Below are 283,147 nucleotides of genomic sequence, written 5' to 3'. Positions count from 1 at the left end.
GAAGAAACTATATACCTTCAAGTCATAATCTTATAAAATACCCTTTACAACAGTGGGTCCAGACTCAGCAGGGTTGTGCTTGTATTAACTAGTTTCAAGGCATCCACCACAGACAAAAGGCAAGTGTGTATGTCAAATTTTGCCAGATGAGTCTCACCTACATAATTTAAACCCCCTTCCCTCTCCCCTTGCTGTTCTAAAAAAACTTGCTATAAGAAGCAACATAAACTTTCAGTTCACTTTTCCCCCCTGAATGAAGAGCCACCATAGGTGTTAGTGTGCTAAACTGAGTCGCTTATAGCAAAATCAAGCAATGTTGTGTTGCATGTGTTGACTTTGCCACGCACTGAAATTTTAGTAAGAGCAGGATGACTGCAGTGATGGCGCTGAACTGAAGAGTACTGGGTTTGGCACTCTGCTTTCATGCAAACTTGGAGAGTGAGCTTGGGCAAGGAACTTATTAAATCTCCATCTGTAAAATGAGGGTAATAATTGACTTAGATTTGTCCATTCAGGCCTTGAACAAGCAAATCCTCAAAGCCTGTGACATCCTGTGTGTGGGCAGCCATGAAGACAATAGGTAGCTGGAAGGTCAGAGTTTGACCAAGAACTGTTTTAAGAAGCATCTTTCTTCTGAAGTAAGGCACCCAGGACAACAGGACTACAACGTCAATAACAAACACTGCATTCTGTGGTCTTTTCCTGAGCCAAAAGCAAATGTTCCTGCAAAATATGCAATTAACAGGACGCTAAAATTGTTCTGTGGCTATGAAAGTGCTCAGAAACATTCATTTTTAGCTCTCAAATTATTTGGGTAGACTTTTCAAGGGACTGCATAAACACAGTCATTGTCAACTTGGGACTGGTGTGCTACTTATTCCTATGGCTGTAAATCTCCTGAAACAGTCTGATTCCCTCTAATTAACGCTGGCAGAGCACTCAAGCTATTGTCAACAGATACAGCTTCACAGCTGTAGAGAGCTCCCAGATCCAGCCAAAGCCCGGAAAACCTAAAAGGGGGCAGAGGAGGGGTGGTGGGTGCCCAGGCTGTGCAGGGGTGCCACAGCACGTGGAATGGGTGCTGGTGGCCACTCAGTGCCATACAAACAGCTGTGGGAGCAAACATTACAGGACGAGACACTTCATTTCAGCTGCTGAGGAAGGAGTTAACTGAGCACCTAAATTGGGGGTTAAAGGCTAGATGCATAACAGGTTTAGGGCACGATCTGTGAAGAGTCAGCACCTTTCCTAACTGAGTAGGATCCATGAAGCTTTACATATTCCCTCCTGACCCTAAAACTGGGTACCTCAGGACATCAGAGAGACAAGGGGAGATGTTTTACAGATCCCCAGGTAAATCATAAATGCTGGAAAAATCACTTGGATTGTTTCTGAGGATTTCATCTGTACGCACCCAGTTCTGTGGCTTGCAGCCACCCAAGCTGTGGAGCTCAGCAGGTTGCACTAGGTGTTCATGCCTTCTGTGGAGCAGCTCATCTCCAGCACTTCAGCTATCACAGACACCTGCAGAAGCCTTTTCCAGTGCCTTTTCTAGGGACCCCTATCCAACAAATGTTTCATATAAAACATAGGACCAGTGTTAGGAAAGGTAAGCAAGCCCTGGGACTGTCTCCTCCCAGTGAAGACCTGGGTCACCAGCCCACACACTCTTTTCCTACGTCATTGTTTCTTGAATTACTTTTATCATGACCTGGCTTTGCAGATCTCTAACCTCTCAGGTGAGCACTCTAACCATCACATTTTATAATAATGAGGAAAGACAGCAGCAAGTGTTTCCATGGGTTCCACATGGATTTAAGAAACTCTGGCACCTCAACTGAAAAAAATGGCTTTTTACCCTATACGAATGAAACTATTTCTCAAAACTCTGTGATGAGGAGGTTTATGTTTGCTGCAGTTATCTCCCTGGCCAGTGTGCTAGCTACTGCAGCTCTTCTTCTGAGGGTCCTGGACTTAGATGTTTAGATCAAAGCTTAGCTTTGTTCATGGATGCAGTCATACACCCAGAATTGCCTGATGCCAGGCTGAAAGAACCAGCAGGTTCTTAGGGAATGATCCAATGAAAAGTCCTGCTGAGCCACACATAAACTCGTTTTAAAACCCAACTATTGTTCCAGCATGTAATTAATCTTTTGCCACCTCTTTTTGTGTCTATCTGGGGACTCCTGAGAATAATGCTTCTAGAAAGCAAAAAGCAGCAGCTTCAAATTTTCTCCAGGTCCCTGGGAACTTCTGTAATTTATTTCTTACTCTAGGGTGGGAAGTCCTTCTCTGCTCATATGTGCATATGATAAACACATGGATGGCTAAGGAAAAAGGCTTAGCTTTCCTTCCTCTTAAATAATTTTTTCAGTGATCTTTTCACAGAACATAAAGGTTTTTTTATCTCCCCTTTAAGAGCCAAATCCAATGGGACATGCAAGATGCAGCTTTGCTAAAAACTTGGTGGAAAGAGCTTCTCTGTGGAGAAGAAATATTTGCACATAAGTGTTTGCCTTCCATCTCTCCCCCACCCCTTCCAATCTATACCAACTATTCAGTCCCACAAAATATCAGGTCTTTTACTTGGTTGTTCTTGCTTCCTGCTTGATCCTGTCGGCCTGTCGGCCACCTCCTCACAACTGCCTTGCTAAGGGCCACCTGGCCTGGCTGTGGACAACTGGCAACTGATAACCAACCGAAGGAGTTAGAGCAGCTTGATAAGAACCTTTCATGACTGCTATGCTCTACAACAGGCCCAACTACAAATGGTAGGATTGTGTTTCCACACTGGGACCATCGATTCCGGGTATGCCGGGTACACTTCAAACTGCACTGCACTATGCTGCCAGAGGGACTGAGAAAAATGCATTGGTTGCATGCTGTTTGGTGGCCTTTGACTCCAGTTCATACTGGAGTTCTAGCACATCTGGTACAGCAGCTCTCAGCAGCGGTGTGACTTAGTTCAGGCCTCAAAAGTCCACTGCTAGCCTCCACTGTCTGTTAAGATTTTTGCACTGACCATGTGGGACTATTAAAGGGTGAATGAGTCTTACTGATCACTCCTTGGGTCTTCAGTTGCTGGATCAACTTATGGATGGGAACCAGAGAGTCTTGATCGATGTGATATAGTTGCTGGTGCAGTCATGGTAGCAGTTGGCACCTACTATATTTAACCCACAGCAACCCCACCACAGACAAACCCTCTGAGAGTCCAGGCAAGCTAGATGTCTATTTAATCTTCCCTGTACTCAAGGCAGCTATATCAAAAGCCCACTGGTACCCTTTTGGGTCTTTGGAGTATCCTCTCCTAAGGTAGTCTATGCTAAAGATAACATATAGCCTCTGGACCAGCCACTATACGATGTTAGTGCCACTCATTGCCAGTTCGGTTTACCTCAGCCTCCAACACAGACAGTTCTTGGGATCTTCCTATCACTCCAGAAATACAGATGGATTCTGGCCCTTTGTAATCTGATGGTATTAGAGTACATGGTGCACCGATGTCCACTACAGCCTTATACTCACGTGGGACTGATGTGCCAGGCTATCGAATCCACACAGTCCAGTAAACCCAGTTGTCTCTTTCCTCTGCCTGACCAAAGCAGCACCCCTCTATTCCTGGCTGAAGTCTTCATTACTTGATTTTTGCAGGTGTAAAACAGAAGTCCCTTCATCAGGGTCAAAAGTATGATCAGCATTTCTACTCTGCCCAACAGACACTGCAGCAGTAATTTTCCTGGGTGGATGCTTTTTGGCTGTTTATTTTCCTTGCAGTTCCTGTACCCAAGCTTCTAGTCTCCAGGTAGGTCCACCATCTCACTTCCTCATGTCCTCCCCCTGGTCATGCAGTAAGAACCACAGGGTTGCACATGGTGTGTGCCACCGGTACCGTTTCCCTCGAACAGAAAAAGGCTGACTCTTAATAGCTGAGGCCTTGGCTGGAGTGCAAGATGAAGACCTACCTTTCTCGGCTTGCTCAGACATATTTTGGGTCACTCAGTCCACAGCCAAGACCCAAGCCCACATGGAAGAAGTGAGATTATCTTTTTATTCTCTGAGTCATCTGGCCAGTTCACCTATAGTTGGCACTTCCATGTCTGTCCAGCTCATTGTCACCAGGCTGTGGGTGTATGATGTGGTGCATTTAGTACAAATTTTTGCCACATGGACCACATGCACCAGATTTTGTCCAGGTCTTTGGATGTCTGGTCATCGCCCAGGTTGTTATATGACGTCCAATATGCCTAATTCCCTCAGTTACTGGATACCTCCCTCAATCTTGGTCCATCTGCTTCAGGAATTTTCAAATTCTTCCTTGAAGGGATGCCTGTCCTTCACATTTGACAACAATCACCACCAAAGACTGAGGACTCCTGCTTTTTTTCCAGTCCCCTTGTCAATGGCCTTACCCTTAGCAAGGAATCCTAGCCTCCAGGCTTCCTTACCCTCTAATTCCTGACTACTGGCCCCAATATTCCAGCATCAGAGTAACCAGCTGAGAATTAGCTCACCTGCTTGACAGCTAAAATCTTTGCATATCTCACAGCTCACTTAGGGATAGGGATGGGATGGCTTCTGTCTCATTAATTCAGTCTCTTCCTGTTCTTGTGACTGCTCTGCTGCAAAACAGGCTGCCTCTTCTGATTTTTTCTCCTGCTCCCTTCTAGGAGAAGCTTCTTCATCCCTTACTAAACCAGCTGACTCTTACTTCTGGTGTTTCTTTTTAGTCACAAGAGTGATTGATATAGTGTCTGGTTTAGCCATAGTGTCTGTTGGGGTTTTTTCCCCTCTCTTCTCCCCGTGGATGCTGCATAATATCTAGCAGTGTTTGGCAGATGCTGGCTGGGACCCAGCACAGTGCAGCAAGTTGTGCCTCTTTGGAATAGCCACAGCATTTTTTTTCCCCAAACATTTTGTCACTTCATCAGGATCCCGTAGTTGTTCAGGAGTGAAGTTCCAGATCATTGGAGGTGAGAAGTTCTCTAGATACCTGCCCATATTCTCCCACATGTCATGCCACCCATGACGATACCCTCGTGGAGCCTGCATTGTGTTCTTAAATTGCTTGTTCATTTTAGACAAGAATAAAGGAATAGTCCAAAGAAATACCAATAGAAGTATTTTAACTACCCAAGGATGTTCAAGATACCAAGAAGTTATCGTAACAAGGGAGAAAACACCACAGAAAAAAGCAGTGAAGGTGTCATTCTGTATTTCCTCCAAAAATTCTCTCAGAGGAAGAAGTAGAGTTGTTAATTGTCTCCATGAGATGGTAGCTAAGTACAGTAATGGCCCAAATACCAGGTTAGGCTCAAGGTCAGCGTTTCAGTAACAAACCTCCTAGGCAAAACATCACTAACCACTACAGAGCGCGACAAACTGCAAAAGCCAACACCAATCTTTAACATGTACAGCAAAAAAAGAGCATGGTGCAGATCAGATAAACTAAGAACAGATGAATCAATATCATGACCTGCAACTGTTAACAGATCTAAATCCCTTCTAATATGCTCTGGTCAATCTTATTATCTCAAACCCTCTGAGCCCCAAGATGCGCACCAAAAATGACTGTCATGGTTTAATCCCAGCTGGCAACGAAGTACCACACAGCTGCTCGCTCACTCCCTGCCCCAGCAGGGTGAAGGGAAGAGAATTGGAAGGGTAAAAGTGAGAAAACTTGTGGGTTGACATAAGAACAGTTTAATGCTTGAAATGTAATAATAATAATAATAATAATCATTATTGTGACTATTTTATTACTGTTGTTGTTATTCTTTGTAATGAAAAGGAAAATAACAAAGAGAGATAAATAAAGTCCAAGACTAAAAGGCAAGTGATGCAAATGAAAACAATTGCTCACCACCAGCTGATCGATGCCCAGCCACTCCCCAAGCAACTGCCCACTGGCCAACCTTCCCCCTCGTTTATTGCTGAGCATGGCATCATATGGTACGGTTGGGGTCAGCTGTTCCAACTGTATCCCCTTCCAGCTTCTCATGCCCCCCCCCCAGCCTGCTCACTGCTGGGATGGGGTGAGAGACAGAAAAGGCCTTGGGTCTGTGTAAGCACTGCTCAGAGATAAAGAAAATATCTCTGAATTCTCACAGTTTTCAGTACAAACCTAAAACAGCCTCATACTAGGTACTATGAAGAAAATCAAGCCAACCAAAACCAGCGTGGAGTGGAGTGGAGTGGAGTGGAGTGGAGTGGAGTGGAGTGGAGTGGAGTGGAGTGGAGCGGGCAGGGCAGGGAAAGGAAGGGAAGGGAAAAATCCTTGTTGCTTGCAGCAGTGGCTCTTGCTGATAGCATGCAGTAGAGAGAAGACATGTTCCTTGCTTAGGGCTATCATGAGGTTGAAACATCTGATAGTGGCAGCACTGCTTCTTTTATAGGTAGTGATCAAATGTTGAAGGTGTGGCAGTTCTACCTTTATGTCAATGAGTGTGAGGGTGGTTTTTTTCACCTTTGCAAATCTTAACATTACTTTTTAGCTGCAGCTTCTGACTCAGCATGGTAGCTAAGCATTAGTGTCTGGCATGGAGGCACCCATTTGTTCTGTTTATTTTGAAAGCTTCCTCATTATTGTTGTTCTTGTGGGTTCAAGTACTGTAGGCCTGTCAGGAGATAAAGAAGCCTTTCCTGGCTGCTGAAGCCAGTCTCCAACATCTGCCCTGTCCAGAGGGAAGGAAAGCTATGTTAAAGGAGAAAAAAAAGCCACCACAATTGTTAGCTATGTGCTAGTATGTTTAGGCAATGAGTTCAGAGTGGTCAAGCCAAAGAAAAGTTTGCTCAGTTCTGATTAAGAGAACCAAAAAGCTTCTGGCACATAGGTTTTCATCTTACAGTAAATCAAAAGAGTCTCTCATGAACAAAGCCTTTTTCAAACTTTACAAACTATAAAACACTCCAGTGGGTGTTTACTTGTAAATGACAAAAGGAACAACATGCAGATTTTGCAGTACATTGGAAAACACTGGTCAGAAGTTAGTTTATATTTAAAAGCAGTTATTGTAAACTCGATTGTATAACATGCTGATCTTTAACAGCAAACATCTGCTTATTCCTCTCAGACATTTATTTTCCCACTTTTCTTCTAACAAAATGTTTTGAATACTGGTTAATGAAAGCATCTCCATGCCATGTTCAATCTGCATGCACATAAAGTCAATGTGTGAGCATTTTCCAGGGACATTGCGTGAAACTTGATGTGGTTTTATCTACCTCAGAGCTGAGAGATATGTCTGCCACATAGCATAGGTAAACAGAGCTTCATTTTCATGTCTGTGCTTCAAAAGGCTATTCTATAAACCATTCCAAGTTGTCTGTATCCTTTGGAATATTGTCTGTGATGGAAAAATGATGAGAAACATTTGCTTCCAGACCTAACTCTCTAAAGCTGAAAACTGACAGCACACATGGATTGCAGGCAAAAGTGACCAGCCAAGATGTGCACAGGAAGGACATTGTCACTGGGTTGCATATCGGAAGACCAAAGGTTTAAATTTGCATATTAGCAAATGCTCTTGTCACCTTCTATGGTGCTGATGGTAGGTTCAAAACTCTAATTAATCTGACAAGCCCCACTGACACCTGGAAAATAAAGCAAAGCCCAAGTAGGGCTTTTCTTTCCCATAATTAGGTCAAGAACCTGGAGCTATCTATCTGACAGGTGTAATTGTGGTGTCTTTAAATTAAAAACAAGCAAACAAACAAACAAAAACCAAATAAACTGTAGGGAAATCACCCTTTGCAAATACTACTCAACCCCTCCACCGACCATTCCTGAATTCAGCAGGATGTGTTCAGGCTACATTAGGATTAAGATACTGTGCTGTTCGGAAGAGAAACATGCAGCAGCTCTTTAGCAGCTGTGGGAGCTGCGAACTTAGGAAAGCAACATGTTTAGTCCTTGAAGGGGGAGGAGGAGGATGTGCCCTGTGTTACTCAACAGCACACCTTCCCCCCACCCCCTCCCCACCCCCTTCTTCCTGGGCTCAACTTCACTCCCGATTTTCTCTACCTCCTCCCCACCAGTGGCACTGGGGGATGGGGAAGGGGGACTGTGGTCAGTCCATCACACATTGTTTCTGACACTTCTTCCTCACACTCTTCCCCTGCTCCAGCCTGGGGTCCCTCCCACGGGCAAAGGTTCTCCATTAAATTCTCCAACATGAGTCTTTCCCACGGGCTGCAGTTCTTCACAAACTGCTCCAGTGTGGGTCCCTTCCACAGAATGAAGTCCTTCAGGAACAGATTGCTCCAGCGTGGGTCTCCCATGGGGTCACCAGTCCTGCCAGCAGACCTGTTTCAGCATGGGCTCCTCTCTGCATGAGTCCACAAGTCCTGTCAGCAAACCTCCTACAGGGCAGGTTTCTCACAGGTCACAGCCTCCTTCAGGCATCCAACTGCTTTGGCATGGGGTCCTCTACGGTCTGCAAGTGGATATCTACTCCACCGTTAAGCTGCATGGGCTGCAGGGGCACAGCCTACCTCACCACGGGCTTCACCATGGGCTGCAGGGGAATTTCTGCTCCAGCACCTGGAGCACCTCACCCCCCTCCTGCACTGACCTGGGTGTCTGCGGGGCTGATGCTCTCACATGTTCTCACTCTTTGACTGGTTGCCCTTGCACAGGTTTGTTCCCACTTCTTAAATACATTTTCCCACTGTCACTGATGAGCTCAGCTTTGGCCAGTGGCGGGTCCATCTGGCAGCCGGCTGGCATGGGCTGTATTGGACATGGGGGAAGCTTCTGGCAGCTTCTCACAGAAGCCGCCCCGGTAGCCCCCCCCACTACCAAAACCTTGCCACGCAAACCCGATACATGGAGACACTGTACAAGTGGTGGACAAGGTGCAAAAAGAAAGCAAAGGGACTGATGGAAGGACAGGCCTGGGAGCTGCCGGTGTACATGCTAGCTGAGGAGGCGGAGTACTCTTGGACAGGCCCTGGAGCAGGGAGGGGGGCTTCCGCTTGTTTCCAGAAACTGCCTAAATGACATTTCTCTGCAGTACCTTTCACTTAAAAACAGCTAGGTGAGAGGGATGGTGGAAATAAAGCATCCTGCTTGATGGTGTTTTCCTGGAGCACTGCACCACGGAGGGGAGAAAGAGGAGCTACAGGATGATGGGACTAGAAGATCAAATGAGGGAGAGGACTTTCCTCTTCTCCTACCAGCCCTATAGCTGGGAGAGTTTCTCCTCTCATCTTTGAGACAAGCACGGCACATGGGCTGCATCTTGCGGGTGCCCTGTTATGTTTTCACCTGCTCACAGAACAAAAGCTCTGACCTTTCAAAAGTGTGGGTTCCTCAGGATGCAGTAAGGCACATTTTGCAAACCTACCTAGCCGTTTATTTTCCACTGTCTGCCTGCATACTTCATAGCAACTTTAAAAACCTGACCCCGCAGGAACAAAATCTTTTTTTTAGGGCTTAATATCTTGCCAGTCTGCTAGATGGAATCATCTGATACTAACTCATGTGCCCAGAGCTGTGACAATAATGAAGTCAAGAAGTTAAATGACAAGTTAAGGAGATACTTTTTTCAAAGGATTTGTGGCACTGAAATCTATCTGTCATCCAGAGCTGGAACTCAGGAAAAGTCCCGAAGGGCAGAAAACATCCTGTGCTTCTGCAGAACACCTTCTGGTCTTTCAGGCATAATTTTTAAATCAGAGATCCTCGAGAGCAAAAAACATGGCAGGTTTCCAGTAGGATAAATGCACCTGATGCTTGTTATTTATAGATAGCCACACAATATCAGCTCAGTTATTGAGGGCTGATGAAGCACTCACAACCCCCTCTGAAGTTCATGGCAGATGAAGGTAGTCAATGTTTTTTAAAATCTGGACATATTTGCCCCCTAAACCTCAGAAGCAGCTACGTAGAACCCAGTTAACACCGTGTGAAGCCATGGTAAGCTAAAATCAAAAAGCAGCATTCATGGGTGTTATGACAAGACTGCTGCATAGTTTGGGAAGAGAGTTTTTTTGCCGCTTAATAGATATAGCCACGTTCTAGAGACAACTGGGCATTTCCTGTAGAAATCAGTTAAGGTAAATATCTAAACACATATGTGGACCTGGCATAGCAATACATGAAGAATGTCCTTTTCTGGGTAAAAATTCTGAGGGTCTGCAGTGGATTATAAAGCAGTCTCAGGCTTTCAAGCTGATGCTGTGCACTGCACTGGCCTTTACTCAACCCCACCTCTAGGAAACCTTATGGCAAAGATGTTGCCACCTCTTGCTAACCAGAAAGAACAAGTGTCCTGACTGGCAAGATGTGACAAAGTCTGAAGATATTATAAGCCATAAAAGCAAACCTGAGGAACCTGTGTTAGATACCTCCACTGGAGAAATCTCTATATGCCAACACATTTATTCTTACAACAGCCCTTCTGAAGTTGAAAAAAAGCTTATTATTTCCATTTATGTAGACAAACAAAGCAAAGGGATTTCCTGAAATACTGACTCTTGAGACAGCATGTGAAGAGCCTGGTACCCCGTGTCACCCTCTGTAGTCAGTGAACAGCAGAGCACCTGAACTAATCTTGCCTTGGTGGTTGGAAGTACCTGTGTCCCTTCATCATCTGTGCTAGGGGTGGACAAGGACCCACTTGAATTAGCACTATAAATTTAACGGGCTCAGCTTCCCCTCTGTTGAATTTCACTCAGGCCAGATACTGTGTTAAATCACTCAATGTGGTCACCAGCATTAGGCAGCACCTTTCCTGCTGAGCCATTCTTGCTTTCTAGAGAGAACCGCACCCAGAGCAATACGAACACAGAGTGACAGAGTTCACTAAAGCTGCACTTCTTTAGGAGGGAAAACAGGACATACCCAGGGTTGTTTCTCAAGGAATTCAATTTTTCTTAGCTCTAATGTTGCATCACAGGGAAATCTACCACAGCACGGGCCAGAAGAGGTACAAACCTCATGTGTACAGGTTTTTCAGATCTATTTTCTGTGAGTAATGTCAGCTGTGGTACTTATTTCTAGCGATTTTTGATGACAATAAACCTTGAGATTTTCCTATTCCCAGTAGAAAACTCCAACTCATCTCAATTGCAAGTATTTTTTTTTTAAGTCTAAGTGATAACAAAATGCACATAAACCAGAGCCCTGACTGGATATTCTTAATCTAACAACAATTCCCACTGATGTCAGTGAAAGTCTCTGTCAGCAAGACTGGACACTGCTAAGTAGATGATGTGGTTGGCCTGAAATGTAACTGATCCTAACATTCACATTAGCATACATGTGCCCCTATCTTCTGTGGTCTTGACAGACAGGTATCTGAGCCCATCCAAGGGTACCATTTTAGCTTTAGAATTAAAATACCTATTTCAGCTGTAGTGCCCCAGCTGCGACTGAGATGGTGTTAAGTGATGTACAAACACACGGTCAAAGAATTGATGTCTGAAGTCTATGGCAGCGTGCTGTGAACCTGGAAAAAATGTAAAACAGCTTTCGCCTAGCTCATGCACCCCACAGAACCACACTATGGAGAAAATTTTACACCCAGGTCTCACCTTGACATAGCTGACATGCAAATGGGGTACCTAAACTGAAGTTAAGATGTGGTCTACCCTCATCAATTTAAATGGAGCAAGAAGATCCCTTCTCAGATGTACACGCTAACCCAACCAACAAAGGCCTTTGTCTCCCCAAACTGATCCACTTCATGTCCTCCTCCATGAGGACCCAGCTCAGCAGTCTTATTTTTCTGCTGTATTCTGATGCCTTCTTGCGTCTGTGCCATACTCCTGACTGCTCTCCCTCATTCCACAATGTGCAGGGTTCACCTACAATGTTAATGTAGTAAGACTACTGTTGTTAGCACAAGTTATTTGTTGCTACTTGTTATGGAAAAAGTCCGAAAGCTAAACATATCTTGAAAGTTTGAAGAACAGCTTGTGTGTGAATAGACAGCACTGTAAATATGTAAACAAAGAACAGGGTAAAATATGTGATCACAAAAGTTAATTCTAAACAAGTTTTTTGTTCTTTCTTGACTTTCTAGGTGACCACCAGATTGAGAAGTACATGTTCTAACATTTAGAAAAAACACTGCGGATGGAGAACGTTTCCCATTTGTTTGTTCTGTTAAAATTATACTGTGGTTTCTGAATCATAAATCATGGAGTGGAGCTGGAGCTATATTAGCTGTACTACACAACTTCCCTCCTGCACATAAATTCCCTTTAATCCATTTGTGCCCTATGGTGGAGTTAATACATCCACCTGTGTATTCTTCAGTCGGTAAACACAGAGCAGGTGAAATCAGGAAGAAATTTAAATGAGATCAAAAGATATATTCAAAAGAAGGGCTTAAGCCATCTGGAATCTCTCAGAACAGCCAGCCACACAAATGAGACCCGCTGGCATCCTAAGTGGAATTTCTTGCTTCCCTTTCTGCTGGAGCTGGAGGAAGTTCAAATGAACGCTGGGCTAACAGTTGACACTTTCTTTGTGAGGAGGCTCATTGTTCAGAGAGGTGAGGTCAGGCACAGACTTCAAGGATGCCCAGATTCATACCCCGAAACGTCGCTGCTTTTGTTTAGGGAGCTCTTCTACACAGAAAAAAAAAAAGGGGATTACTCCTTGTTTTTCCATTGTTCCTTAATATACTTTGACTTGTCCTACATCTTTCTTTAACTGAAGCAGAACAAATCTAGGAAGGCCACAGGAAAACGTTTTTGGCTTTTTGTTTGGAAAGTCTCTTTATTTAAAAGAAGCAAAATAAACAAAATAAGCCCCAAGCCTTTGATTTCAGAGAAACTGGTCTGGCTACATGGTAAGTAAAGAAACTATGGACTGCCCTGCTATGATTGGAATAATGTGTGCAACTCCATGACAGAATGAACTAGATTAGAAATCTAAAGTAAACAAATATGCATCTTTAGTCCTAAAGTCAAAACTGCAATTACAGGGAGCCACGCATTTCAAACATCCAACAACATTTACATATCGGGAAGGAACACTGTGCTCTTCTCCTCCTCTCAGGCTTTCAAAACAGGGTTGGCAAAGGGATGCCTAACACAACATATTTAACACATTAAAAAATAGCTTCAGGTCTATCCTTTAGATAAACTGAATATCTCAAACTTTGTCTCAAACACTGCTTTCGGAACGATGCGGTCCTGCGAAACAGGGACACTTCATTACAGAAGCTACTGGGAATGTATTTCATGGGGGCATTTTTTGTTTCAGAGAAGGAGTGGGACAATTTGCAGAAACCTCGGCTAGAAAGAGAGTTGGCTGTTGCTGATGGACTGCCAAAGGATGACAAGGGGGTTTTCAAGCACGTTTGTCTTTTTATGTAGTTGCTGAGACACCCCAAACCTAAGATAGATCTTCTTAGGTACTTCTGTGCCGAATTTCAACTATATCTGAATGGACCTGCATTTGCCCTAATTTTTACCACTGGAAGAGAGGCAACCCCCACAGGCATCTCTTAGAAGTAACCCAAGTTGGTATATCCCTAGACCATGGCCAGGAGAGGCATAAATACATCTGTATCTGTTCAGCCAGTGCCTACAAGACCTACCACAGTGCTCAGTGATGGCAGTACCTGGCTAACGCTGAATTCAACACTGTGCTCCAAAAGCCAACACAGAACATAGAGGCATCATAATGGTGTGGGCATGCAGAACAGGGTCCCAAAATACAGCCTGCTCCTGAGGAAAGTGTAGGTGTAGTCTTTAGTCTGTATTTATTTTGGCCTCAGTATATAAGGACTGATATTTGCATGGGATATTAGAAACTATTTCATTATAACAGTGTCTCTGAAGTGGAGACCACATTTTGGAAGAGTTCATAGAGCCAAGCAAAGTGAAAAAATCCTTTAATGTCTCCAGGAGAGACTTAAGTACATACATTTCTATCATAACTGAAGCCCACAATAACCTGTGTGTGCTGAGCAGTGTTTCATAGCCTAGGAAGTAATAATTTCAGTTTTAGAAACCTAGGAAGACTGTATCAACCACGCACATTGCTAGAAAACAGATACCTTCCTCTTCAGAATGTATGTTACAAGTCCAGCTAGACTTTCGTTACAACACACAAACATATCCTTCAGCAGCAGGCTAAATTTTGAAAAACCTTGCTGCTTTAAAATGTCTCCTATTCTGCAGGACTCTTTTTTGGTTTTAAATAGAAAAGCTGTGTGTACTAGTGGCATTCAGCTGGCAGTTCAGAAACAGAAGAAAACAAAGGACTTGCTAGAAAAGCAAGTCCTTCAGCAAGTTCTCTAGTTCCCATGTTATACTAAAAACATGGGCATGTACAAGTAATTGTAAAAAGAATGGACTACATGCTCTGATATTCCATAAAAGATAAAACAGTAAAAATTCAGAATTAAGGGTGGTGGTGGTGGTGAATAAATGATGTTTGGGTTAATAAACAAGGATCCTGTGAAGCAGTGGAGTGCTTGCGGCAGGAGCAATCAGCCATAGCTGGGTGGAAACTATAACAGGTAAAATGTGTTTGAGCAAGGCCAAGGCTGGATGCTGTAGGTGGAACCCAAACACTGGTTATCAATGGGGCATCAATTCTTTCGTGCTCTCTTGTTCACTGAGACATAACAGTCTTTTCTTTTCCAGGACTCAGGCAGGGCTACCTACAGCTGCTTGTCCAGGACTGTGTCCAAACGGCTTGTGATTATCTCTAAAGATGGGGACTCCACAGCTTGCCTGGGCAACCCGTGCCAGTGCTTGGTCACCCTCACAGTAAAAAAAAGTGTTTCCTGATGTTTAGATGGAGCCACCCATATTTTAGTTTGTGCCCATTACCTCTTATCCTGTCACTGGGCACCATTGAAAAGAGCCTGGCTCTGTCCTCTATGCACCTGCCCTTCAGTTATTTATATACATTGCTGTGACCCTCCATGAGCCTTCTCTTTTCTAGGTTAACACGTTGGGTTGACCCCAGCCAGCAGCCAAGCACCCACACAGCCACTTGCTCACTCCTGTCTCCCAAGGGATGGGGAGAAAATAGAAGGAAGACCAGAAGACTCATAGATCAAGATAAAGACAGTTTAATAGGTGAAACACCAGCTGCACACCCAAGCAAAGCAAAATATGGACTGCATTCATTATGTCTCATTAGCCTTCTCCTGGTAAGCAGGATCTCAGCGTGCATGATGGTTACTTGGGAAGACAAACACCATAACCATGAACATCCCTGCTTCCTCCTCTCCTTGACCTCTTACTGCTGAGTATCACGTTGTTATGGTAGGAAATTTATCCCTGTGGCAGTTTGAGGATCTCTCTCTGCTGTCCCAGCTGTGTCCTCTCCCAGTCTTGCCCACCCCCAGCCTACTGGCTCTGGGGGCAGAGTGAGAAAAAATAGAAAGCCTTGCCACTGTGCAAGCACTGATCAGCAGTAGCCAAAACGCTGCTGTGTTATCAACACTGATTTAGTCACAAAATCAAAACACAGCACCATAGAGCTGCTACGAAGAAAACTGGCTTCATTCCAGCCAGACCCAGTACAGCTAAACAGTCTCAACTCCCTCAGCCTTTCCTCATAGCAGAGATGCTCCAGTCCCTTAATCCTCTCACTGGCCCCTTGCTGGACTCTCTCCAGCATGTCCATGTCTCTCTTATACCAAGGAGCCCAGGACTGGGCCCAGCACACCAGGCGTGTCTCACCAGTGCTGAGCAGAGGGGAAGGATCACCTCCCTCAGCCTGCTGGCACCGCTCTGCCTGATGCAGCTCAGGAGGCTGCTGGCCTTCTTGGCCACATGGGCACATTGCTGCCTCGTGGTCAACTTGGTGCCCACCAGGACCCCCAGCTCTTTCTCTGCAAATCTGCTGTCCAGCTGGTCAGCCTCTAGCACGTACAGCCTGGGGTCTGTAAAACAGCCACTCAGGGTGGCCTAAGGAGAGACATGGTACTGCAGTTATTTTTTTAGTGGGAGTGGGAAGGTGTTTCAAACAAAAGAAAAAAAAATAACTGCCCCAGATACCTTGCTGGATACCTTCTGCATGTGAGGAGGTGATGACTGCGTGTAAAAATGGAAACTTGTTCACAGTTTCTGTTAAGGTTGTAGAGAGCAGACTTACAGCTCCTGGCTAGACACTGTATCCACAGAGGATTCAACCTACCAGTAGGACTAAGGTTCTCTCTCTTTCAATAACTTCAGAGAATTTCTGCCAACTAGACATCCTGAAAGTGAATCTCTGCGTCTAGCATGTTTTGTTTTGTACAAGATAATCTAGAGACCTACAAAATGTATCAGACATTGCTGGCTATTGACAAACTTCACATCTGATTTTCATGAGGTGTGGATGGTTAGAAAATGTTTTATATTGCATCTAATTAATACTACATCCATGGCACAAGAACTTGTTTTTTGGTGAGGTGAGAGGTTTGAATGATGATTGACTTCTACAAAACCTATCTGCAATATTCAGGAAGGAGAAAATAAAGGTTTCAAGGATCTCATGCTGCAAATACATGGTTTCCTTCATTTCTGAGAATCATAGGCAACATCTGAGTTCAAGTATTGCATCCAGCATGGGAAGGACTTATATTTAGCCCTTCTGTTGACACACATGCCATTCACAGAAGTAAGAGGTAGTGGTAGTTCAGGAGCCAGAGATCATTATTTCATTACCTTTGTTCTGTGTAACTAGAACGGAGTCCAAACCAGTAAACTATATACATCCTTGGGGCTTGAAAAGGACCAGCTTTCTACCAAGCTCCAAAACAATTGACTGAAGTCAGCTGGGAGATGACTCCAAAAAGAAAAATGTTAATTAGGAGATATTTAAGAATATTTCACTAGATGCTAAGAAAGCCACAATACCACAATTGGAGAAAGAAGGCTGTGCTGGTTACAAAATAACCTGACTTAGGAGGAGAGCAAAATAAGCTAAAAACATTTTTTTTAAAAAAGTGAATGAAATTATAGCAATGAATAGGCATTAGGAACTATGAACTGTAAAAAGTAATAAGAGAAACAAAGACACACAGGTAGCATTTTATGGCTGGCATATCTAAGAACACAAAAGGACTTTTCTTAATGCACCAAACCAGAAAAGAATCCTAAACCCTGGTGCTGGTTTATTACTGAAGACAAGTGGTTGCATTGTTGCTGTAGAGGACAGTGATTTATTCTGTACTTGAGAAGAGAGCCTGTGGAGAGCAACTGTTTCCCAACCCCTTCACAAACACGTTTGACCTTGAAGACTTAAAGCCTCCCATAGCTAGACTTTAAACCTTCCGTATCTTTTCTTGTCTCTGTTTTCCCTTTCTACACTTTACCAGTCACGCTCAGTTCTTTTCCACTTTCTACCTCAGACTCATGACATAGTCTGCTGACAGGAAAGCAAAACACCACACTAACTCCTTGCTTTACTCATGCAGCCTTTGTATAACTCTCCTGCCTTCAGAAGACTTGGCTGAGTTTAGCCAGCACCCTTTCAAAAGAAAGCTAAGCCCGTGGCAAGTGTCTGCTGACACCATTTCTTGCCCAGCTTCAGGTGATGCCAGGAGAGCCACTAGAGCTCCCCAGATCCATTTGTTCTTTCCCTGACAGTGCGGGATGTATATCCCCCTTTGGAGAACCTAATGCAATTAATACTGATCCAGATAAGTTTGCAGAAAACAGACACTGCTGCATTTTTATAGACCTCAAGGCGAGGCCACTATGTTGCTCTGTATTACTAAGGACTGGTTAAGGTGTCATACCAGTGCCAAGGGAACATGGCAGTGCATAAGTGAATTAGAACCTGGATAAATTAGGTGTAAATGAGGGTGGAAGGATCACTCCCAAATGGCTCTCCAGTACTGCCAGGTCGTGTACTCAGCCCCACTCTAGTTAATGTTTTTTCAGCAATGACTAAAAGAGAGGAAAAGGGAGACAGAGAGTCTCAGAAACCACACAGACACCAAGAGGCTTATCCGAGTCCTGCGGGCAGTAGCTAGATCTTATCTCCTCTGCCAGCTGGTGTTGTGGTAGTGTTCCTTCCTGCAAAAAACTGTAGGAATTTGAGTTTCCAAATCTCCTAAACCCCAAGTTCCTCATTTCTGTGGCACAGCACAATTCACAGGGCAGATGAGGGGAAAAAAAAGCCTGTTTGGCTGGCGGGACAGGACCTCCCCAGGACACATGTACAGGGCTGGACCGCACACAGAGCCCAGCCACAGGGCTTCTTGTGCTCTCTTGGCACACAGCACAGGTTTGAACCCAGTTTCTTGCACCTTGTAAGATTGTGCCCTACAGCTGGGGCACAGGTTAATCTGAAGTGGGTTTCACTCAGCCTCTCCTGTTGAAATAATTTCTATTTGCTTAAATTAATTACGTAATTTTTTGGACAGGATTAAGAGTGTGGAGATTCAGAGATGAGCTGTGCAAAAAACTAAAAGCTATCTGCAGTTAGATTAAGGCAGGGAAAGCTGAAACTGTGTGTGCATACCGACACAGGTACATCTGCTATTGGAAGATTCTTCTCCTCTGAGACTATGTTAGAGATTTCCATTTAAATAAATTCAGAAAATAAACCCAACCATCCTATTAGCATGACTGCCACAATCTCAAGGGATTGTCCATCCCTGGAAGTCAGGCTTTGCAGAAGTACAGGGCTGCTTGTATTTCTCACTGTGGTCTGCTGTGTTCCAAAGCAGGAGGCCTTATGACTGTGTTAGACAGGGAATCAGACAAGATTGTCATAGCGGTTTCTTCTAATCTTATCACATATGGTGGAGGATAACAAGGAATTCACTTAGTCTTACCTCTTACTGAAGTAAGTCCCCCCATATTTTTTAACATTTTGCAGATTTGTAGATTTGCAGGTTCCTACATGGTTTACACCCAGAAATATTCCCAGTTATTCTTAGCTTCCCCAGGCAATTTCCCTTCCCTTCTCTCTGGCTTTCCAGCTTGTTCTTCCAAGGAAAATGTCCTTCATCCCTTTTTTTTGTTAAAGCTTTGAAATTTGGAAGGAGCAGATAAAAGAAAAAATATACTTGAGTTTGGAGTAAACTCACCAGAAAACTGAGCAGAGCTTTGCCAGGAATATTGGAAAATTTAAATAGATGATCTAGCTGGAGGCTCATGGTGCCAGCAAAGGTAAATAACATGGCTGGCTGTCTCCTTTTCAGTTCCCTATGTTGGATTTGTAAATCATCAAATTATAAAGAAAGCATTTTTGAAATTTTGGAGGGAAGAAGGAAAGAAGAACTATCAAGACAAGGTAATTATTTAATTTAAATTTTCACTTAATTTAATTTAAATTTAAACTTTCACAACAGCAAAGGGGTTCAAAGCATTTAACCTGGATTAAGCACACAAACCAATTATTGCTTTAAACTCACAAAACCACAGCCTACAGACAAAGTCCAAATCAGCTGTGCTATGAACAGAATGGCAGAATCTCAGAGAATGGTAAGCACCATCCCACAAATACATAGACCATATACACTCTGCTGACAAATAGCAGGGACCTAGTAAAGACCCTTCTTTGAAAAGGCTTCATGGTCTAGTCACTAGGGGTTTTTTTGGGGAGGAGAAAGATATCTAATGGCACCCTACACTTCTGGCACCTTCACAACCGTTGTTTGCTGCAGTGGAAGTTCTCTCTCCATTGTCAAGAATGAAAAATTTGGCTGTTTTTTAAAACCTTAGGGATGGGGTGTAACAGAAGTCGGTCAATAAGCCACATGACTAAGCCTGACTTCTCCCTTTGCAGTTACAGGTGGACTTACTAATGTAGAAATGTCATGACTAGGCGACAGCCACAGTGCTCATTAACATTTAACAAAGAGTAAAGAATTCTCCATTTATACCACTGGCATAATTTCCACAGTCTCAAGGACATTGAAAGCATGAAGCAAAATTATCTCATTAATTTCATATGATGATCCTTACTCAAGTACTGTCCTTTTCTACTGTGCCTGAAACTCCCCTTGAAATCAGCAGGGAGTATCTGCCTCATAAGAGATGGTCAAAATCTCAAGCCAAAATCTGTATCATCAGGTCGATAATTCACCAGAGGTAGTTTTGCCCTTAATTCCTCAAATATCCCAGTCTTCCTCTGAGTACAACAGTTTTATGACAAGGAAGAATCTTCGTTCAGATGAAGAACTTTCAACTGAATTTTCATTAAAAAGTTGAAATGTTACCAAAAAAAGCACTATGGGGGTAAGAAGCTGTCTAAGCTGAGGGGAATGAGTTAAAGCTAGAAAAGAAATAAACCTGGAGCATTCCATTTTTAGAAAATTACACACAATGTACATGTCAAAGGGCAGGGATTAGAAGAACAGATTTGTGCCAAGACATGCTGAGGAAAAGTAAGTTTATTCACATAAGATACAGGACCATCCAAATACTGTGAAATGGCAGATCATAACTAACATGCCAGAAGCATGACTGAATGCAGAACTCTCAGAGATAGGGTACATCTTACCATAAACCAAATTATGTGTTTTTCAAAAGTAAATAAACATATATAAAATTTATAGTTTCAGCTTTAGTACCCAAGGAGCAAAATGTATAATTAATCAGGCATTGGATGGAACAAAATCCCACAGTTATTATAAAATCGTAAAAGTCTTTAAAAGACAGTGCCACTTATGGACACTAGAGGTTACCAGCTGGTACCCAAGAGGAATCTTTTTTTGTTTTGAATTGGTTATTTTTGAGGAAAATAAACAATTTTTATGGCTGTATGTGAGTCTGGAGATGACGGTGGCTGGGTTCAGCCTCATGTTGGCTTTGGCTCACTGTGCTATACTGAGCAAGCCAATTAACTTCACTATGCCTGTGTCTCTCAAATGATAAAACATCAGAAAATTCTAGCAGTGCAGCCTTCAGACTGTACTGCAAATTATTTGGTTGTCATTTACTATCAATTTCAGGCTTACCATAATGAAATGCCAATTTTGTTGATCTTTCTTGATGCCATAGTACACTATAGCTAGAGCAATAACAGTACAAATAGTGATCATGGTATACAGAGCTATACACTCTCTAGCTATGCAATTCATTCTTTAACAAAACAAACAAAAAAATGACTGTTCAATTTTACTATTATTTTTTACCTTCAGTGTAGTTGATAACCCACAGAGGTGATAACCCCACTTGGTGATGAGTGCTGATGATTAAAAAGACCCTGAAGACAACCCTCCAGGACTATCTGTTTCTAGAAGAGGCATGGACTGAAACTGAACAGCCCCAAAAATATTCTGGTAAAAACTAGTTATAGCAGCTGGTTAATGAGATGACTGACTAAGCAATAGCATTAACAGGGTGAATGACCTTCCTCCATCTGCCAGGAGGTATTTCCTTCAGTGTTTTTATCCGATCTATTGTTCTGTTATACACTCATTATGCAATATTTAATTACGTATTTAATTATAGTTTTCTATCCACAGCTACCTTTAATGATAATGCCAAGGAATGACACAAGGTGGTGAAGGAGCTGAGGCAGACATGGAAAAGAAGAGCTAGAAACAGAGAACTGGGAGAAAAGCTTGTGGGTAGAAGACGTGAAAGGGAGAGCTCCAGAGAAAGTGGAGTTTGCTGCAAACACAGCAAACAACAGACACCACCGAGAATGAGAGCTCCGCCCCTGCCAGGAGGCAACAGGAGAAACAGGAAGAGAAAGGAGTGGAAAAGAGCTAATTTTTTAATGATTCAGGGTCAGAGGGAAAAGATTTAATGGTAGAACATAAATTCATTAGAACAGCCCTATTGGGTTAACTCAGGGGTTCCCCTCACCCAGCCTATGACACTGGCCAGAGACACCAAGGAAAGTTTAAAAACAGGATAAACACAGCGATATTTTCCTGGTGTATTCTCCAAGTGACCAGCAGCCCTGGAGACAAAAGTGATGTCTTCCAGCTAAGTAAGCTAGAAAAAGCGAGCCTACCTACAGTCTCTGTTATAGAGATGTTAATAGCTTTATACTCCTAGAAAGAATACAGCTTTCAGAAGATACCTTTTTTGTAAGAGATATCATTCAGTCTTACATGAATCTCAGCTTTTGAGACAAATGTGCATGATGGGAGTTGCAATGGGAATCCAGGGAATCCCCTCCCAAAAAAAGGATTTGCTCAGGGAGTCTGAGTTAACCTTGGGAAAACCCATTTGCGATTGCTGTGCTTGGAGGTTAAGACCAGCTTGAAAGTTCTGGAGAGGAAACTAGAGTGTGCTGCAGTGCACTGAACCAGCAAACTACCGATTCATAGAAACATGCAGAGGCAAAGTAAAACTTAAAACAATGTGAGGATTAGTTTGCAAGGAACAAAGGGACAGATTGGACAGTGTAAGGGAATAAGCACACTCCTAAGCAATATCCTACCTTTGTATATTGCCATTTTTCCAAGAAACAAACACAGTTTTCATTATATATATATATATATATATATGTACATCTAAAAAGTGCAAAAATTATTCTCTGCATGGTGTATTACCCGTAGAAATGGTTCAGGAGACAATTGCTTCCAGTAACTATACAGTCTTCCGGAATATCAGTGAGGCCTGATGTGGGGGAAAATGTCACTTTATCCTTAGAAGCAGGACGCGGGAGGAGGGCACTTATTCACCTCATGCTGCTTGGCAGCACAAAGTGCCTCAGTTACTTTTGGGAGTGGGCAGGCAATCCCACGAACCCAGCAGCAGGGCAGCCACTAGAGCTAGATATCCACAGATGGGAGCAGTAAGAAAGTATCTGGAATATGAAATGAAGTAAGCTCAGTCTTCTCCAACAAAGAAAACCTACAGGGGTGCTCAAATCTACTGGCAGGCAGGTGTGAATACCCGTCAGGTACATCATACAGAGTAGAAAGCACCTTTGTACCCAATCCAAGCTGTGGTCAGGTATGCATGGTTTTCTCTTAATTTTTCTCTGTCTGTGCTACTTGTATTTGGTACTTCTGTTTCTTATTCTCCACTTCCATTATCCTGGCTGGCACCAGTGTGACTTTGGAGTATGGTAAACACCAAGACTACTCTATCTATAGACACGAGGGTGGCAAGGCACTTCCACAGTGCCCAGAGCAACCACTTGTTTACAGAACCACACAGGAAAGAAAAACACCCATCCACTTCCCCACATGGATATTTGTGCCTTAGTAACTCTGAGGGAGAAAGCGGTAGAGGTGTCTTTCAGGGACAAATATAATAGAGATAAGCATCCTAGAGAAGTGATAGCAAAGAGGGGACCTGAATTCAGAAGGTGCTATGAGAATGTGCAACACTGAAATTCAATAGGAAAATCTCTGGGCAGAACAGTATTTTCCCACCCTTATAACTGGATCAAATTTCTTTAAAGCTGATCATCAAAGGATGCTCCTTGAGCTTACAAGCCTGTTGTAGCTGTACACCCGGTGTGGCTCCCATGTGCAGCAACAGCATGTGAACAATGCAGAACACATCAGGAATTCTTTTCCTGAGCACTGAGAAAAATCAGCTGCTAAATCCACTGCTCTGTATCAGCTTCTTCACTGTATGAAACACGAGCCCCTTTGATGTTAATGGAGCCTTCTGTGTCTTAGAATATTAATCTAACAGAAAACATTAATATTTTGCTCATTGGTTAGTGTTGATCCTTCTCTCCTCAGAGATGTAGAAATCCTTCCTGATACCCAAAAGAGTCATGTGCAAATCCCACTGATAAGAAAAGTTCCAAAGAAATGTAGTTAATAAACCCCCACCTGCTTGGTGCTTTGTCTTACAGTTTTTCTGCTCACAGTTTTGACACGGTTTTATGTGAACTTCAAAAAGCATGATGTCTTTTTAGGAAATAGGAAACCATTTAAAAATCCTTCCCCAAAACCCCTTCACTTTTAATCTTGTGTGGCCAGGTCACTGTAGCTACACAGTAGAAGTTACTTAAAGAAAATCCAAGAACTTTCAAACTTACGTGAACTGGTGCTCAGAAAGAGAAAGAGTGGAAAGGAGAGCTGCACTAGTTTCTTTTTCAGCCATGGCTTGACACCTGAAGATGTATGTGATGTGAGAAAATACAAAGGCTCTCTTGGAGGCAGCTCAAAGCAGCATAAAATAAGCCTTGCTTGCTCACTGTGTGATCTGCCAGATTTTTTTTGGACCACAGGGTGGGAACTTCTGGTCTAGGTCCTTACAGGGGCTCCTTACAGTTACAGTTCATTTCCCAGGACATATTATCTGAAACAAGTGGAGATCTAAGTCTGCTTTCTGGGGTGGGTCTCATCATTTGTTGTTTTGGGGCACTTAGGAGCAAGGCACCCATTCTAGAGAGGGGGGAGAGAGAGAAACTTTGCAGTTTCCAAGCCTCCATGCAGCACGGAGGTACAACTGTCCTAAAAGTGGTAATGGGGGATATTTGTCCTCAGAGCATCCTCAGATCTTTGTCAAAGAACTCCAAGCAAAAGAAAGAAGACACATTTAGGTAATAAAGACACTCTAGTTTAGCCAGGTCTGAGCTGAGGTGCCTGACAGGGCTCAACAGGCAAGCAAAACAGAGGAATATGTGGGAAAACTGAATAATTTGGTTTTGGTTTCACTTTTTTCTATTATTCTTCAGATTTCTTTCCTTTCCATTTCTTCAAATGCCATGTTACAGGACACCCCTTCCTATCATGTTTCCTTGCTTTCCCTACTCAAAATCCAGCTATGCCTTGCAATGGCCTCTCTCCTCTCCCAGGGGTGTTCCTGGCAGCTTGTTAATTAAGTGGAAATCCCTGTGTTGATAAATTTCCTTCCAGTGCCATTGTGAAATGCTGAATAACATCAGAAACTTCTGCTAAACTAAGCAAATACTTGGATCCAAGTCAGAAAGCTTTCTGTTGAACCCAAGGTGTCTGTGAGCAGCAAAACAAAAAGGGGGAGAGTGTTTTCTGCTGAAGTCACAGCAAAAAGTTGACTGACTTATGACTTATTGCAGAAAGGAAGGGTAAAATCTAGTGTAAAATGAGAGCTTATATACCTATTCTCTCTCAAACTAAAAGCCAATCCATCCCTTCAGGGCTTCTCTGTCCTTTAATGATCTCCTTATTTGCTTAATTTGTGTATTGTAGTCTCATTTTGCACAGCTCTGAGCATCCTAACTTAGGAGATTGGTTCAGTTCTGTCTGCGTTAGAAACCAAAACGAACACCAGAAAGCAGTAGTATTTTCTAAGAAGGATGAAAATCAGCCTTAGGTTTCAGGTCAATCTGAATAGCTATTCTACAGGTAACTCAAGGTGTTGCACTAGGCCCACAGCCTCCAGTTACCAAAAGCCAAGAGCCCTTCTGTTCTGTAGGTCACTTAGAATCATAGAAAGGTCCGAGTTGGAAGGGAGCCTACAGATCATCTAGTTCAAATCGCCCTGCCATGGGCAGGGACACCTTCCACTAGACCAGGTCACTCAGAGCCCCATCCAGCCTGGCCTTGAACACTTCCAGGAATGGGGCATCCACAGCTTCTCTGGGCAGCCTGTTCCAGTGCCTCCCCACCCTCACAGTACAGAATTTCTTCCTTAGACCTAACCTAAATCTACTCTCTTTCAGTTTAAAGCCATTCCCCCTTGTCCTATCCCTACATGCCCTTGCAAAAACTCCTTCTCTGGCTCTCCTGTAGGCCCCCTCTAGGTACTGCAAGGCTGCTGTAAGGTCACCCTGGAGCCTTCTCTTCTGCAGGCTTGTAGAGGGATGAAGCTGGGTTAATTAACATTGATAATGTACAGCTGTGGGCTGGCTTCAGGGGCGGTGGGTTGGCCAATGTAGGTAAGGTGCAGCTGTGGCTGGTTCTCTTAAGAGGTTGGGCAGCCAATGAAGAGAGAGGAGGAAGAAGCAGGGAGAAGAGTGAGAGTACCCTGGATGAGGAGAGACTAGGAGAAGGCAGTAGAGGGACTGGCATGAAGAGTATGTTGGTATGTGATGGTAAAAGACCTTGTAGCAGCTGGCTAGTTTGGAGAGTGCTGCAACACAGGCTGAACAGCCCCAACCCCCTCAGCCTGTCTTCAGAGGAGAGGTGCTCCAGCCCTCTGGTCATCTTCATAGTCCTCTTCTGGACTTGTTCCAACAGGTCCATGTTCTTCTTAAGTTGGGAGCCCCAGAGCTGAACGCAGTATGCCAGGTGGGGTCTCATAAGAGCGCAGTAAGGGGGCAGAATCACCTCCCTCAGCCTACTGGCCATGCTTCTTCTGATGCAGCCCAGGATACAATTGGCTTTCTGGGCTACAAACACATATTGCTGCATCATGTTGAGCTTTTTGTCAACCAACACTGCCAAGTCTTTCTCCTCAGGGCTGCTCTCAGTCCATTCTCCACCCAGCCTGTTGCGCTTGGGATTGCCCTGACCTGCTTGCAGGACCTTGAACTTGGCCTTGTTGGACTTCATGAGGTTTGCACAGGCCTATGTCTCAAGCCTGTCAAGGTCCCTCTGGATGGCATCCCTTCCCTCCAGTGTGTTGACTGCACCACACAGCTTGGTGGTGTGTCATGGGCAAACTTGCTGAGGATGCACTTGATCCCACTGTCCCCTTTATCATTGAAAAAGATATTAAACAGCACCGATCCCAATACCAGCCCCTGAGGAGCACCACTCGTCACTGGTCTTCACTCGGACATTGAGCTGTTAACTGCAATCCTTTGAGTGTGACCATCCAGGAAATTTCTTATCCCCTGAGTGGTCTATTCATCAGATCCATGTCTCTCCAGTTTAGAGACAAGGATGTCATGCAGGACAGTGTCAGATGCTTTGCACAAGTCCAGGTAAATTATGTCAGTTGCTCTTCCCTTATCTACCGATGCTGTAACCCCATCGTAGAAGGCCACCAAAGCTGTCAGGCACGATTTGCACTTAGTGAAGCCATGTTGGCTGTCACCAGTCACCTCCTTATTTCCCATGAGCCCCAGCGTAGTTTCCAGGAGGATATGCTCCATGATCTGGGCAAAAAAGACACCGAGTACCTCAGCCTTCTCCATGTCTTGGGTAACCAGGTCTCCCGTTTCCTTCCGGAGAGGGCCCACAGACAAACCTGCTCTTTAGAGAAAGGCACTTGTATATTGTGTGCCAAATGGAGGGAAGGAATAACTCCTCCTCCCTTCTCTAACAGTCATGTTTGGGGAGAAAAAGAACCCCACGCTTCTTCCAAAAGTAAAATGCCAGAGGACTGGGGATCTTCCAGGTCAATTGAAAAGGTTCTTTTTTTATGATATAGGACATATGATTTGAGTTAGATTATATAATGTAAACATTGCAAAAATAGAAACTGAAAATCACAATGTTTCATCCAAAATGTGAGTGTGAGGTGTTGTCAACACCTCTAGATTTTTTTTTTTGCTTTATTTCACTTTCATTAAATCTAGCAAAATCCACCCATAATGTTCCATCCCCCTTCCCTACAAAATGTTAGTCCACCTCTCCTGTTAGCTCTGTACTCCAGCCTTTGGGACCATATCAGCCTCGTTTCATTCAGTGCTATACTTTTATACATGTATAATAAGCTAGTGGTTAATGTACCAGGAGTCAGTGCTCAAAATCATACTGCCAGCTCCCCCGCCCTTTTTTTTTTTACAAGTATTAGAGCTCTGTGCAGCCCTACAGAGATCCTTGCCCTGTGTAGCTCTTCACCTTTCCTACACAGAGCTCTGTGACCGCCAGATGAAGGGATTTTGCTCATCAGCTTGGTTATGGTTTTCAATTTAGCTCTCAACAGCAGCAAGCAATAGTCCAATTTCTTCTAAACTTTCTGCTGTTTAGCACTCTGGCCACAGACTAAAACCTGGTGTGGTAAATCTGGGTGGCCTAATGGCAGTTTCCACTGGGTCTGGATGCCAGTTTTGGGTCACCCACTCTCCACAGGCTGTTATTGATGGTGGCAGCTCCTGGCTGGCTGGCTGCCGTTGGGATGCTCCTTCCCCACAAATCCTCTTCCTTTTCCCGTTGTCGTGTTCAGCCTCCCCAAGCCACTGCTGTACTGTTTCGGTCATGGGTCTAAGCCACCACAGGAGGTTGTGAGGGTAAAGCCAGGGAGGCAGATTTCCTGTACTTCAGCCTTAAAGTCATACTCTCTGGTGAGAACATACAGAAAATGCAGGAAAAGGAGGTTCCTGCCTGCTAGGGCAGCATTTCCAGCCTCAAAAGCAGCTCCCTGTCTCCTCCAAAGAAAACAGCAATAGCGTAGATGGAGACATCCCACAGACCAGTTATCATAGCTGAAGAGCTGGGCAGAACCTACAGCTCAAGCTGGAAACTTGGCCTGATTTAGAGGCATGCTATACCCAGAGAGTATGGGCAAGGGGCACCTTGCTCTCACATCTCATCTCCCTTCAGTAGGCCCAAGGATCTGCCAAACACTAAGGGAAGAAGTAGTCCATCATTTCTCAGCTGAGACCACCATTTGAAGGCAGCTAGGGATGTAAGCTGACATCTTCTTCCTATTCTGAGGTGGCCTTAACATAAAACAAGAGCCTGTGGTGCAAGCAAACTGAAACTCTGCATCGTGGCAACATTGCATATGATTTCAAAAGCCAAAGAAAGAGCCTGGCAATAGGTCCCAGACAACATACTCATATTACAACACTTATTTTAAGAGTAATAACGTCAGGGTTAGAGCATACGAGGCATACTCCACCCCAGTCCATCTCTGCATGTGAGTAGTGAGCAAAACAACATGAAGAAAGTATTTAATCTGTAATGATCTGCATATGTGAATGGCAGAGCTTGAAAATCATGCGGGCACATGTTCCGCCTGAACGAAAAGCAAGCGGGACTTACTCTCTGTTCTGTGATCCTGGATGGAGTTTAAAAGCTAGTGAATAATCAAGATGCAGCTTATCAATCCCACTTCCAATTAGTAAGTCCACTGCATGAGAAAATAAAAGAAGGAATTCCTTTTTATTTCTACACATATTTGATGGCTCTTTTCATCATCATCAAAGTACCTCCATCAAAGCTTTCCATACTTTCCAACAGGACCTCAGAGCAGAACACACCTCTGAAAGAAAAATGACTGTAATTCACTCACTATTCACGTCATCAGTTTTGACTGCAACAAAGTCCCAGTGGCTCCATCTTCTCTGACCAGTGGTAAAATAGTGGTGAAATACAGTGACAGTGAGAAATTTCAACTTGCAACTACTTCTGCAGCAGTGTTAGCTGCATAGTAATTCCCTCATATGACTTGTATTTTACTGGAGTGATTCCACCGAGTGCCAAAATATAGTCTCAGATACGTACTTCACCTGTTTTCTAAGAAAGGGAGGCAGAGCACAAGTCACCGTACAAGAAGGGGAGAGAAAAGCCATGCCCAGCCCAAGCCTCCCAAACTGGAGCTTTGCTCCCACCTTAATTCAAGCTTCTGCAGTTTCTGGCTTATCTTACTCTGAGAAAAGTTGCCTTCATGAGGCAGGTCATTTCTGTGCTGCTGTAAATTTGAATAACCACTAGTCTCTCTGTTTTGAAGGACAGCACCATTTTGCATGTCAAAATGCTAAGAAACCAGACTTTGAGCCTCCAAAAGCATACAAATTCAAAACAGTGATAACAACTTTGGGAGATCCTTTTCCCTTCTTGCGTCCAAACTTTTGGCAAAAACCTTCTCAAAACTAAGAGAGTTAGAAACACAGTGCTCTCGTTTTAGTTTTTTAAAGAAAACAGAGGGAGGGAGTTGGGATTTTTTTTTCAGTATAGCCTGAGATTGGCAGCTAAGTCTCAAAAAAACCCCCAAAAAACAAAACACCAACCAGAGAAATCCCCCACTGACTCAATATCTGACTGGGAGAGCTTCTAACAGGAGAAAGACACACACACAAAAATTGATTAGGAGAAAAATAGACATGAAGAAAAAAAGGGAAAGATGAGGCTGGTTCATAACAGGAGTGTAGGTGTCAAAAATGGCCTTGTTCATCACCAGATGGTGCACTCAGGTCCCTGCAGTGTACTGTAACAGAAAAATCATTCAGCTCTTTCCATAATTTCCCCTGGAAGCCTGGAGACACATCACAGATCTTGCACAAGAGTAAGAAGAAATAAATACAAAACAGAAACCTGGATAAATGAAACAGCACATCTAAATCAGGTAACCATTGTGCAGGTTTTTTTTACCAGCTCTGGAAAATGCTCTTGATTTATGTGGGGATGAAAGAAGGAGGTAAAAAGGCAGGCAGGAAGGGAGACAAGATGAGGCAAGCAGACAAGAGGGAAGGACGGATGGATGGAAGGAAGGAAAGAAGGAATAGAAAATTCTTGGTCTGCCAGCTTTAACAGTGGTGGAACCAACCATGGAGACAAATCATGGGATATGTGAGGACATATCAACATCCCTGGCAAACTAGAGATATCCCAGAAGACTGGAGATTAGCAATGTGATGCCCATCTACCCCATCTACAAGAAGGGCAGGACGGAAGATCTGGGAGACTACAGGCCTCTCTCTCAGCCTGACCTCAGTGCCAGGGAACGTTGCGGAGCAGACCATCCTGAGCACCATCATGTGGCACATGCAGGACAACTGGAGCATCAGGCCCACCCAGGGTTTATCAAAGGCAAGTCCTGCTTGACTAACCTGATCTCCTTCTACAGCAAGACGACCCATCTAATGGGTGAGGGAAAGGCTGTGGATGTTCTCCACCTGGACCTTACTAAACGCTTTAACGCCATCTCCCACAGCATTCTCCTGCAGCAACGGGCTGCTCATGGCTTGGACAGCTGCGTGCTACGCTGGGCAAAAAGCTGGCTGGCTGGCCGAGCCCAAAGAGTGGCAGCAAAGGGAGTTACATCTGGCTGGCGGCCGGTCACAATGGTGTTCCCCCGGGCTCAGTACTGCGGCCAGCTCTGTTTAATATCTTTATCAACAGTGCGGATGAGGGGATCGAGTGCACCCTCACCAAGTTTGCAGATGACGCCAAGCCGGGTGGCAGCGTTGATCTGCCAGAGGGCAGGAAGGCTCCGCAGAGGGATCTGCACAGGCTGGACTGATGGGCTGAGGCCAACTTTATGAGGTTCAACGAGGAGCAGTGCCGGGTCCCGCACCTGGGTCACAACAACCCCACGCAGCGCTACAGGCCGGGGCAGAGTGGCTGGGAAGTGCCCGGTGGGAAAGGACCTGGGGGGGTGGCTGGCGGCCGGCTGGGCATGAGCCAGCAGTGTGCCCAGGGGGCCAAGAAGGCCAACGGCATCCTGGCTTGTGTCAGAAACAGTGTGGCCAGCAGGACTGGGCAGTGACTGTCCCCCTGTACTCAGCACTGGTGAGGCCGCCCCTCGAATCCTGTGCTCAGTTTTGGGCCCCTCCCTGCAAGAGGGACGTTGAGGCGCTGGAGCGTGTCCAGAGACGGGCAACGGGGCTGGTGAGGGGTCTGGAGCACAAGTCTCATGAGGGGCAGCTGAGGGAACGGGGGTTGTTTAGCCTGGACAAAAGGAGATTCCAGAGAGACATTACTGCTCTCTACAGCTGCCTGACAGGAGGCTGTAGGCACGTGGGGATCAGGCTCTTCTCCCAGGTAACAAGCGACAGGACAAGAGGAAATGACCTCAAGTTGTGCCAGGGCACGTTTAGGTTGGATATTAGGAAAAATTTCTTCACTGGAAGGGGTGGTCAAGCACTGGAACAGGCTGCCCAGGGAGGTGGTGGAATCACCATCCCTGGAGGCGTTTAAAATGCATACATGCGGTGCTTAGGGACGTGGCTTATTGGTGGACTTGGCAGTGCTGGGTTAACTAGGTTGGGTGTGATGATCTCAAAGGTCTTTTCCAACCTAAGTGATTCTATGATTCTATAAAATATTTATTCTAAGCAATAACTCATGTAAACACTTCAAAGACTGTATTTTTAGGCCAGTGCTCAAATGCAACAATAGCAAAAAGGAATTTAATAGCATTTTCTGTCCTGGATCAGTCCTGGGTTAACAGCTGGACTTGAGGATCTCAAAGGTCTTTTCCAGCCTAAATGGTGCTATGATCCTATAAGTCAAACCCAGAACATTTTTGAGGTAACTGCTTTTCTGGAGATGAACAACAGTTTATGGGATCAATAGACAGTATTAGCACCAGCAGCTCTGCATGGTAACCTGCTAGCAGGTGAGCATGCTAAAAATAAAAATCACCTGCCCCTACAGACTCTGTAGTTACAGCTTCATTATGGTAAGCATGCTTCTGATTCACTTCTCTCCTGATGTTGAACTTCAGCAAATAGCAACCTTGCATGTGTTTGTAGTGCTCTGTTCCCTCTAACATATCATTGAGGGCTGCACATGGCTTCAGAGACCATGACCTTCTCTGCAAGCTGTTGCTTGAGGTGTCATCACTTCATACACTGAGAGGGGAATGGTTAGAGCAATATTATTACTTTAATTCAAACAGCCACCAATGCTCACCACGTAGATTGGTAACACCTGTAAGGTAACAGCTAAATGCCTGATGCACTGTGTGTCCTTGAAGGAAAAAGATATACAAAAATCTGTATTTTCAAAATATAGACTAGGAAAAAATAATTTCTTCTTGTACTCCCTCTCCTATCTATCCATGCTATCCTTCCCAAGTCCCATCTCAGAATCAGTACCCACTTCAGCTCAAAGTACAGTCAATCTCTCCCGTAGCCAGAGGTGCCCAGGTCTCATTTCTGTACTCAATGGCAAATAGAAATGGAGAAGAAAGTTGGGAAATGACACAGGAGATTTATTATGGGTTATCCTTAATATAGAATGTTATCTGAATTATGTCATTGGTATCTTTCAACTTTTTTTTCATTAATCTCAAGAAATAAATAAACCCCAGGTTGAGATGATTCCTGCACAAGACTCCATCCTCTTTTTACAAAGTTACTGTGTAATATAAAACCTAACCGCACGCAGGTGCTGGGGTCCAGGGCTCCCTCATCCATATGAGGGGCCAGATCTCTAGGACAGAGTTTTTCCACTCTTATGATCTGCAGCCTTTTCAGTGCATGCACAGACCCATCTATAGCTATGTTTTAAACAAGACTATTGCCTGTAACTTTAGAACAAGTCAATGCCTTCCTCCCTTTTCACCCTCATGAAGTCACAGACCACAGGATGAAATCCATCCGTCCTGTGTGGATGGCACAGAGCCATGTCCCAGCATCCTGGAACTTGATTTTGTATCTGCAGTGTCACCACTTCAACAGGAGGCACAGAAAATGCCCCCACATACCATAAAATAGACAACACTCCACAGTGAAGATACTGTTCATCAGGAGGGAAACTGTTGGTTGGAACTGTTCAGGACGAAGGACTTCAGTCATGAACATCACTAGCTGTACAGGGGAAAAACAAATTCCGAGGATAAAAGTAATGCCTGCCTTTGAAGCATATCTCAAAATGGAGGTGTAAAGCAACCAACTGCTGAATTTCCCCAGATACTGATGAACTAATCACATGTGGTCAGAGCTAGAAATGACCACACTCTCTTTAGGTACATCTTCATTTAAGGACCAAAATCAGTCCATTTCTGGCTCTACCCTACTCAATAATTTGTCCTGTGCTGAAATTCATTCTTGAATGGCAAATAGCAGCTCTAGCTGTGCCAGCCAAATCTCAGAGTTAATTAGGGTCGGTTTTTCAGCCTGACATGACTACACTTTTGCTCATATGTGAATTAACCAAGTGGCACAGAGGTGACATAAGCAAAAGCAGAGCTCTAGGTGCTCTGGGAGTGCTGAAGCCAAACAGTGAAATTTTACAGAGCACTAAAGGACCTCTGTTGCTGTGCAGTGGCTGAGCAGGAGTTGTGTTTCTTTTTAAAAATCCTAATAACATCTTGGTCCTGTTTTAACAGCCTCGGTCTTTAAATGGCTCTAGGATGTTTGTTTTTCAAGTGACCTGCATTCAGCTGGTGCTTTTTTCCTGGCAGTAAACCGGCTGGTGCACATTCAGTCAGGGTGTATCAAGTCTGTGTGTCACTGCATGTGTCTGGCCACAAAGATTTGCAGAGCATACTCCTGAAAAGTTGAACTGTACTAGATGAGCTAAGGCTCATCTCATTTTGTGAGGATGCTGGTGATGGCTGTATCTGGGGCACATGTTGACCTGAGAAGTCACAGAATCATAGAATATTTTGTGTTGGAAGAGACCTTTATCGATCATCTAGTCCAGGGGTCCTCAAACTTTTTAACCAGGGGGCCGGCGCGCGGATGCAGTGGCAGGCAGTCATCTGCGGCTGCTTGGTTTCCTCCCCCAACCCCCGGCGGGGGGGTTCTGTAAATACCAGGGGCTGGATTGAGGACCCTGAGGGGCCATATCTGGCCCGCAGGCCATAGTTTGAGGACCCCTGGTCTAGTCCAACCCCCCTGCAATAGACCAGGATGCCTCCCACTAGACCAGGTCATTCAGAGCCCCATCCAGCCTGGCCTTGAACACTTCCAGGGATGGGGCATCCACAGCTTCTCTGGGCAGCCTGTTCCAGTGCCTCCCCACCCTCACAGTACAGAATTTCTTCCTCAGACCTAACCTAAATCTACTCTCTTTCAGTTTAAAGCCATTCCCCCTTGTCCTATCCCTACATGCCCTTGCAGAAACTCCCTCTCCAGCTCTCCTGTAGGCCCCCTCTAGGTACTGCAAGGCTGCTGTAAGGTCACCCTGGAGCCTTCTCTTCTGCAGGCTGAACAACCCCAACCCTCTCAGCCTGTCTTCAGAGGAGAGGTGCTCCAGCCCTGTGGTTATCTTCATGGCCCTCCTCTGGACTCGTTCCAACAGGTCCATGTTCTTCTTATGCTGGAGGCCCCAGAGCTGAACGTAGTACGCCAGGTGGGGTCTCACGAGAGTGGGGTAGAGGGGCAGAATCACCTCCCTCAGCCTACTGGCCATGCTTCTTTCAATGCAGCCCAGGATACAATTGGCTTTCTGGGCTGCGAGAGCACACTGTCAGCTCACATCCAGCTTTTCATCCACCAGTACCTGCAAGTCCTTCCCAGCAGGGCTGCTCAATCCCTTCATCCCCCAGCTGTATCGATACCGGGTGTTGCCCTGACCCAGGGACAGGACCTTGCACTTGGCCTTGTTGAACCTCATGAGTTCACATGGGCCCATTTCTTGAGTCAGTACTGATTGCTGAGGACAAGCAGGTGGACTGCAAATTCCAGCTTTCACTGCAGGCAAGTAATTCTTCAAGGCACAGGATCCACATATGAGAGACCTGAATGTGGTTTTTCTTCAGACTCCAGAAGTTTGAAACACTCATGGGTTCAACAGTAAGGTCTCCAGGGCAGGGCAGCAAGCTGGCAAGTACCTAAGAGGAGGTACTCATTAGTTTAGCTATGTTTTGTTTTTACAGAAGTCTGACAAAAAGATATTTTTTTTTCTTTCAAACTTCAGCATGGAACATCTCAGCTGCAGCATTTATGATAGAAATATCTTCAGCTGATTAATGACCGGCAATATCTGGTTGTCATTGCTGACCCACTCTTCAGACAAAACAAGTCTCTACAAGGCACCCAGTGAATCTAACAACCTTCGTTCACCTGCCTGCACCTGAATTGCGTTTATCAGCTTGTCCTACATAGACAAAATTTGTTATACCACTAAGAGCCTTTAGAGTGTTTCAGTGTACTGCTATGGGCACTGTTTCCAAAGAGACACCATTAAGCTGTCTCTGCACTTTGGAATCGCTGCTCAAGGTTAGAGAGCTTACTAAGAGAAGTCAAATAGAGCAGAGAGGGTACAATGTGAAATCAAAGGTGAATGGCCTGGAAACTGCTCCACATCTGACCTAAAATGGGGAGAAAAACAGAAACACTAAGCTATGCCTGTATTTCCTTTCACAGGAATTGCAGTATAGTTGCGTTTGCATGGAGCACCAGTGGCATCTAGTGACCACAGCTAGAAGATCACGAATTTATATGAACAGAGAAAGAGATGGTGTGTACTGAGGTCAGGGGATAGATACATCACTGACCTGCTGGTGGTAATGGCTGCAAACCTGGTCTAATCTCTAAGAGTTAGCAATATTGCATCTTTGTTGGTCAGATGTTTTAGCACTTTTACAGAAGATGCTATCATGTCTTGTAAACTGAAATAGTGAAATCTCCCACCAACCCTCTGTCTGTCACAACAGCCTGGAGGTTCAGCAGTGGTGTGGGACAGCTTGCCTCTCACATGATGGCAGAAGAAGCATCTCTTCAGCATGAGTGGAACAAACACTTTCCAGTCTGGATGGAAACCAGTGACTGACTCAGTGCTGGCTAGTGGGGATCGAGAACGTGTCAGGCAACACTAAGTCATCTGCCCCTCTGCCAAGCACACAATAATGTTTCTGTTCCCTCTGGAGAAAGGCCTCTTCTCCAAGAGTGCTGGGGGCCAGACAGTGAGCAGTATTGTTACAGCTGGGTGAAAAGTTTACTAGTGCAGGGGAAACAGTATAAAAAATTATCACACGCAGTAATCTGGAGTTCAAAAGGGCATGATGTCTAATGTAACCGATTGGTAGTGTGAGAACAAGCAGATGATCACGTTTACAGCTGTATTTTGGGGTAGGTAAAACAGCGCGAGAGACCTGCATTTATTAAAAAAAAAAGAAAGAAACCCAGTTTCATGAAAAGATGTCATTAGGAGAATAAGAGTAAGATAAGAGTAAGGAAAGCTGCAATTTTAAGTCCCAGTTGAGACAAAAAATTGTAAGATTTCTGACATCACTTTTGACACCTGGAACTACAAGTTCACACTGTAAGGCTTTGCTCAGCGTTCCTCTCCCCAAGAATGTGTGACTGATTGCAGGTGACCTGTAAACCACTGGCCTTCCAAAGTTTTAGCATTGGGCTCCAATACCTACGCTGGATGGTCGCTGGAGACCTTACCTACTTTTCCTAAGAATAAACTTGCTTCCTTCTTGCTTGGCAAACCCCTTCCCTCCACAGGTGTCCTTGTGGTGTGTCCACACTGACTGGCTCCTGCCCCGGACTTGGGCCCGGTGTTCATACCTGTGCATCGCTTGGAGAAGCCAATGGAGCTGTTAGAAAGGGAAAGCAAGGTATGTGCACGGATGCAGTGGAGGCGCCATTGCGGGCAGTGAGCAGCAGGAGCAGAGCAACACTGTTGGGTGCATCCAAATGTCTTCCGTCACTGCATGGGCTGTGTGAAGTACTGGACCTGAGTCTTCAGCCATGTCTGACTATCTGAGGGCCTGTGAGGCTTTCTAGCCTGTTCCCACCTCCTGCCCCTTCGGAGAATCCCTCCAGACCAGCCCTGTGGCTTCTCTCCAGCATGGGGAGGCTGGTCAGCCTGGAGGGAAGGAACCACCATGGGGCTCGATGCGCAAGCGGAGCCTGCAGCAGCAAACCAGCACACAGCAGGAATCACTGTGACAGCTACTGTTTCAGGCTCATGTTTTCTGGTGTTTGTTATTCTTTTCATTACTGGTCATGTCTCCACTGTTATTATTCTTTTCGTGTGAAGGAGGAAATCTTGCTACTGAACCACTGTTTGTGGTCCCTGCTGTGCATGCAGCTGGCCTGGCCAGCACGCCACTTGTTTGTTGTGCATGAGCTGCTGGCTGTGTGACGTGCACAGCCCAGACAAAATCAGATGATTGCCCCAGAGAAGGCTGTCTCTGGGTGCACTGTGTTCCTACAGGACTCCTTTCTTAGGTGTTTGCAACTGTTAGTGGTCAGAGGAAAGATGCTGGGATAAGCCAACCAGCACGGCTATCCTTATCTTCCCAAAAACTCCCATCAAACATACAGTCAATGAACACAGGCAAGGGTTGGGAGTTTATGAAGGGAAAGCAGAAGCCAAACAGGGACAGGAACAGTTGCAAAAACTTTCTGTGATGCAGCAAGTACCCATCTCTTCTGCTCCAGAGTTCAAAAACTGCGGTGCTGCTCAAACAATTTCCCCTTGTCACCAACAATTATAAAATATCAGAAAACCAACAAGTGATAAAATAAAACTGCACACACCCTTAAGAGAAGGAGAGAGTAAGTAACATATTGTGTAGCAGCCCTTCCTACCAGACAAGGTAGGGTTGCTGCTGGCAAGCCAGGCATGGGGGATTACAACCCAAGAGCTGCTTCGGGTAGAGTGGTGCATGCATCCACCTGATCCCCTGCAAACTGGTGCAAGCTGTGGTCTGAGCACACACAGGCTTTCAAAGACTCCACGCTGAGTTAGCAAGCCAGCTCCGCATTGCAGAGCTGCAGCCAGCACACCAGCCTTCGCCAGGGGTTGCATGGCCACATCCATCCAGCAATGGCTTGGCACACCTGCCAGTTAACAACACTTACTAGCCCAGTCTTGGGGCAGCGTCATCATAGCTGCACCCTCCCCACAGAGCTGGCTCAGAGCACCGGCCAAGAGATGTCAGGTGTGCCCGCAGTGACGGCACGTGTTTTACCCTGGCTGGGACTCCAACGTTCGCTCCCTTTTCGATGGCTCACTGTGCGAAGCAAGCTGCAGTGAACAGCATCAGAGGGTTTTCCGCTGGCATCTCCTTCCTGCACGGGCAGGCTGGAAGCAATCACTGGGCTACCAAGTGGGTGGACAAAAACATCATGTGATGTGGCTCCTCACTGGCATCAGGCAAGTCCACAATCACTATGAACACACAAAAGATGGGCAGGGAGCGGCACATCATGCATCCTGTTCATATACAACCTAAAAAGAAGCACAAGCACTGAGGAGTTTGCTTCCCCTCAAAACTTCTGGCACCTTCTGCCTGGATGGGTTGCTCCTTCCCTCCTCCCCAACCCCTCCACCCACATGCATCGCCTCCCACACTGCCACCACGCCTGCCTGCTTATTTGTAGTAAGCCAGTGTGGTTTGATACGGTTTTACCAGAAAAAGACTTGGAAACATTTGTGGTTCTTTTTCAACCTGCGGTGAGCCAGTAAGTGCTGTACGCTGCTTGTAGGATGAAGCACAGCTGAAATGGCATCCTGCAGGCTGGGGGAGGCCGGGCCTGAGCATCGGTCAGCCTGGCACGGTCTTACACTGCAAACAGCTTCCACATCCTAAATCGCGTTATCTCGTGTCAGTCAAAGTCAGCTTGTGCAAGCCCCGAAGGCTCTTCAAGCTCTTCACTGCAGAGGGATGAGCAGAACACACCCTTCACATGTGCACTTTCCTGCGGTGTGCTGGATCCATCCTTCCTACACACGCCCCCCCCCCAGAGGAGTACACCTTCCCAAGGATGCTGTCATCAATGCAGAGGTGTCCAAACACAGCAGTTTTCAGCTGCTTGAGAAACCAGTCACCCAACTGGTCCCCGCTGGCTGATGACACAGGCTAAAGGTGCTTGTCTGGGACGACTGCACATCTCAAATCACTCACCAGGCTACATGATGACCCCCTGCCTTGAATGAATCTTCTGCCAACAAGAAGTGAGTAAAACTGGAGCAAACAAAGCATTGACAAGGGTAAGGACGCATCGGCATGGATTTTTCTCTCTTCATGCTTCAGTGCAGCTGGTGTCAGATGATGATACTGGCTCCTTGCCACTCAGCCAGGCATGACTGCTACCTGTGGACAGGCACCGGGTAACTCATTGCAAGAACGTCAAGGAATATGAATGTCGTATGTTTTAAAATATATGTTGTGGAGGTTTGAAACAGATGTATAGTCTCTCTTGAATTTTGAACATGATCTTTTATCTGAATTGGAAATACCAGTGTAAAGGGCCGCATATGATTTTTGCTTGAAATAACATTCTGTTGCCTTTCTAGCAACCACTTACATTCTTTTGAATAGATTCTGGTAGGATTTTTGTTAAGTATACAAAATTATATTTTCCCTACCTGCAGCTGTGGATGAAATCTACTGTTTCATCAACCAATTGCTGCCTGCAATTCTGAAAAACTGATTTCTACCATCTACCATTTTTACCCCCAAAGTGTAGGCAATTTTGAATAATCTCAGAATGGTTTTGGACCTGTTTCCACTTGCAGGACTGTAAGTGTCCTCAAAATGGAATCAAATGCCCATCCTTTGAGAGCTTCCATTTGATGATGATGAAACACATTGCCAGAAATAAAAGTCAATCTGATCCTAATATAATACTTTCTCAAAAAAGAACTCAAGTTTAAAAAAATCCCAACAGAAAGATAATTTAGTCACACCAAGAGAGCATTAGTACAAGGCGGCCTCAAGGAGAACAAAATGTGGAGGTTTATGGAGCAGAGGCTCCCACCACCATGCTTCCCAACACCCTCAGTGCTGCAATGCCATTCTCCCAAGCACAGCTACACCTACACCACAGACCTCGTTTGCTAAAGGGATTCTTTAGGAAAAAATGATGGGAAACTTCTCTGGAATTTCCTGGTTCTCTAAACCTCATCTTAATGTTCCACCTCAGGACCATCTGATGAAGCTGCTTTTGCTCTGTGTTCAACAGGCAGATTTCAGGTAGACAGTGAACATCTTTTGAGGTACTGAACCGCTAAAATGACATTCAGTTTTCTCATCTGGCAGTACTTAAAGAAAATTTCCTGCAGCAAACATCAAAATAATGCACTGAGTTGCCATGGTTCCTTCATCTCAATTCTAACAGTTCAAGTAGAGTACAAGACCCTCAGAGCGTGCTCATCAATTGTTGGTTAGGTTTGAATCACTAAAATTAGTATTTTATCGCCATTTCTTTCCCCAGACCAGCATCTGTGCAATGCTTGCTGATTTTCCATTGCTCAATCACATCTTAACATGTTGAAAATCCACACAGGTACTCGCAACGTTTTAGCAGTTTTTGCAGAATGACAGTCCTTTTTATTTTTACTGGTTCAGTATACAGCTCCATGATACACTAAAGCTAAGAAAAATCCGGGAGAATGATTCACAGTAAAATTTTGAGAAGTCCATTTCTTCTAAATCAAGGCAGAAACAGTTCTCATACAGTCCATGATCTGTGACTAAATTCTACATTATTTTAAATTTACTTAGCACTATAAATAATCATTAGTGACAATACTACTATAGCCTGAAAATAAGGCAGGGGCAAGAACTGATTTACATCCGTTTTCTGTTTGTAGTGTTCATACTTGTATATTATTTTATGTGCATATACTTGTATAAAACAACAACAAAATAAATCTGTCTCCACAACAGTAAACAGGGAATATTGTACAGCTTATAAATTATGGTATACAGTAAAACTGGTATCGCATCCAATAGGTTATGGGATACATTAATAAATAGATGATGATATATTAATTTGAAAAATTAACAAAGAATTTTAAAAGAGGAAGCAAAATCTGGGACTGATTCATCATTATTGCTTTTACTCCAGTTTAAAAGAATGTCACTTTCATGTCAGGGGAAACTTGGAAACAAAAGGTAATGAAACACAACCAATACATCCAGTTTCGGCAGAGCTGTAACGTCTTAAGAGCAACCTGAATTTCTTGGAGCTCGAGCACGTGATTTTGCAAACCTGAAGTTGAATTATCAACATTTAGTTTCTCTGCCTGCACTGTTTAATATATTGAGGAAAAAAAAAATACTTGTCTTACGGTATCCACTAGCGCTGCTTTTTTGATTTGGAAGTAAATACACAGCTTATTGCTTTGCTGTTGCCCTTCCACACCAAAACAGAACCAAACCATGAAAGCCCATGGCAGTCCCATGGGTCCTTCCCACTTAGATAGTGGCTGATGTGTTGGATTTTAATAAGTGGCACCCTAAGTATCTAATCACTCTATTTACACAATTATAAACCCTAAACTACTTTGGAACATTCATATATTTTACCTACCACTAAGCTGGCAAATATGATTTAATTACAAGTCTGTAATCTAGATAATGGCTTTTAAATCCACTGAAGCCAAGATGTGCCATAATATTCATACAACTACACATATAGTTGTTCCTAATTTTGCAGTGCTGCAACTCTCCAGCAGTAACAGAAATAAACATATGTATGTACATATGTAACAGAAAAGGAGCAAACCAGTGTTGCAAATGGACTTGGGTCTGCTATTCTCATGCCCACTGACTACATTTATATTACAAACAGTATCAGCAGAGGACTGCTGTGGGAAAAAAAGCACAAAATGCTGCTCAAGAATGTCTGAAACCAGATGGCCCACAGGTAAGTGTTAATGTTGGACACAAAGTGGTACTTTTGACTGCCAGGGCTGCTTGTGCTTCTGTTAGTCATGGCTTCTCCAGCTACTCACACCGCATAATGAGGAGGTCTAATAGGGAAGCTGCCTAACAGTCATAAAATCTGTCATACCTGTCTGCTGCACCGATTTGTCCTTCAAGCTTAGAAAGAGACAGGAGGCGGCCACGGGGGGCTGAGGAGTTAAAGGCAGCTGGTGATTTTATGTCTGAGTTAGATTTAAAGAAACAGTATGCTTCACGCTGCAAATCAATGTTTGTTTTTACCACAGAACCATCAGAATCGACAATAGGGTGCCAGAGCGCATCTTCACTAATCTATCCCATAACAACATGGGAGCACAATTTTCAAAGACACATATTTATACATCTGGTAATCACTTTTGTCCCTATTACTTAAAAGATTAGAAATGCTTTGGGACACACATACACACGCACACTTTTTTTTTAAAAAAAGCAATATAAATTTTTGTTGCTGTCAGAAATAGAGTGACAAGTACTACATTATCGTTTCCTGGTCCCACTGTTGCCACTTGCAGACTTATTGAAACTTCTGCTCATTTGTGGGAAGTGTACAGTTGGTGTTCTTTCAGTGGGGCCATACAGCCCTAAATTCCTGGCTGTAGCTGACTTTCGAAGAGGCTTGACACTGGGAAAAGGATTGAAGACCTGTGGCTTTGGGTTCCCAGGCTGGGGAGATTTAGCTGGGTTTCCACTGTTGTTGGATGAACTGGAGGACTCTGATAAACGTGGCTGGCTGGACTGATGGGATGTTGACTCAGCATGGGTTTTGTTATCTGATGTGAGTTCCAGTGTTTCCAGTTTTAGCTGAACCACTGACATGTTTGTACTGCTGTCTGTAGAGACTGGCTCAGACGACTGCCGGTCCGCTTTTTGAGTAGTCCTATCATCCAAACCACCTCCTTCTCCAAAGTCAGAATGTTTGGAAGTCTCCTCATTTGCACCGGGACTATTTGTTTTACAGCTCTCACTCTGCTCATCTATTAGTCCTATGGTATCCCCATAGCCCAGCTGACCTTTAGCCCTAGCAATATTCTTTCGATGAACTCGTATGTGAGTGCGCCATGGAGAGTTCAGTTTTGTTTTAAGATCTTCTTGAGGAATAGGAGACATCTTCCCTGTAGCATGACTTGGGATGTGAATAACAGCATTTTTGAGAGACCTGTTATTCATTTTCATCTTCTTTCCTAGAAGGAGGTGGTTTATCACCGGGGAATGGTTTACCTGAGAAGGGAGGAGACTGGTAACTGGCCCTTTGTCTGAAAGAAAGCATTTAAAAGAAACACAGTATTGTTAAAGCACAAAACGAATTAATGTTTTAAGAACCCATCACCAAATCTGATGCCTTGTCTGAGGTACAGCAAAGGTTTACAGGACTGACTGACATTAAAAAAAATATAAATCACTGAATTTCTCTTACATCTTGGAGCTGAACACAAAGCTGTAACTTCCATAATAAAGACTCCCTGTTCTCCCTCCCTGCTTCTTACCTACACGTAAGTCCAGACCCAAGAATACCAAGAAAATAAGTCATAATGACAACAGCATCTCAATTTTTGGAACTGCACTGTAACATAGTTTAACATTAATGTTGGCTTCTGAGATTTCCCACTCCTTCACTTCTCGTCTGACTGTGAAAGGGAATTCAGTCCCTACACAAGGTCAGTCAAAGAAGCCTCTCCACAAGGCTTGTGTGACAGGAGGATGAACCAATGTATTTTTAATGGAAAAATCACACCAACTCTTTTCTATTAGGTCCTCATATTAAACCAGAGAAGTAGACCCAGAATTAGGTAATTAGGTGAAAGTTTCATTAAACCCCAAACCCAGCCCTGCATCATGATTAGTAAGATTAGAAAGGTTTGTGTTTGGGGGGAGGGCTTGGCAATCCTTGGGAATCAACATTTTACTGCTTGCACTGTTTCTGCTGGCTACAGTCTTTGTTCAAAGAAAGTATTCTCCCAATATTTAAATATATATATACACACACATATTTCCTTGCAAATAATGTTAATGAAAAATAGTATCTCTGTGTATTCAAATGCTCCTGCTACAATTCTCCTGCAGCAACGGGCTGCTCATGGCTTGGACAGCTGCGTGCTACGCTGGGCAAAAAGCTGGCTGGCTGGCCGAGCCCAAAGAGTGGCAGCAAAGGGAGTTACATCTGGCTGGCGGCCGGTCACAATGGTGTTCCCCCGGGCTCAGTACTGCGGCCAGCTCTGTTTAATATCTTTATCAACAGTGCAGATGAGGGGATCGAGTGCACCCTCACCAAGTTTGCAGATGACGCCAAGCTGGGTGGCAGCGTTGATCTGCCAGAGGGCAGGAAGGCTCCGCAGAGGGATCTGCACAGGCTGGACGGATGGGCCGAGGCCAACTGTATGAGGTTCAACAAGGAGCAGTGCCGGGTCCCGCACCTGGGTCACAACAACCCCACGCAGCGCTACAGGCCGGGGCAGAGTGGCTGGGAAGTGCCCGGTGGGAAAGGACCTGGGGGGGTGGCTGGCGGCCGGCTGGGCATGAGCCAGCAGTGTGCCCAGGGGGCCAAGAAGGCCAACGGCATCCTGGCTTGTGTCAGAAACAGTGTGGCCAGCAGGACTGGGCAGTGACTGTCCCCCTGTACTCAGCACTGGTGAGGCCGCACCTCGAATCCTGTGCTCAGTTTTGGGCCCCTCCCTGCAAGAGGGACGTTGAGGCGCTGGAGCGTGTCCAGAGAGGGGCAACGGGGCTGGTGAGGGGTCTGGAGCACAAGTCTCATGAGGGGCGGCTGAGGGAACGGGGGTTGTTTAGCCTGGACAAAAGGAGATTCCAGAGAGACATTACTGCTCTCTACAGCTGCCTGACAGGAGGCTGTAGGCACGTGGGGATCAGGCTCTTCTCCCAGGTAACAAGCGACAGGACAAGAGGAAATGACCTCAAGTTGTGCCAGGGCACGTTTAGGTTGGATATTAGGAAAAATTTCTTCATTGGAAGGGGTGGTCAAGCACTGGAACAGGCTGCCCAGGGAGGTGGTGGAATCACCATCCCTGGAGGCGTTTAAAATGCATACATGCGGTGCTTAGGGACGTGGCTTATTGGTGGACTTGGCAGTGCTGGGTTAACTAGGTTGGGTGTGATGATCTCAAAGGTCTTTTCCAACCTAAGTGATTCTATGATTCTATGACAACTTTATACAATCTAGAAGAGGAATAAAAATTCTCCAGTTACCCATCTGCATGGTTCAGTGTTGACTTAGAAAGATGACACATAAGTGGGAGGAAAGAGTGGAGTGGGCTGTGTTCAGCTTGTGCTGTTCAGGCTAAACCCTACGTTGCTCAGTTTGCAACTGGCAAAATAGGGTCTGTAATATGAATTGATAAATAATGGCCAGCTCAATCCTCACAGCAGTAACATTATACCTAGGTATACTGTCAGCCACAATGGAGCATCTAAGCCAGGTATTAAGCTTTGTAACTTGCCATGCCCAAATGAACTCAAAGGAATTAGGATAATATGGACCAGCTAGGAATAGGACCTGCCACTTGGTATGAAGTATACTCATTTTCTCATTTCACTTCTTTCAGTGCATCAGTACGTTAACTCCAAGAATGCCGAAGATACAAAAGTTTTAATCAGAGAAACCAACACAATGCACCCAGATAGCAAAGATACTTTTAAATACCATTGTTCAGCTGGTCCCTGGGACCTAAAAAAATCCCAGGGTCATCATCTTCAGGTCCTGATAAAAGAAAAAAAAAAAAAAATCACCCTCTCATTTACAATCTGTCTGTATGAAGTAGTACCCACTATTGTGGTATATATTCCATCAGTCTCTGTTGGCTTGCCTGTTTAGTTAAATGTAAAAGAATGTTATTTGCTTTGTCTCCTATGATGGAAGTTAGCTTGCAATAAATAAGTTAATGAAGCATGTCTTGATATGTTACCTGCTCTGATATACACATGGTGAACCTGCTGCTGCTGCTTTTTTTTTATTCTGGTATATTGCTTTTTCAGTGCATTAATATCAGTGGTCATACGCTCCATCATCATGCTGTTAAAAGCAGCATGATACTCGCTTCGGCAAGAGTCTATTGCTCCTGGACTTAATTCCGCAATGTTACTGGAACCAAGACTTTGTTCTTCATTCTGATCTGCACAGAGTGGGAATAAAATGGAGGTGAGGAGTAAATTGGCATACTCAAGAGTTCCACAGATTATCTACAAGAGAAACCTATGTCTGATTCCCATCGTCCTATTTAAGTGTAGTCTTTAATTAAAAAATTATTATAATATGCATATTTAACAAAGCTGCACTATTTATAGTTAAGTATTACCACTGTTTAAGAATAGCAAGGGTTTGAGGACAGTTTAAAGAACAGAAGTCAGTTAATCTAGTAATGCTAAATTACAAGCACAGTTTTTCAATTACCCAAAGCACATCAAGCCATTACAAAAGTACTTTAGAAACTGATTATTAAAGACACTCAGTTGGTCAAATAGAAGGCTAACAATGCAAATTATGAAATACATTAGTCAAGCAGGCATGAGATTAAACAACCAACTTAGTGATACCAACAAGAAGCCTCAAGAAACAGTTATAGCACCACAGGGAGAAAGCTGCTAGTAGCACTAAAAGGGATCACTGCAGAGCAGCTGAGGATCAAGCAACTCGAGAGAGTCTCTCATCAACAGCTGCAGAGCAACAGCAGCAGTGCTATTTATTTTCACAGCTGTTTCTGATGCACCACCAACCTGGCACTCCAGGGTCAGGGGGGCAATTCTTTTCCAAGGGATGTTTATTTGTCTTTGGCTCAGTTTGCAACAGCAGTTTGATGTTCTAAGTGCTAGCCTGAAGCTGCACATAGAGACTTACAGTCCCTCAGGAAGGGAAAAACAAAACACCACAGCAATCAAGAGGAAAATTGCAGCTTACAGGTCTCAGCAAAACCAAGCCACAAGGAATGATGATGTGTAATCGGGTAACTGACTGCTATGTCAGCCTGGGTTTTTTGGGGGGGAAGGTGGGGGTGGGTTGAGGATAAGGAACTATAGCCTCTCACGGGATATTATAAAATCATTGTTGACCCAGTACCATTTCGTAGAGCCTGTTGCAAGTTATTAAATGATCTGCTTTTCTTGTATGGATCAGAATTTTGTTCTGCTTGTAGAGCTTGCACAGGTAAACAAAATGCTGTCAGAAATTTTATTTCAACATGGGGGGATTTGTTTTGTCAGAACACCCTAAACCATACCCAATTTTTTAAAAAAATCATGAATATACCCCAAACATACAACAGTCTGAAGGTTTGGCCAAAAGGGCAGTGAAACGACCTGCAAAATTCACTCACTGCTGATAGGTTCCAATATTAGCCATGCATATGCTAATAAATGTCAAGATTATTTATTACATGTACACTCTTCAGAAAATGCTAACTACCTAACAGCTGTCTTAGAAATAAGCATGGATTTAGCGTGGACTTTTTCCCACATGTGCCTTTTTTTGTGGGTGAGCAACGCTATGGGGTTGGATTTTTAGTCATTACTGCAGCCAAATCCTTAACCCACACTGACATTTACTATGTACATACAACCTTCAAAACTTGACTTTGAAGACATCTTAATGGACATCTAAATGGCAGAGCAAGCCATTTGGTAGCTGCTGTAATCTCTACATGAATATAAAATAAAATTTTCATAGCAGCTTTCACAGTGGAAGCTACAGACAATTTCTGCAAGGTCATGCAGATTTAACTATGTTTTCCAAAATGAACAAAAGCACTTTTACCTTTCATCTGTTTTTGGTATTTTTGGAGCTCTGGTGCCAAAAACCCACTTAATGGTCCAAGACAGCCAATTGCATTGGCAATTGAGTCTTCATCATCTAGGTCATTCTCCTCATCACTGTCTCTGGTTCTGCCTAGCCTTCTGTCAAATGAGTAAATAAGAGAAATAAAAAAAAAAAAAAAAAAAAAAAGAGACATTCTTAAATATGATCACTACCAAACATCTTTATTTTCTTTAGGAGCATACAAGGAAGGATGCCACCTGCCTTTCCACTATCTGTGTACGGTAAGCAATAACCCTATATACCATAAGCAGTGCATTTCAAACTTACCCTGAAAGTGAAGTTGATTTTACTGCTGCAGGGAAAGGAGTAATGTTGTACGTGTATTTCTCCCTTAATTCTGCCAGTTGTGGGAAGGGAAACTGAGCCATGGTATACACAGTCTAGGGGAAAAAAAAACCCACAGCTTTTAAAATTTTCATTTTAATTAACAGTCCCACAGAAGATTTCTCCATGAAGAGACTGTCATAGTCTTGCAGGATTAAATGCTGCATTCTCATGTGTTGTAAGAAAATGGAAATAGTCCAGTTTTATGATTCAGTCAGTATCTCCCGTGAAAAAACATAAAATCCGACTCACTAGAAAAATACCTGGTTCAGAGGAAAAAATAAAAATGGAACTGATAACACGAGATGTAGTGTCCTTTTCCACTCCTACTTACTTAATAATCATTGCCAATCCCTTCCTTGCCAGCACACTGGAAATCATCTTCCTCCAATTATGATTTCACTTACATGAATGCATCACTGAGGTTTTGGGGATCTCCTAGAAGACCTACATTTCTGCTCAAGTATTCAACAAGGTATTGACACTAGCACAGATAGGAAGGAGCAGATGCTCACTTGATGTGGACTGTTAATAGACCCATTACTTCACCTGTGCAGCCCCAAGAGCTTGTGTGAAGGAAACCACTTCAACACAAAAGTTATGGCCAAAGAGGAAGTACCCAACATTGTCCAGCTAACCTTTCTCCTCTTGGTTTCTGGTTTTGATTGTTGTTTTCTGGGGGCTTTTTGTGGTTAGTGGGGGTTTTGGGAGGTGGGTAGCAGTGGTTGTTTTTTAAAAGAAATAAAGAAAATTGTTCTATGGTGAAGAAAGAAACCTCTCTGCAACTCTCTGAACTCAACATGTCCCTATAACTTAAAAAAGGCCATAAGAAACTCAAATACATTTTATTTACTTCAATACTTGGAGTATAAGAAGATAAACAGTTGGAACTGCATTTTCTTTGAGCATTATTTTTGCTTTAAATAATTTTGTAATAACACATCGTGTGTCACTAGACAACCTGGCATAAAGACATATCATATTCATTGCAATATCACTGCTGATTCGTTCCTACTAATTTTAGTTGCCTTTTTTTTTTCCCCCTGCTTTTGCACACTTACTATTCAGGACTTTCAAATAACTGACACACAATTCACTGGGAGTCTCCATGTCAAAAGCAAAACCTAAAAAATAACCAAAATTTCATTTCTCATAGTCTCTTTGAAATATTGTAGCTTTTCCCATCTTGAAAATTACATGTCTTCTGAAAGACAGCAACATAAAAATTTCTCATTAGCTATGACAGGTAATCTTCACCTCCCCCCCCCCCGCTATTGTTAAGTCAGTGACATTTTCATCTGAAGGCAAACAGCCTCAATTAAGATGAAAGGAAATTTTGAACATTTTCTACATAATCCATTCTTGAACCACGCCTTACCTGTGCTAAATACATTAAGGAAAATCACAAACATGAATTCAGTACTAGACTTTCCTGACAGAAGAAGGAAAAAAAAAAAAGGTTTCACTAACAGCAATGATGTAAGCAATGAGAAGCAGGATGGACACTCCTGGCTGTATCAGGAACACAGCAATAGTGTAGCTCAGCTGGCTTCTGCGTGAAAATGTTTTTACAGTTTGTGCCATGCACAGATGCTAAGGCAAGGAGGATGCCTTCAAAAAAACAGAGCATGAACTGAAGCTTTGCCACTCCATGAAACTACAACGCTACTGTGAAAGACAAATATTCCCTAGGCCATGAACAGTGATATTCTGGCAGTCTATCAGACGAAGGAATTTTATGATGTGGAGAAAGACCTACCTCCGGTCCAATGTGTCTGCCTGTTTGTTTGATCTCCACCACACTTTCCTGTTTTCTCTTCCCCCATATGTCTCAACTCGCTCCCTTCACAGAGAAGGAGGTGTGTCTGGAATTTATTTCTACTCTTTATGTCAACAGCCTTTTCAGATAACTTGTTTCATATGCTAGTTACCCTTTAAGTGAAACAGTCAACTCAGAGTCCTTCATTTACTCCTTGCACCTACCATTTTAGATTATGCTTTTAGCTTTTGCCTGTCTCCAGTCTGTGTCTCTTCCAGATCCTGTGGAATTTCCTTCATGTAGCATACATGGTTTTACCTTAATTACTTGTTATCGTATTATAACTGGAGGCCTTGCTTGCCACCTGGCTAAGAGATCCACAAATTTTATGCTGATGCAAGTTCCACTGGAAATCATTTAAAAAATACTATAATCAACACCTGCGATATTCTCACAGCAATGTTTCAGAGTCAAAGCATCCTGTTCCCAGTTTGTACACAGCCTTGGATGCTATTTGGTTAATTCTGGTGAAACTGCCAGAGAGCAACACAGCACACACGTATGAAGCATGATGCAGCCAAACATATTATCTTACTTATGGCCATAAGGGACAGATTCTGAGAACTGGAAAAGCAACAAGAGAAATAACCTCTCTTTTCACCTTAAATCAGTAGCATTTGTCAATCCTTTGCCTTACCCTAAAAATGCAAAGCCATCTACACCCTCAGCAGAACACCATACAGAAGGCAATGGGCTGTGGCTTCCAAAAAGAGGGTAAGCAGTTTTGCATACAGCTCAAACAAACTTATCCCACACTTAGGTTTTAAGATTCTTCTCTCTTTTCACTAAGAAAACAAACCAAAATGCAAAAGCAAACACAGAAGAAAACAGACAAACTGCTACTCAGGTAGAAAGTTAACAGTGAATACCATCAGATCAGGGTAACTGTCTGTGGGGGATAGTCTAAAATGTTAGGGTGCTACAGAGGGATTAATCCCTGTTCCCCTCCACCACAGTAAACATACAGGGATGCCTCTCTTTTTTCCTGTTTGCTTCTCATCTCCTCAACACTGCAACGTTTCTAGTGTGCAAGACGAATTAGTTTAGCTGCTTATAAAAATGCTCACTTTCTGAGAAGGCATGAAAGCATGTACTCAATCTAGCACATGCTGTTTAGAGTATGTGCAGATACCTGGTGTACAGCCTTCTGTCTCCATGTTAGAATCAAAGTTTATTAATAGGTCAATAAAATGACATTACTGAATACTGTATTTAACTTCACCCGGTCTAGCATCTGAGGTGTACAGCACTTATCCTTTATTTACCTAAACTGTTCAATCTGAAAAAGAAGGAAGCTGTAGGCTGGCTTGCTCCTCCAGCCCTGCCATGCTCTCCTCAGCACAACATCGTAAGAAATCCTGCAATGCAAGGGACAAATCTGCAAAAGCTTTAAGCCCTCGATCCTAGGTATATGTACTGTCTGCATGGGAAGAAAGGAGGCATTTTTAGTGATAAAGTTGCACCAAATATACGTGCTAGTTAAGAGAATGAGGACAAGAGTCCTCTGATCTACCTTAGACATCTGCTCTGTCAACACTTGCCCCTGAAGGATCAACCGTACCTCCCTCCTTGAACTCCCAAAGGAAACAGGCCTTTTAGAGCACAAGTTGTTTTCTAGTGGAAGAGAAGTGCCTGTTACTCTGATAGTTTAAGTGAGCCTGGACAGGTAGTTCAGATGCAAATGTGTCACTCAAGTCTAAAGAAAAGCAAGATGATTGCCACCCACAACCTTTATTGAAATGTGTAGGGAAGGGAGAGTAGGATTTTAATCCTTTCCCACAGTAAGGTACTAATCCTCAAGCCACCTTGTGAAAAGTATTAGATGTAAATTCACCATTCTGATTTTGATTAGGGGGAAAAAAAGAAGAAGAAAAACCAACAACCTGAACATTCTGAAAACAAAACAATCTGAACATTCATTTCAGGCTGACTCCTCTGAAAAAGCCTAAAGCAATTCAAAAAACAGTGTCTTCAAACATCCTGGATCCTTTTGTTAATGTAATGGTGCATATTTATTATCCTACTCCAACACAGGGAAAATTTTTCAAATGCAGCAACCAGACACGTGGTGGCATTTATATACGCTAATAGTAAACTCTTGTAGTGCCTAATTCTCTCCGCTTCTGGTAAAGAGAGCCTGGAGTGAACACCTCTGAGACTGCTACACTGCCAGTGCCTGCCTTTGACTTGAATAATACAATCTAAACTATAGTGTGGTTTCTTCAAGGGCATGCATAAACCAGACACACTGCTGCTCTATGCAGAAAATGTAAACCTGCCACATTCTCCCTATCAATGGCAATGCTATCCTACTTAACACCCCTGTCAGTGTCACAAAATACATGTGTACACTATGGAAACACATATGCTTTGCACCAAATTCTTACTTTCTGCTGAACCACAAAAAGACTGCTAATTTGGTATACTTGTAACAGCTAAAGTCTTTCCATCCCTCCAACCAGTAAGTTACCTATGCCTTATCTTCTATTACACACAAGGGCAAAGAAAGAAATCCACATTGAGTCACTAAAGCCCACTTGAGCTTCCCCAACATTATTCTTTGTCACAAATGCCACATCTTGGGTTTCATACTACACTTGAGACTAGGAACTGAAACACCATGAATATGAGAAGGATCAGCTTGTGCTGCCCTTCTCATGCAACCTCAATATCTGAACTGTCTTGTGAGAAACCTTAACACATGTAAAAAAGCATATGAGTACCTCTAAACTGCTACATTCGCATTTTTGAAGCAAAACAAAGCCACAGTGCTTACCTCTCCCATTCCTAGAGCTTGCTCATCAGAGAAAACAATGACAATAACAAAAATTAGAAAATCTGAAAGTAATCTTTTACTCCAGGACAGTACTTCACCAGACTAGGGAACCGTACTATCCCAGATAGTCAATAAGTTTTGCTTCCACTAATGGGTAACAGAAGTCACCTGCTAACTACTGTTACTAAACTCATGCAACTTCATAGACTGAGACTGAATTTTTTCCTTCCTCTATGACAAGTAAAAAATTTCATGTGAATTGTGTGCTGTATTTGCACCCATATAATCACCATGCTCTAACTCATCAAAAGCAAAGTTTCAGAACTGTAGAATCACGTCTTTATAAAACTAAGTAGACAACACCTCAAGGATATCACAAAAAGAAGCATAAGTGCTAATCAACAAAATTGTGTCTGTGATACTAAAGGCCCTTTCCCTTCCTATAACAATGTAGATCTTTGTTCTTGTACTATGATGTATGCTTTAAGAATTCAGGGACTGCAATTATCTACAAATGTCTTTGTTTATAGTTCACTGATGACTGTTCATGGCTTTTTTGAAATCATGAAGGATACTTTTTACCCTTCTCACTTGATAAACTTTTGTCTCCCACAGTGTCTGCAGAATGAAAAGGACACAGTGTAATAAACGACCAAAACATAAAACGAAAGAACACCCTAAAAATTATGACTACTAAAAGATCCTACCTCTTACTTGCATAAATCCAGATGGGCATTATATCACAACAAATTTTCAATTGTCAACATACAACCAATTTTTATCAAACAGAGCCTAGTGGTTGTCTATCATTAATGTCCACAATAAGACTGTAGCTTTAGCTGCAGGCCACCTGTTTGTTTCATTGACATACCAGCTCAACTCATTTTCTTAAACTTTTATACTTGAGAGAGTTTAGGTTTCTGCAGCATCTGAACAAAAATGAAATTTGTTAGAAATCAGCATCTGAATGATGCAGAGAAAACACAAACAATAATCACGATTACTCACCTGCATGAGTTCATTGCTGTCAATCAGACTGTCTTCCAGCATCTCCTGGGTCAGCTTGCCCATGGTACTGTAAAACTCATCTGCAGTTTCACAACACTCTATTTGCCTACGTCAAAACAAATGTTGGTCTTTTATTTTACTTTTACATACAATTATACACCTCCAAACCGAATCTGAACTTTCGGTCATAATAAAATATGCGCTTACATTAGTCATCTTAATTCTTAAGTTTATTGCAATGCTCCCTACACTGCCCAATAATAAAACTGTGCACATCACATTGGAAATGCTGGTGCAGTAGAAGGATGTACTGAGCACAGCTTACTGTCCTGACTGCTCACGATAAAGAACTCATGCGTGTCCAAACAGCCTCTGCCTCTTTCACTTCTACAATGTAAGAAACAATAAACCCTGCCTCCTACTAGCACGAGGAAGTTCTCCCACCACCTCAAAAAGGGAGTATAGAGATTTTCCGACTGCTTTATCACCCATTCTTCACTATGCACTAAACAGCTGAATTAACTCGTTGAACTGTGTTTTGGCCAGACAAGACCCTATTTGCTGGCCAGAAAATATTCCAGTAGAGTAAATTAAGTACAGGTGTATTTATATAATGTCATTATATTCAAAAGAGCTTAGCTCACATAATGCAGAATGAAGGAAAATTCACTCTTATCCTGCATATTTGTGAATGCTATTTCTAATTTAGAGACGCAGACTTCTTTGGTTTGATTTTGGGGCTTTTCTTTTGGTGGTGTGCGCGGCTGGTTTTGTTCTTGGTTTGGGTTTTTTGGTTGTTTTTTGTTTGTCTTTTTTGGATGGTAGTGGGTGGTGTGATATTTGTTGGGGTTTAATATGAATAATATGCTTTCGTGAGTTGCTCAGTTGCTGAACATCCTCTTCCATCAAGTGAAAAATTTGTTTTACTTCTATCCCAAACAAGTACATTGCTAGCTACATATTGTAGCCTCCCCTGCATAATAGCTTCCAGAACGATCAAAAAAGTATACTGCCTTTTTTGTTAAGGAGTAGAAGAGGAAGCTTCCCTTGATCTTCAGTGTCTATAGGGAACAACCATTGAAATATGAAACCGCTACTGAAATCTTAACCTAGTTTAGCTAACAGAATGATTAAGTCGTGGTTTTGTTTTTTGTTTTTTTAAAAAAAAAAAAAGGGAGGGAGAGAGATAGAGAGTGTGGAAAGAATGGGTATGTAGCCAGTTATCACAGATTTTCTGCTTACCTTCCCCAATACCTTCAGTTTCTCATGACCTCCACAAACTGCTTTCTTTACTGCAGCTATTTTTAACTCCCCCATTCCTTCAGTCTACCTCAAAACAGAAGTATGACTGAACCACCCACATTTTAGGAAAAGCACTTCTCACCCCATTTTCATGCCTAGAAAGATAGTCTTGAGAAATATGAAGATCATGAGACTATAGATCACTGCTTCAGGCCCCACTTCTTTAAATCCCCCCTGTACTATTTCTAGTAGAGAAGAAAGAGGAACAAAATCACAGTCTTCTCCCAGCAAAACCACAATGCCCAATCTTTTACTTCATCTCATTTGATATCACTAATCATAAACTTACTGTATTTGAATTCTTGTTCAATTTTAGTGACTCATTGTCTTCTGGATCTCTGGTTATACCATCAGTTTCCCTTTCTGCTAACTGTCCCCAAATCTGCCAGACCTTCTCCCATTCTCCACAAACAACAGTTAGAAGGTGTGCAGTGTAATCAGCTTATTCTTTTGGACATATTCTTACAGATTTCTTCATTCTGTTCCTTCAAGTTTTTATAAAACACATTTCATTTTTGCTTTAAGTTTTATGGTAAAATCTTCAAAGCAGTGACTCTTTTTTATCTGAGTTGGAACATTTGTAGTTACAGCTTCAAAGTGCACAGAGATCCACTGCAATAGAACCTTTTATCTAAAGGTATAGTACAAAGTAATAAAGCACAATGGGCCTACATACAGCTTAATCCTAATGCAAATGATTCATGCAACTTTAATTCACGAACTGAACAAATAAAGCTCTGAGGAAATTATTGTTCTTCAGATTAAAAATTAAATATACTAAACAAAGTCTCTTACAATGCTACTGGCCTGCAGTGCTAATTTATTCAGAAAGAAAAAAAGAAATAAAGCGTTCAAGGACAGAGCTGAACATAAATCCCAGTGGTCCAGTCTCAGGGAAAAAAAGAAGGTGAGTGTTGACAGGCATCACACGAAAAATTCGATGCAGCTGCTGATGCCAGCTGAAAAAGGTTTCCAGCTGAACTAACATCTGCTCGACCTGTCAGAGCTCACACCTCCCACTGAAGTCAGTGACAAAACTTATTTCTCCAGGAACACTGCACACTCTTTGGAATGCAAATATTTTCTACAACAACAGAGGAGTTTAGAACTAACCATCTCTTGTGTTTTGTTCTGTGTGGTGAGTTTCCAAGGCCATAAAGGGCTATAATAAAAATTCGGCTAAAATGTGCTTGAAAGCCGAGTTTTTCAGAAAAAAATTTTTGCAGGTCTTAACAGAAACAGTGTAACACCTGATCACTCTTTTGGTAACACTGAACCCTTTTCTTAGGTATAGCCAATGGGCTCAAATCCTTAAGTGAAAATAAGGGAATTAACACTCCCAGCTTCAGGTACTCAACTAAATTAGCTCATCATCCTCAAGTCTCTCTGTATGTCTTTGCACAGAGTTTATAGCAGCTACCTCAGATGTCTATTCTCTGGGAAGTCCAACCAACTTTTTACCACAACATGAAGATGTTACACACAGACAATACAAACAACCGGAGACATTTCCCGCACCAAGGGTCAATTACCATGCCCATTCTGACATGACATCAGAAGCACATGTTTTTGGGGAAGCCATACAGGCACTTTGTGCAGCTTTTTCAAAGCAACATTATTCTCCTGAACGATCACATATTGTTTAGAATTGAGAACACATTCTTCAGAACAACGTAAGTTACACATATTGCTCATACTGAAAAGAAAAATCGGATTAAAATGACCACTTACTCTCCTAACTTTGCCCAGATAGCCAAAGCTACTCTCAGTATAATTTCAGAGCCTTCAAAGAATACTGAATCCCAGATCTTCAGAACTGTATGGTTAGGCAAGCAAGTAGCAAAGAGTGTCAGAAACCACTGCATTGTGAAGACATTTGTAAGCGGGGGTTCATATCCTCCTGAAATAATAAATGAAATTTTTTTTAAAAAAAAAATGCTTAAATTGTAGTTTACTGTTATTTTACAAAGAGTATAAACTGCATACTGAAATCAACCATACATTAGAGTACCTCTATTATTGCTCAAAACTTACTTAGCCTGCAGCTGTCCAAAGATAAGCTGAGAAAAAGCGTGATAGGAAAATGACATACTTAGCCACCTTTCATTCTTCTGTGCTGCAAAGAGCTCCAAGCAACAGCATTGGGTTTGGACTGTAAACCTTGGAAAACGCCACCACGCTTTTTTATTTTCTCCTTATGCCAGAAACATTGCTTTTCCTTCCTCAAAGCCATACGAACCAAAAGCTTTCATTAAAAAAACAAAACAAAACAAACCCCACACCAAAACCAACCAAAACCCTCTGCATTCCTTCAGAAACTAATTGCATAAGAAGTCTTTATCTACATGAAGGTGAAGGTGACTGTTTTGTAAAGTCTTACCTATTGTTTTAATACCCTGATGCGCTGCCAGCTTAGCAGAAGCAACTAACACATTCAGTTTTCCTTTTGACTTGTTAAGTTTCAAACAAGATTTAGTATTTCAGCCTGAAACTCTGAAGTTTTACTTTCTTGTTATGCTCAGAGATACTTTGTGCATCCTAGTATCAACTGATGCACTGAAGGCCGTGAGCAAATAGGCTGCTGCCAGTGAAAACCCTTTCAAAAAGCAAATACTTCCTTCTTGATTTTTAGACAGTTTGGACACAGTCACTGTTTATTTACATGCGACATGTTAGCAGATCTTTTCCAAGATGGAACTCAGGGTGCACTTAGCTTCCAGACTGAAAAAAAACCAAAAACCAACCAACCAACAACAAAAAGCCCACCATCTCCAAAACACTACTAAATAGAAGACTGAATCTTGCTTAAAAAAAGTAAAAAGTCTGGAGGGAATGCTATACCAGAAAAAAAAAAAAAAAAAATCAATCACAGTGCAAAGCCAGTTTTCAGGTAGCAAGCCAAGACATACGGCTCAGTTTTGCACCTGTGAATTGCTAAAGCACCCAGGTGAAGAAATACTAACCAGTCGCGATTCGGCTCTCACATTGTAACTCTTCCCAGAACAACTATGTAAGCTAGCAATTACAAGAAGCAATGGTAAAAGAGGTATCTTGAGCTAAGGTAAAAAAAAAAAAAAAAAAAAAAAAAAAAAAAAAAAAAAAAAAATCAAAGGTAGCTCTTGTACTAAGCTGTTGTTACAGTGTTGTCACTCCATACATTTTTATGTCCTTCTCAACATGACTCTGTACACAGTCAGCAGTGGAACCAAATTATTTCCCTTTTAATTTTTCCTGAGAGCATCACCTATTTATGTTAACGTTATCAATAATGAAAACCCATCATCTTTCACTTTAAGAATGCATTAACAATTACACAAAAATTTATCAACATCCCTGGCAAACTAGAGATATCCCAGAAGACTGGAGATTAGCAATGTGATGCCCATCTACCCCATCTACAAGAAGGGCAGGACGGAAGATCTGGGAGACTACAGGCCTCTCTCTCAGCCTGACCTCAGTGCCAGGGAACGTTGCGGAGCAGACCATCCTGAGCACCATCATGTGGCACATGCAGGACAACTGGAGCATCAGGCCCACCCAGGGTTTATCAAAGGCAAGTCCTGCTTGACTAACCTGATCTCCTTCTACAGCAAGACGACCCATCTAATGGGTGAGGGAAAGGCTGTGGATGTTCTCCACCTGGACCTTACTAAACGCTTTAACGCCATCTCCCACAGCATTCTCCTGCAGCAACGGGCTGCTCATGGCTTGGACAGCTGCGTGCTACGCTGGGCAAAAAGCTGGCTGGCTGGCCGAGCCCAAAGAGTGGCAGCAAAGGGAGTTACATCTGGCTGGCGGCCGGTCACAATGGTGTTCCCCCGGGCTCAGTACTGCGGCCAGCTCTGTTTAATATCTTTATCAACAGTGCGGATGAGGGGATCGAGTGCACCCTCACCAAGTTTGCAGATGACGCCAAGCTGGGTGGCAGCGTTGATCTGCCAGAGGGCAGGAAGGCTCCGCAGAGGGATCTGGACAAGCTGGACGGATGGGTCAAGGCCAACTGTATGAGGTTCAACGAGGAGCAGTGCCGGGTCCCGCACCTGGGTCACAACAACCCCACGCAGCGCTACAGGCCGGGGCAGAGTGGCTGGGAAGTGCCCGGTGGGAAAGGACCTGGGGGGGTGGCTGGCGGCCGGCTGGGCATGAGCCAGCAGTGTGCCCAGGGGGCCAAGAAGGCCAACGGCATCCTGGCTTGTGTCAGAAGCAGTGTGGCCAGCAGGACTGGGCAGTGACTGTCCCCCTGTACTCAGCACTGGTGAGGCCGCCCCTCGAATCCTGTGCTCAGTTTTGGGCCCCTCCCTGCAAGAGGGACGTTGAGGCGCTGGAGCGTGTCCAGAGACGGGCAACGGGGCTGGTGAGGGGTCTGGAGCACAAGTCTCATGAGGGGCGGCTGAGGGAACGGGGGTTGTTTAGCCTGGACAAAAGGAGATTCCAGAGAGACATTACTGCTCTCTACAGCTGCCTGACAGGAGGCTGTAGGCACGTGGGGATCAGGCTCTTCTCCCAGGTAACAAGCGACAGGACAAGAGGAAATGACCTCAAGTTGTGCCAGGGCACGTTTAGGTTGGATATTAGGAAAAATTTCTTCACTGGAAGGGGTGGTCAAGCACTGGAACAGGCTGCCCACGGAGGTGGTGGAATCACCATCCCTGGAGGCGTTTAAAATGCATACATGCGGTGCTTAGGGACGTGGCTTATTGGTGGACTTGGCAGTGCTGGGTTAACTAGGTTGGGTGTGATGATCTCAAAGGTCTTTTCCAACCTAAGTGATTCTATGATTCTATAAAATATTTATTCTAAGCAATAACTCATGTAAACACTTCAAAGACTGTATTTTTAGGCCAGTGCTCAGATGCAACAATAGCAAAAAGGAATTTAATAGCATTTTGTTGAACCTACCTCCACTTTCTCTGTTAGCAGCTCTTTGCAGTGTGTCTAAATGCTGGGACAGTTCAGGAAGCTTCATTCGTAAAAGATCTCGGAAAACAGCCATATCCACAGAGAGAGCGCGAAGATTATTGACAAAATAGCTATCAGGAAGCACCTTATCAATGAGGTAAATCATGATCTGTGGGGATAATGAAATATTACTATGTAGGAGTTGCAGAGCCGATTATTTTCTAGGAATAACTGAAAAAAATATAGAATTTCAAAGTTACTTGTTCAGTAAAAAATGGTTCAGAGCCAGTGGCAACACATACCTCTGGTACCTCCATTTATATGGGGAGAAAACATTATCGTTTTAAAAACTGACAGGTACTCTAAGTATCCACAAACAATCAAAGTGAAAGGCCTCTTGAGGCTGTCCAGAATTTATGAATCGTTAATGACCAAAATCAATGTCACAGCAAGCTATGCCCAAATTGGAAGCATTACTCAAACCAAAGGCAACATTTGACACTTCTGATGCTTTATGTGTTTATGAGATTCTTCACACTGTTGGGAAGTTCCACTGTCCCTTCTCTGGTTAACTGCCACAGATCTTCTAAATCATCTTGTCTCCCCCTCTCCGAAATATAAGATACTGTTCTTTAAAAAAACATTCTCCACACTTTTTACTGTGATGTGTTACCATGTGCTGCACTTCATCTTGTCACTTTAAAAGGTGCTAAATTAAGCAGCATGAGACATTTTAAACAGACATCTGTTTCAAGTGAGATAGCTCAACTATATGGGTGGTAATGTTATTAACTGGATACTGTCAAACTTTTGAGAATGAACAAACGCAACAAAGAAATATACAGAAGCTGATGCACACCATCAGCCCAACAGAAGATGCTGACCTTCATTTTACAATCTCCATGGCCACTCTACAAATCATATCCAGAAAGCCTGCATGCAGTCATCCCATCTGCTTCAACTCCTTATTAGTCTTTTGTTAACATTTCAAACGTGCCCGCTTATCACCTGTTCCATACAGCCTCTAATGCTTGAGGGGAGCATGGCACCTTCATACAGAGGAGACAATCCTGCCAATCCCTCCCTTTTCACAAGATGCCCGCAAAAATAGCTTGGCAGACACTGAAGTTCCAAGAGCACAACCTTACAGTCTTATTGCTTCCCCTTCTCTCCCTGCTGCTTGTGACCACATACTACCACTTGTCCTTGCAAGATTTTTTCAGGCAGTAACAGTCTTCTGTTACATGTTTTAAAGCATGTAGATCAGTAGTCAGTACAGGCAAATCAACAGGTTTTACACATTTTTGACGGGGTTGGTTTTGTTTTCTTTTTAAGTTTTAAGGATTGAAAAGAAACAGGTGACCAACAAGTAAGCTGGAGTCTCATATTTTGTCAGATGCCTTCCCTAACCTTTGCTGAATACTGGGTATACCTTATTGCCTTTTAAAAACACACTGTACTTTGTTCAGATATTTCAGCCAATGGAAGAACAATTTAATATAGCAACATTAACTTACAACTATGCTATCTGTGTCTTTATTAATTTCTTATGAAGAATTATGACATAAGCCATAAATCCCTATGTTAAAGAAACCATTTTAAAAAGGCTTTTGCTCCCTTTCCACTGAGTGGTATTACTTCAGAAATCTCAGGTATATGAAAGCGCAGGAAAGAACAGAAAATTTTTTGCAACACTGAAGTCCATTCTGTTTCATTGACGTGAATTTTTTTGAGAATGGTGGTTTTTTTTTTAGAAAAGCTGGTATTTATCAGTTTGCAATAGATACTTTCTTTATGACACATCTCTACATATTTATTTTTATTTGACTTTGTAATATTTCCCCACAATAACGTGCAAGAAAAAACCTTTTTACATTTCAGTATCTATGAGATTTTTATTCTTACTTTGATAGTTTCTACATATACATGCTGTGATTTTCTTGCTTATCATAGTTTCAGTAGGCTACCTTTGAGGTGCTCTTCAGGGATTTAACTTATACATGCTTGCCTCAACTACTGAAAACTCAAGCATCCCTGGCTGGGCATTGACTGAAGCTACCCATGTTGGGTCCTCTGCAGTTAAAGCTCCATGGTGTCAGTAGTGCCAGCTGTTTCCCAGCCTCTGGGAGACACTTTCCAGACACAGAGCTTTTGTTTATAACATCCTTCCCAGAAAAGGGACCCGACTGGCAAGCCCCAAGAATCCCCTTGCTCCCTTAATTCCTAGATTCTGCAATAATCCAAACATAGTTTCCCCATAGCTCCAATCCTGAGGGCAGCTTTACAGGCAACAGCCTCTGCAGCTGTTCCGAAGTCACTCATCATTTGCTTTAGATGGCACGACTACAACAACAAAACAGCCAAATGCTAATTCCCCAATTCCTTTTTTTTTTCCCCCCTCCCCTTCCTGTTCCTCCCCCCACTTCCCTTTTCCCTCCCACTTCTGGGGAAATTCCAACCCTGCAAAAGCACGCATTAAGCTTGGAAAAGACATTATTTTCCATTCTTATTTTTGCCACCTAAGACCCATTTTGGTGCTAACAGCCTTCAGTGCTTTACTTCCCCAGGGCAGTCTGGTGCCATTCCATTGTCTCCTTAGCACAAGGAGCCTGATGCCGCTCACAGTAAAAGACAACTTAGTAATATAAGGATGCACACAGTTCTTATAATCAATTTGGACTTCATAAACCTTGGGCAATCATATTTCCTGTATTATCATAATGTGTTTTGGGAGCTTCTGGACAGTATGAGATCACACTAGAATGTGACAAATAGTAATTAAAAATACTGAGGGAATCTTTAGCAAGAGTAACTGAAAGAAAATTTTACTGATATAAAATAGGTATATGATGGTATTTTCTTCCTACTAGAGGCAGCTTTCTAGAATGAAGTATTAAATACTAGCCCAGCTAGCTGGACTCCTACAAGCTTTATATTTTAGGACTCAGTGAATTTAATTATTTGCCATATTTAAAATATTGTTTAAGGCAAAACAAACAGCTCAGTATCTCCCAGTCACAGTCACCTTCTAGTAATTTGACCCCAGCTCACACATACGAGCAAGTTTATACAAGGAAATACGCACATGATCTTGGCAATCCTTAACCACATCTGTAGTAAACAGCATTTCCATTCTCTGGCATATTATAAAGTTCACAAAGCTTTCTATTAATTAGAACAGAAAAAGTCTAAAAAAACCAAAACGCTGTATGACTAATGTAGCCCAGAAAGTAGCTTCAAAGTGATTTACTTTCACTTTAAATATTTATTTTGTGTTTTCCAAGAACTTGCCTTAAAATACAGCAAATTTATTAACTGCTTTGCATGTTACTGCCACACAGGAGGCTGATAATGGACTCTGAAGGTTTCAGCTATTGATGGTGTTTGGCAGCAGATTTGGGATTACAGGACAAGATACTCTAAAGCAAGTAGCAGTGGTCCCATTTATTTTTATTATGACCATTTGTTTCTGTTTGAAAAAACTCTTAGCAGTGATAATAATCAAACTGTTCATTCTAGCTCAGACAGGATAACAAACAATCTGCAGATATAAATTGGTTAACCCCTTTGAGTCCTGCTCTTTTAAGCTGTCTACAAAATTCATGCATTGATTTATTCTAAAGTTCACTAACTAAAAGCAATCTTCAGCACTGAAAAAAAAAATTTACTCACTTTCAGGGCATCCCCTTCATTGCCTTCCATTACTTCCAGAATAAGTGCAGCTAGAATGTTAAATCCTTGACAATAGCCAACAGATTTATTCCACCTGGCATAAGCCAGCAAAACACGTTTTAATACCACTCGATCTTGCTCTGCCTCTTGGCCACAGTAAGAACTGCAACCAGTTCGGTGAAGGTCCTTTGAAGGAGAAAAGAAAAAAAAATAAGCCCAAACCCAAGAACAGACAGAAAAGATGTGCATTTTCCTTCTTCCTTTACTTCTCTCTCCTGTCCCAGTTTTCCTTCCACCTCCGCCCTCCCAATACATATTCCTAAAGTTGATGACAATGTTTCTTTTTTAATCTGTAAACCTTTAGCTTACTGAAGAGGAGAAATAGGTTCAGCAAACTCTTAAGTAAACAATTTACCTAATAGATGTTCATATGATGTTGTCATGCAAGATATTAACATGTATCTAGGTTTTAAAGAGGCAAGATGTAACAGCTGCTTAATTGAACAAATAGGGCAACTGTTTTTATCAAGTTATAAAAGATCTACTAGCCAACTAAGTTTTCAAAACAAAAAACCCAACCAGAAACAGTGTCCTTCATATTTAAGCTATAAGTGAAAAAAAAATACTACTACAACGTTTAATATTTCATAAGTAATATCTAAAAGCTTAAATTACCAAGTACAGATGACAATTGTAATAATCAGGAACACAAAGCATTTTGCTCTGTGTACTCTAATCAGGGTGACTATAGAACACAATCTCTCCTAAACAGAGTGATACCTCCTGAATAGGTAAATAGACTAATATTTAAGTCACCACTGCAATACAAATCTATTAAGCTCTTCCCTAAAACTGCCTACTGCTTTAAATATTAAACACTAATTAGCTGAGAAACATACATAAAGGTGTTTCACTCATGTAAAATAATTGAAATTGCTCAATTGCTATATTCTAAAACATAATTTTTAACAACATTTGTGTTTTTTTATAGAGAAGAGGAAAAAACCTAACTTAGGTTCCTTTGTCTCTATTAAACGCCAGTATTTCTTTAAATTAAAAAAAAGTAAAAATAGAGGGAAAAAAAAAAATCACTAATAGCAATTGTTTCCCCAGCTAACACTAACCAGACCAGTGCAGAAGGAGGAAAGATGTTATTTTTGCCAAAGCAGTTGCAGAGAAGAAAATAAATCCAAATTCTATCTATTAAAAAATAATTCAACTTTTCACTAACAAATTAAAATAAAATAACAAATTAGCTAGCTACCTTTACTATCTGGATGCCCATAGAGTCATCATCAGGATTACTTCTTTCATTGAATGTGAAACGCATAGTTTTATCCCAGTCAATGGCTATACTGTGTAAGTATTGATCAGCTAGAGTCAGCCAAACCTAGAAATACACAAAGCAAGTCAACAAAATTAATTATTTCTTAGGTAAAATATGAACAGTTTCGATATAGACAGTTAGATGAACCTTATCAGTGTCACTTATATGTCATCTGCTGTTAGACTCAAAATACGCAGAAGAGGACTGTATCTAAACCAATTTTTGCACAATTAAAGCAATACCTTACTCCTGAAAACAGAAAGGAAAGAAACAGCCAGCATTAAGTGTCCAGGTCTGTGAACTGCTTACAAAGATGCAAGTCTATTTTCAGAAACTGAATCCACAGAGGCCCTCCAAGATGGAAGCACACAACCTCCTTGTTGGTTCAGCCCTTCTAACCTCATAACCAAAAAGGAGTTTTATAGAAAGGTAACACTGCTGCAGGCTTTCCTCAGACTCAACCATGGATCTCCTGGAAACCCCACAAAAGGAATCCAGTGGTGCCTCTTTTCAGCAGAGGTCTCTTCTGATCAGTTTTGCAGAAGAAACAGCATCTATTATTAGCCATCTGAGACTGATCTGAAAGGATCACTTGGATCAGAACAACTTACTCTTGTAAGAGTGCTTCCTAAACTGTTGGTGCTACAAGGAGTTCTGAAAACAAACATTTTGACTATTTTTAAAGCCTAACAATTACCAGAACAGATTTATGCATATGTATCTAAGACAAAGGCTGGACCTTTATGAAACATTTGAAAGGTTCCTGAACCATGAAAGATATGTGACAGATCATACAATGACAAGAAGTAACAATCAAGGATCTTTCTCTTCAGGAAACTGAAAGAAATCATGAAAGCAAACTGGTAGAGTTTTAGATCAGCCACTAACACACTCAAGTGAGAAAAGCAATTCAGACACTTCCCACAGATTTAAACACTTAGACAGTTACATGATGAAGGAATTTATAGACAGCTCCCAGAATCTCGTGTTTTCTGCATTGAAATGTCCCTTCCTACACTTTTGCAAAGCAACCCATGCAGAGGAATGCTGCTATTCTGCCTCCCAGCAGCCTTTGGCACTGCTGACACCCTACTGATGTTGTTTGACTGGATTCTTTATCTCTCTGCCAGCCCCAGAAAACAAATGTCACATGCCACAGCAATAATGCAGATGTCACCCTGCTCCTTCTGCTTCCAGCAAAGGCAGCAATCAGCATGCTGCCAACACAAAATGCTTCCTTTATTTTGGTATCAATCTCAAAATTATTGGGAAATCAGGGGAATGGCAGTGGAAAAACTACATTCATTTTCTTAATGCTTCTTTTTTGGTTAGCATCATGTGGTCACATGTAAGGAATCACAAAGATGGGCAGAATCAGAAGCAAAAGACAGAGATCCAAGTTAGATGATGTGGCAGGGTGTACCCTCAGAAAGTCTGCTGATGACACAAAACTGGGAGAAGTGGCTGATAAGCCCAAGGGCACCCCGACAAGGCAAAGTGTAAACTCCTGCACCTGGGGAGGAACAACCCCTGCACCAGTATATGCTGGAGATCCCACCCAGCTGGACAGCAGATTTGCAGAGAAGGAGCTGGGGGTCCTGATGGCCACCAAGTTGACCACAAGGTAGCAATGTGCCCTTGCAGCAAAGGCAGCCAGCAGCCTCCTGGGCTGCATCAGGCAGAGCGGTGCCAGCAGGCTGAGGGAGGTGATCCTTCCCCTCTGCTCAGCACTGGTGAGACACACCTGGTGAGCTGGGCCCAGTCCTGGGCTCCCCAGTACAAGAGAGGTACAGAGCTACTGAAGAGAGTCCAGCAAGGGGCCAGTGAGAGGATTAAGGGACTGGAACATCTCTCCTATGAGGAAAGGCTGCAAGAGCTGGGACTGTTCACCCTGGAGAAGAGAAGGCTCATGGAGGATCTCATAAATTCATATAAATACCTGAAGGGAGGGTACAAAGAGAACAGAGACAGGCTCTTCTCAGTGGTGCCCAGTGACCAGACCAGAGACAATGGGCACAAACTGAAACACAGGAGGTTCCATCCAAGCATCAGGGAACACTTTTCTACTGTGAGGGTGACAGAGCACTGACACAGATAGCCCAGAGAGCTTGTGGAGTCTCTTTCCTTGGGAGGATATTCAAAAACCATCTGGACACAGTCCTAGGAAATGTGTTGTAGGTGGCCCGGCTTGGACAGGGGGGGTTGGATCAGATGACCTCCAGAGAGGTCCCTACCAACCTCAAGCATTCTGTGATTCTATGACCTCTGCCACTCATGTACCACAGAAAAGTGTCCGAGAGACTTACTGGAGGTGTAGGAAAAGAACATTTCAGAAAGAAAAAAGGCTGTTAGATTGATATAATGATTCACTGGAGTTAGAGATTAAAAAAATCATAGTGATGTGAGGAAAATGATGGCACTATTCCCCACTGATTTGTAAAGAGGAACAGTTCAGTTTAGAAAGACAGCAAGAAGAAAACAGGAAAAGGAAATTAATCTCATGCATCAAAAATATATGGAATGATATATATTTTATAAAGCTTTAAAAGTATTTTTATCAAAATTGCATTTTTAAAGCTGAGATCATGTCACTCAGTTTTATAGAAATGATGAATAGACATGCCTTTTTTTAAGGCTAGGGAACTTCAAATCTGGTTGAAGAAAGAAATAAAGTAAGCTTAGCAAAATCCCACTGGACCCTTTTCTACACTAACTCAGTGCAATTTCCCATTAATGGCACACTCTACCATTCTACATCACTCGTGACTCAACTTTCCTAATTTAGCCCATCTGCCTTTCCCCCATCAAACATTTCTATGAGCATTCTTGTCAGCACTAGCATCTATCAATTTCACCTTCATAAGTTTGACAGCCTACACTGGAGATTTTCTCTCCTTTCAGTTATCTTCAGCTGCGGGGGCAGCTTCACCAGAGCAATTCCTTGAGACTGACAGAATGAAGCAGTAACATCTGTACCAGAATAAGTTACCTAAGCCTCAAGCAGAAAGAACATAACTATTGAAAACACCATCTTTACCTGTCACCTCATTCTCTCCAGCTGCCCTGTGAAGTTATCATTGAAGAATGTAAAATAGGAAAAATCACCAGTATACAACTTAAAAAGTCCGAATATTTGTTAAAAAACTCTGATAATATTGATGTTATTCACCTCTCCTGAGAAACCCACAGGCAATATTGTCCCACAAAGCATACAGGTCTACTTACCTTTCTTCGCCATTCTTTTGGTACGCCTGTTGGCAATCTGGCCACTGCTTTGAGTGCATCATGCCACTAAAAGCAAAAGCATCCAAAAATGTGTAAAATCCCCCATTAGTTTAATGGAACAGTACAGCAACATTTCCAACACTGCAGACATGCACATTCATTTCATTTTACAGCACACATTTCAGGTTTAACAGCTTAATCCATTCACAGGGAAAATATAGATTAACTACTTAATGATATAACAAAAATATAATATTCTAGGACACAAAGAATTATGAGATATCTGAGTAAACAATGAAAGCCTACTGCATTTTCCAAATATTAATGGAACAGTTCTTGATGCAGCTGCAAATAATATGCTGACATTATGATGACAGATGCACTTTTTAACTAGGGCAAGTACCTTGGCTGGAGAGAACCTAGTCCTTTATAAACTCAAGAGAAAAACGAATTTAATTACCTGCTGAAAACCATTTTGACCTAGAGATGGTTCAAGAGTGAATTTCAATTTTGTATCAACCCCTAGAAACAAAAAGGGGAAAAAAACAAAACAAAACCAAAACATGGTTATTTTCATTTAGCTCAGAAGGGGGCGGGGGAACTCCCCACAATTGAAAAACCTCAAGATTTCAGCTACATGTTTCAACAACCACATTTCAAACTGTTTCTGTGAATTCTTGACTTAACATGTACCTTGAATCCACTGTGAAGAAATACGCAGACAAAATGTTTTTAAAATGCAGTAATACCCTCTTTAATGATGTAGATCAGCACAACTCATTTCACTAAAAATCATGTAGTTCACTATTCTACAAACTGTATTTTTATACTGCAAACTATGATATGTATCCACAGAAAAAAAATATAGAGAGACAGCTTCTGTCCATCTATTTCAGCTTCTTGACATTAAGCCACTCAAAAATAATATCTAAGTTTGGGGTGCTAAAATTATTTTATTACTCAATATCAGGGTTCTACATTGGGTCAGTATTCTCATTTAAGCTCAGATTTTATTTGGGCCGTACGAGACAACTATTTTTGTTTTAAAGCACACCTGCTAATAGTCTATAAAACACAGTATTACACAAACTAATAGGATCTCGAGTTTGGCCCACGCTGGATCCTAACTGTGGCACTGGTGTGTGCCATACCACGAAGAAGAGGAACACTTTTAATTGGCTTTACATCCCACACCGCGAACGCACAGGGCTGGGGTCCTTCCCGTGCCGCTGTCCCGAGCTCGGGTGCTGAACGCCGCGTCGCACCGCACCGCCTCCCCTCCCGCCAGTGTCCCGGCATAAAGAATAAAGCCTTCCTCTATTGTTCCTCCGTAATTTAATATTATGTATTGCTCCATAGCTAAAATTAGGTTATGCATAGCTTTTCCTCTTTCTAGAGCATCAAAGCAAACATTTTTAATAGCCAAGTATAAAAAACGAACATATTTTAATCCTGTGAGGTTTTAAGTATATGAGATCAACAACAGTAATATCAGTGCTTTGGACGACTATGCCTGTGAGTCTGACAGAAATCTAAACTATAGCGGCATTTGATAGTTACGGAATGTAAAATGCCTTTCAGCATTTGCATACTGAAGTGGTAATAAGTAATTTAAAAGCCTTACTGCCTGGTAAATATATATCCAAAGACCAAGCCTTCTCCTTCAAGGCTTTTTTTTTTTTTTTCTTTTGGTGGGGGAGAGGGAAAAGAAAGAAAATTCACACAAAACCCCAGTATTGTTTAGAATTTTTTAGCATTTTAGAATTGCATCACCGAGACCTGGGGACTGGTTCTTTCATTTGCCTGCTTCAGATTTAAAAGACATGTTTGCAGATCTAGAAAACCGAAAGCTTTAAACTATAATAGAAATTGCTTGAAAAACATTAAAGGATTAATAGTTATTCCTGGTAGTAACTGTTTATTAGCATTCTTCCCCATAACTCCACGGTACTTCAGCAGGGACTCAATAGATAAATCTCTTCAGAATAACTCAAAGCAATGTAACAATGCCTGGAACCTACTAAGATGAAATTGCATCATGTCTGTTGTAAATGCAAAAAAGTGAGTCTCACTCCCAAGCAGTCTAGTGGCAAGTACTAGAAAACTCTAATACATACGAAAAGATATCATGTCCAAGAACCCCTTTTGTTAAGGTAACAGATGTCAACATGTTGTCTAACACTGCCTTGTAGCAAAGAAACAACAGCCTTCCAAAATAATCACGTACTGATTTCCAACTCAGCAGCCAAATATTAATAACGTCACAATTTTCCAAGACTTAAAGATCCCAGTAACAACTTCTCTCTTTGTCTTACAAGCTTCCTAAGAAAGATGCAAGCAAACACAGCCAAGTCTGCACAAGATCAAGCACAATAAAATATAACCTCAGAGTAAGGCAAAACGTATCTATCATTTACATGATCATGACCATTACACAGAGGCCCAGACAGCTGTCTCTCTTGACTAAATGAGAATGAAATGAGACCTTTGAACCTCCATCTACAGAAGATGTGGACAGGTGTAGACAGGTGTGATAATTACTAGAAATGAGAATAACATCACGTGATAACACCAGACTCCACGGCATATTCTCTTGAGTATGGTGAGGAATCTCTCAGTCAGGCCATTCACCGTAACTTCTTGTAGAAGCCACAGAGTTGGTGTTCCCTTATTTGTTCTCAGTTAGAAATATTCCCAAAATCAAATTATGTAATAGTTTTATGACAGGGAAGGGGAAGAGCCACAAGGAGTGAGCCACACACCATACAGGAATGGTTCCTTATTCCTATCCATGTTAAAGAATTTACATTTCCTAAAACCAAAACCTTTTTCAATAGCAAGTGGGGAAAAAAATAAAAAGCTGCAACACAAACAGTACAGACAGTGCAAGGAAAGGCTATATCCACCCAGGAACTTCCTGGGGCATCTTCATGAAGGCAACCAGCAAGCTGGGAGAAGCATTTCATTGCCTGTTATTTCTGGCACAAGAACCATCTTGCTATGTGCAGTTTCTGCACTCTTCACTGAATCTGTCCTTGGACTTGTAGCGGTTCAAGGAAATTAATGCCTATCCCTACTCCAACCTCTCCTGGCTTTCCAAACCTTTCTATTTCCATAATTCCCCTTTTCCCAACAAATCTCCCACCCCTGCGCTCCCCCCCCTCCCTTTTTTTTTTGGTAGCACTCAGTCCCATCCTTTTCAGGTTGTCCACTTTTGCCTAGATCATGACCAGCTTTTCCTCAGTGCCTTCTTCCACATACAGTCTTTTCTCCCTTACACTTTTATTGTTTGCTACATCTTACCAGCAATTCCCTTCAATTCTGCATTCAGTTGCCTCCTCCCCACAAACTAACCTAGATTCCCCAACAGCTTCCTCCCCCCTCAGTACTCTACAACCATTCAACCCTACCACAGGCCTTCTGCACCCATTGTCACTGGATTTTCCCTTTTTTGTCAATCCTCTATCTCTGGGCCATTACATAAACACATGTTCTTTGCAGAAAAGGCCCCTTGCATCCTCATGGGAACTTTTCTTCCCAGCTACTCTGCGTGGACAGCCTGGCAGACGTGTACCATATATGCAACAGTAGTTCCTACTCTTGGGGACTGTAACTGCTGTCAGTACAACTCCACACTTTTACATCAAGCCAGTCGGTCTATAGTGTCATTTGACATAGTCATACACTTTCAACTTTCATACCTAACGTGTGCAGGAATGCATTGGGAACACATACGAATTATTAGCTCCACAAATACAAGCACACATAAAGGTACACAGGTTTGGCACCCATCAAATTTCTGAAGGGTAGAGGAATGCCAAAATAAGGCCTGTTCAATTCCCTTGCAACCAGGTCACCAGAAACCACTACAGAAAAGCTATTCTAAGAAGAGAAGAAAAGAAAAAAAACCACAAACAAGAGAAAGATAAAATCCCACATAATCCAATCCCATTAGCTTTTCCATGTAAAATACATGATGACACCTGACAACAAAAGAGGGAAGATTATACCCCAAGGATTCCCAAACTCTAGCAGCCTTCCACTGTATCATCAAAATGTAGCACAGGACCCCATAAAGTGCCACAAGAGGCGAGAAAATTGTCGTGGTCAGCAAAGTACCTACCTGAAGGAATCAAATCTCCACTCCCCAGCAACATTAAACAAAATGATGGAGCACGGTCTAGAATTTTTTCCTAAATACTAAACCAGAAAAAGCGTAGGAAGATGATCTGTTCAGATGCACATATGTGGGCTATAAAGCTATAGCTTCAAACTTACAAAGCACATCGCTGTAGGTTCTTGGCTGTACTTAAAAGCAGATGTTGAAACCTCTCCCATAGAAAGCAAATAAATATTTTAACAAAAACAAACGAGGAAAAAGGCCTGAAGCAGCTTTGTGTGCAGTGGGAGTCCAAGCTGAGGGGAAAAAGTGGCAATGTAAACTACCACCTTATTGTTGCTTGTTGTTTCAGGAAGATTCTCAGCCTTGCATTGTAATTTATCTCTAAATGTAGGTTTTCATCTTCAAAATCAGAAATAAAAGTAACATTCTGAGTAACTCTGCATGAAATCACTTCCGTCAGGAGCCAGGGCTCACTGAAATGTTATCAAAGCATACCTGAAATCTGCAGTCTACAGAAACTTCTCAACACAAAGACAGCTGATATAGACACTAAGAAAATCAGAAGAAAACTTCATTCAGCTTATTTTTTAAGGGCTCACTAGGTGCCCCATCTCCATCACTCTATGAAAGCATGCACCCTGAATGCCATTACTGTATTTACTTACGTATAAACAATATGGAAACCCCAACTCACTGGGATTTCCTAGCTTTAAGACTATAGCATTTGTGGTTATGCCTGTGATCATCTCCCCTGATCTTTGTGGGAGTGTAAGTAAAAGAATGTCATTGTCCAAATAATGTTGTTACATGGGATTTTAAAAGAAAACTGTAGGAGCAGGGGTCTGCGTGAATTATGAATCAGGAAATCTTGATAACAGCAACCCTATAAACCTATACCAGCATATATCTGAGACCTTATTAATAATAATAGCACCTGAAACTCATCTCAAGCACAAAAGGTCAGCATTGTGTGCCTGACGCACATGCAGCTAGTACAATGGGAAACTGAATCTGACATGTTTCTATGTGTTGCTCTGTTTCAGTAGACGCCAGGCTTGCATGTTTCGTAAATGCCTAGGTTTAGCCAACAGATCAACAACATTTCAGCTGCGAGTGACAGATCTAACGTTGTAAATTGAATCTAAATTTCCAATACTTCATAAAAAAACCCAAACGAGTCAATTTCGATGGTAGGCAACCAGAAAATAACGTTCAGTAACGATCACCCATCAGTGCTTCTGCCGAGAGCCCTGGTCCTTCAAAGGTTTTGGTACTGAAGCAGGACCCAGGCAAGATCGCCCGGAAGCCGATGCCTTCCCCCCGAGGCAAGGCTCGGTGGCCAATGTAGACAACACCCTACGGCAGACAAAGGCTGGCCGGGAGGAGGGGTCTTCAGCAAGTCAGGGGCTGGCAGGTTCAGGGGGGAGGCCTGGCGGGGCCGAGGGGAGCCGCAGCGCCCCGGCCTCGGCCATGCGGCGGGCAGCGCGGAGAGGCCGGCGGAAAGTGGCGGCCCGGGGGCAGAGGGGAGGGGAGGGGAACCGGGCACCGCCGAACGGCACAAAAGCGCGGCGAGGCCGGGCGGGAGGAGCGGGGAAAGGAGGAGGGAGGGCTGAAGATCAGAGCGGGGGTCCGCCGCGCGCGGAGAGCGGCAGAGCCCCCCGGGGAAGGGGACAGCGCGCTGCCGCCCCGCACGGCCCGCGGACGCTGCCGGCCTCCCCGCTGGGGCCGGGCTGGCTCCCCCGCCGGGGCCGCCTCCGCCCGCTCGCCAGCCCGGGGCGACCTCGCAGGCCCCGCCGCCCTCCCCGAGGCCGGCCCAGCCCAGGCAGCGCCGCCGCCGCGCTCCGTACACGCCGCCGCGCCTCAGGCCGCGACCGCGGCGCCTCACGCAGGCCGGGCCCCGCCGAGGCAGCCCGTGCCGCTGCGGCGGCCGGCGAGGCGCGGCCATTTGCCTCAGGCCGGTGTCGGCCGCCGCCGCCGCCCCCGGGGCGCAGCCCCCCGCCCCGCCCCGCGCCTACCCGCGGCCCTCATCGCCCTCCGGCCGCGTCCTCCTCGCTGAGCCGCCCCCGCGGGGAGGCGGCGGCCCGGGCTCCGGCCGCTCCCCCCCTCCCCGCTAAGCCGCTTACGGGACTGCAGCCGCCTCGCCGCCCAGCCGGGGGGAGCGGGTTACCTGGCTCCAAGGTGCAGAGCAGGCGCGGCGCCGTCCGGGAGATGCAGCTGCGTTTCTTGAGGACGTTGCTGAGGATGGTGCCCACGCCGCCGCCCGAGCTCTGCCGCTTCAGGCATCGCCCCCCGCGGCGCAGCGAGCCCGTCAGCCTGTCCTGCCGCATGGCAGCCCCGGCTCGCCGGGCGCCCGCCGCCAGCGGTACCCGACAGCTCGCCTAGGGCGGCAGGGCGGGGGGCATGGCGGGGCGGGGGGCCCGGCAGCGGCTCTCCCGGCTAGCGGGGAGCTGCAGTGCGGAGACGGCAGAGTCTGAGTGCGGGAGAGGAGAGGGAGGACAAGGAGAGGAGACAAGGGAAAAAAAACGGGGGGGATGGGGGGGAAAGAAGGGGGGGAAGAGCTGCTCCCGCCCACAATCCTAGCATCACTGCCTGGATAACCGGCAGCCTCTCCTCCTCCAGCACCACCTGGGATGCAGCAGGCGAAGGGCGGCAGCAGCAGCTCCGGTTAGAAGTAACGGGAGCGCAGGAGGCAGTGGTGGGGCTCGGCCGTGGCAAGGGGCTCCAGGACAGCTGCACACAGCTCACCCCGCACACGCAGCGCTGCCTCGTCTCACCTGACGCCGCTTAACAAGGGGCAACGTTAAGATTTCTGCCGAGAACAAAACGAGCTGAATGTCCAGCAAAGAGACTTCTCACATGGGATTCTGGCCTGCAGCTGGACTTGTATACGTAATCCTGCCGCCCCTTTCAAAAAGCTGTCCTGGGAAAGAGTCCCACAGGCACTACTAGACCATGGAGCACGGGGAGAGCGACGGATGTAGCGGTATCTCAGTGCCAGGGCAGGCTGGGGTCAGGTCCCGCAGCCAGGGCTGCTCAGGGTCAGCCCCAGCAGCAGCAAGAGCAAGCAGGCGCCACAGTTTCTGTGTTTCTGACTCTCCAGCACAGACTTTGAACACCCTCAATTAAAATAACAGCCTTCTCTATGCATGTAAACTGCAGCAGCACTTACTACTAACAACACGCCACACACTAAATAGTTAAAAAGCAGCTCTTCAACAGCATTTTATTAGATTCATTTTCCAGTGCTATTTGACCTAATATCATCTTAAGAGGGTTTGATACAAACTTCAAACTAGTGGTTTGACTGACAAGAAGGAAAAGCATTTGAAATAATAATAGCTTTTACAATCTAAACCACTCAGCGCTTCTGTGGAAGATTTATCGCACCACATTAGCTGGGCTCAAAGACCGAGCTACCATAAGTGTGAGTCTACCTGCCAACTTCCATAGCTTTGAAACAAGGATTTGCTCCTTTATTAAAGAGATGTTTTTCTCAGCCACATTATAAAGACAAGAGAAAACTGACAACAGATAAGCAGCAAAACCAATTATATAAAAGAGACACAATATAAACCACAAAGCAAGCCTTTTTTTAAGATCAGTTATAGCTATCTTTAGAAGTTACTGTTTCCAGAGAAGCATGATTTTGATCGTGCCTCTTTAAATATCTGGTTTAGTTTTGGAGAAAAGTCACTACATTTCAGCTGCTAGCTTGCACTCTGAATAGATAATTAAGTCTATGTGTCAGTGGTTCTTTTTTTAACAAAGGTGACACTTCCCTGCTGATACAGATGATGCAAATCACTTTATTTCAGTGCCAGCTGGAGATGACGATTTAGTGGTTAAAGCATTCAATTTGGAATGAATTAATCTCCCTAGGTGTACAGATTGTACCAATGGGACTGTAACAGAAATATTTAAATACAGAAATAACCATGTAATCTCTCTAATATTATTCTCCTCTTCTCCGAGTACCATATGCAAATAGCACCAGTGTTCTCGTATTGTTTCAAGACTGGCTAATCCAATACCACATGCTGTTGCCCAAAGTCTCAGGAGCCACAGCCAAAATTTCAGGAACCACTCATTATCCTTACAGTGAGAATCAGTCACCCCACTAAACCAAACAAAATCACGTTACCTTCAATTTTTAAACAATTACAAATCAGCTCTAAGGAAGACAATAATATTTAACTTATGATGATAACCAGCTTCTCAAAGTGAGAATTCTGTGCCTTCACTACTGCTATTTCTCATCTTGTCACTCCATAAGAAAACTGGAAACAATCAGGACAATCATTCTGTGACTTGAGACATAGCTACTTCCACCGACCAGTGTACCATTTAGAAGCTTTCCTGCATGCCAGCCAATTAACACAACATTACTCTTAAGGAAAAAAAATCAAAAGTGAATTTCAGGAGATAAAATGAAGAAGCCAAGCCATACTAATGGGTTTGATGACTCAGTGAATCATTAGCACAAATGGATTTTTAGAGACACTGATAAGCCTCCCATTAGGCACACATATACATATCTTAAGGGCAAGAGCCTAGCTTCTAGAAAAGTGAATGGCATTGGGTTTTAATCACTGATCAGGCAAAGCCTCTAATTTGCCTGTGGCAAGACGTGCTCTCCACCACTCCCTGAACTTGCAGACATCTAAGCATGACACTGCATGTCAGCAGCTTGTACAAATTTGCTGTATTCACCACTGTTAAGCTGTAAATAAGTCTTCAACGATGGGGAAATTTCAGACAAATCACCGTAATTCCAAGTTGGTGAAAACACAACAAATTTGAACTCAAAGATGTCACTAGCCAGCATGAATTTAGTTTGATCCACCAATGCAGAGAGGTCTGGCCACTTGCACAAATCCTCACCTGCAATTACTGACAAGACAGATGACACTCAGGGGGGAAGGGGGGTGGGGGTGGGAAATCAAAGCGTTTTGGCTAGCCCAGATATTTCAGCTCCAGATATTTTGTAATAATCAACCTGAGACTTTGCTTGTTTTCTCCCTGTAGTTCATTTATTCCCTCCCACGCAACAGAGTCACTTTCTGAAAAACCTTATTTCCTCATTTGGTATCTCTTTGCAGTCTTACCACCACCTGCTAACCATGCCTTTTTAAAGTCAGTATTTCTTACGAAGTATGCTCTATTTCACACGTATAAATTGCGCAATTGTTAAGATTGGCCTGATGGTGATCGGTCTTATGATCACTGCCAGGTTTTGACATAGAGAAACCAACTCCATTTACCTTAAACCTCTCCATTTGTCAGCCCACTTCTCTTCTGTCTGCACAATGAGGTAAAACACAGGCAGCTAGAACAGGAAAATGAGCACAAGCAGACGGGGCAGCGACAGGAACAGCAGCTGAAATGGGGCCACAGACCAATCTTGCTTTTAAAGAGAAGGACACTTTTGTTTGCATGGAGCTTTAACTACCCAAACCCAGCATTACTGGAAGGCACAGTTCACTGGTTCTCTTCTGATGTGTGCAAAGATGACTGAATGTAATTAAAAGACTAAAAATAGTAAGACATCTTCAGCTGGGTCACTGTATTTCATGAACTCCACATCCTCCCCTTTATTTTCACAGAAAAGTATACAGACCTCCTGTAATTCTGATTCATACCACAACATCTCAGTAAAATAGTGAAAGTTTGGGGACAAAGCTCATTTGCCACACTTCTGGACACCTGCGTTAGCAAAAAAATTTAAGGCAACATGTACCCATGAAAAAATTTATTGTATGATAATACTGTAACATGTTTCATCTCAAAGCATTTTAGAAATTGCATTTAGACAGCATCACTACACCAGCTGCTGATACAGCAAATATCAGAAAGAAATATATGTCAATAGGATGAGGGGGGAAGATGTATTGCAACCACAAGGCAAAACCCATTGTATGGGGCTTAGCAGACAGTGGCCCTAGAGTTCCATATACTGCTACAAGAGCCCACAAAATATAACCAGAAAAGGTAACCCCATTACCACTGGGCTTCAAATAGCTCTACATAAGTTAGCAAATGAAATTTTAAATCTGTACCAACACATGTTCTGGATGTGCATTGTAGTTCATCATGAGCTTCAAAAGAGAAAAGATTTCACTTTCAAATTGTAGTATATAAGAGAAAACACATGGCATGAAATATGTCCACTTTGGAAGGAAGAAAGGATAAGGCAGTCTGAGATTCTCCCAGGAGGCAGAAGTATTTTAAATACTCGTAGCCCACTAAACCATCTTCAGCACTGGAGCACAAAATTCCTATCCTACCCAGTTCTATATGTGTTCTATTATTAAACATCCTCTGCCAAAACCAGCCCCACTTCCTTCTGCTTGATCCTAAAAGCCTAAAAACGAGCACGACCCACCTGGAGCTTCACCCTCTGCCAACACACAAGATGGAGCCATCTCTGACAGCCTGAAAAAAAGGCCTCTGGCTTGTTGAGTCTTTGACATTGAGGGGGCACAGGTCCTACAGCAATGCTACAGCGTGTGTCCTTGAACATGAAAGCCTGCAAGGTGGCACAGCTCAGCACTCCTCCCACCTCAGCCTGCAAGTCGAGCATCACCTCCTGCATTGCCAGGCTGTTACTAGACTTGCTACCTCAGGCATGGCAGCCAAGCAGATGCTCTGATCTACCAGCTAGCTGTAACTATTGTGTGGACCACCAAGCACAGAGCCTGTAGCACCATTTCACATGTCCACAGTTCATGACCGTGTGAGGAGGGAGTCTATGGGTGAGAGTGGACAAATCTGTGTTACACAGAAGGAAAAACATGATTTTGAACTAACAGATTCAGGTCTGCCACCGAGCTGGTCTCTGCTCTTAGACAAATAATGTAGGGATGTCTTTACTGGACAAGGGATGGTTCCAGAACCAATACAAAAATGAAGGTTTGGTACTGTATTTGTGCTTACAGAAGGTTCATTTTACACTCTTTCAACAAGTAGGGCTCAGGAAAATGGTGCAGTGTGTTGACACACCATAGTCTCATCAACACAGCATGAATATTTTAAACTTTTCCATTGCATTAGTCATCATTTGTATCACTTTGTACATAAGTGTCACAAAAGAGGTCAGGACCTCACTGTGCCCTAGACTGGATAGCACGAACAAAAAGAGCTGAACCAATCCTTGCCTATAAAGCTATTCAGCACAAATATAAACTACACAATGGACAGGAAATAACATCTATGATTTCCAGAAACAGAGAAACAAGATTTAAATGATTAGTCTCAGGAAACATGCCGCAGAGCTGAGAAACAAATCCAAACAAGCTCAATCCTAGTCCAATACTTCCTCTTCCTTTAGACTTCAGGCACATAGCCTTCTTACTTATTTCCCCCTTCAAACACTGACAGCACAGCAAGTACTCTTTAACACAGTCTTCTCTTGAAGGAAGCCCTAAAACAGACCACTTGTTCTTGGAGAGTTTAAGACAAACAGAGGATCTGGAGAATTTTCTTACCAAAGAGCACTCTCAAGGCCATGCAACTTTGTTTGTAGCTAAGCTGTCTGAAAGAGAACATTGCCTGCACACTGTTTAGCCACATCTGCTGAGGACTGATCTAGAGAACATCATTAAAATAGCACTGTTTAGTGTGATGTATATCTTTCAACAGGAAATTAATCTACAAGACTATTACTCCTGTAAGAAGCTCATAACTATATACACTACATGATCCTTTGACTTTGCACAATCAGGATTCAACCACGAGAACTCTAGACTCAAGATTCTTCATTATGATAATTAATGGGTTTTATTGTTGGGGTTTTTTTTACTTTTTGGGGGTTTTTTTTTGGTCATTCTCCCCCTTCCCTCTTGTACGTACTATCCACTCCTTCCTTCTGTACTACACATGTGCATATACTAGGACAGGACTGATGAGGAAAGAGAAGGTCCCTTCAACAGAGCCAGGTCTCCTTGACCCCAGCATCACCTGCCCACAAATATATGTTGCAATTTACCTTTTGGAAGTGATGGACAGTTACACAATTTACAAGTTGAATAATATTCATAATCACACTGCTTCTTGAAATTTTTGGCAGATACAATACACTCTAAGGAGTATGCCAAACTTTTCCAGCATCAGTGAAAACACTTGAAATATCATACATCTGTAATGAACGCATCTGTAAATCAGTTGTGAAAGCAGTTTCTAGCAGTTTACATCACAATGGGGTGGAGCTGTGATAACCAGTTTCCCACCCAGGAAGGCACCACGTTCATAGATAGTGAATCAGTGTAGGTAAGTGACTACAGTCCCTCAATTCATAGGTTGTTCTTAGAGGGGCACAAGATGCTTATGCAATCAGATCACATAGGTGAGAACATGAAAGCCCTCAAAAGCATCACAGGTTGCTAAAACAGAAGTACAGACAGTTCTGTAACCCCCTTGAACCTGTCTACAACCTCTCTCCATTTGTACACACATAGCTATTTCCATGAATGAAGGAGGCAGGGAAAGACTTGACATCTGTACAGTACCAGGGCTAAGGCCAATGGAACAGCAGAACTGCATGTACCTGTCTCCCAGACCTACACTCAGTCCAGTAGAGCATGAAGCCCCTGTTTCCCCGAGTTCTTCAGGAAGCCACTAAGCAGTAAGCTAGATTTTTTTCTTAAACCTGTCACTACAATACAATCACACTGAAAAGTAGTAATAGATTAATATTCAAATGCTTTACATCACAAATTATTAACTCTCCTGTGTCACCAACTTTTACCATCGCAACATTAAAAAGTGGGTATTCCGCGGCATCTGCAATTCCTAGGTCAAACTGGTTTTAAGGATAGAGGAACTAAATTTGCTGGTAATTCAGCAATGCTGAGGCACACAAGTGACAGCAACCAGTGCCAATGGGCTGGGTGCAAAGGGTAGCCTATTTCACTCCAGGCCCATCACTGGCAACTGACTGTTCTCAGAGCTTAACAGGGGAGAACTGAAAGAATTCCTGAAAAATAGAAACCGACTTGTTTTTTAAACATCATGCACCACAGATCAGAGACACTGCAAATATTTCAGAAGAAAAAAAAAAAATCTACTCTGACAATACAAAATAGATGCAATGTGGAAACCTTTATCTTAGCATAGGGTTCAATGCCTGCACTAAAAGGACAGGCAGAGATTTAACTTGGACCTATCCATGCAGGAAACAAAAAGCGGCTTAAATATAGCATTGCTTGATCACAAGACAGAAGTTAGTTCCCCTTATTGTGCCAGTAATAGAGGACAACAAACTTGCACAACTGAGTATGCCCAACAATCTATTAAAGCTATTTGTATCCACTGCAGTGCCCATAAATCCTAATTCTGGGCTGCAGCGCTATTGCAGTAGGTGCTGGACAAGCAGAACTAAAAACAGGCTGCCTGCTTTAAAAGAAAGAAGAGAAAAAAACCCCACACATTAGCATATGGAGGAGCACAGGGAGACAGCTAGATGACATTGGAATGCATAGTGGACAGCAGTCTTAATATATGATCTGCTACTGTGCTTCTGTAGACTTTATGGCAAAGATGAGTAACAAGGGACACACACAAAGGCATAAGGTCAATAAGAGGGCTGAAGGAGGGATTAGATTTTAATCATCAACTCAAGTTCAACATGGCTAAACGTCTAAAAGGAAATACCAACATGGGGGAAACTGAGAAGGTGCTTGTTTTAAAATATGTGTAGGATGGAGGTAGGAGGCATGAGATAACCCTGAATACTGAGTAAGAAATGACAGGGGTGTGACAACAGAAAAGAGAAGGCTGTGAAGAGCTTCGGATACTAAAGCAATGAGAGCAAGATATTGACTAGATCTACGGTGACCTAAAGGGAAGCACAGGCACCTAGCACTCTTGCAAATACCTGTGTACAAACACCAGAATGCAGGTGTGTTAACTGCAAGCTGAAGTCCACTGCTACATTTCATTCTTTGTACATATATATATATATATAGGTTATCTTCCAAAAGGACAAAAGTACAAAAAAAAGTTTGCAGAAGCTTTCTATGTCCCAAACGCTCCCAAAAAGCTCTTAACCACAGAAAAATGGTAAGTGGATGGATCTTTTCCTGTTGTGAAACTGGAGGGGGAGGTGTGGTGGAATTCAACAACATACAGGTTTCTTAGTATTTTTTTCTAATTTGGTTCAACTGTACAAACAAACTCAAAAGTTATAATCGCCATTTGAGGAGCACAGTGATCTATGTTGTCCTGATGAAGAAAATAAATGAAATGGAAGGGGGGGCGTGTGTGTGTGCGCCCAAGGAGTCCATTTATTTTACTTAACGTCTTCATGTGCCGACTGTAACTGTAGAGCAGATCATACACAGATTAAGTTGTATATCATGAGCAAGGTAAAAGACATGTCATGCAAGGACTGCTAAAGTAACAATCTATTTTAACTGCTGTACTAACCAGCAGCATAAAGTCTACAGTTAACAACAGGAATAAAAGTCATAGCAATGTTTACATGCTCAATAAAGTAAAGAGAGGACCTTTTAAATTAAATACAAAGTAATGAACTGAAGTGAGGTCTCAGAGAGCAAACACCCTTTTTTGTCAGAGAAATTAACTGTCTCTACTGAATCATAATTAAAGATGCTATTTTGGTAAGGAACATAAGAAGAAAAATCACTGAAGAGGCCTACATAAAAACACTGCTGAAAAGCATGATCGTAAAAATTAGGAAGCGTTCCCTAACCTTGCTAAACAATATGAAGGAAATGAATATCTTGGCCAGTATTCGCACCCCAGAATCCTGCTTAAATGCTACATGGTCATTTAAAAAATAAATAAATCACCAAGTCAGCAGAAAAACTAATGCAACATATGAAAAAAGTAATTCTGACAGGTACAATTTGTAGGCATGCTTAAGATATTTGCTGACAAATGGAGGTCATAGCAGATTGCAGGCTCCCAGCTCTAAAACTGAGCTGCTCGTCCTTTATTAGAATGTGATTATTTGCTTAGCATCTGGCATAGAAATTGAATTTTACAGTGTGGATCACCAGCTTCATTGGTTATTTCAGAAACAGCAAGATTTTAACCCCCCCAAAATAATTAAAGAAAGCAAAACAACGCTATGTCCCCAAGGCAGGATTTATCCACAGACAGAACACTTTCAAAGCTCTGATATTAAAAAACGATTGCCAAAGTTAGAAAAGTTACTAGCCCCAAAATGCCTTTGCTTTGGGCCAGGAAGCACCACGGGAATGGGACCATGTTTATACCATAGAAGTTTTTATATGTTGTTCAGTACTTATTTGCAGTAATGCTAAGGACATCCATCAAAGCCTAGGCTCAGGCTGTGCAAGGCTTTCATTAGACACACAGCAGAGACAGGTTGTTCCTGCACTGCTCAAGGATAAGAAAGTCCTGCTTCCAGCACGGATCTTACCTCTCCCAGTACGCAAGATCTCTGTGGACAGCGCTCTTTACACACAAACCGAAACAAAACCCTTTCTGGGGTTGGAGAGGGGAATGGGGTTCACTCCAAGAGAAGCTCATATAAGCCCTGCCCATAGAGCTCTTGGAACCACAAATCTTCCTTCAGTCAATACAGAAGTCCTCTACCACCACCCAAATCCTTTGATCGCATACACATTGGTTCCCATTTGCCGATGCCACCAGTTCTGTAAAGAAATTGAAATCTTCCCACGAAGTTTTGCACGTACATGAAGCTACTGCAACCCCAAGCCCTCTAGACCACATAATTCCCTTCATCTCCCATGTGGGCCATAGCTTCAACAGAACACATTCTGCAAGTGTTGGAAAAGGAAGTAGCTAACAAAGCAAATAAGCCTCAAACTATCAACTCCCTTTCCGGGAAAATAAGTATGTACATTAGTGTCCTGGTTTCAGCTGGGATGGACATAATCATCATCTTAGGAGCTAGTTGGTGCTCTGTTTTGGCTTTGATGTGAGACTTTTGAGTTGTCTGGGCCCTGCTAGCAAAAAGGCTGGGGGGGGGGAACGAGGAATTGAGAGGGAACACAGCCAGGTCAGCTGACCCAAACTAGTCAAGGAGTTATTCCATACCATGGGATGTCATATATATATATATATGTATATATACCCAGGGGGGTGGCCAGGGCGGGCAGGTCGCTGCTCAGGCACTGGCTGGGCATGGGCAGGTGGTGAGCAGTTGCACTGTGCACCATGTGTTCCTTTCTTCCTTTCCCTCTGGATGATATTCTTTCCCTTCCCCTTTTCATTATAACTGTTATTGTCATCATTGTTATTGTTGTTCTTTCATTTTTATTCTGTTTCAATTATTAAATTGTTCTTATCTCAACCCTTGAGTTTTACATCATTTCCAAGACTCCTCCCCATTGCTCTGGGTGAGGAGGAAGTGAGCGAGCAGCTGCCTGGTACTTCATGACCAGCTGGGGTTAAACCAAGACAATTAGTCATTTAAGCAAGTTTGACACAGAGACGGGTTTTTTTTTCAAGTTAGTGTGTAAGATGAAGAGAAAACAGTTATCAGTCACAACAACATTACTACTCCAAGTTTTTTTACTCAACAGTTAAATAACAAAATTTCAGTTCATAACCAACTCTTAACAGTACAAGTTTAATCCTAAACACGTTCAGTTCAATAATCAAAGGCTCATTTAGTACTGAAGCTTTGAGCCATTAAAATTGATTTTGAACATGTGTACAACACCATGCAAGCATGAGTTTTGGTAACAGCAAAGCTCTTATTAACTACTGTGTAGCTTGGGACAACTTACTTCACTCCTCTGAACATGTGCTTCTCCTACCAGTCTTCAAGTAGCCTTGCCTCATTACTAGTTTGGTTTTCAGGGAGCCTTGTACTGTGTGTTCAGTGACCAGCTCATTAGGTTCCTGACTTTACTGGGCCTCTATAGCATTACTATAAATATTAGTCATATTTAATTCCTCAGATTAGTATGCTTTTTTAAAAAAGATCAGATGTGCACATTGATTACCTTCGTGTTCTGACTTCCTTTAGTCTCACCGGATAATTATTTCTCCTTCAGGATTGAGGTCCAATAGCTTTTGCTGCCAATGACCATTGGATGAGATGAGAAATTAGCAGTAACGTATTGAAAAAACCCACGCTGAAACCTCACATTAAACTGTTAGCTATCAATGATACCTAATCCAACCCAAGAACCAAAAACTGTTCATGCTTTGTATTTTGACCATATGTATTGTATGGATGGCAGGGAAAACATATTGATCAGTACCACATTGCTGTGATTTTAGGGAGGTAACTATAATTTACAGTGAACTAAATTTAGAAGCTGTTTCACTGCTGGCAAAACCCAGCAAGAGGTTTCCAGCTTTTACTAAGAGAGAAATATAAAAGATAGGGTAACATGAAGATGGAATATGGACTTTATTTCTTTGGCAAATTTGAAGCGTATGTGAGGAGCATTCACTTACTGCTCAGTAAGTCAAATTTAGGTTATTAAGAGCTTCAAGAAAAAGAGCACTTTAAAATCTGAGGTTCTCATTTAATATTTCCTCCAGAGCTGCTCCAGCACAGAATTATAAGCAGGACTAGTGATCCAAACAGACTAAGTTCACAGCCCACTTCTCTAGCATCTTGTTTTTAAATGGCAGGATTATCTCACAAAGCTGCAGAAACATAGCTGCTATTACCGCCTGATGCTCCATAAATCAGTCTATTCCTAGTCCTAATTATGCCAAGCAGCTGTTATCCTCCACTTGATCTCTAGTATCCAGGATATCTTTTCTTCAAAGACTAACTCAACCAATATCTGGAAATAAAATGCTGTGTTAAAGGCCATGTACCCCACTGGGCATTTTCAGTGAAGCCCCATTAACCCTCCTACAAGTTCACAATGGTAAGAAAACAAAAAAAAAAAAAAAAAAAAAAAAGGCATTTAATTAGGGAAAAGAACAGCACAGTTACTTGTACCAAAGTGTAATCCCCAGAAGAATAAAAAAAGGAGGCAGAGCTAAGCTAGACAAGTGTGAAAGACTATGCGTACAATCTAATTGCACAACTTTTTATCTCAGGCTGTTTCCACATCCAAAAGCTTGTCAGAGAAAGATTAAAGATTGCAATGACATGGTATTATAGTTAGGCAGCTCACACAACCACCCCTGCTGTAAGCTTATACACACAAATAAATCCTTACATCTTGATTGTCTGATGTTTACCATAGATGCCATGGCTTTTTGCTGCCTGCAGAATTGTAGCAGGATCTGCCATCAGTTCAGAAGTGACTAAAGGATTTGCAAAATATGAATGCAGTCAGGTGCACTTCTCACACATCGCTCCTTCACACAGCCTTTGGCAGCAATGGCCATACAGCCAGTTTCATCGCAAATTCCCATTTAATGCAATGAACTCCTAGATTACACCCTGGATGCTGACAGCACCTCACAGCAAAGAACATGACCACTTTTGTACACAGACCTGTGGGCTGAGCCCTTTGCTCAGCTGGGCCCTGCACCCCACTCCTCCATCTCCAGCCAACACTCACCCTGCCGCAGGCAGACACACTGGGCTGGAGTGGGATGAGCTCAGTTTCACACTCTTCCAGAACCTATGTGGAAATCAGCACCTCATTTAACCACAATAATTCTCGAGTGACTAAATAAACGCATCGCTTTTCCAGTTTTTCAGGGAACTATCAGATTAACCAAACTTTACCACTGATCAGGTATCCATCTGAACAGCTGCAAATGAGCAGAGGGAACAGTGGTGCCTGACAGTTACTTCTGATGTCATGACTAACCCACAGGGAGTGTAGACAGAGAACAGATTGTTCTGACTGTTGACAGCAAACAGCAGCATCCTTCCTTCAGGTAACTGCATGCCTCCTCAGTTCGAGCTGATCAAATTCCACCTTCCAAAGTTACTGCAGTACTAGAGAAATAAGATATCACTGGTTTGAGAACCACTTTGCTCAGAAAAAATATTATTATTATTATGTAATACAAGTATTATTTAGCAAGTAATCAAAAAAGCACACAAAAATATATCACAGTAATCCCTATTTCTAATACTCAAGAAGTATTTTATGTAACTAGTACTATCCAGTATGTCAACTTTTCACGGCACAGCTGTGAAAAGTGTAATTCAGTGCACTCAGAACTCTACACGCCTCACAAAACTTACCCTGCCAGGTCAGCTACCACTTTGCAACAGCAGCAGTGTTACAGTTACACAGTATGGAAAAGAAGCCAAGCAGTCAACCTCCGAGTTGTATGCCTACCCAAAATAAACACAGTCTCAGGTGTAGCACTAACTCAACCATTTCACTGTTGTCACAGCTGCTAGCACACTGACAAAGAGTATTTACATCCTATACCAAATGTTGCTGGACAAGAATCTGGTGATTCTGCAATCTATACTGAATTCCTATACTGAACAATATGCATTTTCTGTTGCAAACTGGGCCTAGATTTAGCAGTCAGATAATTGCTTACAAAAGGATTTACTGAATTTCCTGTTCAGGTCCATGATAAGCAATATAGTATTTATTCTACAAGAATAAGTTTTTATATTGTAATCCAGCTGTTACTATCCCATCAAGTTTCTACAGAATCAAATAAAAAATACTGTGGAGCTACTTATTTGGGAGGGACAGAGAGGAAAAAAGAAAACTAGTTGAAGTTAGATAAGCAATGGCTGACGCTTGCCACCTCAGGTGACTATTACAGGATGCCCCTTTCACCTTAGCAGCAGAGGCCAACCACAAAACATACCTACACAACACACTTCAGACAGGTCAGTTTACCCCCACCTCACCCTCAACCCAGATATCTGCTGTTTCCCAGGACAGTTATTCCAAACGGGAGAGAATGAAAGATGCAGTGGTACAGCTCTGAATTTCACTGACCCATAGTTTACACAGAAGTGGGCCACCACAGCTGGTTGACCAGGGTCTCCCAGGTCTCACCACACTCTTTGGGTGAAGGCCTGGTATCTCCCAAATGGTAAGCTGCTGTACTCAGCAGCCACTTCCTTCTGCATGAGGCACATTTGGGGCTAAGTTTGAGGCTCAAACAGGCAGAAGAGAACAGGCAGCTGAAGGTTCTTTCAGAGAGGAGTGCCTGAGGTCTGCTGCTCATTTGCTTCCACCTAGTCCTGAAGCCCTGGCACCTCCCTTTCCCAGGAAAATCCCACCCCTCCAGAGACAGCAGCTCACTGAACTGGAAAATGAGCAGCAGCAGTGCCCCAGGAGGTAGCACCTCCCTCAAGGAGGTAAGGGTCTCTTGGTCATCAGGCTCCACACTGTCTCTAGAAATTTACCAGCAGTAGCAACCCCAACTCTGAATGTGGCCAATCTCCTATTAAAAGTAGCAGTGGAATGATACTTTAAAAAAAGCATCAGTCAGGTATATTCATCAAGCCCAGCGACACTTGAAACTAAGTACCTAGACCCTGAACAGACTTCCAGAGTTTGTGACAAAAGCAATCCTACCTCAGGATCCTGCCACTAGTCAAAGCAGCTGCCAAGACAATTTGCTTAGTTAAATCCTGAAGAATGTAGCTGAAGGAGCCCATAATAAAAGCCATTTTTGAGAACTGCGGAATTTTTAGCCCATGATGGAATATAAGATGGCATTCTGTTCAGAGCAGGCAGGGAGGTATTTTTGATGGAGGTAGGACTTCAGCAGCCAGAGTTAGGGACAAAGCAGCACAGTATGAAGTATGTGACATGGAAAAGTAAGGATTCATATAATCCCTAAAGACGCAGAAGAAAAATCTATGGCTTAGGAATGCATGCCAGCTCCTCAGCTCCCTAAATGCTGGCAATCCCAGGGCTGAACAGCCATGGAGTGAGCTGCAGAGATAGCTGGCTGCACGTTCCCTGGAGGATCTCCGTAACAAAGCTGGTTGGAACCACTTTAATGAAGAGCTCTGCCATAGAATACCAGCTTGTGGAGAGCAAAGTCCTTCACAGCAGAATGTTAACTTTGATGGCAACAATTTCCAAATGCTAAAAGCATAATTTTTATTCTTTTTAGGATTAAACATTTTAACATCTTAAAAATGGCTCGTTACATAACATGAAATGAAAAAGGGTGAGATGTCAAAATCTGAACAAAGCATTTTAGTTCAAAATGTAAGCTTTCAGAATTTTGCTTCATAAGCAACTGACTTCTGTGAGTGGGTGTTTTATTTCATGCTGGAACAAGATATTTTAGTTGCTGTAACCTTAAAGCAGAATTTCCCTCAAAGTGAGGACTCCAGGCTCTATACTGTTCTAAGCACTAGGTTTTGTCATCTTTTGAATCTGATTTTCTGCAGTGGCACAGACCAGAACAACTTTTCAGTGAAGATACGACCAAGTCAGAAAAACGTCAAGTGGTACAGAATAAGGGGTAGATACTGTTCTGGTTTTGGCTGGGATAGAGTTAAATTTTCTTCTTAGTAGCTGATGCAGTGATGTGGTTTGGATTTGGTGTAAGAATGGTGTTGATAACACACTGATGGTTTTGGTTGTTGCTGGGTAGCATTTATATTAGGTCAAGGACTCTTCAGTTTCTTGGGCCCTACAAGCAAGAGGGCTGGAGGGGCACAGGGAAATTGGGAGGCAACACAGCCAGGACAGATGACTCAAACTAGTCAAAGGGATATTCCATACCGTATGACATCATGCTAAGTATATAAGCTGGGGGAAGAAGGAGGAAGGTGGGAACATTCAGAGTGATGGAGTCTGTCTTCCCAAGTACCTGTTACACATGATGGAGCCCTGCCTTCCTGGAGATGGCTGAACATCTGCCTGCCCATGGGGAGTGGTGAATGAATTCCTTGTTTTGCTTTGCTTATGCACATGGCTTTTGCTTTACCTATTAAACTGTCTTTATCTCAACTCAGATGTTTCCTAGCTTTTACTCTTCCAATCCTCACCCCCATCCTGTGAAACTGTGGGGGGAGTGAATGAGTGGCTGCGCAGTGTTTAGTCGCCAGCTGGGGTTAAATCACAACAAGGGCTTACCAACGCTACTGCTCATCAAGTGATCAAAGGTATATAAACTTACTACCTACAAGATCCATGCTCTGTGTGTACCCCACCCCCCATCAACAGCACAACTACACTTTAAGTCTGGGAACTTAGTTGATAGTTCTCTAGAAGAATATCCTGTGAGAGGCAACGGAGCAGCACCGGGCTGCACCACAATTTTACTGACTTGCTGCTCTGTTAAACTACTTCCACTCACACTGCTTCCGTGAGTCTCCAAGCTGGCTGCGCTACTCAAAGATCAGTTCCAAGATCATATTCTCATCAGAAGAAAGTAACCACTACCTAAAACCATACCAGGATTACTCAGTTAGTGATTACTTGTCAGCCTTTAGCACACAGATAATGCTTTCCATGTGGGTAACTTCCAACAGTACATAAAATACTGTGGTAGTAAACTCTCAATGGCATTTAAGAACAGAAATTGTTGCCCTTGCAAAACATCAACATCCTGTTCAGTGTTCCACACTGTTAGTATTATATTTGGTAACACTCACTTTTCTTTCTCCCAGACCCCCTAACAGATATCCATAATACACAATCTAATTTACATTTGCAAATACTAAAGATGACATACACCTACTCCTCGAAACACTTCTTCATGACCTAGTGCACAGCAATGAATTATGCTGTTTGCAGTCCTTCTCCTCCAAGCCTAATATTAAAAGGAAAGTAATCCTTCTCAGTCCAGGCTCCCATTGCAATGGAATAAGCTTTCAGATTTCCCAGAACCTCAGCTGGCTGAAGCAGAGTGAAATATGATAATCAAACAGCAGGTAATTTTATATTGCCCACTCTAGTTGATTCTTCTGAAGGGCTCACCAGTAATATTACTAGATGTCACACAACTTATTAATAATGCTAGATAACAATGAACATGTCTGGTAAGACCACACTTATGTCTACAGTCATTTTCCCTCATGCACAGTCCATACACAAAAGACTGGAAGGTGAATGTCAACCATCCAGATCAAAAGAACTGCTGCCCAGTGGTCCAATGCAGCTTACGGACCAACCACACAGCCCCCATCCCCACTGAGCCAAGCTCCGGCATCCCTAAATACAGGTTGTCTCTGTTTTTAACTGTCCCATTACCTCACTCCCGGCAAACCAGCACAAGACACAGAATGAACTACAAAATCCTTGTTAACTAATCCTCAGTCTACCTCCACGTCTTGAGTCATAAATAACAGAGAAAGCCTTCACTCTACGCAGCATAACTGTTTGACAAAAATAGCAATAAAAATTCAATAGCAATATTCTATTTATTTACACATGTATTGCTACAAATTCTTTAGTCAGTTGCCTAAAGAAAATTCAGCCTACCTTTGGCAACAGCTTAAGCAAACACCTTCAGATGACTATGACATTTTCAAGCTCACAATTCTGTTCCATTCCATTTCCCTTTCCCCACCAAAAGGCTTCAAAGGACAAAAGATCAGCTGGAACTAAATTAAGAACAATTCATTAGGAAAAACAAGAAGTAGCCACAAGCAACATTTCTTAAGTATGCATTTCAAGAAGCCAAGCATCAATTTTAAGGATCAAATTCATGAGCACCCACAAAGGGTACACACTAGTAATGTTACCAAGCACACAAATACAGATGAGGTAACAAGAAAGCTACTGAACTGAAACATGCAGCCAATTGAGTCATTTGAGGATGACTCACAGGAAATCAGACTCCACAAGATGCAAACCTCCTATTCTAACCTCATCAAAGGAGGAATGTACTTTCAACAGATAAGTAAATAGTTATTGCTATAAAAAGTGACTGAAGCAGATTCATCTGGCTGTAGACATCAGAGCTACTGAGTTAAATTTAAAATGTATTAGACCAACACCTTGAAAACGAGACATGGTTTTCTAAATGAATGACCTGTTTCACATCCACTTGGAAATCTAAATTAAGAGTTGGAGATTAACACAGCAAGTACATGATACTCACTCCTTTAATTGGAAATGAAACACTGGAAATCGCACAGATATTAGTATTTTTAAGTTTAATACAGAACATCCTTCTCTATATATTTCAGACATTAAAGTGAGGAACATGAAAAGCAAACACAAGCTTAAAATTTGGCCCCTAATTTATAACAATGGAGATTTGAGGGCAGAGGGTGTTGGCAAAATTGCCACAGTAGCAGCATTCACCGAGTAACTCAATTCTTCATAAAGAAAGAAAAAAAATTAAACCAGGCTAAAAGAGGTGTTCCAGGTTCAAGCATATTTATACAACTGCAACAGTACATCAAACTACTGGGAGGCGAGTGGGGAAAGACAGATAAGCCACATGCATGATTTGACCTGCATGAATATTACATAGGTACACAAGTGCTTGTCCCATGTTACAAGACATCTGATCCAGAGTGATAATCATAGAATCATATCATTGAATACCAGGTTGGAAGGGACCTCAAGGATCACATGGTCCAACCTTTCTTGGCAAAAGCAGGGTCTAGACAAGATGGCCCAGCTGAATCTTAAAAGTGGCTAATGCTGGGGAACCCACCACTTCTCTGGGGAGATTATTACAATGGCTGATTGATCTCATTCTGAAAAATCTTCCCCTCCTCCAAGAACCTCATGAAGTTCAAGTTCAATCAAATCAATATTAGCTGTGTTAACAGTTCACAGTATACTGTATTAAAGCTGTCCTTAGACCTTTAATCAAAATTTCATCCTATGAACTAAAATTTGTGAATGTTTGCCTTTGTTTTTTAAGAAATGTAGAGGGAAGAAGAAAGATGGAGAAAACAGGTGAGCAGATAATTAGTGCATGCAGGAAAAAAAACAAGGAAGAACATATGAAAGAGACCAAGGAACAATGTGAAGAAAACTCAGAGATGGGGAGTAGTCTGACTGACAGCTAGCACTACCACTGCAGGGTAGACAAGACACAGGGAAGAGGAAAAAGGAACACGGCTGAGAAGTGCAATATTTAAAGACTGGGATCAAGTGAGAAAAGCTAACGAAGAGTTAGGAAGGGGGGAAAAAAGTAGAAAATGGGACAGGACACACAGATGTGGCAGGACTGAAGCTAAAGAGAAACTCTGGAGGGAGGGAACGAGGAGACAGAAAACAGAAGTTTAATCTAGATGTTGAAGTACTTCTGCATATCTAAATTGCACTCATCCAGTTTCCTCTGAGTGAGTTCCATACACTGTGAGGAGAGTTGATGCTACAGAGACAGTAACATGTTCTCAGAAGTTGAGGAGACTTCATAGCCCAGACATCTACCAGGAAACTCAGTCCATCCCCTGGGAACCATGTAGGGTACTAATCTGTGTGCAGATGCCAGTTTGTGCTGAGCGTCTATCCAGTTAAGATGCACTTAAAGAGATCACAAGTATTGCTAGTAAGTATATAAACAAACTTCTGAATATCTGTAGCTGGACTCCGAAACGGTCAGCTCACTGAGTCAGAAGCTTCTGAATAACCTCCACAACCATGTGGGAATTAATGATCTCAGTTAGAATTAAGAAGCCATGTGTCACCATTTTTCATCTACTTCACATATGGAACCTATTACTTCTTTTGTGAACAACATTTGTTTGACTGACTTTAAATCTTTTCATCCAATCATGGCCTGACCACATTTGTAAAGTACTTCCCTCCACGTTTAAAGAAAGGATATGAAAGCCATCAACCTATGAAAACCAGAGACGCATCTCTATCTCTGCACAAAATAAAATATTCTGTCTCCCTCTACTGGCTCTGCATTCAATCAAACCAGGAGGAGAAAAACTAGAAAGCTAATGTTTATTGTTATCTTGGAGAATTCTATTCAGGAGGCAATGCTGAAATAATGGAAGAATGATACTTATCCTTAATCGTAGTTTCTAAAACAGTATTACAACACAGCATACTAAAAGTCTTTCTGAACACAGCATGAGACCCATTTAAAGTTATGGTGCTATGTACCTATAATAGCTACACAGCACCAATGCAAAATTTTATACTGAATTATTTCTCCATAAAAAATACAAGGGAATATTAATGAACTTTCTGTTAATATAACTTCAACTTATTCTATATTGAATCAGATTTAAGCATTCCTGCTTGCTTCCAGCCAGACTGAGCAACAATTGAGCTGGATGATTTTACTTTTAAGTAATATATAGATAATACATGCATTCTTTTTTTTTTATTAAAATGACAGGCAATCAAGATTTGTGATTCAAGGAACCTCTGGTTTGCATTTTGATCAGTCAAAATTATATTTAACAATATAAGCAAGCTGTCACTATATAAAATACAGGAAGAGAGAAAAGAATGAGATGTCTTTTGTACATTCTTTAAATCATAGCTGCAAAGCCTTGATTTATTTTTTACTGAATTCCTTTTCTCAAATGATGCAATCAAGGACATAAAGCACTGCTTTCTTTCTAAGATGGGTTTGAAATAGTTCACAATGCTACAGAACAAACTTATATCTTGTTACTCCAAATAAGTCAAAATCACAAGAGTAAGAGAAATGTGTGCCTAGAAGCTATGTTTGCCGTCAGGCCATCACTGTGATTTTTCTCTTACTGCTTTTCTTCACTGGAGTATTTTATTTAAATTTTGGTTTTAAAAGTGTTACTAAAAGGAAACTGGTCAGTCACGTATCTTACAAACTAGAAGTACAGCACAGTGTACTGCTTTTAGCATGTATCCAACAAAACAATTTATCCAACCTCAACATACCCATAGCCATTCATGTTTCTGGCCAAAATGCATTTCACTCTGCAGCCAACTTTGTTTTCTATGGTAATACCTATATGTATGCAAAACATGTATCAGCTACATGGGATAAAGGTCAACAGCACAATGAGAAAGACAGTAAGTTATGAAGTTGTCTCTGGCGACAGTTTGTTCCTCCATATTTACTCTATCCACTCAGGAGTTCAAAAGCTGCAGGCACTGTGCTGGGTATTGGTGGTCCTAAAGCACAAGCAAGCCCAACACGGGCTTCCAAAGCTGCCAGAGGGCCGTGCACAAGTCAGAGAGTGAGCACCAGACAGCTCCCTGTGCAGTCTGCAAAACTTGCAGATGCTGAACTGTCAGATACTGAACACACACAGTTTTAGGCATACAGTTTTTTAAACAGTACCTGTTTCTTACTCTGTTAGAGTAAGACTAAACCATGTTAGACACTTCATCAGAAAATAAGGGATCAAACTTATCAGCCCTGTAATTTCCTAACTAACTGAAGTTACCACTAGGAAGGCATTTGTCAGGCAATATGCACAAGGGTCTGAAAAAGCGAGAATTAAGCATCAACAGAATTTCCATCTTTTCTTGAAACTGTATTTGTTTGCAATTGGCCTACACACATTGTTTAAAGGTAGCATTCAAACATCTGAATGTGAAGTTAAGGTTAATTTAAAACTAGAGTTCTACCTCTACATAGAGATCTCATTATATGGGAGGAAAATATTCCCAGTGTATAAACATACAACAAAATTCTCTATGAATCAGTTGAAGAATCACTTCTTTTGAAACATTAGAATTAATGATAATGCAACTGTAATACATTTTAATTTGCCAATAAATAACATACTTTAAAAGAAAAAATATTTTAAAAAATATTTTAACAACTTTTTCATACTTACTTGATAAACATTTTAGTTCTACGGGATATCATAATACTAATACTGTACACGAAAGCACATTATAAAGCTTTATGGCACATAACATTATACTGCAAGTACATGCTTTCATCAGAAAAATCTGGAACAATGAAAACTTCTACAATTAATAATAATGATTTGAATATGTAAAAATGAGAGGGTAGTCTACAGAAAATCTAGTTTCCAAGGGCTTCAGTGAGCAGAAAAACTCTCTTACATTCTGGTCCGGAGGAAGAGGTGTGCATTTTTTAATGTTCCACCACATTAACTGTTCTTTTTTTAAAGTTAAAAGAAAATAAAATAGATCTTTCCATTGTTTGCATAACAGTTTTGCTGAGACTTTAAGACTTAACTACATACTCAGCAGCTGCACTTCTCAAGCTACTCTAAGCAATCACCTTCTCCTGTGCACCCATTTCTACCACCCTCTGCAGAAACTAGGAACAGGGAACTCACAGAAAAGGAAAAAGGTCTTACCAGATCACATCTCCAATTTGATTATGTCCCACACAGTGGTTCCTACTACTACAAAGGAAATTGTACCAAAGCAAGAATAAATGGTTGGAGGGAAGATGAGTGGTGCCTGCCTTTGGACAGCTGTTGATCAAATAAAAGGCCTGATTACCAGGAAATTCAAAGTTGTACATCCTACAGGAAGAGCTTATTCCTGCATTCTCTGTATAGTGCTAGTACATCTACACTGAACAATAAAAACAGTCTCAATCTATTCCAGAGCAACTGAAGTTTCCAGGATTCATTCAACAAATCCCAGTGGCTTTGGATTAGATCTTGAAGCAAGAATTAACTAAGTTTTTGGTGCCCTGGAATATACATCTGGATTTCCAGAAATACAAGCTGAAAATGAACACTAGATAAATATGCTATATTAATAATTAAAAACAAAAATCTCACTTGAAGAGATGTAATACACAAACCTACAAATAGTATTCAAAAACCTGCATGCACATGCATGGATATTAGGCAATAAACTGCATTACTTTAAAACTTCAGAACTTCAGCTATCTCAGTTGTTACCACATCTTAAACATAACACCCCATTAAGTGCAAAATGGTATCTGAAGTTTGTAAACATTTGTATTTAGGATGAAATTCCGTATCCCTTTCAGTCAATAGGTTTTTACCTAACAAATGAGGTCAGGATGCTCAGACCTTCAAAATTTATAGTCAAATCCTCTAAACACTCAAGACACATGCAAAATTCAAGTAGCCCCATTTAAAAGCAGACTACAGTATACGCTTAAGTGTTAATGGCACTGAGGACTCAGTTATCAAGCTGATGCTGAGAAAGAAGAGTAGGTAAAAGAAATATGCCTACGCAGTGCATGACAGCAAAGAACTTCCATGTTAGCTTTAAGTAAAACAAAGGGACACTTCCAAATGTTTAAAAATTACATTTCACGGTAATAGACAAACCCTTAACTAAACTACATTAGCACATGCCACTACATTAAGATTCTTTTAATGAAATTTTTACATGCATCTCAAAGCTCCTACAGGCATTTTTGTGAAAAGACCATGCTTTGTTTACTGTACCTGAATATTTGTGTACCTGTCACGCTGCATGTTAATGAAAAATAAGACAGGGAACATTAGGTTATTTTCACATGTCCTTTCTAAAGGTGTAATTTCTATTTATTTTTACATACAACATTACACGAAGCTTCATTTTAGCAGAACTAACAAAAGCACTTTAGCCTATCTTTAGATGACAACTTTGTCAAGTCAAATAAAAAGGTTTCACTGTGCTGGAAGAAAAGGCAAAAGAACGAAGAACAACATTTCTCCTCTTTCCCATGCACCCTCTCTGAAACCCCAAAACCACAGATGCTGATAAAGAGGTTTGAGGGACATAGGTTTGTTTTTACTAATACTCCTCATCTTGAATCAACTCAAAAGGAGTTACACACTACCAACAATGCTGTGGGAAAACAACTGCATGTGCTTTCTATAGTTTCCAGCAAGAAGAATTTCCATTTCCAGCTTCTCCCTTATAAACATATGAAAGCACACAGTTAAACACAGCAGGTACGCCAAAAAATTCAACTCAGGCTTTCTGTGAATTATAGCTGAAAAAGCCTGGCAGACAGCCCACAGTAAGGGCTGAGGCTATGGCAACCTTGCTGAGCGAGTTGAACTTTGTCTTTTCCCAGGTGCCACTGACATCACCGGAAACCAGTCTTATCTAATGAATAGCGTATCCTGGCCTCTTGACTTAAAATCAAGTGTGAGGGCTTAGTTGAAACACTGCCCACATTCACGAAGTAAACTACTTACACTAGTACACACGTACACGGAAAGTACTTACATCGTTTCTGGGAAACTGCCTGTAAACAAGCTGTGACAATATCACAGTTCTTCTGGACTTTTTGCACAAGCCTGTCTTTCTGCTTCAGAAGACGAAGCAACTTTGCTGACTGAACAGTAATTCTGTAATTCAGTTCTTGTTTTATAGTTGTTAGTTCAGCGACATCTGCCAATAAGTAGAGAAAATAACTTCAGTACCGGCCAAAACATTCACAGCTTATTGTAGCTGACACACAAAGGGACTTGGCCCATGGACATATACATATACAAACTTCCTATAAATTACAAGTTCTATTAACCTGGATAATTCCCAGTTATAAACATTTTCAGGATCTGAGCCAAAATCTTCAATTTTCTTTTAAACCAAAGTACTTCAACCTATTGCACATAATAATGTTCAAATTATAATGATATAAAAATTATACCATTATAAATTGGAAACATCACAACAGACGTAGCTAGAACATACCTACATTTGTGCAGCCTGTGTGTAAATTTTAAATACAGTACCTTCCAGAAGTTGCCTGTGGAAAATGTGCATGGGGAATAAACAAATGGTAACAGACAAAGGAATATGTTCAAGAAGGTGCAAGCAAAGCTAGAAATGCAACTCCAGGACGAGCTCTAAGTGGGGAACTCTTTCTACTAAGATGAAAACTGGGTGGCTTCACTCATGGCCACAGCTATTTCCACTGGTCAGTCACAGTGCCACCAGACCCCCTTAGCTCACCAAAATGTCTCAGCTTACTTCTACTGTTTCTATTGTCCCCCATGCAGTAAGCTTCAGGTCCAGGAAAAAAAAGGGAGTTGTTGGGGAGATGTCATAAGTCTATTAATTTTTTTTTTTTTTTTTTTTTTTTTTTTTTTTTTTGAGTCCTCTGTTCTGATCTCTGAGGCACACCTCACCACTGAAAGCTTGGGTCTTTGCCTATCACATGCTGGCATCTTCAGCTCTTCCCTGTAATAGCCTGGTACAGCTTGCCACCAGCATCTAAACACCTGTCTGTTCCCTGCAGCTAAGTTTTCAAATCCTATCACTTTCAGTACAACCATGCCCCCCTGATGCTGGAAGAAAAATCAATCAAAAAAATCCATACATTGGTAACCTGATCCAATCAGAAAAATATTTATGCATCCAGGAGAAAGCTACTATTAGTGGGATGGTAAACTCTACTCATACAGCAAAACTTCTTCAATAATTCTGGAGAACTTAAAGAAAAGGACAAATTAGGCTGAAAGGACACTCAGTCATGGGAGAGTAAAGAGCAAGGTATGATTCCAAGGAAGGGGAGCCACTAGTAAAACCATCCTGTATTTTACAGACACTACCCTGTTTCAGCACATGCTGCTCAGCTGGAACTCCCAATCATTTGCACCAGGCAAGGTATTTGAAAACCACATCTGTGGATTTTGAGAGAAAAAAAATTAAGTTGTATCCCTACTGACTTGCACAGTCACCACAAAAGCAGTGAGCTGAATTTTATTCTTTCCTGCTCATGTAAGTTAACTGTCCCTGTAAAAACAATTCACTTTGTAGCAAAATTAATGCATTTAAATTCTACAAAATATATTCCCAAACAAATTTCTTGTTGATTCCCAGATTGCCACAGAACACACAGAAGAACCTGAGCTACATCCTGTAACATCAGATGGCATACCATCTCATTAAGAAGCCAAACACGGAAGCAGAAAGCTGTTTGCACAGGTCTGAAGAACTGGCACATTTATTCACCTCTTGCTTTTCCCCCCCCCCCTTGTCTACAATGATTTAACGTCAGGAGAGAAAAGGCCTTTGTACACCCCTCCTAGCCAGGTCAGCTTGGAGTTGAAAATCTCATTCTTTCACAAACACACAGTGTTGTAGCTACTTCAGCTTTAGTAAGAATCCTTTATCATTTAGATTTTGATTGGCTGACTATTATATCTACTTTTTTTTATTACACCTTTTTTGTTCCTGGAAGACATGCTTACCTGCAAATAAGCTTTACAATTGTCAGGTTTAGTTTAAGTCCTCTAGAACTAAAAAGGACTTGAAAAAACCAACTACCTCTTATGGGACAGTATGCATTGCATCTCTTCTAGCTTAAGGAAAAAAGGAACTTAGCTTAAAAAAAAATAAGAGGAAAACTGGTCATTGATTCATTACCATAACTGAAGAAAAGCACTGAACTTACAGAAGCACAAAAGCGCATGCAACCTGCCACGGAAACTCTAGCTGACCCCATTTTTGCTCCTCATCACCTAAAACAGAGGGAGGACGCAGCCCAGGGGCCCTTGGTTCGAGGAAGGCACCAGCTCCCTGCCCACGGGAAGCCTCCGGGGGGCACGGCCGCGCGCAGAGGCTGCTGTAACGCGTGAAGGAGGATCCATCCATCCATACATATAGACACGTGCGCACAGGCACGGAGGCAGGAGAGAGGGGACTACACCCTTCAAGCAGGACTCCCTTGCAGGCACTGAGAACAGCGAGGTGACAGGGGCCGCTGCCAGCCCCCGCGGGGCGGCAGGCAGGGCAGGGCAGAGCGGGGCGGCGGGGCGCGCTGTACCTTTCAGCCGCAGGTACTTGACCTGGCTCGGCCGCTGCTGCTGCAGCTCCCGGAGAACGCGGGAGCGAGCGTTGCCCGAGGGGGCGGCCGCCTCAGCGGCACTGTAGAGCTCGGTAAGCAGCCCGCTCACCAGCGATGAGGTGCGGCTGGAGCGGCCGCTGCCAGGACCGTCCTCGTCCTCTTCCTCCTCCGCCAGGCTGTCGGCACTGCTGCCCGCCCGGCCGCCCGGGCTCAGCTCCCCCACCTCCATCTTACGAGGCCGGCCGGCAGCGCCGAGTTCCGGGCTCGGCCCGTTCCACAGCGAGATGCGGGGGGGGCAACCACGGGAAGGGGGCGGGAGAGCCCAGGCCGTCGGGACGCTCCCCCGGCAGGAGTGCCGCGGCCGCCCCGGCTCCCTCCCCACACACCGCGCGGCGTGGTAGAGGCCAGCGGCGGGCGGGGGCGTTGCACCTGCTGAGGGGAGGGCGAGGTCTCGCCTGCTCACGCAGCCTCACGGCGGTAACGCACAGGGACGGACCCTGGCGCGGCGTGGCGGGGCTGCCGCGAAGGTCGCCGCCGGCCTGCCGGTTACCTCGCCGGTGCAAGGGGCAGCCCCGAGCTTGGTTCGGTTAACGCCCCACGCCTCCTTGGAGGAAGGCCGAAACGCGCATAAGGAAACGCAGAGCATAACTTCAGCGACACAACTGCAAGGCTGTAATTATGCTGCTGTAGCTCACCGTAAAACGTAAAAAGCAGAGCTGATATTAGGGTTGGTGCGGCCACCAGCCCTGGCGCACCTGTTAGCTGGGGGAGCTGTGTCACTAACGCATCCTGTGATGCCCACAGCCTCTACGCTGAGTAATGCCGCCGCTGCCGCAGCCCTTTCCCCCCAGGCCCGCCCCAGCGCACTAGCTGCCTGCAGCGGGACGGCCCTGCGCACCGACCCGGCCCTGCGCACCGACCCGGCCCTGCGCACCGACCTGCCGCAGCCGCTCCAGTGCCCGCGCTGCAATTGCCCTGGACATCCGAAGTGCCCAGCACTCCCCTTGCCCCCACCGTGCTCCTTGTCTGTTTCTGCCTTGAGCTTTTCCTCAACGTTTCTAAAATATTTTCCCCCCAGCCGAGAGAATTAACTGTCTGGGACGCACGAGGAGATAGCACTGCAAACAGGCCAGACGTTCGCTGCCGGACCGATGGCCTCGGCTGATTAACGCCAGGAACTTGGTAGCAAGCTATGGTATTTTGCAACTAAAAAGACCCCCCTCTGAACAAAATGCTGCGTAGCCCGCCCTCAGGCGCCGTAGTATTCAGCTTCCACAGGCAGCAGCCGGCGTCTGTGAGGGGGTACAGGGCGGACGAGACCCCAACTCCAGTGACCGACCCCCGCTCCCGCCCACATGGCAACAGCCTATCCCGGCTGCGTGCAGCGGGAGGGGCCACGCTGAGGGGGCGGGGGCATGCTGTGGGGCGGAGCCACGCTGAGGGGCGGGGCCTTGCGGCGGCGGGGAGGCGGGGAGCAGGCGGGGCCGCTCCCACCGCGGCTGCCGCCCGGGCCACGTGACACCGCCCCCCCCGCCCCCCCGCCGCTCCCCCGGGTCATATGCCGGGGCGGGGCGGGCCTGTGCCCTGCTGCTCGGGGCTCCGCTCTCGGCTGCGAGGGTCTCGTCGCGGGGTTGAGCGGCACCGACTCTGTCCGTCCCTCTGCCCGGTGGCCCGCCCGTCCCTGCTGCTGCGCCATGGCCCCCGCCGCGGTGGTCCGGGGGCTGGCGCTGGCCGCGCTGCTGGTGCTGAGCCTGGCGGGGGCAGCCCGGCAGGCGCGGAGGCCCAACGTGGTGCTCGTCCTCACCGACGACCAGGATGTCTGCCTGGGCGGCATGGTAACGCCAGGCCCTTGGCCTCCCGCGTAGCTCGCCGCCAGCCCGGCCGGCCGGGGGTCACCGCCGCGGGCCCGCCCGGGAGGGAAGCGGGAGGCGCGGGGTCGTGCGTGGGGCCCGGTGGGAGCGTGGTGGGAGGCCTCGGCCTCGCCGTGGGGGTGCCCGCCGCCCGCCGAGGCTGCGCAGCCTGGCTGGGGACACTGGGAGAGGGCACGGTGTGAGGCGAGGGTCGCTCCGGCCGCTGGGCCTGGGGTGACGAGCGGCGCCGCTGGGGCCCAGCCCCCAGCCGGGGACAGGGTCTCTGTCCGCGCCTACCGGCTGAGTTGCCCCGCTAAGGGAACGTCGTGGTGAGCTTCCTCGGGTGAGCGAAGCTTCCCTGGGAAGCCACCGAGGCTCAAGCCGGTCGAGGCTGGGGCTTCTCTAGTGCAGCCTCTGCAGCTGCAGGTGGTTCCTGAAAATTCCCCATACTTTGGCTTTCTTGGGCTGACTTGCGTAACCGCTCCCGTCACACGAGGCGGCCCTGGCGAAAAGGCAGTCCGAGTGGCTTGCCTGGGCAGTGCCTAAAAACTGGGGTGGCAAACCTTTGTTCAGGTAGTCATACGACTGCTTCAGCTCCCCTACTTTACCTAGCATTCTTACATTCCTAGCTGATTTCTTTTTGGTATCTTTCTTCTAGACCCCCCTAAAGAAGACTAATGCTCTCATTGCGCAAATGGGAATAACTTTCCTAAATGCAGTAAGTGTTTACATTTAACTATTGGGACTTCTGTGGGAGGTATGTGTTTGTGTAGTTTGTATCTAAGGTCTCAAAACTGGTAATACTTTTATGAAGTCTGTACGTGTGTGTGTGTTTTTAAAATTCTATTTCTAACTACATTTAGGTCTCCAAATTAGCATAGCCTAAGGTTACATTTGGAATCTGAGAGGGAAAGTTTTACTTCCTAAAAGTACTTGTGATAACTTCCTTAAGCTGTAAAGCAATACTGAGTAATCTGGATATTTTTTTTATTACAAACTGAGAAGCACTTAAAGAAGCTAATTAAAACTTTCAGCTTTATGCATGCTGGAAACCCACTTTGCTCTTTTGATATTCTAATGTCTTGCCGTGGCTAAAATAATGGGGTGAATCAACTGACAAATAATGGATAGTTGCTACTGTATGAGAACCACATCTAATCTGGGGGGGGGAGGAGGGGGCTGAAGAGTGTATGCTGCAGAAACTTAAAACTGGTTTTATGTGCAGCTTTTCACTAGTGAAAATATTTGGGATGCAATTCTGTGTGTCCAGAAACAACTATGCTTAATGTTGGTGAACATTTTAATCAACCTATTAGCTGATCTTTCAAAACCACAACTTTTGAGGAAAGGTTGTTTTACAATATCAGTCTTGTATTTCTTCATTGTGTCTTTCCAGTATGTTCCCAGTGCGCTTTGCTGTCCCAGTCGAGCTAGCATTCTAACGGGAAAGTATCCACATAATCATCATGTTGTCAATAATACTCTGGAAGGAAACTGTAGCAGCAAGTTATGGCAGAAGATTCAAGAACCATACACCTTCCCAGCACTGCTCAAAACTATGTGTGGTTATCAAACATTCTTTGCTGGAAAGTATTTGAATGAGGTATTTTCTGGTTAATTTTTTTACTGTTACTTGCATTTGTCTACTTTTCCAAAACACTCTGATTTTTATATTTGTAGCTGATGGTGGGTCCCCAAAATGTTTAAAATTGTGTTACTTGAATGAACAGTTCTCTTTGCTGAGTTGGGATAAATAAGATTGAAAGTTCAAATCTTTAACGTAACTTGGTTAAAATCAGGTTCTATAGGTGCCTGACCATTTTTAAAAGCTAGTTTTGAAAGGGTGATGGAATCCAAAGGCTCTTCTTATCACATTCAGATGGGTTAATTTTTAGAGGTAATGATTTTAATGACTGGGGCAAATGAAAAGATGACTGGCTTTGATTCTGTTCTTCAGTACCCCAACTAGTGCCGGACCAGGCTTGATGTTAGAATAATGTTAAAGAAAAAAAACTGGTTTGTTTCAATACTTGTGACTGATATATCCCTTTGAATCAGAGGACTGGTGGTGCTGGGTTTTTAGGAGTTAATATGGTATTTTCAATATTATATGCCCACTGAGGCAAATTCTTTGGGAGAACAGATATTATCAGAGCTCTTTACAGAGGTTACCTAACACTTTTTATTACTGAATCACTTGTATATGTGTGCTTTTGGGTTTTTTATGTTTTTAACTCAGCTGTGGTTTGTAGTAGCTTCTGGTAAGACATAAAATTCAGTGCTGAAAGCTCTAGGATCATGTGTTCCTCTTGTGTGATGGAGTTGTATTTGGAGCTGGATGAGTTACAGGGTTCTTGGCAGCATTATTTTCCTTTTATTTCTTGGTGGAATATGTTGGTGGGATAATTGAATAATGAATTTTCAAGCCAGGCACAAATTTGTTTCTGCTGATGTTACTGAGGCAGCTAGGGGAAGTGAAACTTGTCTGACTTCCTCTTGAGCATCTCTTGACTCAGCGCAAGCCATATAATGGGAGAGGACAACCCTGAGAAAACCCGTTGTGTTTCTCTGAGGCACCCTCTGTTTTGAGTTTGGCACTGATTTAGCAGCTACTTTCCTTTTTTTCAGGCTTAAAGGCTAGTTGTTGTTGATCGCTTGGCACTGAGGTGACAAGAGGCTAGCATTGCTTATAGTTCATACCACATTTTGGGGGAGGGCAACTGAAGCTGCTGGTCTATGTGAAATTGTCCTTAGTATCTTGTGAACTGTTACCACAAAGCCTAAGAGTGTCTTGTTGCTTGTGTGTTTTGATCACCTCTCATTACCTGATGATGTACATACGTTCTCCAGGATCTCTGAGTATTTGCATGTGCAGAGTAGAACAGGGAATAAAATTTAAGTTTTATTGGTGGATGACAAGTCTACAGTTACTGTCCTTCTAGCTATTTAACCCAGACTTCCTTAACAGGCTATACATGTGGTTTTATGTGCATATATTATTTTTTTTTTCCATTCTGACATTGAATTTAGCTTAATGCGGTTTCTGGCTAGTGTTGAATAAAGCACATGAATATGAAAGATAACTTCTAGCTTTTATTCATCATAACTGAAACTGTGAGTCATGGTCTGTCTTTTTTCAGTACGGAGCAGAGGATGCAGGGGGAGTAGGTCATGTCCCTCCTGGATGGAGTTTTTGGTATGCTTTGGTATGTGACCATGCTTTTTTCAAAATACTTAATTTCAGTTGCTTTGTAATCCAACTTGTATTCTAACTTTTCTGGTCATGAAAGAACAGACAAAGAGCATCTAACAACTTAATACAAATTTTCTTACCTTTTTTTCCTTTATTGAATATCAGATCCTTGCCTTTCACAAAGGCTACTCCTGCTAAGGTGGCTGGGGAAAGCCCCTGACCTGTAAAGCCAAAGCAGTGTGAGATAGCACTAAAATAAGTTTTGTTGTTGGAGATCAGTTTTGAGAATCCTTGCAGTGTCCTTATGACAGATGCTTATAACCTATTTGACAAATGCTTGTTGGCAGCTTATTTGGATTATTTCAAGTAATCGGTGTACATGTTACTTTGTATAAATATGCACATGACTTTTCTTTTTCACAGGAGAAAAATTCGAAGTACTACAACTATACTCTTTCAGTAAATGGCAAAGCACGAAAGCATGGTGAGAACTACAGTGTAGATTATCTCACAGATGTACTGGTAAGAAATTTTGCAACACCTGTGTTACAGAAGCTGCTTATGACCAGACAGTGCCCCTTACACTGGGGAGGCTGGGGAGGGAAGGGGATGATAGTTTGTTAGGCTGTATTAGTTTGTGATGACATGCTTGTGCTGTCGTGTTGGTGGGTGGGCATTAATCAGCAGAGCAAGACTCTTGGTATGTTTAGAAATTGGAAGTTTGCATGTAGGAGCTGTGGAAAAGAAGGGATATTGCTCATCTGCTAGCCAGTAGCCTCACTGAGAGAAGCTAGTATTAACTGCTGCAGTGCATGAGGAACATGATGCATGTAGGCAATGACTTAAATTACTTCACAGAAGGATGTGTTTCATTACAATACACAACTTCTGTAACAGATTAACTGGGCCAAGATTTCAGTGGGAAGTTAAGCATGTAAAAATAACTTCATACCATGTTTTGTTTGTTAGATACTGTGATGTGTTAGTATGTTGTAATCTCTAACTACATCAAACTGATGACTTGGAAATATCAGAGGCTAATCAACCCCCCATAGTGTGAGAGGGCAATATATGAACTGTGCAAAATGTGTAGGTGACCGGAGAAGTTTTTTGCCTTTTTACCCCCTTAAGGTAAAGAGATAACAAAGATATCAAATACTTAAAGGAAAGTTGGAAGAGCTGTCCTAGCTCTCTTGAGGCCCTGTTCCAAATATTCTTAGCTTGGGGGTGGGGGGAGCGTTTCTTCCACCCAGCAGGCTGGAGTCTTAATTCAACGTGCTGTTACAGTGTATGAGTTGGTAGTGCTGGGAGGTCACATGTGGCACTCGGGAAGATTCTTCTCAGAGAAGTCTCCTTGTGCAGTTGATTTGTAGTCTTCCATTGAGACTAATTAGAGTTTCATTCCAGTGGGTTCTTGAACATAGACAGCTGCTTGCTAGGAACAGAACTGATTGATGTTTCTTAGGGTACTGAACAACTGTCTGATTTAAATTTAGATTTACGCTGTCTAAAGCTAGATTGGAATTGATAAGCCAGAAGTGAGGCTATCCTATTACGGCATTGTACTGGTCTTTTTTTGATCCTTCAGCAGCTCGTAAGCATGTTGACCAGTAGATCATTGCTGCATAAACATCTTACTTGTGGTATGATACCTATTGATATAGCAGCATATTTTGATTTCCAGCATGTTGCATTCTGCCTTTTGCCTGTAGTCACCAAATATGCATTTAGCATTTCAGAGCTAGTGTTTGAGCTTAATTTGCTCAATGGGCAGCGCACAGGAGCAGATTGCTTATGCAGAGTTCTTGTGTTGCTTGATGTGATGCACAAGCAGCTTTGTCCTGACTGAGGACATCTGCGTACTTAAGTCTGGCGCTGAGAATCTGAACACCTGAATCTGTCCACTGCAGTCCTGACATGTTGCAGTTTAAGCTCCTAGCAAAATCTAAGTTCTATGAGTTTACCTACATCATACTGGCTTCTCCTCCCCTAATTCTGTTGTCATATAACTGGAGTCCAACCCTGCTTGCTTGGATGTACAAGTTAGGAGGAAGGATGGGGAGGGAATTCCTAGTGTACTACTTGTTCTAGAGAAAGGAAAGGATACCCAGAATGGGTATACTAATCAAACAAGAAAGGAAAATGTTGCAAGATTTGAGTAGTGAACAACTCATCTGTGAATAATACCTTTGAAGCTTTAATTTCAAACGCTGAGTAAGGGAAGGTCAAAATGGAACTTACAGCATCACAGAATGGTCAGGGTTAGAAGGGACCTCTGGAAATCTAGTCCAACCCCTGCCAAAGCAGGTTCACCTAGAGGAGGTTCTCTTCTAACTTGCTACTTCAAGTTGTGTATAGGCTGAAATGAAAATTAAGTGGCATGAGTGAGTGGAGTTTGGCACTGTCCTTCATTAGAGCTTCTGACTTCACCAGCAGAAATGTGGCATGCCTCATAAACTAGGAGCTTGCCACAGAATGAACATACGCTATAAACAGTGGGGCTGGACTTTTTTTTTTTTCCAGAACTATTGCTATTTCTGTTAGGCAGGAGATGGCATCTGAGAGCCTTGGAAAGACTCAGACTGTATTAAAGAAAGCTCTGATTTTACTTGATGAAAACAGAGTTCAGGTGAATTTTGTTGATACTTGGAATAGGCACAAACTTTTGATGAGCTTTCCAGGTCATGTTAAGGTAAAGATCTGAAGTAGAAAGCTGTTTAGAGATGTGGGAGAAATGATTTGTTTAACATGAACACTTGAGATTTTTTTTTTCATCTTAAGCTGCTGTTCTGGACATTTGTAGATCAGCAAGAAATAAGTTTCTGAGATAGTTTAAATCTTCCAGTTACTACTGAGCTATATCTAAGTTAAGTCTAGTTTGTATTTTTCAAATACTTGCTTTTCCTTTGGAGGTATGACATTTTCTCTAACAAAACTGTTTGCAGGCCAACATGTCATTGGACTTCTTGGAGTATAAATCTAATTTTGAACCTTTCTTTATGATGATCTCAACCCCAGCACCGCACTCCCCTTGGACAGCTGCTCCACAGTATATGAAGAGCTTTCAGAATGTCAGTGCACCAAGAAACAGCAATTTTAATATTCATGGGAAGGTAAGCTAAGTAGCAAGAATCTGCATAGGTTATACCACCATTTTATGAGAGTAGTAGACAATGACCCTGACCAGGATGTCAAGTCTAAACGGTGAGTAGAATAGGCTTGTACCATGACTACTAGTTACATTAATCAGCCTGTCAGGGTAAGATATGCTTATTGTGACTCTGAGATATTTGCATACAATAATATCTTGTGAATAAAAAAATGTAGTGGCAAAAATAAGGCAGTACAATGGAATTATGATTGATAAATGGAAAAAAGTTAATACCTTGTCCAATTTCCAGACTGCTCTGAAGCTCTTAAAATGTTCTTTCAGCGCTTTCAGGAGAACACATAGGTAGTGTGCTTGGCAAAGGTCAGGTGAATAACGATGAGCACCCTGTCTTCCTATGCACATCTGCTTGTGGGGATGGGTGGTCCATTACTTGAGCTCATGGCAAAGCTGCCCCTAGGTGACAAGCACATCAGACTAACCAGGGGACTTCATGAAATCATGAACTGCAGGGCTCAGAGTCACGAAGGACTTTGAAAACTTACCTTTCATTTGTTGAAATAACCTGTAACCAGAATTGCTGAGCCTAATGTGACAAAGTTGCAGAGGTCCCTGTGACAGGGCAGTCCCTTCCACTGCCGGTAAACTTGGCCAAATATGGTCTAGCTCAGACTAATCCGCTGTGGTTTACTCTGCCAATAAGTGAAAGTCACAAACAGCTAATCTGGTGAAATATTTGACTTACAAAAGTTCTGTATTTTTGATTCAATTAGTTTAAAATACAGAACTCGCTACTGTTCAGTGACTCAATTCAACATTTGTACTGAATCTTAAGACTAAGATAACATGGCCTAAATGCCTATCTGGAGCCCAGTGATACCTCTTCCAAGGTCACTGTGACTCACGTAGTACAGGGTGAAACTTGTTTTTAGCTGAAGATTGTAACTTGCAAAATGACTGTGTGCTTATCAGCATGATATGAAAACATGAGTGAAGGGGGAGAAAAGGGCTGCAGGCAGTAACAAATATTGTAGCCAAACCTGTTAAGTTTGGAACTAGGGAGTAGGAATCAGACTTTTGTGGGGGTTTTTTCTTCATAAAAGGATCCCTAACTTTGTCTTGAGACTCCATTACTTTAATGGAATGTTTCTAATATAGTGAGCCAGAAATAACTTGACCAGCAAAGTCAGCAGCTAGCCAAAAAATACAATGTGGGGGTTCCCTTATGTGGAACAAAAGCTCTGCATATGCCTGTATAACACAAAGCAAAATGATGGGTGGACTTTGTTTGGTAGTTAATATCTGTGGATACAATAGTCTTAGTAGATTTCATGATAGGAACAGACTAGCATTACCCTTCTTCCTAGACACAATAGCTACAATCATTAAGTGTGCATTTCTGTAACTGGCAGTGTTGTCTTGAAGCCTAACTCTTCTTTGAGGTTCACTGTTTTCCATGGCAAGCATAATTCCTGCAATAGCAGTAAATACATACATAGGCTTAGACTCTCAAGTCATTGGTGTTACAATGCTTGGTTGACAGTCTTACATTGTACAGTCTTGATTCCTAAATTAGTGTTGCCTAGCTTCCTTATACAGTACGTGGGCAAGAGGTACTAAAAGTTGGAGCCATCTAGGCAAAACCTCTAAGTGAAAAATAGGAGTTAAGCTGTTGTGCATCACTGGCCAGAGTCTGACATTTTAATTCCTGCTTAGGATCCTCAGCTGTGAACTTTATCAAATGATGGGTAGCTGTTTGGTTTCCCAAGCAGGACTATTGATGGCCCAGAAGGGAGTGGTTTGTATAAGGTGTTCTGAGAGAGAACGTGATTAAGATAAATGTTGGGTATTTCTCTTGCATGCAGTTTTTCCTGCAAAATTGGAGCACAGCTGTGTTCAGATTCTGCTGGCAAGACGTGGTATGCTATCTCAAGACCTAAAGTTTCTTTGAAAATGGGATGTAGGGAGGCAGCAGGATTGGTGGACAGCTTTGTATGTAATTGGTGAAATGAGACCTGACAGAGAAGCAGATGTGAGGACCCTGAGTCAGCGTGAAGTTTATTGAAATCCACAAAGGTGTTTAGGTGCTGTGTGAAGCTTTTAAACTTCAGAGAAAGGTACGAAGAACAAAATAATCCAGAAGAGAGGATTCTGCTGCACTTGGTGACTTATTATCCAGTATGGTTGTGCCTTACGGAGGGCCTCTCCTAAGCACACACCTTGTGAAATATGGTTGGTGGACAGGTGAAGTTGCCAGCTCCTTTGTTCTCTGAAGAACTTTGCTGAGCTGGGGATGGGGTCTGTGATGTTTTTCCTTACTTTTTCCTCTCTCAACCAACACACAACTCATAGATGTTTGGTCTTGACTATGCTGTGTTTTCTTGCTGAAATACACTTAGCATCTCTCCAGAGAATTGTTGCACAGCTACTATAAAAGAGATCTGAATACAACTGAATCAAAATAAACTGGACATGGTATTAAGTCTCCAGGCCAAAAATCTTTCCTTCAGTTGGCAAGAACAGAAAAGAGGGGAGCTGAATAATTGGAGGAGATATGAGTCACATCATTGTGAGTCCCAAAAGCCTGAGCCTGTTCAGTCATTCACTTGTGACAGGAGGGAGATTGCGTAATGAGAGGCTCTACAGAGAGGAGTGACCAACTAAATACAGGCTGAAGCTGAGGGTGATGAATGGGTCACCTCTGACTAAATGAAAAGGGTAAAGCTGCATTGACATGACTTTCTCCTTTATTTGGCTCCCCACTAATACTAGCCTTCAGGTTGTTCACAACAGACCTTCCCATGTGTTTGCACAGCAGCTGACCCTGTTCAGACTGGTGCTTCAGGATGTGGGAGTATCACTTCTCACGAGTCAGATCATCTCCGTTACTTTGGGGGGATGGGTGAGGGGAGAAGGGTAGGGGCTGATTGTGGAAGCTGGGGTTGCAGCTAGAAGAATCAATCATGCTTCAGCTAAAGAAACACTCTTGTTCCAGAGTCAAAAAAATCCAAATAAAATGGTAATGTTTCTGCTCCCCTCCAGTAGTCTTCAGTCCTGAGTTCGTAGGCTAGTGAGAATCTGACAGTGACACCATTACAGATTTTGTCCTCACCTGTCTATAAATTAGGTAGTCCTAACTGCTTTGGATACAGGAGTTTCTTCTCACCTCTCTACCTCCGTAAGAGTGCTTGCCAATCTCAGTCCCAAAAGAACCATACTTTGACAGCAAAGTCCAATCTTGCAATGCTGCTCGATCCTTCAGAATTTCTTTTTCCATCAGGCCTGTCTCAGGCTTTTATCTCTGGGAGACCCTTCCCTAGCTCCTTTCACAAGATTCTTCCCTGAACTGCTTTGAAAAGATCCATAGCTATTTTCTTCTCACAGAGGTAAGACTCTTCTCACCTAATGTGGTTGTAATACATTCTACACTTGCAACTTAGATTTTTACATGAACCAAGGGGGGAAAATTGGAGTCAGGTCAGTTTGATAGCATTGCCTGGCTGTTTCACAGGAATCATGTGGATGTTTTACCCTAAACAACATTTCTGTTGAAATGGTCTAAGAAAGGTTTAAAAGCTGATACTTCTCTCACTAATCTTTTTGTCTACTTCAGAACAAGCACTGGTTAATTCGACAAGCAAAGACTCCAATGACTAACTCTTCAATACAGTTCCTTGATGATGCTTATAGAAAGCGGTAAGAAATTTTTTGTTGCTTAAGATTTCTACTTTTTAAAAAAAAAAAAAGAAGAAAAGGTGTATTTTTTAAAAGGGTTGTAGTAAGTCTGACAATACATGTCAAATTATCTGTGATAGTTGTCAGGCATCATTTTGGCAGACCTGACTTTTGGTTTACTTTTTGCAAAGAAACCTGTCACTGACTTAAGAAATATTTTACTCCCAAATGCGGCCGTCACTGATCATAAAAAAGACTCATCAATGCTCAGTGTCTCTACTGCTTCTTTTTCAGTGCACAACAGCTTTTAATAAAAAATTGCCTTACCTTCTACTTCATTTGAATTCCAGATTCTTACATGATGTATGTCAAATGTGATTATCTGTCATCTAATCTGATTTATTAACCCTGACTCTCAGACTGTGGTCTTTTTACATGGGAATACCTGACTGGCCAAGGCGGGTGCTTGATTCATTTTTATAAAAGGGGATGTAGGGAGTAATGTGAAGATAAGCTTGTTCCCTTCTTTTCATAGAAAGGAAGCGTATTTATTTAAGCTGTATGTATATTTTCTTTAAAAGCTCTGAAACAAACTCAGCGTTAAGCAGTTTTGGGGCATTAGCTTGTCACTTTGGAGATGGAAAACAAAAGTTTTCAGGCTCTTACTCTGCAAAACATGAAAGTAAAATCATGCAACAAAAAATCTTAAATTAAGCCTGGAGACAACAGGATCCAAGAATTGAGTAACTCTAGTTATTCAGCGTAATAGTCTGTGGAGGCTTGTTGGTGACTTAACAGGAGCAGTCACTTGTCTCAGCAGCAAACCCCATGACAAAGGTAACAACTTGTAGCTAGCTGTTCAGGGGGTTTAGCTGTACTGGAATAATGGACCCTGATATTATATGAATAATACAAAATAACTGATGTCGATATCAAGCAAAAAGGATCCCATAATGGTAATAAATTGGTGTCAGTCTTGTATTTTAATATTAAAACCTACATAGGAAGAACTAATAGTAAGTGACCTTGCAGGAGATAACTCTGACTCTTTGCCACAGTGTTGCTTCAAAGTTGGTCTTGACTGTCTCCAGATAAGTAATCAGTGTTTTCATGTCTTTCTCAGAAACTACAGAGTAAAATTAATAAGAACTGAAGACAAACAGTCTATTTCCTATCTTAAATTGCAGCCTCCAAAAGTACAGTGTAGTAATTATGAAGTTTGTTTTCAGGATTTGCAAGCAAAATAATCCAGTTATAGTGCATGCACTGTTGACTTGAAACAATAAGAACGCCCTACCTGCAGTCAGAATTATTCTCAATCTTTCATATTCTACTATGAATTACTCTGTGTAGATGGCAAACTCTGCTGTCGGTAGATGACCTGATAGAGAAGCTAATCAAGAAACTGGAACTGAATGGAGAACTGGACAACACGTATATCTTTTACACATCAGACAACGGCTTCCACACTGGTAAAATTTTCACTGCTTACTGAATATTAGTAGAAGATCCAGGAATTACATAACATTTCATCCTCATGATCACTCCAGAAAATGGGAACAGAAGCTGTGGAAAACTGTAAACGAGAAGTACTGATTTGAGTTGCAAAACCATCTGGAGTTGCAGTGTGGGGTGTTTAGGGATTTTATTGTTTGGTTGGTTCTGGGTTTTAGCATTAATCTCTACCGATGTATCCTGGTATACAAAAAAAACCCCCTAGTATAGAAATGGAGGAAATGTCTTCTCTCTTCTGTAGGAAGAGTTGCCGTGAAGGAGTTAAACAGTAAAAAACTGTCAAAGACCTGTCTGTATGATGTTGTGCAGCTAAAAATGTGGTATCAAACTTGTTAAACTGTAAGATAGGCTTATACTTTGAAGTTGTCTGGATGTAGTTCAGGTTAAGAACCTTTTCTGACTTAAACTGGCTGCTGGAAATTATGTAACACAAGACTCTTAAATGGCCTCTTAGTTTATGTTTTAACTTTTTCCATTTTCTATTGTATAGGCCAGTTTTCTTTGCCAATAGACAAACGGCAGTTATATGAGTTTGATATCAAAGTTCCATTGCTAGTTCGAGGACCAGGGATAAAACCAAATCAGACAAGCAAGGTAAGAAAAGTGAAATTGGAGTACAGATTTATTTTTAATATTGTTTCACAGTTATCAACTTGAGGTAATAATTTATCCTCCTGCATATATATGTATGAATTAAATTGCATACATGAATGATGGAAAGTGCAAAGACCTCAGTCTAAAAAGCTTTGTGTTCTTGCTTGAATCAGTAAATTTAAGTAATTGCAGGCTACAGAAGTAAATGAAGTGTGAAGCTCACTTTCCGAAGACCCTGTCATTGCTTTTGAATGTTATAGGGTCCATTAGCTTAGAAAGATGAAATTAAGTAGTGTTTAGGTGTACCTAAAATTACAAGTAGTTAAAATACAGAATTCTCATTATTACATATGTTAGGCTCTGGTGTTCTGAAGTGAGTTTTCTTTACCCGGCAGATGCTTGTTGCAAATATTGATTTGGGTCCCACTATTCTGGATATTGCGGGGTATGACTTGAATAAGACCCAGATGGATGGGATGTCACTATTGCCACTGCTGGTAAGTAGACAGGCAGACAAGTAAATACTAATTCTCGCAGGGGTTATTCTTCAAAGTGAATACTACTTCCTTCGATAGACTGAGTCAACTCATAACCCAGATTCTTCCCTTGATGTTATTTTCACAGGGGGTGTTCGTAGCTTAGTTTAAAAAGTAGGTACCTTGTTTAAATGTATATGTATTTTCATAAGACCTGCAGCTCTGTAGTTATTTTGTAATAGAAAGTTGTCATTTTTTGGCTAATCCTGCCATTTGTAATGATTCCTGTTTTGAATACTGTATGTTGTTCCTACCTTGCATCCTTCCTCCCCTTTTCCTTGGGATTTCTCAGCACAGACATAGGAGAAAAGTAGGCTTCTTAAATTTCTGGTTTGTCTCAATTTTTAGTAGAACTAGTGTTTCCCCCTAACCTCTGGAAAGATGCCTGTGGTTTCATAATGTAAACCTGACCTTTCCAATAAGTGAGCAGAAGCCTATTTAAATAAAGCTGCTTGCAGTTGATCCATTTAGTTTTAATTAAATTTAGTCTATAAATTGAAGGCAGCTTACTTGGAAACACAGGAGATCATCCAGATTTAAAACAGTGCTTTGCTTTTAAAACCTTGTATCCAAACCTTAAGCTGTTCTTTAGACAGAAGCAGGTAAAAGGCATCTAGTTCAAATTCTGATGGAATCAAAACTGAAACTCATTGTTTTGCTGTATATGCCTGTGATGGTGCTGTGTATTAATTTTAAACTTCTGTTGGTCTTTTAAAATGCAGCTACAAATGGAGCAATTTAAAATTTGGTTGCTTCTTAAAGCTGTTTATCTTTCATGCTGAGGATATCTTTTTCCATCTGTTGCAGTAGTCTGATACAAACTCAAGAGAAACGGCCTTGTTGTAGGGATCTTGTCTGTAATATAGTAGTGTCTGGCCACATGGCTGCTATTTGGTATCGCTGCATGATTCCTTATAAATTGAAGACTACTTTCAAGCCCTCAGAAGAAGGGGTTCTAATGTTTTTGGAGTTGGATCCTTGTCTTCTAGTTACACAAGACATTGTAACTTAAAGCTAAATATTATTTTAAGACTGACTCAAACTAGGGACCATGACTTAACACTAATACTTACAAGGCAGTTTATACCAGGCATGGAGAGCCGCTGTTTCACAGCGGAGTGGATACTAAGTCCCATTAACCTCTTGTCCTAGAGAGGAGACAAAAATGTGACATGGAGATCAGACTTCTTGGTGGAGTACCAAGGTGAAGGATACAATGGCAGTGATCCTACCTGTCCTGGCCTAGGACCTGGAGTCACAGTAAGCAAGACAAGATTTGTTAATATTAGAAAATAGCTGCTGAATTAAAGCTGTTTGCTGTATGGACTAACCTGTAAGTAAGCTCCCAGTGTCTTGGTAAGTAGAAGCTAGCTCTGCAGGTCCTGTGCCATGCTTAAGAACTGGAGGGAGACATAGAGCTCTGCAGAAGTCATGTCTGTATGACCATACAGCCCGCTGTCACCCTGTCAGTGGGAATCTATAAGGTCTCAGGGCTAGAGAAATATGCAGGAAGGTGTGGGCTTGGCAATGTGGGTAGCAGCGACATCATGCTCTTTCTAAACTCCCAGTGACCTCATCGCATAATTCTTGTCTGTGACTATTACTTAAGTCACTATCTAGTTCCTGAATTAAAGAAAGCTTGCTTAAAGTAAAGCATCCCATTGCTGTTCTCTTCAGTAGTGGGTGTTGTGCTGTTCTCTTCAGTCTACATCAGCTTCCCAGGCAAAATGCGCTTAATCATGGTGAGTTTAACAACACTTTCTCAAATTTAGAAGATGTTTTCCTCAAAATCCCCAGTGGAGACTTGCATGTGTTAGACTGATTCTTGTGTTTGTCAGTTAACTGCTGTTGGCTTGAGCTGGTATAGACTCTAGGGATACTATCGCTGGTTCATCTGGGTTTTTTTCCTGCTCTGATGTTTTTGTTCACTGCTCACTTCATAGCACTGCTTCCCAGACTGTGTCTGTGAAGATTCCTACAACAACACATATGCTTGTGTAAGGACACTGTCAACTTCCTGGGATCTGCAGTACTGTGAATTTGATGACCGGGAGGTAAGTCTCTGTCTGACTAGCAGACATCAACTGTTCACAACTGTGCGAGTGACTGTCTGCACTCTTATCTGCTCTCAAGGTTTCCATAAAGTACTCTGAAAACCAGACTAGCATTGCTTCCAAGATAAACAGTGAAGTAGTTATCTACTGGTGAGACTGTTTGACTAGAACTCTGAGGTTCTAGGAAGAAAAAAAAAAAAGGGGGGCTGGGAGTGGAGTGAGGAAGAGACCTAAACTATGATTATTGCCTAACAGCCTCACAGGGAGCTGTGCTGGGTTCAGTTCTCTGTCCTACCCTAATTCCATGTGTCAGGGTCTTCTGTACGACAAATACTTTCTGTTACCCTGTATCTCTGCTGTTCTTGCCTTCACCTGCAACTCTCTTTCTTGGGGAGAACTGAAATGCCAGGCTAGTAATTTCTATTGCTCACTTCTTTGCCTGGCACAACTGTGAGAAAGGTCTCTAACCTTATCATAGGTTGTTTGGGTATAAGGGACATAACGTCCTCCCTTCAGAAACTGCTCAAATTTCACTAGTGGAGCACCCACTGTATGCACAAAACTTGGTGTGTTACAGGGCTGATCTTGACTTCTGCCCATTTGCACACAGTTGCTCCAGAGAGCATGTTGGGTTTGAGGCAACCGGGTCACAAATCTAGTAAACTGCATTGTCAGCAGATGTGTAATAAATACATAAACAGCAGGTATCCCTGGTCATCACACCACCACACAAAACATTTTCAGGTGGTCTGCAATGAAAAACTGAAACCAGGGGACTAAATATTACAAGATGTCTTTTGTAGTGAGATAGCAAGAAAGACTGTATAGGAGACCAAAATGCTGATGAGCAGACCATGCATTTTATTTTTCTACTTTATGACTATTTATGATGAAGTTAAATGAGTGTTGCAGCTTTCTTGAGAAAAGTAGACCCCAAAGTTGATCTGATAATACACTTTGTGTCACTGTTTTTGGGTTTTTTTTTGTTTTTTATCCCCAGTAAGAAGGTATGGCTATAGCATTTCTTGATCACTCAGTTTACCTAGGTCAGCTAAATTAAGACTAACGGTATTGGGAAGATGCAGCAATGTGGCTTTCAAAACCTTGCAGTAAATCTTACAAGAAAGCTTACAACCAAAGTCTGTCCAGATGCATCTTTAAGTTAGACACAACCCAGCCAGTTTCAATCAACGTCATCTGCAATCAGGCCTCACTCTAGCACAGACAAAATATGAGCTGAATTATTGAGATACAGTTAACTAGTGTTTGTCCCACAGAATGGTTTAGAGATTTGATGTACCAAAAATCTGCCCCAAAATCCTCCAGACAAACCTTCTCAGAGCACACAAAAAGGTTCTCAAAGCATATGCACACAAAAAAACTTTCTTGTATTAGGGTTATAGCATACTTGTATTGAGCATATTTTGTACATTTAGTCAAGACATGTGTCTGAGTTTGACAGCTGAAAGTACCTGAAGAGCATATAAAGGTGATGCAGTGGTCATGAAATTGTGTATTTTGATCCCTTAATGAAAAGACACCCAGCTTAGCCATGGCCTCCTGCTGTGGTTTTACAGTCATAAGACAGGTTCCGTTTATGCGTTAGAAAAAAATCCGTAGTGTAGCAGGTGAGTACTTTAGGTGAAAGTAAAAACTCTTCCAACAGCACTGCACTGTCACAAAACTTTAACTTTACCTACACACTGTGTTGTCTTTGACCACTTAGCTGCACGGGTAAGGGTAAATACAGCTTGTGTGGTGATGCTGCAGCGTAGTTGAAAATAACATTTGGGAATATGTGCTGCTATAAAGTGCTCTTCCCATATAATATGATTAAGTGTTAATTAGCACTGAGGACTTAATACAGTGCAGGATCTTTCTTCTACAGGTGTTTGTGGAAGTATATAACTTGACCGCAGATCCACACCAGATCAATAACATTGCTAAAACAATTGATCAAGAAATTCTAGAAAAGATGAACTATCGATTAATGATGCTGCAGTCCTGTTCAGGAGCAACTTGCCGTACACCAGGTGTCTTCGATCCTGGGTAAATGCAGATCCATTATTATAATACTTTTAAATATAACTATGTATTTTTAAAAATCAGCTTTTATAGAGGTATTTATGATGGAATATAATCTTACTGACATATGTTCAGTTGTTTAATAGAGATGCTTTCTTGATGCTTCTATTTTTTAATGCTTAATCTCTATTTTATTTTAACCTACCATATATAACTTGATGGTATTAATACTACTACTTTAATCTTGTCAGCTACTGTTGACTTGGCACAGCTGTAAGCTTCAGCTATTCTAAGTAGCTGGAGACAAGTGACCTCAGGTTTGTCTGCAGACAAAGAAAAGCTCTGCAAGTTTCTTTAGGCAGGCATTTTCCAAATACTTGCTCTCATTGTTCCTTGAGATGCTGTTGGCAAAGATTTCCTGTGGGGACCTAGGTGTATGTATTAGTCAGCTGTTGCAAGTGGTGTAGCACTTCTTACCTTAAAACTACCTTACTCAGTATCATTTGGACTGGAGCTTTTTTAAGCACTATTTAAAATGTCCTTGCAGTTGTGCTACATACATTTGTAACTTGAGGCACCAAAGCTTTCTGTTAGAATGCATCTCCTAAATGCTTGATAACTGTGCTATTGGTATGTTGTAGCTAGCGTGTGTTTGGAGACTATCAGCTTCCTAGTTGTGTCATTATAACGCATCCGTTGTAATATGTAGTGAGATTGTCCCCACCGCCTAGTATTAAGACAGCAGCTATTCCTGTAGCCTTGTACGAGAGCTATTCTAGAAACAGCTGTTCCTAGAAGTGTCGGTCACTATGGGCTATGGGTCACTATGTCGCTCACAGACTGTTCCTTTCCCTAGGTACAGGTTTGACCCACGGCTCATGTTCAGCAGTCATGGTGTTCGGGCTCGGAGATTTTCTGCACAGTCCTTACAAGGCACTTAAGAGCCTCTTGCAATCAGCTCCCACTGACCAGTTTCTCCAGTGACTGCAGCAGGTCTGTCTCTGTAACTCTCGTTGATCGCAGCTGGAAGACTTTTAATGGGCTATCCAAACCCTGTTTGGAAGAAACCCCCTTGTCTTTAGCTGGTTGCCTTGTGCAATATGTGTATCTTACAGCTGAACTCTAACTAAATCGTTAGACACGGCTAATCTGTCTTGCTCAGATAGTTGATTGCCACTTTTGTCTTTCAAGTAATTTTTCACATCACAGACACAGAGGTGAACCTATGCCTATGAATCTGAACAGTTTATTTTGTTCTAAAAATCAGTAAATGCATATTTGAGTTGGATTAGATAGGCAGGTGCTATTGCACAGTAATGCTCACCCATATTCAATGTCAGACTTTTTAGAGCTATGTTTAATTGTAGGTTTCCTGTATCAAGATCAAAGCTGTTAATGACAATAGCAAACTAGCCTAGAATAGCGTAGGAAGACAGTAGTCAAAACCACAGGATCTGACTAGCAAGTGTCTTGTACAGAATTAAAATCTGTATGCTAAATACTCTCAAAGAGACCACTTCAAATGAGACCAATGAATCTTGTAGGACATCTTTGGTAGCTTGCAGACAAGAATGTAATTTCAACCTCCTTCTAGTTTGAAATGCTGGAATGGGTTACTATGTACTACTGAAAAAACTCTTAGGGTTTAATATAGGCTTCTTAGTGAGTTAAACAAGAGTGTGGAGACTAACAAGTATTCAAATAAGTGTGCCTGTGTCTTGAGCTAACTCTTAATTCTGTTTTAATATATGAACAGAGGTAAAACTAAAAAAAGATCCACAAAAAACCAAACTGGGGCACCACAGTAGGGTTGACCTGTCTCTAACATCCAAATGTCTTGTATTGTCTAACATCTTGCATTGATTAGATTCTTGAAGGTAAACTATTTTGAAAGCAATGATTTATTTATTTTTAGCTAGTTTGCTCACTGGAAGTTAGGCTAAGAGAGCTGTTTTGGGCAGTTCACGTGCTTCATAGAGTTGCTTTTTGGTTGAGACCTAACTACTCAGAACCTGCAGTAAGTGGCCTTCACACCAAAGGACTGCCTGTCAGACACCTGACTGCAGTATGCTGTCACTTGGTTCCCCTTTGGAAGTGTGATGTTGTCTTTTCAACCTTCTGATCAGGCTCACCTTGAAATGCAGCCATCCTGTATACCCAAACTTGAGTATCTTTGGAAGTCTTGAAAAACACCTGAACTTGTGTTAGAATAAACTTCTGTATAGATTCATTGGCAAAACACCTTCTGGAAACACTGAATTGTGTATCTTTTGCAAGACAAGCTCATGTTGCTCATGGGCAAATCAACTGTGTTATCAGGCAAGATGATTGTTCCCTTGTCAAACTATGGCACAACTATTTAGTCTTTGGGTTTGTTATTTTGGATCTTTTACCCAGAGAGCCTGATGATTTCAACTTCTGTCAAAAAAACCTTTCTACAAGTAATTAATAAGTAGGCAACGAAGTAATGACTCTTTCGAACTGTGAAGCTGCATAGCCCAGCGCACAGACCCACAAACTGGATACATCAATGCTACAAGAAAAGTTGAACTTTCTTCACTTTTAATTCTGAAGCACAGAAGTTTTCCTTCATGTAGCTTAAAGTTGCAAACTTCTGTGGTGGTCTACAGGTTAGATTTTTACAGAGTTTTTGTCTTCAATCTCACTCATAGTTTCGAATCTCTAGAGTGACCAAATATTTGGAGAAAAAAAAATTACTTGAAAGGTAACTTTTCAGCTGGAGCATCTGTATAAAAATGCAGAGGTTTTTGGATATTCAGACAACTTACATGCTTTTGAATACTCAGGACTTTTTTTTTTTTTTCTCCACTACAACTGTAGCTTTATCCTGGTTTTTGTTTCTCAAGCCTTAGTATTGCCCATCAATATCTTTCAGACTCTGTTTTGTCTTCAAAAAACAAAACCAAAGTTGTTTTCATGCTCTCAAGTGTTTACTTGCACACTGAGCTAAACCTCAAGTTCATTTCTGTAGTGTTTTGCTCAGATAACTCTAGCAATGGAGACTTGTTCTTCATTTAAACTTTATTTTGGTAGCTGTTTGGAGGCTAGCATGAAATACGTTGATTGCTGCATGTTAAACCCTTGACAGTTCTATCAAATCTAGGTCATGTGTCAAGTTCCCGCTTGAGTTGAGTTTCAGTGCAAGTAATGTGTGTTATGTTGCTTCTTAATAGAAAAAAAAACTGTTAGGGGTACAGATATGCAACTCACAGCACTATCTTTTCTTAAAGTGATCTTAAGCCATAATAAGGAATCATTCAAAAGAAAATTTCACTTTTTGCCTAATAACTAATATGAAAGTTGACAGAATTGATACAGGCTATTCAGTACATGTGACCAGGTGTTTTACCCAAATTAATACTTGCTATCTGCACATACCCGTAAAGCATTTTGTAACTAGGCTTAATAACTTACACACTCACTGTCTGAGAACCACGCTATACATGAAATCTGTCATAGGTAGTAAATGTATTAAATTGAAATTCAGAATGAAATTAGTCAGTCCTTACTTAACCAGTAAAATACCTGCTTCACTCCCACTTTTGATAAAGACTTAAGAACTGTTCAGCAAAAGCATGTAGCTGAAGGAAGAACAGGAACTTGTCTGGTGTCTATTTCCATGAAGAGTTAATTCTAAGTATTTTTACAGCCTTGAATGAACAGTGTTAATTCTTATCCTTGATTAAAAAAAAAACACACTATGAAGGAACTTAGATCTGGATAAGAGTCAAATTCCCAACCAAGTGATTTTAAAACTAAATGGTCTTCCTGCATGTTCCATTTCATATGCTATTTGGCTGCGACTGTATCTGTACCTTGTCACTGAAGGCATTTGTGTTAAATGAATGGGCCTTACTGGTACAGAGTTGGGTTTAGGTAAAATGTGATGATTTTTTTTTTGGTTATTTATTTAATTTTTAAATCGTTATTACCAAAAGCAGAGCTGTGAATTTTAATGATCTGATCTGGAAAAGTAAATATTACACAGGGAGAAATGCAGTTAATAACTTTATACATTATCCTAAACCAAAAACCACTCAGTATCATCACTTCAGCACAAGTGAATACAGCAAGTACATGCTTACCCAGCATAGACCCAGTAAATTTGGCTTTATTTTGAGGAATAAAGCTGTAACAAGAATACATACATGCAAACACACACCCAAAGCAGGTATAATACATTTTCAATCAAGTTAAAAAACTTAAGTCTGATTCTACAAGCTAAATACAAATTTCATCATAATGAACCAGTTGTCATTTATTGTGATTCAGTGAAAATTAATTTTATTTGTAGTATTCTCTGTCTGTATGTGAGCATACTTTGCTGTAGCATGTTGTAAGCATACTTCTGCTGTTTTGAACATTTGTTTAGAAAGTGCCCTTCCAGAGGACCCTGTTCACTGCTGCACTTTTGGGGAAAGAAAAAATAAACTGCCTATCAAACTTCCTATCTTTCTGTTAATGAACTTCAGTTAAACCTTTCCACAGGATCAAGCTGTGGCACACTTCTAAAGACTGAATTCCTGATTTATAAGCCAGTTCTCTTACTGCCCTGCTACCTAACAGTGGCCACTAGTGAACTTTTATACGGTCACAGGGAACCTTATTACAGCATCTTGCAAGACAACACGTGACTGCTTTGCAGCAAGAAGAAACACTGAGGTGAGAGAACAAATTTAAATGCAAGCTGTACTTGCTCATATTTCCTTAGAAACTGATGTTGTTGAATAGATGGAAAACTTTAACAAAAGAGACAATACAGAAACTGTTGTTCATAATTCAAAGCAGTGTGTTCTACCTCTGGGAAAGAGGAAGAATAAAATCCTACACAAGGCTTTTTCCAAAATGGGAACTGTGAGCAACAGTAAGACTGGTGCTACTTACCTCTGTCCCTGTTAGATTTTAATTCCTCATATGGTTCTGTGCAGCTGTTTAAAAATATATACGTAACTATTTTCTGAACTATAAAGCAAGTTGATTAGGTACCTTTAACCTATTTAGGTCTGATGTTTTTCACAAGCTTCTAAAACAAGTATTTCTGCATTGTGTTTTCATTTCTGCTTAACCACGTGGTATCAGTTTCATTCCTCCTTCAGTGAAGCAGCAGTCTTCCATTAAGCAGAGAAAATTATTTAATGGCTGCTTGTAACAACATCGCTGTCTGTCTTTTGATGCTGCAGCTTACAAAAACTACAAAGTTTCCTGTAGCACCACAAGAAAAGACAGCTCTGTATTACCTAGGTACACCTTCCTATCATGCTCAAAGACATCACTGACAGCCCAAGCGGTACCACCATCAGGGTCATGGAAGCTTGCCACAATGTCTCTTTGTTGTTAATTTCTAAGAACAAGACATGTTTGTGAAGAAAAATGCTGTAGAATGATAAAGCAGTAGCCTGTTTTAGAAAAAGAAGTACACAGCGTTAATGCTTTATTCAGGGCAGGGGTTGGGAAACTGCATGGCTAGAAAGAAATGGCAGTGCTAATATATTGTCACATAATCTTTTGATAATACCCACTGGACTGTGTCTAAAGCTGGCAGACCAGTAATCGCTCACTAATCTTAAAGCACAGTCAGTGCCTGCTTGCTCAAGAAGGTGTAGAAGTTGTTTGAACTTATTCTAGCTGCCAAAAGCCACCCATTTTCTAAAAACAGGAATTACGTTCCATCAAGTGCCTCTTAACTGAATCAACCATTTCAGTGGTTTTTTTCCTGTGCAAGTTCTAGGGAAAAGGCAGCATGGTTCCTATAAATGTAGCGTGGATAATCATGACCAGCTCCATGACTCTTGCTTGGCAAGAATGACTTTGAAGAGTTTGATTCCTACAGAAGAATCCTCATTTTCTGTGAAGGGTTCTTCACCTGCCTTGACAATATCATGTTGCTGTAAACAAAGGGCTAAGAGCTTACAACTATGGGCTACCTCTGTCAACACTGATTTTCCTACTGTATAAATGGGTTCTTAGTGTTACCACAACAGTAAAACTGCTGGGGTTTAATACATAAAAAAGAAACCAATCAATCCTCAAATGGTCCTGAAAAATCAAAGTTAATATGTCTTGGTATGCTGGCTGGTAAAGATGACGTGTTCTCTTGCATTTCCTAATGAAGAATAGCAAGTTCTTTCATATTGAAAAAATTAACATTTTTGTGACACAGATAGTTAATGCTTATGCAGTGTCAAAGTTATATTTGCAATAAATCTCTTCAGGAATGAATATGGTCCTAAAACATCCAGAAAAGGATGAAAAACTAGGGAAGTCAGCAGTAGATATTCCAGCTCTGTATAAGCCTGTGTTTGATAACCTGATATTGTTTGGATACCCAGGCAGGTTGTCCACAAAAACTACATTTTGGGTTTGTGGGGTTTTTTTGTTTGGGTTTTTTTCCTTTAGCTTCAACTCACCCAATAGCTGCAAAAGGAATTTTGTACATGAGTTACAGTGGCTGCTGCAAAATCCAGCAAGCTTAACAGCATGGAAGAGCTGTAGTTTTGATTCATGCAAGGAATTTTTCAAAATACAGAAAAGAACTCTGCAGGAAATAGTAAATGCAAAGAGCGACTAAACTTCGGTAATACTGATTGAAAAAAACCCTCATCTTTCTACATGTAATATAAACAATACCCCCTGGGGTTCTATTAAAAAAAATGCCAAACCCTATCCATAGAAAATGTTCTGTTAAATGAAAACTAATATTAAAATTTGGCTTTAGAACTTCCATGAAATAGAAACCTGTTAAAACACTGGCTCCCTTTAAAAAGGGAAAAATGGAGTATTTCACTAATAATCCTTCAGTGACATTTGTCCTCTGAGGTCCATTGTAACTGTAACAATGGAGTGAGTCATCAGGATAATTGTAATTGAGTCTGAGGGAATTAGGGCCCAATATATCAGTAAATTGGTATAAAAAAATTGGCAGTGGGAAGTGCAGCTGTTAACCTCTACCTAGAATTAACTAAAACCTGACTCCTGCAGTAGAAAAAAGTAATTTAGGCTAAGTTTCTGACAGCAACCCTGTTAACTGCACAGCCTCAGTTTACATTTTTAGAAAAGTAAGGAAAACCAGAAAATTAAGAACATGAAAATTGTGTCTACAAAAAGATTAAAAACATATGATGTAAATTGAAATGTAGTATTTTATATCCAGGAGGAGAATGGAGGTTAACATACTGTATGATTCTACATATGCTGGTTCCTGCTGTTGGTATGTCACTTTCACAGGGAGACAGTGCAATCCTATTTGCCATGTACCAGCCACTGAGCACCGTTCTTGAAACAGGGTCAGAGGCCAAGAGATAAGCAAGATATTTGTTTCGGTTACCTTAATACATCTAATTAACAACTAGGCTATCAAAATACCCGGTTTCAATTTGAACAGAAAATATTCAGAAGTTGTTTTAACATAAATTAAATGAAAGCAGATTTTACAGAATGGTAGATGGCATCTTTATAGAAACAGTAAGTTCGTACCACTAAAGGAGCCAAGGATGCTGTTCACGTCATTTCCCAGGCTGATCACAGCATTGTTGTAAAAACAGAGGAACCTGGGGGCTTTAAAGCCCATAGCTCAAAACATTATTCTGCAGTTTCTGCCTTAGCAAAATACTGAGGGCTGTCAGGTTCTGTGAACAACTACAACTTCTTCAAATCAAACTGGAAAGCATTCATGAGTGTTTTGTGAAAACAAGTAAACAGCTGACATTTTACTTCTGATAGGAAGTAATTTGAGTATGTTTCTTCTACTAAAAATGTGCAGGGTGGCTTTGAATTATATACACACAAGCCCTGTGAAGAGGAAATTGCCTTTATGTTTGTCCTTGTACTGGTAGTCCCTTGTCAAATGTGAAATACTAAATGGCAAAGGTGTACCACCAAACAATAATTCTAATAGCTTTAAGAAACAAAGTGACAAGTAAGAGATTTCAGCTATTTTTTTCCCCTTTAATAACTTGGGTCTTGATTTCCCACCCCTTAAATATATCTCCTTTCATGTGATTTTTCTCCTTGCTTAATTTTATCCACAGTTGTAGTAGAAATGAAGACCCAATGTAAACTTTGTCTGTGAACTCACTGAATTTCAGCTTTGCAAACAGACGGTTTGTGCAAGATAGTTTTACTCAAAGGCTATGACTACACGGAAGAGATACCTTGAAGTACACCAGCAGTTAGCTACCTTGCGTTTACTGCAGAATAAGTACATGCCTGTAGACAGATGAGACCAGAGAGAAACTAACATGCTGTAAAAATCCAGACTGTGGTGTATCACGTGACAATTCATACTTTGAGGCTTGTGGTTAGTTGTGGGGGGTTGGGGTTTTTTGTTTGGTGGGGTTTTGTTTGTTTTTTTCCCGGAAAAGCAGCTACAGAGTAGAACAGCCCATTACTGTGCCTCAGGGCTAGAACATGCTGGATTCATAGCATGCTTGGCTAAAACACAAGCACAATCAAAAAAGCTTGTCTCTTCTGAAGCCTAGTACACAGTGCTGCCAGCACAAAATCACAACACTTAGGTTGCCTGGACAAAGGGCTGCAAAGGTTACCTCATCTCCCTTTACATTCGTGATGTTGTCTTTCCCACCTGCTACTTGAATCAGTAAAATAAATCACATTTTTCTTTGATATTTCTTATCAATTTAGGAATTTGAAAGGCAGCCCATTCACACCTAGTTAATAAAAATGACTACTGATTAATAGGTACAAAACCACCAAGTGTTCAAAATTACTCAGGTCCACACAATGTTAAGACTCAGACATTGCAATTCCAAATCTCATAGTTAATGCTATCCTCAATTTGTCCCAAGTCCAAGCTCCAGATTACTTTCACTTGCAGGGGAATATGTTCATAATGCATACCAAACCAAAAGCCTCTGACAAATGTAATTGCTGTTGTTTTCTTCTGGATTTTTAAACAAAATTTAACAACGTGAAGTCAGTGGGCTTTCAATCAGTCCCAGTTCCCACAGTAACTAGTACTGATCTCAACTGATTAAAGTGCCTTGATCTTCCAATTTATATGTAAGCATGAGGACCAAACCTAAGATCAATCTGCTTCCCCACTGAACGTAGCATCGCCTTTTTCACTCGATAGCAGGAGGGTTTTCTGTCCTGTCCTTGGATTGACTTTGTACAGGCCTAAATAAGATTCCAGCACAATCACGCTACCATCCTGATCCATTCGGGCTCTGTGGGGCTGGCCACATACTGGTTTATAGTCTGGAGTTCCTGAAATACAAATAGGAGAATATATAAAACCAGGAGGTTGACAAAATTAAGATCCTAAAATGCAAAAGCTGAAAAGCACTGAATTGTTATCCTTGAATAAACTAGATCCTTAAAAGCTTCCTTGAACTGTTCTCTAAAAGTAACTTGCAAAGGAAGTGACAGTATAATGTCCATCTCTGTTTGCTATTGCTTGTGAAAAAATTTGCTCCCACCATTCAAAGAAATTCAGCTCTGCTCTCTTCCCAGACATTTAAAGATGACTGAAGAACAGGTAGGATTATTAAATCAGTAAAACAAACTAGATTAGCTGCTGTTCATTTTATATCCCCAAGAAAACGATGGGAGAAAACTGCTTTTAGGAAAGATTTGACTGCTTTCCTTTAGCTGAGGGGCCCAAGGTCCACAGCTCACGTGAGAGTCCTGTAAGTAATCCTCAGGTAAAACTACAAAAATCAGATCTACCATGTTTAGTATTTTTATAGTGAGTAATTTTCCTGAGCAGTGAAAACAGTAAAGCTTGACACCCTGCAGTTTTGTGACCTAATGCCCAAAATACACACTTTCCCCCAGTACTCCAGTAAGCAAGGGACAACATCCAGTACAGCTCACTGGAGCTGTTAGCAGTTCATTAACACAAGCTGACTGACTGACAGCTGCCAAAAAGTTGACACCTGAGTTCTGGTCTCACTCTGAATGGACCAATTTTTGGCTTCTTAACTTCTACATAGTCAATTATTGACATAAGACTAAAGAAGTTCAGTAATCTTTGAGAATTCTTTCAGATTCAGTTGAGACTAGCCCATAGCACAGCGACTTTGGGGTAGGGCCAAAGCACCTACGTAACTGTCACATGTTTAGGAAACCAGGCTAAAGCAGATCAGCTAGCTGAATGACCTTTCAGACTTGCTTGATTCATCAAAAAGGAACAGGATGAAAATTTAAACATTTCAGTGTTTGTCTTCATCATTTATAAATAAGGAAAGAAAATGCAACCTTGCAGTCCAGTTACTGGTGATGGTACCAGGACATGCTAATCTGAGTCTCTGATTCCTTTGTAAGATTTGAACAGTTTCTAGAATACATTTTGATCTTGAGGCAGGAAAACAATTGGATAAATTGTGTCTTTAGATCACCCTTGGAAAGCTTTTTGTAGAAGGACTTCTTTAAAATGTGCTTTATTTAAATGGCAATCCGTGGCAAGTCAATCTCAACAAGGGCTAGAAAATTGCGCCATTATGCCTTAATCCCACCTATACTAGGAAAAACTATACAACAGCAGTAGGCTTCTCTTAGAAATTTGCACAAAAGAATCAGAAAACATTAACAACAGCTAAAATAGCACTCTGTTTCTCATTCAGTGACAATTATTTGAACAAGTCTGTTGTCATTTTCACATCAAACCAATTGCTCACCACGTTCAGGTATATCCTGCCCCATTTGAGTCATGAAATGCAGCTGGTCACCACTGATCATCCACAGCTTCCCATCCACAGTACCAGTGTAGGTGGTACCTTAAAATAAGTATATTAGAAGACTGTTTTAAAAGAGACTAAGGCAAATAAAACTTGCTATAAAAGAAGGACATGCCTCATTATTGTGTGCCCTTCCTTCTTGCTCCCAATTTATATATTCTATACACACATAAAGCAATGAAACAGACAGGAAACCATACAACTTGCTTTAAATATATTTTTATAAAGCAAAAAGAGCAATAATAAATTGGAGATTAGAAAAAATATGAGTTGTTCATGTTTGTTTTAAATAAACTTAATACATTAAAAGCCATTTTAATGCTCCTCTGGGTTAACAGCAAAGGCATCAAGGATGGGACTAAAGATTCATAGGGATATTCTCATAGTGTCAATGAAAATCAGTGAAAGCATTAGCAGAGCTCACATGATCTACCTGTGTGCCCTGAGGGTTCTGCCACTTTATCAGCCAGCTAAAATGTTCAGTAGACGAAAGGAAAACATTACTATGGGTGATCCAAACCAAGAAAGTCACACTTCTCCTACGACATTAAAATCCCAAACAAAAAAAACAAGTGTTTTTTTCTTTCTTTTCTTTTTTTTTTTTTTTTTTTAAACTCTGATGTTTGGCTTTGGTTTTGAACCACCAGAATAATACCAAAAATGTGTAAGTTTGCATTAAAGGACTAAGCACTTTTTTTATTAGGTACCTGTTCAGCAGTTGGTTTCTCCTCTGCTTCTGAAGTGTTTAAATTAACAAGACAGACACCTCACAAGAAGGAAGTGTTCACATCTTTTGACATTTTATTGTAACTCCAAAAACTTCTGTGTAGAGAATCAAAGGAAAAACACGAGCAATAATTAAGCCCCCCTTTGCAAAATAGTGTCCTACCTTTTGACTAGTCCAGGGCCTGAAAATAGTACAATGCGCATGACCAATCCTAGACTTACTGTTCAACAAAATATACTTTTAGTGTAAAGTCTGTTAACTGGAAACAGTCCTCAGATTTGTCTTATTTACATAGACTGAAGTAAAGTAGACATTTTCTTAAGTGTGACCTGCATTTTCACCCTAGCCTTGTTTACATTTAAAAATGTGCACTGTCACTTGGTGACAGGTGTTAAAAGATACTCCATGAAAGCCACCCTTCTGTGCCAATATTACTAAAAACCCTCAGATTCTGATTTTGTCTGATGAGCACTTACACCAGAGCAGATAAACAGATATAAAAATGTCTAGCATCTGCTCGCTCACATCTGTGGGAAAATGTTGTGAGCAAATAGGACAGATTCTCAAAGTATCAGCTGTCAGATCTAGATTAAAAGAATTCTGTCGGATTACTGGCATACAGAAGGCACCTGTTTATCCAAACGGAGAACTTCAGAGGCACTGTTCAATACAACAACTTTGCCTGGGAAAAAACAGCGGCTGAACTTTGCTGTCATAAAATATACTGGCATTCTAATGCCTCCCCAGGCATGTTGGAAACAGCTGAAATGTCCGATCACGTAACAGATTGTGTATTTAAGGATAGAAATCTTAGACTTGTAATGCTATTTTCTATCATGCTATACACTGGGCCGTGATGCTGTATTTAGATTTATATAGCTAGTGCAAGTGGGTTTTGCACCAGACTTCTCCCATGGGTATTTGTAGTAAAGTGAAGGCAAAACCACTTTAATTACCCGTAATATCCTGCATTACTCATATGGAAAACAGCATTTACCTGAATCAGGCCACACCATCACAACACTTACTACAACCTTGGTCATATCTTATGATTTCAAGTGATTGAATCCAGTCTCCTAAAACACCCTTAAACTCAGGGAAGATCCATGGTAGAATTAACACACTCAAGAAAAGCAGAACCAAAGCAGTAGTTTATACAGAAAGAGGTTAGATTTAGAAACAAAAATCATTGCACCACTGAAACCACCCTTGCAACCTTTCTGAAAGTTGTAGAGGGAGACGTGGAGAACAAAAAGCGCAATAAAAAGACAATTTAAAATAACACCTTTGAGGAAAGCAGGAAGGAAACAGCTTTGAGAAGACATTTGCTAGGAATAGGTACCTCGGTGTGAGGTGTTGAGCTAGGTCCCTTCCAGGCCTATGCTGCTACAACTGAAAACGCTTCTAATTTCAGCCTGCACAATGGCAAACAAGATCATTTCAGATGATTACCTCTCACCTCTGTAGCACACAAGACAAACATGTCCTAGGCTATTCAATATTTCCTTGAAAAATACCATAAAAGCAGCACCAGCAGTATGGAAGGGTGTCTGAACTACCTGGCTCAAACTGCTATGGGCTGAGAGTTGCCTACCTGTCTGCACTGGCTACTACAGGATTCTATTTTATCCACTGACACATGGAGAGGAAAATAATTACTCCAAAATAGGTAAGTCCTGAGTCCACAGCACTAACCCTGTTTCCTAAACAGAAGATCACAGTGTATCTCTATTTGGCTTGAACTTTTGTCACAGTCCCTACTTTGGTCACACTCTGGGTAAGAGAGTTGGTGGAAAGATGCAAAATGGGCTACTCCATACCACTTCAGCCCTCTGCTTCCCACCACCCGTAAGGTTCCTGCACCTACCATTTTGCCACCTCACAGCTGCCGGAAAACCAAGACGATTATGTGGGTAAGTAAGAGGTTTTCTGTTACAGTGAAAAGTTCTTTTCAATTTCAAGCTTCTCTAAGAATATGTTTTTGAGAACTATGCAAATTTTAAAAACAACTCCCATTTGCCTTCTCTCTTTGGCTCCGTGTTCAGTAACAGCTTTTGCAATGAGAGCATGCTGAACTCGGTGACTGAGCTCAAGCAGCATATTAACACTGCTTTTGGAGACCTGAAACAGAAAGGAAAAGGAAAAAAACCCAAATCAACCAAAACAACAAGGCAAGCTTATCACTTGTTCTATGTCAAAAGCCCAAGCTTAGACTCAACATTTGGAAGAATTCCCATAAAAATCTTCAACTGTTTTTGCATGTTACTTCTAAAGAATATGCTAGTTTATAGCTTTTTTGAATTATATTTTAATAAGACTTATCTATGTCACCAATTTGTGGGTCTATGGTTTTTAATATAGTAAGACATTTGCTGTGTCCTTGGGAGCAGCAGACAATAAAATGTTCTGGAAGATTTCCAGGGAAATGTTTACAAATGTTAAAATACAGAAGAACAACATTGTTTGTTTAGCCAACATTCCTATTTTTCCTTCTTTGGATTTAATTTTTAAGTCTTGGATTTAACTTCTTAAGTGTTTTCTTCTAGAAACTTGACAAACAGATAGCATATAACATGTAGCAGATGTCTAATTTTACCCATTTAGAAGTTACCTACTTGCCTCCATCATCAAGTTTAAAATACTCGGGGACCTTTCAGTTGTCCTGAGAAGATTCTTTGTCCACTCTGAAGCTTTTTATTTACTTGCAATGATCCAACTAAGGCAGGAGGTGGCTTTTCAAAGCTGCAGCAAATTAATTATAAATTAGATGTAAGAAAAAAACCAACATTGGATTGTAAAATTATTTGAAGGGAAAGTAATAGGACTTTATTCCAGAGATGCAAGTAACAAGGTATTCTCTCTTTTTTAAAAGAATTTGTTAAAACTGTTAATATTTGTTAAACCTATTACTTCAAACTAAATTAACAGTTCTGCGGCATTTGCAGGCCCAGGCTAAAAAGAATACAGACTTTTTAGGACCTTTTTTTTCCCCTGAAATCAATACAAATAAAATCGTCATGATCCTAGACAGTTTTAACCCTTATCATTCATCTGAGATCTACTAACAGTCTCTCTATGTACATATGTGAATAGTGCACAGGTCAGCGTTATTTTGCTTGAAATTCACTTGTTTAAAAAAGTGTTTCCGTTTTCCAGCTTTAGGTGAGAAACACAATTCCTCCCAGATATGAACTTAAATAACATGTTCTATATGCTCCTGCAGGATTAAAAGTATAGGAGAAGTTTTGAAAGCAGTATTTAATGAGAAACATGTGTGCTATTGAACTTTAAAATTAAGTAGGGGGACATATATGAACACTTCTGGATCAACGGGAGATGGTGAAAAGTAAATGCTAGCAAAAGCTGCAAGGACTGCAGCTGAAAACCTGGGAAGAGAAGAAAACTATTGGATACTCATGCACATACAGGAGGAGGGCAGGAGGGGAGTAAGAGGAGTCAGACTGCAGCAAACTGGCAATTCCTGCCATGGAAAGGAGTGGCCTGGCTGCTCTACAGGCAATACTGCTGTGTTGCTCTGTATCTGCAGGGGAGCTCCTCTCGGCTCTGCATGGGTGATCCAGCCCCTGAACCAGCCAAAACCCACAAGGTTTATTCTGCCAAGTCATATTTCCAGTAGCAGAGACACAAGACCTATTACTTGTGAGGTGAGCAACTTTGCTGGCTCTGGTCTGTAAGGCCTTTTACCAGCCTTACTCTGGCTGAGGATTGGAGTATTTGCTATTAACAGGTTTTACCAGGTGCATGTATGTGTATGCATCCACTCTTCAAGGAACCAGTCAAACCATTATCTCCTCTGCTGCAGGGCTGCAACGCCAAAGGGAAGAGCAACAGCAGAGTAGCTCCATTCTACAAATTCAAATATGGAAGATAAAACCGTTTTTAAGAAACACAAAATATGTAACCAGAAAATTAAATATACAGGTTTCCAGAGAAAACCACTACAAAGCCTTTAAAGATGAAGAGGGGCAAAAGGCACTTTGTGAGGAGGGAGGACCTGGGTATCGCCTCCAGCCCAGGACACTTCCTCACTGTACTCCCCGCGTGTTTCCGCAAGGTTTTTTTACAAGAAGAAACCACCCGCCCGTGGGCTTTCCCGCCAGCTGCGGTGGGACAGCGCGCACCGCGCTGCCGCTGCGGCGGGGCCGGCTCCGTGAGGGGAAGGAAAGCCTCGCCCCGCCCGCCGCCCCCGCTGCCCTCGGCTGCCCCCGCGCCCCCCTCCGCTGCCCGCCGCGGGGAGACCTCTCCTCACGCACGGCCCCCACCCTCACGGGGGCGAGCGGACAGCATCGCCCTCCGCCCCGCCGCAGAGCCCGGAGCTTACATGGCGTCGCGGCGGGCGGCCCCGCCTTGCAGGCGAATTCCCGCCCTCCCGCCCCGGGGAGCCGGCAGCGCCGCCAGGGCGGTAACGTCGGGCGGCGGCGGCTCCTCCGCCCCTCCGGCGGCGCCCAGCCTGAGGTACATCTGCGAAAGGAAAGGTAACCTTCAAGGTGTAAGTGTAAATTTCAAAACACTGGGGTCTTTTTATTGTTGTATTTGGGTAAATCGATTGGCTTCGTTTTTCTGTAGTATTATTTACTAAAAATCAGGAGACAAAGTTAAAATATGTATACAATTATGACTGGGACACGTACACCGAAATGTCTCTGTAGCACCAGGCAAACTTTATTTTTTGCTTAAGGCAGGCTGCATCTCCCCACGCGACTTACCGCTACGAGGTCTCCGCAAGCACAACACCAGCCTCAGGTAACAGGAAAAAAATAAACACACATCACGTAACTAAGTATTGCCAACTTCAACTTTAATAATGGAACCATCACTTTTTTTTTTTTTTGCCATTTCAGTAATAACTTTAAGGGGAATAAAAACTTCCCTACAAAAATAAAGCTAAGCTTGTCAAAATTATAAATAGTTTAAATGTTTGTTTTTAAAAGACATACATTTTAATGTTTCCCTGCATTCCCCTGCCCCCCCACCCCATCATTTAATCATTCTGGTACCATCAGGTAATGAAATTAAAAGTTTTGCAGCGAAAGCTTTGACAGTTCAACTTGATGCTAAAATTAAAAAAACCAAAAAAACCAAAACTGACTAGGCATGACCATTTCTTTTAAATTAAACTGTTGCAATTGCCAGTGTGTAAAAAAAGAAGAAATTAACTCCACACACGACATCTTAGAATAATTAACCGCGGACTAAGACAAAATTAAAATATAAGTTTATTTTGGTCCCCCACCCCCGTCACCCCAAATCAAGACTCATAGTGCATACAACACTGATTGAGGTTTTTGGCGAAAGTAAATGCAGATGCGCCTACTTAAAAGACTGATAGTTTAGTTCAAGTAAAAACAAAATTCACATATTTTTATATTCCACTTCTAAACTCAAACAGTGTTTAAATCTGAGCAACAAATGGTTCAATATTGACAGCTATTATGTAATGATTACATATTTATGGACTGATACATAAATTAAGTAGATGTTAACAGAATACCCACTGACATGCTGCTGCATTCATAGAAAAATAAATTGCAACAAAACATAAAAGCATTCCCTGAACCTTTATAAAGTGTCTCACTTGAGGATAATGTTACTAACTCACACATGCACTACAATGTTACATGTGAAATTAAAACCCAAACAAGATATGCCTTATATATACTTTAGTTAGTCCTACTCTTAAATTTCTCTTAACACTTTAAAAAATTATGATTGTCTCATTAAGCTTGCAAATCCTTTTGACCAAAAAAACCTGTGAAGAGTTTTAAAAAAGTCTTACTAAGGAAAGGAAACAAAGGCACAATTACATCAAATTAAGGGGAAGAACAGAAGCATCTTGGAGTTTCACACAGTATCCATTAGATGTCACCAAAGTTTTAACAATTCCTTGGGCATTTAAAACAAACACCCTAAGAGTGGAGGGAAAAAACCCACCTTCTGCTGCTCTTAAATCGTTAGCACTCTTCCACCTCTTTCCACCCTTCCCCCCGCCCCCAGTATATCATTTCCTCTCTGGCATGATAATGACCAACGTATCAGTTACTCAAATCTGCCTCATGCTTCTATTGCACACCCACTTCTTTGGTTTCTTTTGAACGTACTTTTTTAGATAAATAACTCTGAAAGAACAATTATATTTACAGTAAAGTAAAAAGTTTTCTTGCTACATTTTTCCTACTTTAAATCAAGTAAATCAGCAGTCTGCAAAATTTGGTAATCAGTTTTTCAATTAAGAATTTAAAGACCATAAGGAAAAAAACCTGTATTGCTGTACTCTTAGCAAGAGTTGCTAAGCTCAGTCACCAACAAAGACGATAAATGTTAATTTTCTGCTAAGATGGAACACGAATAACAAGTTCTACTTTCTTTGCCTGACTGAGCCTTTAATAAACAAAGAAACAGAGGAAGCTATTTTTGTCTTTCAGATATGGTAATTCAAAATTATCCAGCCTAAAAATGGATTGCTGAGCCAGAGGAAAGATCTGACTTAAAATAAAGACCAAATGCATTTGTAGTTACAGCTTATGTCTGAACACTTGCTTGATGCCTATTTCTCACAGAGTTATCTGAGACACTTACTGACCACTTTTCAGAATTCAAGTAAGCAGCTTTTTAGCTTTGCTGCACTTTTCAAACTCCCATATGCATTTACAGAACCAGCTTCTCCAATAACGACTTGTACGTGCAGCTCCAATTCCATTCTTATTCAGCTTTTGCCCCTCATTCCTTCCCATTATTTCTATTATCTTTATTTCTCTTCCAGTGTGGATTTATGCAGTTAAAACCCCATAAAACTTACTCACAATATTACAACATCCTAAAACTTTAATCTTGTAGAATTAGTACTTTAACTCTCCTCTGTGTAAATACTATTTCCATTTAAAACCAGTCCTTCTCTGTCAGCTATGAGTTCCCCACCCTCAACTCTTACTTTCTTTTCAACTTTCCCTTTACCTTCTCTAGAAAGACCACTTCCAGAAATTTCACAGAACAAGCCACAAGATCTCATATGCCTTCCCTCTATAACAGTTCTCTCACAAATAATACAGTAACCATTTGAAAACAGAAAGGTAGTGCAAATCAATTTCATCTCGAAGATAGTGCTCCATCTAATTCTTGTCCAGACAGTTTTATTAATTTTTTTAACCCATCAATTTGCACATCCTTACTTGTAAAGCTACCATTAAAGCAAAGAAGAAAAAAAATATCTTATTTCATAACATCCTAGAAAATTGATTACAGTTTCACAGCTTGCACCAAGATAACTTGGAAAACTCTCTAAGCACACAGAGGGTTGCAAACTGATGTACAAACATGCAGAATCCCTTACTTGTGGGTGCAAGATGCTAAGTGACCTGGCTTATGGAACTAAGTCTATAGCAAAATTCAGGTACCCTGGCATCACAAAACAGTCTTCTGAATAAAGAAAACTACTCTCTGCTGCTCTTTGTACGTTACGTTTGGCATGCTATATTGACATTTGGTAGCGTGCATTTTTCCTGAGTGTCCCTTCGCATCCTTTTAGCCAGGTTTCCACACCCCACCAAGGGCTTCTTCAAGTTTGTCTCTGTAAGCTGCGTAACGCTTCTTTAATATTTGCAATTGCTCATTTTCCTCTTTGTCCAGTATACGCAAGAAGTTTTGCAGTTCAGGAATACTAAAAGCTTCCCACTGGAAAGAGAAAAGGATGCATGAGATACACAGAAAATACACAAATAATTTATATATACACAGTATTTTTAAACAAAACCTCAAACATTCAAAACAATTTCAAACTGAAACAGCGTAAGACACCCTTCCTTGCAAATCTTGGGGATCGGAAAGAATTTTACTCTTTTAAACTGCTTTTTGTTCTGCAAGTAATAACCACAAATAAAACCTTTACAAAAGGCACAAAGTAAATATAACAAAAAAACCACTTCCAAAAAATAGATTGTCTGTCCGCACAGATGAAACAGATGCCCACTCATCCATGAAGTTAAACACACACACAAAACCAGCATGTGTGACATACCATGACTTCTCCAGTTTCATGCTCACGTAGGACAAAACTGAGCATTTCTGTTCTGGGGCCTGCCACCAAACGCAGGTAGAGGGGATGTTCTCTGTCTGACAGCTTGCATGTATAAACTGCAGGAGAAGAAAATCACAGTAATTATCTTTACTAATGATGTTTCAAATGCTTCGAATGATTGATGCTAGCTAACGTTAGAACATTTCAGAGATGCATGTGTTGCTACAAAATTTACACATTCTATATACTTTCTACATATTAGTCTACATTCTGGTTTTGAGCAAATGAGTTTTAGGGAGGAGCTGAGCAGACTGATGGCAACAGTGCAACACTACATTCACACAGGAACGAAATGGCCTCTAGTCACCACAGCACACCATTTGAATACATGCAGGGGAAAAAAACCACAAGAAAGAAATGCAACACAGATCTGTTGCTATAACTAAGCATTTAAGACATCAGAGCTGTGGTGTCACTATGTGGATACCTCTTCCACTTAAAAATTCATACACAAAGTCTAAAAGACAACTCTGCCTGCCTGACACAGTTGGTGTGACTGACAGCCAGAAACATCTGTCCTGAAACTGCTCTCAGTGTCCAGGGAAGGCGGCAGATTCTAAGTGCAAGAACACAACGATGGCAAAATGCACTTTTCACTAAAAATACCTTTTGCATCTTCTGGTATTTCCAAACACAATACAACAAACTTCTAACAGCAGTCAGAGCACTGGGAGAGCCACGTGCACTAATTAACACACATGAACACAATGCACGTGCTCACAATGCTCGTCACCTCAAGAACTGTCTGCCAATGCAAGGCCTTCAGGTATCACAGACACCAAGGTTTCTCTTAAAAAAAAAATCTGTCCTGTAATTCAGTCTTACAACACTGCAGTGTTACCAAGCTAGCTGAAATTTAGAGCCTGACAAGGGGGCACGTTAAATAAAATATAATGGACTGCAAGACACAGGAGATCTGTGTAGATGGTTTAGTAGGTTACTTTGCTTTTGTGAATTATCCTAAGTATCCCCAAATTCTTTAGTCTCTTACACATGCTACTTTTCATAAGGAAAAAAGACAAGAAAGCAAGATCCTCACCTCCGTTTATCTGAGTTCTTCCACCCTGCTTATTTCAAGTATTCCTATAGCACAAGTCCCTTCCCAAACCCCTTCACTACCAGAATGCCACAAGCCTAACTTATACCTTGGTCTTCCTTATGACAGCGTTTATAAAGTGCAAACTTTGCAGGGTTGTCAGCCACGAAAAACTTTTTGAGCAAGGCCTCAATAACTTCACGAACAGTATTGGTGCTGCTGATGTGAAGGGTATTCACGTAGCCATCTGGCAAGTAAAAAGCAGTTTCGTTATTGCTGTGAACACACCTCCCCTGGCTCTGGGAAGACTGCACAGTGATTGGTCTGCATAGTTCCATCTGAACTTTGATGAAGCCAGTGTAAATCCCATTTGCGTTCTGTAACAGGACAAAAGTATCAAACTGTTAAAATTAATAATGACCAGTTGTGACATATTAGCAGAGTAGGCTGATAAAAATGGTCACAGTGAACACAATTTAAATGCCACTGTAATATGTGACATCTCATAGAAAAGACATTGTTTCAATAATTCAGACATTTATTCTGTCTGGTATATCTGCTGAATATTAATTTTGTTCTTAATAATTACTGAATTCTAAGAGTATTAGGATCACATCAAGCAAAAGATACTACAAACTAGTGATAAGTTTGTTTTCACATCAGGAGAGAACTATGAAGTGAAAAAGACCACTAGCATGCATCTTTGACAACAGTTTTATGCAGAAACAGAAAAATTATCTCCCACGTTTCAGCTGTGCTTGTAAACTTAATCTAAGGCATTTAGATGCTCAAATCCTGTAGCAAGTGAAAGAACCCAAGAATAAATGCCAATCTAATAATTTCAAATTATTTATTCCAGTTGCTTCTGAAAGACAAAATAGCAAAACTGATCAAACCTAGAGCTAGAAAACTTGTATGCAGTCTGGTTTTAGGCATAAGTCCTGACCCACATGCAGACATGTAACAAAAATCTTTTTAGTATGTAGTTGTACTTATATGGTTTAGGATATAATGGAATTTCAAGATTTCCATATACTATAAACCCACAGGAATACATAATGTATCAGAAAACCTGGACAATGCAGCAACTGAGTAACAGCCTGCCAGGCAGATAGATGTGAATTTTATTAGTATCGTCTGCGGTAGGCTGGATGGAGTCTTAGACCTGGTCCATAATCCTTGGAATGAGAACTCCATACGCATTCCATTGACTGTGTTGTCTGTTTGGGGGGGGGAAGGAAGTCTCATGCTGAAAACCTGTATGACTACTCTGAAAATTAACCCCCCTATAGTAAGTATTTCATGCTTTAAAGATGCTCAACCAATGAGAAAACTTACCGGAGAGATACCTGACAAAAATTTATCTACAAAACAAGATAAATATACCTTCACGTTTACCAACTGAGGGTTTTCATCTGACAAATTTACATCTTGGTGTCAACTGAGAGTTTCTTAAACACATTTCAAATGACATATGCATTTGTTTCTACTACAGTTTGTTTCAATCCATATAAAAGAGCTATGTGGATAAAAAACATTTCAGACATGAGATTTAATTTCTAGATTTAAGAGCCTCTTACAAAGTAAAACAGAGACAGTTTCATATGTAAGATGCTGAAAATAAAATGATTCACATTGCACTACAAAGTTACAGTTTAATTGCTCCTATTAAAAACTACAGCGGTCCTACGCAAAACTTACCAAGGTCATCTTTAATTTATCAGTGACAGATGAATTATAGCTTTGTATCTTCTCTTTAACTTCTTCTTTACTGAGATAAACATGAGGTTCTCTCTCCTTCTGAACATCCTTAAACAACAACAACAGAGACAGCAGTTTTTTAAAAGATGAAAGAAACCCCAATTATTTTATGACTTTGGACATAAGCATTCTTAGTACAAATGGTAATTATTCCAGAGAGACTCAACTTACAGTAATTAGCCATATAGAAACAGAAAGGGTTAATATGTTAGGCAAATCAAACGGAACACTTGGCCTGAATGGAGATGGTGAAATCAGCACACCCAAAGATACTTGTGCCCTTTTTCTGCCAACTGTTTTCATTCAAATATTTATCAACATCATGTAAAACAGCTCGGCTCCATTTTATGGCTTGATTTGCTCATGTCAACGCTATGCAATATTGTTAAGAATACAGTTGCAATTTTCATAAAATATAACTTAGGGTACAAATGGGTATTTCTAAACAAATGAAGAACATACATGAAAACAGAAGCATGTACTAACAAGTAACACCAACAATCTCCACGTATGCCAACAACGTAAGAGCACCCCTGCATTCCAATGTAACAGACAGCATTCTACGCACAGGGTCACTGACTACTACATGACCCATCACAAGTAACTTTCCAGCTGTATCATGTTACACCAAATTCATGGGCTTTTTCCATGGCTAAGGCCCTATTAGATTTTTTCAACAGCTGCTTTTACGAGCTTGCTATGGATTTTACACACAGCAGTAAAACCAATCCCTGAAGTTGGATTTTATCCAAACAAACATTTGTTCCCTATCCATATTCCTGCAGCAAACTAGCATTATAAATACACTCCAGTTTCTACCACTAGCATAGATGCCATATATAGTACGAAAGAGTTTCCACGCTCAGCTTTAATGGTTGAAGACTTCACTTAGAAAGGGAGAAGCTCTGAAGAAGCTTGATGTTTTCAAGGTACATCTGAACACAGGACTATACATTCACTGTATGGATATACCATCAATCACAGTGCTCCAATCTGTCCTCACAAGCACATCCTGGCAAAGCTTATCCTAAAAAAAGGATTTCCCTGACTTCAGTGACCAGTCCTGTATCACAGTCTTTTGGACACCACTCAGCACACACCTTTGCAGGCACTTCAGTTTGCCAGGAACGACCCCAAAGATGAGCGCATCTGGAGCTGAACTCTAAGTTTCCACGTGCCAGGAAGAATCTGCAAAACTTTTTCTGTCTCCTAATTTTAAACCAGCTAGTTTTAGCTCTTTTTGGGCTTAGTTTTGCTTTTCCTATATGGCATTTCACTAAATGACATGCTGGAGCAGACTTTTTTCCCATAGCTATAAAAAGAAAGGTGTGGTCTGAATGGAGAACTGGAAGCCAGAAGACTTAAATTCTGATCTGGGCTCAGATACCCATTTCCTGCATAACACAGAGAGCATACCTTTATTTCACAGATCAGGAAACTGAGGCAAAAAGGAACACCAGTAAAATACAACTCTTATTAGTTCCTTAAGCCCAACTCTAAGACTGCATAGTATCTTGCAGTTGCCAGACCCCACCTAGTCTATTACAAAATATCAAATTACGAAGTGTTTTCAGAATTCAAGTCTCTATTCTCACTAGAGAAATTAAGCTTTCTTGCCCTTCTATTTTTCATATTCACCCTCCCCCATATTCACCCATAATAATGACAAATACAGCTTCATCTAAACTGCTCGCTTCATCTCCCCAGAGGCTGTTACAGCTTTGTAGTGTTCTATTTGGGGGCAAAGAAAAAAAACCCCAAGTAGTAATTTTTTTCTCTGAAATCAAAGTAAATGTTATTGCTGTTTTCATGCTTAAAATAAATATCAAAAGCAACAGCCCATAGTCCAAGTCTGAAAATACAGGCACTCTAAATGTTGACTTCCAATAATGTTGCGAGAGTGGGCCGAGACAACCTTAGCAGTGGATACTGCAGGGACAGGTAACAGCCTGCAGGCCTCTGGCCATGAAGGTCTGACAGAGCATTTGCCGTTTGTGTGACTGATTCCAAGAACCCAGGCTTTAACTTGGAATGTTCCTACTCTGTGTAGCTGCAGAGAAGCTCCTTCACGTGGAAACCAGTCAAGACTCATCTCTGAGAGAAAAGCAGGTTGTGGAGTTCATACCTTGTCAATTTCCTACCACTATTGATACTGAACTTACAATAATGCACACCTCAATTTTAGCATTTAACATTATTCCACTGCTGATTGTTCAAGCAGGTACCTCTCTCACCTACCCTGTTGGAGCCAATTGTTACCATGACTACTGAAATCATCCACAACATCCATTACCACGAATAGAAAACATTAACTAGAAAAGAGAACACTCACCACCTTTCCTATGTTTAAACCCTCAACCTTTGTTTAAAACAAAAAAAAAAACAACCCACTTCACATTAACTTGTGCCCCTCAAGAGGTTTAATTTTGCAAGACAGACTTTTAATAACTATAGATGACAAAAAGAACCTATTGCCTTTGATGGCATAGGGTAACTTCACCAGGCTGACAGCTAGGAAACAACCTGTATGCACAAGAGTGTGAAGACTCACTCTGGTGATGCCCTGGAGTCAGGTCTGTAATGGGTGTTGGAGAATACAGCGCCAAATGCTAAAAAGGCTCTTGACAGAGCCAAATGCGTTTCCAAGAGTGGGCTTGAGGGTGCTGGAACTGATGGGAACAACGGGAGAGAAAGGGATGGCTGCACATGTTGGCAATGAGCTGGATGTAGCAGGTGAGAGGGACTAGCAACAACTGATGCTGAGTCGTGCCAGTCTTCTCACGTGTAGCTCTGCTACAGAGCTGTAGGTCACTGGACATCACCAGGGGAGCTGACACTCCCTCAGCTGAGTTAAGACATGATTCCCTACCTGAACATACCGCTGGAATTTCCACCTTCTTGCACTGATACTAGAGGCCAGGCAATTCTGACAAAGTTTAATTAAGCCCACAGAAAACATAGAGCCCTGTTTACGCAAGAGCTGTGATTCTGTACCATAAATTCTCCTCCTGTAGCATACTGCCAACAAATGTAGCTGTAACGCATTTTCTAAACAACCAAAGCCTTTTAACGGCATGTAGATTATACATTAACTGAACTATGAACTGAATACAAAAAAGGACTACTAGTATATTAAAATATTAAAGAATAGATCCAAATCCATTCAAGAAAAGTATGATACGCAATAGACAAAAAACACTGTTTACTTCAAACATTTTTTTCACTCCAGCCCACCACCTTGACCATCAAGACCACAGACAGTGAACAGTGGAAGGCATCTGTCACAGGAAAGGAAATATAGCTCTACCCCATCAGAAACCTAAGCCTGAGATCTGTCAGGATTAATCTGGAGATACCCTCCCACTCCCAAACAAATGCTCAGAACACTCCAACTGCACACACATCAAAGCACATTACTCCAACTAAGCAAACAAAACATCCTCACTAGCTAGACACCAGCACCTATAGAAAATCACACTGCTGTCACACAGACTGCAGAGACAGTAAGTCCCACATGACTGCTGTCAGGAGAAAGCCAATGAAGAAACACCTCACTGAGTTTATTATGAACAAGCCAGCCTCAGCTCACTGTGATTCACTGGGTCAGCAGCTCTCAGTGAGTGTCCTTAAGTAGCACACACAGATTTGAGGCACCTGTGTATTTTAATTTTCCTAATTAAAGTTAACCAACATGCAAGGAGAAACTGACAAGATGGTATACAGTTTTCTTCCCCAACTTTCCTGGAAATACCAGTTCTGTTTTACTGGTGTTCCTTTTTGCCTCAGTTTCCTGATCTGTGAAATAAAGGTATGTTCTCTGTGTTACGCAGGAAATCAGTATCCAGTGGCACTTTTGCCATACAGCTTTGCCTAGCCATGCTTTCAGTTAAAATAAGTCAGTCTCCTTTGACCATCACACTTAGGTGGGTGGAAGAAGACTAGGCAAATTCATCTCCCACAGTTCTGCAATTTCCTTCCACACATACACCACCTCATAACAGAACCAACTAAAAGTCCTTTGCTATGCTAACTCTGCTTAGGTCCAGCATATCAGATTCCACTTTGTTATCTCAGCAGGTAAATTTATTATCTGTAGAAGACCTTGAGTCATCCAATACAATAGCAAAGTAGCAGAGTAATTAACTCATCTCTACCATGCTTTACAATATGCTTGTATCACCTTGCTCTGAAATGGCCACCAAGGGGCTGAAGCCACACCTGCTCAGGGTGGGACTACTGGAAAAGCGGTTACTCCAACCTCAGCTGTTTAAACAAAGGAGCAAGGGCCTTTCAGAGATGAGGTTTAGATATTGCAGCCAAGTATGCCTACCATCAGTTCTTGTGACAGTTCTGCCTGGTCTGGTGAGAGGAGAAGCCACCCTGTATCACCCAGTGGCTCAATTAACCCAGGACAAAATTTTTTTCCACCGTGGCCCTCTCCCATGGTCCCCAGTCATGCTCTGCAACGCCTAGCACAGTTCCTTGGAGCCAGCGCATGGCTGAGGCATGAGGGATGGCACGGTCCAGCCAGTCAATTAATATCTAGGCCAACTTAGATGCAGCAGATTCATCTTCAGCTCCCTACAAAACACCCAGCACACACACCTCACAAAATCTGTATGCTGGGAATTGTGAAACTGCCTTTCTTCAAAATTTAGTCCTGGTGATGAATTGCCTAACCACAGATCCTTGCATATGTCACAGCAGCAGAGTGAAGTACAAGTGCGGTCAGCAAAATTCACACTGTGTCTTCTTCTGTCAGCCAAGGCCCAGACATTGCTGGGCTTAACAATGGCACTTCTGGGTGCCAGTGTTCAATAAGGGATTTTTCTTTGTAAAACAATGCACAAACACTTCAATGTTATTTCTGGAAAAAACAAAACAAAACCAAAAAACATCTTTAGATAGGTGTGACTCCTCCATCACTTAGCTAAATTATATTCTCAGTGATGGCTGCCATGTCATCACCCCTTCCTCCTCCCAGCCCAACTAAGTGTTTTCCTCATCAGAGCTCCTGGTCTCCTTCCATTCCCTGCTTCTGATGTTATCTGCTAATTCCTCAGCCCAGCACAGATGTGAAAGATAAAAACTCATCTCAAGGAGACAGCTGAATACATCAGAATCTATACAGATGATATATCTGGGCCCAAAACACTACTTCTACTCAGAGCTACTAATGTCTATGAAAATCTTGCTGTCCTTCCCAATACGCCAGTGCGCACCACTGGAAGCCATTTGTATTAAAGCCAGTCCTCAGGTCAACCAAAGCAGCATTTCATTCTCAAATGAAATTCCTAAGCAACAGCTGCCAGTGAGAGGGAAATGAGGCAAGTGCTTTCATTTTCCCAAGGGGAACGGCTGGTCTTTCATTAGAGCTCATGATGCACCGCCTTTTCACAGCTGAGCTTCCTCTCAACAAAAAGGACAGAATAAGTTTTTTCTTTATTGCCTGCCTCCACCCGCCATGCACATCTCCCATATTTTATTGCAGATGTTTAGAGAAGCAGCAGTCTCTTTTAACATTTATGCTCAAAACCCTCCAGAGATGAGCTCAGCATGAATCCTCAAGGAACACAACCAAAATTGCACAGATTACAATTAAAACAAACTGCAAATCAAGTTGTGGTCTCCCCAAAAGAAGAATCACATCACATCAGGGACTTTATGAAAGTCCAAGTCTCACGGTTACTGCCAAACCCTAGTCCTGCAAGCAGTAAGAAAGCACTGAACTCCACAGCTAGCAAGCTGCTATGGGATGAGGCTAAGAAAAAGTTCCACAAAGAAAACCCCAAAACCATAAAGCCCGTTTCCTTGGGATTCTTGCCTTGAGACAGATGCATGGCTTCCCATAACCACTACTATAGGTTTCTACTTATGGAGGGATACAAGAAAGTCTGTCTCTCTCTTCTATCTAATCTCGTTTTTTCACAAAACTTCAATAAATCAGCATCTCTTGAGGAATGGGGAACCAAGCTCCTCTTAACATTTCAGCTTGACAGACACAGGAAAATAACAATGGAAGAAAAGTTAACCCATCCCAGGGACATATTAAAGTAATCAGTCCCTATCCCCTGCCCTCATTTTTCATATTAAACCTTTGATTCAGTTAGATGAAGATGCCCTGATCTTGCTGTAAATTGTGGCCAGGAATAGTTTTTGAAGTAAAGCATTGAGGCTTTGACAAATGAGAAATGCAGCCTAATTAAAAAAAAAAAAAAGGGGGGGGGGGGAGGATCTAAGTCTTGTTCAGTCATAAAAATTGCAGCTAATATATCCTACTTACATGATGCTTGCATTACAGCAAGGATTTAGCTAACAGTGGTATCATACAACAAAAAAGCCTAGCAGAGAATACAGGAAGGAAAACAGAGAAAGGGACTTCTGATCTCAATTGTTGCTACTTCCACAAGCCAGAACACTCTCTTTCCTACAGGCTGCCAGCACTCCCACAGGAAAGAAAGAAATTGAAACCTTGCAATTAAATTATTTTGAAACAAACATCTTGCTTCTCTCTCATCCTAACCCTCCTGTGAGCTCAGTAGCTTTGCCAGCAACGGGAATTTCTCCTTCCATGCCAGGGCAAGCCCACACTCAGATGTGCTCTTCCTCCATTTGAAAGCCTGAGGATCACCAGGTAGAGCTACTGGTCATGTCCATCCACAAGAGGTCAGTCAGAGACACCAGCAGCCAGAAAGCTACGGATAAGACCAACTGGGGCAGGATGGCCCAAGAGAAGTGTCAGCACTCAGGCAGTTCCAAGCATTGCACCTTCTCACATAACTGCACCCTGAAATGTTTGTGTCCTCCTGAATGAGGTAAGGTTGCTCTCTGAGTCAGGCAAAGGGGAATTTTCTGACAGGATGGATGTAGGCAGAATAATCTCTGTATCCTCTTCAGTACCTTTTGCCTCCTGCACTCGGTGTGATCCCGTTAGCACTCCTGTCAGTGGCACGTGAGGCAAGGAAGCAGTCTCTTTTTTAGAAAAGGATTTTGTTTTTCTAAGCAGGTTTGGCTGACCTGAGTCTTAAATAATTACGCTGACAGAGAGTGAGTTCAAGAACAGCCTGCACCATGCCCTCCTGAGGTAGCAAGAGGAGTGGCACCCTCCCAGGTCAGGTGTTCGGTGCATCCAGCCTGGTATTCTGCCTCCAACAGCAGCAAAAATAAAGGCTATTTCTAGAGAGCACATGAGCCTTTTCTGCAGCCTCTCTGCTGGCATCCACAAGTGTTGTAGCAGGAATTCAGAGGGCACCTCCCTTCCGAGTCTGGTTAGTGTCCATTTATGGACCTGGTGTCTATGCATGCACAAAAACCCTTTTTGAACCTGCCGACACTGCCTGTCTCTATGCCTCCTGTGGCAGCAAGTTCCAGAAATTCATGACTTAAGTGTGAAGACGTACTGCCATCTGCATTCTGTTAAAAATATACTGAGTGTCCCTTAATCCTAATACGGCAGGACACGGTGAACCTGAGTTTCACATTCAGCTTACAAATCAACTTTGTGATTTTGTAAACCATGATCACACACCTCCTTTTTTCTTCCTCAAAGCAAGGGGCCCTGGACTCCTTAGTCTTTCCTAAGGTAGCTGCTACATCCTCTCAATCATTTTAGAGAAGGGCAACTAACTGCAGTAAGCCCATTCTCAGATGTGGTGAGCACAGCTGCATGCAGAACTCACAACGCAGGTGCACCAAAGCTTAGGTGCTCTTTGTTTATTAATTTGTACACTAAAGGTCTATGAAAAAAAACTTTAACCAAGATACCTGTGATGCAATGTGGTCTCTGTTCCAGAGCACTTCCGCAGCGGTTAAAGAAATCCCCATGCAACTACCACAACTTATAGTTTTAGCATAATTTTACAAGGTATAGGCATTCCAGTTAATAAGTAAGCGCTTGTTACTTTCAGACTATTTTCAGTTCTTCCCAAGCACCGCCACACAGTGTGGCTTGGCAGGCTAATGAAAGCACTGAATGACAAGGGGTAAAGTAAAACATTATGGCTCCTGTCTGACCCCTCTGATGTAAACACTCAGATGTTTATACGGTGAATATTTTTAAGCAGCAGAGAAACAAAACAAGAACTCTTAACTTCCCTTTATTCCTTTTAACAAATAATTTTCCTTCAAACAGAGGCAATATAAACAGAGTTAGTGTTCAGGCACTGTGAAAGGAAGGCTAGAAAATGGAATCTATTTGCTGGTGATATTAACATTGCTGCTTAAGTTTATCATGACCTCACCTCTGAAAACCCCTAGATACAAACCCTGTCATACCCTATATGGCTGTACTTTTAACTACTGGCATGCAACCCAGTTTTAAAAAGCCAGTCATCTGTTTAAAGTGAAAACCAACTGTACGAAGAATAGTATCTAAGGCTTGGCATTAGATTCTGTCCCCAAAGACACAGCAGGTTTTATGCAGATTTGTACCTTTTTTCCCCTCCATATTATGACATATTTTTAAAGCAATACATTACACAATTTAAGTAACATTTCACAGCTCTATCAATGTTGCAAGTTGCAGTAAACCTAGATGTAAGAAACACCACAAACAGTAAAAAAACTCCTTCAAGTCTCCTCCCCAGAAAGTATGTGAGTTTTGACAGCTGGCTGTTTAAGAAGGTAAGGGGTTTAATGAAGTAAAATGGATTACCCGCCTCTTTGTGACCTGTACAACAAAATCTAGCTTTTAGCAGACCATCAGGAAACAAGCTTATACAAGATATTGTATAGAAAACTAATTGGTGTATCTTGAAAAGTAGGTTAAGTATGGTCTGGAACTTGAGCTATTAATACAATTACCAATCAGGCAATTAAGTAATATTAGGACCCTGGGTCATTACACCACAGTATTTGCATGTGACCCTGCAATGCAAGAATACAACACCCTTCATCTAACAGTGGGCAGGAAGAGGTTGCTTGCAGCAACAACCCCCCAGGTCTCCAAACGCAGCTATCTACATTTTACATTAAAACTGTTACTGAAAACCAACCAGCTGTTCCTGGGGAAGCACAGTGCAGGAAGAGCAAGCCCCATGCCAGGCCAAGGCTTGCAGGCTTCTCCCTGCAGTTTCTGCCACCACTTCTCAAGTCTGAGGCAAGCTCAGTCATGGGCCTTGTCTCAGCAGAAGCTGGGTGATGTGCCAATTTCCACCATGTGCTTCAAACACCATTTTATCTTTAGAGCAACATTCCCTTCTCAGGTTGGCTGGGTAGTTCAAAGATCTCATCATCAAATAAATTTTGTAAGCCTTCTGACAAAACCTGCCTGTATCAAGAAAAGGCAACAACTTCCTAACCAGGCCCAGCTTCAGAGCTGGTGTTAGAAACCATGAGCATGTACATGGTCACAGTTCCACCAACCAAGTCATTTTGTTCAGATTTGTTCTACTTGAAAGAAAACCCCAAACCTCTTAAAAACCGCACAGTAACAATTCCCATTCAGGAAACACCATCTTGTAATGCATTGGCTCTTCACGCATAGTACAACCCTGACAGTTTTTCCCTTATCAGTGACACTACAATGAAAACAAGCTGTTAAAAAAGATACACCATCTTCTCAAGCAAATACTAGTCATGGTGGGGAGGCTCCTTGTTTGCGGAACAGAGTTCTGTAAAAAATTCAAGAAGTTACTGTTACTATCTCTCCCTGGGTCAGCCTGGCACTGATCTCATATTTGAAACTTTTCTGAAGGGAAAAAGCCCTCCTCTACCATGCATACCTCTCAAACCCCCACAAAATCTAGGAAGTACAGTTATCTAACCTTAAATAAAACCTGCATTTTAAAGGTCTCAAAAGCCCATAACAGTAACCTTGGGGGGGGAGGCAGGGAGAGATGTTAACAGTTGTAAGCAATCACTAGTATCTTTAGTAAAGTACACATCCTCTAAGCCAAAGAAACTGAAGTTGTTGAATATGGTCATGACAGAAGAGTCATACACATTTACAGTCAACTTATGTAGCTGCTACTTTATACATGTAAGCATCAAACAGTAGAAGCTAAAAACTAACTCCATCTAAAACCTAATAAAGTTTTGAGTGACTGCAACTCTTCTTCAGCAGAGCAAGCTAGGCTTTCATTAAATAAGCCCATATGAAATATTTTTGCACCAACACTACCCTTCTCACTGCACTTTGTGCAGTTAACACTCCACACAGCTTCCACAGAAATATTAAAAAAGGAACCAGTCTCTTCAAAGAGGCATCCAAATTAGGTATTTCACATACTGTAGACAAAAGGAAGCACCCTGGCAGTTTATTGTGCATGAAGGCTTTCTTTCTTCTTTTACACTCCAGAAAATTTGTATCACCTGGCACATGTCATTAATAGCGAATACTGTAATGACTGCACTGTTCTGTACAGCCTTTATATTAGCATGTGTCCTGGTTTCAGCTGGGATAGAGTTAATTTTCTTCTTAGTAGCTGGTACAGTGCTGTGTTTTGGATTTAGTATGAGAATAAGGTTGATAACACACTGATGTTTTAGTTGTTACTAAGTAATGCTTACCCTAAGTCAAGGACTTTTCAGTTTCCCATGCTCTGCCCATGAGCAGGTGCACAGGAAGCCAGGAGGGAGCAAAGTCAGGACAGCTGACCCAAACCAGTCAAGGAGATATTCCATACCATACATCATGCTTTGTATAGAAACTGGGGTGAGTTGGCCAGGGGCTGCCCATCACTGCTCAGGGACTGGCTGGGCATCGGTCAGTGGGTGGTGAGCAATTGTATTGTGCATCACTTGTTTTTCTCAGGGTTTATTCCTCCCTCTCTCTCTCCTCTTAATTCCAATTATTATTGTTGTTGTTAGATTTTACTTTATTTAAATTATTAAATTGTTCTTATATCAACCCATGGGTTTTACCTTTTTTCGATTCTCCTCCCCAGCCCACCAGGGGCAGGAAGGGGAGTGAGGGAGTGGCTGCATGGTACTTCGTTGTTGGCTTAGGTTAAACCACGACAGCATGTTTTATTAAAAATAGGGTAGTATCCAAAAGACATTTCTGAAGCAGCACACTACAATCATTAGCTTTACCTACTACTGCCAGATCTAATCTGGCAAAAATTCAGTTCAGTATTTCAGGAAAGACAAGAGGAGAGAGGGCAAATTAGGCGATCATCTCAGCACCATCACTGTTTGCTAGACTTACATTGACCTTAATGATGGGATTAGTGTAAACTTACACAGCTCTTCATGATAGGATTTTACCTCTTTTATATCCCCAGCCTTAAGAGGTCAGATGCTGAAAAATAAATACCAGAACCCTTTAGTCAATTATCTACCTCCAGGCTGCAGTAAACAAGAATTTTTTTAGTTCATTCCCCAGCTTTGTTCAATTTTACTGGAGTTCCAGTTTGAACTTACTAAAGTTTCAGAGCTCAGATTTGACTGCTGTTCCAGTAAGAAGGGAAATAAAGAGAGAAAAGCCTTGAACCAGACTTGGATCCAAGTTTGCTGCAATGCCCTGGTTTAAGCTAATTCTTCTCATCTTGCAGACGATGAATGCAGTTAAGCAGCTTAGATGAGAAGAAACTGGCAAGGGCAGTGGGCTGCTGGACCTTACCCATCTAGCCCCATGCCACCACCCACTGAAGTCCACATCCTAGTGACCTCAAGCTCACATGGGTAAGGTGGCACTCCATCCTTAGATCTCTGCATTGTGAGGAAACTGACCAACTGATTCAGCAAGATTATGCCTTGAATAAACTCAGCAGGATGGTACTGATGACCTGCTTTCTGAGGGGTTTTAATCCCTTGTTTTTCTACACCCTGTTTTTATTACTCACACGTACATTTAAAGAGGCTACCAAGCACTTCAGCTGTGAACAGCGGGACTGACAAAAGGACAAGTTTCTTCAAACCTTCTATGTTCTCTAAAAAGAAAAGACAAAACACACTACTGTCATTACAAAAACGGAAAACTGCCACCAACTTATCTGACTCAACCCTTTTTGCAAACTACACTTGCTGCCTAGTTTCAGTATGAATTTATTTTCCAGAATATACACACACATATTTATTTCTTACAAATTAATCCAGATGCCTCAAGTTGTAGACATTCACGCTGGGATAATTTAAGTTTACTGCCTTCAGCTGTATGCCTGCTTCTCTGCTAGACGCTACTGCTGCCTCAGAAACCAGGGTCAGCTAGCACAGTCCTCATCCACCAACCGACCCACTACCAGGCTGCAGACAACGGCCACAAACCCAGGAAGCTACTTTCTTAATTAGGATGAACAAATATTTTTTCTTTTCACAAGTGAAAAAGAACAGGATAAACAAATCGAAAACAAAAGAACTCGCAAAAGGAAGTAAAGGTTTTGTTTTATTTTTGTACAGGTAAAAATTAGGCCACAGATTATACAAACAATCATTAAAAAAGTCTGCAGCATAAGAACTACTAAAGTGCAACAAACACTTTACCACACAGGTCCCAACTTACACAAACACTGCTAGCCTGCTGCCGTGTATAGCAGATAGTTTACGTACCATCTCCAGTGGTGACACCAGCATGCTGCTACCACCTGATCAACCCGCAATTTCTGTCTCAGGACACACAATTCTGTAGTAGTGAGTCATTTCAGAATTGCAGGGCAATTGCTACAGTCAGATTTATTTATTTTTTTAAATGACAACAATAAAAGAGTGGGGTGATTCCAGTGCTGTTTAGATCAATGCTGGCAGGCATGGTGGAGAGAGGAGAACAGAGCAGGAGGTCACAATGGGTAGGCTTTCAAGGGAGGTGTGAACAGAAGATGTTAGAACACAGTTAATGAATATATCCCACTGGAAAAGCTGGATAAACAAACTTTTCTTCTGAGGAAAGGTCAGAAGAACAGCAATTAGGCTGCACTGGAGAACAGGGCTTGCTTGCTTGCTTACAACCTGATATTATGGCCTGATTCCAAACACAAGTTATTTTGCCATGCTGGAGAATGGCCACCAGGAAACCAGGGAAGGGGGAAAAAGATTACATGCTTTGTTCTTAAGCAGCAAATGGGAGAATGTGTTGATTTTACACAAGAAGTTCAAAAGTTGTTCTTTTTTTCTTTCCAAACAGTTATTTCCCTGCTTTTACGGGCAGGATGTTAGAGGCATAAGGAAACGTTGCTGCTACTCCACCTTTCCTTATGCCCAGCTTCTGCTTCAGGAAATGTAATTATGAAGGTACGAGATCTGTTAGAGCTGATATGCATTTCAGGTGGAAGAAGAAGAGAGCGTACTAGAATTTTTCATTAGAAAACCCCATCCTTGTTAATGTTAAAGAGAATAGGGAGAATCAGTACCCACCATACCCTCTGAAAAAACACTCTCAGAAGACAGGACACGTTAAAAAGGACAGGTCACCTTATGGACAAGCATGGGATAAGCCAAAAACAATAGGATCACAGTTTCCTCACGTAAACAACAAATTCTGCAAAGCGAAACAACAAACTAACTGGCTTATAATAGAAGTCCCTGAAATACTTTCGTTAACATTTCCTGTACTTCAACAGAAAATACTAAGAATCTTGATGTTTAATTCACATTTTTCAAGGGACAAAATAATCAACTCTATTTTGACAGAGGATCAAAATGAAACTTCAAGAGAGAAAAAAGAAAAAGCCAAACAAACAATCACCCAACTGGAAAGACAGCATTTACCTATGCCTATAAACTTCTTAAGTTACTAAGTTATACCACTAACTTATTAGAGGTTTATCAATCTCAGGAGCCATTCTTAGCTTACAAATATATATATACACACCTAAAACTATATAGTAATGGGGAATCTCTTCAATAGCTGGAAAAATAGAATGTATCTGGAACTTCTGACAAACACAAAAGCATTAGTCCTCCAAACAGACCAGTCAGTTTATTAGCTCACCAGTCAGACCACTCTCACTCTTCCATTAAGCATATATAACATAGGTCCACTAACAAGACCTAACCGCAGACTTGCCATGTGTGAAGGACCTCAGCTTTACACACCTCAATCAAACATGCAATAAATTAAAAAGCTTTTTTTCTTCTGTTCCAAACCTGCATGGGCAATTTAGCCAGAACACTGAAATTAACTGAACTTCTAGAAGTAGCTCCTTTGTGTAACCCGATTACAAAAACTCTTCAAGTTAACAAATGTCATAGGTTTATGAAAAAAACTCTTCCGTAATGCCTAGTTGCATGGGGTAGGGAAGGGGGGAGAGGAACACACTGATGCTTCTTACACAGCACCCTGACCAGGCAATACCATGTTGGAATGCAAGACACAAGGAGCAGACCTGCAAACAGCAGACAAAAGAACAGTGCTGAGAAGATGTTCGGTTTTCTGGTTTCTGAAGGCATTCATTCACATCCAAATAATCATCTCTGCCTCAATGATTTGTATTACAAATGCCAAAAGTTACAGTAGCATATTAAAAAGTGTCACCTTTGCACATAGACTACAAGGCATCCCTGAACCTAAGAAAGTTCTCTCAAGATGGCAGAACCTGGTCCTCGATTATTTGGACCATTCATTAGTATACCCTAATGAAATCAGTGTTATTTGTCCATTTATTAAGAGTTACTAGTAAATCTTAATGAAAAATCAGTGTGGTTACACAGGCTCTACAAACATACCAAGGTGACACACACTAACACCCGTGTGTACACACACAAAGGAAAGATAAATTTTTAGAAAAGCATGGCAACATCAAAGTATGGAAACACAGGGACTTAAAAGGGAACTTTCTATATGCTTTTAATCAATTGCTTTTTAAGATGTAAAGTGGGAAGAAGCCAGCCACAGCTGGCTGCAAGTATTATTAAAATCAGCATTTCAGAAAAAGAGCAGAGGCAATCTAAACAAGCAAACTACAAAGGATGCAAGTGATCCTAAGAAAAGATAATGGTATGGGGTATACAACTTGAGATGCCACCACACCTTCCAGTTTTGCTTCAGTAAGCTGCATTTTGCTTGTAATTTCTCTGCCTAGTACATCTTACTAATTTACATTATTGGAAAATTAACAAGAGGCCCAAACATCTTACAGGCTTAACCAGACTAGGAAATAACCACATTTCTAGTAAGTCATAAGAAGCTCAGTCCTATCCTAAGGAAAGGCACAGATCAAAACCAGCAACATCTTGATGTTACTGGTAACATAAGAAGAACATGCTCTCCTCTCTTTGTACTCCTAAGCAGTTTTACACGGCCACATAATTATACTAGAAATGAAGCACAACTGCTTCCATCCACCCTCCCACACAGACACCCCATGTTTTGGGTCATACAGCCCATACACAGAACAACCTAGGAGCCTGCTCAAGCACATGGCTTCTCAAAACACCCTCTGCACCAGACAGAGGGACAGGCACTGTGCAGACTCTGCACCACTGTCCCCTCCTACCACCAGAGTCCCAGCTCCATGCCCAAAGCCGCAAAGGATGAAGCTGGACAAGAAATATTTACATTTTCCTACAAAATGAACCCTACTGAGTGCTAATTATAGAGCTGCCCTCTTTTGCTGCTCAGCACATCTCGGGAGACCATCAGCCACTGCTACTCGGTTTTCCTGCCCACACAGGACACCTGCACCCAAGCTGATTTAAAAATGCTTTACATGCACATGAATTTCTTCAAATAGGCAGGTGTAATGCCATCAAGGAGCCATGCTCTTGTTTTAGTTAGTTCAGATATTGCCAATAAAAATGGTAATAATAATTTTCACTACAGAAGTAGATTCTTATACATATTAGTAATACATGATAGGTAGATGACTGACTGCTATAACTGGTGAACACTCAGAGCTGGTAGGTGGAGAGGCGCTTGCTGCCAGCAGGCACTAGGGTACCAGCTCTTTGTGCTGTCTTGCCCACGAACCAGGGGCATCAAACATGCTCCTGTGTATTAGGACTGCTCATGAACTGTGATCATACTCCTTCTGGAATCTCTTTGCAAACTGCTAATGGTTAAGAAAATAATTTGCCAGCACAACTGGAGATTCCTGGGAATATTCTGCAAATCAGCTGTAAACAACAGGCTTAGCAAACCCGTTCTAAATATTACATGTAACAAAGAAACATTATCTCTGCACCCATAACCTCAGCATTCTTGCATTTCAGTTTTCACTAAGTCCCATATATCAGTTTAACAGGACGTTTTGAAATACCAAGTTATCAGGAATGCGGGCAGTAAGATACCAGATTTTCACATTAACTTTTCTAACATTACAAGACCTTCCAGATTTGACTGCTTCGGTTCAGAAAGAGTACTCCTAGTGAAAGGGCTATCACTGCCTTCCACCACAACAGCTGTTTTCAAAACAAGTTCTCTGTTTGTGTCCAAAACCTCAATGATAATTGCTGTCTTGATTCAAGCTGTTTAAATGACTACACCTTGCTGGTAGCTCTGGAGTAGAAAAAGCACTGAACAAACCCAGTATAGTAAGATTAAAACCTAAGAATTAATAAAAGAAAGTGGAGCCAAAAGAGCACAGCAATCCTCATTCAGATTTATAAACTACAGAACACAATTCTCCCCACACCCAGACAGACTCAGAAACTCCCAATATCCAGCTTGCTTAGTAGAAACAAGAGCCATCAAAACGCTGCCAAGGGACACCTGGCCCCTTAAGAGGCCTCTCATTTACTTTCTCTGCAGCTGGATAACGGGGAAAGTCAGTATTTTTCAGTCCTGTATTCAAACCAGGAATGAAGAGCCAGGTCAGATTTTGCCATGAATACACACGTAGTTTTAAGGAGATGAGGTTTAATCTAGACATCTTTAATTGTGTGCCTTGGAAGTGCTGAGCAAGCATAGGTTATAAACTTCACTACGAACTTGAACACAACACACTAAGTAACGGGTTTAAGTACATTTCATTGGAATAAGGCTATGGAAAGACTTAAAAATGCTTTCAGGAGACAAATACAGCACACATGCAAGTGTCAAATTTGCAAACAGACTATTTAAAAAGAACACAAACCATTACATCTACAGCACACAAGCATGTATTGACTGAAATTGAGGCAGACTGCAACAGCCATTTTTCAGTTGATCACAACTTCGACAAATGTTAAAAAGCCTGAGCCTCTCAAAACTCCAGCCGAAACTGCTCCATTGCAACAGTGGGAGAAGCTGCAGGGAAAAAGTAGGTTTGTCCATGACAGAATTCATCCAAGTGTCTCTGGGGCAGCTGTGACTGCAAAGGGAGAGCTGTGAAGTCCAGGAGGATGACAAGGAAGCAGCGGGGAAAGGTAGCACAGGCATAGCAAGTCAGGACCACATGCTGAAGGAGATGCTTTTAGCTATATTTCACATTTGCTGCTCAGTTCAAGGACCACCTACTGTTTAAGTCAGTCATCCATCTTTTTGAGCAGCATCGTTATACTTATTCTCATCCACAACCACATAAAACCTTAGAACTAATTAAAACATGGTTTATAATCAGTACATTTTTCTCCACACTGCATTACTTTACACACACACACTTGCAAACATGAGCATTTTCAGGTGTTCTGTAGCAGTATTTTCATCAAGCAACTGTAATTGTGAGGCTGAGTCTGCAAAATCCCTTGCTGCAGAAACTGGAAGGAGCCCAGCAAAAGAGGCAGGAACAGCAGGAGGAACCTCTCCAGTGAATTTGGCTTGGCAGGAACGGGTTCCACCCCTGCCCTGAAAAGGAGTTTTAAGTACAAAAATATCCACAGCTGATTGCTAATGGCAGGTTCTCTCCTTTTAGGGGAGCTGACTTGAGACCTGATAGTAATTAGAATTTGCTGGGTCATGAACATTCACATCTGCAAGCAAAGCAAGCATGGACAGGATCTGTGCGTTCTCTGCAATGTGAGATACACACAGAAGTCTCTTAGCTGTAGATCTAAACCAGATCAGAAATAGAAGACAGTTCTTTCTACAGAGACAAGGGAGCAAAACAGGGGACAGGATGAGACACTGATCTGGATCAAAACACTGAACAGTTTCCTTCCCATGCCAGCTGATGCCGCAAGACAGGATGAGCCAATAATTTGGGATAAACCCAAGTGCCATATTTGAGAAATCCTAGCACATCTTAAGATGCCTGCGCAGGGCTGGAAAATGTGTCAGAGGTTTATCGGGATGCCTGCAACCCATCAAGTGGCAATAGGAGACCGGGCAGGATACACAACCCACAGTACCCAAAATGACACCAGATATCTCTGGTTTAAGCAACTGAGTCCCAACATACACATTGACCTGGTGGTGAGCTGAACTGCTCTCAGCTCTGCTGCCAGAATTGCCAGCAAGATACTTGTGTTCATGCACCTGCACGTAGGTGTTTCAGTCTGGAGCTGAATCCTACACCAATGACACCAGCAAGAAGCAGACTCAAAAAAAACACAGGAAGATGGGATGGTTTTTGCAAGTAACAGTCTGTGGAATTCCATGTCACAGGACTCTGGGGATCCTACAAGTTCACACGGCTGCAAAAGCAACTAGACAACTCACAGGGGGAAAAGAAATAACCTACCCTGCAAATCAGAGGCTAGAAAAATGTTCTGGCAAAACACCACTGTGTATTTGCCCCGTTTCTTTACTCTTCCCTTTCCACGTACCATTAGCAACTGCCACACAGGATACTGGTCTAGAGAAATCTCGCTTTCGACTTTGCACAGGTATTCACACGTTCCTTATGTTTCAGCATCCACTACGGAATGGGAATATTGCTACTCATGAGAGAGAAACAAACAGCTGGTCCCAAACCCAGCTAACCAAGGTGACTGCCAGACAAGACCTGCGCAGAGCCTGAGGTGAACAGCTAAGGATCACTCAATTCAACCCTAATACAAAACAGACTTAAAGCCAGAAACCTAAGTAGTGGAGCACTTGCAGATGGGAAGAAGCTGCTGCTAGTATGTTGTTACTGGATGGCACGTTCACAAACATTTGTGAAATATTGGGGGGGGGGGGGGATGGGGGGGTGGAATTCATGTTGAAATGATTAATTCTTCTTTTAAAGCAAGCTTTGAGTACGTGCAGGAAATTTCTGGCCTTACGCCACTTATTCCACAATAATGAGAAGGGGAAAGACTCACCAAGATTAGCACCATATATTCTGTGTGCTAGATGAGGCAAAGAGTCTGTGGGAGGGATGCTGGCAAGCAATCGTGTAATTAAAAATTGTAACCTAACCCAGAGAGACAAGGAGGAGAAATTACACTGGCTTTTCCAAACTCGAGACAACATGACTTAGTTCTCCAGTGTTTTTAAACATAAAACACATGCTTTAATGTGGCCATTTATAAAATAACTATTTTATTACCTAGAAAGCACAATCCAGAAGACAGAGTACCATGGAACTAGGATTCATCAAAAAACTATGAAGACTACGATAAGACTTTACACTTAAGGGCAATGAGATGCTTTCAGATGAGAACAGTTACATTTTACATGACTAAATCCTGGCATGCACGCATACATGTGTATGTACACACACGTATATATATGTATATACACACACATACATACACTCATACCTCAACAAGAAATCTGCTAAACAACTATTTCTTTTTAAAAGATTTATGATGAACTAAAAGACGTGGGAGTTGGGCTTGAATGAAAAAATAACCACAAGAAGAGATGAAACACTGCAAAATGTGATCATATTTTCTCAGTTCCCTCCTTATTAAAACAGACCACAGCATACATAACCCTTTTAAACAGATTTTTTTTCAAGAGCTCCTCTCTTAGGGGAAGAGTTTATTTAGCTTTTTGTGCAAATTGTATTTAAAATATATTCTTGCTTTACTATAAATGTTTTATTTAGTTATTATTACTTTACTTTTGCTTCTGATGAAACACTGTTACAGTAATTCCTTTTTTCTTGCTACTAATATTCTCCTCTTGTTCCTTCTCAGCACTGCATTGTCCAGCCACCAGACAAGACGGGAGCTACCTCAAGTTTAACAAGACTGTAACAGTCTTCCCTCTCCTGTTAGAGCTGCATGAACAGTTTTCAAGCATAAATCTGTGGTTTACTACTAAAAGAGACTCTCAGCTTCTTTCAGAGCTTTATTTGAAGCCCACAGAGAAAGCAGTTGCACAAGTTTTCTGTTGCTGTGTCTGGAGAAAAATGTGGTCAACCTACCACAGGTACAGGAGACATTTTAGAGCAAAGATGTTCAGAGGTCTGTGTTGAAGGAAAATAAAAATAATCTGCCAAAGAGATTTCCACTCTCCCAAAGAAAGGCTGGCGCTCCAAATAAGAGGACAAGCTTCAGAGGAGCCAGATCTTGTTTCAAGCCAAGAGGCAGATATGAAATTGTTACAGCTGGGTTTCATTTTGACAGGTCAAGAAAGATCTGCAAATCCTACACACTTACGGCACAGGAGAATTAATCTATCCAACCAGGGCAAAATCAAAAGCAAGAATCACCCCTTCTGTTTACAACTTTCAAGGAGGACAGAAGCTCATATTTCCTAAGATCTGCCTTTCAACTGCAGCAAGCATAAACAGCCTTCTACAAAGGACCAAAAAAAAAAAAAAAAAAAAAAAAAAAAGACGACACCATTTCTGCCTGAATAAAAGCAGTGAAAGAAACAAGGAGAAATGAGGGAAGTTAGATAAGGTCATATATGTTATGGGCCTAAGTAGGGATAGGAAATTAAGAGTGATCAAAAAGAAAAATGAGTTGAACTACCATCCAACTTGCTGCAAAGGATATAAAAAACCCCACCAATCAACCAAATGCCACACATAAAAGGATAATAAAGAAAAGTATGAGCAGATAGGGTATCTGGTCAAGAGTTCAAGACTGCATTCAAGTTTCCTGGGGTAACTGAATACTGCTTGGAAGCCAACAAAACATTTATGCCCTTCCTAAGCAGAAAAAAAATTATCAGCTAGAAACTAACAAGGCAACTTCTGTGTTGCTGGGTATTGGGAGGACGAAAACCCAGTTAGCAAGGTAACCCTCAGCCAATTCCCTAAACAGCCTGCAGCTAATCAGCAGAGTTAATCCCCTTGCAAGACAGACTTTTTCCTAACTGAAAGGAACGTTAATGAGTGAAGTGAATGCCAATCCTACAACATATATTATACATGTTAAAAATACATACAAACTCTGTAAAAACCCACTCACACACTTCCCTTATCAGGGTAATACAGAACAGTAGTACTGGTAGAGGCAAAAGAACCATGTCTAGCACCACAGAAAAAGGAAACTGAAGGTCCTACAGCCTTTCCGTTGAAGCTGCAAAACAAAACCCAAAGTAAACCTTCCTTTGTTCATTTTCACACTTTTTGCAGAAACCTGCACTGATGAGGAAGCTGGGTGTGTGCAAAGAAGTTGTCTGAAAGTACTGTTTGAATAAAAACCCACCTCAAAGAATCCCACAACCATCTGTTGTGATTTATAACAGAGATGTATTTTAAACCATACAATCCCCTGAGGCATGCTGCTCCTCTCACCGGCCCCTCTTTTATGATTCAGAGAATCCTGCCTTGAGTAGCACCAACACATAGCTCCATCCCAGGGAATTAGAAGACACAGGAAGACAAATATCTTTCATTTTATCTAAAGTCAGTGAGTGTCCCTCAGCATTTTGTAAATTCTACTACTGTCCTGATTTTGAGATTTTCCCACAGAAAACCCTTGGGCTGAGGCTTGCACGGAGAGGTGATGGAAGGAATATTAACTTTTCCCAGAGTAAACAGCAGGCTATGCACCAGAATAGTACCGCTCCAAGCAGCTGCCAGCAGGTCAGAGAGGCAATATATACTACCTGGAGACAGAATAAATTGAAAAACCACCCCACTGATGGCAGCTACAGAAAGACATGCATGGGGAATGCCTAACATCTCTCCACTCCCACAGCAGGAAGGGGAGTGGAAGTCTCTTTTACAGCCTTACCACAGGAAAGGTTTCCCCTGCTGCATCTTGCTTTTACCAGTAGAGCTCTGAAGGACATCTCATAGCCACCCACAGAGCAATTGGCTCTGTGCCCACCTCCTCCTCTGAGATCTTGGGAAGCCAGGAAGGCCAAATGCAGGTGTCTCAACCTATAACACGGCTGCACTGACACTGTAAGGAAGCAAAGGCTCCTGCAAATTCACCTGGTTGAAAAAACAGTGGTCTCATACACAGACTCCATGAATGTAAATCAACTGGCTGTCTCAAGAGGGTAGGTTAGAAAGAAAAGTGCAGATCATCATCTGACCTATCCCACAGGGATTAGGACAGAAACACTGGCATTTAGGGAAAGGAAGCAGCTACAGAGAGTAAATACAGCAGCAAGTACCTGCATGGAGAGCAGGTAAGTAGCTGTTATCTGACAAGGGAAAGGAGTGGCTGTAGGAAGTACCAGAGATCAAAGATACAGTAAGTAGAGCAGGGAGGAGATTAAAGGGCTGAGCTGCAGACGCCCACCCAACACAGGCTGAGTCAGTACAACAGCACAGAAAAGACTAGGGAGAGCTCAAGCCCCAGTAGAAAAGAGTCCTGCTGGTCACAAGCCTCTGGGTACAGAAATCATCACTGAGAGCAAAAAAAGCAGCCAAGGTAGGGCTGAGGAAGAGGAACCAGAAAAGATACCAGCCACTGGTGCAAGTGAATGGCAAAACACAGTCACTGTTCCTACATCACAAGCACTTCCCAGCAATGCAAATGCCTCATCACCAGGGTGCTCTTTGGAAATGGCAACGTTCAATGCCATGTCAAACAAAACTGCCTTCTAGCAGAGTCACACTGCCACAGCCTCCATGCCCAGGGCAGGAAACACTTCAAAGCAGCAGCTGGGAAGCCATTTATATTGTATCCCAATATAAATGCTCAGTGGTCCGCGACGTACAGATACTTCTCAACTCAGGTTAAGGATTTGCTGTAGAAGGTCAGGAAACTGCGTGTTAACACTTGTGACTTCCAGCTCTCCAGCAGCCAACCCCATCCCAGGAAGGCTCTGCCTTGGTTTGCAGCTTACCCTGCTGTCTGGTTTAGCGTAACAAATGTGGTTTGATCTCCCCTGCAGCAGCTGCTACCTTCTGCTGCCCTTCCTGGGCCACTGTCAGAAGGCAAGCTCTAGCAGCTTGGCCTGCAAAAACATCTCTTCAATCCTCCTTTCTTTGAGGACACTATTCACAATGTGTAACAAGCAAAAAAGGAAACTGAGATAAAGAGCAGCTGACTGCAACTAGTCAATGGAGTGGTAAGTCAAGTAGTATAGTTTGCTCAGTCATACAATAGAGTAAGTAAAGAGAAAACTGCAGGCAGTACAGCTTGGTGACCTAGGGGTACCCAAAAGAATACAGCAAAGTTGGCTGCCAGTGACTAGTAACAATGAGACGAGTCTGTCCCTCCTCACTGTGAAAGCTAAGGGAAAAAAAGCAGCACTTTTTGACAGCTAAAAAGCTAAAGGGATTTAAAGTGCACATTTAAAAAGAAATGGAAAACTGATTCTCTTCCTACAGAGGCGCACTTTAATTCACCCAAAGTCCTCAAATACCTAAAGGCAGTCACCACTTTTAGCATGCACTTACGGCACCTACTAAGTGTCACAGAGGAAGCTGCTGGGTGTCACTAACTTCAAATTAAAGCACAACAAGACAAAATGCAAAGTTGTTCCTATTGCTACATGTAAAGCAAGCTTCTGAGAAAGCACTGCTGTCAGGTCCATTTTGTAAAAAAATTGCCTGTCACAACAGCTAAGCCATTTTAGGAAGTGTTTAAAAAAGAATAAGCTAAATATAGTGCTAAATTTGAGGCTTACAGACCTCAAGTGCTTTTTCCAAATTACCTTTAATTTCAGTATCACATTCAACAGGTCAGAATATGGAAAGGCTTTTCCAAACTTCAAGAGTTTGAAGCCCGATTTTCACAGGTGTCAAGTGCTTACAGTTGTCATCAGGTTTTCTGAAGGCATAGGACAAAGAACTGTCAGTTGCACTAAAGAGAAAACATCATTTAATCCTTTCCACAGAAGACAAACTAGTAACAACAAAACTTATTTGCACAGTGAGGTCCAAAAGGACTATGAATTTAAAAACTAATGGTTAATCTTGTCTTTACGTTTAATACCAGTGTGCCTGCAGTAACACTGAAAACAAAGCACTCCATCACTTGCTGCAAGCTTGATATTAGTGCATATTTCATATTTCTCTAAACATATTTAAGCTAGCTTTGGCAGACAGACTCACTATGTTTACAAATGACTTCTGCATAGTGTAGATTACCTGCTAATAGGTATTTTCTAAGTACTAAGCAATGAATGGTTAGACTTCAACAGTGAAATACAGTTTCTTTCTGATTAACTGCCATTTGCAGTGGCAGAAATTAAATATTAATATATGGAAAAAGACAACATGGTAGTCTTGCCTCAATTTTTTGTGCTTTAAAATAAAAAAATAGATTTCCTGCCATTTTTAACATGTCATCCATTGCCAGTTTAATTTTGCTAAGATTCCTCTTTAGCCTGTCACTTTGATTAGCCAACAGAGGAGATAGAGAGCACTTACAAGAGTTGTTTATGAGATGACAAATGCTTCAAAGGGCCTATTAGGTATGTATTAGAACATCAGTTCAGAGCAGTGGAAGTTACTTGTGGAAAAGAGACACTCTCCATTAGCGTATATATATATCTCTCTCCAGAAGATATATAACGCTTTCAGCCTTGAAGCTGTGCATCTAATTTAAGATCTTCCAACAGCAACTCATCCAAAATTGAAGCTATGATTTATTTTCTTAATGTTCAAGAATTACAAGCAGTATGTAGCACTACACGGTACAGTGCATCACTTTAAACTACCATTAACAGAGAAATTAGTTTTGTTTTTAAAAAACATTGTAGAGTCAGTCCTCTACTGTGGGGAGCTGGGAGGATAATGTGGGGAGAGGCAAAGCACACTCAGTGAACTGTATGATGCAAAAAAACCCCACGTAAATTCTCTCCCATGTTCTGACATGGCTGGTACTGAGCTCCTGTGAATAAGCCCTGCTGAACCTAAGTCAGCTCCTCCACAGACACTAAGGCATCCCCTGCAACACACATCACTGCGGAAGAGCTACAGTGCAGGATCTAGTAGTCCACGCGTTGCAAAACCCTCCACACCCCAACCAGTCCTCTCACATTCCAAGCGTGTTGACTGGCCAGCTTAAAGCTCCAAATGGAGATACACTCTTTCCTGCTGGCAGACATACTCACTCCCTCTTTTTTTTCCTAGATGAGTCATCACCAGAGTTCTGTCATCTTACATACTACAGTCCCACCAAAAGCTGTAATGGCGAGTGAAGAACAGAAGGAACCAGTGTTACACTGGGCAACACAGCCACCAATTCACGTCACACCATACTCTTAATGGCTTTTATTTGCTCTAGGGAGCAAACACTAAAGCTTTATCACCCAGACTTGGTCAAACATGAGTGTTAAGTTTCCCTAGCTGTGACACAACCCAACAACTTGCTGCTCTCAAGGACAAATCAGGTATTTCACTCACCTTCCCTACAGCTGTGAGGTCTCACCGCCTCCCTGGCGCTCAGCATTTATTCAAACCCTTTGTGAGGGAGGCTCAGCTGACTAATCCTTCAGAAAAGTAACTCTGGAAGAAAAGCTAAGCTAGCAAAACAAAGTCCAAGCAGGACAGGAGGCAGTGCACGGACAAACCACCTAAGATTTGTCTTCAGCAGCTTCAAGCTGCTCTACCCAGTCGACGACTTCCTGACCCACTCGCACCATGCAAGCCAAATGTCCTATAACAAGGTTTCTAGGGTTTGGGTCGGTCACTTCTTAAAAGCAAGAAAATATAGGCATTTCCATGCAAAACTGGAGATAACATGCCCTAATCTTCACCGGAATCCTTTAAATTACTCTTTGAAGAGTCTATTCCCCTCAGAGAAGTGCCTGACATGCCGTCTGAGCAAATCAGTAAGGCAAAAACTCAGTATGCACAAGTTTAAATCTAAGGATCTGGACCCATCAGATCCTGAAAGGATTTCAGACTTTGAGCATACTAATGTGAGTTTTGAAAAAGGATTTGTTCACTACCAGTGAAGCCATTGAGGAAAGTGCATCATACTGACTACACATGCAGAACTTCTTCCTAGTTTTATTTTGTTCTCAACTTCAGAGAGATTGAAGACCTTAAAGAGCAGCTCTGGTAGGAAAGGACAAGAGACACCAGGACTGGAACTGCTTGTCTCATCAACAGGAGACAGCCCAACAGCCCAAACAATAACGGAAGATGACATCGACTGCAAAAGACTCTGTGCATAGACAATCCTTGTCCAGATTTGCAAGCCCAAAACAGCAAAACTTCTAACTACTGAGGCCACAGTTATTAGGCATGTCTAAGCAGACAACTGACAGCCTTAGAAATTCAACATGTGCCTTGAAACTCAGTAAACCCCCCCTCAGGTGAATTTTTTTCGCCAGAAGCTAATGGACAACCTCACAGGTTACCTCTGCACCAGAGCAGAGGCCAAGCCTGTGTGATTTTGCCCACTCTAGTCTGTAATACTTCTTCAGTTAGATGATACATTTCCTCTGCAACCAGAATGAACTGTCAGCTCTCCAGCAAGGGACAGCTGTGATGTCTATTAGATAAGCACCATTCAAATTTTGACTTGGGGCCTGCAGTGAAGAGAATTAGTATGGGAAAACACTACTTGAAATGACGCAAATGACTGCATGCCTGTTATGATATTACAGAGTCAGCGAGATAAGTTTCATGCATTCTAAAACTTTCACACACTCACTTAGAAAGGTATATGCTTAATGAATTTAAATGCTAATCTCACATGTCCAGTAGCCAGCTATTAACATTAAAAACAACTGCTACTGGAAACAAATAATGGAAAATACTTACCCAGAAAGTATTTTAAAATTACAAAACTGCAAATGTCATGCTGTCCTTCCGCATTCAGAAGTATTTCCTTTATTAATATTTCTAATCAGACTTCATGCTTAAACAGTTTCCTGCTGTGCTTCATGATTTGTCCATAAATCATTTGTTTATAATCCACCCTGCAGAATGAATCATCTTTCTCTAAAGCAAAGTCATCCTCTGCAGTTGATCACACATGACAATGAAGCAACTCATCCTCAATGGGAAAGGAAGCATGGCTATAAAAGGAAGGCATGGAGAACATACTGAAATTTATCCAGTTGACAAGCTTGAATATTCTGTTATTTTATTCAAAACTACTTTCCTGCTTTAAGGTATTTTTACTGAAACTACAAATACTCTAGCTTTCCTCAACAGCCTGTCAGTTTATTGATACCCCAGAAAACAATTAAAAATAAGGTAAGAATTTAACATGCTTCCCATCAACTTGCTGCTATGGACAAACACAGTCATCTGCATGATCCAGCTAAGACAAACCAGCCACCTACAACCACAAAGAACTCAAAAGGAATCCCATTTTCCAAAGATGGAAGTGGCAAAAGCAGAAAAGAGGAGAAAGAAACAGCATCCTTTGCTCTGACATGTAGTGTCTATTGCCTATGACTAAATCCTAGGTCATACATAAACTTTGAAATGAAAACATTTTTTCCCCCTTTTGAAATACAGATTGCATCAAATGGAAGGACATCTTGTATATTTGCTTATAAACCCCAAAGTTCTCAACCTTGTCCCTCTTACATCAACTGCTGGGGTCAAAAAAATAAAATAAAAAAACCCGATAAATCTTATTCAGGTCAGACAACTGCAAAGACCAAGACATGCTGTGTGTTCCCTTTGCTTTATTCTAGAAAACATTAGCATGATTAGCTGATTAGTGATTGGCACAGAGACAGATTTGATCTGTTCTTCCTAATAAAGGAAGAAAAGGACTTTCCATAGTTCACTTCATCTGGAGATAACTAGTCTGGTGAAGAGCGCTTCAGTCCATGCCATACACTGTGAAATGGACCTACACACAGGTTTTTCACAAAAGTTATCAAAAAGGGTTGTTTATAGCACTGATGACTAACAGATTAAACTGTTTTAAGGAAAATTAGAAACCACCTCGCTTCTTAAATTCATTCCTAAATCCCACTCCTCATTGGAAATAATCTCCAATACCATGCAAAAGGTTTGTGCTGTGAGAGTTAAGGGAAGGAGTACATAATGCTTCTGAAGTAATCCAGGGAAGCTACAGCACAGGATGGAAAGCCAGATGCCTGCTTTAAAAGAAAGCCAAATCCTTTGAGGTTTATAAATTCATTGAAGATGTATGTGTCCATTTTTATCCGTGTCTTATGATAGGAATGGTTAGTGGAAAGCAGGCATTCATAATCCTGCCAGAATCCAGAAGAGGCCCTCTGCTGAGGACAGCTAGCCCAGGAGCTTCCCAGCCAAAAAAGCCCTCCGAAGGAAGTCCTGCAGCACTTCATCCCACAAAAGCAAGCACTGAGAGGCATAAATGGGGGATGGGAAGGAAATTCAAGTATCTGTCCCTCCAAAGGGAAAGGGGTAAAGGGGTAACCTCTGTTCTGCAATAAATACAGAAAAGTCCAGGGAAAAGGTAATGCCAATTCTCCTTCACTGGGAGCATTCATAGCTCTCCACTGTTTAGGGCAAGAATTGAACTATACCAAACAACTGTGCAAGAGAGTAAACACGCATAGGACACTTAGTCTTTTCCAGATAAACACACAGAACTGACAACAGCACAACCTCAGTCAGCAGCAGACACAACCCATTTCCCCTCCCCACACAGAGCACTCACAGGGTGCCACCAACGCCAGAGGGAAAGCAGAGGAAGGGAGCTGGAGGTACAAGCCAGAACAGACATGTAGAACAATGCTCCTGCTATAGTCCCTGCCATAAAGAGTCCAAGCTGCTGCAGGCCATACAAACACAGTCTTATTTACTCAACTTCTCAAAACTTCCAGGTCCTCCTTTGTTCTAAAAAAGCAAGGCTGTTCTAAAAACATTTTCTGACTCAAATGACCCAAGGTCAGGGACAGCATCAGCTCCTTTTAATACTGGAAATTATTCCAGTAGCCTCTGAAAGGGCAACAGAAAACCCAAGTGGTTTGCATGCAAAGGAACTAATGAAGCCTAGTTTGCTAGAGTCTTGCGTACAACCTACTTGTAAACTAAACTGCACAAGACCTTCACATGGATGGCTACAAAGGGTTAAATTGTGATTGAAGTTCTTTTCCCTTGTACCGATTATACAGCTTCTCTTTTGAGTGGATGCTCTGATGCCTCAAATGGCATCTGCTCCCGCTGCTGCCTCTCTTTTGGTCAGAGCAGCAGCAGGGTCTCTCTGCAAAACCTGCTTAAATAAAGATCAGTAAAAGCTTCAACTACCTGCATATTTCCATCTCTTTGTGAGATCTAGTCAACATGTTATCTAAGCTTAGGAGAGGGAATGGAAAGATCGCAAGTAGTCTCACTTCTGTGGGAAACAGAGCTAAAAATGGGCAGCCCAGATAGCTACCACCAGCAGCAAGTCAGGACAGGTTTGCTGTTAAGTTACCTCCACCTGAGCAATGACTGATTTTGAAACAGCTACACACTATGTTGAGAGACAGCATAAACTCACTTGTACATCTACCACCCATGCTTCTACTTGTGCCATGCACAAACAGCTTCCAGTTTTTCCAGGCATCAGCCAAAGTTGCTACACAAATGCTACAGATTGTTATGCCACATGACTGTCTTACAGCAATGAAAAGGGAGTTTGAGAGTTTCAAAAACACCACTCTCCTAACAGCTTCTTGCAAGATGCTACTGTTACATTGGTAACATGGACGGAAAAGCACAAAGCAAAAATTTCATACATGCACTTTCGTAAATCATGCAAGTATTCAAATAAAAAATGAAAACAACTTATATTGCTCAGAGAATTACTTTTTCCTCCAGAGACAAATGTAATGACATGTTGCCTTGAAAATAAGTCTTATAATTAACACAGAACATCTTCAAATTAAAAGGAAAAACAAGACACCATCAAGGTTTAAGGCAAAAAACCAAACGAATTGAAGAACAAGACCTCCTTGGAAGGGGAGCTTTAGTTGCATAGCCTTCACAGCAGGCAGCAGGGACAGAATTTGAAATGGGACACAGCTGTAATTGCATGGGCATTTGCTAACTAGGTCTGTATTTGCTAAGTAGGCCTATGTATTCTGTTCTGCAAAATAATTAAAAAAAGAAAATCAAGAGATAAGCACTTCAGCCTGTATAGGGCTTGGACACCTTCCCAGAATTAAGGGCATAAGCAAAGACTCTCATAAGCAATGAAGGATGCCAGAGCAAACACTTCTATGCAACTGGTCTGCATTTGTCTGTCTAGCCAAAAATTAAACGATGCACTTTTTTCTTTTTATTGGCAAACACACGGTACAAAAGTGCAATTAGTGGACAGCAGTTTTACAGACTTCAGTCTCCCACCCACTTTCACACATCACTGTATGTCAACACCGAAATTTTAAACACTGTTACACTTAGTATGTACTTCATATGTTAAAACTCAGGAAAATAAAAAAATCCTGCTTTCTACATTTACTTTCAAACAAGTTCTCTGGAGAACAGCCAAAGTGTCCTGAAGCCTGCTGGCAAAAGTCAGTTGGATTTCCAGCAGTCATAATCTGATAAAAGGAGCTTCAAATCCAGTCTCAAACTACATGTAAACTCTAAAGTATAACCGCTTCACCTTGCAAAGACAGTCAAAGGACTAGCATTAGGCAGTGGTTGCTAGACTTCAGCTTGGACAAGTATTTTAACTAGTCCATTAGCAGCAACCATCTTCAAAACTCCAAGAGACCAGCAGCCAAAAAGGTGTGATTTACAGTTAATAACTACCCAACATAACAGTGTTTACAAATAGGCTTGCTTAACAGATGTCTGGTAAGTGGTATTGATAAACATGATCTGAAAAGCACTTGTATGCAGCCAGGTATCATTTTGTGACCTCTTCAGGCTTCACAGCCATGAAGGAAGAGGTTTAAAAGAACACACAAACCACTGAAAGTTGAATTGATGGTATCAGTGCAAAGCCAGTCCAGCCAGTCCTGACAAAGAAAACAAAAAGGCAGTGGAAGAAAAGATGACAAAAAAAACCCCCCACACCTTTTCCCATACCTAAGCTGATCTCATAAGCATCACTGTTTGTATAGCACAGACTCACAGTTCCTTCTAGATCAGGTCACCAGTCTTCAGAGCTCCCACCAACCCATCACCAGCACCGCTGCAACAGACATCAGCACCTCGACCCAGCCACCAGCCTCATTGAGGTCAACTACTTACAGCACCCGGTTTCTGTGCAAACCTCCACTCCAGTTCTCAACAGGAGCTCCCAGAGCCACCCGAGCCATCCTTCTTGCCGTTCAGCTCTGTGGGCTCCTCTCCCCCAGGAGACGGGGCCCAGCACAATGCCAGCCCAGCCCCCTGCACCACTAACTGGAGTGCACTGAACACCCAAACTATAGCGCCTGCCACCTCCTCCCAGCCCCAGCACCCCTCACCCACACAGAAGCCAACCTGGGGCTTGCCCCTTCTTTCCAGGTGGCTTGGTTGCACAGATGCCTCATCCCAACCCAACTCATGGCAGAGCTCTCTGGAGAGCAGCGAGAGTGGCCTTTTCCCCAAGGCCATGGCAGCAAGCCCCTGCCCCTGCATCTCCCCCCGTTCACGCTGGCACAGTGCACTGGCATGGGGAAGAGCCCGTTTGGAGCAGAGGCTCAGCCACAACCGCACAGCTGGGCTGGGGCATGCGGGGTTCTTACCTCTGCTCACGTCATCCCCTTTGCTCAGGGTAGATGTTTTAATTCTTTGCATAGGCACTGCACAGAGAGAAGCTTTGAGCCAGGGAAGAAGGAAGAGACCGGCCATCTGATTTCCTCTGGTTCCTTGCCCTGACCAGGACATGCCATATCCCCAGAGGGTCAGACGCACACATGCTCTTCCAATCTGATGGCTGCTGATAGTCTTTTCTCCCTTTTTCAGCTCTCAATAAAACACAAGGGACTTTGCAAATAATTCCTAAGGGATATTGCTAATTGGCACAACCAGAATTCATTGTACATAAATCTAAATATTTGTACCCATTTCTCAGCATCCCACTGCACTGCATTCATCTGAAGGCTGAGTTCGGAGACTATTATGAGATTGCCTTCAAACTGCCAAATGCTTTCAGGTCTCGGCAATGTCAGTCAGGCTTTGGTCCTTCTGCTCCTGCTGGTGCTACACAGTTCACTGGTAGCTGTCCATACTTGTACCTTGTTTGTTTTAACAAAGTACCCAAAGCAGACTCAGACATTTGTAAGAGAAAGATCTAAGAACAAGGAAGGGAGGGAATGTCTTGTACAACAAAAACAACCAAGGTAAAAAAATAGATCTAATCTGCCAAACGATGAGGTATCTTCTTACGTATTTTTTAAACTTGGTCCCTATCTTACTTTAATAGCATACACAGCTCTGCTATTTACTATGATCCTGACTGTACTAGTGCCTTATCCATCTGAGTCCTGTCCTAATTTTTCATAGTCAGTCTTGCAACGAGAAGAAAGAAAAAAAAGGGATGAAAAAAATAAAGGAGGGGAAGTGATGACATTGCTTTCCAGTTTGTCCAGAAGCTTATCAGGCGATGCTCTCCCTCTTTGAAATAAGCAAAATAATTTATTAAACAGTCAGGAATCAAGATGCTCAAATGTTCCCATTTCGTGATTAGAGAAAGGCAGGAGGAGTGCACAGCCCAGCCTTCTCTGTCCAGTGGTCCAACAGAGCAAGACATCCTGCCAAGAGGAGCTGCCTCTTCTGCTGTAGCTTCTTTTCCACCTGCTTTTCTCCGTGGTTTTCATGCAGCGAAAGATACTTTCTTCCTCCCAAGCAGCCGTGGTGTCAAACAAGCCACCTATACTTACACTTGTGAAAACAGCAGTAACTGTCATGCCATAACCAATAAAGCCCAAGATAATGAAGTAAAACCATGGCACAAGGTTGATTACTGCAATAATTATCACAGGCAGATAGTTTCACCTGTGAAACTTTTTATGAAGTGGCATGAAAATAGATAGCAATAATAAGTTTCTCAGACAGATTAATAAGTCCTTTCTAACCTTCTCTCAAAACTGGCAGGCAAGGGAACTTACCTGCAGTTTTAAAAAGCAAGCAAAGGACTAAAACTCAATTTCCATTAACAGGCTGGCACTTGCAGCAGAAAATTCTTATAACTGCTTGGGACTGAAGTTAGTCAAGGCACAGGAAAGAGCGCAGTTACCTTTTGGTGTGGCATAACATTTAAAATACATTTCAATATGTTTACAATAGTGCCCTCAACTTTATTCTCTAAACGGATGAACTGGCCTGTTAAACCTGTTATAGGGAACAATTAAGGGAAGATTCTAAAGCCACGGAAAATAGGAAGACCTAGAAATGCATATATTTTTAAAATCAGGAATCTGCAAGTAAATCCAGGGTTTACATTGCGATCTTATTTGCTGCACTGCTTCAGTAGTGTATCTGCTGCCATCCAATCTAAAGCACAAACCATTTTGGATCACCTCTCCTATGAAGACAGGCTGAGAGTGCTGGGGTTGTTCAGCCTGGAGAAGAAGAGGTTCCAGGGAGACCTTACAGCAGCCTTCTTTGCCTACAGGAAAGCTGGAGAGGGAGCTTTTACAAGGGCATGTAGTGATAGGACAAGGGGGAATGGCTTTAAACTGAAAGAGGGTAGATTTAGATCATACACAAAGAAGAAATTTTTTACAATGAGGGTAATGAGACACTAGAACAGGCTGCCCAGAGAAGCTGTGGATGCCCCCCCATCCCTTAAAGTGTTCAAAACCAGGCTGGATGGGGCTTTGAGCAGCCTGGTCTAGTGGAAGGTGTCCCTGCCCATGGCAGGGGGGGTGAACTAGATGATCTTTTAGGTCCCTTCCAACCCAAACTATTCTATAATTCTACGATTTTTTCCATTCAGCAAGTCCTACTGCTTTCTTGTTGCTTACCTCTTTTCAGAAGATTTATTCATTAAAAAAAAAAGAAAAGATAAACCAAAACCACACAAAACCAAAAAGCCCAGACTTTTCCACCTTCTGCTTACCTGTAGCATCTCTATCCAGTTAAGAAATCTGTCCAAGCACCCTAAGGCACGTCTCCACTGCACCATCTGCTGAGGCGCTTCCTCCCAAAGCACAGCTCCAAAATGTAAGGCAGGCCCAGATAGAGCTTCTTGAAGTCCCACCCTCCCTGTCAGCCTCCCCACCTGCACATTCCTCCATCCACTCTAGCACCAGAACTGCTCCTCTTGCAACCACACAAAGATCTGGTTCAAGGAAGGCATCTGGCAAAAAACTAACTTAATTAGTTTGAGTTGAAGCTGCAGTGGAACCACACCCTCCGCTCAAGTGATGGCAGACACTCTAAACCAGCCTTTGACCTGCAGCATCCACCTTGTAGGTGTGTGGCTGAGATGTTACAGGGCACGACCAATGGAAGCAGAATTAACTACCCTGTAATAATCCCTTTGTCTTCTACCTCTTGAGACACCATTTGCTCCCCTTGGTTCATAGGGTAAATCTAGGAGACTGGAAACCTGGCTGTGCTCAGCACCCACTACAAAACGTACAAACAAAAAGAGTACTGTAAGTTGCACCGGGCTTGTGTATTGACATGTTACATGCCGTGAAGCAACTTATGTTTACTATTTAGTTTACTACATTTTCACCAAAATGTTCTGTATACATACGCTTCAACAGAAGTGGAGTACGGTGAAGTTACAGACCCAAAAGAAAATACTACCTACCTATTTACAGATAGCCTGTGCAGATCAGCGAGCCAGTAACTAATGTGGCTAACAACTTACACCAGAGTCAGAAGACTTCTTTGTGAGCAGTCAAGAAACTGCACAGAGAGTGCCAGAACAAAGAGGGAACAGAGCAAGCGCTGCCCAGGGAAGTGTGTCCTGGTACACATCTGAAAAAGAATGAGACCCAATTCCAGCTTCGAGTTGCAGTAGGGCATCCCTGCCATACTTCAAAATTTTTTGCTTGCCTTTGCTGGGAACAGTCTGGTCAAAGTTTGGATTTTCTGGGAGGGCAGTATTGAGATTCATTTGGCAGCATATAATGAGGGGACAGGGAAGAATATGAAAGGATCCCTGAAAGTATCTAAAAACAGGCAGTTCCTTCCCACATACAGGGAATGGTACCACGTTTCTAATGATTACACTTAGCACACTGTAATGCTCATACCTACAAGATAATGAAATTTCAATGCCAGTACTAACATTGCTGCTTCTATAATCCTTATAATAATAAATACTCCTCTGCTGCCTTTTGTTTCTGACACAATCGCTACCAAATTCGAAATGCCTTCTTAAAGCTGTCTTTTTTTTTTTCCCTGTCTCTGAAGATGAAAACATATAGGTTACTACTTGCATAAGAGATTAAATTCAGACATACAGCATGGAGCTCCCATCCTGAATTCTCCACATAACATTTTCAGATAGTGCAGTAAAAGCTGTATTATATATTACAAATTTTTTTCAGCACTGGCCATAAAGGTCTGGCTAGAACTAAACTTATTTTAATACAGGGGAGGGAAGAAGAAAAAGAAAAAAAAAACCAAGGGTGGCACACTAGCATCCTTACCACGTGCTTCACCAAGCTGCATCAGGGGCTGTTTTGAGCTATAGATAACTAAAAAAGAAGTCTGCCATCAACTTTGGCTTTTACAGGAAAAATTACTAGGTTTATAACTCCTTTTCCCTCTTTTTTTCTTTTTTTTTTCTCAGTACCAGGCTATTTTCACAGAACATGTCATTTTATTGTCTTATGAGGTGAACATCTACTGCACTAACGGCCTATTATCATCACAACTCAAAGCTACATCTTCATATTCCAGTGGTAACTTAAAAAATGCCTCAGGGAAGAAATCACCAAATTGTTAAAATCAAATATGCTTTGAAGAATATTTGGGGTCTGTATTTAGGGGTGGGGAAAGATGTGCCTTTTAATTAATTTTTAATTAAATCAACTGTGAGTTTTAAAGTTCAGAGCATTAGAAACTACTTTGATGTTTCACTTCACATAATATGAACCTTTTAGCATAGTATAAACAATCATGTTCCCCCATCTTGAGACAAGCCTCACATCATGTGAACATGCAACTGAATCAAAAGCAGCTGCCAACTTAAGACAAACTCATCAACTCTATACATAAAACAAAATAACCTGAGATATAACTCCAATAATAAATGACTGGGCAAATGCATGCTGTAAGTGGAAAATATTTAGAAAGACATTAAAGGTATTTTGTAACTTCTGTTCTATTAGAATAATCTGTAACTTATTTAAATCCTTTGACATTCCTATTAAGGCACATGGTATCACCTCTCAGTCATAGGAGAAGCAGTGAAACAACAGTTTGGATATTCAAAATGCCAAATGTCATCCTATGACCATCATAGCAAAGGCCTTCACTAGAAGAGTCCCCAAAGTCCCTGCAGGTAGGGCAACCCTTTCCAGGGCAGCATATTAAAAAGAAAATTATTTCCTAGGATTCAGCTTAGCAGGTGCAACACTCCTCCCAAAAGCTTCCGCGCCCACTGCTGCCACTGAGGGACACGGTAATGGCAACTAGAAAAACAAAGACACTCAACAGAAGCAAGCCAAAACAAGAGTATGCTGCCAGTAACTTCACCAGCTGAAAACACATTTCACTAATTCATCTCAAGCACAGGTGTGCATAAAGCTTTTTCTTTGTGACAAAATGCAGGACTAATCTCCCAGGAACCTCACCACAATTTGGTGATCAATGAGAAGTCAAACTGATTTGCATTACACCACCTGTCATGTTTCTAGCCAACTTGATTTTTCTGACAGCTGCACACTTCTATAGGGTTATTGTTTTACAGACAGTTCCATTCTTCTTCAGAACTCGAGAAAGGTGTGTACCAGAAATTATTTCTCCTGTATTTTGTAACAAACCTGCTATCACAATATCAAGGCAACCACAAATGCCCTATGGTTTAATAAACCAAAGGGGAAATCCTGATGGAATACACTCCACTAGCAACGGATCCACTTTGACTTGACATCCACTGATTTAAGAAGCATCTCTGGTTCTCCTCCTTGCTTACATACTTGGCATTTATTTAGGGTAGCGTTTATGTATGGTGTGATCAGGTCTAAGATAGAGGAACTGTCTATACTGTGTGCTGACTAACTGGCATCCAGCCTAATCCAGAATATAAAAATTTCACCGTACTAAGCACATGAGCCGTCTGCTTCATTTTACAGAAGGTCATGAATTCCAACCAGGGTGACAAAAAGCCAGAAATCCCACAGCCAAATCCACTTCATGAAGCCTCCTTGCACACAGGCTTGAGCTAGCATTAAGGGCATTCTCTCAGTTCTTCTAATCTTTGATAACAGTTACCAGTCATTTTCTCAAGAATAAAGTTGCAACTTACTGCACAGAATTAAAAAATCTTACAGAAGATACTTTCTTTAGTACATGTCAGTTAAAACATGGTGGATTTCAGTAAGCTGAATTTTATTTTGCTAATGTTGTATTTTTTAAAAAGCAGAAAAGATACCTCTCATAGGCAAGCAAGGGACCAACAGAAGTTCAGAGAACTGGATCACATGGTCAGCTGAACACTAACACTGTTTTTCAGATTCTATGAAAACAAACTTGTTCCCATGAAGGCCAAATTGGAGCCCAAAGCGATACTTTGCAGCTGATACAGAGAATGTTGAGAGAAGGTATTTAGATTTGTCAGCAGTTCTGTTGTAAACCACAGCAGTTCAAGTCAGCCTTGGACTAAAAGGAGAAGGGAAAGTGATTGGTACTCAAAGAATAAAACAAGTTCTCACTTGGCCAGGACCTTGAAGAAAAAAGGAGGAAGGAGGAAAAAATAAAATCATTCTGTTAAAGAATAATGCTTTAAATACTGTCAGTCATGGAGCCCAAAGAAACAAACTTAAGAAAGGCAACTCTTTATATAAATTAATGAGAATAGAAAAATGTAGTTGAAAATAATGTGATGATCCAGTTCAGAAGTTTATCTGACTGATGTCTCAGACAGCCATATGTACATGCAGTAGTCTCTTACCACTTCAATGAATTAAAAGGTAACTAAACCGATTCAATGGTATTTCAAGAGTCACTTACCCAGTGAAATAACTAAATTATATTAGCAAACAGAAGAAGATAGTCCGGTCTTTGAACTCCACAATGGTCCCACTCCACAAGAATACCTTATTTAGCTACTCTGAATCCATCCACTTAGATCCTGAGATCCACTCACTGGGCTCTGTAACAGCAGCTAAATTATTTTTATTACAGAAAGAGTTGATTATGACTCCTGTCATTAGTCACCACCCCACACTGCATATTCTTTGAAGGGGCAAAAACGTGTTCCTTTAATTCAACAACTAAAAGGCCCCTGAATATCAAGTTAAATACTCCCAGGACCTCGTTTATTTTAACCTGACCTGTTAACTCATGCAAAAACTGCAAACTGTCCTTAATATTAGATTTTACAACAAAATTAGCTCAAAGATTTAGAAACACTTCTAAGTACAGAAAACAGTACTTTAGAGTTACAAGGCCACAGCATATGTAAACACTGCATAAGAAAAGTAATGCTGTGCTAAGCTAGGCCCCACGAAAGCTGAGAGCATCATAACCAGAGGAAGATTTATTTAATGAAAGATCAAGTTCTCCTTAATAAAGCAGACTTCTCTTGTGCAGATTACATGGGAGTCTGGTTACTGCTCGTGTCGGGTTGCTTGCACAAGTGATGTTCCCCTGCCCCTGTGTCTGGTGTTCTTCCACTGCCAGTGTTTGTATATGGGCACCCAATGTAGTAACTGCTCCAAATACAAACCTTTGATTAAACTGTCAATTTTTGTACAGAACACAAGACATCACTCCCTGGCACGGAAATATGCACAGGCCACTTTTCAGCCTACCCTTATCAGCAGGACCGATATAATACTTTTTCTTCTTTCAGTCAAAGCACCTGAAAGACAGCCAAGTCACAAATCAGCTCCCCATCTCAAATGAGACTTTTAACATGCCTCACATGCAACCATGATAATTTGCTCCTATTTTCTCTAAGCAACAGATAAGTGTTCCTACAACAGGTGGAGCAAGCCTTCTACGCAAAGATTCCTTCCTTCTCCTCCTCCATTCCTTAACTATCAAATATGAAAGCAATACCTATTTCCAGCCTTCAGCTGCCAGGTCCACACCTCATGGAGAGTTAAGGATTTCGGAAGTTTTCAGGACCACTACTTACTAAGGCATTTACCTCCGTACTTTATCATGAAACAAAAGCCATCACATGGGTCTAATTTTTGGATCACACGTACCCTGGTGCTGGAAATGGGGAGCCTGCATGTTTGACAGGATTAAAATGAACTTCTGTCCTGCTCATATTTCTGTTCCTTGGTCTTCAGTACTTAGGTTAAACAGTTTTACCTGACTGATCCAGAAACCCTTCCGCAGAAACCCTCTCTCTTTCCACCACTTTTCAAAGTTAAACATACGTGCATAGTAACAAAAAAATCTGCTGATCAGTCTTTAAGACACCAGCCTGGACAGCTGGGGGGGGGATCAGCTCCTGCAGCTGGCTGGCTACAGCACGTACCTGCTGTTCACTTCAGGCATAGCCTAAGTCACTTCCCACATACCAACTTTTCTACTACTAGCAAGCTAACCAGAGATGCAAAAAACCCAATATTTTTTTTGCCTTTATTTCAGAAAGAGTAATACAAGATGCTTGTCTATGCCTACACTACATAATCTTTGCATACTTCAATAACATCATAATGCAAAAATCATAATATAGCAGTTCAAAATACATCTATCATTAAAAAAAATTGCACCGATTCTTACGCTGATCTCACAATAGCATTGAACCTTAAACTTACTCATTTCAGACATTACGACAAACAATGCAGGTCAATTCTCCCATTATGCAACATGCAACCACCATATTCTTAATCTTTTAAGCAGTGCCAAAGAATATGCCGGTTTCTGTACACATAAGCACTATTGGTCATGCTGAAATCCCTAGTGCAGTTGCAAGAGTTTATACAGCCAGACACTTCTCTCATGAACCATGAAGATACTTTGCAATGAAACGAGTAGTTCTGAACAAGAAGACTTCCATAATCTTAGCTTATGTATCTGTAAGTGAACACACTAGTTCAAGCTGTTGGTGGACCAAACAGCAAGATGACCAGGTTTTGCTCCTGAGGAGCAGAACTCTTCAGAAGAGAGCAACCCAGCAAGAGAAAATTAGTGCTCTAAATGAAACATCTGAACTAAACTCTTCCAAGTTTACAGGCTAGTGTGATCCTAGGCACAACTATGTATAAGAAGTCACTGAGAGGAATTTCGCTATGATAGATGTTATTAGCCATCAAGAAAGGCATTAAGGCACTCTTGCAGCATTAACAAATTTGATCTATCCCAAACTTTTCTTTGGGGGCGAAAAGCCAAATCATGGGATCCCTGCTTCAGTGGAAATAAGATTAATTATTTAGCAAACTATCATCTCCAAAGCAGAACTTGACCTTCAGTTTTTATTATTACTAATCAGATTTAGAGAGATCATATTGATTGGGTGCTGCAAACACAAGATACAAGGACTGTGCACTATGAGAAGGAGTACAGCATGGTGAGACTGCGCATCCATGCACTTGATCACACCTCGGATCAATTAGGAGACAGAACACAAGACAAGCAGTCCTAGTTATGGACAACAGGGATAACTATAAAAGATTACAGACAACTGCCTTTGTAACTTGCCCCTACTGTATTATATTGTATGTAATTTCTAAAAGAAACGCACTTGCAAACAGCGTTTTCCCACAGTTACATAGTGGGGAAAGGGTGAGATGGAGAAGCTGACAACCAGCACACCAAGTACTCCTACATACCCAACATTAACACTTGATGCTTCCTCTGAGGCAGATGGACCACTGCTGCTTTTACTATTATTTTCAGCACAGCATAGATTCCTCCATATACGGCAACACAAATGTCTCCAGTACACACAGATGAGTAACTAGAAAGTGATCTTAATTGCTACATAAATCACATGTGGCTACTTAGCATAGCCAAATACATATCTGCATAGGAAGCACTCTCCTCAAAACTGTCTGCAGTATTTTGCAAAAGACCGTGTGCACCAAAAAAACAGAAGGAAAGCCACAATTACTCTTCCCAAGTCAATTTATATCTGTCTACAGAAACATTTGGGCTTTGTTACAGGCACCTAAACACATACAAAAGCTTGGCAATACTGTAGTCAGGTAAGCACTGCACCAAAACTGGAGGGGATGACAGCACAGTTTCAGTTCCACTGCGGTATGCCACTAAAGCCTGCAGGATGTCCTGGTTTTAAAGCCTTTCCTGAACATTGGTCTCAAGAGGTACAAATCTGTGTGTGTGTGATACTTTCTAAATTTTTTTTTTTAATGTAAGTGCATATATGCATACATACATAAAATCCCTACTATTTTTACCTGCGAAGAAAGTGCAGTACCTGGCCCTGCATACTGCTTGCAGAAGCCCCCAGGGCTTCAGCTGCCTGTCCATTAGAGACCTGTCACTCCCACTTCTCTCTTCCTGATGCTTCCATTGTTTGGCTTAGCTCACAAGTACACCGTCATAGGCAAATGCTGCGTTACAGATCCACCACTCCATCTAAAATCCTCCGTTAATTGGTTTATTTGCAACTGTTAATCCAACACTGGTGCCACTGGCTTTTTACACAAGCAGCAAACAAACTGCAGTATCAGTTTTTACTTAGTTTTTCTTCATAATTTTGCTCTTGCAGCAGCTAAATGCTAACCAGCAAGAACCTCTTCAAAACGGTTATTCTGATATTATTCTTACACACAGGTCTACAGCCAAAATAAGAGATCATGAAAACAGGGTACCAAATTCTCTCCTTTCTCAAGTAACTGTTTATGAGATTTTTTAAGTATCTTCAGTGTATTCAGATGACCCTGAGCTCAGTTGCTCTGCAAATTCCTTCCCCCAAAAAAACTTCCCCAAATTCACCACACTTCAGTTAAAACAAAACTCCTTACTTTTAAAAGAACCAGTTCAACATTATTCTGCATATGTTTGGAGAAGAGCTGAGTCACCATCCCTGGAGGTATTGAAGAGACATGCAAATGTGGTGCTAAGGAACATGGTTTAGCAATGTACTTGGCAGTGTTGGGTGAACAGTTGGACTCTACGATCTTAAAGGTCTTTTCCAAACTAAATGATTCTATGACTCTATATGTCTAAAGAAGCCTAAGTCTAAACATTTTGGACCATGAGGCTACAGGTGCCCAATACTTTCTGACTTCAGTGAAAGTTCAAAGCTCCAGCAGTTGTGCTCTTCTGTCTTTGAGCTTAGATTAAGCTACAGGATTATCCCAACTCAATTACATCACTTAAATCACAAAACAGCCACACATACTAGGTACTCCTGATCTTACCAGTGAGAAGCCTGAGTGTTGGGAGTACAGTAGCTATATAGGTGAATCAAAGCCTTTTTTTCTCCAAATAAAAGGAAAATTAAAAAAATCCAGTGTTTATCTGGTGGAATTCAAACAGATGTCAAGAACAAAGCCCATATCACATTGCTGGTGCTCCAAAAGTTTATGCTAACAGAAAAAACTGCCTGAGACACACCTATAGTATTATACATATATATAGTATTAATACAATAGATTAAAGAAAAAAGTCGAAAGAATCACCTAGTCTGAATACTACCTGCCACTCTTGCTGCATCCATGGCACTTAAAATAAATTGCTGAATGTAACAGCATTCATTAGATATTTTAGTGGCTTGAACTCTTCTTGGGAAAGTATGTTAATACATCTCTCCTAAACTTATTTCTTAAACTTTTGTGATAGTTAAGTCTCCAAAATTCAAATTCTCCAAGACATAGCTATCAGTGTCCTCTGCACAGAGTATAAATCTCATCTTACCTCCAGAGACTTTCAGATACCAGAAGGGGACTCTGACTTCACCCAAAAATGGCCACCACACTCATCCAAGCCACTGACACACACCCCCTGCATCAAGTGCTCTCAGAGAACAGTAAGGCAAAAACATAGTTAGGACCACTAGTTTACTCTGACAGTGGTGTGGGCTTAAAATAGACACAATCTCTACCCCGCTTATTCCTTCAACTCTTAACTTTCAAGTATTTTAGTTGCGACAATGTTTATCCCATAATATTCACTGACTGCCAGTGGATTTTGGAAAAAAAAAACCAAAACCATAAAATGAAACATTACTGGATATTTTTAGTTGTTTTTTTTTAAAATAAGTTTCATGACTACATGTCAAACACAAACCTAAACTTTTTGGCTCCAAAGCGGGCCTATAATTAGAAACCTCATTTGTTCTGGTAGTCAGGAAAGCTGTTTTCCCTAGGGAATGTTACTGAAAGGAAACCCAGGAAGAGTTGCAATGGCCAAAGAACGTGAAATTTATTAATAACGGACACTGGTAACACAAAGCCATACTAACTAGACTTGCACAGCTACAAATTGCATTTTACTCCTAGAAATCATTTTCTTCCTAAATAAAATGCTTTTTTGGTCTCTCTCTCAATGAAGTGCCTCAACTCACTGTGCAAATTCACGTGGAACAGACCTACTAAAGGGCTTCTGCACCCAGAAGTTCATCTTTCTCAAGCTTGCACCAGCTCATCCATTAAAAAAAATAATTGCTACATCTTTCCATGCAAACCTCCTCTTCTGACAGTGAAATGCAAGATGACTGGTTATCTTGCCAGGACTAGTTAGGGATGAGACTTTCACCCTCTGCCTTTTGCCTCTCTCCTTCATACCTCCACTGCATTTTTATATCCGCTTTCCATTTCCAGCTTATTTTTATGAACTTCCTTTCCCAGCCCCATTACCACACCTGCAAATTCCACTGACGTGCAGAAAAGACATCCACAAAAACAATGTCATGGCAGGGGGCACTGGGTGCGGGTGCAGGGGAAGGAACTAAGACAGCAAGTGGGTCTGGAAGCCGAGAAGACTGAGACGAGTAAGAGGAAGAGAGAGGGAGAAATTAGACTTCAGATGCAAGGACCAGTGTTAACAGCGAAGCAACAAGCACATTCTCAGGTGCAGGAGGAAAGCATGCATTTCTGGAAACTCTCCATGGAAGCAATTGCATTTTTCTTGCAAGTGCTTGCACAGAGCCCTACGTGAAATGGTGAAAAACAGCATAAACACATCGCTGCTTTCTTCTTTAAAGAAAAGAGCAGCATTCAAGTGTCAAACTTCCTATCTCCAAGCTAATTTGCATTAGACATCAAGCAGAGCCCTCTCACATTTTGCATGTAAAATATTCATTATTCAGATGCTGAATACAAGCTGCAGGATTTGCCCTCTTCTAACAACTGGGATCCCTGATCTTCACAGCACTGCCAGCTTCTGAAGCAGTGTTTCCCAAAGCACAGCAGTGTCCGCCCTCACAGATCCCTCCTGTATAAGGGCAGAGAGATACCTCACCCATCATCTCTTCTCCCATTTCTAACCCTTACAGTTCCAGTGGAAGGGGATACCTAAATGCAGAGCAAGCAGAACCAAGCACAGGGCGGTCCCCAGGCATTTACAGTGACCCTCCTCACGGAAGACATGAGCTTAGCAAGACAGGGAACTAGCCCAGACACCAACCACAACGCTTGAAATGCCATCGTCCATCAAGCCACCTGAGAAAGAAGTATTGCGAGAATTTACATCAACACTGTTCAAAGTGGGAGAATATGGGGGACTGGTGTGTGTAAGGGAAGCACAGAAAACATATGCAGGAAGATGCATATCCCTCCAACACATGGTAGGGCTTGCAGGAGCAGGCATGACTTTTTTCACTTTTCCTGAAAGGATGGATGTGGGTGGGAGGAAAGAGGAAGAGAACAGGGTTAGCTTTCAAAAGTTTGCAAAACATCTAAATGTTGGTATTTTCTCTACAGGGAATGGACAATTTCCAAATGCTTGATAATACAGAAGCATGAGTCTGATCTTGCAAAAGCCTGTGTACATGGGTAATTTTACCTCACATGAGTAGTCACACTGGCAGGACAAAAATATTTACAGTTACTCTTTTTCATGTATTAAATGAGTCACTGCAAACATGAAACAGGGCCGCACTGAGCTTAATCTAGCCTCTGATACTTAAATTTTACAACAGCCACAGAAGATGAAAAATCTTAACTAAAGCTAAACTCTCACAAGCAACACCACAGCATAAAGCAACCTGCATTTTATGCATGCTGCCCTCAGATTAAAAGTTATGTCTTGCCTAAGAACGAACTTTGGGGCCACTGCTCAGCCCCAAAACACCATGCTGCCTGTCCTATGCTGTAATGGGTTTTATGCTTCATTTTTTTAGAAGTGGTCTATATAGAGAGAAAGTCTTTAACCACTCCAGGAAAGACTAGGCATCTTAGTACCTTTGGGCTTTGCCTATCACAAGATTTTTACACCAGAATTGTATCAACCCATTACTCCTGTCTTAGCTGCAGAAATTGAGGTACGTAAGTAAGCCCATCACTGCCCCATAAAATGGAAAAAAAAAAAAAAAAATCACCCAGCTACTTAGTTTCCTTTTTTCCTTCTTTTCATTGGAAATCCATACAAAACAAGTCCAAACACTACTACAGAGTTTTTCTGCAGGCATAGCTGCAAACCAAACATTCTAACCCCCTTTCTGCGAGAAAGGGGGTAGAGGGAACTAAAACGGAGGGATAAAAGTAATTGCCAGTACTTAAGTCTTCTACAAGAAAAGAAACCCACACTGCAAAACTTAATATCCGTATGGTTGAGAAAGACACAGAAACAATAACTAACAGCTCCCCTCTTTTCTCTTTGCTCAAGGGGACATAGTATGCATTTTTTGACTAAACCTCAAATACAAACCAAAAGTAACATCCTCATCCGTACAAAGAGGCTTATTATGACTGTTATTGCTGGAAGGGGAAACTCACTCTTACTGGCCACATGACTGTTGAAATCTACATTCAGCATTGTTTGGGGGTATTTTTTTTTCTTTCCTCTGTAACTCAGCAGCTCAGAGCAACTGGTAATAACTTTATGACTAGAAACATTAACTGAGTGTTTCTGATGCCGCAGAGTCAGCAATACACATGAATTTGTTCCAGGCTACTAAATACATACTTAAACATGTACCCTGCAGCACCTCACTGCAGCATTCTTTTGGGAAACATTACTAGGGCACAATATCAATTTTTTTCCCATCCTTCCTGCCTTGGAAGCATTAACATCGCATACAGTGATTTACATGTTTGCACAGTTTACTACTTATACAACTAGTATTTAATAACACAACTCATACAACAACGTTATACAGATACATGTGGTTTTAGGATCTGAATCGAGACCTGGGCCTTCTCACATCTGATGCTACAGTAGCTATGCGCTGCTTGACAGCAGTTAGGTATCTGTTCATACAGTATGGTCACACCACGGCCCTCCTCTGTAAGGGCCAGGTGGCAGCCAACGCTGGTCAAATAGGTTAGCAAGTTCAAGGATGCTCGGCTGGACTCGCCAACTTCCAGAGGGTCCCTCAGGTTACTGGGAGGCTGAAACTCCAGATGACTGACAGGAAGATGACCCCTGAGGAGGGGTGCAACGATAAGCACCCATGACCAGATAAAAAGCTGGTCCCAGCCTATTTGCAGAAGGTGCGTGAGCTCAGGTGTAGGGAGAGGGTGCGTCCAGGCTCCCTGCCAAACTGCAAAGGAAGCTAAAGCTCAAGAAAGCTCGATGCACTTCCTTGAACGGGAGCAGGAGTTTCCTGAGGAGCAGTTAGAGGGCTTAAGTTTTAAGCAAATCACAAACAGGGCATAACAGATGGAGAACCTCACAGAAACAGAAATCATGGTTGGCTTTCTGCAGCACAACATAGCCTAGAGGAAAAGCTGTGGGCAACGAACAATGATGGTTCTTGACAAGCCCCACGGGGGGGGGGGGATCAGAGGGCATCGGAGATATCCAGGTTTTGACAAGCAAGTTTATAACTAGGCCTCCATAGCAGCAGTAATATCAACACCAAAGTCCAGTGGGGAAAAAACACCAGAAGTTTGTACAAACAGGCACTAAACAGAGAGAAGCCACAGGCACTGGTGGGAGCAGGCAAAGAAGAGCTAGCATAAACAAACAGGCTCACTAGCTCAGAGTTCTCAAAGGTACAGACCACCTGTGGAAAGAGATCCTGCGCTTTGGGAAGAGAAAAATAAGAGGGGCTATACTGCTTAGCTAAAGAAATGTGACGTTTACCCTATATGGTTTAACAACTGCTCTAGATTGGACAGGGGCTGTTCCATTTCATATCCCTGCCGCCAGTTTTGCCCCTTGGAGAGGGGAACGGGGTTCGTTACGGCAAGGCTTCCTCAGCACACCAACACTTCGCACTCTGCCCACAGCCCTGCAGGTTCTCCGGTGAAATTTCAATGCCGACCACAAAGGAGTTTGGTTTGGGGTTTTTGCCTTGGTTTTAATCAGTTCTTCACTTCAAAGCCCACTTGTAACCGATTTCCTGGGCTTGCGTGCTTAAACCAAGACACTTAAACACTTCTGAGGGCCTTTCTCCGCCAACAAAACAGCTGAAGAGGCTGTCATTCATCCTGAAATGAGCTCCGAGAGGAGTGAACAAGCAGACCTTGCCGTACCCCGCCGCAGAGCTGCCAGCAGCGCCGATAGCAGAGCTGATAGCGCGGTTACTCACCACAGAAACATGTGATTTCTGATCACATCCCCAGCCCCCCAGCCCGCCGGGCTCCGCGGGGCCAGGCTTGCAGCCTGGCTCCCTCAGGCCGGCTCCCGAGCCGGGCACCGCGGCGGGCTCTCGGAGCTGGCGGGGGCCCCTCCGGAGGGACGCCGGGCCCGCGCAGGAGCCCCGCTCGAAGCCCGGGGCGGGAAGCCCTTCCCCGCCGCCTCCTCCCCGCTCCGTGGCGGGGCCCGGGCGGCTCCCGCGGGTCCTTCCCCGTGGGGGAGGGGGGGCGGCGGCGGACACGTGGAGGCCGAGGCCGGAGGGAGGGAGGGAGGGAGGGAGGGAGGGCAGGGGACGCGGCCCGGCCCGGCCCGGCGGCTGCTGCCCCGCGGGGCGAGGCCGCCCCTCAGCCCGGCGCACGGCACTTACTTGAGGGGCGGCCCGGGTCTTGCCCGGCGGCCTCCTGAAGAAGGAGGTGCGGGCGGTGAAGAAGAACTCCTCGGACTCCTCCTCCTCCAGGCTGCTGTAGCCGCTGCTCATGCTGCTGGTCCAGGTCATCGGCGGCGGCGGCTGCTGCTGGTGCTGCTGGGGCCGGGCGGCGGAGAGCGCCGTCCCGGCCGCCGCATGGGGCCCCGCCGCTGCCGCTCCTCTCCCAGCGCCGCCGGGTCCGGGGCGCAGGAGGAGGAGGAGCCGCTGCTCCGGCGGCCCCGCTCCCGCCCTCCGCTCCCTTCCTGCCGCACAAGTTTCCGCGGGCAGCGCCGCGCCGAGCCCGGCCAGGCAGCGGCGCCCCCGCCCGCCCCGCGGGACGCCCGCCCCGGGCAGCAGGTGAGGGGGCGGGGGCCGACCGCTTCCCGCCCCCCGGGCCTCGGAGCACCGGCCCGGCACGGGCAGGGGGGTCCCGCCGGCACGGCGAGCCCGCAGCCGGCTGCAGGGCCCGACCGCCGCGCAGGGGGGAGGCGGAAGATCTGCGGATCCTCCTCCCGGGCTGGTGCCGGGAGCTGGGCGCCCCCTCCCCAGTTACCCGCGGCGAGGCGGGCGCGGGGCGCCTCGCTTAGCCGTGCCAAGCCCTCCCTTGGCAGCTACGCGGCTTGGCTCTGCTGCGCGCCTGTAAGAGCAACGTTCTTAAAAACGAACCGACGGCAGAATGACGGCGAGCCTCTCCGGTACTGCTCCTCTGGTAACCTCTGGGTTTAAGCTTTGCAAGCGGCAGCAGACCCAGTGGTGCTGAGCAGCACGGCCCTGGCCTCGCCTCGCCCCGCGCCACTCGGGCCCACGCGCTGTTCAGTCAGTGGAATTCATTGCCCCGGGATGCGGTGCGGAGTGAGGCTTGCGAAGGCTCAGCAGAGATCAGATACAGTGAGGCCTGTGAGGGCTCGGCAGAGATCAGATAGGTGTACAGATGGCAAGAATATCCAGGGCTGCAACTGGGGAACGTTTAAAAGCACAGAAGGCCTGGTTAGACGCAGGGCGTGCATCAAACGTGTCATTAGTGGGGGAAATGACAGACAATGCCTGAAGGCCAAGTCGCTCCATAATTACCTGCTTTAGAGTTTCTCATGTCTTCCCTTAATTTATCTAGGGCTGGTCACTGTCACCAACAGGATACCGGGTTTAAGGTACGGCTTCCTAAGGCTATGCAGCTGCCCAAAAAAGCAGGCTTGCCTTTCCTGCAGGCCCTCAGCCTGCGCTCCCGCCGTGCCCCGTGCCACGGCAAGCGGTCCCACGGGGGGAAGTGAGTCACATCAGCCACCGCCGCCACCGCAAACGCCCACAGATGGGGCTGAGGGGACCAGGAAAGAGGGCGGGCTACACCTTTCAGCAACAGCCCAGCCTCCGATTAAACGGTGGAAGCTGTGTGTTTACCAAGCCATGGTCTAAGCCAATATATCAGTTCCCATGGTCTCAGCACTCAGCTGCAGATGTATCTGGGATGCCATTAGCTGACATCTCCTGTCTCTCTTCCCCATCCCCATCTTGCTGGCCTCTCACAAACTCGTCATCTGCTATGTGTGGCCATTCCTATTCCTCCACCCAAGTGGGAACTGGATCTGTTTCTGCCAGGTAGGTGCTATTCGCACACCAGTATGTCGTACATACCGATAAAGTCACCTCAACACCAGCAAAATAATTTCCACTGACAACTAAAACCAGTTAATCAGTTTGGGAGGTATTAAAACCTTACTTTCCCATCAACTCCGATTCTCCCAAGATTTTTACATGGTGTTTGGCATCTGGCAGACTAGAAGGCTGCGTAACTTTTCAAAACAAATACTTGAGTCTAACAGCGTAGATGCAAATGTGTTAGATCTTGAACCTACTTGTTGGCACTGTAAATCCCCATGGTATTCAAGATAGCTTTAAGTTGAATGCCAAGTTACTTGAATGCGACTAAAACGTATTAAAATGCTTGCTTTAGACAAATGATCTTTGTGTTACCTGGCTCACCAAGATCAGCCCTATGTCAAAAGGGAGTTCCACCAGAGATCTGCCTCTGAACTTGTCCAAGACCCAGTAACCTCAGTTTACAAAGCTTTTGGATAAAATGCCCCTAACCATGATCACCATTAAGGTGAAAGTTTTTAAGTCACTTGGGTATGCTACAAAATGGGATTTGTGTTTTCAGACTATGAAGGTGTTTTTGTCTGCTGGCACACTGGATGGACCTCCCAGCAACAAAAGGCACTTGTGTATATAGTTTGTTTGCTTGGCCACAGCATGGGTGGACCATCGAGCTGGCAAAGAGAATCCTTGAGACGATAAGCTGCTGCAAGGAAGCTTGGGTCCATCTGTGCAAGATCAGTTGCAAGTCCTGGACTTGAGTTTATATGTTCTCTGGAGCAAGGCATGGCATTCACCTTGTCTGTGTGAAGCATCATTTACATTGGTAACACCAAATGTACATTATCATCTTCTGCTGCTACAACAAAGAACGATGAAGAAAATATGTCTAAGTTATTTGTGATGTCTTCCAATATGAATTCACTCCTCTGTTTTTAAGTGTACTGATTTCGACAGTGATTTTTCTGCTTTTATTTTTAGTTTTCAATTTAACAGTGATTTTTTACTTTGATTTTTTCAGATGTGACACTGAATCAAGTAATTCACATGAAGGTACAAACAGATGTGATGCCTTTCAATTTTGATTTGCTTGGTGCTTGCAAATAACATATCCGAATCCTGGCAAGTATTTCGCAAGGCTGATGCTTAAAGATGAATTGGTACTCCTGTGGGTTTCAGTGTTCCCAAGCTACTCTCTGTTCATAGTTTTAAGGTCTCTGTCCGCAGACAAGTACTCTTCCACGTTCTCAAATTGACTTCTTGATCTTACCTAGGTAAAATTCATCCAAGACTCTTTGCTAGGTGCTGCATTGAAACTCTACACTACCAGCCTTGCATTAATTTTGGTTCACTCTGGCAGGCCTCTTAAATAGTCAACCAAAAAAAAAATAACACTGTATAATGAAAACAAAGACAGTCATGTCTCAAGATAAGGTTAGTAATAAGCTTTCTGAAAGCTAACTTGTTCTTAAGGAGAATTATTGAAGCGTTAGGTAAAAATAATGAAATTAAAAGCCAAGGAATGTGGCACAGGAGAGAGATTTAAAACATAGACAAGCACTATGACACTCCCAATCAGTTCTTCCAAGAAATAATTCAATCCAGTGAGAAATTAAGCTGGCAATCAGTTATCACAGGATCACACAGGCAACTGGCAAGAAAAGGGAAATGCTTTTTAAAAAAAAAATGATAATTGAGTAGCAAGTATTGCTACAAATGCACCTGTGAAGAAAAGGAGAATAAACTTTTTTTGGTTTTTATTAAAGCTTGGTGATGCAGATAGAATTTTAGAATATTTTTAAACTATAGCCTATTCAAGCCAGTTAAAAGTGGTGACTCAGGTAACGCAACCGAAAATAGTAATGGGCACTCTGTGTTCCAAAGCAAGACTCTTGCGAATAAACAGCAATCACAGGCAAAGATAATCTGTGTGATATACAGTTATTTGTTGTGTAGGGGGAAAACCAGTATCTTAAATCACTGTTATATTCAAGGATAAAATTCAGTCTTAAATCATTTCGTGGTTTTGGAGAGTCACTTTAGAAAAATGAAACATCTAGTATAGCTTCCAGAAAAGTGAAAATGAAAGCTGAACTTCCTAAATTGCAAAACAAGTGTGAATAATTTCATGAACTTGGCAAGGATTAGGACTTTCAAGTACCCTAACTGAAATAACCCTTAGAACCAGACATCAAATTGCATAAAGGTGGACTGCTTCACAGGGTCCTGCAACTTCATTTATTTATCTGCATTAAAATATTACTTTATTGAAGTGATCACAATACCACAGGAAAGTATGGTTGAACAGGAGTACAAGGGGTAATTCAATAAATTCATCCCCTGCTCTGAAGAAGAACCAAGGACTTTACAACATCCCTTATAGACCTTCATCTAACCCGTTCTTGAAACACAGTACAGTAATATAGCATCTCCCCCGTAAGTCATCCCTTCAAGTGTTTAAGCTATTTGTTGAGTTAGAAAGTTTTTCTTAACATCCCATTTTAAGTCCTTAACCTTGCCCGTTTGCTTTTAGCAAAAGAAAGAGATGGAGAACAGTCCATTGCTATTTTTTATAGCAACCTTTTGGGTACATGAGGACTCTTTTTGTTCCCCTCATTCTTCTGCTTCCCAGACTAAACAGAGGGACAACTGATAAAACATCCTATAGCGTTTACATTAACTCCATCAGCAACTGCATGATGTTTATTAAATGTTTCTAAAACATCCCCTCAGCCCTTTGACATAGAAACTTGGAGGACTCATTAAAATGGGAAAGCTACTAAACATTCACTGGGCCAGTAACGCTGCTTTGAGCCTCAGAACCAAGATGCTCCTTTCTGCACACAAGCCTTGGTCTTTTCTCCAGATTTTTGCCAGACTACATCAAAAGGCACTGAGTCAAAGGAGCAAGAATGCTAAAAGCAAGGTAGGGAGGGCATGGGCTTGGAGAGTCCTGTAGCATTTAAAACTACATTTCTATTAAAATAAAAACAGTAATGTGGAGATCTCCAGAGAAGAGTCTACAGATTGCTCCTTTCCTACCCTCCCCTGACTTCAGTTCCCCCTGGGTGAAAACCTGCAAGGGTGCTTTCATGCTCCAGCAAGCAGGACCTGTGGTGGCCCCTGTAGCTGCGGGCAGCAGCCTCTGGAAGGGTGGGAGCAGTGATGGGAAGCAGGACGTGGGCTGTGGGATGGAAAGGGTCTGAGCAGGGACTAAACTTCCTTACCCCCTCTAAAACTTGCATTAGTATCCCCCCAGTTTTACCAGTGTTTTGCCAGAAGAGTTTCATTAACAACCCTAGCAGTATTTATAGTTGTTATGAATTTGCAAGACGCCCCCAGCCCCTGGCTGCTCTAGGAATCCTGCTGGTCATTTCTAGAGTCCTGCTGGTCTCTCTCTCCCCCTCGATTCCTGCCTTTATATGTCTTTGCAAGCCCTGGCGCTGATCCTGTAAAGGCTTGACTATGGGCTTAACTTTATCAATGACTTGTCGCTATGGGACATACTAAATCTTAAAATATGCTTAGGACTGAATTCCAAAAGGGTTCCTACCTAAGAGAACATTGGAATTGGCTTCTTTGTAACACATTTATGGGGAAATACAATTATTCCATTATGTTCAATATGGAAATTCTGGCTGTATAGCAAGGACTACCCAAAAACAAGTCGCAGAGCAAGGAAGTTTGTTACAGGCTGTCCCTTCAAAATCAGAATAAATAATTCAGAAATGCTGTAGCTTTAGTTTTTTCCACATTCCAGCTGAAAACAGTGGTAAATTCAAATGATCAAAGCAAAGCGATAAAGTTGAAATACAACCAACAAAGAACATCCACTCAGGCCTGTAGTTTCCTTACACCAGTAAACTTTCTGTTTACTCATTTCTCCCATTTGTCTTGAATTAATAGCTCAGGTCTGTTTAATACCACTGACAGCAATGACAATTACCCTTTGATTCACACTCAGCAACTTGTTAATTCAAACAAGGTCATTCTAACCACACAGGCACATGAGTGCAGCCTGAAAACAAACAGGAGCAGCTAAACAGCCTCTCTCCATCTCCTGGTGAAGAAATGCCATGGGGATATGTACTTGTTATGGCAGATACAGCCTTAGACGGTATTGTTAGGAATCCTTTTCCAGCTCCTAAAATTCTTAATTCTGCCCAACCTTTAAGGCCCCTTGGCGCAACTCTTTCATCCAAAATCCTCAAAATGAAAGGGATACCTGGAAACTAAAAAAAACCCATGTAACTGCTTTCTTACTCACATGTTCACACACTTGCAGTCATGCACCAGACATATGGTCTTCATCTACCATACTTGGACCGGTCAGAAGATAACAGAACTCAGAGCAAGTTCACCTCCACAATCCCATCTAGGGGCTGTGCTCAGAGCAGTCAGACCTACATTATTTTGAAGTGGGATAGAAAGGGGATGGAACAAGGAGATTGTGCTTGTCGGCTTTCTTACAGTGCTGCAAACGTGGCCACCTACCCATGTGCACAGCCTTCCTGAAATCAATAGAGCTACTCATAATTTTAAATATGCACATAGTTTGGAGGACTGGGGACTTTATCTTGGTTGCTACCAAAGATAAAATTGTACCTTCCTGACAGTTTTGGAGTAACCATAGCCCTCAGGTCAGAGTGTGACAGTTTCCCAGGATATTCAACAAACACCCCTTTTCATCTCAGAGTTGTGTCATTGATCCAGCTTAGCAAGATGACTCAGTACCGGGTAGTGAAGACTACAAGTACAATCTTCACTAAGGGAATATTTGTGCAGTTTGAAGACACTGCCATGGAGTCTGGCCTCATCACGTGGTGCCAGCACCGACCTTCCCACATGCTGCTCCAAAACCCACTGGGACTAACTGGAAGACTACCATTGCCTTTGAAAGGATTTTGATAAAGCTTATAACACAATCCTCTGCTGTACTTTTGTGTATTTTCCTTTCAGGTTATTTGCATCCCATTTAGGCAGAAGTCTGCTCCCAAACAAACACATTTGCTAGTAATTTTCCTTTCTTCCTCTCCTGTTGACTCTAAACTGCATTATTAAACAGGTACTTCTTGTCATAGATACGAAAAAATAGATTTTGTAATACAAAAGATGAAAAAATATGTCATATGTCTGCCAAACATTTAATCAGAGAGTTTCAGAGTGCTGTGTAAACGTATCAGAGTGAGTCTTGCCCTGCCCCTCACTCTCCCCTCAAAGGCTGGATTTCCGTGGCACGAACAGATCAGCAGATGTGCCAGCAGTAGTAAGAGTTCAATGCTGAGAGCCGAGTTACATTTGGCAATTCGTTCCCTGCAGCAATGCCGCCCTTAGCTTACGCTGTAGCCAGCCCTAACCACATCAGATCACAGGTCTGTCAGCACCCAGATGTAGCCCAGAAGCCCTGACTCAGTAAACAGGTGAAGAACTCATCCTTACTCACACAGTTCCATTGATGTGAATAGTCAGATGTAAGTATAAGCTAAGGCTGGCGTAAGGGAAGCTCAGAGGCCTGGGAGTGCTGTCATCTAATTCTCTGTAAGCACCCATGCCTTGCCAGGGTAAGCTGTAGAGCTGCTATATGAGAAAATATAATCTTAAGAAAATATTCTACAATAAAGTGTACAGAAAGCAGACATTCCCCTACTTTTAATTCTGTTCTTAATTGCTAACAGTATGTAAAAATACTCGGGTCAGTAAAGTTAACCAGGACTTCTGTTTTAAGTATAGAAACCACAACTGTGGAAGCTCAGCATGCTTTGTGGATACCATGAAAATGTGAGCCCTAATGTGCTGTAGCTGCAATCTGATTCCCAGCATCTGTCCTCAAACTGGTGAACTGGTGGGGGAAGGGGCCTTCTGGTCAGAGAATCACATCCCCATTGTCATTTCCTAGACAAAGAACAAGAAATTGTCCTGTTACACTGTGTAGAGATGATATTTTGCTATTTTTAGTGAGTCTGATTGTGATAGATAGTAGAAACTCCCTAGAAACTGTCCACACAAGTTTAGGACTTCTAGTAAATCATCTTGACAACAGTCTGTGAAGAGAAGCATCCCAGAAAGACAGTGCTGTTTGACAGCACAACAGATCTGAAAACTTCTTGCTGAAATGCCTGAAATGTCTGAAACGCTGAAATCTGAAATGCTGAAATGTAATCCATCCATTCCACCCTTAGCTGGAAAAATTTGAAAAACTTAGCCTGGAAGTTCAGTGCCTGTGCCTGCTGAGCCAGCCTTGCCAGCTGAAATGCTGGGGGGCTGCAGCAGGGCAGCCCCGCTTGCATGTTTGTGCCTGCCCACTTGTTCCCTGGCTTGCAAGCCCAGCAGGCAACGGAGGAGCTGCCAGCTCCTAATGCCAGGTAATTAATTCCCCCCCCCAACCCCTGCACTTCTGCAGTGCTACACAAGATGAACATATTTCACATTTTCAGTAGGATGTGACCACTTTTGAAAATGTTGCCCTGTATCAGGCTTTCTTTTAGCTAAATCTCACTATCTCCTTTCACATTTGGTCGTGTCCCATTCACTGGCCCAAGAGCTCCCCGATTCCCACCTTTGCTGTCGTGCCCTTGCTCTCCCACTGTGAGAGCACTGGCGCAGGGGAAAAGAAGTAGGACAGTTTAAAGAAGAGACAGCAGTGCAAAAAACAGCAGTGATAAATAGGCAAATTGGCAAAGTAAAAATCAAAGAAAAAAGGTAGTATTCTGAAATAAGATTTGGATTTTTCTCTCCTTCCTGAAAATCCCTAAACGAATGACCAGGGAGATTTCTGGGTGGAAAAATGACATGTCTGGGAAATCTGAGATGTATGTTTCTAATTTTGAAGAAAGACTTAGAGAAAAAAAAAGTACTGAAAAATTAGAAAGGAAAATGATCGGAAAAATACTCTGCGTGAAAGGGCAGATAGAGAAAGGCTGTGTACTAGGGCTGAGAAGACAGTGGAAAACTAGAAAAGATAAAACAAAAAAGGAAAATACGGTGCTTCTATTTTTTCTTTCAAAATTGTGGAATGATGTACACATAGCATCTCAAATCCTCAATTTAAGAGAGTTAAAGCCAGCCTCCTGGCTTCATGTATGGAGGGAAGAGGAAGGGAGAGTGGACGCCTTACATCAGCGAGAAGTCCAGCAGAGCTGCAGACTGCCCGGGGCTGTTAGCCCTTGCAGAGGCATCCTGCTTCAGTACAGCTCTGTCTCTCCTCTGCCTACATTTTATCAATCAGATGTAGCACTTTGGGGTGAAAAAGAGATGACCGGAGGGAAAGAAAGCAACATTTGCACTCAGATGCAGTAGGAGCACCATCCCACCCTGAGGGACAGAAGCTGTTTGTGCCTCCGCCTGCTGCCCTGTCTGGTCCAGCGATGGGTGAGGAGGTCACAGTCTGGAGCCCTGGGCTGATGCAGGGAAGCTGTCGTTACTTATTTTTATGTTTCATTAATGAAAAGCCCCTGATGCTATAAAAAATCAGACACAAAGGGAACATATTTGGGTCTCAAAGGCACGTACTTGTAAGCTGGGAAATGCCTCTTTCATGACTGACTGCCTTGAGCTTAACATGTCCCCCCAGCCCTGCATGCAGGGCGTGACCAAGACCCTCCTTACTTCTCTAGCCTGCAGCACAGGTCAGACACGGGCCAGTATTCAGGTCCCTCCTGTAAATCTGGCATTTCATATACTTTTGTTTATTCATTATAAATAGCCTCTTATACATAACATGTATATGACCTAGAATTTATAGGACTTGGACCTGCACTGCCAAATAATTCAGCTTCCCAGCTCAATCCCAGGGCCTGGTGCTGATAGTCTTATTTCACATGTTCATTTGTGGGCGCTGTTTTACAGCAAATCAGTGCATTTCCTTCAAAACAAACTCCAGAGGTGCTCCCAGGGGTAGTTAGCACCAGAAATCACACTGTCCTGGCAGTGTGGACCCTCCAGCCTTCCCCTGCTCTTCACCATCCTCTTACACTATCCCAGCCCTCAGCCTCCCTTCATGTTCTCCAGACAAAACTGAACAATAAAGCACACACGCCATATCTTAAGTCCACGGGTATGGGGGTGTAGGACACAGCCTGCCCTGAGAAATGTGGGCCTGAGCTGCTTTGCCCTACCTGGCCTGAGGCCAGGGGTCACTCCCTGGGACGGAGGCCTTTGGCCACAGAGACAAGTAGTCATGGCTCGCTCACAAGCTGTGCTGCATCTACTCATTATTTTTCAGTCTTAACTTTAAAAGCAAAATATTTAATTAATTTAATTCTACAGTCATTGCTCATGTTTACATTGTTTATAATGTTAAGCTTGTTTTCTAAAAACAAGTTTCTAAGCCGGTTTTCTAAAATCAGGGGGAAAAAACCCCTGTATTCTTACAAAATAAAATTATTTTCTTATTTTACTAAGTTTGCATGATTACTCTTCCCTGTGCTTTGAAAAGGGAGGATTTGAGATTTTTATGCTGTCATCATCTGGATAGACAGAAATAGTGGAAGGACATGTAAAGAGAGGTTTTACACTGCAGAGCTTTTAATATGAAATTTTGCCAATTGCACGTCATAGCAAATTGTACAGAGATCCTACAGAAGCACCATCTCTGGTATTTTCCCACTGCAGCAATGTCCAAATTCTGACACCATGGCTGTGGATTGATTTTTTAAGGTTTTAAAAAGGTGTGAACTCTGAGATTCTGGAAACCAAACTAGTTGTAAAGTAGCAAGATTTTTATAAAACCGCTTGTAATTGTTATCCAATCCTTTTTCTTCAGACATGGCTACAGAGTCCCTGCACAGAAGCACTATTTACATACCGCTGTTTGAGAAGGCAGGCAGGCTTACGTTAGGCACATGCACAGGGTGTTATACAAGAACTGTCTGTATTTGAGCACTGTTCCTCCAGCCTGACCTGTGCTTTATGGAAATTTGGTTAAAAATCACAGAAAATGCTACATCCAACGAAGAAGCTGGGGGAAGGGAAGCAGAGGAGGTGAAGCAGATGTATCTAACTCAGGCTGTTTTACAAGCTATGACTCCAGCATTCAGTACCAAGCATACGCTATATTTTCTACTTGAAAGCTGACTACCACTTCAAATGAAAATGGTTTTGCATGTGCTGCACCATAAAATTACACAGACACAGAGGTCCACACTAACTAGCTGTTTACCTCTATGCTTCTACCACAGCACATAACTTATAATCGGAGGAAGGAAACTCCTGGGAGATCTGAAGGCTTTAATTGTTTCAGCGTGCAGATGGTTTGCGTTACAGCAAATCGACACAGCTCAAGGTCAATTCATAGTTCAGCAATAGCTGCTTCAGCAAGTGAATTTAGTTTGTTTATGCCTCTTCTGGGGAAGGTTTAACTGCTTTGTTACCCATGTTATAGATATTTCCAGGCTTAAGAAACACCGCAACAGGTGAAACTGGAGGAGTGTAGGTTGCCACAGCCATTTCCTTCATGTCTGGTACTAAGCAATTTTTAGAGCAGCTAAATATAGCTGGTTTCCTACAACATTTGAACACTTTGTTTCAATGTGTTCCCTTTTCTGTCACTGACATAAAACCACTCTCTTACAGACAACTCCTGCAATACCAATTTTCTTTGCTATGTTGAGATGTGCCATGCAACCGCTGCACCTAGAGATTGAGGTCTTGCCCTTTGCTATTAATCTGGGCTGCCCTTCTCCCAGAGGTCCCTGGTCCTTCTGCACTGGCAGCTCAGCTGTTCGTGAAGCAGCTGCTGAACTGCCTTAATTTAGGGCTTAGATGGTTAGGATAAACTGGAACCTATTTTGATTATTATCGTTTTTTTAATAGCACCGGGCTGAAATCTGTCACAGTACAGCAGCTGCTTCATCAGCTGAACATCCCTCCAGGCGAAATGGAGCTTCTCAAGAAGAAAACAGGCTGGGCACTAGAGCAGCAGGGGAACTACTGCAGTGATCCCAAAGTAAGATGTTACTGGCCAGAGGCTGGAAAGCTCCATGTAGGCGAAGAACACAAAGTACTCTGGGGCACGAAGCACCTCCATGAGCCATAAGCACTTTCTTTTGTGCCATATATCAGCTCGATCCCAGATCTGTCTGGGTAGCTGCCATTAGAAAGGCAATCCCGCCAATGCTAACTGTTGAAAAACTGCATCTGGCAAAAACAGTGCATGATTTTTGTTTTAAAAGGGGTGGTCTTTTTTCCTCAGACCTTGTCTTCCAGTTCTGCTGATCAGTGCTTATTCCCATCAGTATGCTGTCTCAGTTTACCTTCTACCTCTTGTCCCGCAGGGGCAGTACCAAACCCCCACATAATCATGGGGCAGCACTGTGTTTTCCCACCTGCACTTGGTGTCTGGAGTGCCAGACCTGGAGAGAAACCACAGCAATGCATCGCCAAAGACAGGTTGTTTGTGTGACTCAGCAGATGTACAGATGTGTCCATATGTCTATATGTGCAGGTAATTTAACACTGTGGGTGCTCCACCCCTCCCCTGACATGCAACCAAATAAGCAGTCACAGGATAATTGAAAGATGGGTTGTACCTCAAGTTCAGAAAGCAATCAGTGAACTTGCAGTCTACTTGCAGACCTCAAAATATGTCAGAACCATCACTGAATGTAACATCACAGCACAACAATGCTAAAAAGCTCATGCTCTTTGCTGTATGCATTAGGGCATCTACCTTCATTTTGTTTGGGTCTGAGAGTCTTTTTAAAAACTGTTCCAAAGACCTGTTATTAAATTCACTTAGGAAAACTCTGTAGCCTTTTAAAAGAGGCTTGTGGCAGGGCTGTGAGGATTTGAAACAGAGGCACACCAATGCTGTGAGCCATAGCTAAGAATTTCACATCCACGTCTGGAAGAAATCTCCTGCCACAACCCCCCCACCCCCACCGCACACTCAGTGGTCCTCAATGTGGCCTTAACATCTGCTTCGGCATCTGGTCTTTTGGGAGGATCTGTCTCCATGTGCTTTGCTGCTTCCAAAGGCCTGCCCGCTGCTGCTCAGGACGGCTGGCAGTGTTCACCACCGCCCTGCAGTCGGGCAGATACCCGTACAAGGAAGCACAACGATTTGCCCCCCTCGTCGGTGGGAGTCCGGCAGGCACATCCACCACTGTAAATCTGTAATCCAGCTTTACTGGGTCCATTGAAAATAACTTTGGGAGGCATAATGCAGCCTGAGCTTTAGGTCTAATCCTTTGCATAGATAATAAGCTGAGGTGCATTTACAGGACAGTGTGTAAAGTTTGTCTAGCTCCTAACTTGGACACGAAGCTGCAGGCATCTGGGCCAGAAGGTGTGTGGCTGCCAAAACAAAGCAGGCGGCTGGAAGCAGAGCAAACTGCCTCCAGCAGCCCTGCCAACAGATTCTGCAGGTCAGCTATTGAAATGATTTGCACATCAGCATATTTCAAATTTCGAATGCAGCCTTTTCTAAAAGACCACAGCAAGAGTGTTTGTAAAGAAGGGTTGTTCTCGCAGGAAAACAATTTCCTAAAGAATCTGTTTCCTTACTCAAACACCACAAAGGTGGAAGGTTTTCATAAAACTGGCACCAAGGGCATATCTGTGACATGGAGATAATTACTGGAAGCAGCCAGTGAAACTGCCAAATCTGACTGCAGCAGAACTGCCAGAAATTTTTTTCCTTCTTAATTGCAGCCAAAAACCACAGGTGACTTAAAAGAAATGAAAGTGTGGGCAAGAATGCAGAATGACCAGGAAAGACTGCTCTTACGCACAGTGCTTTAGCACAGTCTAGAGGACTTGTCTATGAAATGCTGCCAACTGTTGGACCATGGCCAACTCGTCTTAAAATCTGGGTAGCCTGGGGGTGGGTGGGATGGAGGTATGCCCACTTCCCTCACATCAGAGACCCTATGTCTGCTAACCTCTTTCTGGCTCGGGATGCAGGGCAGTTCCTGTCCCCAGGTCTGGGACATGCTGTGCTAACTCCCAGCAGGCAATCTCAGCCCAAAGAAGGCTCAAAACTGCAGGCTGAGGACACTTTAAAAAAATAAAGATGGGTAATAGATGCTTACAAACTGTTAGTGCATCTGGATCTGTTGCCACAAAACTGCTCTCACTGACTCTGCTGGACCCTACATCTCCTTTTCACTGTCTAAGCTGCTGCAATGATTCTCAAACCCAAGTGTGTGGCTGCCCTAGGAGGTCCAGGCTGCACGATGGGAGACAGAGGGAGACAAGAATGAAGAATCCAGATGGCTCATGTTGGCCCCTCTTGTCCCTTTTCTGTTTCTCTCTTCCTCTTTCTCTACCACTGAGGGTCTCTCCTCTCTCCAGCCCCACCATGGGGGACGAGCTACTCCTGCACAGGGTGGAAGGCAACAAGGGGGTAAAGGCCAGTGGCTTGGGGACTGCAGGCTGATGTGGGGGAAGCTGTGGGAGCTGTGCAGCCCGGCACAGCTTGGGAGGCTCCTGCTGGGAGACAGAGCGCAGGATCTCAGAAAGATGGTCCAGCCAAAGGAAGGACCCCTGACTTATCCCCAAAGTGTAACATTAAGGACATTTCTCAGACAGACAGCAGCTGCCTAATTACAACTGGAAATATGGATCCTAGGCATTGCCAAAACACTTGTTTCTTGTATTCATTCACTCCAATAAATCATTCCTGTCTCTAGCTGTATCTGTTAATTGTGGGGAAAAGAATATAAAGAAAACAGTAAAATCATAGTTCACAGATGCAGCTGTCAGAGATTTTCTTCCTTCCACTCTCTCATACTGAGTTACCTCTGAATTTATCTTACCTGTAATCCTCAATTTTAAGAATTCTTCCTTGCTTTCCTTCCTTAGATTACAGATTCTTTAACAAATTCAGGAATATTCATAGAAGTTACAGGTAAAGCGTAAAGAAGAAACAATCAAATTCTCAGAATGTAACCCTGTGTTGCCGAACAGTGCATTTATTTGCCCGTAATAACTGGCAAAAGTGAGCTCATCTTCAGTGTGACTATGAGCAGCAGATAGGCAGGGAACATCATTCACAATGTCACCATTTCCAAAAACAACCCCTACTTCTGACTCCCCACCCACACTGAAACATATTTGAGGTAAAATGAAGTAGCAGGTTTGCATACCATGGGCACCTCCCTCCCCCTAAAAGAAGGAAGAAATGAAAGCTGGAGGCAAAAGACTAAGAATTAAATCAGCACATCTGAAAACCAAGGCCAAATTGACTTGCTGAAGGCCATATCTAATCAGTCATTAGTAGAGCAAGGACTGCAAGTCTGGATTCCTCAGTCCCAGTTTCATGCTCTAATTCCTAACTCCAACAAATTGCTTTATAATAATCATAAGACCTTACTGATTAGTCATATATGCAGATAAAGGAAATCTCTCTTCAAGGTTACTGTAAAGGAAAATATTAGTCAGATGGCTAAAGGTTGAAGGGAAAGGACAGAGAAAATGGAAAACTCAAAGTGGAGTGTCGACTGAGCAACGTTCCTCCAAACACAAATTTAGGAGTACTGGGAAATGTAAAAGTAGTGTTCAGCCTTGCTATACACTGGTCTTCCTTCCCCTGAGAGTAATGTTGCAGAATTGTCTAATAAGGTCGTTGTGAGAAAAGCTTAGTGAAATCAAGACAACGTAATTTTATCTTGAAGTCGCTAGGTGAGGTCAGTCCCAGGCAGGATACACGGTGCTGATGGTGCTGACCTCATCCTGCTGCCCCATGGTAACTACCAACAGGGCTTTGTGGTCACTTAAGATTGCAAAGCAAAATAATCAATGATGGTATTTACCTTGTTGTAGACACTCTGCCAGAGAAGACAAAGCCTTAAGAGGGGATTGACCATGGCTACATAGACATTTGCAAGCACTGGCAGAGAAAGAGATGGAGAAGCACAGGAGATGACTTAGGCAAAGCAAACAGTTTGTATCCAGTTACCCAGCTGACTGCAGCACATAGTAGGAGAAATACCTGAAATGGGCACCTGCAGCTCTCCATTGGTTCACAAGACTAGTTGTAATGCATCTATTTGAAGATCTCTTGTGGTCCCATGATGAAAGCTTTCTTCTCAGATGTAAAGAAGAGGTGATTTATTCCATTTTTCTCCAGGGATTATCCACATAGGGCAGACATATAGAGAACAGCTGAGTTTATCTTCTTGGGGCACCATCCAGCTTCCAGGAAGCATGGCTCCAGGATCATCTTGGCCAGGAGCTTGTCCAAAATTCATCCTTAGGAGAGGCTTCTTGATTAAGAACCAGGTCACAAGTTGTAAGAAATCTAAAGGTCACCGGTGAAAGGTGATCAAGAAGTAAACTACCTCTGGATCAAAAAACTCATCTGGAATATCACAGCCATAATGTAAGGTGTATATCTTCAATGAAATGATGAAGGGACTTTCATTTTTGAAAGGGTTGTTATATCAGTTGTGAAGTAAACATCACAGAAATAATAAAAAAAAACAAACCACAACTGATCACCAGTGTATTCTTTAAAACAAAGCAGATCTAAAAAGCTTGTAAGAGTCTACATTTTGTAGCTCTGTCTCTGAATTCAGAATAACACAACAGCCTTTTGTATCTGGGCAGCTTCTTTTGCTTGGCAGGAAAGGATCAGAAGGTCAGAGAAACCAGAGGTGCAGGATCCCCACTGGGACCTATGCTGCAGGAATGGAGGCTTACAATAGCCTGAACAAAAAGGGAGAAGGAAACACGACAAAATTACTATTGCTTGACATGTCCCACAAGTGCTACAAGAACCCAGTATGTTTCCATTCAGTGAAAGCCAGCTACTTCTTTACGCTTTGGGTAGAAACAAGAGGACTACTCCCCAGAAGTTTAACTAGTATGACTTCATTGCCATTGCTTTTAAATGACATGTAACTGGTGACAGTTTCCTCCTTCCCAGTATGTATATTGAACCATTAACACTTACTACATTGCTAAACTTTTACAGTTTATACAATTTGCAGAGTAAATGGGGGCCATGAAAGTTCTTATCCACACTTTGGGTGGAGCAGACTGACATGAGACAACAGATACAAGAATGGAGCTTCACTGTAGAATGAAAAACACAGAATCCCTGGGAGAAAGGAAACCACCACACAGCTCGCACGTGGAGCTGGGGAGAAACTGAGCTCATGCGAAGAGGCGGGCTCCTCTGCACTGAGGAAGAATCCGGAGGGCAGTTTTTAGGCAGTGTCCCCAGTTATAGGAAACCATGAATCAGTAAGGAAAAATGCTACCTCCTGTCGTTTGATTGCTGTTCTCTGGGGAAACAAGGCTTTACATTCCTGTAAGATAAACAGGACTGCATCAGAACAACACAGGGCTGTGTACTCTACCTGTTTTCCCAACAGCTGTCTGTGGGGCTGCTGATCGGCAAGCCACTTGAATCAAAGACTGGGAACAAATATTTTCATATCTTCACCCAGCAATGTTATCATTAAAAATAATCAAAAACCACTCCCCGCCTTCCTTCCCCGCCAGGGAAGGTTTTGCATCATGCTCTTCCTGCACTGAGTCAAAAGGCAGCAGCAATCTCTTCTCTGTGTATTTCCAACAGCTGCTAAAGCCATAAGCCAACAAAAGAAGCCTGATACTGTAAAACAAACCAAAAAAATCAACAACAAAAAAAAAGAGATAGTGTGAAGCTCCAAGAATATTTTAGGCAATCTGGATGAGAAAATGGGATGTGACTTTCACAACAGTTCTGACTTTCTCTTCTAATCAACTCTCACTGCCATTTTGTTATTTGCTTAGGGCAGGTCTACGTGGGGTGAATTAAGTAGTCTGCAGTCATATCACCAGCCCAGCTACCTTCCCGAAATTTCAGATGCAAAATAAAATCAGCCTTGTGAATAAGCACACTAGAAAGTGTATTATATTAAATATTTCTTTGGACACTTGTTCTACATGGAAACCAGTCACCCCTGTGGATTAACAGATCAGGACAGACCTGACATGGCTGCTGGTAATTTCATTTAGATCAAAGATGTTTATGGATATAAAATAAATAATCAGGCTGCCTGTGAAGGGGCGAACGAAAGCCACTGTAACCTTGCTTACCAGCTTACTATCTCTAACAGAAAGGTGAAGTTCCGTTGTCCATCTGTCATCCCAGACACATGGACTTCAGTGTTAAAATTGCACCAGGACAGACTTGCAGGGGCTGGCGTTCACCCCCCACTTACCAGTTTCCCAGCCAGTGCTCATTTTCTTTGCATGTTTTGAGGGTTGAATAAGGCACTCAAGATGCTATCATAGTTAGTGATTTATCACCCAGCAACTGGGCAACTTCTACATACAATCTTAATCTGCAATATATAACAGCAACATACTCCTCTTCAAGCATGCACGTTTTGATGCAGGCAGCCAACCTCCATTTGCCTACACACACCACATCAAAACCAGTCACTCCAGTGATCGTTGTCCTGATCTGCATGTTGAAGATTGACCCTAAAGATAAGAAACTGTGCTCTGACCTCTCAGCTGCAAACTATCACAAGTCCAGCCCTCAGGAGCCTGGCTTGTTGCCAGACCCCTCCTCTGCTTGCTCAGGCAGAGCCTGGCCACCCCTCACACATGTGCAGCTATATCACGCTATATAACCTACACAACACATTAAACAATGTTTTAGAGGATCAGTTCTCCTTGAACTTTTTCTCCAATGCAATCAGGCAATGCTGTTTGACTATAGGAGAACCACCTGGAATGCATGGGATGTGCAAGCCTATATAGCTTATAATTTGTAATGTGATCATCTGTGCTCTGCTGAGCCTGCTGAGATACTGGAAAGTTATTAATAACTTTGAATTAGGAAGCAAACTGCCACAATAAAAAAATGCTGTTGATATTTTACATCCTGTACCCAGCACAACACTGAAAGCAGAAATTGGAAAGAATTCTGGAAAAATGTGTGTGGTAAGAATAGTCAGTATTAGAAATAAATGGAAGAAGAACATTGATCTTATAATGACAGCTGATAACAAGGCAGGTTGAAGCTGGCCACATAACTAGGGAAACACGTATCGTTTTCTAGGGAGACTATACAAACCTTGACTATGAAAGCACGTAACTGCAAAAATCAAAAGTTCATTTTCAATGTTCCCCTCATATTTTCCTGTACTTTCTGCAGTATTTTATTGTAATTTGAAGCCTTGTCTGCTTCTCCTACGTAACTAGAAAATCAGAGCTGTTTGACTGGAGTTGATCTGGTTGCCAAACAACCGATAATTGATCTGTGGGTTTCAGCAATGTGCTCTTTAAGCAGTGAGCTCGCTACCTTTCTGTTTGAAAGGTCAGGCCCGTATATTACCTGAGTACTTTAAACGGGTAAAAAACCCCAACAACCCCAACTTCAGAAAATAAGTTTAAAGATAAATTTACTGATCAAAATGTATAAATTTAAAATAATGGTTAAAAAACATAGTGGTGTAACAACATGACTCGCTTCTATGGGCATGGCCTGAAAATTCCTGCCAGGTGCCAACAAGCTGAAGTCCACTGTTAAAAATATTCATTGTAGTATTATGTTATCTGGTGGTATGATGATACAGGTCCCCTCACCACATGCCTCATCCAGTCTTTACTTATTGGGCTTTAAGATCCACTTTTAACTTTAAAAAGCCCTCCTTGTTTAAATGCATTTTTTGGGTTCATCCTATTCGCAATATTCATCTACTGCCTCGGTCACTATTGCCTCAGTCACTATTGGCCCAAGCATTTATTCGGTCTGCTCCAGCAAATCTGACAGACTATTCCATGATGTCTATGCCAGAGAATACTAAAGAAGTCCAAATATCTGATCTAGTAAACTCGGCTTCTTTAAAACGCTGCATTTAATTTATAATGTAAAGATCTTAAGTCAGTACTGTGCAAAGCCCATTTTAATAATACCCCTGTGAAGGAAGGCTGCAGATGGTAGTGCCCCAAGAACTGTTGTGGATACTTTCAGATTATTTTTTGAAAGCTTGGGACCAATTTCTAGTTTCTATAATCTATCAAGGCTTTTATTTTTGCCAGATGGATTTTCCTAAAAGTAGCCTGAGCAATATACACAATTAGAACTGTAATTAGCTTCAGGTTTGGTTTAAAAGTTTTCGGAGCCACTGGCAAAAATGAAATGATGCTCCGCCTGCCAAAACAGACATAATTCATTTTTCCTCTTTTCGTTCCAACTACTACCAAGCATAATCAGGTTTAACAGACATTTGAAATACACAAGCCATAAAAACTATGTCCACTGTACAGAGTACACACCACCACCAAGAGTTAGTAGAGGAGAGCAATCAAGAGCTCAACAGTAGCTTTGATTATTAATCAAGAGCTGTACACATCTCCACCATGGTATTTTGCTCTGTGCTGTTAGTTTTTCCCCAAAGAGGTTATTTTTTAAGAGATGTCAAACTACCTCACCTCTGAGTGGGAGGAACTGAGGCTACTTGAGTTCCAGCTACATTTAGACAATAACTTCAGTGCCCATCCAGGTCCAGAAGTTTCTGTATGTGCACTGTAAGATATTCTCAGTCTTCTCCACAGTAGATTCATGCATTTTGAAGCAATCTGGGGGTGTGGGTGTGGGTGTGGTGTAGTACCCAAGCCATTTGGGACAGCCTATGTCCCTTCTGTGCTTTACCAAGTGCCTCAGGTCTTGTACAAACCTCATCTCTGACCACCCCTCTGTCTTTGGGAAAATTTGAGTGCAGCGAGACCTCTTTGAGAGGGCGTGCCATCTTGAAGGAGAAAAGAAATTGTATCTGTAGCTCATACGTAAGAAATTTTAACATTTTGATCCATCTGGGGTGGGGAAAAAAATAAAGGGAAAAAAATGAAAGCCCGCATAATGGCTTTGATACTTAGACTTTAAGAAGCCCTTGGCAGTGTCAGTCAGAAGGTGTTGCTGCTGTAATGGGTGATGTGGCAGCACAGGAGAGGACTGCTGGAAAGCGGCTCTATTCATGTCCATCAGCTCACTCCTGGAGAAAATTGTCAGCTCTTTCCACAGCTCTTTCTGAGTGCTCTGTTACAAGATCACAGAGAACCTATATCAATCATTTCCTCTTTAACCTCTATAGGAAGCCTTTTCAGGAGGGAAACAGTTAACACCACACAATCAGCAAAAGACCATCCCCTTTTCACCTGAGCTATGTATTTCTGCCATCGAGTACTTGCAGTATGTTTGAAATTGTGTTTCATTTAACCCTGCAGCCATAGTGATCTCTTTGAATAGCTACATAATGGAATTTCTTAGACCTTTTTTATAATGAAATATATATATATACATATATACACAGAGAGAGAGAGACAGAAAGGAGCTCAACGTTGAAGACTTTTGAGCTCAATTGACTTGTTAACAAAGTCAAGCAGCATGTTCATATTCCAGATTCTGAGACTACCTGAGCACTCATGGGTGCACCAAAGTGCTCCAGTTGCTGGCAGAATTGCACAGGGTGGAAATCCCTTGGAAATCTGTCGACTCCTTTTGCAAAATTAGTAGTTAAGAGCCTGTAAGAAAGTCCTCCTGCCCATATGGGAAATCCTAAGCTCAGATTCTCAAACTGTGGTTCAACAAGACATTTTTCAGGGTTATTTAGAGTTTAAGATGTTCTGACCACACCATGACACTCAGCCCCTGTTGTGCTGACAGCACCATTCACAAGCTGTGTTGTGAACTAAAGAGCTGATCAGGCTTTGCAAGAGCAAACATTAGAAGCCACAACATTTCCCTGACCCATATTAAAACATCATTGTCCAAAAGCAGCAGTACTGGCATCGCTGGAAGTGGAAGGACAGGGGGGAACAAGCAACAGTGTACAGGCACGAACGAAGATCCAGGACTGGAAACTACAGCTGAGCCACAAGCTCTGCTGCAGTCAGAGCCCCACAAGGTCATTGCAGCAGGATAAAGTGCAGTTTATATCACCCAGATCAAGTAGAAGATATATTCACATTGCCTAACCGGTCTAAAATGGTCTTAGACTGTACAGAGTTAGGTCTCAAAGCATTTGTCCATCATCATACTCAGAGCAATCATCTCCCTGTGTGGAGGAAGTTACCCAAGTATAAAGGTACCATGTCCCTTTAAAAGAAAAATCTAAGCTGTACCAGCATAAGAATGCCAATATAACAACGTCAAACTAGTGCTTTGCCCACATAAAATTATTTTGTTTAAACAGAAAATTGCAATTCAAACAAAATGGTTATCCCAGTAGGAAGAAAATGCACAAAGCCCAACTCTAAGGCTTGTTAGCAAGTTATTCCTCTCCATAAATATTAGACAGTTTGAGTAGTTCTGCAAAATGCCTCTACATTTTAAGTTGACGCTCACTGTATGGGCGAGACATCCGCAAACACATGCATGGTTGTTTGCAGCTATGCATTTGACTAGCATAGCTAATGCATAATTAACTGGTTTTGCATACCACGTGATTGTCAGAGTCATGAGGTAGATAAAGCAAAAGCAGGCATCACTGGAACACTTACTGGTTTGCTACTCCCTAGGGACTGTTCCGTGCCAAGTAAATGATGCCTACATTAGCAAATATTGTGGTGCAACACCAGCAGCTCTGTAAAGCAAAGCAAGTGGTGCTGCGAACCTAAAGTCCTCAATATAAACACTTCACAGGTTTTACTTGAGAGAATCTCTGTTTTGATATTGTGGACTGAGTGCCCATTAGTGGTAGGTAGGCTCCTGGAGTGCCTCAGAGGTTTCAGGAAACAGCTTCATTTTCATCTGAAAGGGAATTAAGTTTATGTGCTCTAAGGCTGCTCCCTGGTATAAACCAAAACAAGGGAGGTGAGGACAACTGGAAGATTTGCTTCAAAAGCACACTCCTGCATCTAACTAAAACCCTGCAGACTAAACACTATCCACTGAATAAGAATGCAAGAATAGTTTTGTAGAGGAAATAGATTCAGCCTTTTTTCCATACTCTGACTCCTTCACTATCTTACACTAAACACCTACTCAGTTGTATATGTGAGATGGAGATTCAGACTTCAAGCAGAAAGAAAAAAATCACCTTAAGGCTGAGACAAAGCCCAGAAAATTTTTGCATGGAAGGGAAAAGTAATTTCGAAAAGGCAGATGAGCTGGTAGTATGTATTTTTATTGAACAGCAACCTGTAAATGCCAGCTCTTGTAACAACGTTTCCATTCAGAGATCTTAAAATTATTTTTAAAAATTCTAATTCCTTTTTTACCCACAAGAAAAGTAGGTAAGTCCTAGAAAGATGAAGCCACATGAGCAGGTAAGTAGTAGAGGAAGGAGAGAACTCAAACCTTGCAGCCTCCAGCAGTAGCTGTGCCTGTGCTGTGTACATGGGACAGTCGTGCACAAAGAAAATTACTTCACTGAGTAGGAAACATCCCAGGTTTTGCACACGTAAATGATTGTTGCTTCAAAACTAAAGGATGATGGATGCTGAAAATAGCATCTCATCTTACGTGTATCACATTGACCCAGACAGCTAGTGAGGAAAATGGAGATTTGCAACCGTCATCCACAGCAACCAGCCAAATTGTGACTTCTTACAAGGAATCAGTAGGAAAAAGCAGTACTTTGGTGCAATCTTGTCACACACAAACAAATGCTCATGATATTCAGATTCCTGGAGTACTGTAAGGCTCAAAAAAGAAACAGTTTCCTGTTCAGTATTCATAGCCACTGCCCCCAAGACAGCACGGGCTCCTTCTTAGATCTTGCATAGTCAAGCTGTACATGCCTCTAAGTATAAATGCCTTTTAACGGCCTTCTCTTTCTGCTCCTGTGGTATTTTCTTGCTGATAGTCACCCACACTTCTAAAATCTGTGTTGCCTTGTCCTTCCTCCTCCCCACCCCTGGTACTCTTCCTTTCAGCATCCAAGTTATTTCCCTTCACTCTCCCCAGCAGCAAGTCACAAGGAGCTCACAAGAGACACTCTGTCCTCCGTCGCAGTTTGGGTGGCTGGAGCAAGCATCTCCCCTACCAAATAAATGTTGCATTTGCAGAGAAAATTCAGTGCTGACCAGGAGCATGTGCAGCAAGCTCAGCAAGGGCACTGAGAGATTTTGGGGCCCTCCCAGAAGTTTCTAGGTGTAAATGTTCAAGGACTTAACATCTGATTACTTTTGGGTGTATTTTTGTGGAGGACAAAAGGTAAATGTATTTGAAAATGCAAAGAGGCATGAGCTAATTAGTACAAGGCAACCTTTACCACATCACTAAAGTTCTGCAGGGCTCATTATCACTGTATGAACCTCCTTCTCACAGGACCCCCCCGGCTCTGTCTGCAGAAATGTGCTGCTTTGATGTATTGCCTGAACAAAGAGAAAGGCCCTGATGTCGAGGGTGAAACACAAGGAGTGACGCTCTGTGGTGGTTTAAGGAAGGAAATGAGGAGGCACACCGCAACCCATTGAAGCTGCTGGGGAATCCAGGCAAGGAAATTTTAAATTATCCTAAGAGGGATTTGATGAGGACTGGGGGATTAACACCAAACACAGTAGGATCTTTAACGGTCACAAATGGCCAAACTCTTAGTTTTATTTGCCTCCCTGTGGCACCACACCCAGCAGCACAGGACACCTTTGTGAGCTGCTTCATGGTGTGGCCACGTCTATCTGAAGTGAAGCTCTGTCCTCACATTCTCATCCCCTGCCGTACACACTTCCTCTGAGCCCACAGTGACCCAAAACAACGGGAAAAGTACCTTTCTGTGGGACTACTTTTCAGCCAGTTTAGCTGAAAACTAATCGGAGCGGGAGCGACGCAGCTGGCAGCAGCCCGTGGCAGCTCAACCCAGCTGTGTTATTACATCACAGCACTGGGTGGCAAATTTAGCTCTGCTGGCCATGCCAAAGTGAGACATCCCTCCTGAGCAGCTGTGTGAGCAGGAAGACCACACTTCTTCACAGAGCTGACAAGAGAAAGGGGTAATTACATGAACACAATATCTATTACCTGACCGTTGTTGTAAGATGGATCTAATGTGTCATGTGGAGCAAGGCAGTCCATTAATTTTCCATTCCGCCGGCAGCCCAGGTGCACCATATCTTGGCAGTGAGCATGGCAGGTGTACTTGCAATCTGAAAAATGCACACAGACACCAGAAGAAAAAAAAAAAAGAAATAAAAGTGGTGTTTAAAATTGAAGTTGCTGCAGGCAGAACCTAAGAGTGAGACACATCCTCATTTGCTACGTGACCTCAGAGAAACTACCATCTCTCGATCCCACCTCTCCATCCGTACATAAAGATAATAACAGTTACATATTATTTCAGATGTAAATTCACTGGAGTGAAGGCAACAGCGCAGCACACCTCCCAGTGACACTGACAGGGCTGCAGCGATGCAGTTCGCTAGTTAGATCGGGGCTGCCTCGGTGAGATGCTTCTGCAAAATGTCCATGCCACAAACCAGGTATTAACTGTTGTAATGTAAGCACAAAAGGGACCATTCTCAGCAAAGTCACAACACTTCTGATTTACAGATAAAAAATCCTACCCACCTACAATCACTGCTAAAAAATGGTTTTACATGTTTTAAGCTCTAGGTTCTCTTCAGAACATGCACATGAACATTGAAAACAGAATGAGAAGGTTATCTGAAGCCATAATTAACCCATAGTTAACTAATGTTGCCTTCAGGAACGATTCAGAAGTTTCACTTGCTGGCTAGCAGTCAACTAAGCTTAAATTCATCATAACAGAGGCAGATGGCCCCATCTCGAGTAAGAGATCAGATGACGCATATGGCCTCTAATCTCGAAGAGAGTATCACTTTAACAGCACTTGGAAAAAACAACTTGTATTTGCTTTGAAGCCTTGATGCATCTGCTGGTTTTCTGTGTAAGTTGGGCAGTTCATGATAGCACCTTTGTCGAGCACTGAATGTCACATTCTGGTTTTAGGTTTTAAACTGATTATAATTTTGCCAAAGAACAACCACTTGTACTTCAGGTTTCCATGCTAGGGAATATCATGCTGTTCGGTTTAGAACATTTCAGCTAAAACAATGTAGCCATTTCCAAGAATTCATTCTGGAGGAAATGTTTTCATTTTCCCTAACCAAACTATACTTAAACATATTTTCTGGTTACAAAGCTTTACACTTTCCAGATTTATAGCAGAAGCTGAATTCTGGATGGGCTTTCTTGTTGTTCCCTTATCAGCCCCTCAAAAATCTCAGTTTCCCTCACGTTTGATTAGATTCCCATTACAGCTCCTGAAGACTAAATTCTTGGTTTCTCATTTTCAATCCATACATGTCAGCAGTGTTATGGGGCAAGGCAGCAGTGTTCCCTGAAATGCTGCTCCTCTTGCTAGGGAATGGGTCTTTAATGTAAGATACCTGCACCAGCAGAGCATCCAGAAGTAAAAATTAAAATGCAGATAAGGTGTAAATCTGCAATCACATTTCTGTGACTGATACAGAATTTATGCTATACTTGCATCATGGCAAAGGTAAATATATTTTATTTGACTCAAATCTGCCAATACAAAGTCAATCAGTCAAAACTTCTCCAGTAGCAGTGACCCAGCAGAGTGAGTCCACCCTGGATCAACACTCTGGGTCAGATAATCATGTTTCTGATCTTAAACCAGACTGACGATATCACCATAACACATCTCAAGTCACACTCCTCTTGGGACATCAGCAGATAGCTTCCAGCTATATGGGGCACAAAGGACCCTGTTGCAGTATAAATCAAAACATTGAAAAAAGGCTCTAACCCTCTAAAACCATCACTGTATTTAATGCAGAATTTGGAAAACATGAGGCAAAATAGGCAGAAGACTACAGCGGGGGAAAAGCAGGGTTAAGGCAGCTGTGTGGTGCTCAAGAGAAATGATGGCTGTGCCTGCACCCTTGGGTGATGTTGGCAAGTCATACCAGACCTTCCCCAGTTGCTTCCCAGTGTTTCCTGGGTGCCACATTTGAGCTACTTCATCCGATGTAGATGGATGGAAACATGGATCATTCACAACTGCAACTGAAGTCAGGGAGAACTGCGCTTTTAACTCAAATGAGGTTTTTCCCAGGGCTCTGTTTTATGCTTATGCAGCTGCGATTATTTTTCAAACAAATCACGTACCTCACGGAGGAGTTCTGGAGAAAAAGGACACTTGCATTTGTGCAGTCATTGAGAAGAGAATAACCTTGTATTTGGGAAAGGACCCTGTAAGATGCAGTTGAAAAGCCTCACCCCTACCCAACAGGATTAAATAAAATTTTGAGCCGTTGTTCATTGGGTGAGAGAGCAGGGCAGCTCCATGGGAAAACTGGGATGGGAGCACTTAATTAAAAATGGCATTGTAATGCATACACAAAAGAAGGCCAAATGAAAGTAATACTTGAATTTTGCATTTTTCTTGATTTCTGAGTGCTTTACTTTGCAAGTTGATTTATCTTCTTCTTAAGAAAAAATGCTTATGAGATTGCACTGTATGTCTGCCTTTCTATTCTCCCCCTGTAACTCCAAGAGAACTGGCAAATTTCAACGACAGATGACCTAAAAGCTAATTAAGTTCATATGAGTTTTGTGAAAATTATCTCCTGGCTAAAGGAGGGAAACCCAAACAAATACCCCAGCTCAGGGCAAGGCAGGCAAAACTGAGCTGTTATGCCACTGTCTGCAAATGGCTGGACAACCAGCTACTGCACATCACCTCCATGGTGAGGAGGTTACGAAGAACGCGGCACAAATCTGTGGGAAACCAGGCTTCAGTAATTCCCCAACTTTCTATGATTATGCAAACATATATATCCAGCATGCACCAATTCTAAAAATGAATTTTCGCAAATAATATTAGGAAAAAAATCTGTTAGCTAAACAGTGTTTTGAAACAGGATTACTAATTAAATTAGGAATCATTATCTCTCAATGCTATTTTGTTTGTCATTTATATTCATTTTAATTTGCGAGTCCATAACGTCATTTGTAAGACAAGCCCATAATTTCTGCCTGGCTATTACAGGCATAATTGCAAAAAAATGTAAAAGCTTCATCTCTGTAACTCTTTCAATTGTAAACTAGATTTTAACATACTGATTATAAGTTTAGTGAGCAAGACAAGAAAAAAAAAAATTTTTCTAGAACAGTAATACTTAAACTTTTTTCTCCTGTGTGTTTTAGCTTTAAACACATTATTTTATTCTATTCATGGCATACAATGTTTCACAAATGTCCAGGTAGCATCAAATTTAAAAGAATATTTTTTTCTGGTAATCCTTTACTGGAGCACTCCCAAAATTACCATGAGTTCAAAAAGTAGCTGTTATTCTGGAAAGACTGTTTTGGTCATCAGATTGTGGATTGCCATATTATTTCTGCTTAGAAAGCAATCAGAACCAGGTGCGCTTTCCTGATGTGGTCTGAAATAAATGCTGTCCTTTGAAATCAAAGGCCTAGAGGCTTTAACTGGGTACAGTTGAAAAAAGCATTCACTGGCATCTAGAAAAGCTAACAGGCTTATTTTACTAATGCTCAGACTGTCCTGTACACTGAAGTTATTTATGAAAGTGATGCATCAATGCATATTGAATATGCATAATTGTTCTGCATTGTTAGAAAATGCAAAGTATGTATTTTTAAACATACAAATATTTAGCTTTAAAAGTTGCATTGTCAACTACAGAGACATAATGTAACATCAAGCAACAATAGCTTGACTAGAGTAACAAAAAAAAACCTTTGCAAATTTTGAAATTACATGAAATTAAGACTACTTCTATCCTGCCTTCACAAGGGTGAACTGTAAGACTTCAACACATTCATTTTACGTCAACAGGCCCTACCTGGTTTGGGTTTTCTTCACCCAAGATTTTGCCTGATCGCTTATAAATAGCTGTTCCCATAACTGATTTGCTCCAGGGCAGCACAGCAGAAAGCATGCAAGTGAACAGACAGGCTACCCAGCAGATGCTCCGACATCACACCCTAGTAATTGGCCATTAGTGAATCAGGCAGAGGCAGGCTGAGGCTCAACAGCAAAGTCTCTGTCCTGCTGTGGTCTTCCCTGCCTAAGAAATGTGTGTCTTCATTTCTGTGACGGCTCAGAAAAATTTAATTTCCAAATGGATATGCAAAACGTATGTTGTGCCTGAGCGACTGAAGCACATGGAAGTTCAAAGCCAAATTTGTATTACGGTTGCGTTATTTATCAACCACAGTAAGACTGAAGAAGTCTTTACTAGAAAGCACGAGGAGGGTATAAAACTTGGTCCTGCTATCTCTGTGTTAGGCAGTTAGCAAGTAAAATCATCTTTACTTGAGAGCCTGTGGCTTGGTTCCCAGCAATCAGAAGAGAGAATACTGCTGTGCTTGCTCCATGGAAAGTACGCCTGTGAAGCTTCTTGGAAAAATACTCAAGCTACGTAAGGTGTTTAATGCATTAATTCTTAATCCATTTTCAGCCAGCAGGTCACAAAAAGGAGAATGAAGTTCAGCAGTATTTCTCCTACAAGGCAGAATTGCATTGTATTTCTACAAAACACTGACATCAGCAAACCAAATTTTGGGTTGTACTTAATACCTTTTGAGTTGTTCTCCTTTTTGCTGATGCTCAAATGCCTACATTCTAGTTTGATGCCAAAGCTGCCAACAAGATCTTTTTAGCAGTTTCAGTAGAAGCTGTAATGGAATAAGGAATCTATTGGGATAAACAGCCTTCAGAGAGAGTTAAGCACAGCTGCTAGGGGGTGGAGATCTGCTGTGACATCAGTTTTATCTCTGTGCAATTCCCTTTATTTCTGATTATTTGTTTATTTGTTAGTCTCACTTAACATCAGTCTGAGATTAAAATAAAGTTCATTGTAACTGTATTTCCCAATTAGTGAGTCATGGGTGATTTTTAAGGGATCACAATCACTACAGATGAGACAAACTTTCCTAGCTCCTTATGGGCATCCTTTTTCCCAAGGAAAACTCCACGCCCATTTTGTGCTCCTTCCCCATTGTGGAGCTAGGCAAGGCTTAGATCAGATTGTAGTTAAGCAAAACCCACATCTTCCAAACCCCTATAAAGCTGTGGCTATCCACAAGTACCACTTTGCCACTTAAGGTCTTCTAATCTATTTCTCTGTAGAGTCTTCTTTCAGCAGGTACACTGGCCATTCCCACAGGCACTGCTCATGAGGCCCTATAAGGGATATACACTTCCCATAGAGAGGATCCTCTACCATTTTCCCAAGCACAGAAAGACCATACATAGAACTGACTTTAATTGCTTCCTAAGGACATGCTCCAAGAAGCCTGCTACAAGTATCTCAAAAAAGACAGTGAAATCATCTTGTTTCTCGAGTGGCATTGGCGGGGGGAGCTGAATTAGACCAGAAGATGTAACCATATGTGCCTTATCCTGCAAGCAGATGAGTACTGTCTACTGGAAAGCAGGTGGTCTCTCTTACTCAATTCCTGCTTCCTACAGCTGTCATAACCCACTTGAAAATATTAGCATGCAAGCACAGATAGAAACAGCAAAGGATGAGACTTTCAAAGTGCTGGTGCTAAAAGTAGTCTTTGAGATTTAGAAATTAGACATCCACACAGAGCAGGAGTCATCATCAGAGGCAAAGACGCTCATTGCTTACAGAGCACTCAAAAGAAAATTAGGGTGCTCAATATCTTGGAAAAATGAAGCCACTATTATGCAAGTGCCATGTTTGGAAAGTTGCAGCTGTTGTGTCAAATTTTCCATCGCCTGTTCCCCTCCTGCACTGCAGAGCATGGGAAGCTACAAAATCAACCTCAGTTTCCTTCCTTATGCAAATACATGAACCGCCATGCACAAGCCACAATAAGAGAAGTATCTCTCTATTCAACATTTCCTTGGAGAACAGTAACAAAGAACAGAATATCTGACATGCTGCTTTTCAGAAATGTGATGTCCACTGTTAGAGAAGTACTACACCAAACTTCAAAGATTATTAACATTCGTAGTATCTTAGTATCAAAAGGAAGGTAGGTTTTTAAAGCGGAAGAAAGAGCACAGAAATCCATGATGCTTTGAACAGGAATACAAAAGAAACAAATGGAAATGGAAGGCAGTCAGCTGCTAGAATAGCCTTCATTGTATAAATGCATTTTTTCTTCAATTTCACTAAAATCTTCATCTTCTGTTTTCACACAGCTGGCAAATACAATTTTGATTACAATCCAATTACTAAAAAACACAGGCCTCTCAAACACTTATCTACCACTACATCTAATATATTCATACATTTTACTAGTTAAGTAACAGTCTATAAAATGTTATTTGTAACAAAACCCTAAAACTGAAGCCAAAAATCAAAGGAATATAACTCAGATAGGGGATTTATCAAGAAGAGTTAAACTGTGATCTATTGGTGACTTTAAAGAACTGCAGCTTTTTTAATATTAGTCCATGAAAAGCCGTCAAATTATAAACTGCTCTTTATGTTTAATATCGATTTAGTGAACAGAAAAACTTTGGACAGATAAAGTCACACCAAAAAACTAAAATGAGACCAGTTATTGACTGTACCAATATTGCTCGATGAAAAATGTGCTAGGTACAGAAGCAGATTTTATATTACAGTATAAATGAAATGCAGACATGGCACTTTAAAACATGCTCAGTTCAATTGGTTTCTATGAGAAGAAAAAGTTACATGGCTACACATGACGCAAAAGTTAGTTCCAAATTTAAATGACTATTTGGAAATAATGGTATTTCTGCAAATTTGTTTCCAACACTGTTGTTTGACTTCTATCTTTCTGACTATTCAACAGAAATAAGAATTATTCTGGATCCTGACTAAAGAACCAGAATTTCAAGGCTCCTCTTCAGAAGAGTGGGAAATTGTTAAGACACTTAAAGTTTGGTTCCCATCCTGCAGTCCCACCAAGCCAAGAAGGGCACCTCTGGAAGTTTTTGTGCTGCTGAATCACAAGAAATGATTGATACACACTTACACTGATTTTTTCAAAGATCTCTATACTAGCAGCTGTTGTTTCTTTCTGGCTGCTAATTTTTTCAACCCTGCATCCTAGCATTGTGCAACCCCAGACATTTACATACACACCAGATGAAACCAAATCTCTGCCAGGCTTGGAACCCCACCTGAAACTGCCACAGCCCCACTCAGGGTCAGGAACCCTGGTCTGGGAACCAGATAAGCTCCTGTAACAGGCTCTATTAGGAGCTACCCATGGTGACTGAGGTAAAATTAACCAGACTGCCTATGGCACAGACCTGCAAAATCATGTATTTGCATATATTTGGAGCTCAGCAGAAGGCAGGAGCTTTAACTCTAACAGAACAGTCCAGGACCCAACCCAAAAGCTCACCAGGTTTTTGTCTGCAAAGCATTTTACCAAGCTAGAGTTTGAGTACTGCACACAAAAAAAAAAAAAAAAAAAAAGCTACATTACTCACCAGTTTGAGATTCAGAGTTTTTAGATAACAGTTTATCTATCATCTAAGCAGGCAACACCCTGACTTTGCCACATCCAGAGGACATTACATTTGCAAAGCAGGAGAGAGCCACCAGCCTTTTGGTGAGAAGATGAGAAAACTTTTTCTTGAGTGAATCACTCACTGAGAACTCCAGGGAGGCCTGAAGGAGAAGATGAAGTATAAAATCAGCAACCTCCATGTACCTGGGACTGTCTAATGTCTCCGCTGCCTGGGAACACAGGGGCCATATCTCTGCTCACATGCACCTGATAGTAAATAACTGGTTAATAAATAAATTCAGCATCCCAACTGCAAAACAGGTTGGAATGTCAACCATTTCAGATTAAACAGCATTGCCGCTGGTACCTTTATAAACTTCTACAATCCTGTAGCCTCTTTTGGAACTTTAAAACACTTAATTTTGTATGAGCTGATCTTAACCTGGCTTGTGCCAGAGGGTTTGCTAGATAACTGGCAGGCACCAAGGCACGTGCGTTCTGGGGACATGGTCATCTCTAGCCCGGGGGCGGGGGCGGTGAGACAGGCTGGCCAGGGCTGACAGCCGGCCCACCAGCCCACCCCGAGAGTGGAAGGAGACGTTGCCATCTAGCTGCACGTTGAAGAACTGGGATGCAGGAGTTGGCGTGGGCGAAGCATCTTTGAGAGACCACTGTTAGCCGGGTGAGCTTGCTGGCAGCCGCCACAGAGAAGGTCCCTGACCGCTGATGGAGGCCTGTCCACTCCTCACAGCAGCGACTGTACAACCCACGCGTGAGGAAGGGTTAATGCCTATCTTCAGCTACTAAAATCTACCCTGGTTTTCAGATGCTTGTAAGTCTCTGAGCATCTGGCCCTAAGTGGCGTAGGAACATAAATCCCACTGATTTACCCTAGAGCTATTAAAAAATTAAAGTAAATTTAATCTTGGTAAAGCTTGCTTGTATTTTTATTAACATGACAACAGCCTCAGGTCTTCTCCCTCCTTCCAGGGCTTGCCAACAGGCTCTAGCTATGACTTGTCAAAGGAGACCCTTGCACAAACCTGAGTTCCTATACAGTCAAACTAGAAACAGACCGATGCTCCTGAAATCTGCTGCACCCCTTTTGGGCTGATAACACTCCGCGTGCAGTTCTGTTTACAGTCAGCACTCCCACAGAAACAGAACATCCAGCATTTGCCAGGCCACCCTGAAATAATCACAAAATCTGTTTGCGAACAAGGCTGAAAATGTTTACTTCATTCAGCTGAGATAAGGGTTAAAATGCAAATTTGCAATAGTGGAAACAGTTTAAAAAGAAAACCATGAGACAAGAAAATACAAGTTTAGATTATATTTACTTCTCACAATGTCCTTTATTTGTTTCAGCATCACAGCTAGCTGGAGAGCTGGGCCACATCCCCTCCTGAGGCTACCCCAAGGTTACCATGCTTTCAGGAGCTCTTAGATCTTCCTGATTCTGGGGGGGGCAGACTGAGGGGCACAGGCTGAGCTCTCCTTTCCCAGCCTGAAATGCTTCCTCCCTGTAAGGGCTTCCCTGGAGCTAACAGGAACACCACAGTAATGCCAGCGTATGAAGGAGAGGAGATACCTCATTTCCCCTTCCTCCTTAGGTTCTCTTGATATACACATACCTACAGCATTCTTTAGTTGGTTTAACTTCCAGGCTACAGCTTTAAGCTGACTGCTTGTACAGCCTTCCAAAAAAATGGTCTGAATTGCAATGCACACTTTGAGAAACAAGCTCCTCAGGCTGATAACATGCCTTATGCCCTGAGCTTTGAGACCAAACATGAACTGATGAAACCCAGCAAGGGGGGTTTCAGTCAAGCGAGCTTCCCCTCCCCATGTACCTGGCTAGTTGCCTGGGGTCCCCTTCTAGGGACACTGTCACACCCTGCCAAAAACCTTAAGATAACCTTAAGATTTAGTAGATTTTTTTAAACACCCTGTAGCACTGCAATTCCTACTGTCTTCCAAAGCTCCACACAAGAGAATGGCAAGACCTGGTAATACTCAACCTGTTAATAAATGCAAAGACTAGCAAATCATACTCATACTTCACAGCAAACGTGAAGGGAATGACAAAGTGCTCAGCTCCCGCTAGCACCTTTCCAGAGGGCAGAACTCAGAGACAACTGCGTGTTCCAGCCAGCAGACAGAGCCTGCAGCTCCTGCTTCTCCACACCAGACAGGGGCAGGGAGGCCAAATTCCTCTGTGTAGTAACTTCAAACAAGGGATTAGAGACAGAACTCAGCTGATATCTTGATGTATTACCTTGTCTGTCCTTTCATGATAGATTCAGAGAGCACTTCTGTACTGCTGACACAGCAAACCATGCACCCATACAGGCTCACGGGAGAAAACAACAGTGAAAATCTGATGGACCTGGACAGTGACAGACTTTACTGACCATGTGTGGCAGTGACCAAACCAAGGTACCACAAAGCAGCTGTATCTCTTCTTCAGTTCAAAAGCAGAAGGATTACATTCCTGGAACACAAAATAAACCTTATTCTCCATTTCTGATGTTAAAAAACCACAGTGAAGTTATGCCACAAAAAGAAAAAAGTGCCCTGTAGATAAAGTCCAAGATTAGACTTGCCCTGGAAAGCAACTTACAATAATTTATTTACATGTGATTTTCTATAGAACTAGTAACTGCTCCTTTTATGCTTCTTCGTGTCAGACTGCAGTAGGCATTAGGTATCTCTACAAACGCTGAGCAGCACAGGGGAAGAGCACAGGGCCAAGCCCCTAGCCAGCACCCGGCTCACAGCCTTGCACTGAGCCACAGAGCCCCCCGAGCTGGTCTGGAAGCAGGCAGAGGGACAGACACCAGCAGCTGCCCAACAAGTGCTGGTTGCTTCTCTCCACCTTTTCCCACCTGCTCCATAAGGTCAAGCAGCCGGAGAGAAGCTGTGGCATTGCACTGAGTTACGCTTGCAGCAGCAACGTGGCAGCAGAGTGGTTGCCATGATAAAATGGAAGCTACAGGCCCTTTCCTCTGACAAAACTGCCCACAGGCATTTGGACACTAACTACCAACCTAATCTACTGGACTCAGTACGTTCTACCAATCACTTAAAAGCAGCTCAGGTTGTCTTTTAATCAAATTAAGTTTTCATATAGAAACCACAAAATGCAGCAGCTTAGAGCACATACTGAATTCCCAGCCTCTGAGGGAACAGAGCCTGAACGAGGATGGGGACCTGGGTGCACCAGCTTCTCACGCCTGATGTCGCTTTTGCGGTAGTTTCAAAAAATGCACTTAAAATCCACCTGTGACAGAATTAAAGGCATCAGATTTTACATTCATTAAACACTTGGCTGAGAAACACATGGCTGCATACATTTCTGCACTGCAAGTGTGACAGAAAGTAACAGAAGGACTTCTGTTTAAAAAGTCAAAAACTGGTCCACAGCATCTACGCAGTTCTACCATGTGTCATGCTGGTATTTTGGGACTTCCACTTGCTCTGACTGTTACCCCCTTTCCAACGTTAAAAACCTAATCAAACGGGTAGAAAACCCCTTCCAGATTAAAAAACAAACAAACAAACAAACAAACCCCAAAAGACAACCAAAGCCGCCCAGTATCTCTCCTCCGGTGTGCAGAACTCACACGCGTACTGCTTTTGAAAGCGCTTACTCTAGTGCCCTCTATTGCTGAACCCCCGAAACAGCCAGCATGAAGTTAACTCAAAAATCAGCTCTTCCTTTTGGTTTTCCTTTAGAAGAAACCTGACCAAAAAGTAAGAACTGGAAAGAAAAGTGTGGTTTAGGTCCAGCCGCCTGCGCTGCTGAGCTGTGAGTTCCTGAGTTAATAAACTCCCTCTTCTTGCTGAAATTAATAGCAGACAAGAGACACCACTAGCAGTTTAGGGAGGGGGTGGATTATAGAAAAGGACTCTTGAGAGCTCAGAAGAGACCTGATTTACCTGTTTTACTTGGCCACAACATTGGGAGTTCGCTCTGAATTGCTGCTGAAGGATCAATGATCACTCTATCAGGGGAGATAAAACCAGCAATTATACCCGAAGTTCAAAAACTTGAACTTTCTGCCAAACAAAACCTGCAGACTGTTACGTTTAAATGTGAAATTAAAAAATAAAAGTTGAATCAAACTCATCAAATTAAATGAAGCTTAATACAAAAAGAGTTGTGCTTGTGCAGATCACTTCTAGCACTGAGTACAGCTCAATTCTGATCACTTTTTTTTTTTTTTTTTGCATGCTGTATCCAGGCTCAGTCTGTTTACATATCAGGCTCTAATGTTACATTATCTCTTCAAAATAGGTAATTCCACACTGCTAATTTATTAATGTTCCTCTTCATAAATGACCAGTCCACAGCTTTTATTTCAGATGCTATAGGTCATCACTCCCACCCTGAGAGTGGACCTTGAAGCAGATGAGCTGCAGAGATGTTTAGTTTAATGCATACAGTTGGTTGTCCTCTTTTTCCTCCCTTGTCTTCCTACGAGCTCCCAGGGCAACAAAGGGAGGCAGTGGAGAGAAACAGCATCTCCCAACTGCTATTGCTTGACATTGACAAAGGAAACAAGAACTGTGGCAGCAGAAAAACAGAAAGTAAAATTAAATCTTCCAAAGTACTTCAGAAGACACAAGCCCACTATAGGCATTGGGTGTAACAGCAATTCCTGATGATACTGACATCTCTCACGTGTTATGGACATACACTTCAGTAATTCTCATCCAAGCAGTGACTGGGCCCGTGAGATGAAGTTCAGTCTCTGAACATATTTTTTTTCTTACTTTTATCATAGGCTTATGAAAATCTTAATAACTCTCCAGGTACAAATCAGGATTTCCTTTGGAAGGGTGGCAGAGTAGCCAAAGAGATTTGTCTTGTCTCATTTAAAACTGGTAGAGCCAAGGAAAAAGGAATTTAGTGGAATGCCACGTTTGCCTCATCTAATTATCTGAGAAATGCAATAAAACAACACATGATGCAATTTGCAAAAGCCACATGACTGGTAAGAGCCATGAATGATAACCACTACAGCGAAAAACACACCATGGATTATCCAGACACAGAATGCGTCTCCCTTGGAAAAATACAGACTCAGAAATAACAGAAAAACTAAACAGTTATTTAATGGGTGGAGAATTACACAGAAATCAACAATAGCGAGTCAAGCTTTCATATTCCCTGGCCTTTATCAGTATTGCCCCTGAAAAACACAAAAACAGATGGACCAGGTTAGACCAAAGATCTACCTGGGCCAGTAGCCTGTCTTGGGAAGAACCTGCCACCAGATGCTTGGGGAACATGTATGAGAAAAAAAGTGAATTTTGAGTGATATTTCCCCTTATGCCTTTCTACTCTCTAGCAATCTGCAACTTGAACAAATGAGCCAGAGGCTGTATCTGCATCTGTTTATTTAATATCCCTTGATGTCTCTTTCCTCCACAAATTTCTCTAATCCATTCTTGAATCCATTTGTACTCCTAGTCTCATAAACACCCTGTATCAACCAGTTCCACAGCTGAATTACATGCACGCGTATGTATGTGAAAAAGTAGCTTGTTTTAAGCCCCTGGTTTGGCCATTTCATGGTATGGCCCTGACTTCTACACTATGAGAAATGCTAAATAACTATGCTGTTTTCAATTCTGTGTGCTGTTCTTATTGGTACAGAAGCATATTCTCTTAAAGCCGCCTCTAACCAAGAGGAAAAGCCCTGGTCTGCAGGAGTTTACTAATTTCTTTGATAACCCAAAATCTTCTCTTGTATCTTCAAATATTACTATACCCTCTTTAAGAGGGCATGGTGACCAAGCTGCTTCATATGACATGTGGGCACAGCACAGTTTTCTGGGTTTTCACTTTATTTCTTTCCTAATACCTCTATATACTCAGTTCCCTTTTACCTTGAACATTGAGAAGAGTCTCTTCAGAGAACCATCCACATGATTAATTCTGTTTTCCAAGTGATAAAAGTGAAATTTAAGCCACTGCTCTAGAAGTGCAGCCAGCGTTTTCCCCATATGATTTAGTTTGCATTTATCAACACTGAATTATGGTTTACTGCCCAGTCATTCAATATGATGTGTTTCTTCTACAGCCTTCTACAATTAACTTTAAACTACACTGATGACCTGTTAAAACTGACACCCCACACCCATCTTCTTATTAATTTTGTTAATAAATAATTTTTTATTACAGATGCCAGAACAGCTTCCTCTAGAACTAGGTAAGTGCCCTTTTAAGCAAATCATACCAAAAAAACCCCAAACAAAAACATATATATATATACTTAAAATGAAAAGACACAGGAAAAGCACATATAGAGATGTTTTTGAAAAGGAAAGTGGAAACTAAAATCATGCTTTCACCACACAAAGGATCTTTAAATGGCACACTTCCATTAATAACCTATGTGATCTTAAATGAACACTGGACACAGGCTATTAATTGATGATTAAGAACATTCAAAGCAAATGTGCTGAAATGTCCGAAGCAGATGAACAAATATGAACTGAAAGGACTGTGCCCAGTCTTAATGCAGGCGGAAAACCTGTATTTGTGGTCTGATGGTAAAAGGCCACCATCTCCTACCTTCTTCCAATTTGCTGCAGTATCCTACCCATCTCCAGCACAATATAAATCGTAGCCATGAACTAGATGGTCAGGAAATAAACAGATACAGCAGTCTGAAAAAGCTGAATCACAAGTCTTGGTTACCCACTCCTGCAGGTCCTAGTGAGGTACAACCTTGGGTTGCTGCATCCACACTCCAGAACATCAATGTGCAGTCATAAGCTCACCTTGTCTGATATGACATCAAGTTTAAATAAAAGTGATTTACATCCAGGCTGGCTTCCATCGAGACAGTGTCCTTCTGCTTCCTCTCCCAAACACAGCTAATTAATCCTTCAGATGATATTCCTTTGGAAGCAACCATCTTGTCCACCCATGTGAGCTTGAATGCTCCAAAGCCACAGTTCCCAAATGTCCCTACACTCCATTTATCATCTGTATTGGGCAAAAACTCTCCATCACTCGCAGAGATGGACGCCTTCCTGAGCACCCCTCTGCAAGCTCTGCGTGCCTCGCTTGGCCTGACGTGCCCGTCACACCACAGAGCACTGCTCCTATGCACAGCACAGCTGATCTGCAGAAGAGAACTGGGGCCTCAGTGACCTGTGGGGATGGCCAGGTGAACATTTTTTTTTACTAAAAACACATGAGACCTATAGATGCTCACTGGACAGTTGCAGGTACCCATGCAGGAGACACGGACCTGACTACAGGGACCACAGAGATGTGACATGCCACTGACCTGAGAGAGCAAGGGAAGCAGTGGCTTTAACCGACGGGGTTTTGACAAAAACACAGAAATACAGTGAATTACCTGTTCATTCATTTCCCTGGTGTGTAGTCTCACAAATGCTAGGTATGCTACCTCTACATACCCAAACTATTCTCAGAATAACCTGGTTAAAGAGGTCACATAAGGACACAGGTGTTTACAGCATAAGCCATCATATATTAGCTGGCCAAATATGAAAATCAGAAATGAATTTACAAATATTTTAAACTAAGCCATGCTATATTGACATATCACACTAAAATTATGTTCTCCCTTCCCATATGTGACATAGATTTATTTTGTCAGCTGGATATATTGAAGAGAGATTTCAAAGGCTGACTTTTCTCTTTGTCTGATCAGTTAAACCTTTGTATGTTAATTCTTTCAGAAGGCTGCAAATTTAAGGGGTATCACCATATATCTGTTCAGGTTTCCATTTACTTTGGGTAACACATATTCTTACATAAATAGGATTTTATAGTGGACGCTTGACCATTATGACCAAAAATCCTTCCAAATCAATAAAAATACTAACTTTACTGTTAGAGAAGGACTAAAAGGGCAAGACACTAGAGCATAAAAGTTGCAAAAACCCCCAACCAACAATGAAGGGTAAAAATCAGCTTCAGGCTGTGTGAAACACAGTTTAAGATTTGGTCAATAACTTCTCACTTCCTGCCCTCTGAAAGAGCCTTCCAATGCACCTGGTATGACAGTAGCTCCAACTGATGGGAACCCTCCCCAGCCAAGAGCTGAGAATAAAGCTCTTCATGAGCCAGGAGGATTTGGCAAGAAACACAACTACACAAAATTGCCCACCTCAGACTAACTTAATTTGTTGTATTTATTATAATGGCTTCAGAACAAGCAGGGTTTGTGCCTAGGGCAGTTTTGTCAAAGTACAAAAAATGACAGCAAGCATTGTGCTTTTCATATTTTTCACAGAATATTATAGGATGCTTTTCTGAACAGGTCTAAAATCTGTTTTTCTCCTTTATAAGCCTGAAAAATATCATAAAGGTTTAAATCAATGCAGATCGTAAGATCATCTCTGCCAGGGGTGAGCATTAGCTTAGGAAGAAACTGCAAGAAACAGTAACAGCTGTGGGATCTGAGCCACAAAATTATCTCAAACTAATCCTTAATTGTTAAAAATTAGCTTAAACCCTGAAGCAAGAAGATTTATGTCTCTTTCAAAGATCTTCTTGTAGCTTCAATTGTCATAATATTCAATATTCTTATTCTTCCAGACCCTCTTTAAATCTTGTTACATTCCTGACCTCAGCAGCATCCTCTAGTAATCGAGTTCTACAATTTAATTATATGCTGAATAAAAAATAAAAAAAATATTTCCTTTTATCTGCTGTACATTTGTCACCCCTCACCTTATTCCTCTGCTATAAGACAGAGAAAATAGGAGCTACTTGTCCATTATGATTTTTTTGATCATTGCTTTCTATAGTCTTATCATGGCCCTCTATAATACTTCTTTTTCAATTTCTTTGTGTTTAAATACCCCTCCATGTCAACGCAAATTCTATGAAGATGTTGTAGCAAAAAATCCAAATGCATTTCAAAGAAATAAAGGCTCCAGAACCCTAAATAATGCATCCCTCAGCTTAAGCCTCTTATAAAATGTTAGGTACCCTTGATGGAACTAAATGCACTTAAAACATTATCAGCTACATTTAGTATATTCTGAAACATGTCTAAGGTATTCGTTTAGTCCTCCAGTAAGTAATTTAATCAAAACCAGTTACTGAAGAGCACCCTTCAAATTTAGGAAGTAGCATGTTAGCTGTAGGCAATAGACCGTGGCCAACAATCCCAAAGTATCCCTCCAAGGACATGTTGGAAAACTAACAATTTTTAGGAACAGCAACCTAATTATGCTTTGATAACTCTTTCTAAAATTGCACCAAATGCAACTTTCTGAACACAGTTACCTACAACAGTTCTAAATTCATTGTCATACTTAAAAACCGATTTTGTCAGTGGCAGATTTTGTTTCTGGGTCAGGCAGAGAGGACAAGGCATCCTGAGACACAGGGTGACAGAAGCTGAACAAGAGCAACAACTCTGAGAGTACTATACAGAGGCGCAGTGCCCATCTCTTGGTTCAAATGCTGAATGATATCACACAAAACCTATGACAAAGCATATTAGAGAACATAATCTCTGCCCTTCTTAACATGTCCAAATCATGAAAGTTTCTCTTTTGTTGTTGTTAAAACATTTATTTTATTTTTTAAAGCATAAATTGCTAAAAACTATGAGTATTATTGAAAGCTTTAATTATCAGCTGGTTTATTCAGCTGTGGAAGAAGCCTAGTGATGCAGAATTGTTCTGCTGGCTCATCCTGGATGACCCATGCAAAAAAAATTCTGTTAGTGCCAATACTGGAAGCAATCTGGCAGAAAGACAGAGGCAGAGATAAAGTTGAAAACTCTAGTATGCTGGAGGTGAGGGTAAACCTCTTTGTGTAACAAGGTAGCTATATGGTTAGTACTGCTCAGACTAGGCTTATGCGTTGGGGAACTCTCTCAGAAGGATAGAAGGAGTAACTTGGTTAAGAGTAACCAAAATGTAGTGTTTCAGAGTTAAGGAAGCATGTGAGTAATCTGGTAATTCCTTAAGAACCCAAGGAAAATTCTGGCCACTCAAGAAAAAGGCAGAAATGTTCATGGACTTCAGTGTAGCTAAGGTTTCATGCCACTTGCTCTCTCTGTAAAGACTAAACAGTAATCACTGGTGCAAACAGGAGCTGTACCCCTTCCCCTGTGAGAGGAGCACCAGGGCTTCAGCTGCCTGTTTATTACAGATTTATTCAATGAGACTGGCTTCTGTACAGTTATGAGAATTTTTACACTGAGATTTTTTCTGCTTGGATGCAACCTTCTGCTAAAATGTCACATTTCCACCAAAACCACCATTTGGTTATAATCATCTCATTGTACAGGTAGAAAAGGACACGTAGGGCACTTTTGACACTATTCACAAATTCAGTTCAAAAGAAATGCTAACACATACATTAAAATCATGGTAGAAAGGCAAATCTAACTCAAACCACAGGATGTAGAAAGATATGGGAGAAAAAACACAAAGAAGTGTTATTTTTAAAGCAAAGTTCACATTGTTTCTTGTTACAAGTCATGGATGCAATATTCTTTTGTAGTTCTGAGGGAAAAGATAACTGGCATGTAACACTTTCACATATGTGCAATGGCCAGCAATTAAAGCTCTCAATAACATTTATTGATACTTTTTAGCCGCTTATGCTTTCACAGTAACAAACGAGATGCAGGAATTATCTGATGTGTTATGAGGACTCAGGATGATTTGATGTATTAGGGGGGACTTGAGATTACCAATATTGAAAGAGAAGTTAATCAAAGTTCTAGTTTTAGTCAAAGGATGTTTTGCCACAGACTTCAGTGAGCTAGGATTTCCCTCTGGATATTTGAAATCCATGGACTCCTTCACATGGGAAGAAGTCACACACCATTTAGACATGTGGCCCAACACAGATCTCAGATGGCATAACTTGTCCTTCCCCTCTCAGAGTCACAAATCTGTTACATGAAGCACAATACTAAATTGCTCAACTGCAGAACTGACCCAAATCCCATCCCATAAAAATTATGTTCTTAATGTTGCAATACTTGCAGAATTGACAAGTTCACCATTTTGGTCAACAGAGTCCTCATCGAAAGAAAACCGATCTTGTACAATTAGTCCTTTAAGAAGAACAGAAAGAACTCAGCTTCCTAAGCTATGGCAGTGCAAGTTCCTCCAAAGCCCTGAGAATTTGCCTCGGCCCCAGCTTTAACAGACCACGCTAAAGGGACAAAACAGTCTTTGGGCTTTAAGGGTGTTTATGAGAATGCTAGTCTGAGAGGTGCAAACGCTTCTCTGCAAGAACTGGACAAGGATCAGAGCACTGAGCTATCGTTAGAAGCAATGCCTTTCACTAACTGGAGAGCTGAGCGGTACTGCATTTCAGCTGATAAAATGGAAGTGAAGGACAGTGCATCACTGTTGAACACAAGCCCTCTCTAAACTGCTCATCACTTCCTGTGAAAACTGGTACAATGAGTTAAGGTCTTTAGTCAGTTCAATCTTCTCACAGCCTTCTAGATCAATTAACAGGTTAAGGCAATTCCAAATAATTTTCTGGCGTGTATTCAAGTCATATTAGAGCTTCTATATACATACCTAAGAGAGAAAAAAGGTCTACAAAAACAAGACACCAAATATCATTGACATGATTATTAATAAGAATAAATTATACAGCTGCAAGAGCATTCTTCATGTGAGCAAGCCTAATGAACCTTCTATTGCATTTCCAGAATATTTTTACAGTTTTGCTTAATGAGCCTCAGAGAATGGAAAAACACAAACAATGCTGGCCTGGAGAAGTTAACCAGATGAATGGAAATAAATTATTTTTGCCCTTTTAATTTCTTTTTAGCAGGAAAAAAAGTCTAAAGAAACATAGCAGCAGACTTACCAGCAGACTTCCAGAGAAGTTTTACTGTCCTTCTCCTTGAACTGCTCAATGATTTAGGAAACCAATAAAAAAAACGTGCTATCCTCCTGATGGATTTGCTCAAGTCATTTCTTATTGCCATAGCTGAACAGGCTCCACAGCTACACCAGGAACAACAGACACATGTATTCAGGCAGAGAGAGGAAAGACCATGAATACCCACACGGAGCGTGCTCGCTCTGAGCTCAGCGTCAGCCAGCACGTCTCAGGACCACCTGTTAGTCCTAAATCCCCTCCCTCTCCGTCACTCTGCTCCAGACTTCCCTCGTTATTACAAGAAGCAGCTATATTAATAGATGCTTTGGCTAAAGAAAGACCAATGCTTCAGAGTCTTAACCTGGTACTGTGTTTCCAGTGATGTTAAAACAAGACATGTTTTCCATAGGAAGGTTTTGAAGGGCTCATTTGTTCCATCTCAAGCTACCTTTGCTAGGCTGCAAACAAATAAACCCCAAAACTGATAGACACAAGTCCCCTTTCAAAACTCCCTGATTTAAATCAACAGGATTTTCTGTAGAGTGTTTCTCAAAGACCTTCTTATGAAGGTTCTCAGCAGTAAATTTAACAGAGATTTCTATAGATACACAGGGTGTTAAAAATGCAACTTCACTCTTAAATGGATTTTAAGGCAAATGTAAGAGTCAAATCACTCACTGCCACAGCTCAGTTCAGAATCAAGCATCTATCAACATCACTATCCAAAGAAATTAACAGCATCTAGGTAGATAAGACTACACATGCTTCAAACATGATATATGCTAAATTGTAAATCCAGAGATGCTATGAACTAATATATGCACCCTATGACATTTACCACCAATTCTAACATACATTTTTTAACAGCAAGACTATTTAACCATTTCCCAAGCTCAGTATGATTTCCTTGACTATTTCCCCGTTTCTCTTCAGCTTCTCACATTTTATTTGATTTTTTTCTTCTGCTAGATCTGAATTGTAGAAAACACTGAAAATCAAGACTAATGTCGTTACAAAACAAAGATCCTTTTATACCAACCTTTAAACTACAGAAAGTATGGGCTTTGTTACACCAGCTACGTTCACAGCATGCAGTTAATAACTCTTCTAGAATTCACAATGTATTTTTCTACGCTAAAATATGTGAAGTATTTAACCCCATTTTAAACATCCAACATTTTTAACATACTGCTGCTTCTCAGGACCAAGCTAGATAGATTGCATTTCCTCTGGTCAATATGTCTCTGAAAACAAATAAACATTTCCATTTGTACTGTATCTGCCACAATTCTTCAGCCAGTGTCAATGAAAAAGCAGAAGGCAGGACTCAGGCTGCCAGACATGTCTCTTGTTTGAGCTCCACCCCATCATACCAGCAGGAATTTAGTAGCAAAGTGACGGTTTTAGCACAAGTAGGAGGTCTGTCACCCAATTCAGCACACGCAAGGGGCAGAGTTAAAGGCCCAACAGCTAACTCGCTTCTTTCAGGAAACAGCGTGGGTCTGAATGTTTAAGAACATCTGCCAAATACCAAATCAAACAATAATTTTTTTTTAAATGTATACATATAAAAATTGAATGAAAATCCAAGTAGCATTAAAAAATCTCCACAGTATTTTAGACCAAGTGAATATGTGTGTTAAGACAACTAGTTTTATAATTTGATAAAGAATCCATATAGGTATGGATCTTTAGCAGTATATGAAGGGCGCAGGAATATTTTTTTTTCATTTAACAGAAAATGCTGGTACAGTCTTTTTGTTATACTGGTATTTTATGAGGCTTAAAAAAAATATGCAGTAAACCACACCAGAATATAACAATATAAAGAGGTAAACTGACTTTGCAGATTAGAATAAAAAAACCTGCGGAGGTTTATACCTTACAGTGTTTAGTGCCTTACTGGAACAAAAAATAGGCAAGAGCACAAAACGTTGCATATTACTTTAAGGCAAACAGAACTCATTCTATACAAAAAGAGTCAGTTCGGTGAATCTGACAATTACGCTATGCAACAAACCAGCTAATACAGATGAGAACACGGACCTCAATTCAAGCTGAACCGAACAGCAGTGCTAGCTAGCTTTGCAGTAGTTTCATGACTCCTTCATCACTTCACATCTCTAGGCCCTAATTAGGTCAAAATGTAGAGCTAATGGACAACAGCCTGTCCCCCACAGTTCACGGATGAGGGGTCTGTGATGATGATGGGGCTTCCTCTCAACCTGAACTGTTATCTTTAGAATATGAGCCACTGTGCTCTGCACAGCAACGAACCGCTGTCAGCCCGCATCAGCTGCATCAGCTGGGCTAGGGAGAGTTCACACAGTCCCTCCTAAGGCAACTCTGCTTACATTACACTGCAGCATTACTAAATTTAAGAATTCACTGTATTAAAAAGGTACTGCACAGGGCTACCTGTGTACCTTTCAATCTACACTGACCAAGAGACAGTGCATGGAAATGCTTTCCAAGGAGTACCGAAGGACCTGAAACGTGAGCAGAGTCACACTCTTGATCCCTGCCTCCCTTTAAGGAAAAAAAAACAACCATGTAAGGCTTTTTCCCTGCAGCAGCTTTCAACCCCCAGGTCATACTCTGCTCATCTAAGCAGGGTGCTGGAGGAGGGGAGGGAGCGACTGCTGCCCGCGCTGCAGTCCCACCTGCCTGGGAAGGGAGGTGAGCAGCTGTCCTCTGCTCTGTGGACAGCCTCTGACCTCCTGCCTCCCCGCCATGGTGCAGAGGTCAGTTCTCAGCAGGCCTCCACCGAGGGCAGAAACAGCACACGCAGACTTCATGTGTGCAGCGCCCATGCTCTCCAGCCACAGGCTGGGATGTGTGGCAGGTCACTGCCTTGGCAGGAGAGCTGGCCACATCACACTGCTCTCAGCAGCTGTCCCACAACCCGCTTTCCATGTGGAAACCTGCGCGCACCATTGGAAAGCAAAGGGGTGCTCATGGAAGGTCCAATGGTTTAGACACATCACTGTATGTCTACCCTGACATACAGAGCCTGGCAGAGCAGCTCTGAACAGAGCTACAGCGGCTGCCTTGCCGTAGCCCTCCTATGCCCACTGCCCGAGCTGGGAAAACCAAACAACCCAAACCCACCCTCGCGGTTACATACTCTTAAACAATGAACCGTAAACAACCAGCGGTGTCTGACTGGGAACATTCTCCTGGAGTGTGCCAAGTTTATACAGTTTTAAAGCAAATTCTTTGCCAATAAGCATTTGTTAGAGCAATGCAGCAGCGCTGAGATACCATAACAATGAAGGCTAACTATGAGGAAGAGACAGTGGTACCAGATGGGGGGCAGATGCAGAACTTTCTCTGCTCTAGGGCAGAAGAGCATTTTTCCTCAGTGAGGAGTTACTGCCATTTCCACTGCTAGGTAGCAAATGACTGGGATGAGCGAAGGATTTTTTTTGCTTTGACTTAACTGGAACTTCTCCATTTAGTCTGCTTTCAGGAACAAAGATACACACACACCTATCCACAGTGGGAACTGCGTGTAGGAAAAGCTAAACGTATTAAGGAATATCCGCTTGCCTGCATTAGCAAATGTCCCTATTGGCTGGGCTGAAAATGAGTTTTTGCTTTCTTTGTAGACAGTAATGTACTTGGAAAACAAAGTGGTGTCTTTCCAACCTGTCACAGTATAAGTATGTGACACTATGCTATATGCCACACTGACAGGCAGAGTTCAGTGTGGAGAGGTTCACCAGCCATTCTTCACAAGGATATTTTCCATATTGATGGAGCTTAAAACTTCCAGAGAAGGAGGAAGAGAATTCCAGACCTCCATGGACTGTTTCCCTCCACTTTTTGCCTGACAGAGATCTGAAATGGACTAAAAGATTTTAGCAATCCAGAACTGGGTTATGCAGAGAAACACTGTACCTATGCACTGGGCAGAACTGAATGTGTGAAACATACTTAACTAGAAATTATAAACAGAAGCAGTGACTTTCCTTAAACCCTGTTCAGCTGTGTGTCAGTTTTATCCAAGTAGTGAGGGAGGGGTCCTGCCTCACTGGGTTTGAGCGCTACTGCATTTGCATGACACTGTCAAGACACAGTATCACAGATTTCATACTAAAATATAATGTATAACATCATCATGTGTGACAAAGCTATGCAGTTGCTAGGAAGCTTATAAAGAACACAATACAACTACTAAAAGTAAAGAAACAAAAAACTGCTGCATTTGAACTTAGTTCAGCAAAAGTAGCATAATACTTCCGATTCCCAGCTCAGCTGTTCATCCCTCCCTAATCCAAATAAGCAGCTATATTTGTGAGCTTTCTAAAAAAACTTCTGATTCTCAGCAGCTGCACACACACAAAAAGAAGGGATTAAAAATTAACCAGTGATTGGCAATCTGCAACTTCCAAAACTTTGCCTCCCTTTGAAAGATGGAAATTGAAGAACTGTAGTAGTCAAACTGATGTAAACCACATTTGTTATCAGATTTAATGACCTATTACTTTACAGATAAACAAATAAGGTTAAAATAGAATTGCATAGACACCTTCCTAGCTGTGGCATCAAAAGTATTTCACATGTTCAGTTGTCTGTTATCAAGGCTTCTGATAATTTGTACACTGATAGGTAATAAATGTGATATGAAAGCAAAGAAAACTGACAAAAGAGAAGGGGAAAAATGTTGAAAACCTTACACAATGCACCACAGGTGACAGTTGTGTCAAGAGACAAAGATACCGTAAAAAGATCACACAACCCAAACCTTGCTGCACATCAGACTCTACTACTACCAGATCTGTATCTCTAGAAATTCCCATCCAACATTTTTTTCTGAAAAACATGCTGCTAGTCCAGACACTTCCCTATGTTTAGAATGACTTTTAAAGTAAAGCAGCATGAAATTTGGATGAAACTCATCCAAAATGGAGAGGAAGCAAATGAGTATTAAACAAGCATGAGCAGTTTCAACACTTTTTCATGGCCCTACAGAAATCTCTCTGTACAAGCAGGTAGCTGGGCTTCGTCTAATTGAATACAGATGTCTGCAGCTGCACTGGTTGTCATGGCTGCCTCTGCAGTCAGCAGAGAAAGACCAGTGCCTCTTGGGCAGCATATTTATTCCCATCCAAATCCATGAGGTGAACTGTGCCCTGCACAGTTTCTGGTGAAACCATGGAAAGCAGATTGGAGCCTAGGAGAGCAACAGTCCTTCTTAGCACTCAGTCTGAGCAGCAGTAGGGGCAAAATGCGGTATCCTGGCTTTTCTGTGGCACGCTGAGGACATCTTACATGGAAATCCCTGAGGTTTTTCAGATATGTCATCTCTGTTAGAGATGGAGGACAGAAGCCAGAATGATGGAACCCAGACAACCAACAACAGCAGGTCTCATTTCAGAGCTGTGACATAAACACACAGAAGCACTCTCAAATACAGCGGGGTTTCGGTTCATTTTCTTCAAGCCTTAAGTGCTGTTTATTCAAAATAAAATACATAAATTCAGCCTATCAATCATGTCTCAAGGTACTCTGAGATTAATTTCTTACTTCTTCTACAGGCTATCTATTGGGGAATAACTGGATTTCTCCCTTTGATAAGTAAGGAGCAGGAAGGTTTCTTCTGAGCAATAGCTCTGAAGAAACACATCCTGGATTTTGAGGAAGAAAATCACAGCACTGAAGTGCATTCGTTCACACCTGGTTGCTTCTTATTTCACTCTACAATATATTACACTATCACTAAATATTTTCCTACATTGTTACATGGAAAAGAGTATCTCTGTATTTCAGTAACATTTCTGCTTGATTCTTTTCAGTATCATCCCTCGTACTGTAAGTTGTTTCCTGTTTCATTTTGAATACTTCAACCTGTAAAATTTGTTTTAATTTGCTTTATGTTATTTTCCAGATGCTGGAACTGTGCAGGGGCAGACAGGACCAGCACAGTACAGTGATGGAAGTGAGTGTGTGGGAGAGGACATTGGTGTGCTGATCCAGCAGAGCATCAGGAAGATTCATGGACTAATTTCTGGAGACTGCTGCCAGTACAATGTGATGCACATTAAGGCTCACTGCGTGTATGTAGGTGGGTTTGTGCACTGAAACTGAAGTTGAATATAAATTAAAAAAGCTAAATGCAGAGAATAGTAGTGCAATGTGAAAATAACACATTAGTGTTAATTTTAGCCATGTAGTAGATATTATACTAGTAACGGGAAACTCAGGAAAATGAACAGTCTTTAGGAAAACTACTTTTGCACACACAGAGCTATGCTTCAGAGTATGGGAAAATAAAACTCAAGGCTAAAACTGGAGAGAAGATACTGAGGTGCCTTATAACACGGTTTGACACATAGGACTTGACTGAGCGAATAACAGACCAACTTGCCTGTGGGCTTTGGGTGACTTTGTGCCAAAATTAATAGACTTCTCAGTGAGAGCTTGCATGGAATTATCACTAAGGGAAATCAGATGGAGGTGGAAAAGCAAAAATATGCGTTAAACATTGCTAAAACAGTAAGTTTATTCAACCTAATCTGGTCTGCTTAAAATTAAAAGCTGCCTGATCATTTTTAGGGTACAAGAAAGCTGTGAGCATCCTTCTTTAGACATCTGCATGTAGTATGAGTGATTACGTGCAGTTTGCACTTGAGATTAACAAGGGTGCACCTTGTACATTTATTCTCTCTTAGAAGAGTAAGATGTTTCTTACTTTAGCCATGGCAGCTACTAGGTAATAGATGAATATTTAGAACTGGAGTCTAAGAGAAAAATACAGAAAAGAGATATTGCAGAGCTCAACTTTCATTGTAGCCTTTCACGCTTTCTTCCAAGCTCCTACACTCACTGTCAGGCTGTTGTACCCGAGCTACTATATGTGATGTGCTCTTCCTTTACTGAGCAAAATCAAAAAAGCATTCATCAGTACTCAGTATGGTGTGGAGAAAACAGCCATGTCTAGCAGCTCATAAAGCCACCCGGCCAAAACCAGAATCATTATTTTCTTTCTGTTGTGCACACTGCTGACCTGCATTGACTGGATAAAGAGATCCTTCCAAGCAGGCTGGAGGCTTCTAGTCAGTGCAGCTTAGCAACAGAAGGAAGAGATGACTATGGCTCCTGCATGAGAGCTGAACTCTAATGCTGGCTTGGCCAGTGACCTCCTGGGTAACCTTGAAAAAGTCACTTCACCTCTGGGTGCTTTCACCTGTGTCTGTTTCACTCCTAGCACTTCAGAGCAGGGGATGCTTCTTCCTGCACAAGCTCACTGTCTATTATGGACTTAGGGTGGTTGAAAGCTCCTAATGCTAACAGCAGATTAAAAAACCCCAGCAAAACAGTTGGAAGAAAAACCTTAGCAATGAACTATGCTAGTAGTTTATCAAAATATACATTACCCTGTAAAAACTTTACCTTTTTCCCCAGTGTGTTACAAGCATAGATACTAGCAATACGTAAACAATATGCAGGCACAATGTAATTGAAAAGGCACCTGTATCGTTACTTCCCGCAATGCCTCAAACTCCTGGCCAAGCAGTGCTAACTCTCTGTTGAACTTTGAGTACAGTAGGACTGTACGAAACAGGCATTAAGACACAGCAAGCTCTCCAAAGCTTTCACCTGACAAGGTCAAGTTTCTGCTTGGTTCCCCAAGGCTTTCCAGCAAGCAGAACATCACGCTGGCAGGTAATGGCAACATTTTTATGATAACATTTTTTGTAAACAGATCATTGCTTTGATGTTGTATTACACATCTTGAAGACATCCTAGGTTATGAACACTGCCTGCAGAAACACCTGTGTTATCACTTTCTCATTAGCAGACTCCTTTCTACTCCCGTATCAGCTCTCAAATACCTACTTGTTCAAAACGAAGCCGTAGGGCATCTGGCCTCCTTCCACCCTGTGTGTGAAACGAAACACAGGGTATCTCCACATCAGGAGAGGGTTCCTGCCCACTCACAACAGCCTCTGCAGCAGCTCCCCACACAGTGGCTCCAAAACACATGAGGAAGACAAGAGGGAAAACCACGCAGCATTTTCAGAGCCTTTCAGTGTTAGCATCTGAACATTATGGGGTGATTTGTTAAACTTTTCTCTTCACCACTATGCAAACTGAATAACAACTGCTTGTATTCTCTGTAGCCTCTTAGGGTTCTGTCTGAGACCCAAACTCTGAAGGACACCATAATTAACAGTTAACCATTCATGAGATGGTGAAAACAAGAACAAAGGAAAAGATGCTCAGAGAATGGGTTAAAGCCTCTATGTATGACAGCATATGGCTTAGGGGTGGGAGATGGGACTCACACAGGAGGAGAAATGTCAGCGGCCAAGAAAACAAGACACACAGTAACCAAGGAATTCAGTGAGGGGTTACCGTTCTCTCCAAACGGGGGAGGAAAGGGCTCAGCTTTGCAGCAGTGGGAGCCTCACTGTGGCTGAGGAGACCACAGAAATGCCCCTGGAGGTGCAAAGAAACTGAGGAAGACAGCACGCATTAACTCTTGAAGAGCAAGCTCCATCAAAGCTGCTTCTTGCCGGCAATTTCCACACCTCTTCCTTCCTCCCTGCACTAGGCACGCCAGCCTCCAGCTCCACCAGACCTGTGGAGCTCCAGCAAAAGCCTCACTGGGGCAGCAGATCACCCACTCCTGCAAACCCAACGGGGAGGAAAACAGGGCTCTCTCTGAGCAGAGCTCCACCAGCACAACCCAAACCCTGTTGCCTTAAGCTGCTCCAGCCCCTATGGATTCTGGGAAAATTTGGTAATTTTGGATTTAAAAGAAAATAAAGAAAATTTTGGGAACTGAGCATTGTTGAGCAGCTCTCCGCAGAAAGAACAAGAAAGGCAAGCAGGTTTCCACCACTACTATTTCTAATTTGCCCCCTGGTTCTCACTCTTCAGATAAAACTTTCAGAGGCTCCTTCAACCCCCAACAGTTTTGGTGATTCAAGTCGTAACTCTAGAAGCAGCTTTAGCAACTTAACCCCCTCATTACATGTGATTAAATACAAACACACTCCTACTGCAGAGACAGTGGACAATGTTTATCCTCTTCTTTAAAAACATGGAAAAGTATGTTACACAAATTTGATGTCAAAAAAATATCTTTCTGAAGGAAAATACCACTGTGCATTTGCTCCACATTTTACCCTCACTTCTGTAAGGGGGAATCTATTTCTTTACCACTCCTGACAGTTAGGAGGCATTTAGATAACATACCCTAATTTGTTCTAAGGAGATAAGGGCTTGGGGTTTTGTTTTGGGTTTTGTTTGCTTTTACAGATACTTAAAAAGCCCTGTAGTAAGAGAGCTATACCACATATTAAAATGTAACCCCTCTGTCCTTCAACTGTGCTCAAAGCAGGAGTTAACTACTGAATATTCAGAGCCAATATAAAAAACCCCACATTAGAAACTGAACAAGGCCCCCATCAAAATACCCATTTCAGCAGAGAAAAACCCCGAAGGCCCTGATAGGCCCTGAAACTGCTGTACACTTCACAAGGGAAGGTCGCTCAAAAAACAAAGTCTGAGAAATGGGTAAAAAAGGTGTCAAGAAGATTCAGTGAATGAAGCTGAAATGACCACCCGGCAGATTTGAGAGGAAGGGGACACCTGCAGTCTTACCCATGGGCTTTTGCACCTCTGCAGAGCACCCTGCAACCGGAGAGGCTGCTATGCCGGGACTGGGGTGTCTGCCTGTGCATGGGTCACACTACACCCAGATAGCGTTACAGGTGTAACGCCACGGGTATAGAAAGTAACAGTATAGGTAAGGAGGAAACAGGCTGAGGGACATCACTTCCAGCTAGCATTAAAGGACGCCCACTGACTCCATCGATTGCACCTTTATAAAGGACTCCAACCACCAGAAATCCAACTGAAATATTCTGGTGTTTCCTTTAGCAGGCAACTTTTTACAGGCAACTTAACCCATACTTGTGAGGCTCTGTTTGCTTCACAAGCCCCTTACAGTATTACAGCGTGCTGGTCTTCACTCCCGCAGCCCCACCAGCCTCGCCATATAAACCCAATACACACACCAATGCATATGTTGTCGCATGGGCAACGTACAGTTGGTAAGAGTAATAAATATCAGTTCTTCAAGGTCATGCTTTTAACATGCATGGGTAAATGAATCTCCATGCATAAAAGCATCCAGGAATTCCCAACCAAGTCCCACCACAGAATACTGGAAAGGGACAACCTGTTTTCCACAGTACTTCTAAATACCATATCTGCTTACGTTATTTACCTGCATAAATACCATCTGCTTAAATATCTTCAGAAAGTTTGAACCAAAAGTCATGTAGGACCTATAACTTCTCTATATTCTTTTGAATGAAGAGCAAAACTTCTGAAAAGGCCAAGCAGCATTTCTATTTGGTTCAGTGACCAAGTGTATCAGAAATGAAAGTGTCCAAATGCAAGGTAAAAGAAAGTTACAAAAATGAACTAGGAGGTCCACAGCAAGTAGTCCACAAAATAATTCCTTTCACACCCCCTCCACCTTTGTACACCCCATCTGTTGACCAGACTATGGGGAAAGTAAAATCTTTCCGAAACTGTATTCCAAAGCCTGGCAGTACTGCCTTTCATCTAAAACCATAACAAATGCCTCATTTTTCAAATGCCAAATGATACAGTGAAACAATGCAACAGCTCCAGGGTCTCTACACTACATAATGCTACACACCATGAAACCGTCAATATGATGTAAGAAACTGAGAAATTTCACTCAGAACACTATCAGATCAAAAGAAAAATAGAATGCTAGAAAAGAAAAAAACACTTTTTACTGTATGTCATTTCATTGGTATAAACCAGAATAGTCCTGACTGCCTCCATTTCAAACAACTTTATGCAGTGAAGCCAGGCCAGGCAATGGCATCCTGCATTGGCACAGCATCACCAGGTTTTACTCCAAATAACAGAGGTGAAAAGGTGAATAGCAGCGCAACTCTGGACTGCTAAACCAATTAAGTCTTTCTTGAAAAGGAATCCAAAACAAAAGCAAGAGCTCAGATACTTCTGAAAAAGATGCTTTGTAGTATTTCATTACACTTGGCTTTCCTCCTGGGCTGAAGTCCAGAAGTATCAGCAATGCCATATTTTTTTTTTTTTCAAGAAATAAGTTGCTTGAATAATGTGCACCTTGTGCACTGCATTGAAACAGATGATTGTTTATCTCCTTGAAATTTTTTTTCATTCTGATCTTTCTTTCCTGAGTTATATGAAAGTATTTTTTCACCTTTTAGCAGAAGCCTGAAAACAGCCTTGTGAAATACAAACAAAATTCACTCCAAGGATCCCACCTCACTTTATGGTGTGTACCAAGAAGCGTACAAAACCCCAAAGACAACCACAGCTCCACTGTGAAACGATGAAAGCAAAGTTGAGCCTTTACTGAAGCTCAGCTCGGGTATCGTCCTTGTGGGGAAGGCAGGACAGCGACACACAAAGGAAATCCCCGCTCCCATGAAGACGTCACTGAACTTTTCTCTTAGACAAAAGTCTGCACCTAAATACTTTAGAATTACTCCCTTGATATGCCCTTGGACTGCTTCCCTGCCCCAGAGGGAATTTCTCATGCATTTTAATTCTTATCGCCAAATCCACCACCTCTGACTGACTGATCTTGTCTGAGGACAGCAATCTAGTGAGAATTAACTTCAACCAATACTTAAACAGGGTAATTCAAATAAATGTATTATCTATGTCTTTGTGACTCAGAATCACAACAATTTAGTATCTAACTCCCTCTTTATCAGTAGTGGACCATCTGGAAGATGCTGTTGTGTTTTGCGTTTTAGTTGATGTGAAAGTCCCTACCACTTGTGGCCACTGGAGAACACAGTTATCTGGGAACCTTTCGGCACTGTCACACCTTGCCAGGCAGAATAAAATCTTTGAGAGGTACTTGCAATTTTAATCTCAGTTGTAATCTCTGCTTCACAAAGGATACCCAAAGGAGATCATGGCGTTTTTCACAGAGGTTACCACAGTGGCCACAAGTTTAGCTGTAGTCCTGGTTGCATCTGCTGCAGCTTTCAAGACCAGTTTAGACACACTTTAGATGTTGAGCACAGCTGTGTCTGCTGGCTTTCCAAAGCAGGGGACATCTATTTCTTCTGTATTCACTTACTCACAGAAGAGACTGTGACTATGGGTGCAGACTGACGTCTGACCACAGAGCGGATTTAGCAGCTCTGAGCCGGGAGGGCAGCCGGCCACACGTTCCTTCACGCCTCTGTGCTGTCCTGGCACAGCCGTATCTGTTCATCAGGCCGGCCCGCTGGCGAGCCTGCAAACTGGGAAAGAACAGAGGTTCTTGCAGCAGCCCTTGTGCACTTTAGCTATTGTTTCCTTTCATCTCCATAGCACTTAACAGCTTTTAAATATTATATTCGTGCTAGGTCATAAATGCTGAATGCTTCCTCTGCTACTTAAACAGCAATTAAAGAGAGCATCTTGAAGTACTATGCCTCATAAAAATTGAGTTTGTCATGGAGGAGAAGGAAAAGCATTGTAAGCTGTAATCATTCTGAGAAAACGTTCCTGGGAGCTATACAATCCTACGTGACACTTGAAGTTCTTGCCATGGAGCATCTGCTCATAAAAGAAAAAATACTCTTTTTAAGGTTTATTTTTACATCAGCGCACTATACACTCTTGTCAGAGCAAGCGGTGCACTAACTTAAATGATAAATAAAATACATTTTATTTTCACAGCCAAAGTATTTCCATTCCAAGAGTAACTGTAAAAAAAGAGCTACTGAAAGTGAGCATAACTGTGAGAACACTAGATCATAACAGGAATTTTGTATCTCAGCAGAGGACAGTACAAGGTTATTACATCTCCTTAAGCCACAGCAAAGCAATAGGGAAAGACTGACCTTTCTGTCCTGCCTTGAGTGTCACACATCACCTGTTAAACAAGGGCCCAATGACGTACATGCAAAGCAGCGCACACACCTTAACGCCTTGCTCCACCAGGGACAGTGTGAGATTGTCCCCCAAAGCGCAGCCGCACGGCCGCCACGGGTGAGGAGCAGCCTGAAAGGCGCGCTTGGCCGCAGGGCTCTGCACCACAGCCACTCTCGGGGGTACCGTGACACCCAGCGGCGTGGCCCAACGCTTTTCAAACCAAGGGATGGCGAAAGATGGCTTTTCATCAGCACAACATTGCGTATGTTCTCCTACCATAAAGAACTGGAGGTAGCAGGTGAATGAAGTCACTGTAGATACACTGCCGTACACTTAACACACTTTTAAAGTACAGTGGCAGTAACCATAGGGCTGGAAAGCAGCGCAGTTGTTTTCTACACAGGGAAAGGAAAATGCACCTTTGCCTACTGTGAGCCAGAGCCCAGGGACGGACGGACACGTACGTGGTGTGTCCATGGGACGTGCGATGCTCCAAGACGCAGCCCGCCGTCTCCTCCTGCCTGCAGGACCGGGGAGAAGGCGCTGTGGCTCCTGCCGGGGGTGGGAGCCCACCGGAGCCCTTCGGAGCGGCGCCGCCCCCACGCCCTGGCACAGGGCTACCTGCCCGACGGGCGCAGGCGGAGCGCTTGTCCCTGGATCGTGCCGCGCTGTCACCCCGCGGTCACCCTGTTGTCGCCCCGCGGTCACCCCGCGGTCACCCGGCCGCGCAGCACGAGGGTCCCGCAGCGCCCAGCCCTCACGCTCCAACGCTTCGCGGAGGGACCGGCGGCTCCCGCCGGCGCCGGGCGAGGGACGCGCTCCCAGCGGGTGGCGGACAGCCGGCCTCGCCCCGCGAGCCGCACGACCCTCGGTTCTGCGCGACCCGGGACCTCCCGGCTCCCCGGCACCGGCGCCCGCCCGCCCGCCGCCCGTGTCCCGGCAGAGGCCGCGGGCGGGCCCGCCGGGGCGCTCACCCGCGCAGCGCAGGCCCTGCGAGAGGACGAAGCGGCAGCAGAGGTCGCACCACGTTCCCGCCGCCGCCGGCCCGAAGCGGTGCGGCGGGAGCGGCGGCGGCGGCGCCTCGAAGATGGTGCGGACGTGGCGGGGCCGCGGCGGGGCCGGGCGGCGGCGGTCGCCGTGCGCGGCGGGGCCCGAGACGCCGGCGGGCGCGTCCGGCTGTGGGAACGTCGCCCGGCCCCGCGGCGGCTTCCCCCGCTTGTCGCCCGGGGCCGCCGCCATGCGGAGCGCCGGCCGCCGCCTGCCTCTCCCCGCGGAGCGGCCCGGGCGGGCGGCGCCTCACGCACATGACACCCGCGGGCGAGGGGAGCGGAGAGACGGCGGGGGGGCGCCGCACCGCACAGCCGCACCGCACTGCACCCGTGTCCTCCCCCGGCCCGGCGCGCTGCCGCCGAGCCCTCCCGCCATGAAGCGTCTCGGGGGGGAACGACCACGGGCGGGGGCTGCGAGGCGCCGCCGGCCCCGTTCCCTCGGCCCGCCGCCGCAGAAAGTCGTTGCCGCAGCCAGGAGCTGCCGTTCTCAAGGCAGTCGCTAGCGCTGTGCATTACACGCAGGTGTGAGGCGCTTGCAGGAGGTACGTTTTACTGCCGTAGATAAACCAGCTAAGACCCTGCTGCTTGCGGCGCCTCCGCTTGTTTGCTGCCCGCGCCGACGGGAAGCTCTCCCGGGAGCGACCGCGGTGGGACCGGCGGCACCGGCAGGGCAGCGAGCGGCGGGCGCGGGGCGGCCGGAGGACGGGTGGCCCCGCCGGTCGCTCCTCCGAGCCCGGCCTCCCTGCTGCAGCAAGCTGGCGGCGAGTCACAGCGCCGCGGGCAGGGCGAAACCCCGGTCGGCCAGGCCCGCAGCTTCAGAAAGCATTGCCGCCGAGCTGCCTGGCGCGCCTGACGGGCACATCTCCCGGGCACTAAAACCGCCTGTTTTAACGCAGCCTTGCACAGGTTTTAAGTGGTGTACAGTGAGACGTAGCCCGGCTTTTAATACGTTTTCAGGATGTGGAGCGACAGGGTTGATGAACAATTCATCTGCACATTTACGCAGATGATTCCAAAGAATGAAAGTGGAAAAAGAAAAAAAAAAGTGAAGCCTTTTCACCTGATTCCTTGAAAAATTGCAGACTGCTCCTGTCTGCTTAAATCTAAAGCTGCTGTAGGGCCGTCACCGCTGGAGCAGCACACGAGTGCAGCAGCACTGTTGTGTCAGTGTCATCTTCTTCCACCGTGAGCTAGCAAATGCGCCTGCCAGACAGAGCCGCGGGCTCACCTAGTGCGGTGCCAGGCCCTACTCTCCCCGGCACGGCACGGCCGGGCAGGCTGGCTCACAACCAGCGCTGCAGCCAACAAACCCCAACATGTAGCCGCAGGTGCTGAAGCAACCTGCACACTGGCAAGGGGCGAGCCAGCAAGAGCTGGTGATACACCGCAGCAGGTTGCCATTAAAATGATCTGCCTAGGTTTCTTAAAGCAGCTGGTCTGAGAAATGCTTCCGGTGGCCAGGCAGCAGTGACAGAACCCACACCTGGATGGGAAGGCTGTGGAAGCCCAGCTAGTCAAGCCTTCACTCTGTGTAAGTTTTGAGAAGCAGAATACAAGTCCATACAACTGCAGCGTGCCCATGGTTGTAGCATGCCAGCATCTCTACCAGTTGCCGTCAGTGTTCCTTGTCAACAGGAACCTAAGTTCTCCAGAAGATGCACATCTATAAGTACAACTGCTACTGGCTGGGCTTGTACCAGTGTCAAAAGAGACAACTCTGCTGAGGGATGGTAGCCCTACCACATTTTTGTGATCAATGGAACACATTGAAAAAAAAAAAAAAAGCTGTTCAGAGCACAGAAAATTAAAAGGTCATGCAGCCTTGGCAACGGCAGGACCAGCCACCAGAGCTCCCAGCAGTTACCCTGTTCTTAAAAACCCTGTGCAACCGACCCTGTGCAGTTCCGGCACTTGACTCTCTTCACTACATTTTCCCAAATTTATTGTCTAGAGTTTTTTGTTTTGTGCACTACAATTTAATCTCTACTCCTCTCACCAGAGTCACGGTGGTTAACACTGATCTTCTGTAACAGCTTTTAGATAACTGAAGACTTTTGTCCCCCAACCCCCCTTCCAATCTTCTCTTCTTTCAGCCAACCAACTCCCATTATTTCCCAGTCCCCCTTCTGGTGAGTCTTCCAGACCCTAGCCATTCTTTTTTTTCTCCCCTAACTTATCTTCAGGTAACCAGTATCTTATTCTTATAAGCCAATTTAGAAGCGCTCATCATTGAGTAGGTCACAGGTAAACCAAGTTTCCCTCTGCACAGAGCAGGGTGAGCGTCCACCCCACCGATTTTCAGGTCCCTTGCTGGAAGCCATCACTGGCTGAGCTAACCAAATGTGGCTAGCCAAACTAATTTCCATGCCCCCCCGGGAGGGATTTCACAGTTACAGCAGGCTATGCAATTACTCAGTAATAAATCTGTGTTTAATTTAACCCAAACAAGTTTATGCAATGGCAGTTTATTCCACATCTCCCCTCTTCTAGGCTTCAAGCTTAATACCCCATTCAGCCTTTTTAATCCTTGCCATAGTATTAGATCCAAAATTACTCTAGCATTACCACTTCTACAGTGATTAACTAAATTAGTATTGACTGTTCCACACCGAGTAGAGAGACTAGGAATTTTGCTACCATTACAGAGAACTAATATTGTTCAGAACACAGATCAGCAGAGTGGTCAAAAAATAAATAAAAAAGATTAGTGGCTCTACCATACAGCCTGTGCTAGTGGTGCTAGTGACAGGAGAACTTTCCTGGAGAGCCGGCTAATGCAAGCTAAACTGCGATTTGCTGCTACAGGTTTCAGGCTTTGTATTGTACTTACAGGGAAATAAAAATTATAAGGTAGTACTGAAATTAACAGGAAGTGAAATTATGGAAAGACACAGTACACACCAGACAGTAAGTGGCTGATGATGTCTTTATGCCATTAAGTCATTCACTCATGCATTTTCACAATTCACATGAAGACAGGTTTGTTCAAGTAACAGATAATAAACATACTAAGCTAAACCCCCAAAACTGTAAACCAGCTTCAGGAGGAAGAACCATGTATTACTTTCTATTACTTCTTTTGGCAAATCAGTAGGCATGACTGATAGAATCAGGACACTTAGTTTGAGCCAAAAAAATGATGGTATTATACACTATGCTTGCTTTGACTTGAAAAATGTATTTGCTTCATAAGAATGTAATCAGTAGATTATGAACTGATTCCTTCAAGTTCCTTAGCTACTGCTTAGTTAAAATTGCTTCAGAAAAAGAAATTTTAATAAGATTAAGATTACTGATGTATTTAGCAGCACTAAACCCAGCAATGTTTAAAATGAACATAAAATATAACAAAACATTTTCAACCGTGTAAAAGAATGCCACACATACTTCAATATACAGACTATATTACTACTACAATTAATTTTTTTCAGACTGCTTCAGTATAAAGAAGTTGAAAATTATATATTCCAACTAACTCTTGATTCCTTTCAAGATTAAGAACCTTTGAAACAAAGTGTTACAAACTTACCATTGGAAAAAAACAGAAGTTATGCACAGTTTGAGAGCCCAGTCCTTTTAACACTTACGCATGTATTTAAATGACACTCAGTGAGACTGCAGACATGAATGAACAAATGTGTAAGCAGGCATTAAAACATTCCAGTTAGACATGATTCCGTTATTTTAAAACAAACAGTTAAGAATGCCATGGCTAACCAAGGAAAACATGTAACAAACTGCTGCACGCCTTTTGCATAGCTAGATTTTTTTGGGGCAAAGCTCTCAAAGAAAGAAGCTGTTCATGTGGGTATAAAAATATCTGATCTGAATTCCCTTTTAATATTTGACTCTCACCAAGAACACTGGAAAGCAGGTCTTGGACATCAAGGCAGTGAATTTCCTCTTCTTTTAACAATAAAAGAATCAATTATAAATTTCATAAGTTTCTAATCAAATATTTTTTAAAAAATTCAATGAAAACGTTTTATATTCTGACCCGGACAGATAAACAGGGAGTAAGCACCACAAAACTCAGATGCTATTACAGGTTACTGCTGTTTAGTTTATACCTAAATGTTTTACCATTAATTGTAGAAAATTCTGGAGTTGGTGTAGATCATCTTGCAGATGTAACAGAGCAATCAGAAGTACTACTGGACACCACTGAACATCCATGACCAAGTTTCCACAAAGAAAGAATGAATCCCGTAATATTTGCATGCTCTTCAGCTGAAACAAGTAAGTACACCTGTAGTATCCAAGTAAAGTGACAAATGTTTTCTGAGTTTTTGTTTGTTTGTTTTCCTCTTTCTTCTTCCTACACATACTGGAGCAGACTGTTTTATTCTGCATCTCTGCAACCTGATCATGTAGCACTTAAAGTAGTAACAACTGACACTGGAAAATAAATACATAGTCTTACTAAATTTTCCACCTAAGTTTGATATCTCAGTCAGCAGCAGGTGTGGTCCCTTTTCAAGATCCAGACCAGCAATTTATTTTTCCAATAATCAGTTACCACTGAGGCATGACACTATCTAGTCTGCTGACTGCCCCACAAATTCTCCTTAACCTTTTAAAAAAATTATGCCTGCAAACAGGATTCTGAAAAAGCTATTTTAAGAACCCGCTTCTCTTGTGGTGAGCAACATGATTTCAGGGCAATTCTGAAAATGCTGTACTCTGAAAAAGGAATTTTTACATTCTGTCTGACAACCTGGAGTGCAAAACTTCCATATACAGAGCAGTCAAATGATTACAGGTATCATGGCACCAAATACAGAGAGGAACTTAAAAAAATATCGTGAATTTGTTTTCTCAAGTAAAAGTGAACTAACAGTTTGGATGTGAAGGAAAGAGAAATGCATTTCCATTCTGTCCTATCTGCGCTTTTAGTCCCTATTCACACTTACTTAAAAAGATCTCATTTAAAACAATTGTCATGTTCTGTGATGATCACAGTCATTCAGCTAGACTCCAAAATACTAGTGGTGGTTAAAGGAAATCCAAAACCCCTTTTAAAGACTATTCATGATGCTTAGAGTTCTGCAAGTCTTCTTGCAATAAAGACTAAACTGCATTCTGAAAAACGGGCAATATTCAAAGCAAACAAAAATGTCAACTTCATCAACAACACTTTTTCCTTTAGGACTTAGTCAGAGATCCTCCAAGGGGCTAAATTCCCTGCCAGCAGTAATTCTATCCTCACATTGACCAAAAAAAGATATATATTTCTTTTATATTTACATATTATACATATTTACATTTTTTTAAATACTACAGTTGTAGAGGGAAAAAAAACCTGGACAGAGATTTATTATCCACCTTTAAATGTCCCAACGTTATTTTTTTTTCTCCTTTCAAAAAATTTACAAGTCCTCTTCAGGTCTTTTGAAAGCTAGATACAGTCCACGTTCCGCAGGCCACCATCCATAGTCAAAGCACCAAATCTAAAATGAAAAACCAGTATATTCTTCAGTGAATGACTAGATTATAGAATCAATCCTTAATTCATTATAATTTATTTATGGGGTTTGCCTTTCCCTTGCCACATGCCAACACACATATTTGTATCTAACTTTGTATGTGAAAAGAAGATGGAAGAGAAGATGCTATGCTCCAAGTATGGGCCTGGGGCTGGGGAACAAAACCAAACCATTACAGTTTGAAGCTAAAGAGCTCCACCAGAAATTTACCCTGAAGCTTTCAGGAAATCATTATTTTATCATCAACACAGGAAAAATGCAAAGTCAGTCTGTATGTGATAACAACGTTACCCTCTCAGGACTGTAAGAAATATGTTCGCCTCTTTCTCTTCACTTAATTTAAGTGATCTGAAAACTGCAAAATCATTCATTCAGATTGGTATAATTCCACAGTTGTAAAAATTACGGCTAAAGGTGAGGAGTTAAAAGATTGCTTTTAAAAGTTAAAAGTGTTGCACAACACTTGATTGCTGCAACAGTATTGTGTTTAAATTCAGAATTAATCTGTCTGTGCAACAGGTATTTTTGTTAGCTAAACATAAGTAACATGAAACAAAAATGCCCCAAATGCTGTGTCAGAATGATTTTACAATAATGTTTAGAGGTTTTCAATACTTTTTGGGGTTTTTTTTGTTACATCTCTGATCAACAGTTCAAAATATATTTACAGTTAAAGAGATTACAGAATCGTCCCTTAGTTTAAGTTCAAATGTACCAAATTAAGCCCATTCCTATTATCAGCCCAAAAAGGGAAAACAACTGCTTGCCTTTCCAAAATGTGATTGTTCTCAGCCAGCTCTTTAACAACCCCTTCCATTTCCTCTTTTAGTTTCTTCATACTGTAGTAACAAGAAGTGAAAGAAAGGTTACAATTTTTATAGGGACAGTTACCTGCCATGATCACTCACCACCACAAAGCTTTCAGCAACTTGTCATTACATACTAAAATAAGGGACAGACAACAGGTTGCTTATTTATTAAAAGTGGCAGATAATAGATTACTATTGTCTCCTACTCACTTCCAAATCTGTACCGCCACTGTAGCAACATAAAGCTTTTTCTGCAATATAAAACTCTTTCTATTAATACAGGAATCACTAAGTCAGCTGTAAATTCGTTTTTTTCAATTCGCCTGTACAACAGGTATAGAATATTACATCAATCCAATTATGAAATTCTTACCCAAGAGTCATTTCCACTAATGTGTTTGAGCTTGGATAGACTGTGTTCATTGTATGTTTCATCCCACTAGAAGCTGCAAACATTTTCTGCGGCAGAGCATCTTGTAACTGAAACAGACAAAAAGGAAATCTAAGTTGCAACATAAGTTGTCATATGTACCTTGATGTCCACCTTAAAATCTTTCTTTAAATTTGCCAGTGCTATGATGCCTCATAAAATCAGTACATTAGTAAAGCAGCTGATATTCTCCAAGCTGAGATTATTGACATGACCTATAATTCCCTGATTTGTTCCATCTTCTTAACTGTCTTATACTTTCATAAGAAACTCTTAAAAGGAAGAATTATCTATGCGTTATGTTTGCAGATATCCTAAGGCAACAGGATCCTAATCAATAACTGATTTTGGTAGTGCTACTAAAATACAAACAAGTAACAAGTGGAATGCTGCTCTCCATCATTCCTTAATTGTTTTTACACCTGTCCGGTGCTTTAATTTAAATTTATTTTATAAAGAATAATAATTTTACTGCATGAAAATGCTGTAATTCTCTCAGTTTTGAGGTAATTCTGCTAAGTTTGCAACCAGCAGAGTTACCATCCAAATTTTAACAAAGTATTTTCTTTCATGTCACCAGCAGCATTAGTTTAGCATGTATCCTCAAGCACATATCCCCTAATCTTGATTATGGGACTAGTGTTTTTATGCTTCATAAGAGTATTAAGATAATCCTCTGGGTGCTCAGATACCATTATGATAATAGCAGTTACCCAAAATGCTTTATAATGAACTCACATCCATTTGCATATTTTTGCGGGGGAATGCTAACACTACAAAAAGCCAAAAACAACCAACCAAAAAACCCCCAAAGCAAAACACCAAACCCACCAAAAGAAACCAAAAACCAAAAAAACCCCCACCAAATTCCAAAATCAAGTCAGGACTCAAAAAATCACACCACTTTCTACATCACTCTGACATTAGCAATGAAGCTGTTATAGACCAAATACTACATCCATACAGCCCTATATTTTAATACGACTGCATTAGTGTAAGACTCGCTATAAACAACACTACTGACATTAAACAATATGGAATAGTCTTTTATCTATGCAAAGACTTTACATAATTTTGAAGCATTCTACCTCATTTATATAATCCTGGTATTTGGACACCTCTTCTTCAATATCAAAACACTGGTTGGTAAGAGCCAGTAACTGCTTCCTTGTGTGAAGCATTTTCCTAAAACAAAAAAGTTTTCTTTTAAAAGCTTCCTTTGTAAAGTGGTGCAATGAACATTACCGAATACTAAAGAAATTAATAGCTTGCCTTGTCCAGTCCTCAGCCTTGCCCAAAAATGTAACATACTTGCTGACACATTCATCTTTGAATAGAGCTATGGCTTTCGTAGCATGCAAATACAGCTTCTGCCTGCAACACAGAAACAGCCAAACAGTGTTATACTGCTTTCAAAACCCTGTCCCTCTATACTAATACTTTCTGAAACATGGAGAAGAGGTATGTGGACTTAAAATCCCTTCAGCCACCTTTATTCACGCTGCAACACACTGCATGAGCTGACAGTTTATATTGCAGAAATATTCCCTAGCAGGGAGAAAAAAAATCACTTGAAGCATTTAGTTGCAATTATTTTTATATGAACAAACGATCAAATGTCTTCTTTGAGTCAGTATTTACCTGAGCAGGTATATTTAAGGAGAAGGGATGCTAAATGGAAAGGACAGAATTCCTTATTATTTCTTATTTGCCTTCTACATATACTTGGAACTTCCAGCATATTGAATAATCTTTGTGCTGAGTAATACACATGCAAGAAAAAACCCAGGATTTTTGTGTCAGCTTATATTTATGACAAGAGAAAAACGCAAGCCCATAAGGACAGGAAAGCAAAACAGAACCCAATTCTGGTTAGTGCTGCAGACAGTAATCCCAGTAACTGCCTTACCATGCTATGCATTGCACCAGTAAGCGAAACTAAGGGGTGCCAGGACACTACAGTCCAACACCTGCTTCTGGTATTTCATTAAGTCTTGCATGATAGCTATTGGTTAATCACATTCTGGCTAGAGTGTAGCTGGACTGTCATCAGGCACGCACACCTATCATTCAAACAACAAAAAAATACCTAAACTGAGTGCTGCTCCCTTGTCTGTCTACTGGTAAATATAACAAAGGCCAGCCCTCTGTTGCTAATGGCACACAGTTCTTAACAAAAACCATTGCCATTTCTCTCTGGGGTGAATCAAGTAAAATAAGATGTAGTTAGGAATTCAAAGATATCTGAACATTCTCAAGGAGAAATTTGTGGTAGAAAATATACCAGTATTCAAAACCATGAAAATCAAGCCTATTTATTTAGAGTTATTCACTATTAATGCAGGGACACAGTCTGAGTAGTAGAAAAAGCCCTAAAGTTTCTTTGATCTGCCCAAGGGAGTGCAGATTTAAAATGAGCTATGGACTGCATCCCAATGTTTGTCTGTTTTTCAATCTTATCCTTAAAAACATGACAAAATTATCACTCACATTATCTCTCACATTAAGTTCAGCCCCTTGCTGTTGCAGGCCAATAACGCATCCAAGTCTCTTTCAGCGTATCAAGATCCGTCTTACAGGTTTTCAGCCCCTACTGTCCTTTATCTTAAGGCAACCTCACCTCCACTTGGCAGTTGCCCCATTTAGCTTTCACTATGGAAAAATCAAGTGGCATCGCTGTGAAAACATCGGTAGCTTTCTATCTGTGAATGAAGCCACACTAGTGGTAGCAACAGCAAGAACATTTAGAAAATTACAGAAGCAGTGTCTAAATATAGCACACAGCAAAGTCTAGGGAGCAACTCAACTGGCTGGCCACTAGGAGAATAACTTAATTACTTAAACATAAGCATCTAGCATTATTTGAGATGCACAAGGATACCCTGCCCTGCTTCTGTCTATCCAGAAAGGTGTAGGTTTCCCATTGGTCTTGTGTCCTACCTCCCAGTCTAAGAGCATGTCTCAGGTACCTTAGGGCAACTTAGATAGTATTAGGCACTTGCATATGAGGAACTGAACTGATTCTGAGACAAGTACAGCAGCACCAGCAGAGCAGCTGTTTACAGTTGCTCGAGAATTAGTCAAGTGTTGTTAGCGGAGTCTAGACACTCAGGTTACATACAGACACTTAATGTGGCCACCTTTCATAAGTGACAGTTTTAAACAAGCATGGAGAACTGCATAAAATTTGTATGCTGTATTCCTGGGAAGATTAAATCATTCTAGAATTTCATTCCACTAGCCCATATTTTATTCATCTGTAAAAATTATCTCCACGTTAGTTACAAAGTCACTTCACTCTTACTGAGGAAAAAAACCGTATTTTCTATAAGACAGTTATGCCCAGAAAATGAACAGGTATTTCACATCTACATTTAGAAGTCTATCAGTGAAGGAACTCCACTGCCAGGAAGTTATCATATACTGGCACCCCTATGTATTTAGGATATTTAAAGGAATTTTTTTTACAGAGCAATCCTAAAGAGGTTATAATTTACAATAAAAATCAAAAGATTATTGGCAAAAGCAACTGAAGGACCTAAAAGCAATTATGTTATTTCCCAAAGGTAACTTCAAAACTTACTTGTCAAACTTGTGAATTTGTTCTTCATTATAAGGAAGCCCTAGGATCAGAGCAGATGACAGACATTACCAGTTTAATTCTGTTAGTTGTATTTATGTAAAACTCCACTAAGTTTACCCATTTCCTATATGATTTTCTTCTATTTTGATAGGTAAAAGTGGTCATGTACTTTTTTTTTCCTCCACATCTCCAGCCTTGCAATTCAAATTTATGATTAATAGTGCTGTTTCATTCATATGGGCTTCAAGGCAGTATCTCACTAAGACAGACCTACAGACGTATTCACTGTTGCTAACTCACTCTCCATTCCTACCACAAATAGCCTAGTGGAACAAGGACTGACCTGTCTTTTACATTACAGTTTATATTAAAAGCGAATCAAGTAAGTTACTTACTTCGTTCTGCTTTGTCTTTTTTGAACTGATAATAAATATCTGTGATGGAACATAGCAGCGCCTGCAGCCTTTCTGGACTAGAGTGACAAAGGGAAGAAAATTACATATTTTATACATAAACTTAAGTACCTATGAATGAGTTTTATGAACTACAACTCAATGTAGAATTCAATACATATTAAAACAACTAATACAATTACTCACTTTCTGTCTTTTGGATGCATGCCTTCCTGATTTGCCCAGGTGTCAGCCAGTAAACCACTGGGAGAAAGTTTGGCTTTGATATCTTGAAGACTAGTTTCTATTGTACCCTGAGAGCTGGAGAGCTAGGTAAGAGCAAGAAAGTTCAATTTTACCACTGAGTAAAGTGAAAAATTACTTGAGGCTGAAAACAGACTGAGCATGTTAATACTATAGAGCCATTTGTTTCACTGACTTCATTAAAGAAACATGCCCAATTATCCACCTAGGCTTTGCTAAAAGCAGATAAAGCATGACATTATTAAAGAATAATCTCTGACACTGGTACTTCTGTTAGTTAATATTTTTCTTTCAACAATTAGTTTCAATCTTTCATATATTCCCCATGTATTTCTACACTTGCTTTTTTGGTTTGTTAAGAATTTGTATAATGACTATACACATAATTCATACCTTTCTTTCTCTACAGTTCATACAGCCTTCAAAATAAAAATGCACTGATCAACTTTTTCTTTTAGAATGGAGAACTTTGTACCTGTTCCCAGGACACCAGTGTGTAAAGTTATTTTCAATTTTTCCTTACTTCTCTGGATACACAATGCAAATTTCAAAGCAGATCACTCTGAAGTGTGTTTGTATATGAATCACTTTAGAAAACCAATGAAGTAGTTTAAAATTCTTTAAGGAAAGGGGAAAAAAACTGCAAAGTAAAATATATTTCACGGTTATAATTTCTTACTTGAGTATTTTAGAAAATGAGAATGTATTTTCAGGAACTGATTATTTTCACTACACTAAGCTAATAAAAGGATTTGCTCTGTTTTCAGAAAGATATCCACATCTCACTGTGAGCATTTTAACAACCTTAAGCAATCTAGAAATTACTTTGAGAAGTCAGGGTTGTTATTCACAGAAACACCTGTGTTATTGTGCATTTGGCTTTTTCTTTAGAAACACCATTTTAAGCATGATACAGGCTTTGTAAGATACTTACACGTAACAGTTTTGTGTGTATCTCTGAAATTTCATCCACTTCTGATGCTTCCAAGTTGATCTGCATCAAATTCTCATATCTGACCACAAAAAAAAGCACAGTTAAAAAACAAAATAAACAAGCAGTGAATACACTCAAAATGTTCCTTGAATCTAGACTGTAACAATAACTATGTTTTCTTTTACATGAATTACAGTATTTCCCAAGCAGCAACCATGAAACACTGACAACTTTAAGTGGCCATTAGTAACGGAAACATTTTACTTATGAAAAAAAAAATCCCTTCATTTTTTTCCTACATTTGAACTGTTAAAAAGAAGTTTGAAACTTCCATTCCTGACTTCTTTATTCTATTCTCATTACTTGTACTTGACAGGCAGTAGAAAACTATTTCCTCTCATGGAATCATTATTAAAAAGTTACCAAACCAAAGTTACTTAAAATAGTCAATGACACACAACAAACTAATACTCCCATGCACCAAAATGCTTTTCTGTGGAAACTTATTGGAAAGGCTCGTTACCAAAACCTTGGGTTGGTTGAGTTACCAGAACCCTTAAAGGCTGGGTTAGTAGCACCATCTGTTCACAGTGATACTTGCCATTTGACCACAGCTCAAGTGCCAAATAAATCATTTGGGATGATAATTTTCCTGTTGAGTCTCAGGCACATTTCGTTTTTAAAACCACCATAAAACCCATCTGCTTTCAAAATATACATACTTTGCTCGAGTTCAATACTTTGTTTAACTTTTCAAATAAAAGTTTTGCATTGCCATGCTTTGAAGCACAGCCTTGAAAAGGGAGGACAAACAAGAAGGTGTGTCCTTTGCTAATTCCAGAAAAGTCTTCTGAAGTCAAATAAACTGAAAATCCTGACCCTTCATAAGAGGCTGAAAGACCATGTGCAAACACTTAGCAAATTTCTGTTCACATGAGAACGACTCCAGTTCACAAGTGAAGGCAATTTTTTTCAAATCACTGCTCTGAGATACTGCGAAATGCACTAGTCACAAATCAGAACCTGCAGCAGTTTCTTCTGAGCTCTAAGTGGCTTTCATCTCTGGGGACCTGGCAAACTGCAGGAAGAAGCTATCTGAACCAAATACGGAACGAACGAAAACTAGTCCTGTGAACTAGCGTAAACTAGCTTGAAGAAGAGTCTGGATTACAGCCCTGATGATTTGTAACTAAGCTACACAGGTATACTGTTACCTTGCTAGTTATCAGTTTTGCTGGTTTCACTGTTGTTGTTTCTTTGTTTTTAAAGCAAGTATCTTAAAGCCCAAGTGTGTCAGCGTGTATATGTTTGGCATGCACAGAGCAAATCTGAGAAATCCTTCAGTATCCATAATTCTGACACGCAAGCTGTTCAATTTGCACATGCATAGCAGCTCCAACATCCTTAAGTCTACTGTGCAGACCCAAGGGCTCTCTATGTGTGCATTAACTGCCTGGGGGCATCTGCATTTTCAGAGCAGTCTGGAAGGACGGTTAGGGAATCCTACGACCAATACAGCATTTGGTGGACACTGGCAGCAGGTTGAACAGGAAAACAACTACTCATAGAAGAATCCTATGAAGACCTGGGCTTTAACGCTCATATCAGACTGCCTAAGAATAACAAACCTTAAAGATGGAGCTAATGCTAGTTTGTGGAGAGACTGCAAAGATACTTCAGGAGTGGAAAAGAATGTGACTGAGAATTGGACATTGAGTGGGACTCACAGGTGAAACAAAGGTCAGGAGAGAGAAAAAAATGAAACTTTTAGGAAGAATTCAATGTGCAATCCCATCTCCTACAGACAGCACTTGACTGAAAGAGGCTGGTCAGAAGAGTCTGACCACTGGAAAACATTTCCTTCTTTGAGATGGAAGACAAGAGAAATAAGTGTCTTCTGTGGTCTTTGAAACTTGGAAGTCTCCTACGCTAAAAGATAACAATTCTTTAGTTGCTCCTTATTATAAATTTTGCCAGTTTTAAAGAAAGCACTCTAAACCACTTTCTATTCTACAGATCTAAATGGATCCATATGGGCAACAGTACGATTCTGAGACACAGACCTCTGCCATTTGAATTAACCAAAATAGACAGAAATAACACAATAGTCGGGCACTTAAAAAAAAGTCAGGAGTAGAATTTCCTGTGCAGTTTACTTTCTGCATCCCTGTGTCCACACACTGTGATCTAGTGATACCCTAATACAGCTTTGGTTTGGTTTTTTGGGGGGGGAGGATTGAGGTTTTTTTGCAGCTGCTCTATGTTATATTTCAACATTAAAATTCCTTCCATGCAGAAAATACTACAGTCTTAAAGCTGTGAAAGGGTCAGTATTTAAAGTCATCCTTAATAAACACACGCAAGCAAACTCAGTGACAAAAGCATTAAAGCACTAATGGAAGGAAAGGTACTTGATTCTTTGTCCAGGCTTTACTACAGCTTCTAAAGTCAACAACAGCAAATGAACTGAGTCAGAGAAGAAAGGGGAAAAAACCCACGTATAATTACTACTCAATAGCAATTACTTGTTCCTGATAGGTTAAGCAGCAAAATTAACACTCTAATTTGAGTAAAGTGTATTACTAAATCTGCTTAAGGTACTGCCATCAGCAAATCCATGCCAATTCAGATCTAATTTTTATATGCAAAACCTCTGTAAATAAATATAACTTAAAATACTACTGTCATTAAAGATAATGAAAAATCAATGCATTCAGTAGCGCTCCTACTCACATTTTCTCAGCTTTCTCAATGTTTCTGCTGCAGAAATCCAGCCTGATGACAACTTCTGTCTTTTTATGAACCACTTCATTGTAATCATCCTTAATTATTTCACTGAAAAAGTGAAGCATTAATCTATAACAAAAGCATTCAACTGCCGTCTTACCAGCGATCAGTAATACAGTAATATACCTACAGCAATAAGTGCTAGTAAGAATTGCTTTGTTAGAGATGCATTAGCATAACCCTCACATAAAACTATCTTGTGCAAGCTGCTCAATTGTACCTGCAGGTCACCAGAGGTTAGACTTAAACTATCCCCAGAAGAAAGTGAAATTGCAAATACCTAAACCTTATTGTCAGAAAATATTATTTTTGTTTCCTTAATGACAGAAAGAAGGAAAAAATTCAGAAAGCTTGTTCATATTCAAAGAGTAAAGAAAACCTCCCAAGATACTGGGAGATTACAGAATTATGTATTGATAATCAAGGCATATCTCAATTAAAAAACCCCAAACAACCACAATGAAATTCAATCAGTTGCTTACATTAGCCATCGTATTCCTTTTCGCATCAGCTCCTGGTAAAGTAGCAAAGAAGTGGCAACTCTACAGGCATAACATACGATACCTGTTACTGCCTGTAGAAAAAACAATCAACATTGTACTAATCTGACATTTTCTTAACTGTTGTTTCATGTCAATTAATCACAACAAAGCAACACAGATTAATAAAAGAAAGAGAAATATGAAGGTGGTAGTTTAAAATGCATAACTTTGCCCGAACTTTAGTTGGTAGATAACCAAACACTCATTATGGAGGCAAAGCTAAACATGGTAGTGAGTTTTTCCAGTGATGCTGAAATATCTATTAGGGATGAAAATAAGTCCCTCATAAACAAGAAGGACACCACTTACTCTCCAGATTTACTTTCATTTCTGGAAAGTTACAAGTGCATTTCTTCAGTAGTTTAAGAATTAAACACATACATTAAAAGAAACTTGTTAAAAACGTCACATTTTTAAATTACAAGGCTAAGGACTCTTCATTCACTTAATTCCACTTAAAAGTTTGCTGCATTATTTCGAATTGTGAGCAAAGATTCAGAAATGATAATTTGCAACATTTTAAATAAATACTATCAACTGATGACCTTCTGTTTATTAATTTTAAAGACTTTTGTTATTCAAAGACATATGCTTTCAGGACTACCATGCCTGAATACAAGGCTTCCCAGCAGCCAGTGTTTTATAGGTATAGTATAAATAGCAATCACAAAGTCAATGCATGGCAACACATATGTTCAGCAGTATTAGAAAAATGACCAAAAGAATAAAACACCCTCTACTTGTCTCCCACAGATTCTGAAAATTTGCAAGAGAGACAACAGAAATTCTGCTCTTCTGCAGACTTAGACACTCCTCTCTATTGAGAGAAAGATGAAAGTTATTTTTCTTATGTTAAGTTTTGCACCATCACAGAGGACGTTACGAATCTTCTGGCTAGCTTCAGGACTCCCGAGTAGCAGACTCCTTTCCACCCATCACTGAATTGTGCAGTAATAAAGCACTCTTGAGTTTCAAAGGCTGTTTTTAGGGTTTGTTCTTTTTAAAGAATTATACTAACTTATTTTGCATATGAAGTATGGCTTTAATGTACTTTTGGAGCCTTTGTTAACAAATACATTTCTGTCAGTCATAATTCTCACTAGCATCTTAAAAATAGTTTCATTAACATTATTCATCTGAAAATCAAGTAGCTTTCATTTCAGTATCATTATCTGAGACAGGTATATAAAATCATAGTTACTCACTTTAGCCATACTGGCATCTCCATCCAAATCATAGCGTTGATGTACTTTAGGAAGTAAAACTGAAATATAACACAAACATATGTATTTTCTTATTTTCCGTAAAAGACTTCAAAATTTCAGATTGTTTCCCCTCCCTACACTGTTTTTATGTGTATCTACAGGGATTTTCATCTAATCTGTTACCACCAAGCCTTTTAATATCCTGTGGTTCTCATGCACACCTTCAAAACCAGCCTTTGTCTTAAACACTTTAAATAACTTGGTAACTTCAGCAAACAGTCCTTCATTTCCTTTTCCAGACTCACTTTTGAACACGCTGCACAGCACAGATTTCATGCAGGTCTCCACTAGCAATCTCTCTCCACTGAGAAAGCCCATCGTTTATTTCTGTTCTTCAGCTCTTATGTTTGTTCGCATGGGAGACTGTTCCCTCTTAGCTCATGGCTACTTTGTTTCACTGAGATTCTCAATGGCAGGACTTCACCCAACTGCTTTTCAAAACCTAGGGTAGCCTCTGCCAACTGAACCTCTTTTGTTCTCATGCTCACTGACTCCTTCAGAAAGCTCTGACACAATATAAAGGCCCTGTTGATCCTTCCACAAACAACTCACCTACCCACACTCTTTAGCACCTCTGTGTGAGTGTCAGCTGGCCCGAGCAGTCAGTACGTAGGATATACGGAAAAAACAACGCTGACCTCTCAAGTGGAGGCATGTCCTCCAGCTCAACTCTTACGAAAAAAGGCTTTGGCATAGAACCCTCTATAAGCCTCTCAATGATAAATGGAAATACAAAAATTTCATTTATTTTTTTCCTGTTCTGACTCTACCTTAACTTCTAAACAAAGGTAGGTTGTTAAGACCTCCTCTGTTAAATGAAAGGCTAACCACATTCATGACCAAAAAAAAAAAAAGCAAAACTTGAATTTCCACTTAATGAGTAATGGAACAAAAGAACCAGCTTCGAATTACATTCTGTGATGTTCCCTTCTAGTTGTTAAAAGTGTCATGCTTCAAAAAATTTCAGAACTCCATATACACCACTACATCTTAACACACAAATGCTCAGGTTCACAGCACTAGGAACATTACAAGCGGCTACTATTTCTGTAAAAATGAGCTGGATATTCAGCATTTTTGAAAAAAATTAGACTGCATACTTAGAACTTCACGTATCAACAGAAAAATTGCAAACACTGTCTCTAAGACGTAAGTCATAAAGCAATAAGCCAAACTATTTACAAAAGATAGCTATAAGAAAGGAGAAATTACTTTCATATACCTTCTTCATAGATTAATCCAACAATGTTCACAGCCTCCCTGCTTACTACAAAGATAGGATTCTCCTCAGTTGTTCTGGGGAAGTGCTGCGCCAATCTGCCAGGCTCTAGTATGAAACGCCGACCTTCATATATCAGTTCTTGATTCTGAGATGGTATTTTTGTCTGTTTGTAGACCAACTCATGAAATATAGCAGCTCTATAATACAAATGATATATTCAGTGTTAGACAGACTCACTACAATAGTTCAACAATTTAGATTTTGTATTACATAAATAAAAATCCCTTTTACTTCCGATTAATTAAGAATGGGTTTTACACATAAAGCATTCAACTTATAAGCAGAACAAAAAGCAGCACACTGCCTAAAGCTCCAGGTTGCTTTGTTACAAAAACAAATGCTGTTTCCTGCAAAATATCAAACTTCCTGTTCTACCTCTGATCTTCCACCAAAGCATGTCTGTGTAAACAAACTTGCTTTGGCCTGAAGGTCAGTAAAAACAGGCAACACCAGATGAGAGGAAGGAAGCATACTTGAGTTATCGCAGGCACACCCATTTCTTCAAAGGAGATGGATGGTGTCTCCAAAAGTCTGGTGGTTCACATGTCAAAAAGCACGCACCTTAAATTCAGCCTGTAAGCTAACAGACAGCTAGATTTATCTCCTAAAACAGGAGTAATAAGGAAGACCAAAGAGACTCTGATATTTTATTTCCAGCAATCAATGGATACAAGGTGTAAGAATTTATAATAAACCTTCCCCACCCCACTCCCCCGCTCAAAAAAAACCCCCACCCAAACAACAAACAAAACCTCCCACAAAGAAGAAAAACCTTAAGGACACTAACAGGAAGGACCAATTTGCCTCCTGTGCTACACTAGTGCACTGTCTCTTCTTAATATTACAGCTAGTATATAAATAATTATAAAGATAAATAATAATAATAATAATTTTTAAAAATAAAGTACAAATAGCAGTTTGAGCTACAAGCAAGTTTTCTCTGCAAAACCAGTATTTGAACTCTTTCAAAATACAAATGACAATAGAAAATAAAAATTGGAAAAGGCCAGGACTGTATTTACACATTTGATGAAATAACTGTATCTGTTCGCATATTAGAGAACAACACATGCTCTGTATTATCTGTAATAATGCAGAGAAAAGGCACTAATTTTTGTATCAAACTGTAAACCAGACTTTACAGCTTTTAAGATCAGCACTTTATGACCATGAAGTGAACTACATATAACCCAGGATCCTAAATTGTTCCAATTGCAATTTCAGAACCCCTGTGAGAGTTTTATATCAGACACAGATGATGTGCACATTTTTGTATTCTTGAGGACAAGATAAGAAAAGCAGTGGTTAAACACAGTTTCTCGAAAACTACTTTGTAAATAAGTAACATATACAAATGTGGGTAAGCTTGTATTGATTAAGAACACAGACACATTGTAAGATTAAGTCTGTGTTCTCTTGCTGATTAAGACCAAGTTTAAGATCAGTTGATTTGACCTTCAATGATTTTATTTTTATTTCTGGTCAACATGCTTCTGTGCACTGTGACTACACAGAAGAATCACAAGCTTTCACTCCCTCAGATAAACCACCAAGGAAAGGCTACTGAATTTGTAAAACTGGTTATCTGAGGTCACAGTAGTGTCTGCCTGAGCAAGAACAAAGTAATGAAAACACAGAGAGAACACTTACGTATTATAGCTGTGAATATAAACTTTGTGCAAGGTCATCTGCTGTAGTGAAAAGATGTGGATTATTATTCGATGTAGTATGTCACTGGTCTCTGCAAAGAACTGGTCAAATCCCCAGCATTTTTCCTGGTCTGCTTCAAGAATATTCGCAAGGACAGGTGTGAGCAGTACTTGCAGACCCCTAAAGGACACCAGGAATTGATAAGACTACTTGGATCCTTCTGCCTTGTAACCAATTGCAATACTTCGTTTGACTTGTCTCATGAATGAAAATCTATTATCACTTGAGGAATACGCCAGTGCTTTTTTTGTCCCCCTCTACTGAACAACAAAATGTTCAGTGGTAATGTTCACTGTTTTTCATTAACACAAATATTTTATCTCTTTCATTTTTAGGGTCAGCTATCAAATTTTTTTTCCTTGGTATTTGACAAATTTCACGGGCATTGGAAAAATGGCATGCAATTTAAAAATTCTGCATTGTAGAGCTAAGGTCACCTTCTACCACTGCTGGGTATTTTACCCAGCTCACCCCACACACGACGGTTTATCATTTTGAAGGAAGCTACTGCCATTTATGGTTTGCTGGCTGAGCTGCTTGTGTGTGCACACTATGTTGCTTTCAATCAAAATCAGCTGGGTTAGCAAAGCCTCATTATTTAAATTGTCAACACTAACAGAATTCATCCCAACTGAGACAGGACTAAATAAATACTCCATGCATGCAGCTCAACTGTTGCAAAGAGAAATATGCAACTATTGCCTTACAGTCATTACTGTTCTAGGAGAAAGGCCAGCTTAAATTTCTTGCATTTCTACTTTGAGAATCTGAATTGCCAGAAACTTTATGGATCCTACTCCGGTGTTCTCATGAACAACTACTTTAAAGTTTTAACATTATGTATATGTCAGACCTGAATCCATTGGTAAAACTGGTAATACTTTGAAGCAAGCTGCAGTGGCTTACAAGCACACTTGATGGCTCCATTAGAGGTCAGCGGATGCTGTGCTCAAACTCACTTTAGCACTAAACTTATAACAGCAAATACTGTTTAAAAGCTACTTGAAAAATATTATTGTGAACAGATGTTTAATGAAAAAAATCTGCTTGCTTTATTATTTCAAGCACTTCAATTATATGGAATATGCAGAAGAAACAACTGAGCAGTGTCATGAAAAAAAATATATAAATTGCAAGTTCTACACACTATAATGAATTGATTGATATAAACCAGACTTCCACTCTACACCCCTTATGGATCTACATATTTAGCTTTCAGAAAAGTTTGTTTCTAGAGTCTGTTCACAGAACAATTTCTTTCTCCCTTTACCATGAAAAAGCAGTAACTTTGAAGTACCGAAGAAGTCTCAGGAAGATAAACAGATAAATGGGTTATGGGAAGTGTTTTTAAGATCAGACTGAGATCAGATCTTCCATGGCTCTTCTCACTTAGTATTATGACATATGAAGCAAAAATATGATGATAAAAAAATTTAAAAGATACTATGAGACTATGTTAAAATGTGATATGATTTTTTTTCTGGCAAAAATAGAAGTCTCTGAACTGTATTTTATTATAATTTCCCTTCTGCTGCCTAATCTTTGTAATGTCTGAAGGCACATATTTTCCAAGAAAGGGGGGACCATCAATTCAAAGGTTATTACAACATCATACTCTTTCCTGAGGGTGAAGAATGTATAGTAATAATCTTTCTTCTACTCATAGCACTTCAGATTTGCAGATGCTCATTTGTAAATTAGCAGTCATAAAACTATGGGACAGATGGAAACAAAAAATATTTGACAACCTAATAGCAGACTGTACCAATCTACTGAAAAGTTCAAAGAAAACAACTGCAATAGACAGATCTCTGTTCCAAAGACCCCATCCTGACAAAATAACTGGAAAAGCCCAATCAAGCAGCACTGAGACATTTTGTGAGAAGTTCAAACTTACTTTGAAAGACTACAAGAAACAGGCATCTCCCAACTCCACTCAATTGGTCCATTTTCTGCTTTCTGTATTCCAGAAATAGCACCAGAAGGCTTTCCAGTGATTATTTTATACCTGCGATACATTATAAAAATACACTTTTAACTACTACCTCTTACACATACATAGGTCTAACAACTGTTTCTCAAAGGGGTATCAATAATATAAATCTAAACAACAGGCTGGCCTGCATTTGTAGATGGTGCAGTAATTGGGAAGCTTTACTTACAAGCTGACAGTGAGTTGTGCTAAAATAGTACACAGTGAAAAGGAAACACTTCTGGCTATGTGGGAAAAGCAACTTTGTCTACCTCAGGTTTGGGGAAAATGTAGGAGAGATTTCAGGCATCACTGAAGGAAGCTGTTTTTTTCACACCATGTTAATTGTTAATTAACACACATGGTTAATGTTAATTAACCAAAGATTTCCAAGGCAGTTCAATTTAGGCATTTACATGACTAACTTCTAGCATGTTCTATGGCAAGAGATGACATTTAGCTGCCACAAAGTCACTTGGGGATAAAAAAGGAACAGGAAGTGGGCTCTGAGAAACTACTTTAACTTGGAAACATCTAGCAATTTTGATACATTTTGGCATTGTCTAACTTTCTATTGAGCAGGCCAGAATTTCTCAAATTTCTCGTTAAATTAGTCAGGAGCAATAGGCTTTTTGCAACAGAAAATGTGAGTTGTGCTCTCTCTTTTTGGAGGACAAGGTACATACAAAACATATGTTCCTTGCTTACGTCTTAGGCAGATACAACAAGAATGCCTGTGGGATGATCAGAGGATGGGCAGTTTTTTAAACTAAGAAAATTGGAGTCAGCTTTGCAAGGAGTACCAGAACAGAGATGTAAATGGCTTATTAGAGTTCCTAAGTATCACCTTGCTTTATTTTTTTAAATGTAACACACACAACAACAAAATAGAACTAGATTAAGATGAAACAGGAATCAATTCCAACTGACATGTTGTAGACAGAACTTCTGTTTCACATTCAGGAGTTACCCCTGTTATCTTCAGCCACAGCCCACAACTATGCTACCCAAAAAATGTCAGTCTCATGGGTAGTACATGCACTTCAAGATTGCCTGGGAATACAATCATTTAAAGGACAAAAAAAATTTGTGGCACTGAAATCCCCTTTCGTAATACCATCATCTTGCCTGAATATCTAATACCACACTGCAACAGACCAGCTTAGTGCCATGGTGAAGACATGTGGAAAAAATCAGTATTTTGGGGGAGCTTGGATGCTTAATTCAGATCCTAAGGTACCAGTCAACTCCTTGCTGAAGAAGAATGTTTGTACCGGTTTTGGCTGGGATAGAGTTAATTTTCTTTGTAACAGCTCATATGGTGCTTATGGTCACAAACACAAAACAATGTTGGTAACACAGGGATGTTTTAGCCATTGCTGAGCAGTGCTTACACAGCATCAAGGCCTTTTGTACTTCTCACGCTGCCTTGCCAGTGAGTAGGCTGGGGGCAGGGAAAAAGTTGGAAGGGGACAGAGGAGGACAGCTGACCCCAAAGGATATTCCGTACCATATGACATCATGCTCAGCAATAAAAGCTGGGGGTGGGAATTTGCCAGGGTGGCAGCTGGCCAGGGACTCAACCGGCTGGTGGTGAGCAATAGGGGATTTTTTGCATCACTTGTTTTTCTTGGTTGTGTTTTCCTTTGGGGTTAGGGGTGGGTTTTGTTGTTGGTTTTTTACTTATTAAACTGTCTTTACCTCAACCCATGAGTTTTCATACTTTTACCCTTCCAATTCTCTTCTCCATCCCACTGTGGGGAAGTGAGCAAACAGCTGTGTGGTGCTCAGCTGCCTACTGGAGTTAAACCACAACAAAGTTAAAGAATGTTTTTCCTGAAATATCTTCGCTATTTTAATGTTTACTACACATATGTAGGACTTCTTGACAAAAAGCATTTCATGGACCGACCTAATTTATGAACAGATAAAATTCTCCTTCTAAATTACCTACATCACTTCCTTGTTTCTACGAGGTCCTTCAAAAGGTCGGAAAGGCAAACTCCCTGTTGCAGCATGGTAAAAGGTCACACCTATGCTCCACAGATCAACTGTTGCTCCATACTTTTTCTGATGCTCTTTCCTCAAAACCGCTCGTTCATACATATCAGGGTGCTAAAGAGAAAAAAACAAAAAAAGTAGTTAGAATTGTTTTATGAACAATACAAAGAACAAAACCCCAATCTATCATTTCACAGCAAGATCGTTTGTCATTCTAAACTTTCATCTCTTTAATCAAAATGCAAAGTTAGCTTAATTTCCCTAAGTTATTCTGACAGAATATCACAAAAGTGTTCCTAGGTATGACAGCCACTTTACTAAAGGTTTGCCAAAAGTATTTTGTAATTTAGCTGAAGACTGACTACTAGAATAAAACACCACTAAAGAAGAGGAGAAAGCTGGTATTCCTCCAGATCATTTTAAAACAACAGAAACCAAATTAGAAAAAGATCCACCACAGAGGAGAGTATCAACTACGACATTACATGTGGGAAAACATGGCAGGAATAAAATTATGCCTAAGTTGCTTGTACTGATGCTTCTCCGCCTGCCTCTCTATGGTTAACTAAGAAGTCAAGTGAACTCCACATAACATGATACAAGTAGCTCAAACACAAACTGACAATTATCTACAGAGATAAAGGCAAAGACATTCATAACTAAAATATTGTTGTTGTTTCTTTCACAAAAGGCAATAGGGGAAGTTGGACCTGAAAATTATTTAAAGGCTACTGTGCTCAGATCAGCAAAAGAATGGCATGACCCAAGGTAAAGAAGGTGGAAAGCTATAAACCAATTACAATACAAATGTTTAAATACTAATGCACAATAGTCTGACCTTCACCTACTCAATCACCAAGGGCCCTGGGCTTCAAATATTTCTTCAAAAGATAGTGAAATCATATGGGCTTACTAAATACTCTTCTGTGCCGTAGAGAGAAACAAATTGTTCATCATCTTCAAGTTCTCTTGCAGCACCAAAGTCTGTAAGTTTGTAAACAGACTGACCATCTTCACCTATAACACGCATTATATTGCCTGGCTTGATGTCACGGTGCACTATTCCATTCTCCCGGAGATGATTCATCCCAGCCACTTCAATAAAAAAACCCCAAGAATACAGAATTTATGTATACAACTTGACACAGACTGCACAAATATTGAATCGTAACTGAGGCTAGGAAGCTGTATGCGTTTACTTTCTCATTGGGAAACGGGAATGAGAAGGGACACTCAATTAACAAAAAGACCAGGACCAGAGACTTTTCTAAGCATTTTTGCAGGGTTGGTTTTTTTTCAGACAGTGAAATTACGACATTTCTTGCTCTCAGCAACATCTTTCCAATAAAGTAATGGAGGAAAATTTTGTAACAGGCAGACACAGGTAAACCTCATTAATTTTCTAATTTATTCTTCTGAGATTAATTATCACAATACAAATAATCTTGATACAAATGAACAAAAAAGAATTATAACAATGCTTTAAACAGAAATGGCTTCTTAATGCAGCTATCTATACCAATATAGACATAAATAAAATATGTGACTCAATATGACCACATTGTTCAATTAATTGACAGTCATTCAGGTTCCTCATCTCTTGCTGTTACAAGATAAACAAGTATGAGTTCATTTCAGTCAACAAATTAGTCTAAAGAGCAAAGCCTACATACCCACATCTCTCAAAACAATTAAGAACTCAGACTCCGGCAGACCAAAGGCATTAGACGGCTCCTCTAAAACTGTATATAGACTCCCACATGGACAAAATTCCATAACTAGTACTTTGTGTCTAGTTGTTGTCTGGAAAAAAAAATTAAAAAACATAAGTCTGTGACCATTGTGAAAACAATGTCAAAAGCTGCATATAACAGGATCTTACTTTAAATAAAAAGAAAAATAAAATCTGTAGCTAGATCATAAATCCCATTTGGATAATCTTATTCAAAAGAAGTGCATGTGAACTTTTATATTGTTTCATGTATTCTAACTTGGAGAGGGGGGAAAAACTAAGAAAGCCTCAAGTTCTAGGCACTTAAGAAGGTTGACAGCAGTATTGATGAGTGGACAAATGAGAAACTACAGCACAGAAGAGCAGAAGGAAGCGTCTGCCCTCCTCTCCTATTAACTAATCTCAGCATCTGGGTAATTTCAACTGATCAGTCTCAGTTTCAGCACAACTACTGCAATTCATACATTAACAGACAGTTCTACATGTCCTATGTCGTTATTTTAGCTGGTTGCAAAGCAAAAGCATAAAATTGTCAGAATTATTGAAACACCTCCAACTATCAGTATGTATTAAATGTTCATATATAGATAGCTTAAAAAACCTAATTCAAGATAAAGCTTAGGACAGTGGATTCTCCACATGGCTTGGAAGCCTCTGCCTAAACAGTGAAAGCAAGCATATTCTTTCAACAACAACAAAGAAAGAAAACCAAAAAGCAGTGATAATTGGGTCACAGCATTTGTACCATATATGTTACCATTCCTTAAAAATGTAACTTTATCCTCTATAGTTATGGATAAAGGAAAAGACAGTTACTGTGGTTACCACCATGCATCTCAGATCACAACTAGAACGATCCATTACCTCTTCTTCAATGGCAAACAACTTGACAATATTCTTATGATTTAGTTTCTTCAATACTTCAAACTCTCGCATCTGAACATCCACAGGACGAAGGAAACTTATACTGTTAAATACTTTGACAGCATACAAATCCCCAGTTTTCTGTTAAAAACAAACAAATTACTAATCAAACAGAAGCAAAAGATTGTAAGTGTACACATACGCATTATCCAAGCATTCTGAGATCTTCTGTTTTGCATACGAGCATATGCAGAGTAGAAATAGTTCAAAATAGTATTTTGTGTTAAAGTGGAAATAAAGATTCTAGTAGAAAAATTAAAATTACATATATATTGGTTTAGTATGATATAGACTAGAAGCAAACAGACTAGCAGAATGGAAACTCAGTGTTAGCCCACAAAATCTTAAGTGCCTTAGAAAACAGAATAGTTAGCATAAGAAGGGCTACACATTTAAGAATGACCCATAAATGTAGCTGAAAAATAATTTTTCAGCAAGAGGTAAGCCACTTACACAAATCAATGAGACATGCACATATTACAGTTGAGAATCTTGGCTTGTTGAAGTTAAGAGACAACTTTTGGAAGATGAGCATTGCTCTCTTTTTCTTTCTTGTACTGTTTACACTGATAAAACAGTATTTTGTTTTTTCAAAGAAGGCAGTGTTAAGCATTACATACAACTCATGTTTGAAGCAACTCAAATCCACATCATAAGTGACAGAAGCACAGTCACAAGCTTAATCAGAGACTTAAGTTCTCGAGTGGGACTAAGCCACAACATGCTCAGGCACCCACAGTGCCAGCTGAGAGTGCAATTCCTGTCCCTCTCAGGGAAAAGTACCTCCTTGCACCCACTATAGGAATCAGCTTACATTAGCAGTCGTGTGAGAGATTCTTGCTAAGGACAAAGCCTTCCTGAGCTTAGACTAGGTGTGTTGTACATCACACCTAACATGCACTACTGATGCCCAGGCAAAAGTTTTCTCCTGTTGACAATGAGCTGCAGGTCACATCCTCAGACTAGTGAGGGTGATAGGTGCAACCATGAAACCATATGCTTTACAGGGGAAACATTCTGTGTTGAAATTAACTCACCCAGAAAAGCACATTAACTGCTAAATTATCACTTAGGTGTTGCTTCACAGTATAACACTGCAGCTTATATATCACTTCATATGGATTTCACACAGACTGTCATTACTGGAAGAGAACATTACTTTCACAACGAGGCTTATCTTCATTTTGTGAGACATACAGTGAAATTCATAGAAATAGAATGACCTACACAAGTAAAGATCATTTTAATCCCTCACTCAAGTTACAACATACACATCAGTGTATCATTTACACAGCAAAACTGCTCCAAGATGTACTATTTTGTACTGATTACTCAAGGTATGTCACCAAGAAGATGTCCTAGACATATATGAAGCACTGACTTATGGACAAAAATAAATAGCAACTTCATCCTATACGATAGTACGTTAAGAATATTTCACTTATGGTACAAAATCATAAAAATCACAAAAAAAATGGTTTTTAAAAGAACAGGGAAGAACTATCAAAAGAGAATTTAACAAAGACAAAAATGACATATCATGTAATAAAAACTGGTAAGGCTTTTGTTCTTAAATTCTTAAGCAAGGAGGTTTTTTTCTCATAAAACTGAAGAATGAATGAACGAAGAATTAATAACAGTTAATATTTTACAAGGACAAATAATACAATATTAACAATGAATCCTCAGAAATAACTGTATAGAACTCTAAGTCACTGAATGAATATTAAAAATTAAAAACTATGTGTGAATAGTTACAAAGATGTATTTTTTTTTTTGCTAAATCTCAAACAGTTTTTCACTGATTTCATGACATTACTCACATATGAAAAATTTCACTTTTACAGGTTACTCAGATTTGTAATTCATGACAAACCTTATGTCGTCCCCGGAAAACATTTGCAGTAGCTCCCTGCCCCAGAATGTCAGACAACAGCCACAGGTAATTTGAAGTGCTCTGCATCCTTGCTCTTTGATTAGACAGCTTTCTTTTTCACCTTCAAAACAAAAGGTTAAATACACTGAATTTAGTAAAAAACATGAAAGGAACTTATTTTAATTAGAAGGAAAAAAACAAACAAACAAACTCCAACCAAGCTCCAGAGACATACAAAAATAACTAAGAACAACCAAGTAGAGGAACACAAGGTGAAACAAGAAACAGAAGCAAGCTAAACAATCAAAACTAATGCCACAGACACAACACGCTCTGCATTTGAGGTCTTCACAAACTGTTTGAAAAAAATCAACTGGAAAAGTGAAAGCTTTATAATCCCTTTTCTGCTGTAAACAGGTGTTTAAATGATACAGTAACAAAAACTGTAGGAAAGAGTAAAAAATACGTGCACAAGGTCTTCTGAAAATAAGCAACACTTGTAATAAAATTCCATTATTCAGTATGTATGCCAAAGAACAGACATCAGAGATTATGGCAGATATGTATACAGATCTTTTAGATCACTTTGGCTCTGAAAGTTACACTTCCGTACAACTGTAAAGGAACTGGACTAACTACTTACAAAAAGCTGTTTTACACACGCTTGATAAAAGTCACAATTAAGAGAAGTATTTTCAGCTACCTGCTAGAACCACCAATTAGCACTGGAAGAAATTAAAGGACATTTCTCTCATTTCTAAAAATTCTCATTTCATATGTCACGTTATTTCTAGCGAGACAGCCTGGCTTCACCACCCTTCCTGAAATGTAAACTGTCAGATATTCAGGTCTTCACAGATTCAGAAGAGAAAATAAATGTTTGACTAAAATAGTGAAAAAAATCATTAGGAATGCCAGAATTTCCTCCCTTACCAAAACAGCAGGAGCTACAGGTGAATGCTCTTACCCTTTTGCTTTAATTAAAGCACTGAGTTTGCCATTAAATCTAGCAAAAGGCTCTAAGATCATAGATGTAGCTTCCTGGATCTAAAGAACCTTAAGAGCAAAAGAGCAACTGGGCCAGGGGAAGGTCCTATAGCAGCAGCCTTTCCTCACAGCCTGGCAGGGGACCCTGCATCTGCCTTTGTTAACTGACAAGAAATGGCTAACTGATATTCAAAAGAAGAAAAAAGTTCTTCCTGTAACTACTGGAAGAAAAGGTATGACAGAATTTCCTATGCACATTTATTACAAGAAGGTGGTTCGAACTTTTTGATGGCACCACCAGAAGCCCCACAGCATGCACTGCAGGGAAGTGGAAGAAGCCACACACCAGCCATCGCAGCACCTTTTGCCCATCCAGCAGCCCGCTGAAGCACCTGCCTTTGTTCCCAACTGTGCCCGTGCCATGCAGCAAAGATACAGAAATTTTCTCATGACTTTGAACACACTTCTCTACGCACAGCAACTGTGGATTTCATGTTTTCATTTAGCTATTTGTTCATGTAAGATGTGGAGTTCCCTGCAAAGCTGTTCCAAAACATCCAGGTAATGACATGCAGCATACTGAATGCAATGACACAATGCAAAGACCTGACATTGAATTCAGAGTCATGCAGCAACACCATTTTAAAAATCTAAATAAAGTTCTTAATGCCTAGAGAAGGGAAGAAAGGTTTTATCTCAAATCTGAACCAGAACAACCAACACCACACCCCAAACCCTTACAATTCTCAGTTAACTCTGGTAAGACAATCTGCAGTAGTAGAATAAGGTAATTTCTCCCAGCTGGCACTTACTGTAGATGCCAGAGAGCTATCTATGATGCAGACACAGAAGGTAAGGAAGAGGGTCTACAAAGAAATAATGCATAGCCCACTCTGTAAACCATTTGTAAAATCTATGAATTAAATAACTCCTCATAATCAAAACTCTCCTTGTAATAAGCCAGCTGGCACATTACCAGTAAACATGTATTTTGTCATTTATTTCGAAGTAACACTTGACTAATACCAAGATGCAGAAATATAATCAATCCTTTCCAAGCAGACAGAAAGTGCACAGAAGCAAATGAAGTTTCTTTGCCAGTATCTATTTGTGTACTAAAAATTCTAGCAGCCTATTAGAGACTGAATTATTACATTGCCCAAAGTGACAAAGATGAGATACCTCATGTATGAGACCAGTTCTCTTCCTTTACCTCCTTACTTTTCTAATTAAATTTGCATGAAGGTCAATGGGTGAAAACAAAAGGACAAGTCAGCTTGACAGATGAGCTTGAATATCATTCAATGGATAAAAAAAAAAACCAAAAAAGCAAGTCACTAACAGGTTCTCAAGGTCTGGTTTTTTTCACTCATGAAACTACAGATACAGTTACGCCAGCATTAATCCCAGGGTACATATCCAGCACCAAACTCAGTGTTACACTATTACATTATTTTTGTCAAAATAATATTTTTATAATAATAACAAAGTCTACATTCTTTTGGCAGTCTTCACTTTTAAGGCATAATGTCTCATTCAGCTTTAATTATAATCAGCTTATAATAAGCTTCAAATTATAATAATTTGATTCAATAACTTATGTTAGACTTGCTTTAATACCTTTCCTTTCTTAGTCTGATTCAGAACTGATCCTTGCTAAACACTCAGCATGCTGAGTTTTCTTAAATTTCAAAATCAATTCACTGTTTCATACTTCAAAAAAATAAATCTCTAACTGTACGATTGGTCCTGTTGCTAGATTTAATGCTGAAATTTCTAATTCTTCACATCTCACTTACGATCATTAAGTCTGATACCAGAGGAGTCAGAAGTTCCTTACATACATCTAAAGGTATCTTTCCTACCAGCACTTTGATTTATTTTCCCCCATGACTCATTAGCATTTCAAGGGTTTGGGGGCTGCTTTTGGGTTTGGTTTTGGGTTTTTTGTTTTGTTTTTTAATATTTTTCTCCTTCTGGTGATGCTACTCCTTCTTTATTTGTCAGCAGGGGGAATTATAACAGAAAAAGACCGCATCACTGATATGGTTGTTTTTTTTTTAAACTCCCAAAGCTTTGAAGCAGGAGTACTGACTGCTTCCAATTATTATGATGAGGTTTGCTGTTACCTCAGACACGCGGGATAAGCGCACCAAGCAGGTACTTCCCCTGTTAACAGCTGCAATGTACAAGTGCACCAAGCAAGTAGGGACAGATGATGAAGTTAAAGCGAAGGTTCCTTCTGTCTACAGGGAAGATCCTATATGCCACCAGAGCTGACAGGCAAGGTGCTGAGGTTCTGAATAAATATTAATGTCAGTATTATAGAGTCTGCTAAATACGAAGGTTTTATACTTCCCTGTATGCCCTCTCTTAACACCTAGAAAAGAAGTTTCTTCCCCTGAAGTTCTGCTTCCTTCACCTCGCCTGAACTCCTTCCAGGAGTTCCCAGTCCAACAGCTGGTATCTGAATTACGGAATTACCCTGCCCTGGGCCGCACACGGTGCTGCTAGAACCCACTCGAGGCAGCACATGCCCCCAAAGGCCCTACCCCCCCCGCGCGGCGCATCACCGCGGCTCCAGGTGTCCCCGCCCGTCACGGGGGCGCAGGGCTCGGCCTCCGCCGGGGCCCGCAGCGGCGGGGAGGCTGCGAAGGGCCGCGGGCTCGCCTGGGCCAGCCCGGCCTGCTCTCGGGAGCGCGGGGCACGGAGGGCACAGCGCCGGGGGCCACCTCCACGGCAGGACGTCCCTCCCGAGGGAAAAGTTTAACAACTTCTACAACCACGGAGGTGATGCCACGGCGCCACTGCCTAAGGAAACCTTTACACGAACCACTGACCCCCCCCTTCCCAATTACAAATTCTGACAATATTCGCGCGGATAAAAGTCACGGAGAGCGGGGCAAGGGACGAGCCCCAGGCACGGCACCGAGGCCGCAGGCCGGCCACCACCTCGCCCCTCACGGGCGGGGGCCGCTCCGCGGGGCGGCCTGCACGGCCGGGCGCGCCGCTGCCTCCGGGGGCGCCGCCACCGCCGCCGCCCGCGCCCCTCCTCGGGAGCCGGCACCTCACGGGAAGGCCCCGCCACCGCCCCGGCAAACCGAAACCACCTCGCCCCGGCGGCGGCGCGGAGGGAGCCGCTTTTTCTCCCTGCCACCGCGGCGGCCAGAAGCGGCTCCCTCCGCGCCGCCGCCGCCCCACCTCAGCTCGGCCTGACGCGGCGCCCCCCGCCCTGCCCTGCCCACCGGCCCCACGCACCGAGCCGCCTCTCGCCCTGCCTGCCCAGCGCCCCGGCCGCTTCCGGCTTCCTGCAGCGGCGCCGGGGAGGCGGGGCGGCACAGGCACCGCCTCGGCGCCCCGCACCTCCCGGCCGCCCCGAGCCCTTCCCCGCCCCGAGGTGGCCGGCGGGGCGCTGGGTGGCGGCAGCCGGCTGGAAGGGCCGCGCGTCCCCCGCCCGCTCTGGGGAGGGTGAGGGAGCGGCGGCCGCGGCCCCTGAGGTAGGAGGACCGCCGAACAGGGAAACATCGGGGGAGCGTCGAAAAAATGGAAGTAGGATGTTCCTTAAAAATGGTCATTCCGGGTCTTTTAGCCGGTGCGATGTTCAAAACGAGCTCAGAGCGGTTCCGGTGAGGATTTCCGTGGTGATTTGCTGCTACGTGACCGGTTCAGCGCCGGTGTCGTTTCTTGCCGCCCCTCCTGAGGCAGGGCCGCCGCGCTGCCCCTGCCTGCCGCCAGCAACGGCACCTCACCTCCCTGGCCGCTTCTTCGGGGGTACCCGGGAGACACGTTGCTCTTTCACCCTTTTTAAACCTCACAGAGCACTGGTATTTTTCATACTTACCTGCTCCCGCTAATTTTTAGTATTGTGTTATTTATTTGCTTCTTCAAGCGAAGTTCCTTGCCCGTTGGTTTTGTTTCTGTCCGTTCAGTAATGTTGCTGTTCGAATAAACGGGCTGTAGAGTTTGTACGAGGAAAAATACTGATAGCTTTTTTTAAATATGATAATTTATATATAATGTAATTTAGACATATTTATAGTGGGAAAATAGTCAAAAGAATTCCACCCACCTACCCCCCCCCCATCCTTTTTTCTTTGATCCTCTTCGTTTCCTGTTTAGAAAAACCATCTTCCCCAATCTTAGAAGCCTAGTCTCTCGAGGGACTGACACAAAAGATCGTAACCTTTTGCTTGCAGGCTTTTCTTATTGTTACTACATTACCTTTCTTCAGCTTTTTCACAAGTCCAGACTTCCACTGATGTGCTTATTACAGGGCACTAATCTTGTTCAAAAATTCTGCTTAGTGAAACTGTTAAATTGACTTGGATACAGTTTGTGCTGTTAATATAAATGCTTAATTTATGTTACTCATTTGTTGGCATCTGAGCTTTGTTTTGCAATGCTTCTGCATTAGACAGGGAACAGTTCCCCACATTGCGTTCTGTCCTTGCACCTTTCAAAACACTGTAGCACTCCTCAGAACTTACATGGCTTATTTCTGCTTACCCTTTCCTCTGTATCCAGCTTTGCAAGCAATTTTTTTTTTCCCATCAGGTGGATATCCATGAGTCAGCTTTGTCTTCTTCAGAAATAGTCATCAGATCATTCATATGGATTTTAACAAAAGCCCTCTCAAAAACAGGGAACCACCAGTGAACTCTTCTTTGTCTCTTGAAGGTATTTGCTTCCCCTTCTGAATAGAACCAAGCTGTTGGCGCAGTATGTTGATGCTTTCTGGAACTGGCCGCCTTAAATAAACAGGTCTCATTCAGGCTGGACAGGACTTCAGGAGATTTCTGGTCCAACCACCTGCTCAAAGCAGGGTATTGACCACAGACCAGATAGCCCAAGGACTTTTTTCACTTAAGACCTAGGAGTCTCTCTGTTCCAATGCCACCCTGCCCCTAGGTCTGGCTGCTGACTACTGTTCTCACCGCAGTTACCAGCTCTTTCATATGGTTCACAATTCAATTGCCCATTTTTTTATGCAGGGAGGATCTTCTCTAGCATTTAAATGTTTCACAGTATGAATCACAGGAAAACAGCATTCCTTGAATCTGCAGTAGCGCTTGTCTCACCCCATGATGATAATTCTGGCTGGAAAAACTGTCTCCCACAAACAGTGAGTAGCTTTGTAAATAGCTTTGAATTTATTTTTTAATAGCTTTGAAGTTTTTGAAAGTAATTATTTTGCAAGATTAGCTTTCCACCATGAATTGTCTTGTTATGGAATCAGACAAGTGCCAGTGCTGACAGGAGAGGGGAAAAGGGCAGATTGGCGCTCTGGGCAGCAAATAGCTGCTAAAATGTCTTACCTGCATTGATAAGCCATCCCCTGAGAAAAAAAAAAAAATGTCTCTGACCTCAGGTGGCATGAAATTCATTGCCTCCACTTCACAGATGAGCTTGCAGGCTGCAAAGCTCATCTGTCTTCAGCAAGTACAGGAGTTTGTAAATAAAAGATACTATCTCTATGGAAAGGGTGTTTTCTGTCTTAAAGACTTGCAGCTTTGTTTCCCACTTAAACACGCTTCACAGAAAGAACTTCTGCTGTGCACACAAATTACTACCGTGAGGATGTTTCATGCATCTTCGGTCCAGACAGGGGCATTTTGACCAAAGCAGGTTCACAGCAATGGTCATACAGGAAAGCTGCAGGGGTTGTTTTTGTTGCAGCCTTTAAATCAGAAGATCATGCATTATCTGAAGAAGGAAAACCTAATCTCTCAAGTGGAGTGTTCTCATCTATTGGGCTTTTTCCTCCTCTCTACCCCATAAGAAGTAGCTTTCATAATATGTTCATGGCATTTAAACACTGCCTGGAGAGTCTAGTTAACACTCTGCATATATGTTGCATCACCAGATTTCTCTTTGGAGATAAGTACACTTTTCCAGTCCACATTTAAAAAAAAAAAAAAAAAGCACAAAGCAGGAACCCAGCTCTTCAAAGTGAAACTGTAGAAACTGACCAATTATTACCTTTCTCAACTTTGATTCTTTGCAAAGGTATTTCCTAGGCACTGCATACCCACCACAGAACAACTGCAATACAACAGCTGCAGACCTGAGGTCTCTGCACTGCAGATGGAAATTGCAGAACAAATAACCTGCTAGGTAGCCAGAATCAGTGTTTACATGTTTATCTAAAAATACAGAAACCAATCCACGCACCCTGGTTTACAGCTCACACCTTGCATTATCCCTGACAGTATACCTATGCTGATGGAACAGTCAAAACACAGGAAAGTAAACAATCCTTTCTGAATTCTTCAGGCTGAACAAAATTAGTTTCTCCAAAGTTCCAGACTACTTAACCATCCACCCTACAATGTACTCTTTCATTGATGGATAGAAGGGTACAAGTTTAGAATACAGCCAGTCCGACAGCTGCCATGCACAGCTCGCTCCTACGCTCTGCACATTCTGCATTCTCACCTGACACCGCCGCAGCAGGCACCATGCTTTGAGGGGGAAAGTGTTTCTGTCACTTCAGCTTCCTGAATAGCTCATTATGGGGTTAGATGAACACCAGATTTAGCACACAGAGAAATGGTGGGGATGAGGAAGAAGTGCAGTCTCTTTTGGCAGTGGCCAGTTT

The 283,147-nt window shown here is 41.9% G+C and overlaps 4 protein-coding genes across 17 annotated transcripts; 1 reads left to right on the top strand and 3 right to left on the bottom strand.

Moving 5' to 3' along the window:
- Nucleotides 1–40,597: 40,597 nt before the first annotated feature.
- Nucleotides 40,598–101,178, bottom strand: TBC1D30 (TBC1 domain family member 30). Of its 7 annotated transcripts, none has more exons than XM_027812390.2 (14): nucleotides 100,773–101,178; nucleotides 98,228–98,392; nucleotides 68,643–68,704; nucleotides 68,183–68,248; nucleotides 64,895–65,020; nucleotides 63,631–63,816; nucleotides 59,959–60,127; nucleotides 56,791–56,959; nucleotides 53,758–53,863; nucleotides 48,098–48,210; nucleotides 47,768–47,907; nucleotides 45,927–46,133; nucleotides 45,665–45,721; nucleotides 40,598–43,262 (listed from the first exon to the last, which is right to left on the bottom strand). In XM_027812390.2, the coding sequence occupies exons 1-14, from the start codon at nucleotides 101,020–101,022 to the stop codon at nucleotides 42,487–42,489; spliced, it is 2,592 nt and encodes an 863-aa protein (XP_027668191.2). In that variant the 5' UTR covers nucleotides 101,023–101,178; the 3' UTR covers nucleotides 40,598–42,486. The 7 variants fall into 7 exon arrangements, with proteins under 7 accessions (XP_027668191.2, XP_055567781.1, XP_027668192.2 ...); XM_055711806.1 differs by having other exon boundaries at nucleotides 100,903–100,999; XM_027812391.2 differs by lacking the exon at nucleotides 45,665–45,721 and having other exon boundaries at nucleotides 100,773–101,173.
- A 1,162-nt stretch (nucleotides 101,179–102,340) lies between these two features.
- GNS (glucosamine (N-acetyl)-6-sulfatase) lies at nucleotides 102,341–123,813 on the top strand. Of its 2 annotated transcripts, none has more exons than XM_055710573.1 (14): nucleotides 102,341–102,628; nucleotides 103,302–103,361; nucleotides 104,040–104,246; nucleotides 105,784–105,849; nucleotides 106,260–106,358; nucleotides 108,782–108,949; nucleotides 112,559–112,641; nucleotides 113,974–114,092; nucleotides 114,626–114,729; nucleotides 115,125–115,226; nucleotides 116,418–116,525; nucleotides 117,209–117,319; nucleotides 119,208–119,368; nucleotides 120,207–123,813. In XM_055710573.1, the coding sequence occupies exons 1-14, from the start codon at nucleotides 102,488–102,490 to the stop codon at nucleotides 120,283–120,285; spliced, it is 1,608 nt and encodes a 535-aa protein (XP_055566548.1). In that variant the 5' UTR covers nucleotides 102,341–102,487; the 3' UTR covers nucleotides 120,286–123,813. The 2 variants fall into 2 exon arrangements, with proteins under 2 accessions (XP_055566548.1, XP_055566547.1); XM_055710572.1 differs by having other exon boundaries at nucleotides 102,342–102,628; nucleotides 120,201–123,813.
- A 12,190-nt stretch (nucleotides 123,814–136,003) lies between these two features.
- RASSF3 (Ras association domain family member 3) lies at nucleotides 136,004–247,774 on the bottom strand. 2 transcript variants are annotated; one of them, XM_055710574.1, is made up of 6 exons: nucleotides 247,499–247,774; nucleotides 214,283–214,407; nucleotides 141,619–141,726; nucleotides 140,027–140,294; nucleotides 138,822–138,937; nucleotides 136,004–138,478 (listed from the first exon to the last, which is right to left on the bottom strand). In XM_055710574.1, exons 1-6 carry the CDS (start codon nucleotides 247,761–247,763, stop codon nucleotides 138,329–138,331), a joined length of 1,032 nt encoding a protein of 343 aa, XP_055566549.1. In that variant the 5' UTR covers nucleotides 247,764–247,774; the 3' UTR covers nucleotides 136,004–138,328. The 2 variants fall into 2 exon arrangements, with proteins under 2 accessions (XP_055566549.1, XP_055566550.1); XM_055710575.1 differs by lacking the exons at nucleotides 214,283–214,407; nucleotides 247,499–247,774 and adding an exon at nucleotides 189,751–190,050.
- A 2,711-nt stretch (nucleotides 247,775–250,485) lies between these two features.
- Nucleotides 250,486–279,916, bottom strand: TBK1 (TANK binding kinase 1). 6 transcript variants are annotated; one of them, XR_008732477.1, is made up of 22 exons: nucleotides 279,808–279,916; nucleotides 275,563–275,683; nucleotides 273,627–273,767; nucleotides 272,704–272,833; nucleotides 271,944–272,125; nucleotides 270,984–271,144; nucleotides 268,955–269,065; nucleotides 266,998–267,177; nucleotides 265,288–265,484; nucleotides 264,006–264,064; nucleotides 262,741–262,832; nucleotides 262,205–262,306; nucleotides 259,472–259,550; nucleotides 258,481–258,602; nucleotides 258,277–258,353; nucleotides 257,882–257,921; nucleotides 255,571–255,672; nucleotides 255,387–255,483; nucleotides 254,242–254,348; nucleotides 253,827–253,898; nucleotides 252,899–253,023; nucleotides 250,486–251,822 (listed from the first exon to the last, which is right to left on the bottom strand). XR_008732477.1 is itself a non-coding variant. In XM_055712051.1 (22 exons), the coding sequence occupies exons 3-22, from the start codon at nucleotides 275,647–275,649 to the stop codon at nucleotides 252,972–252,974; spliced, it is 2,190 nt and encodes a 729-aa protein (XP_055568026.1). In that variant the 5' UTR covers nucleotides 275,650–275,683; nucleotides 277,732–277,838; nucleotides 279,808–279,872; the 3' UTR covers nucleotides 250,486–252,971. The 6 variants fall into 6 exon arrangements, 3 of the variants coding, with proteins under 3 accessions (XP_055568026.1, XP_027668195.1, XP_055568025.1); XR_008732478.1 differs by having other exon boundaries at nucleotides 250,486–251,803; XM_055712051.1 differs by adding an exon at nucleotides 277,732–277,838 and having other exon boundaries at nucleotides 250,486–253,023; nucleotides 279,808–279,872.
- Between the last annotated feature and the right edge of the window lie 3,231 nt (nucleotides 279,917–283,147).

The sequence above is a fragment of the Falco cherrug genome, chromosome 5 (genome assembly GCF_023634085.1).
Source record: "Falco cherrug isolate bFalChe1 chromosome 5, bFalChe1.pri, whole genome shotgun sequence".
Taxonomy (NCBI): domain Eukaryota; kingdom Metazoa; phylum Chordata; class Aves; order Falconiformes; family Falconidae; genus Falco; species Falco cherrug.
This window is presented reverse-complemented; position numbering and strand designations above follow the sequence as displayed.

Coding starts and splice junctions, on each gene's coding strand:
- TBC1D30 (XM_027812390.2), bottom strand. CDS start 101,022: ATGGAGGTGGGGGAGCTGAGCCCGGGCGGCCGGGCGGGCAGCAGTGCC. Junction 98,393..100,772: donor CAAGTACCTGCGGCTGAAAG/GTACAGCGCGCC, acceptor ACTTATTGGCAG/ATGTCGCTGAACTAACAACT. Junction 48,211..53,757: donor ACAGCAATGAACTCATGCAG/GTGAGTAATCGT, acceptor TTTTTCCCCTAG/ACTGTGTATACCATGGCTCA.
- GNS (XM_055710572.1), top strand. CDS start 102,488: ATGGCCCCCGCCGCGGTGGTCCGGGGGCTGGCGCTGGCCGCGCTGCTG. Junction 103,362..104,039: donor GAATAACTTTCCTAAATGCA/GTAAGTGTTTAC, acceptor GTGTCTTTCCAG/TATGTTCCCAGTGCGCTTTG. Junction 117,320..119,207: donor GTGAATTTGATGACCGGGAG/GTAAGTCTCTGT, acceptor TTTCTTCTACAG/GTGTTTGTGGAAGTATATAA.
- RASSF3 (XM_055710574.1), bottom strand. CDS start 247,763: ATGGCGGCGGCCCCGGGCGACAAGCGGGGGAAGCCGCCGCGGGGCCGG. Junction 141,727..214,282: donor CATCTTACAACAACGGTCAG/GTAATAGATATT, acceptor TTGTTGTTTAAG/GATGTTCAGAAGGAGAGAGA. Junction 140,295..141,618: donor ATAAATTAAAGATGACCTTG/GTAAGTTTTGCG, acceptor GTCCTGTTACAG/AACGCAAATGGGATTTACAC.
- TBK1 (XM_055712050.1), bottom strand. CDS start 275,649: ATGCAGAGCACTTCAAATTACCTGTGGCTGTTGTCTGACATTCTGGGG. Junction 267,178..268,954: donor GTTTCTTGTAGTCTTTCAAA/GTAAGTTTGAAC, acceptor GGTGTCCTTTAG/GGGTCTGCAAGTACTGCTCA. Junction 258,354..258,480: donor ATGCATCCAAAAGACAGAAA/GTGAGTAATTGT, acceptor TTGTCACTCTAG/TCCAGAAAGGCTGCAGGCGC.